Genomic DNA, 233,234 nt, shown 5'->3' on the forward strand with positions numbered 1-233,234 from the left:
CCTACTAGTGGAAAGTCCCCCGCTGTACAATAGACCTCAGCAATATGCTTTCAGTCAGAGGAGGAGATGAGAGCTGAATCTTCCATCCTAGATTGCAAACTGGTGACCAGCCAACCTCCACAGTTTATGCCACCCTTGAAACCCACCAGCACAGGGGATGGATTGCTATAAGGAATGATAACAATCAGCAAAATCACCACTAGAGTGGAAGAATTACATACTTCCTACAAAACAAGTTTTGTCCTACTGAGCAATGCACCTCTTCTTCATGGAGAGCTCCTTTAAACCCTCTTTCAGATTTGAAGTCATATGAAAGCATCTGAAGCCATCCATAAAATATTTCTAGCTAGCAGATTACTGGACAAAGGGCACCTCACCAGCCTGCTCTATCCCCATCTTTTCTCTGTTTTTTTCCTCACATACACTCTTACTGGGGCTGAGCTGCTTCATGGGTGCTGAGGCAAGCCAATTAAAATTAAAGAAAAGATATAAATATCACACATAGGAAGGAAAAAGCGCTCCCAGTGTTCACAGCTGTCACCACCAACATGACCTGCAAAGGGCCAGGGCTGTCCTCCCATCCTGCTGGCTACCACACAGCCCCAAAACAGAGCCCAGCATTCTTATGGGAATCACCAGTCTCCCACCACAGCACATGCATTCTCCCAAGCATTACAAGGCAAACTGCCATATTCCACCTTTGCTGCCAGCATGGGTTCTCACGCCAGTGTCTGCTCTCCTTTGTGCAATACTGGGTGTGTACCAAGTGCTGCATAGCACATGCAGAGATAGATGTCCTATGCAGAGGCCATGCTAGCAATCTGTGATAAAGCTTCATTTAGCAGTAATGTTATCATACATAGCCCCTAATCTGCATTTGATTTAGAACTTTTGAATTTATTACAAGGATAAATGAGAAAAACGTGCTGCTCCGTTCATGAAAAAGCAGGAAAAGCGCCCACTAGCAAGCATGTGTGCTTTGTCTGGAGATTTCCACCTGTATGCTTTCGCTTCAGATTTGCCACATTAACCATTTCTCATCACCTTTGTTGTTATATTTAAGCAGCTTTTACTTTTTCCTCTTAACTTTCTATTCCACTTGGACACTTAATATCTGATCTTCTCCTGCTAATTATCCGAGTGTGATTTCTGAGGTACTGTGTCAAGTTATTTACCTTGCTGAAGTGACATATGTTCTTCCCTCCTTCCCCATCCGCCCCCTGTCTGTCTGGTTTCCCCCTTCCAGTCTGGCTGAAGTGACAAACCCACTCACCCTGCCAAACACTTGTTTTTACAAGGTATTTTTATACCACCACCTCTTCCCTGCATCTCCCCCACCCACCCACCACCAACATATGCTGTGGTGGGAGGACATTCTGGTTTCACATCATTTGCAATGTTGAGGTGACAAATTTCCCCTCCTTCAAGTCATTTTTTTCAAGATTTGGTTTATAAAATGCATATGGCACAGGGCTACTTTCTATTTTTTTCTACAATACGGATGGAGATGTGCTTCATTGCTTAGAGAGAATCAGTGGAAGAGAAAGTAAAAACCATTGGATATATTGCATTTCTTAAAACCTACTCTCTCTACAGAAAGACTCAAAAACATGCAGAAAGAATTTTGCCTAGATTGATAGATTCCTTGTACTCATTCCAAGGAAGATGGGGATGATGGAGATTTCCAAGAAAGTAGTCAAATGTAACCACTCTACTGACTTCATTAGTTTATCATGGCCCGTTTTTCCCTATATAAAATGCACATGCAGTCACATCCACGCAGTAAAAACAACCTCAAGTGCTCTAACCATCAGGCTTAGAACCACGAAAAACATGACTGTGGCTTTCACCGTACCAAATGAGATGTACATGTACTCAGCAGCGATTCTGGTGTGGTGGAGGAGAGCCTAAGCCAGCTTTAAATTAGGCAGAAGCAATCTAGTTAAAACAGCACAGAGCCCAGTTTGGGCTCAGTCACTCTAAATATTTACCCTTCACTGAGCTCGAGGTTGCAGCGGTATGCATGCTACCACAAACAGAGAACTTCCAGTCCACTGTACAGCTAGGTCTGATGTGCTATGTAACCTGGTAATTCTACCAACCTACATGTATGGAATGAACCACATTAAGATTGTTTAAAATAAGAGTGAGTGTACATGATAGAACAACTGAAAAACAATTTTCATAAAGATGCTATCAAGTCAATATATACCAATTGGATTTTTGAAGCAGGATGAAGTCTATAATCTGTCCCAGCACCAAACTGAATATTGTTCTAGGATGGCAGATGCATTTCAATTCCTGTTTTATGTAGTATTTAAATACTGCATAATGCAATAGAAGACAACTAAAAAAGTATGTGCCAGTAATGCATCTCTGTTAATGTAATCTTGTGATTTTGTCTCGTACAAAAAGGGCAAAAATATAAATTTGAAAAACAAAACAGGGTGTGTCAGCTCCCTGCCAGCAGCTGAGCAGCAAAAAGGGAAAGTACTAAGCAGTGAAATTTATTTATACTATGTGGCAACAGGCTCCAGAGAACAAATTATTAGCAGAAGGAGCCAGTCACAATGCATGCAAGGCTTCCCTCAAACCAAACAGACATGGCTGTCATTGTGGTCAACCAGAGAGAGCAGAGACAACAAAAGAGAGAGGAAAAACCCTTTCTGCAGACCAAATACATCTTGTAGTTAGGGGACTTTGAGCAGAAAGTGGGCAGGGCTTTTTGTCTCTCTTGGGTTCCAACAAGGTCATTTGGGGAAAATGGCCACAGAAAACTGCCACTAGTGAGCTGAGCAGAGGAGAAGGAAACAGTGTGAGCTTCTCAGTAAAACAAGTAGGAAAGTTGGAAGGAGGGAGTTGTTTGTCCATCCCATGGAACTTTCAGAGACTGCCCCTTTTGTGTGTTGTGGGAAAGGGTTACTAGAGGGCTACCAGACCATCACAGAGGAGCCATCCACCAGAAATAAGGCAGAACATCAGGGAGGAAGAGCCATCCCCCTTCACCTCACAGCTGTCAGTCTTCAAGGCAGTGGAGAAAACTGCTGAGGAAAGAGCAGCCCAGCTGGCTCCCACCTCACTGCTAACCCCTTGGCACTTAACCAGAACCAGGTGATATTTATTTGGCAGCACATTCTGCACTAGAAAAACAATTTGAAGTCCCTGCATTAATACTTCAGCTGCTGGCTGAAGATATAGTCCTCTTCTGCATGCCCCTGAAGATTGACAACCTCAAATAAGCATCCAAGCGTTGGTCCACAAGGAATGTATAAGATTAAGCCTAAAACTGTAAGCACTTGAAGACACTACTTCTCTTCCTTCTGGATTACTGGATTAGACATTAGCTGAACATTCAGTCAGAACACAGATATGACACAACATAGCCTGAACTTATCTCTAATTGCAATAATCTACTCAGTGTTTCACTTTTATTCTAATATTCCATCCACCCCACACACACCCTCAGAAGAAGCAGTAGAAAAGAGAGATGCATCTTTGTGACCTTCTTCTGCTCAGGTTTTAGATTTTTTTCCTCTTAAAAAGTAGGATAATTGTGCCTCTGCTGAAATGACAACCCCTCTCATGCTCCTACCTGAGCCAGCTGCACAGTAACCTGCTCAGGTCCCACACATCATGTAGTTGTATCAACATGAGCTCAGCACCACCTGTAGATGCCATATGCAGCCAAGGAAATGGTCAAATACCAAAATCAGTGTGGGCTATGTGGATGGAGGTATTCAAGGCAGGTAATAAAAGTCTGTCTCAAATAGATCTGCAAACACTGGTGTTGGCTTACATTTGTTAACACTTTAAAAACGTTCCAAGATTTTGGGTGAAAAAATGCTGTATCAGCACAAAAGCATTCCTGGAGCAGTAAACACACTTGGCTGGACTGCTGCCTTGTCTTGATTTGCCTCAAGTAAATATGGTCATTTATTGCATGTTTCACCTTCTCAGGGAACATCTGCTGTCTGTGAAGAGCCAAATAGCAGACAAACTCTCAATCCTCCTGAGAGACCTCTGGCTAGCAGCTTGCATAGCTTTCCTCAGAGGCCAGCATGTCACTGAGCAGTTGGCTTGCTATAAACCACTGCATGCTGTAGGTGTTCCCAGCTGCCTCGTGCCAATTTGTGCCACAGCCCAAGTTCCTGAGGAACCCATGCAGTCTGAGCCAGGCTTTTATACCTACCATGGGAGCAGTGTGTTTCTTATAAAACAGCTCTTTCCATCATCAAGGCAGAAAATGAAGAGAAAAAGTACTAAATCTAAAGGGAATATGAAAAGTGAAATGTGAAAGTGAGCATGTTCAGCAATAGTAGCACTGCTCATCTTAGCGGGAGAACATTTCTCCAGAAGCAGGGAAGGACATGAAAGAGATAATTAGAAGACAATAGGGACAGTGGTGAAATCAGAGGACAGCAGATGGTCAAGATGCACTCAGTGTACAAAATGCAAATGCCAGCTGAAACTACACAGAGCAATTTAAATTTCATCCGAAACATAGCAATCTAATGAAAACATTCAAAGGCAAAGGTAGATATGACAGAAGTCAGAAGAATTTTTCCTGTAGGACCAAATGGAAATTAAAGAAGGACTGCAGCAAGCTATAGAAATTTGGTTGTGAGAGTCTTTCTCTGAGCCAGGCTGCTCACCATGGAGGAATCAGTGCTGGAGTCTCAGGACATCATGAGATAGAAAAGAAGAAGCAAGTAAAGCACTCTTTAAGTCACATGTGGAAAAGTTAACAGAAATTGTTCTTTAGAAACACAGAGAAGGTTAGGACAATGCCCAGGTTCAGTACTGTGAACTGAAAGAGAGCCAAAATCTTACCACTTCAGACCTCTGTAGAGTTTGGTTACTTTCACTGTCTGCAAAGGTGCTGCTCTCAGCTCACACCAACTTCAGCATTTTCTCCTCCCATACTCACTACTACCCATCTCCATTGCAGCTTTGAACAAGAGCAAAAAGTCATGGCTAATCCAGCTAGGAATTTCTCAGCTAGAAACTTTCTCCCATCCAGAAACAAATTTTGTATATCATAAATGGATAATAACAGATGGTAGCATATAGACACACATGTGCTCTACTTGTCAGTGCACAGCAAACAACAAAGCAAGAAGAAAACAACAAAGTTTTCCCCAGCATGTGTGAGAAGGTAGGCTTACACCTATTACCCGTTTCAGCATTTGAAATTTTGGGGACAGGCTTTTAAAAAAAATAATGACTTTTTTTTTTTTTTTTAAAAAAAAAAAAAAAAAAAAAAAAAAAGAAAAGATCTTTAGCCCAGGTGTTCTGTTTTATATGAACATACTACGTTTTTCTGACCTATCCAGTTCAGTATAGACACAGGGTTCTTTGCACTTCCAACCAAATATCTCAGGAAGTATGCTCCACTTCACTTTAAATAAGTGAAATGCAGACTTACTTTTTTTCCAAGGCTAAACAGTGGGATCTGCTTCCTCAATGGCAGGATATACCCAACTAGCTGAACATGCATGAAGAAGTGGGGCCAGAGCATAGCATGCATATGAAGAGAAAGCGTAGAAAAAGCAGATGCTAAAGAGAAACTAAGGGCTATACATTCCCTAATGTTTAAGAAAAAGGTTATTCATCCTGTAACAGGCAGCATTCAGGAACTTATTTTGTGGGTCAGCTTCTCTCATCACACGAAGTACAAGTGGGAAGCTAGAAATGTGGGCAGAAAGGTTGTCTAAGATGAACTACTGTGGTCATTCACGTAGGCCATGCAAACCTGGTACAGTGGTAAATCTATAAAAATGGCAACAGTTTTTGGTGAAGAATTGGAGAGGGTGAATGGAAGGTGATCTTGTAATTATTACACTCTACAGTCACTTGGAAGACTACCAGAGACTAAAACTTTGATCTTTTGCATCCTCATGAGTGTTGTAAACACCTAACTATTAGCTAGTTTTGGGAAGGGAACACTCATTCCCATATCTCGTCACAAACAAACTTTCAAAACATTTGTTTCCAACCCTGTGTGAAAAGGAATATCATTTTAAATCTCAGAATTTCAAGGAATAGAACAATTGTTTACGACACATGTTTGTAAAGAAAATAGTCTAGTTGCGTCAAAGTACGTAATTTACCCTTACAGTACAAAGGTAAAGAGAGTTCGAACTAGACTTTTGAACTAAGAGCCAACGAGGGCTACATTTTAACCTTGCATTCTGAGAAATCTTGATTGTAACTCTAAGGAGGTTCACTTGCCCCATCTACTGGTCAATGGGAAGGCTGGATTTATGCAACAAAGAAACGCACCGCTAACGATTCGCTCTCATTCTCCAGTTCCTATCTCTAACTTTAAAGAGATGATTAAATGCCAGTGACAGTAGGTTTTCGGAAGACATATACGTGCTTTACCTTGAGCTTCAGACTGGCTGTTCATCATGGCAGAAATGCAGTAATTACTTATCTGTGACCAAAGAGAAAAGTGCATTCTACTTAAAGAAAATAATAGGACAGCCTGAGCAGTACCACTGACTTCTTTACCAGAAGAAATTAAATAAGTATGTCTTATTTTGTTCTGAACTTTGCCTAGATCATATAACAGTGTAAAACAGCAGCCCATAGAACCCTTTTCACAAAGCAGCCACATGCACTGCAGCTCAGTATGGTCACCACAAGGTTAACACAGCTTTTTAAGGAAATCTAAAATATATATTTACTGAATAGCAAGTCAAATTCCCTAAAGGCAAACTGACCTTATATTTTCCATTACTGCACTCTATGCATCCATCCTATGGAAGCAGGTCTGTTCCTTTAGAGGACAAGCTGGATTGTAGAGTGAAAACGTGAAGTTTGGGTTGTCTTCAAGAGCCTTTTTACACTTCTGCAGGTAGGAAGTCCTATCAGATGATTCGCTTAGAGCATATGCCTAACTTTCACCCGTGTTATTTCAGGATACCATTTGCACTCACTTTTTAAAATCCCTCTTCTCCATTAACACCCATGCTAGTTGCAGACCCAATCAGATGTGCCTAGAGAGAAGCTGCAGCCAACAGAAAGACCATCAAAAAGCCTGGCAGTGAGCTGCCTAGCAGGTAACCCACCTGCAAGCTGATTCACCGTGAGATCTCACTCCCAGGCATTTTCTCAAGATGATCCATCCCAGCAAACCTACAACAGCTTAGTTAAGTAGGTCAGCATGCAAGTAACTACATCTCCTGCATGGCACATATCTCTCCAGCCCAGAGGACTGCTGTGCCTTGAAAAGTCTAAGAGACAGGACTTAACTAGCAGCATATCTCAGGCCCTGGCATGAAAGTTCACAGAGAACTTATTGTCACAACTGCAACATGAGGAGCCATTGTCTTCAGGAAACACAGGTGACAAAGCCCAAGTACCACCATCTATTACCAGAAGCAATTACTCTAATTACCCAGAAGACTGCATGAGAGTAAACAGGCCACAGAAGGGGAGTGACTGCAAAGAAGAAGGAGGAACATCCCCACCGAGGCTCATTCACTTTGAGTGATAAACTTTAGAAGTAATTATGACTACTTTCAAATATAGTAGGCAGGGAAGGAATTTATGGGCTGTAGATCAAGACCTCCAAGTGCAGGGTTGTGCGTAAGAGGTCATAAGCACATGTACTGCTTTGAAGATTATCATGAAAGGATTGCCTAGCTGCCTCCCAGGAGTATGTTTTGGTCTGAAAAATATAGTCAAATGTCTCTGAAATTTCTAGAGTCAAGACTTGGACTGTGCTGGGGGGACCTTCTGTGAGGAGCTGATCAGGTGAAAGGTGCTTGAAAGGAGCCATAGCAGATAGTTCTGAGAGAAGATGCCACGATGAAGAAAGGACATTCATACCATGATGCTGAAAGGACACTAGTCCAGGCTTAATAGCCTTTAATTAGTGTTGCTATTGAAGGTGGCTTTCATATACTAGTATTGAACTTCCCTAACTAGCTTAGTCCCTCTTGACAGACACCTTTGATGGGTCAAATTCTAGGTTATTAGGCTGGGAAAATCCCTTTTTTTTCCCTACACAAGGGCAGATTTAGATGTCTGACTTATGTAATGAGCCCAAATTTTATGTCAATCTAAATTGATACATAATCAAGGAACCAGCAAAAGCGAATGTTTGGAGTGAGTTTTGAATATCAAACAGACTTCAGCTGAAAGCTGTGTTCAGAACTGCAGATGAAGCATTCAGTCTTTTTCTTTCACCATCAGTACAAGTGAGATAATTCTCCTCAACTCTTAACTTTCTGCCATCCTTGTTTAAAAACAGTCTGCAATTGCTATTAACATGGCACTTGACACACTGAGGACCCATTTTTTTTTGTAAAACAAGATGAAATGAACGTCTTTTTTCCTGGTTGGGAATAAGTCAATAACTGTGTTAATTATACACTGTATTTCTGAATTGAAAAATCTAACACTGTTCTCTAAGATTTTACGTTCTCGGTTATATAACAGAAATGAATGCCATTTTTCTTCTCCTTTACCTTTTGCCTAAGGACAAAATCTGCATTCTTCAGCTGTAATCATATAGACTACTGCTTTTGTTTTTTAAGTAATAATGTATGAAATACAAATACAGAGATTGTGTATTTTATATACAAAAAAACAAGTTGTTTTCACTAGGAAAACACTAAACAGAAGCTTCACTCCACATTCAGACACTCAGAACTGGATAATCATCCACTTTGTTAGTCTCTGCTTAGGGGGTTCTTCTAGTGACTATGTTTAGTCACAGATATTCTAAAATTCACAACAGAAGAAATAGGAAAAGTAAATAGTCTATCATTTCTTGCTACCACCCCAAACATTAGGAATATTCTTAAGCATACCACTCACCAGGAAATAAACATCTGAAGGAGCTGGAAATCACTGCTCTCCAACCACTCAGCTTTGACTCTGCCACTTTCCGTCTCCTTCCAGAGGTCCAGCAGCACCTTTCTGAGCACCTCCTGAGTCAGGGCATGCCGTAATGTCCCACGGGAGCAGCCAGCTCACTCTGACATAAACCTAGGCTCAGGTGCTGGAATCAGCCCAGGGGCTGAGTCCCAGCTGGCAAATCTAAAATGACTTCCAGACCAAGGGAAACGAGAGACGAGCATTTGGAAAGAGCCTGCACAGAGGGCTTTCAATTGTTAGTACCACTCCTCTACAGAAATAATAATACTGCCTAAACTGAATATCAGTAGATGGTTTGGACAGTTTGAGGTGTGTGGAGGGATGGCTCTGTTCTTGTCTTGACTGACCTGAGCAGTTCTGGATCTATTGCTAGCGCTTGCTGGAGTTCGCAAAAATGTGACTGCAGCTCTTGCTCTGCTGGGTGGAGAGAGTTGGAATTATCATGCATGCTCCACTACATGGCAGCCTTCCAGCTGCCAAAGCCCTCCTATCAAAGATACTTTGATAGGGAGCATGACTAGCTCATCCAGATGCCAGCTCACCTCTCCTGGCAGTGCAAGTCTTCAAAATCCCATTCCATCCATACTGTCATTGAGCAGTACTGCTTTCCCACCAACCTTAGTGGGAAAAGCAAACACAGCTCTATAGTTTTAATTTGCACAGTGGACACATAATGTGTGCATTCATCACACTGGCCTGTACTCAAGTAAAGTCTGGGACTTCACCATGATCCTATGTTTCCTTAAACATACTGCAGACTGCATGGAGCCTCCTGGCAAGATATATTAATCCAGTCAACGACTGGATCTCAGTGTTGGTGCTCTCAAGAGAGCACAGAAGTTCTGGTATTAGTCTTGTGTCCTCCCCTGTGTGCACATAACTTCTCAGCAAAAATTTCCTTCCAATACATCTATGGAACAACTAAATATCCCCCCTCTTCAGATTTAATTGGATGCAGCTCCACCTTCATTACTTTTTATATAATGTTATGTTTTCAGTGATGATACAACATCCACCAGAATTACAAAGACTTCCAAAGTAAGAGCTAGCATTTAATTCAGAAACATCCATATGAATCAGATCATACAATTATACTTGGATCGTGTGGGTTGTTTTAAGGGAAATCTCCTGCCATGCTTTCGAGTGAGAAATTTGTTACCAGGACAGTGAACACATTAACTAACACATGAGTCTGAAGAGTATAACTTCTGTTTTCATTGAGATAGTATCAATAAAGCAAACATAAATATTCCCCTATGCTGCAGAGCTAACATTTCATAAGGTGCCTCATACACAAAGAAGGCTATGCATTGAGAACATTTTATTGAAAATGACAAGATTTTCAGATAGTTGGAATCTGAAGATCCATAACTAAAGAAGAGTCCCTATACTATAAGTATGCAATAGTTTCCCTTGACTTAACTCAAAACCTGCAAGAGACAAAATCATTGAATCCTGAAGGAATTAGATAGTAAGGACCCTTACCTTTTGACTACCTGCTGTAGTCAACTGCCACAGGAAACAGTTTCCTAAGCAATGCAATAGTGAATCCTTCAGAACAGTACTGTGTTCATGACTAAGCCTTTCTACGTAACTGGTTCAACACACAGCATGTTCACTCTAGAAGCAGAGCTATCTACCTACAAACTTAGGTAGGAAAAATAGTCTAGAAGATTATAAATCTCCCCTAGATTTAAGGCTGTAAATACAGCCTGAAACTACCAGCTCAGTCTTTAAGATTCGTGTTCATCTAAACAGAGTAGCATACAAACCCTCTTTACCTTGGAAAGCCAAAATTAACATAAATGAAATACCTTTTGCACTTCTAAGACTTAAAGATGACCAAAACTTTAGATGGAACACATCACCATGAGAAGATTCCTGGCAAAGGGTGAGGTGAGATGACTGGTTGGAAACAGAACATGAAATCAGATAGAGTGAGGCATCTTTAGAATTACATACCATATTCCAAGTAAGTCACAAAGAATGCAACAGTTCACAAATTAATCACAAAGTATCTTTCCACTAAAACCATTGGCACAACTGAAAGATTATATCTTTACCTTAATCTGTACCTCTTCTTTGAAACCAAGAGAGACTTCCTATTTTCTTCATTATCTGAATGTCATACCTGCTTTGTCAAGAGCCTTACTAGGTGATGTGCACTCAGTGACCTGTGAAAACCAGAACCAGATGTAAATGCCTTCACATCACCCTGAATAATTTTGCTAATGATGCAGAGATAACACTTCACATTAAAAAATCACATTTTGTCAATAATCTCTTCTGTAAGCTTGATGTGTTATAGCTTTAGTGACTAAATAAAACCAGCCTTGTGTTCTTGAACTACATTTACAGCAACTTTCTGTTGGGCCAATAATCAACAGTGTGGATACTGGATACAAAACTCAGAAGTTGCAAATAGTTTTTGAAAACAGCCAATAGCAGCAAACATCTCAGGCTGGTAAGACAGGTCATGCTCACAATGTTTAGCTAGTTCTAACAGTTTCAGTATTTCATTTCATGTGCATTACGGTACATCCAGACAAGGAAGTAGGACAATGTCCAAGTACATCTGTGACTTCTTTTGGAGAATTTCTACCTAGTTGTTATTATTTTAAGAAAAAAAGAAAAAAGAAAAAAAAGAAAAAAAAGAAAAGAAAAAAAAGAAAAACATACAAGATCATACAAGATCACGGTAAGCTCTGAAAAATGGGGATGCAAATCAAAATTCCAAAAGTCAACATGTCATCATGTCTTGCTACTTAATAAACTTGTTGGCATGACAAAAATTCAGGGGGTTTATTCTGTCTGGACATTAGCAAAGCATTTAAATGATGCAACATGGAAAGCAATTAGTTACAAGATTTGTAAACCAAGCATGGAACTAGCTAAAGCAGATATGACAAAAGGGAAGTCATTGGCCTGGAGGAATTTTAATGGTGGTGTTTCTCAAAGACCTGTCTCAGTACAAACGTAGCTGTTTGGCACAAAAAATAACAGTGTACTAATGGAGTGTTCTGATTAAATGATTTGAGAGGTAATATCTATACAAAAGACTTTAAAAGGCTAGAGTGATAACTATGGGACAAAAACTAACTGTACTAGGTGTGATACAGAATAATAACAAGAGTTCTTGCTCTGAACCAAAGGCTTGTCAGCTGAAAAAAATAAGAGGAAGTCTGCAACAGACTAGTAGAAATGGCAGACTTAATGCATGGGAATACATTCCTTGGATCACCCTCCAAGCTGCTTAGAGGATCCTTCAGCTAATGGTTCTGCTGGCATCATTGCTTTGACCCAGAGGCAGAGAGGGGTAGGAAAGGCAGAAGGCAGCAAAGACCATAAAATCAAGTAAACCATATTAAAAGCACACAGAAAATGCAGGGGAACATAATACATGACAAGTTCTTAATGTGAGACATGGGATTTTGGACTGAACCATGAGAAATTCTTTGTTGGAACATCTTGCAAGCCTGTGCCAGCCACTCACAGGACAACTATAAGAAGGACCAGTGGAATGGAGAGCTTTTTTCAGAGGAAGCTACATGCAGATAATGAAGATTCTGTTACTAAGATTACCTGCTTTCCAGAGTTCAGAAGTCTCCTAATGGTGCAGTCAGTTATGGCACAAGTTAGAGCTCTTGTATGAACGTCCCTCTTATCAGTAGATGGGGAGGAAATCTGGATCTAGAGGTGATCTGCTACAATCACTGACACCCCAAAAGTCACAGGAGCAGCCATGGAGCAAATGGTTAGTATCCACAGTGGTTTCTCTTCTTCCAAGCTGAAAGAATTAATACAATCCTAAACTTTTCCAGAGCCATCCAGTTCTGGGAGTGAATGGGTGGCTGTGAAGGACTCCTCCTACACGAATTTTTGCTGAAGCAATGGGAGTACCTTCCTCCTCTACCCTGATTGGTATTTTTGATACTGTACTGTACAGAGCTACTGGAAAAAGCAGACAGAGAAGGAGGCACCTTTCCCTGTGACCTGAAAGATACTTTTCAGCATGAAGTCTCTTTCAGCCTGAATTGTTCTATGATTTCTGATCTCCCAAGGTAGGCAGGAGTGAAGGATACTTATATTCAGTTTCCTTATATGCTCTCTTTTCATGATACCCTCACTGTCTTTACTAGGAACTTTCTTCAGAAACATTTACCTCTGAACTGCTGGGGAGTACACAGAGAAGAGAGAAAGGGGTGTCCCATTTTGTGAGCAGTGGAGCTAAGAAAGGATGGTTTCCCATGGATGTATGGCCCTCATGCTCCTGTTCATTCCATTGATCAGAATGCCCTGTCTCCCATTCATGCCTGCCATCCTACCTCAAAGGTATTCCTACAGAACATTCCAGCTCTCCCTCACTTCTTTTAAGTTGTACTCAGTGTCACCTGCTCAATACTTTCAGCTATATTGCAAGACTTCTAGCTACTTTTTTGTTGTGCAAAGGACAGAAGGTAGGACACACTGTTACAGAAGACATCAAAAGTGGCAAGTCAAAGAATATGCAAAATGGTCAGGTGTATGCTTAGAACAGACACCTGAGCCCACAGAAAGACCTGTCCATTTTCCTAATTTTTTTTTCCTGCAACAGTAGTAATATTCACATTGGGCTGTACTTCAACTTTCACATGTAAGTTCATGCTCAAATTTGGAGATTTTGAAATAAACATCAGTACGGTGAAGAGAAGGTGAGTTTCCTTTTTGATTCCAAACAGCCAAAATTCTGTACCCAGAGCATATTTTAACATATGAAGCCCCAGGAAATTTCAGTTGTTTCTTTTTGAAAAGGATTCTTTAAAACATTGAAATACTCAGGACCGAAATATCTAGCTCCCAGTCCAGTTTTTCATAATCGTATGCTTTACCCTGCACTTTGGTTTTTGCCCTCCAGTCATACATTGTCCACATAAAAACTGTATCGTTTGCAGCACTTTCTGAGAAGCTAGAAAATAATTTCCTTCCACTAACAAACATACTATTTGGGTTGTGTGGCATCACAGAAAAAGTCAATGCAGCTTTCCATTTACTGCTGTGTCTGCATATTAACGTGAAGAAGGTCAGTAGGAGTGTACACAGTTCTGAGAAAATAAGTAGTTAATTATTATTAGACTGCAAGAAGGGAAAACGCAGGATTTATTCTGGTGTAGAAAACCACAAAAAATAACAACTGCTTCTTTTTCTGGACTTGTTTTTTTCTTTTTTTAAAGAGGACCATCTACACAGTAATACTTGAAGATCAGTTAACACTACTCAATGTGTTTAAGTACCAAAGGGAAAAAAAAAACCCCTTATCACCTTCCCAATGAAAACAATCTCAACAATTCAAGTGCAGTCTTCAGCACATACTGTAAAATCTCTATTTTCTTTTTTTGCCATGCATTTTGCTGTATTCACCCATCCGATAGGATGCGTTTGAGAGTTTCATTGTATCATTAACAATCTACAACATTTCAGAGTCATGTCTAGGTTTAGATCAAAACATCCAACTCCCTCTCCATACTACAAGTTCTAATAATGTCAAAATTTATCAGCTTAAAATAGCAGACCCAAACTTAGTACAAGCAATTTCTTCTGTCAGATTGTCAAAGCACACTGTTTGGAACATCTATCAGACTCTATCAGAGGATAAAGTCAAATTTGTTGTTTATATTCCAGCTAAAACAAGTAAAATGTTAGAGTTCATATTAAAGAACAACACTTTCAAAAACATTCTTAGAAAACATTTTATCACAATAATCAGAAAAGATGGGACAAAAGCATCAGATTGATACCCCTGGCAGATTAGACATACTGAAATTTTCCAAGTGCCAGAAGTAATACAGAATTCGTATTATTGTAAACATACCAAACTGCTTTGTATACTTGTGTTGAAAATGAGTGATACTCGCAGTCCACAAAAGCAGAAACCTTTTAACTTCAGAGCAAGCTAAGGAAAATGCTCTGGAGAACACAACTGGCTATCTATCCAACCTCCCCTGCAACTAAGCAACTGGAGATGTGTCCAGTGCCCAGGAGTACAGCAAAGCACTGTCACTATGCCCGGGAAGCCAACTGCAGGATTACAATGAGTCTAGAGCAAATCTTAAGGCAACTGGCAAATGGCAGAGAAATGGCAGAAAATTTCAGTGTAAACTGAGAATTACTGCAGTATCTTCCCTGTTGCTTTAAGAGTTTTATTTCGTATTGATTTGCATGAATAATCATTATTTTCTTGCCAGAAAGAAATATCAAAGATTTGAAAAAGACATTCATTAATATAAGATTTTAAAGATGTGAGAAATACAGAAGAGGAGGTATGTGTCTGTGTGGGAGGGAATCAACAACAAAAGGCAGAAAAGGGATACCAAGTAACAACTGTTTTGGCAAAGAACACTATAAAAGATGAGTCTTTTATCTGTCCTTAAGAAAGCCAGATGATGTCTGAAAAAAACAACAACGCAGAAGACTAACACCTGTTCACTTAATAAGTAATGCTCACTGCACATGCATTCTTGCAATAGTCTTTAAAATGTTTGTCTCACAATTAAATACTAAGAATAACATAGAAAAGAAGATAGCACATACAATCTAAATGCATGTGCTACACCTGTATTCAATAATATCACCTGGGAAAAAGCCCATAACTGCAGGTTACAGATCATTTCTTTCCCCTGAAAATACCATTTATTCAGAACACTAACCAATTAAATTAAGGCAAATTAGGGTAAGGATTTTAAATAGGAGCAATCCTTTACTAGGCTGTTCTCATGATCATTACACTCATCATAAAGGTGCTTTTAAAATACCTTTTGAAATACCTGCTTTTCTACCCCACCAGTCTGAACCTACTTTACTGGGTATACTTGTCAAGGTTTCTGTGGGAGGGAGGTAGGCTGCAACATCATGACACACACAGGCCCAGCTGGTCTCCTGATGCACCCACAGAGGACACAGATCAGCCCACCAGCCAAATGGGTTGCACCTTTGTGAAAATATATTTAAGAAACAACAAGAAAAGACAGGCAGAATTAGGAGAAAAAAAGATGAGGAATAGGAGTAAAAATGCAGAAAAAAAGAGGACAAGGAGGTGCTGCAGGCACCGGAGAAGGTATTTCCCTGCAGTGTGCAGAGAGGACCTCGCCAGAGTCAATGTCCACACGGCAACCCATGAAAGACACGTCTGTTTTGCCCACAGTAGTAGACAGTAAACAATCTTCCTGTTGCTATCGAAATCCATGAGCTTCTACACCTTGTCTTCTCCCTCATCCTGCTGAGGAATGGGAACAAGAGATTGGCTAGGTGAGCACCTGGCAGCCAGTCAAGTTGAACCATCACACCTGCTCACAAAATATATAACAAATAAAGTAGAATACACATTGGTTTGAAAGGAAGAAATTTTAATGCACAAATTCTCACTTACCATGTTATATTCTGCCTAAGAGAGAGCAAATCTTCACTGCTCTTTCTCAGTATAAACTTCTATCATGTTTTCACAATTAAACCACAGAAAGTAATTTTCAAACTAGGGAGGAAACTGTAGTGGTCTGCATAATTTATTCTATTCATAATTTGTTCTCCAAATGTTTACAGGTTAACCACAAAAATAATTGTTCTTCCTTTTTCTCAAGGAAGTAAATATTTTACTTCTAAACACGAGAAACAGTCACCTCCCTAGCAGTCTGTCCATTGTACCACAGCACCCTGCCAAAACTGGGATGTTTTTTCCTCTTGGCTTTCCAACCAGTAGCATTTGTTGCTCCTCATGTGCCCACACAGCATAATCAGAATTCTTCTCAAGTGACGCCCGAAGGCATACTTCAGTGTAAGGAGAAATAATTGAAGAAGTTCATCTTCAGTTCTGCATTGAAGTGCACCAGGCTGACAACGTTACTTTCTTCCAAATGGATCAGACCATACTTTTAACCCTACAAAACAAATACAAAAATACCAGCAGTTCATAACTACAGTTTTGGGAACAAAACAATCTTGTCTGCTATTGCAGCCTCGTGGAAAAACAAAATATGAATGAATCTCAATAACATTTTCTGCACTGAGCTCAAAAATCTACTTAAGCTTGAGAAGTATTTAGGAATTCAACCTCATCTTCATCTTAAGCTTCAGATAGCAGAAAAGTCCCTCACACCAGCATGTAAGGTATTACAATATTGTTGGGAAAAAATCATGTAGAATCCCATCTTATTTTACACTTCAGTTTGTCTAGATTTCACATTCAACTACTGGATCTCATGAATTTTCATCAACAGCTAAATTTACATGAAAAACTTATGCAGAGGAGAACTAGTCATCAAGTACCTGCATCTTGGATAAATGAAACTGTCCAATCTTCCTTACTGTTTAATAAAAGGCAGGTTTGCAAGACTTTTATGTCAATATAACTTGCCTGCTCCTCTTCAAAATTTAACTGCTTTCTTGGAAAGTCAGTCCTGCATTGATGATTTCACTGATATGCATAGCTTACTATGTGGCACTAATGCTATTGGATATTCCCCTGCTGTTGCTGTCAGGCTCTTCTAAAAATAAGAGTTAAGTTACCCTTTAACATATTCAAATACAAACTGTTTCATCAAGACATGCATTCCTTAATTCTAAGTGAGAAATTTCAACCTTGCCAATTTTGCTATATGAGACAATGAATTATCAATTATGGTATAATTGTATATAAATGAGCAGTACGATTTTATTCTCCTCACACTTTCCTATTCCTTCTACTTGTAACAGCAGGCATCGAAAAGCTATTAGCACTGAATTCAAAATTTCCTTTAGTGCCACATATTTCTGCCTCCCACGAGGCTGGAAGGTAATGACAAAATTCCTCACAAATTGCATTTCAGCTGACTTGTAAAGCAGCATTCAATAAAACAAAGGTGCAGCAAACTATTTTCTACAGCTAGCGCTCAGACCACTCGTGGTTTGTTTACTCCGAACTGAAGCAAAAGTGATTTTCTTGTGCGCAAAGAGTTTAAGAGATAACAGAATCCCTAAAACTTTCTTGGATAGTTCAATTTAAAACAGATTTTATTAAGTCCACAATTTTAAGTTAAGAATTAGCCTGAGAAAATATTTTCGTAGTAAGACTTTTTTTTTTTTAATACATGTATTTTTTACTGCGTTACTTAAATCCATAGAAATACTCAAGTGTTCAAGAAAACCTTTAAAACAGTACAGTACTGTTATACTCATGAATCAAGTATACCTGGAGGCTGGATATTCTCTTGAACAATACCAGCTCGGTTTATTGACTGTTCTCTCTCTGAAAAACAAACAGAAAGAACAATATTAAGAAAAAGAAAGTAAGAAACATCTCGACCTCACCTAGTGAGGTCTGAACCCCATACAGTAAAATCCTGATGAGTATGCATGTATACAACACAAATGTAACATTCACATTTCACAGAGAAATCAAGAGCTAGTTTGTAACCTTGCAGAACCAACTATGAGATAACCATCTTAAAGTAATGACTATTTTTTACAAACAATGCTAAAACACCTGTTGTGATCCCTTAACTTAAGGAAGGAGCACTACTTCAGGGAGATAATCCTCACATGCTCAACATAAAACTACTCAGAGGATTTATTCATTCCAGAATTGGTGATCTCCATCTTTGTGTTCTGGAAACTGTTGTTCCAGGGAGATTTCATGCATCTATAAAACCACTGCTTGTAAATTTTTTGAAACTAAATATTAGGGGCATATTTTCCATGCAGTGGGCTTATTCCAGGTTTGTTCTATATGAGACAATGAACTATCAATTACAGCATAATTATATACAAATGTTTTTGAAGATTCAACCACTTTCAGGAAGAAAAATGGTTAAATTTGTATCATTTTACCCTAATAAATGCCGACACCACCAACACTTTTCCCCATACTTACTATTAAGTGCTTTACTACCACAGTGCTTTGAAGCAGAACATCAAAGCACTTGGTTGTAGCAGCCTCTTGACCATCCCACTGAATTTTTTAAGCCTTTAAAAAATATTGTCAAGAATCACTCCAGAAAAGTAAAACCCTATTGCAGAATACTACGTGATGATGATCCAGATGTCTGACTTACAATCATAGAATCGTCTGAATTGGAAGAGACCCTTAAAGGCCATCTAGTCCAGCTCCCCCTGCAATGAAGAGGGATGCCTGCAGCTGGATCAGGTTGCTCTGAGCCCCATCCAGCCTGACCCTGAGTGCCTCCAGGAGCAGAACAACCACCTCTTTTCTGGGCAACTGTTCCAGTGCTTCACTACCCTTATTGTAAAAAACTACTTCCTCACACCCAATCTAAGTCTCCCCTCTTTTAGTTTGAAGCTATTTCCCCTTAAAAACTGGGACTTCAGACCCAGCTTCCTAATACACAGAAATAATGAGCGTTTCACCACAGCTCAAGTCAATGAGGGGCAAGAGCTTCTACAGCAGTTCTGTTGTTACACAGCTTACCCCAAAAATTAAATTCTCCCTACCCTAAAGGTTAAAATTAATATTCCCAGTGAAGTACCACAACCATGGAATCTAAGAGTCAGGCGAACACTTGTGCAGCTCTCATACAGCTGATAAGCACCAAGAAAAGCACACAGGAAATTAACAAAGGTGTGGACCAAGCAGAGCTGGAGGCACATGTGATAAACGAAGCCTGGAATCAAGTATTGCATAGCATGTGTGTTTGCTAAGTGCCCACTGCGTGTGTACCAAAATCGTGCTCGGGGCAGTTTCCACCTTCACAGACATTGCTTCCTTCCATTATTTTGGATGCTGCAAGTTAAATTTTACTCCTCCATCGAGGCGAGGCTAAAGTCCCTCTGAGGCGATCAGTAACTTCGTTGCCATTTTGTTTTTCTTCCTAGAAATCTCTTCAGAGTAACCGCGTGCACCTTTGCGGCAGCGGCCCGTCTGCTCTTACGCTGAGATGCGTCACACCCAAACGCTCCGCCGCCCGGCTCGGCAGGCACAGGGGCACGGGGGCACGGAGGCACGACTCCGCGCCACGCCGCTACCGGGGCACCCCGGGTCTTCCCGGTACGACGCTTCACAGAACGACAGGGGCGTGAGTTGCGCACGGCCCCGTCCCAGCCAACGACGCAGGGTCACCTTGAGACCAAACATTTCCGAGTTTAGCGTCGTTTTTACAGCGGCCCTGCCCGCTCCCCCGCCCCGCCCCGTGCACTCACTGTACTCCTCGGGCAGCAGCAGCGGCCGGAAGTAGATGGGGTAGAAGGCGGCCCCCACCACGGCCACGAAGCAGCCGAAGATGCCGAGCGTACGCGACAGCCCGGCCATGGCGGCTGAGGGACGCCCCGCGTCCGGGACGGAAGCTCCACGGTCGCCGCTTCCGGGCGAGACGGAACGGGGAGGGCGGCGTGGCGCCGCCGAGCTCCGCAGGCGCGACGGCGGCGCCGGGACGGACACTTCCTGCCGAGTACCGGCGCTCCGTCCGCTCTGAAGCTGCTCGGCCCCTCCGTGGCCGGATGCTGCCCCGACCCAGCCGCGCCCTCTTCTCCGCACCTGCGGCAGCCGCTCGGGGCGCGGCGCTGCGCTGCGCGAGCCCCTCCTCCAGGAAGCCGGATCTGCCGCATCCGTGTCGGCGGGGCCGGCCGGGCCGGGCAGCAGCGGGCAGCGCCACGCCGCGGGGCGCCGCCGCCTCCTGAGCCGCCGCGGCAGCATGCGGCCCCCGGCCGAGCCCTGCAGCGTCCCTCCTCTCCTCCTCCTCCTCTTCCTGATGGTGAGTGGCGGACCCCGCACCTGCCGCGGCTCCCCGAGCTCGGGCGGCCCGGCCCTCCGGGAGGGCGTCGGGCGGCCGCGGCCCAAACCCCCGGCACGGAGAAGCGTGTGCGCGGCGATCGGGGAATGCAGCCCCTCGGGGCGGGCCGGGCCGGGCCGGGCCGGTAACGCGCTCCGTGTGGCAGGTGGCACTGAGCTGGGCTTCTTGGGCTGCAGGGAGTGGGGGTTCCGCTGTCAAATGCCTGTGTGGCCACTGTAACGCCTGAAGGGAAACACTGCCTTCCAAAGGTATCTGCTAAGTGCAGTTTGTTCCTCTTCTACTGTGCTGAACACAGACTCCAGTTAGAGTCCCCGTACTTGTATGGGACGCTGATGCTGACGGGGAGCAGAGCGGCACCTGCTCTGGTGTGTCTCCTTTCCGCACAGCTTAAAAATCAGCATGACGTGGCGATTCCCGCCAGGTACAGGGCTGTGGTTGTCCCCAGGCTCTGAGCAAACAGGCCCGGTCCCATAGGATCATGCAGGGGATTTCTGCAGGGTTGAGCCCTGTTCCTGCTGAGATCTTATTCCAGCTAAGCAAAGCACGATTCCGAGCCTTTTCTATAGTATTTCACCACTGAAATATTCACTTTCCTACTAATGGCTGTGATTCTGTCCTGACATCTAGTGTGATGGCATGGGCTAGTGCCCTCAGGTTCAATGGGTTTCAGGAGAAGATCCAAGAACAGAACCTGTACAGCCTTTGTGATTAAGGTGCCCCACACAGTGAAGCCTCTGTGCCTTCCTCATTGAACTCTGCCTGTCCTACAGTACATTTTTGATCTGCTGTAGCTGTCCTGTTTACTGCACAGGGAAAATGTTGTATTTAAATCTCATAATCGCACTCGTTTTGTAATCCTTTCATCTCAGCTCCCTGTAGGCAGAGATTATGCACAATATACTCCACACTGTCTGAGGTAATGCTGAGGAAAGACCTGGGACCTACTACAGAGCAGAGGTACTCACTTAGCAGATGCACCGTACAATGCCCGGAAAGCAATGCAGGGAGACAGCCAGGTGGGAACAAACACTGGGCTTTGATTTGGGAGACTGCACTGTCCCTGGTCTCTGTCATAGCAGCATCAGTGGGGGATAGCTTTGTGCTGCCCCCCAGCCTAGATGAGCATCCTGAGGAGTTCAGCAGATTTGATGCAGCAGCAGACCCAAACATGTCTCAGTCAGTATATCAGACATCAATGAGAAAATGTTCAGGAGTAAACCTGTGGGAGCTGTTTTGCAGAACAGGTGATGAGGGAAGACACACAGCTGAGGTTGATCTGCACATCAGCGGTCACACTATGTCATGCCTTGGTGCTCTAGGAGCATCATGGAGCTTATTCTGCAAGAGCTGGCTGTGGGTTGCAGTGCTTGCTGCCTTGGCACATACGCACCACAAAAAGTAGTGTTGTTTCTGCCAGAATTGGCCTTCTGTTGGAAGCCAGATGGCTGTGTTCACATACTGCTGTGTCTTTGCTAATAAAAACTGCCAGACCCAGGCAGTGTCTGCTGGGAGCCAAATCCTGTGTCTCTGTGTTGGATAAACCCTTGCGAAGTGAGGGCTGGCTGTGTACATTTGGGCTGTAAATAGATATATATGAAAAGCAGCAGTAATGTGATGCTTCGTACTGTCTACCTGGTGTACTTCAGCATACTGTGATAAACATACAGTCTTACTTCTATAATCTGGGGGCCACATCACAGGGAAGATTCTGATATATCATACAGATTAAGCTGTTTTCCAGTACTGTTTCTCGCAAGGTCCAAAAATTGTTTGATAAATATGAGTGGTATTGATCAAGTAGAGGACTTGTGCATAATTTGTGGATGCCATTGCGTGTGCTATGTAGAGGTACCTAGAACCAAATAAGGAAACATATAATAGTATATTTAAAAGATATTAGAATTAGTAATAAAGTTTTTGTCAGCTTTTGTATCAGTATTTCTGCATGTATGTTATTGCAGGATGCGGTGGTCAGTTTTCCAATAGACACCAGCCTCCTACTGGTCATTCTCTTTTATCCCCTTCAGTAAATCCTTCTTAATGCACATCATTTAAGCACTGCCTGCAGATAGATTTGTTAGATTCATGGGTATTTCTACTGTCCTTTGTCACTAATGATTGAAATGGTGATTTAGTTTCAATATAATTTTATCCATTTTATAGAATGGGAAACAAGACAGAGGGAGAGGAAGGCTGTTACTGTGAAGACACAGCCTATTGTAAAAAGCCTAGATCCTGGCATGGTGGTGTGGTTTGCATTTTTATTTGTCCAAAATAAATACCTTGTGTAAGTATCTTGGGGTTTCCATGTGTTTATGCAGCATCACTGAACATTTGGTTTCCTGCCTCTCATGCTGGACACAAGGAAGTAAGGAACTCTTGGCTGTTCTTGTAGAAAGCAGTTTGAGTAACAAGTACAGAAAGATCTATAGCCTGTGAATAAATCTGGTTATCTGGAGTTACCAGCTGCTAGCAGCGATACTCACCTTCTTCATTCAAAAATTCCCTCGCTTTTCTTTCTGCTTTAAATAAAGGGTAAAAGTTTGGTCACACAGTTAAATCTAAAATAGGAACGAGGAGGGGAGTACAGGTAAGCTTTTCCTGATAGTTACAGCTTTTTAAGTTAAGCGGGCAAATATTTGTTCTCAGAGTAGCTTTCAAGGACTGTTAATGTATTCTTAAGATATAAAAAGGAGAACTATTCATTTTATTTACTGATCCCCATCTTGGCACAGGAGTGAGGTCTTTTCCTTCAGGTTAACAGCACATACATCTGGTATATAGAAATGTACAAAGTACTTGAACCAAGTTTTTAAATATTTTGAGAATTGAATTAAAAAATCATCAGCATGAAGTAGCTATCCAAGCTATTTCAGTTCACTCTATTTAAGCTTCACAAAATCAAAAGACACTGAAAATAGAGCTTCTCATTTTGAATAACCTTAACGACCAGCTTCCCTGGTAGTCCAGAGTGACAGTTTGGAACGTTTTATGCAGATCAGGGAATCTGGCAGAAGCACAGTGATGGTGGTGGCTCCCCAGGCTCAGTAATCCTCAGTATCCCTGGCAGCACATCAAGCCAGTTGCTGGCTGCTGAGCAGAAAGAAAAAAAGCAGTCAGAAGCTTCAGAGACAAGAACTTCAGCATGGAGGATAATCCTTGTGCATGTCCAAGAACTCATAAAGAATATATTGTACATAGCTATAGGGAGCAGAAACTAAGTCCTGTCTGCCAGACTTGTTGCTCAGATTTACAAGTCCATCTTTCACTTAGGAACATTTGAGTAGTAAGTTATGAAGTGCTTTATGAATATGAATTGATTTTCAGGAAACAACAGTGGTCCGCCTTGGTGATCATTCCTGCTCTTCAAATACCTCTCATGCAGGAAACAAAATGATCTAACTTCTTAGGAAGATAAAAATATCAGGCTGCAGCAGTGCAAATGAACAGTGATATGACGAATAAATGCCAACACCTTTTTGTGGATATTCTTTTAGCTAGGAACATGTGTAAATAGCATGACGTGTAAGTCAGTATCTTAGTGGACCAGGTTCCACTTGCAGGATACACCCTCTAAGTACTGTTTTATAGAAGCATATGTGGCTTTGAGAAGTCAGTGGTAGGGGAACTGTTGCCATTAAAATCTTGGTGGTATATTTTCAGTAATCCATAGCTACTTGGTGTGTGAAAGAATCCTGTGGTTTGGAGTCCGAGTACTGTCTATAAACCATCTGCTATTGGTTGAAGTATATTAGTAATTGTGTAAATTTGGTTCTCTGGTTAACATCATTGTTTTATTGTGTTTCTTTATTTACAGAATTTTGTGCCATCTTTTGGAAAGGAGACAGTACGGATAACAGCAGTTACACCGCAGTTTGGAAAAAAGATGGATTCTGTGGACTTCATTCATTTAAATGTTTTGGATAAGAAAGTCCTTAACAGTTCTGAGGTTTATGTTCAATATTTATGTTCTAAGCCTTGTATAATTAATTTGGAAGCAGTAGCTTCCTCAGAGTTCAGGACTGGTGTACCAGTATACAGAAGAAGGTGGAGGGATGAGAAGAATATTGATGTTCGTCAAACCCGACAAATACATTTGAAATTTCCAAGCATCATGGTTTACAGAGATGATTACATCATCAGAAACTCAATAATAGTGCACAGTGTGATATTATATGCATGGATTAGTCACCAATCAGTTAGCAGCTACGATGTTGAGCAGAATGAAAGCTACCAGGAGGCAGTTGCCAAGAATTACACTTTTTTAGAAGCAGTTCCACCTTTTGAACGTCCATATAAAGACCACAAAGTCTGTCTTCAGTGGGGTGCTGACTATTTGTGGATGCTTCAGGCAAACAAGATACCTCAGTGCCCTCATGAAAGTGGTATGTGTTATGTCCATTTTTGTTGTTGTTTGTTTCCAAGTGGACTAATAGGACCAAAAGAACATCAGAAAATGTTGTAAGATGTTAAAAAATACATAGCTGTAGTAAAAGTTGGGTAGTACAATTTATTTGACCCACACTGTTGAGTGTAAGATTAGTAAGTGCGAGATCAGAGCTTCAAATGACAAAAATCATCATGTCTTTCAAAGTTGGCTTGTTTCAGCACAGCGGCACTGCCTTCTATTTTCTGAGCATATTCACAAAATTGTATTTAGAACTCACATAGGTCACTGGACATCATTCCCTCATCTTCAAACTTTATTTTCAAAGAGAGTCTGTGATTGTATTATTTTAACATCTTGCATACATAATTCTAATGCAGGTTGTCTGCTTCTCCTCTGTTTGAGGTAATGACCATATGCTCAAAAACAAGTTTTTAAGACTTCATAGTGCAAGAAATGTTGCAGTACTTTTTTTTTTTTTTTTTTTTTTTTTTTCCTTCATGGTCAAGGAGTGTTGATAAAACGAATGGGTTTAAAATAAAAGTTTTAAAATAAATTTATTTTTCAACAGTGCTAGTTTTTCAACATTTGTTCTAGTGTTTATAAACTAAATATGTTATATTTGAACATTTTAATTCTCATTTCTCTTCAAGTGTACTCATAGATCCACACAAATAAAAAGAAAAAATAACTATCATCTGCTAAATAAGAATTATATTGGTTACAATTTACTAACAGAATATTAAACTTCAGAGATAGTGTAAAAATAAATTTTATATCTGGTATACCCTGTTGTTTAGCAAGAAGAATTTTATTTTGGGCTAAGTTGATAGATGGAAGTATTTATATATGTAAATAAAAAGTCCTACCCAATTACATGAATTATTGAAACTCACAGCTTTACCTTCTAGGTTTTGTTGGAGTTCTCCTGATTATTTTTTTATTTTATTTTTTCTCATCTGCCTATTTCTAGGTTTACCTCCACTTCCAGTTGCCTTTGTCCTCAGTACACATTCATACACAACCTAACAGCAAAAAGGTTATTAGCTTCTAAAGAGTTCTCTCCTAGCAAAACCTGTAAAAGCATTTTTATCATTTGTTTTTGCTACATTGACATGTGAATGCATTGAGAAGAACCAGGAAGCAAAGTAGTTCTTGCCTCCAGAGACTTTCTGAGCTATTTCTTGGAGTCTGAGCATGTGATCTCTGACAACAGTGTAAACATCTTAATGCATTATCTAATTACATTATAGATGAGAACACTTAATATAACAAAAGCCATTAATTTTTAAAAATGAACTTGTGACAAATTGCTCAATTTTAGAAAAGAATATGCCTTGGAAGAACTGTTAATGTCTTCTGTTTCTTATCGAGGCAGCATTATCAGTTAGATTTATTACTAGATTGTGTGTATCAGTTAAGAACAGAATTGGTATCTATCCATACATGCAGTTTAACTGGAGAGTAAGCTGAGGAGCTGTGGATTAATCTCACACTGGCATAACCAAAGGTAGAATGAGATTTTAAACACATAACATAAATTAAGATTTTCCTCCGTACTAACTTTTGTTTAAGCTAACTCATGCTTCAAATCTAAGTACCTTAGAGTGTTTTCCCTGCTTCCAGCAGCAGCTGGAAATAGATTCCATTTCACTTTCCTGTGAGTTACTCACTCCAAGACTAATGCATTTAATATCAGCAAATGAACTTGTGCTTCAGAACTTACTGGAAGTTTGCAATTTTTAATCAATTATGTGTTTCAAATATTTGACTATACAATTGTGAGCTAATTAATTACTCAGTTAACAATGGTTGTTTTCTGGCAGATTAAGGAAATCTGTATTTTTGCAGATGGTGTTCAGATTCTCAACTTCATATATGCTTCCAGTGGGGAGAAGACAGGAATTGTGAAGAGATTTGAACGATTTGAAAACAGAGAACTTGAAACAGTCAGACAACATCAGATTGATTATCCAATGTAAGTACAGGCAAATAGCTGAAATGCACTGTAATTGATTCTTGTAGGCTACAGAATATGCTTATATGTACACTTCAGTTCTTAAGCTTGGTTCATAATTAAAGAAATACCACCCGATACTTTGAGAAAAGGTTCAAATTAGTTAGCAGTTCCTTCTGTTCCTTGATTGCAGTTTTGTGGGGAGTTAAGTTGAGCCTAAGAGGCATACTTACTGTAAGACATACCATGAGAGATAATACTGTAGGTGTAACTAAGCTGGTTTGGTACCACTAGGAGGGTAGGTTAGCTATTACATACTGTTGTGATCATACAGCCACCTTGTGACTGCCTCTCCTGAGGTTTTCTATGTTACAGAACGATCTGTATTTCAAACACCATTTGCAGAGTACTGTTTCCTACAGGACAGACAGTGTATAACATCTTTTTTTCCATATGAATTCACACTAGTTTGCAGCCTGACAAGCTCTTAATGATAGTCTCTTGCCTAGTTGAGTCATCCAGCTTGAACTTATGCTATTCCCTTCCACCATCCCTATGTAAACTCTCCAAGTCAGACACACTATTCAGTTACAGAGGAATCACACTAGCATCTTTCTGTGCTCCTCTCCCCCTTCCCACAACTCTCCAGCCATATTTTGCTACTTCAGACAAAATGTGTGTACATACATGTGCATACATATCTCATTCCCACCAGATGCTGTTACCCCAGAAACACTACCACAGAAACAGGACATGATCACAGCAACTTGAACTTGCCTGCTTGTTTGTGTTTGGTCTGTGAGCAGTGAGAGCCAAAGAAGAGTAACCGACGAGTGCAGGTGCTGTACAGATTAGCAGCCCACAAACCATAACTTAGTTCAGTGCAGTTTTTATTTCCTGGCCTTTTTAGGATGTGTGACAGCCAGTTTGCACTGTCTGCTGCTCTTTACTCAGACATGCACTTGCTTCTGGTACAGAGGTGCTGAAGCTCTGGTTGACAAAACACAGCATTAATTTAAGCAGCTCTGTACCTGCTCCACACCGTTCCACCTGCTCTTTCCTTCAGGTTGTCTTTTCAATACTAGCATGAAGTATTGCCTGTGTGTTGCAGTTGCATGACATCTGTGGGTAGCTCTGTTAAGAAGTGGAAAAGATTTTTCCTTTAGCTGCTTGTATGTGAATGGTGGCTCCCCACCGCATCAAAAAACAACTGAAAAGATTAATCAAACAGGTTTCTCAGTTTCATCAAGGATTTCGTTGAATGAAAAAGCTTTCCAATAGAGATTTGCTTTTATCTTTTAGCAGAGTAGGCAACTATCATTCAGGGCAGCTACCAGCAGACAGCCTGCTGTAGGGATAGGCTGGGAATCTGAGGGACTACTGACTCTACCTGGCATTCCATAGGAACAGAGAAAGCAAAATGTGTCAGCATTGTTCCCAACTGTGTCCCAGGAAATTTGTCCAGATGAGGTATGACTGGCAGTCAGGGAGCAAATAAGGAGGGGAGAATTTAAGCTTGCTATATTGCCAGAGATGAAAGGTGGAAAGAACAATGTACAAACAAACAGTATTGCTGGAAGCACAGTGTTTGCCTGCAGATCATAATAATTTATTTACAAGTGATTGTGGATTACGAACACCTCTATTTCACCCATGTTCCATCTGTGGAGAATATGACCTTGCTAGCTATTTAAGGTGTAGACTGTATTAGGGAAAACTGCATCACTTCTACATTTTTTATTTTTAACATCAGAGCAGCTATTAAACTTTCAGACCTACAGTGGTTTAGTTAAGGAAGAGATACAAGGTGCTCTATGTTTAGCAACTTCTCTCCAGAAATATAAGGCAAGCTGACCAACAAACAAATATTTTTTCTTAAATACACAAAATGCAATTAATACCTCCTTCTACAAGCCAGTAGGAAAACGTCAAAGATTGTAATTGTTCATGCTTTGCTGGGTTGTACATCAGAGGTTTGATTTTTCAAAGGCATTCAGCATTGATCTGACTTTGTTGTTACAGAAATAAGTGCCAGGTTCCTGTCAACAGGACAGAAGCAGTTTTTAGACACATCATGCAGTGGCATAAATTCTGATTTTAGTTCTTCAGCAAATCTCCTTTGTAATGTCATCAGAGCTGGTAAAACCATTCTGGCTTTGTACAAAAATTGCTTAATACGTAAAGTTGAGGGTTGTTTTTTTGTTTTTTTTGTTTTTTTTTCCCTTTCTCCCACTGCTCAATGGTTTGAACACACTCCACCTTTATTTATCCTTTGATAAACTCCATGAAGGTATTCATACCTATTTGTACTACCCAGAGGTTACAAATTCTATTTCACCTGCTCTTCCCAAGCACATTTTCACTGCTGGTATTTAGTACAGAAGACACAACTTAGTTTTTACTGGCTTCCACAATCAAGACTACAAAAACATGCATGGGGAGATTTTGTACAGTCTGCACGTGGGAAGGTGGCTCCAGGTTGTCTCAGCTGCTTTTTCAGTTCCTTAGTGATGTGGGTTCTGATCCACCATTGTGGAACTGATTCAAATCATGCTTCTTTAACTTTACTCTCATATTAGTGCCACAGAAGTGCATAATTATAAGCAGATCATAGCTAGAAAGTCTTAAACAGAGTTAGTTTGAAGGTTTTTACTACACAGGATGCATTCCAAAGACCACAAGTGTGAAACAGTTTGCTAAATGAAGGTGAAATCTGTGCGTTTGAATTTACATAAAGAGATTTCTCATCAGGAGTGGATTTCTTGTTTGCTTTCCCTTGTGCAGGTTCACTGTTTCAATCTGGCTATACTTACTGCATCACTGTGAAAAGGATCTGTGTGGTATACTCTATTTTATTGATCCAAAAGAGATGTACAGTACTCCCGCTATATTTCTAAATGAGGAAGGTAAGGGATTTCGTTAATTATTTTCAGAAAGGATTTAACGCAGCTTTTATAGATCTGTGTCTATACACAGGAATAACAAATAACTTATTTTGTGAAATTGATCTTGAAAAAAATGTTGGTTTTTTTTGTTTGTTTGTTTTGGTTTTTTTTTGTTTTTTTTGTTTTTTTTTTTTTTACTATTGCATCTGAAAAGAAAGGTAACTGCTAAATAAGTAGAGCAAAACTGAAAAACAGTTGCATGGCATCTGGTCTTGGATAACTTGGAAAATGTCTGCATATCTGCATTGCCAGGAGGAAGCACTGGGCCTTGCAGATTAGGAAAAAGCATTGTGATTAAAGTCTTATTTTGGTAAACAACCTTAATTATTGTTATTGACATATTACTTTAATATTGCTCTCAATTATTAAATACATACTGCATAAAATTTTTTGAAAATTTGGAATAGCCTCAGAAGTTCAAATAATTCAAGTTCTTGCATATGTTGTGATGTTCAAGGTAGGTCTATTTCCCTAATCCAGAAAAAGGTTCAGAGGTAATGCTTATCTTAACAATAGTCACAATCAAAGAACTTCCCTGCCAGAAGGCAGCTCTTCTATCTCAGAAACAGAAAGAAATTCAGCAAATAAGGGCTCACTGGCAGTCTCAGAGGAAAAAGTTAAGAGTGCACCATTGGCTTTCTCATAACAGGTGCAGGTTTCACAACTAATGTCTTCCTCCCAGCTATTTCTGCTATTTCTATTTTCTCTGTCTCATTACCAATTTAAATAATAAATCATTAGAATAGTTGATATAGCACTGTGGTAAATTTTCCATTATTCATTATATTTCCATTACAAACTGAATACTTTCCTTTGAAGAGAAAACAGAAGTGACAGCTCCACTGGAAGCTACTTCCTCAATAAGGGACTTGCTTTGAGAGTTCTAAGGCCTACTTTTAGGTTATCTTATTAGGTATCTTATCTAAGATAACCTACTTATTAGGTTATCTTAGTCTATTTTGTTCTTATGAGTTCAGACTATGAGCTCAGATTCTGCAGGTCCAGGTAATGGGGTCTGGAGTCATCGTGTACCTGGTCAGTAATTACATTCTCATGTGCTAATAGTTGAACACTGAACAGATATTCATGTCCCCCTGTGCTGTTCAAAATTATGCATAGCATTTTGAGATCAACTTCCTGTCCTTCCTGTTTGACACATTTAATATCCTTATTCCCCACACAAGTTGGTTTTGATTCGGTGGTTTCATGTAGCAGCCTGTGCATTAGCACTTGAGAGCATGTTTCCCTGTTAGAGCTCACATATGGCATAGCGTGTCTCCAGATTTCTGTTGCTGACAAAGAGTACAGATGAAATATAAGGATATAAGGAAATCCACTCTTAATATTGATGTTTTTGTAATGTTCAGTGTATTTTTCTCCTTTGTTGTTCTGTCAGGTTATGTGCATGTTCAGATGCACCTCATTAGAGGAGATGACCTTGCAGTAAAAACAAGCTTCAGCCTTCCTCTGAAGCAGTGGTTTCGACTGGATCTCTCTTTCAAGGGTGGACAGGTATGCGTCTGACTAAATTACAGGATCAAGACTGAGAGTCTTCTGATTTGATTATGCCTCTGACAAATTCCTGAACATATCACTCAACTGAGTACTCTTACAGAAGGAAGAGGAAAGTATAACCAAACTTAATATTTCAGTACTTAGAATCATTCTTGGGACAGATGTAAACTATGGTCCAGTTCAATTCCGTTTACACATCTTCCTTTAGTGAGCTTTTTTAATGCTTTATACTCCAGAGGTGCACAGAAATCTCCTTATTTAGTTACTTCACTTTCACATGTTTAATACAACAGGATCATAGACAAAATATTTAAGTTACAGAAGAATGGGAGATTGAGGCATCAAGAAATTGAGAGTCTTACTTTAAGAGCACTGGAAGATGAATCCATTCAGCACTTGATGAAATTTTGCAAGGTTGTTTTGTGTGTCCTTAGACAACTTTTTGGAATAGCAACATATATGAAAACTTTAACTTGTCTTCCTTTTCAGGCATCTAATTCCTAGATTCATTAACTTTTTGGCCATTCTTTACCTGTAAGCTACAACTTCTTGAGGAGATGAATATTCTTTTCATTTCTCTACTGTGTAAAAGCAAAACATACTTTCACACTTTGGAAGAGTAAAAGCTTCAGTGAAGTATAGACATCTCATAGTTAAGATAGAAATTAAATAGCTGAAGTAGGTAATATCTGTGCTATTTTTTTCCTCTTGTGATTGGCCACCACAGACCACTGTCAGTGCTTTCCACTGAACTTTCCCCAACACAAATGAGATACGTGACAATGATGCAGAGGACACGCAAGACATCTGCAGTTGTAATCTTGTGAACTGTGTATTGAAGTGTTTTGGATTTCTTGCAATATTTAGTCTATTGGAGTTAATATTGTGTTTTCTTCTAGGTAGAAGTAAGCAGCGTTGGGAAGAATTTGAAAAGACAACATCACCAGTCTTTTATGTAAGCAGTCTTTTCCCTTCTGCCAAGTAATATATGTATTCAGATACGGAAAACTGGAGGACAACAAGTTCATAACCAAGATGCCAGATGTTCAGAATTTATAATCTTTTTCTAAACCACTTTGCATCACTATATTTACACTGAGAATGATCTGAGTAACTTGGTAATTTTGCCATGAGCCAGTTTGAGGTAATGTGCTGTACATTGTAGTGCTGTGCTCTGATCTCTGTGCTAGAAACTGAATGGAAAAAAAAAAAAAAAAAAATCAGTAGTATTGGAATCAGTCGTCAGATGAAGTCTTAGCCTTGCTAACGAAGTCAAAGGAAGTTTTGCTGTTGCATGAGGCAGCTAGAATTTCACCTGGGCAATTGTTATCTGCTTTGCTTTGGTAGAAATCCTGCTGTCTAAAATATTCTTATTTATCCTTGATTCTAAAAAACTGGATCATGTTGGACACTGAAATTGAGATTTTTTTTTCCCCCCTTTCATAATACTTCTTGGATAACCAGCTCGCATCTCTTGTGTTTTCAAGTTTCAGGGAAGATTTCTACTGCGATGACACTGCTGGATATTTTGTCCTTGGAGGCAGTGGATATGTAAATGGCATTGAAGCATTCTTTGGACCTGTGAAGTACTATCGTCTTAATGTCTTGGAAACAGACCAGGTAAACAGAAGCAGTATTTGGGCAAACATTTAAATATTAGCAGCCAGCAATATGAAACGTAATGGAACTTGGGAACACGTAAGCAATATATGATCATTTCATGTCACATCTTGCAATGTTAGTATTTCAAATGTTAGAGGATAAGACTTCTCAAAACAAGTACGTAAAGCAATATTCCTCAAATTAAGTCCTTATTTAAATACAGTTTAAGTGTTGCTCAGTTTTCTAGAGTAATTGAAGGTACAGGACACATTTGATAATCTATGATTTTGTTGAAGTTGCTGGTAAACACCATTCGCGTTTCATCAGTTTTTCAAATTTATCTGTGAATTATGCTGACTATTTGAAATCATAGTCTTGTCATGGCTGGCAACGTATTGTTTGGCACATTAACATGATGTGCCAAATAAGCTGGTTGTAGTAAATAATCTCTTTCCTTTCATTATTTGCCTAGAACGCTTGCTTATTACAAAGTGTAGACAACAAACAACAGGTAATATAAATGTTATGTGTATTTTTCTAGATTTCTAACCCTCTGCATGACAAAGAAACAGTGGAACAAATTGAACACTACTACGAGAGATGTATGGACATTCAAGATATAGTTTATGAGTACAGTCATATTGTAAGGAAAGCCCAACTATCACAAAGAGCTTGTAAGTATTAACCTGTGGGATATGAGTTTTCAACTCATTTTTGGAGACCTGTTGCCTTTCCTTTTATCCCATCCTAGCTAATGATTATCAGAAGTATACTTAAATCCAGCCATACATAACAAGAAAAAAGTCATTTTGAAGAGTTCAGTCTTACTGGTTGCCAAAACAGTTTTTGTTCCTGCAAAGGCTTTTATGCAGTAGAATTCAAACCTAAATTACATTCTCATAATTCTTCTCTAACGAGACAGGTACATGAAGGGACAAAGAAACATTTCTAAGCTTAAATGTAAGCTATTTAGTTACCTTTCTTCAGCTTCATTTGCAAATTGCTCTAGAGGCAGATGCTTTTTAAGCCTTTTCCCAAAATATATATTTTTTGCAAGTGTCTTTTCCACAATTGCCTAATATCAACTAATTAACAAGCTTATACCAAAGCAACCATATCAGTTAAAGAAGAGATTCATAGTCTACATGCATGCTGACCAGAAGCCAATGTTTCCAGTTAGAATTTGACTATACGTGTTGTGACAAGATTATGGAATAGAATGAACCTTATACATTTGTAAACTGACTGTGCTAACTGTACCAATTTTAACACTGCTTTGTTACAGAAGCACCCATCTTGTCCACAAGTTTTTAATTTACTCTTGAAACAGTTCTACCAGAGGCTTGTTTACAGGGCAGCCAAGTCAGCTTTCATATCTCACTTAAATATGTTGTTTTCTCAAGGTTACTCTGAAAACTATTACTTAGAGCAGCTTCACAAATACAGAGGAAAGTCTACATGCGACGCCTTCACATGGAGAAAAGAGCTCAGGGAAAAGTACCACACCTTGTTCAGACTGTTGCAAGAGATGGATTTCAGTGCTCCAGGTGATAATCATAATTAATTTTACTGTTTTGAAATAACTCCACAATATATTTGATGTAAGTCAGTACATTCTAACTTCACGTTTCGTAGATATTTTTTTTCTCATATAAGTTTTTACTAAGTTAGCTGATACATAGCACCACAAACAAAAGATAGCTTATCATGTAGAAGAAAGTAGAAATATCTTTTTAGTGGTTAGCTAATTTGAGAAAGCCGTGCTAATTTTTATTTACTTCTTGGTCCTTGGAGGCAGTAAAATCACTTCTGATAAATCTTTTGTGATGCTAGGAAAAGTGCCATTAAGAACGTCAATAATCATATGTAGGAAGAAGTTGACTCACCAACTAGTGATAGGATCTCTGACTGCAGACCTCTCCCTCTCAAAAAGCAGCCTCATCCAGGAGACGTCCTCCCTTTAGAGGCTAGTCTTTAAATGAGCCCAACGTCCGCCCCCTTCCAATCAGGTAGGAAGCACAGGAGAATTGCTTACATCTGTGCTTCCCAGACCAGCCACTCCAGGTGCTCAATCATCAGTTTAGGCTGTGACATAACAGTTCCCCTACAGCCCTGTTCAATAATACCTAGGAATTTTGGTTGTCTGAACTGAATACCTTTCAGTATAACAAATAGGAGAATCTGAGTTGGTTGTACTAAATTGGAGAGGGGAATCAGTCCCTGATTTTAACTACTGCAGTAACACTGTATCTTGTGTTGTGTTTTCAGTGTCAGAAGAGGAAAGCGATACAGTTCTAGAAATAGGCCAGAGGATATTTGAGAAGATTGCAAAGAATTTATCAAGTCCTGATGGCCTGAGCAACGTGGGCTCCTCCGTCCCTTTCTTGGTGGACTCCAGTTGCTGTGGATACCATAAGGCTTCTTATTTCCTTGCAGTTATATTTGAAACAGGGCTTGGTGTGTCTGTTGATCATGCAAAGGTAGTACATTTAATACATTTTGTTATTTCTGTGAAAATAATGATCTTTAAAGGCAAGTTAGAAGTGGGATAAAGTTAGGATCAACAGAAATAAAAAATGTGAAGTAGCCTCCAGATCCCTTTTCAGGCTGTGGTTGAAGGGGCTCTCTAATACAGCTAGTCCTAAATAACTCTGTGGCAGTGAAATCTTTATTAATTCCTTATGGCATGAAAATAAATGATTTAATAAGATCTAAAAATGGTACTAATGGCAGGATGGAAACATGCTTCTTTTCCCAGTTGCTGAGGAAGCAGAATGAGGAAGTAACCCTTGAGTTACCCATAGACCTTTGTAGGTGGCAATGAAAATATCTCCTTTAAGGCAGATCTCCTAAAGCAAAAAGGTTTTATGGTAGAGTCAGAAAAGAAGTCTCACGGTACAGTTAACAAAAATATGGTTCTGAGTATATGATCAAGTTATTAAAGGTAACCACAGTAGAAGAATTTAGAAAGTTAATGGTTCTTTCTGGAGACCTGATAATTAGCCATGGGAGAGCTGCTGGTCTACTGCAATACAGAGTCTTAGTATTAAGTCTCGGGTTTTCAGAAGCTCAAAAGTTGCACAACTCAGAAATTTCTGAAACTACCTAAATTGCTTGTCAATGTCTAAAATTGGGTAAAGAAAGGAAATACCTTTATATTCTTAGAAAATAAAATGACCATGCTTTGGCTGAGTAGCTGCATGGAATATGTGTTCTCTAGACTGTTAAGGCAAATTGCAAATAACCAAGGTGTTTCTGGATTCCATTCTAAGGTCAATGAAGAAGGTATCTATCACTGGAAAAGGGTTGTATTGAAATTGCCAAAAGATATTTAGCGATGATATAATAGCGTAATGTAAGATGCTAATAAAGAAGAGCAGCTCTGCTTAATGTAGTTACAATTCATAAGAACTCCAAAGAGACCAAGTTCCCTTCAGTTTCAGAAACACAGGAAATCTTAGACAGGAACATTCTTAGTACCCTAACTGTGGAGTGTACCTAGTACTGATTATGGTGGCTGAAAAATATTTCCATTGGATCTGCTTCTAATAGTGTAATAGATGATTTAATGTCCATTGTAGATGGGACACCACTTTTTTTATTGCTATGCAGATGAAAAATTGTAATAATGCAACAGTGCTGAAAATTGTGTTGGCAAATTTACAGTACCTAGGCTATTTCTAGCACCAAACAATATGACTTAAAGGGTTTTAACACAAAGCTCCCTTTAGCTACACAAGTCCCCTCCTAGTCCTGTTGGATCCTGAGGGTAAAATTTTTGAGTGCTGTTTGTTTGCCACTATCTGTTTCCAGGGAATTCAGTGATAAAACACAGATGATATCAGTGACAATAGTTAGGGGTCACTGCTGGCTATAAAAAGTGTCAGAGTATTAGAGTCTTATTAGTTCTATAATCATGTGGCCTTACAAAAACACTGCACACAGTGTGCAGTAATTTTAAATGTATTTAGAGAGACTAGCTTTTTTTACAAAGCTTTCTATGCATATAAAGCACACTTTAACTACTTTGGGGCCATTGTTGATTCTGTGTTAATATAGCTGCTATATTAGCTAGTGTTACTACAGGCAACCCTCTGTTGCTTGAACCTCTACATGAAAATGCTAAATGTGTGATATACACTGTGAATTCACTCTAGCTTTTCTGTTGATTTTTGCCAGGGACTGCTGTACAGTTTGGTCGGGGCTCAGGGGAATGAGAGACTTTCTGTGATGAATCTTGGCTATAAGCATTACCAAGGCATTAATAACTATCCACTTGATATGGAGCTGTCATATGCTTATTACAGTAATATTGCAATAAAGACCTCCTTGGACCAACACACTATAAAAGGGGAACAGGTAAAAGAATTTTAAGTGTAACCGGATTGTTTTCTGTGCAAGTGACTTTTCATATGTTAATACTAAAGGTGTGGACATCTTGATTTACAAGCATTAACTCGTCTGATTGTTAGAAAATCCCACAAATTATGTATAAGTATTATAACTTCATTTCATAGGAAGGGGGAAGCCAACTCAATGTTAGGCAAAAGTGTCCAGGATTGTCCATGTGTTTATCTTTCAGTGAAGTCTAAGTTTTATTCCTAGGCCCTAATTTCTCACTCAGATTTTTAATCATTAATATTGATAACCATCATTATTAAGCATCTGGCCTGCTGTTTCAGTAGCCGAACATCATGAAATTCAGTGAAATGTTCACTATCCTTTCCGTACTTCTACCTTTTCTAAAATCAAATGTAAAAATTTGGTTATTAAAGGCCTACCTGAGGACATAAAGTTACAGCAAAACGATCTCAGAATTAGTTGCTGATCAGAAGGTAGCAAAGCTTTTCTGGAAAGGCTAGTCAAGGTAGGCCAGTACTAGAATTTTGACCCATCAGAAAGAATGACTATAGGCCTGTCTTTATTAAGCTTTCTGCCAGATTTTGGGTTTTGTTTGAAGAGTTTTCTGTACAAACTAAAAAACCTTAAAAATCTCTTGAAAATTCTATTCCTTTTATTTCAAATGTATTCAAAAGCACTTCTTTGTCATTATTAATTGTATTCAAAACTAAGAATTTTTTTTTTTGCTGTGGACACATTGGCACACTTTTCCACTGTAGAGTAGACTTTGAGCTGCGTACTATAATGAAGCAGTAAGTAGTTGAGGTAAGGATATTCCTTAATGTTCTGGTCAGCAAAGAGGTGATGAGAATTGTAGAACTCGGAACTGGTCACAGATTTTTAAGGATAAGTAGGCAACAGGCAGCTTCATTAGGTGGCAGGTGTATGAATTTATTGTGCAGTGTTTTCTGTTCTGTTCTCCTACTCTTCAGGCATTTGTTGAAACTGTAAGGCTAATGGATGATGAGCTGCTTAAAGCTCAAACAAAAGAAAATGGCGATGTCTTTATGTGGTTAAAACATGAAGCAACAAGAGGAAATGCAGCTGCACAGGTATAAAATAATACTTTCCCTCCTTAGCTTTATACACACATAACGTATATGCATCAGTAGAGTTATGGAGTATAGCAGACAGACTTTTTCTCTATACACACAGAATTGCTCATACACAGAAAGGCTTGTACTGTTTCCCGTGTTTCTGTCTGAAAATATCCAGTGGGCATAAAAAGCCATAACAACAGTGCACAGGAGGAGTTGTTGTGACTTGGCAAACTCTTTCTCTGATCGTTTTCCCTGGGTTCTTCTTTGATATGGTGCAGTTATTGCTGCTAACTTCAGATTACCATCGTAATTTGTGATACTGAATCATATGATTTGCATACAATTACTACAGACTTTATCAGTACATTTCACCATCAGGAAGCTCTATGAAGATTCCTGATAGCTAATTACATCCCGACTGTTAAAGACATAACTGTATCTCAAAGCGATATTGTTTCTTCACTCATAATAAATCTGTATTTAATAAGTATTTAATAAGTCATTATTTAAGCCTGCAAAAGTGGGTTCTACTGAAAATTCCCAGTTTCAGTGCTAACATTTGTAATGTTGGTGCTTACCTTGTTTTCTTTTAGCAACGATTGGCTCAGATGCTGTTTTGGGGCCAACAAGGAGTGGCAAAAAATCCTGAAGCAGCAATAGAATGGTATGCAAAGGGTGCAATAGAAACAGAAGATCCAGTGTTAATATATGATTATGCCATTGTGTTGTTTAAGGTAAGCAATGTTTCTTGTTTGTACCTCCAAAATTCATTACTGTTTTGCAAAGCTGTGAATGAAGGATAAGCACAAAGCTGTACTTTAAATTATAGCTTTTTAAAGCTGAATAACACCTAGTAAGTGTTTGTGTTGACATTAAAATGCATTTGGAATTATATATGTGAATTTTCATGAGAATGTATTCTGTAATTGTAAGCAGTGATTGTTTCACTATATATTTCCTAGGGCCAAGGTGTGAAAAAGAACACAAAACTTGCTTTAGAGCTGATGAAGAAAGCGGCAGCCAAGGTAAAATAGAATTAATATCTTATCATAGAATTTGTATTCTACCTGCCAATAATAATGGCCTCCAGCTTTTACATAAAATATAAAAATGTGTATAATGATCTTGTGTAAATAATAGCTTCCCATTGCCTTTACCTTAAATGGCGAAAACCTTATTTTCCCAAACTGAGAAAGGCTTAAGTAAGCAGAATGACTTTCACAATATAACAAAAATTCCTTTGAGTCAGGATCTTAGCAGCAAATTCCAGGGAACAGCCCAGAGACAACTTTCTTACTCTTGCTAGGCTCACATATTTACATTTTTGTGATCCTGTGTACCTTTAGAACAATAACACCGTAATTAATGACAAATTGAACACCATTTGGATTTTGATAGATAAGCTAGCAACACTACTCACATTTGAAAGGAAAATAAATGCTCTTCCAGAATGTCTTCGTCAGTGCCATTAGTACACAGCTCTTTCTACAAAGATTACAGGAAGAGGATATGCAGGGCAGATGATGTTAGCAGTCAGTAGCAAACAAATTGCTTGTTTTTGTTTTTGTGTTACCTTATGTCATTGTTTCCGGCAGGGCTGTGCTATTAAATGTGCATCATCAAATAAGAAAAAATGGCATGTCCAAACTTATTTACTGGTTCTGAGGAATTTGAATTACTGCCAAACTTATAGCCACCATATGACCCACACATTTATGCAAGGAAACAGTGACTCACTGCAGCCAAAACAAAAGCTTTGATTGCTAATCCTGTCTGGAAGTGTGGTTATCTCCCTGGCTTCTCTTATTGTCTTCCCTTATTTCCACTGCAGATGCACAAAGATAGGTCTTCCATTTAGGCTCTGCAGAGAACATGAGTGAAAAGCGGTCTCTGTTTGGTCTTGTCACCAAGTACAAATCTGAACGCAGATATGACTGAGACTCTGTAGAATAAGAAGAAAGAGGAGCTGGGTTTCAGAGTGGAATCATTTCTTAATGAACACCCTGACAGATACTGAGGGGACTGACTATTTTTCCTTGCTGTCAACACAAGGCCATGAGGAAGAAAAGCTCTAGGAAAAAAAGAAAAAAAAGAAAAAAGAAAAAAAAAGTAAACTTTTCTATCCCTGCATTTCAATTGGAATTTTGATTGAATGCGTGTGCCATGTGCCCAGACAGGAAAGCCCATGAGAGCACCTAAAATTAGGCAGCAGGTTGGGAGTGCAGCATGACCCAAAGCAGAGTTAAATGTGTGACTTGAAACTGCTCTTCTTCTTCCCTGAGGGCTTACCCCAAGCAGTGAATGGACTGGGATGGTATTACCACAATTTTAGAAGAGACTACAGAAAAGCAGCCAAGCACTGGTTAATTGCTGAAGAATTGGGAAATCCAGATGCATCCTACAATCTTGGTGTCCTTTATTTAGATGGGATTTACCCTGGAGTACCCAGTAGAAATCAAGTAAGTCAGTATTTCATGGTGGTATTGTTTACATTAGTGCCCAATTTACAGATTTGGGCTTTATTCTTGAGACTGCTATGTTCACTCGCTTGTTTTTTGATGCTTTTTCTTAGACTGTTATTCAAGTATCCCAGCTGTGTGTGTTTGTGTTCCTTTAATTTAGAAACAAAGCACTTGAAGCAAAGCATCCTTCCTGCTTTTGGGGCTCTGGCCCCACCTGCACAGCCTGAGTTATCTTTTACAAATCACTTTCAGAGACTTGAGTATGGTGGCTGTACACAGCAAGACATACTGAGCATTGTGTTGTTCTCCAGGCTTTTGGGAAAGAAGGTTTATTCACATTTAAGTTCTGTTACTCTGATCTTGAATTTTTCATTCAGAATTTTAGTTTTTAAAAATCTTTTCCAGCCTAAACTTCCAAAAAGTTGAAGAAAATAATTAATTTCACTAAGTGCAGTAAAAGTAGCTGTAAGTTTTAAATTGATTTAATGAAATGAGACCTAGGAACCAAAACTCAGTAAGCATTAACAATGTAGAATTGTTTAACTGTGTTTTGTTTCTTCACAGACAGTAGCTGCACAATATTTCTATAAAGCTGCTCAAGGAGGACATATAGAAGGGACTTTACGATGTTCTCTGTACTACATCACAGGAAATATGAAAGAATTCCCCAGAGATCCAGAAAAAGCTGTAATGTAAGGAATGAAATCATTTGCTAAAGGGGAATTTATTTCTGTTATTCTGATTATTGGTGATTTTTAAGTCCACAGTCAAAATGTCTTTTATTTCATGGTGTTTACCTCTCTGAGAAACAAATCTGTAGTAAAGTTTGATCCCCGTTAATATGAGCATTATTTAAATTACCAGTAGATTCTGAGAGATGCTGAGTACTTCTGGTGGACTTTCAGATGCACCCAAGTACATTAGCTCTCTGAGTTGATCCAAGGGCAGGAAAAGAAAATGCAGGTACCGTGTAACACAGCAGTGCATATTAGCATTTTAAGAGATGTAAGACTTGTTGTACAAAGAGGCTGATGAGAAATTATAGCACTTATCACTAAGTTTGGGCATTTGGTGTTTCCTTTTTCAAAAAAAGAAAGCTAAGAAAAACCACAGAATGTCTCTGATATGCCTATGGAAGCCAACTGGCAAATATGTTCTTATTCATAGAATCATGGATTCACCAAGTTTGGAAAAGACCTCCAAGATTATCTAGTCCAACAGTCTACTTATCACCAATATTTCCCCACAAAACTATATCCCTTAGTACAACATCTAAACTTTTCTAGAACACTTCCAGGAATAGTGACTCAGCTACCTCCTGGGCTGCCCATTCTGGCACCTGGCCACTCTTTTGGAGGGGACATGGAGAAATTTTTCCTAATATTCAACTCGAAGCTCCCGTAGCATAAACTGAGACCATTCCCCCCCACTGCCAGTTATGCAGGAGAGGAGGCTGACTATCACCTCACCACACCCTCCTTTCAGGTAGTTGTAGAGAGCTATAAGGTCTCCCCTCAGCCTCCTCGTCTCCAGACTAATCAATCCCAGTTCCCTCAGCTGCTCCTCATAAGACTTGTGCTCCAGACCCCTCATCAGTTTCGTTGCCTTTTTCTGGATACACTCCAGGACCCATTCAGTCAACACCTGCATGACTGTTGCAGCAATTACTGTGAAATCTTATAGTTTATATTATGAAGGAATTCAGAAGGTGATCCTGTATCCTTTTGTGTTCTTCATGTCAAAGTGGGTTGGGATTACTGGAGCACAGCTGTTAATATTTTGTTTGTTCTTTTCTACAGCTGGGCAAAGCATGTTGCAGAGAAGAATGGTTACTTAGGTCATGTCATTAGAAAAGCACTCAATGCTTATCTGGAACTTTCATGGTATGTTTGTTCTGTTCTCTTCAAGTTCATGTTCTATTTTTTATTTACTTAATAGCAGAATAAAATAATTAACATTAGGCCACCAACTCAAATAAAAGAAATAACAGCAGTACCAAAATCAGTGGTGAAACACCCACTGATGTAAAGAGAAGCAGGGACTGTCCTCAATTCTGTAACACTGTATCGATATACTGAAATGTCATATTGCAAATGCAAAGTTATCTTCTATTGCTTGCTTTATAATAAATGAAATGCCTACAGCCCATAGAGGGACCAACATCATCCGTTACTCACACATCCTAGTGTTAAAGACAATTCCTATTCCAAAATACCAATAGTCTATAAAGATAGAACAGAGTCATATAAATGAACAGGTAAAGTGTTTCAAAGATGTATCCACATGAATGCTTGACAGGTATAAACAGATTAATAATGGATATTTTTTAAGAGCACAGGGTAAGAGTCTTTTAAGAATGTTATATCCTAAACATTTAAATAAATTATTGGGCTTAATATCAATATAGCTATATCATCAGCATTGCACTGTAAAAGAATAAATGCAATAAATGCACACTGGAGCTAATCTAGCTTCAGTAGAAGAGAGGAAATACTGAAAATTCTCGAGATCCAGCAATTCTTGTTACACCAAGCACTGCCAGTAGATGTAGCTGTTGCATGGGCTCGTCAGCCTTTTGCTTTTAAACCTTGTACACAGGTTTTACTGCTAGGTGATTTTATCGATTTATGTAATAATTTTAAATGTAAGTAAAATGCTTGTGACTTTTGTTAATACTTTCACAAATTTATTCTATTTAACTTTAGGCATGAAGCTTTGCTGCATTATGTTCTAGCAGCTGAAACTGGGATTGAAGTGTCACAGTCAAATTTAGCACACATCTGTGAAGAAAGACCAGTAAGTACATGTATTCATAACTCATTACTCTAAAAGGAACACTTTTTAGTAGAAAGGTGATCCTAATGTCTTGTGTGTGATATAAATGGATGAATTCATTTTCTTTCAAGGATCTAGCAAGGAAATACCTAGCAATTGATTGTGTTTGGAGATACTACAATTTCTCTGTGTCTCAAATCAATGCACCCTCATTTGGTATGTATAAGGAATTCTTTCTGAATTTTTATATAAATATATATATATAATTTTCAAAAGTTACGGTTGTTGCAACTTCTGTGCAAGTGAGCAAGTTAAGGAAAGAGTAATCCATACTTAGACTTTCTTTTCAGTGTCTTAACAGGAATATTAGAAGTGTGCTACGTGTTGTGTTTCAGCACACTTTAAGAATTTCCCTTTTCTATGATAAAATTCTGAGGAACAATTTAAAAAAAAAAAAAAAAAAAACCAACTGTGCTTAGAAAGCACCAGACATCCAGACATTTAGGTGCCTGAGCAATTGATTCAACGTTGAAGGAAAAAATAGCAGCAGACTTTAAGAGCACACACTGTTTAGTTTATCAGAGAGAAAATCCAAAAGCAAATATACTTCCATATCATAATTGAGTCATGAGAAACAAATGAAGGCTAAACTAATTTATCATGAGTTTTTCTGTCAGGGTAATCAGGTTTATCATCGTAGGCACAGATTACCATGGGGGAACTGAAAGATTCTCTCTGTAAAACAAAATATATGCCTTTCTGAAAGAAAAGGTTTATTCACATTTAAGTTAGATTCCTCTGGTCTTAAGCGTTAATACATCTGCGATTTTAATGTCTAAATCATTTTGTTACCCTTGATAGTTCAGTATTTCAATGTGCTCATCTTTTTTTTTTCATAAGAAAGTTTCTATAAAAAGAATGTGAAAGAATGCAGTTTAAAAATAATTCAAGCACTAGAACTAAACACTGCATTGATAGTGCTTAAAGCTGCAAAACAGTGCAAAAGCTGTTAGCCTTTGTGAGGAGTTTATTGATAGCTTAGCAGGGTGCAGTTTTGACATTCCTCCAGACCCACGGGTTAAATCTTACATTAGAACAGCTTCTGCAGTTCAGACTCATGAGGTGAAACTGTCATTGCATTGAAGGAAAGAGGACTTGTTGACTTCAGAAAATTAAGGATTTTATTACTTTTTCTCTCTTCACATGCATAGCATAAAGGGACTTTAATCTTAGGCTCCTTTCTGCATTAGTGGAGGATCAAGCCCTCCTTGTAGGAGAGTCTAATCCTGGCAGTAGAGATTCTGTGAGCTACGTTATCATCAGCAGTGTGACCACAAGGCCACTGCTTATTCCTGGAGAGTTCTCATGACAGGGCTGGCACCACATGCCTGTTACAGTCAAGGGGAATCTCCTCTCTGTGATTCACTACAGTGTTTTTGCGCTACTACTCTGAATCTTTGCCAGCCAGTGCATATTCTCTTTCTGCCACTGCTGTTGAGATAAATATTTTTAGTTGTCAGTCAGATATAAAATAGTCACAGAGACAATTGAGGAAGAATACCCTTATTTTTTTTTATACACTCAAAGTAGGAAGATTATTAAATTCTCCATCACATTACTGGTTACTTTATTCTGTCTCTACAAGTGCTTTAAATAACGTGGTACTGGTTTCTTCCACAGTTTATTTGAAGATGGGAGACTTCTACTACTATGGTTACCAGAACCAGTCTAAAGACCTTGATCGGTCAGTGCGGATGTATGCACAGGCTGCATTAGAGGGAGATTCACAGGTAGGTCTGCTGTTGTAACATGTTAGTGAAACTCTAGAGTTTAGAGCAATCTGATGGTTCATCTGAGACTGGTTATTGTGGATCAGTAGTTACTATTTCATAATAGAAGGCAGACCTAGAATAGAAGGACATGCTTAGAGTTAGGTTGCTGAAGATGAAAAGCCTAATTCACTACTACCATACCTCGATACACTTGATTTTTTGTCCTTTGGCATTTTTTGCACTGCAAGCAGAAGAGTTAGTAGAGTTGCCCGAATTTTCTTCCATTTCAATTGTTTGCTGTTTTGAAAATAGGAAGAATGGTCCATTTCCATTCACAGTACCAAGAATATGCAAAAGTAAATGTTGTTCTCTCCATCAACAGAAGATCCATCTTAAAATGTTTCGTAATGAAGAAATATATGATGTTACATTAGTAGAAACATGCAATATTTCAACTCTTCATTCTGCCTTCATGGTGTTCGGGCATGTCCTATATCCAGTATTCTCCCTATATCTCTGACAGTGTCTGTGTCTCCAGATAATATATTGTATGCTAATTCATTAGAGGTGGCATACTTGGGATCTCTGTTTCAGGATATTAGGACAAAAAAATACTGATAAGCTAGTAAAGGGAAGAAGGTAAACATGAACAGTTATTTTGAAGTATGAAAGCCAGATTAATAGGGAGTCCTCCAGTACATCTCCCATGTGTTCATATTCAAGGCTCTAAAGGGTCATATTGATGGCTACAGCTAGTCCAAGTAGGCCAAATGTAACATTAAGGATTTAAATTGCTTGGAGCAAATTTCTCCTCTCAGTTTCACTGTTCTGATTTTTATTGACTTATAGAATTACATAGAGCAGAATTAAATGGTAACATAACAAGAATCTATTCCCACTTTTAGTCTGTGTTTCTCTAGTAGATGAGACATTATGGTTTGATATGGTGGCTGTGTTCAAAGAGCAAATAAATACAAGGAGGCTCAAATCTTGGAAAACCAAGTAGTTTCTGAGAAAACTGTCACAGCAAATGACTGCTAATTCTTTTGCATTTTCTGTATTTAACTGGGTATACAGTTAGAATGTAAGTCTCTTGTAATTATTCAGTGAATATTATGTTACACTAATATAATTGTTCAGCTACTTGATACTTATACTAGTCTCCAAATACATATATGGAATATTAATGGTTAAAATGCATATATACTTTTTTTTTACTGCTAGGGTTTCTTTAATTTGGCCCTTCTCATAGAAGAGGGCAACTCCATACCTTCCTACATTCTGGATTACTTGGAAATTGATCAGGCATTACATTCTGGTAGTACTTCACTTCTTCAGGAACTTTATTACAGGTGAGGTTTTTTTTTTTGTGGGCTTTTTTTTTAACCTTCTGTTTTACCACGAGTAGCATTTACTTTGGAGAACAGCAATTCTTGTAATTATTAACTTCATTCACCTGTATGATTTAAGGCAGGTCAACATGTTTTAAATGCTTTAACTGCTAAATACACTTCAGTTTGTGCTTGTTATGTGAGACCTGATTGTATGTGGTTCCCTGAATTAGCAGTGACTAAATTTAATGATCCAGATAGACTTTTACAATTCTATGTTTTTAAGTTCCTAACTTAGTCATTGACAATTTGCATCTGTCCAAAAACTTTTTTTTTTTGTAATATATATAGAATATAGAATTTAAAAGCATGTAACTGGAAAAACAGTAGTTCTTTCTGCTGTTTATGCAAAGACATTCCAATGTATTCCTGCTCCTACTGTGCCACAGATCATCCTGGCACTGGGGTGGCACAGTGGTAGATAGGAGAACATTGCAGATCCACTGCCTAAACTGCTGTGTGAGTACTATATATGCAGGAATCACCTAATGAACTCTGGTTCCAGTACTTCCAGTACAGATCTTAGGTTTCTTTTCCCAGCACGTGTTGGAAATACATGGTGCAAATTGAAAGCTTACACATTATTTGGTGGATATGGGGAACTGCCTTTCCATATATTTAAGGGAAGAAGAGCTAATGATTAAATATGAGGCTGCAAAGAAAGTACAAGTGGTTGGTTTTTCTTTTGTTTTTTTTTTTTCTTTTTTGTTTTTTTGCTTTGTCATTGAGTGCTGCAACAAAAAGAAAAAAAAAAAGAGAGAGATGATACCAACACTAAGGGTTCACTTGTTAATTTGTCAACAGTCCACCAAAATGATCCTTCGTCGCAGTTAGCCTGAACTTGTACCTTAAATTGCTTCCATTAAATTAAATTAGCAGTCAGCTAAGTAGGTCTTCCTAGGATTGTAAACCTGAACCTGAATTTTAACCTTCACTTGAGCTGAAGGCATCTGCTTTGCAGGGAGAAAGACACCAGAGTGGACAGCACCGCTGTAATTTCCCATCATTCTACACTTTTGTCCAGAATGGCATGTGCACATAGACATACACAGCCTCAGCTTGGTTAAAAAAAAAAAAAAAAGTAAATAAAATCAATTCAAACTCAAAGTATCCATGATTTAGAAGTTAAAACTCTCCTAGCTGGTAAAGTCCTAACTCATGAAACCAAGAGCACAACTCAGTTCACACCAGATCCCTCGCAGTTAATCAGTAAAGCACTCTGAACTCTGATAGCACTACATAGTACTCTGTTGTCTCTGAAGGAGTTTTAAGCACCAATTTCCTGCACAGACAGCCCAATTTTGTAGACCTAATCTTGAAACAAGTCCAACTGCTGGTGACTCACATGAGTTATAAAATATCCTGAATGTGACACACAGATATGACATTGTACTGTAGTTCTCAGCAAGGGCAGCCTGGATGCTTAGACCAGTTGTTGACAAATCAGAAAATATAAATATACTCCTAGGGTAAGGTATTCTGTGCATGATGAGGTTAATCTGGGATTTCTTTGAATTTTTACTTTACCATATGTGAGATACTGCTAATCATATCTGATTGTTGTTATAGGCTGCTGCAAGCACACTGGAGATTCTCAGATTACAGATGCCCCAAAATTACGAAGTAGGACTAATTTTTTTAAAATCTTTTGGTTGTAGGTGCTGGAACCATAGTAACCAAGAATCAATTAGCCCATGCTCATTAGCATTGCTTTATTTCTACACAAGAGTTTTGTGGAACAATATTTTACAATCTACTTTGGTATGTATTGTTCCTTTGGTGCATGCACCAGTTCATTTGGAGCACTATCTTTGCTTTGCATTGATCTAACATTTTTAATCTTCCTGTCACAGATATATTTCATGGGAACCTTTCTTCTATCAATTCTGGTTGCATTTTCAGTACACTATTTTCAGGCTCTATCTGGTAAGTATTTTTCATAATAAAACTGAATAAATAATAGGAATGATCTTTTTGTTTCAGTAAGAACTTTAAAAATAACCGTGGGAATTCTAGATATGGTAGAACGGGCTATGCACAGCAAGTTCTTTGATATGCAAGTCATTGTTTGATTGTTGAAAGAATCACATGAAGTCAGACACAGATAACTGGTTTAAACCTGTTAGTTTCTTCAGAATTTCCCTTGATAAAACCTTTGATTCTTAATAAAAACACTAACTGCAGGAGATGATGCAGTCACTAATTATATGACCGTGAGAGTTCATACATTGTTTCTCCAGTGTGTGAGACTGCATCCCATGTTCTGTACAGCTGCATCCAATCAGAACGTGGGAGTAAAAGTGCAGTTCAGAGAACTGGTACAGAGGAATAACTTGAGACTAGTCAGTTCCTCTTCAGACCAGTAACAGAATCAGTAAATACACTGAATTAGCAATTGCAGATTCTTCCTATCCAGAACTAGAGTTTTCTTCCACTAAATGCATTTACTTTAGAAAAGAAAAACATTTCTGCAATATAAATATCTTCCCAGTTGCCAATCTACACCGAAAGGGAATAGTGTTTTTAAAATATATTTAATGCTGAGATAGACATATAAGATTATTTGAACTTTCTAATTACTAGACAGCGTTTAGGACATCACTGTAAATAATGTGCTGATTATGGAAGTAACTCGGTAATCTGCACGTCCTTTCTTACTAGCTTTAATTGATCCAACTTGGGAGTCGCAATGCATATGTACAAACGGCATAGTTGAAGTTACAGATACTCTTTTTTCATTATTTTATATTTCCTAACCTTTGTGTAGTATCATATTTATATTGCAATTTTATAGCCACTTAATATTTAAAGATTGAGTTTTTAATTTGACATTTTCTTACATGGAATGGAGTTTCTTTTTAATCATTTCTTTTGCTTTTTTTCCTGAAGCCAGTAATTCTCCTGGAACAAGATCACAACCATCATTGGCTGAGCCTTCCTCAGGGAACAGCAATGAGGATGCTACAAGACCAGTGCAACAAGATGAATCTACTTTATCAAATGATTTAGCGCAGCAGGAGTTAAACCCTCTGAATCCTCTTGTTACCAGCTGAAGTGTATTCTTCTTAAGGCTCTACAGGAATACAGGATATGAACAACCACCAACCTAAGTACTGGCAACCAACCTTATTAGTAACATTAATAATACAGTCCAACATCCAAAATTACAGGGAAATCCACAGATCTAATTATTCTAGTAGAAAACCACCCCTATAATAACTTTAACACTCCAAACAGGGAATACAGCTTATCTTACTATACCCAACAAATGATCTTTGTGTATTTTATTGAAGGACTAGAAGACGACAAAGTCAATACCTAACTGATGCAAAAACTCCCCCTTGGTTTTGATGAAGCAAATATTTTGCTCGCATATCTAGTAACTTACTAGATAAGCTCAAATGCAGTAAAGGTCACTTTACTGGTATAATTACTGAAGTTTTCTGAGTTGGAAGCATGGAAATGATAACAAGTGAAACTCAGCCACTACTGCTTTTCAAGTTCCGTGCCACACCAGCCAGGAATTTGGTACTCGTAACAGTTTCTTGTGGGTGTTTTTTTTTTTTGGACACCTTATATTCCGTCCCAATTCTTCGGTGCAGAAAATATTCTCTTTTGAAAAATAAACACTGGGGGGATTTGCAATGCAGTCATAATGTAGTAGTACTACTGGCTAACCCTTGAAATGTCAAAGTTTCATGAGTGTCAGCAATTTCCTAGGAACACAACAGTTAATATTTCCTCCACCCAAGAGATATTGATTGGAGAAAGTAGAGTCCTTAATGGATAAATAAGAGAATATTCAAGTGCACCAGGTGACATGAAATGAGTGAACAATTCATTTTCTTGAGTTTACACAGGTAACACTCAAAAGGATTTATTTCAGATTCTACAGTAACTCTTAAAAGATACCTCTTTAAATGACATTTTGATTAAACACTAGATGGAAAATATGGATAATAAGAATATGGTGCAAGTGTCTTCTGTCTGATTTAGAGCTGTGGGGTAAGTGGCTGTAGGAGAGGTCTGACTTCTAATGCAGATGTACATTCACTTCTGCAAATGTGTTTAGATCACAGACTATAAACTGCATCAATCTGCATCAATCTATGCATTACTGAGGGTTAAATCCACTCTCCTTGCACTACGTTATTTACGCTTGTAAATAAAAATATTTTTCTAATTCAGCCTTAATGTGAGGATTTTTTTTGAAAGCACCTGTCAGGTGAGATTCTCCTATAATATTATCTTACTATTGCAGATGTTCAAGAATATTATCTAGGTGTCTGTTTTCCTAGATTGAAGTGGGACAGTCAACCATTACTTTCTTTGAAGAACACAGCATTCTCACAGAGTGGACCTGGGAAGGTTTTTGTCATTCAAGAAGTAGGAGTTTTCATTATGAATGAATTAAAAGGGAAAAAAAAACCTTCAGAGATTGAAATATATATATACACATACATCAGTGTATGTTTCTCCTGCAAAAAATATATACATAAAAATTCAAAAATGTTCCAAGTTGCTGCATTGAGCCAGCAGTTCTACTCAATAAGGAACGGAGAAAATTCAGATGTTGAAGTTTTTTCCCCTCTCTATCTCCAAATGTATAATGAGGAAGTATACTCTTATTATTAGGTTTTTCACTTATTTGAACAAGAACAGTGCGAACAGATTGTTGTTGTTTTTATGGTTGTAGAGGGAGGTTATGTAACAGATTTTGTTAGCATATATAGTCTGATATTCCTTTCTGCTAGGTATTGTGAAGTGTTTACATAAGAACTTTTATGAGGTCTTTTCCAAAAGTAATGCCTCTTATTTTATTATGCTGGCACCCAACATCAGAGGTGTATGTTGCTGGTGTGGCAATAGAAGTTGAACCTTACTGCCAGTATCTCGTTACATGTTGTTGCCATGTGACAGATGGCAGAGGGGCAGTCTTACAAATTGGAGCCTGTCATGGAAGTACATATGAAGAAAATGTGTGTCATTGGATTCCTCTGTGTGGAAAAAGTTGCACCCATTGACTTTCTTCAACACTTGCTGAACATTTATGGAGACGATGCACTGGATGCGAGCACAGCAAAGCGGTGAGGTGTTACATTTCAGCAACAGCAACATGAAAGAAAAGCTATGTTCCAGACAGCTATCACACCAGGAAATGAAGAGCATCTACATCCACTCATCTGCTGATCCCATAAATGCTGACACGAGCAGAAAAAAATACAATATGCAAGTTTGTCAGGGCTGATGGAACCAGCACAAGGCTGAAGGTGACAGTTTCCTGGTTCGCATCATTCTGGTGACAAGATGTGATCACCACTAGAAACCAGAGTCAAAACAGCAGTCCACGCTAGGAGTGCTGGGAATGTGTGAATTCCCCATCAGAAGAAATGTTCAAAATGCAGCCCTCAGTGGGTATAGTGACACACACTCTCTTGAGATAAGAATGTGGTGATCCTTCTGGATTTCTGGGAACCCAACCACTGTGACTGCTACATCCTGATTCTGACTAAGCTGAAGGCTTCAACTTCCAGGGTCAGGCCAGAGAAGAAGTTTGGCTTGCAACATGGTAGCTCTAGGCCACACACCAGTTTGAAGACAGTGGAGCACATTGCCAATCTTGGCTGGACTGTCCTACCATGCCCACCATATGGCAAGGATTGGGCACCTTCTGACTTCCTTCTGTTCAAGTCTATAGAAGGTGGACTGTATAGGCAACACTGTCCTAGTAACAGTGCAGTCATAGCAGCTGTGAGAGTGGATTGCTTCCACTGTTACAGATTGTTATAAGAGCAGCACACAGACTCTTGTTCATCACTAGTGAAGATGTATAATTAATGGTGTGATTATGCTGAAAAATAGTGTTTTATAGCAAAGATTTACTCTATCAAGTAGTATAATTTTGCTCTTTATATCTGTTGTTCCTTGCATGGAAATAGATAGGAGGTATTATTTTCGGAGCAACCTACGGAGATGATAGCAAGGGAAATTGCTCTATGTCTAGACTCCCCTCATTATTCTTGAGCTTCCTTACACTTAGACTCAGTCTTTGAAAATTCCAGCTGTTCTTTCCCTTTTATTCTCTTTCTACATCTTTGCATTTTAATTCAATTTGTATGTTTATTGGAAGGAGAAATGCGTGTGGGGAGTAATTTCTGTCAAAACTTAATGAACCTGCTCTGTACCTTTGTCCTGCACTTCGAAGTGAAGGGTCAGCAGTCATCTGGCATTAAATATCATATTCCTGCAGTCAATGAGGACACATTATGCAGGCAAGAATCTGCCATAAAACAAATCTAATCACAGATAACTTTTTCCATATGCTTTTAAAGATTGTCTGTGCTTTCCTAGTAGCTCAAATAGAAATACTATAATTCCTGTAGGAGACATCCTTGCAATACATCCACAGAGTACCAGGACTAACACATACGTGTACGTAAATATGCATATATGCACATGTGATAAGATGTAGGTGAGAAATACAACACCTGAATAGAAACACTTGAAAGAAAACAAAGCAAACAAAGAAAAAGCAGACAGTGTACAAATGTACAATGCTGGAAACATTTCCTTAAAAGCGCAATCTGTGTTGTAACCAATTGCTATGCCAGAAGGCCCAACTTATTTTCAGTTAAAAGAAAAAATACCAAGTCCATGCCTAAATATAAGGCATCCCTTTGTAGTTACATACAGATTCATGCACGTGAGAATCATATCTAGAAAAAGGAGTAATGAGTAACCAAAGTGGGAACAAAAAGTTTAAGTACAGTACACACAGATTATGCTTACTTTACTGTAAGCATTAGACGTTGTGTGTTTGCAAAATCTTGCTGCAGATTAGATACTCTGAAGCACTGATATTCTAAACAAATTGCACCTATGCTTTTGTGCCCCTTGACTTAAGGTACTTGAGCCTCTTGGTAAACGTATCAGATACCTGCCTTCTGACACCTTAATAATACTTAAGATGAAAGCTGGCTGCAGTAGGTTGTTTTATAACTTCAACAATGATCTTTCCTTCTCTAATGTACTCAATGACCTTGATTCTCTCCCAGATCCCATTGTATGGTTCCTGGTTCACCCCTTGTTTGTCCAGGCCAACCTCTGCCTTTTTGATCACTCACCAAACCTCTAGATAGCTCCTAGTCATCAGCAGTGATATTTGTTCATATCAGTTTCACCAGGCAGACAGCAGAAAGCACAACTTCATCAGCAGTGCTTAGTACGCACCATTTTATAACAGTTGGCAAAGCAGAAACTGAGAAACCTCAATGGCTTTTTTCCATCTATTCATTACATCGTGGCCTAGCATTGCAGATTTATACAGCAAGCATTTTTAATTTGCTTCTAAACTTGCACAATCTTTGGCTAAACTTGTATGAATGCACTATAATAAAGTGCAGATTCCACTCCACTCACTACCTGGCTGTGAAAGAAAGTGGTACAGCATGACCATAGTTCAACTTATCTTCAGAATGTGGATGCCTCAAATTCTGCCTGTTCAACAGTCCTTGTCCATAAAACCCCCTCAGCTTTGTCCTGACATTGTCAACAGGGTTACTGCTTTTCAAGCTGTAGGTGAGGCTGGGAAGCACAGAGCCAGATAGCACAGATGACCATGAACCAGTGTCTAAGTACATACTTTATGCCCTGTTTAGATTAATTGTGCAGATGAACTGAGGCTGATGGCCTCTGGTTCAGGCTGTAGGACCTCTTTTACTTCCAGCACCAACTGTAATGTTAGTCCCAATTTCACCAACCTGATAATCATTTTGTGCCTTCTAACAGTCCCAATACATTAAGAACTGCCTTGAAGATTTCACAGATTCATTGAAATGGGAAAAGACCACTAAGAATATTTTATCATCCTATATGCTAATTTAGTTAACGTGGGAAAAATGAAAGAAATCAATCAGACTCAGCTTATCGATAACAAAACCCTTCCCAATGTCATGAGTATTTGTACCTTGTGGCCCAGTACTGTTACACCAGGAATCCTTGGATTCTCTTGTGATGCATTAAAAGCTTGGCAATGATTTGTTCGTAAAATAAAATCTCTCATTACAGTAATTTTATAACTCTGCCTGTTTACAGCAACAGAAGTTCACGTGGCATCAGTCTTGACAAAGCAACATAGAGAGGATTCATTAGGGTAGTTTCTTGCATGGACTGTCCCAGGTGCTATCATCAGGTTATCTCAGCAACAATGATCAAATGAGGTTTACCATGCTTTTTCAGCCCACTGTACTGGGCAAAGTTCAGCCAATAGTAATACTTGGATCCACTTCAGTTAATAAACTGTCTCCATCTCTGATGTTTGGTGGTAAGAGGCACAGAGATTGAACATGCACACACTTCTGTCTGTACTTGGATGAGGATACAGTTGGACTGTGATCAAGAGCTTGTAACCTGGGAATTTTATCTACCACTGCCCTTACCCCAGTTCTCTTTCCTCAGCTCCCACCGCTCCCAGCATGCTTACATAAGTCTACTGGCATAGTTAAAACAAAATTGTTTTTAATATAGATAGTGCACTTCATTAAATTACTTTATCTCCATCAGATTAAGGGTGTTGCATCATTCTGGCAGCATCCTCTAAGACTGCTGCTTGCTACAAGCAAACCAAAGGTTACCTTCTCACGAGTCATGTCATCCCAATAAAGACATAATGTGCTGGGGCTTCCCTTGTACATTTGACTTCCAGATATAACAACACACTCAGAACAGCTTCTGATATAAATAGGTTATTACTGCGGGAAGACTTCATATCTTACTATGTAAGTAAAACAGCGGTCTGCAGCTGTTCCCCTGATTGCAGAGAGAAACACGAATGCACTTGTGTCATGTAATAGGAGACTGAATTAAAATCTGTTAGATCTAACTAAACACAAATACTTTTCCCAGTCAAATATTGTAGGTCCTTGACAAGAGGAGAGTATATCAAGAACAAGTAGCCAGGAGCTAGAGGGTCAATTCAGAATCTGAATGTCTGAACTTCTTAAAAATTAATATTTCTAACTTTTACAAGAGGTAACACTCAGGTAGTCAATTGCAATAATTCAGAACTATTAAATTCTCAGTTTAAATTGCCTAATTTAGGCACTTAATTTTTGTTTATGTCTGCAATTATAAGCCCTTGAATACGTTTGAAATGTCTGCCATTATTTAGAGGGCAGATTTAGGTTAAACATTAGGAGAACTTTGTTACTTAGAAGGTGCTGAGACACCTGGCAGATGCTGCCCAGAGAAGGCGTGGGTGCCCCATCCCTGGAGGCATTCAAGGCCAGGTTGGATGGGCTCTACGCAGCCTGAGCTGGTGAGTGGTTGCCTTGTCCATAGCAGTGTTTGGAACTGGATGGTTTTTAAGTCCTTTCCAACCCAAGGCATTCTACAGTTCTACAACCAATCAGGCACTGCATGCAGCTTGCATCTCCTTGTGCCTTCACATGCCAGAGGTTTTCCTATCCGTTCCTATATAAAACTCTCAGCACCTCAGTTACCACAACATTCTTTGCATAAGGTGTCCGTGTAGCATGGTGATGGTAACCAGTAATTGTCAGCCACATTTTAGGTCTCCTTATTCCCCCAACAAAAGCTTTCTAAAAAAGATGACCTTTCTCCTTTGTGTTCAAAAGCACAAAAATCTCATCCATCCCTACAGACATTATAGGAGCAATAAGCAACAAGAACACATAGATATCTACTATCCTACTTATTTTTTCTCCACCCTATCCAAGGTTTACCTATCACATCCAACACACAGTTATGAGACAGGATTGTAGACATGGATGTGCAGTGTATCACACCTTCACAGGAATTAACTGAAGACCAGGGAAGAAGGAAGAAGTCTGACATTCATGCAATTTAAATCAATAACAGGATCCTCACCAAATACATTTTTCAGAATGCCACTAACATATCTGGACATATAATACTCCCACCTCCCATTCAGTCTCCTCCAGTTCAACAACATACCCACTCTAAACAGAAACCTTTTGCTCTAGTAAAATAAATTCAAATAACAATTCACTCAAAAAAAAAAAAAAAAAAAAAAAATAAAAAAAAAAAACAAACCAAAACCAGAAAATCATCAAACATCTCCTCATCAACCCATTACACATCCGCAATCCCAGACCACGTATCTCCAAAAGCAACCTTACTTACCATAAGATAATCCTCAGAAGAGTACAAAACACTTTCCAGTACACCTCCTTAAGCCACAGACTGGCTGCCCATAGTGGCATTTCTCTTCTCTTTCAGTCACTTTTCAGCTGTTTTCAATCATTCCCTTTTAAAGCATCACCAGGTGTGCACAAGGAGCACCTGCACAACTAGTTCAGATACTTTCTCTCTCCAGAGTAGGGTTTCTCACACCCTTCAAGTTGAAAAGCTTCTTTTCCCAGCCCATCTTGAGAGGTGTTCACTTGTAGCAGTATATTTTAGGCAAAACTTAGTGTTCATCAAATATAAGTCAGTATTTAAAAACCAGTAACAACTGTTTCTCGTATCTCACAGAGCATCACTTATCCCAGCTGTCATTCACAGCTCTAGGACTAAGTAATGCCTGTCCTATAGCAAGTATTTGTGAAATCTACCTTGCAGAGGCCATCCTCTGCCCATTTCTGAGCACTGTCCTCTGCTCACGGACGTGATTCTGCAGAGTTGTTAGTGTAATATGGTTCAGTCATGGTTGGACTCGATGATCTTTAATGTCTTTTCCAACCTGAGTGATTCTATGATTCTATCTGGTCCAGGGAAAAAGTTTTAACACTTTCAGGATTTGCACCTGGGAGAGTTGCCAGGACCATAATGTTCATCTTTACCTGCAGTCTGAGATGCTTTATGCACTCTGAAGGAATTTTGCTGTCCAGTTTCCCCTGTAATCTTCTTATAGTTTTGCAATAATGCCAAATTTGATGTGAAAGCACTAAGTGTTCATGCTCTAGCGAGGAACAAGGCATCCTACAAAACTATTTAATGCTTCTTTGGGATCAAAGTGAGCCAAAGTGAAATTAATCTACTCTCAGCTTTAACCTGCTTTGATCTTTTTCCTTTTTTTTCCTAATTGGTGTCTCCAGAGAAGACATTCTTTCCTGCAAAGCAAATACTGTTGTTGTAAAATACAGGTGCTTCCTCAAGTGATTTTCATAAACCACTCCCTATCTTTATATTTTCTTCTATATGAACATGCTTCCTTCCTGTGTGAAAACACATTACAACCTTTAAAGTCAGTAGGGTTCATCAGTCAAACCTCATAGGTACCCAAGGTAGCCAGTGTGCTTCTGCTCAACCCCACAGCACTGTGTTTTGCATCCCAGGCTGACCCCAACAAAATGAGTGTGACCATACAAACATGCAGCACTCACACCCACACCACAGCCTTCTGTGTGTACATATCTTAGGAGGGAGGGCTTGGCTGCCAGCTCATCCTCTATTGCTTCCCCAAGCAGTGCTTGAGATGAAGCCCTGATGAACACCACTGGTTGTCTTCTCTCCTGAAGGCTTCAGTAGATGCTTTGAGCCCACTTTGTTGAGGTCTCTTTGGAAATTGTGAATGCATTGCTGGTGATCTGCCTGATTAGGAAGTATGGACTGCAGATGCTCCATAACATCTATGACCACGAGGTGCCTGGAAAAGGACTGCTAACTCCGAGCCCAAACTTATGGTGCCTCACTATGCTCACCAAGTGTTGTTTCACTCCAAAAGAAGCAAAATGGATTCTTTTCCCCGCACCTTGATCTGGTGTTGAAACTGCTGCTGATGAATCCAAAGTGATCTCTGCCTGCTGGGTTGCAATCACTGAACCACCTGGCCCAACCTGTCACCCAGCCCTGGTGTTAACTCACCTTATCTGCCCTCCAGAAGCATCCCAGGCTTGTGATGGAGGAGAAAGATGGGAAGAAATGAAATATCATCCCCTGCTCCTGCTTTTCCCAAGCTGAGTGAACATCACCTGGGGGTTTCCTTGGTTCAGAGCCATTGGCATGCTGGAAGGGAGGGGAGAGCACATCTGTCAGACACCTGAGGTAGCTCAGCTGGAGAGATACCAAAAGCACTTCATAAAGGCTCCAGCAGGAGAATGCTTGGTGGGAGCTGGCTCTGTCAATCAGTTGTTATCCAGTGCCTGAGGCTATTGCATTAGTCAGCTAAAATAGGGCTTAATGCTTCCCTAGTTTACATGTGCATGAATTTTCCTAATGTCAATTATGGTTATATGTTGCCTAACCAAGGGCAGTATTTGGTCCATAAGTTGTTTGCATGCCCTGTAATTTATGGCTTTTTTTGCGTTGTGTAAATAACCCAATCAACTGTGTTGTTGGTTGCAAAACATCTTTTCCTGTAATTACCCTGATTGTTTATGCCATGGTGATGTCCTTAGACATTAAGCTGTGTAAAAAGACTGATACACTCCAAAAGTGTAAATGGCAATTAGCTAATTTCATCAGATGCTGATTAAGATGGAATCTTTGTGACATTTGAACGTTAGTCTTTGCTCTGCTTCCATCTTGTTGAAGTACTTAGGTCTCAGTTGTTAATAGTAAATCTGTCTGGGGACAACCCAATGGAAATCAGTATATATCTAATATGTCAACATTTAGCTCTCTCATAGAAACATTTCCTTTGTAGTAAAACTGTAACTAAGAGAATCTGTAGAATGTTCGCCATAAAAGCATCATTAGTGGGTTTACACTTACAGTGTCATGCCTTTGGCATGGAATGGCCTTTAGCTAGAAAACAAGCTACCTGAATGCAAATAAAGTACTTGCTCAGAACCACAGCCCATGGAAATGGCCTGTCATTCCCTAGTTTGTATATCAAATATATCCTCACCGATGCACCTTTTGGAAATAGTGGTTTCTTTCTTGGTTCTGTTCATTTTAAGCTGTCACCAGTGGCACCGTGCCAAACTGCACTAACAAATACTCTGCTGTGATAAGAGCAGCCTTTCTCAGCAGCATAGAGGCCATCTGGGGCACCTGGTGGACTTCTCACCACTACTTGGCGAGCTGAAAAAAGAAATGTTAAAGAATTCAACCCATGTTTCTGATCGACAAGAATTTATCATGGTGGCAAGTGCAGCTCAGTTAAGTGTGGTGTTATCAACAGTTTGGAAGAGGGGGAAGTGAATATGAAGATTCAGCAGAGAGCTAACAAGACTGGGAATACCAGAAGGAGCTGTGACCATCATAATGGTTAAATCATAAACAGAGAGGAAGAGGATAGATTCAAGTTGCAGAAACTGGATCAACCCAGCAATTAGCTGAAGCATTATTTTGAACATTTTAAAGGCTTCAGCATGTATCTGCTGTTAAATACTGATAGGCGTTGCTGAACTTTGCCCTAGGCAGCTCTGCAGACGGTTTGGAAACAGTGAGATGGATGGCACAACCTCTGCCTGTTTCCTGGATGTGCTTTGATTCATGATGGACAGTGAGTCACAGAGAGTGATGGCACACAGAACTGAAGTATTTCTGCATGACTAGAAGAAGCTGTAAGTCTTAAATCATAGGCCTACAGTGCTTGCTGCTTGCACATTAGAAGACAGTTTACACTGTGTTGCATAGTTATTTGTGCTATATGAAATACTTCTGTTATCTTCATTTCATATGGTGATTAAAATGGCAGTTGCTTTGGGGACTGGTTCCTCAGCTAGTGCTGAGCCTGGACTTAGGAAATACAACCTGTTAAAATAATCTTTAAGGTATTTAAAGACAGCTTCTTATTCTTCTCCATCTCTTCCATTTTAAGCTCCACAGACCACATGTGATGAAAAAAAAAGTAAGATGTCTACTTTTTTTTTTGCCATAAGCCAGATGTCACTCAGGTCATGGAAGATATTTCAGAAATGCTGTGTTTGCCATCTTTCATGTAGAAGTGAGAACTTGAGCCCAGTGCCACTACTGCATCAGGTGTATCCAGCAGTCACGCAGCCTTGGTGTTGGTCTCCCACACTTACCTTCACTGAGGATGATCTGCAGGGCGCTGCTGGAAAGTATCTCAACCTGTGCAACTGAGCTGAGCAATTCTTCATTTTTTGCTTCATATGACAATCTCTGATGATGGCTACAGAGCTCTCTGAAGGGTTTCTGCAGTGCCTGAAGCTAACCCCAGCTCCTTTACACTATATCACCTCAAACCAGTCTATGTCTGCATCCTCATTTTTCTGCATCTTCCATGATATGTCTACAAACAGATATGAAAATCTTCATTTTTTAAAATTTCTCTTTATTTTTACATTCAATGCATGAGGACAGACAAGATGAGTGTTCATGACGAAGTATAAAGCCATATGCTGTCCCCAAAACAGTAAAAGATAAAACGTGTAAGAGTTTAAAAAAGCATTTTAGAAATCTCGCATTTCCAAAATTCCTCATTGCAGAAAATTCAAATCTTTGTTAGAAAAGTGGAGTTCTGCATCCTTGTGCACGAAGCCATATTACGAAAATACATAGGTGTTTCTCATCTTTATTTTAAGAAATCTGTCTCTGCATTACTAACAATCTTTATGTAACCTATTGGTGGAGCCAACAGCCTCCGTAATACACAGTATGCACAGTTACAAACGATTTTAAAAGTTATATTACAAATATACAGTAGTTCCTTTTTACATTTTAAACATCGTGTGGTTTTCAAATACGTATATATAACACAATCACAAGCCTTTTTCTGTATAACTTATGAAAAGTTCTGTACACTCAAATAATTATAAATAAAGTGTAAATAGTTTTTGTTAAGAGTGGGAGGGACGTTTTCCAGGACATGTTGTGCTGTCAAGTGTTAAACAGAAGTCTGTTTTGGAATCTGCCTAAAACAACGGCACAATATGGCCTGAAGTTCACCAGCAAGGAGGGAGGAGGGCACAAACTCGATACATCCTAGGGGAAAGTTACTGAGGAACATGAAGTACTGATATGTCTGACTATAATTTTTACCCTGATTCTTCTGTAAGAATTGCTTTTCCTCTGATGTTTTGCTGAGAGTTATTATCACTGCTCTCGACAGCTTTACTTCAAGATGCAAAATAAGGTGCATGGTAAGAAATCAGAAAGAGTAGATGGAAATGTTTCCTGTTTCAATGAATGGTCAATGGAAATTCAAGATACCTTTGAAAGAATTCCGCATTTTTCACATATTTTCTCTTTTTTTTTTTTTTCCCCCCCCGTCAAAACAGAGCATGGGAAATGGAACTTAAAGAAACGCAGAATGTGAAAGAATCCAGAACTGGGAAAATGAAATGAAGAATAATTCCACCTTGAAAATGAAATGCTGACAAATTTCTGTTTGAACTATATGGAGAAAAAGTAAATTTGAAACAGAACAGTTTGGTAGAACTCCATTCTCTGTTATTAAACCCACTAAGAGCAGAACTATACCAGAATTAAATTATTTTGAAAATGTACTCTGATGCTAAGCATTTTGTCACTGGCTCATTATTGCAGAAACAGCTGGAATCTCAGCATGAATGCAATTTGCAAACATGTTTCAAGCAGCTCAATTTGCTATTTTCAATGAGAGCTTAAAAAAGCAAATGAAAAAATTTTCCCTTTTAAAACATGTACGAGTGCAGCCTACTAATCCTAGTTCTGCAGAAAACTACCAACTATTCAGAAGTAAATGTGTTATAGCAGCACTGAGTGGCTATGATAAACTAAGGGTCCTCTCAGTTTTTCCATTACAGATTTAATCTACAAATCAACCATGCAAATCGGCTTTACATGATACCGATTGGCCTACACTCTGCCACATGATCTTTTTTCCATTAGTGGTTGGACCTCAGGTACTATCCCATGCTCACTCATATCTAAGTTATTAAAGGCCAGCAGAAGTACTCAGTGTGTCTTTGAAATGCTCTTTTTCTGACGTTGAAATGATACCTTTTGTCAGCCCATGATTCAGTGCTGTCTCGTAAGCATTTACTAAACAATCAGTAATTTAAGGCCTGAGCACAAGCAGCTTTACACCAAGTGCTATACTACCTCTGGATTGACTACGTGTGCTGTTGACTACACTACCTAGGGATTTTATTTGGAATTTGGATTGCTACATACAATTGCCAATAAAGTTCACATTATTTCAAAGGTGGGTGGTTCAGAGCACGCAGTGACCATGCAGAAGGAACGCTCATTTCTCACCTGTTAATGCTGCTGCGTGTCCCACTCTAACCATAGTCTGTTCTCCAGGTTCCCTCGTTTGTAGCTCTAAAGCCAGTCTCCACTCCTACATTTAAATGCCATGTTGTGGCTCAGTCCCAAGCTGCAGACAGATCTCGTGGTGTCAGCCTGGAGTTGGGCAGCTCTCTACACGCCTGTGCCAGTCACTTGTCCTCCGTCCTGCACCTTTCTCTAATTGTGCCAGGACAAGTGCTTATGGGATTACTCAGTGGGCAGGATGGGGGAGGACCATCTAGAGAGACAGACAGCCATGCAACCACACCCTGAGTCCACAGAGCTCTTTCACAGCCACCCAGTGTCTTCAAACCCAGTGTTTAACTTCAGCAGGCAAAGTGATCAGCAATTAATGTTTGGCCTTTAGCTTGAGACAACAAAAGACAGCAGTTCCTGTTCTTGTGTTAAAAGAGACAAAGAGCTCAAAATGGGCTTATGCATACCCTTATGCCAGACTAGGACTCCCAGAGCTCCTGAGGCATGTCCCAGAATTTCATTTTCCTCCACACAGACAACAGATTTTGTCCATATTTGGAATATTGTTTCCTATTTTGACCACTGAACAGAAGCCAGTGAAAACATTTGGATTTGTTTTCTTTTTTACTTTTTTTCTTTTTTCATTTACAGAACCTTTAGGGTATCATAAAGTAACTTCTACTGAATAAGCCAATAGGCCAGAAAGGTTGTCCTACAAGCACATTGTTGGGTTGACTGGTTTTTAATTAATCACGCTCCTTTCATCCCTCTCTTCATAGGACTACATCAAGATTTCTTTTGGTTGCAACTGATAGCATTGGATGAAGGTACCACACAGTAGATGCTCTGTAAGCAAATCTGTCTTTAGCTTTTCAACTGATCATAGATTTTCTAGGGACTCTGTCAAGCTTGCTTGACTCCATTCCTTGATAAGTGATATATCACTGGCTGCAGGAACCTAACAAAATATTCACTCTGTTCTCAGTGCATTGTTCAAGGTAGTTTTCAAGAGCCTGACTGTCCTATGCTTTACCTCTGCTATTATGGGTTGATCCGCTACTATAAGGCTGTGTTGTTTGTGCCTGTTTTTTCAACACAAGCTGCAGCTGGAGCCCTTCTTACACCTCTTTCTTCATCAGCCATTGTAATGGCGTTTTCATAAACCTCCATAGTTTTTAGCTGATTATCTTTGGCACCCTCCTGTTCTGCATTGACTTTGCAGCACTTGGAGAATCTGCAGCAATGCTTCCCACAAAAGGAGAGTGAAGACATAATCATATTGTCCCAGGGCTCTAGGGAGTGCATCCAGACGGGTAGGAAATCCCAGTTTTGAAGCTTCTCAGGCAGTGAATGTGGCCGCCTTGTCTGCATAATATTAACTACAATCACACCAATGAACAGAGCCAACAGGGGAAGGCAAACACCCAAAAGGACTGGCCAGCCCGCCAGTGACAGACCAAATACAAACAAAGGCAAAAGAAAGAAGCAGATGAGAAGATAAAATATAGCAAACCATCTGTACTTGGCTGTTATGTTTCCCAAGCTCTTGCTCATGCGGATTGGCAGCCGGGTAAAAGGCAGCGGGTAAAACAGGATAATCCCAGAGACGTTGAAGAAAAAGTGGCACAAGGCAATCTAAAAGCAAAAAACATTTGAAAAGTTTTTTACCTCAAATGACATTAAATAGTCCTACCCACACAGTAATAACTTCCAGTGGTACTGACTTCATAGTTTCCCTTCTCTTGCTCCTCACTTTGATCTTTTCTTGTCTTTGCTTCTACTTTACTGCTAGACCTTCCCTAGCATGAAAAAAGGACTTGGAAATACCTCACACATACTAAAGATCAAAGATGATAAATAGGTCACAGCATCTCAAAAAAAAAAAAACAAGCATCTGAAACAAGAGAAGCCCAACGGAGACAAGATATCTCCCTGCAGATGGAGAAGTTTTAAAATGCAACACTGTAATGAAATAAATTGAGTCTACCACAAACAAAGCTGGTAAAGCAAGCATCAGGATCCTGAGCAAGGAACTTACAGATATTAGTAACCTTCAAAGGGGGTTACCTAAGAGAGTTGTCAGATTTGGGCACTGAATTCTAAGATGTTGAGATTCAATGCTCTGCAGTCAAGTGGCCAATCCTGCTGGATTTCTGAATGAATTCAATCAGATCAAGCTAAACTTAGGAAAGATTTTACTACATATTGATATGCTAGGAATGCTTAACAGAAGCTTTTTGCTGTAGTAGTTGAAATTAGTACCACATATCAAGCTCAATATCCAGGACATATTTTGTTGGGTTTTCACTCAGAAAAGTTGCAGCTTCTAAATAAATTCAAGGAACCATTGGTTTATACTGACCTGTAATGAATACTTTAATGTACTCCCTGGGCTTGCTAAAGCTGCAAGTATAGCTGTTGTGGTTGTGCCAATGTTAGCTCCTAGGGTGAGGGGATAAGAACGCTCAATGCTTATAACACCGATGCCTAGAAGAAAAGAAATGGCATTAAGCAGTTTTAGAATGATAAAGAAGCTAAAATGTGGGGATGAAGAATAAAATACTGACAACTTACCAACAAGAGGTGTAATAGCAGATGTGAAGACAGAACTACTTTGAACAACAAAGGTCATACCAGCCCCTGCAAGCATAGCCAGGTATCCAGCCAGCCAAGTAAAAGGAAATGGGAAATCTAGAAAAATAGAGGGAGGACAATGCCTTTAGAATAATAAAACATTCCATGCAAAATCATATAACAGAGAAAACCCTACTAAGCGTTCTGAATGTATATATACTGTTTACATGTTGTCTAAAACAAGATTGGAGGTCAGAGTCAGTTCTACCACTTTAAATTTGCCCTCTTATTTGTATTGTCTCCAGCTTTCCCCCACTGGACACACTGTGAGATGGATGTTAGCCTAGGTAGACCTTTGTACTGACCCAGGGCAGTATATATGCTGTAATACAATTAGGTACCAGACATGTTTCCACTGAGCTCAACTCAACACCTTCCACCTGTCTAGAGTTTCCTGGTTATGGCAACCAGGCATTCGCTATGTAGATGGGATCTTCAAAAGGCTCTGAAGACCACCATACTAAAATCATAAGGCTCCTACCTGGTTGCAAGTTGAACATCTAATCATTCATTTGTTACTCTTGCAAATAAAAGCTAATCACACTGATTAGAGAAACTAAGTACAATGGTTCCCTGTAATCTGCAGACTTATGACTTAGCCAAGAGGTCAGGACTTCCTCAGCTGAGATGACACAGAGAGATTCTGAGCAAATCACAAATGAACAGTAATTGGCCACTTTCTACCCAATTATTTTGATTTGGGCAGTGATCTTTGCCCAGGAGAAGACAGAATGGGGACCACTTTGTTTTCTTCCCCATGGCTGTGAGCCCTCTCATACAGTCAGGTGCACGCCAGGACTGATTTTCACTGGTGCAGGTTCTGAAGTCTCCATTCGGTAGAAAATGGAGAAAAGGCAGCCAAGTGGAAAACCAAACAAAACAAGCACCCTAGTTTGCACACAATGAAAGCAAAAGCGAAAATCACCTGGATAACACAGGGAAAGACAGAAAGTATCAATATGCAGGGCTGCTTATCTTACTGAGGAAGTTGAAGAAGGGAACGTGTCAAGTAAAGGAAATTAGATCAAATAATCTCTACGTACATTTGTCAAACTTACTTTAAAAGGAGCGTGCAGACCTTGTGTGCAAGTAGGCAATCATGATCTCAGCACTTCAGTGCTATCTTTTGGGGATGTGAAGATTACATTTCTAACAGCTATTGATTACACATCAGAAAGAGAGCCTGGACTTTAGTCTCTGTTGCTTTTAATCTGCAGTTAAATAGCAAACTGTTCACTAATAAAAATTTTTAAGGAAGAAAATCTCATGCTGAGCTGAAGAAATATTTAGAGGCAACATTTCTGGTTTAATATTATTTTCTTGAAACTATTCTGCAATAACAGAACAGAGGATGTCAGTAAATGTACCCAGTGTCCTTGCTGTTACTAAGAACAAGCTTCAGGGGAAGCAGGTAATTACCAGTGTTGATTGTCTTCTTGATAACACTTGCTACTTGTCCTTTAAGCACAGAGTTTAACAGCTTAACGATCATCACCAGACAGGAGCAAAGAACAAGCAGGGACAAAGCCAGAAGTATGAGACCGATGGCAAGATCAGGCAGGTCTGACTCCGTAAAGAGATGCCGGCCTGGAAAAAAAGAAAAGGAGAACAAATCGGCCTAGTCTCTCATTTTTGTTTCTGATCCCAAGGCCAGCTCTGGTTTGCTTGCACAGCCTAAGAAAATGGGACCGGAGCACACATGGCAAAAATTGAAACTGCCATCTCCTTAGCTGCACAAAATTTGTGTCTGAGAGGGGCTCTTACATGACACTTTCATAAAATATATAGCAGGCACATCTGCAGAGCAGGCAAAGTCTGGCTGACCACGTACAGCTTTGTGCATGGAGGGAGAGTACAACAAAATGTATGAAATCGTGATGTGCTCCTAGCTGGGTGATGGGTCAGCAAGAGATGGCTGTGTGCCTGAGAACTGCTGCTGAAATTCCTGAACAGTGCACCTGGATGGAGATATCCAAGCACCTGCTACAGCAAAGTGACTGTAACTGTAGCACCAAGTCACCTGAATAACCAGGGTGACGTGATACTGAAGACCTCATTTACTGATACTAGGGGGCATGGAAAGAGATCCATGTACTGCCAGATACAGTGATGATGCTGGTAACTCCAGCTGAATAACAGAGCACAAGCTGTTCTGACTGCAGCGATAGAAGTATCTTGTGTACACATGCAGGTGAGTGCCTCGATACTCCTCTACAGTGGTCTGTTAACACTGTTAGAACAATATGTATTTCTGTAAAGGTATTATATCAAAGGCAAAATGTTTCTACTACTTACATTTAGTGATGTATTCTGTTTCAGATATGTTTTTCAAGGTCCATGTCACATTTCCTTCTGACCAACAAAGTTCAGGAGACGTGCAGTTCTCTGAAGGTGGAATTGTGACATTCTGCAGTGTCTAAAGATTGACAGAAAAAGCAGTTGTTTCAGGCAACTAACATTCATTAAGAGCTCGTACAAAATTCTAGGTTTTTTTACTGCAACCAAGAATTCACCAACTAAAGGCAGGTTTGTAAGCTGGAGTGTAACTCAGCTGTACCCTGTTAATGACATGCCACATTTTCTTCTATTCGCCAAATAAACAGCTGTGCTTTCACTCAAGTTGTTCAGCACAACTTTTTAAGGTGAAAATATTTCCCAAACCCGCTACATCATTTCAACCATAGCACCATGTTGTCAGGAGCTAAGAAGCTTAATAACTGATTTCAGGATTCGTGGAAAAAAATTCACATCAGGTTGCAGATGCGGGACAAAGGCATTCCTTTCCAGTCAGCGCCACAATTTCCTTGGATCAAAGCAATTTCTACCTCTTTACTGTCAGCTTAACTGCAGTTAATTAACCAGAGGCTGTGGAGTCTCCTTGGAGATCTTCAAAAGCCACATGGATGTGCTTCTGGGCGCCCTGCTCAGAGTATCCCTGATGGAGAGGGGTTGGAAAAGATGGTCTCTGACCACCTCATCCATTTGGTGATTCTGTGATTCTGAAATGCTGTGATGAGCATTGCACAGGACTGTGACTCAGACTATCACAATACTAGTGCAGTATCTGCTGCTGAATGAGCATTGGTTGGTCACAACACCTTTGTGAACCTCTGCTTTCACATCTGTAGAAACAGAGATGTAGATGTGCAGCTACTACTTTATTTTCTAAAGCTCAAAGATTCTCTAAGAGCTAATCATTTTCATCATGACTAGTATTAGTACTATTGACTTGAGCCTGAATTTCTCTTTATGAAATACAACCTTGCTTACAAGAACTCCAGCTGATAGCCCAGATGACACTGAGTCCACAAGTCCTTATGTAGATTAAGAAACTTCCATGACTGAACTGTACTTCCCCATATCAATACAGCTAACAGCAGAATGGACTCTGAACTACACGCTGCCAAACAGGCGTTATCTGTAAGATATGTTGGAGTGATACTGTCTCAGAAATGGGGAAAGAGATCACATCAGATCCTATTTTGTTGCACCATTCACATTCCCCTTCCAGCTGATGCAGAGCAGCCCAGGATGGACAAAGCCAGGGATGGCCCCACCACGTCAGGGAGCACCTAGCCTCCAGCCTACTGAAAACATCACAGTTCTCTGAAATTCTTTCAGAGAATGTGGTATCAAAGCAGCTTCATCAGACTGAAATGTCTGTCCTTATCTTTTGCTTTAAATACATTCTGCATACATTCCTCCTTGATGTAAATCCATTTGATTTTTTTTGCCAGAAATTAATTTAACTTTCTAGGAATGCAAATCAGTTAAATATCTTCCTCTTCCCCAACCAAGCTCAGTTTAAACTTGTAGGGGTTTCGTGTGACTTTGTAATTTGATTGTACATTGGGGCTATAGTACATAGCCAAAACACAGTCGCCTACAGAAAAATTATCCGTGTTGAAATGCAACCTTCAGCCTATGCTCCCTGTGCCATCATTTGCCTTCTAACAGTGGGAGGACTGCAGGAGGCTCAGGCCCTGCTGAGCTTGCAAGTGCAGCAAACAGGGCAACCAAGAGCTGCTGAGGGATTGGAAGCAGCAGGTCTGCCCCAGTCTCTGCCTTACCTGGGATTAAAGACCCAGTGCTTCCGCAGGGTAACCCGAGCAGAGTTTCACATTAGCATGGCTCTGCTCCTACTGCTATCTCCCATAGCTAGCATTTCACTGGCCATCCGGATAGACATTCAATAGGAGCTGGGCTCCTCTGAAAATGCAAGCACTGAATTTTAATCTCTGCTGTGTGTCCTCAAGTATCTTGTGCATTATGACTTCAGGAGTTAGTTTTATATACACATTAACAAGTAAAGGTCCAAGATAATGCTTTACTTTTAGTTTAGCTGAACAACACAAATCAAACACAGCTCCACGGCCAACCAAAGTACTCATTGGTGTCACTCTGGGCAACAACTTTCTTCATACTGCAGTGTTACACAGGTGAAGATCAAACGATTTTAGCTGCAGAGAGGCTTTGTCCTAGGATAGTTTTTCCAAGAAAGCTGAAGTAACCAACTGCCAGCAGATTACTCTTGCACATATTAGACTAGGTGCTCAGATCGGATAGATGAATGGTGGCAAAAAAGAAAGTTTCTTGGTCCTCCATTGCAGCTTTTTGCACTTTCAAGGAGTCGATAAAAGCACCAAGTTTAAAGGTATTTGATTGTGAAATAAGTGAAAGGCTTGGCCCCAAACCACAAATTCTGATAAGCAGGGCCCTGCATGGTACAGTACCTAAAGCATCCAAGTCAGCTCACCACTGGAATACCATGTTTGGTTTAAGTGATGAAAACGCTAGATTATATTGTGTTTATTCTTCTGCTGCAACAAATACTCATTTAAAAATCTAATTTCACATTAGTATTAGCCAGCTACGGATCAGTAATATCTTTCCTAAGGAGCCTGACAACTAATTTAACATAATACTCACCACATTGGTTTCAGTTACGCACCAAATCTTTACCAGGCTTTTGTTTTTTGCTGATTCGTCGTTAGTAGCAATTGCATTTATTACAGATTTATCAAGCTTTAAGGAAAGAACAACAAACAGCATTATTTCAACTTGCATCATACACTTTTGTTCCACTCGACTCAAATAATAACTTTCATTGGGAAATGAACCATGTAAACCACCCAAGACGATCCCTAACACTGGAGCTGCTGCCCAACAAGGAAGAGGGGCTTTACTGCCAGAGAAGGTTAAATTCTACACCAAATTCTCATTCTCCCCAAATCACCCACACACATATCTCAGCCATTTGATTCAAGCAGCTACACTGACATAACTGCCTAAACATGTTTACTGCCATTTTAGGAGCGGCATGCAATTCATCTGGCCTCCAGCTGCTCCTCCAATGGTGTGTAAGTTTCCCATAATTTATGCTATTTCTTCAAGTCTTATGCAGATCTTCCGGACGTGCCAGGTTGCCTCAAGTAGCATTGTCTGCCAGTGCCTATGCAATAGTCTGATACTCCACCCATCCTATGTGTCACCTGCAATCCCAGCCCTCCTAGTGAGGTCCGTCCTCACTAAGGTGAAATGTGGGGGAAATAGAAATGGGAAATATGGAGCTAGGGCTCTCTGTGTAGCAGCTTAATTTAAGACCTAAAAAGCTTACCTCAATGATGAGCTTTGTAAAAGGGTCTGTGATGACTTTTAGTAGCTCAGGGGCATCATCACCACTTTCAAGATGAAAGGACTCAACTATAACATTGGTGAGATGGTAAAGATAGCCAGAAATGACTTCAATGGGCAACAATGCAAACACAGCAAGCCAGTTAAAGAAATCATGAATTGTTGCCCCAGCAAAGGCCCTAGAAATTAAAAAATAGAACTGCTTTTAATTAAACAATATGTGCACAACTTCCATTTAAATATGAAATCATAAAAGTGGAGATGAAGCCAATCTCAAGGCAGGCATTATTTCATTTCTAAGGTCCCAGAAAATGGCAGCTTTATTACAGAGCTCCACATTTTCTCCAAACTGTTAACCAAGCAAAAGAGTCAGCTAAGGTCACTGAAACAAGAAAAAACTAGGAAAGACAAGTGATCCTTAACAGAAGGCTGCTAACAGTACGCAGTTGAAGAGTGGCTGTATAGCCTACATTCATCTTGCCTCTCTCCTATTTTTGATATTTTTTTGATCCTGAAACAGGATTTGCCTCCAGGACTTATTCTACCTGACTCATGCAGAAGTGGCTCTTTGCAGCCCTCTCACATGTTCTTGCAAAATGCAATTTTGTCTTCCCAGCTTGTCCTCCACAACCTGAAGAGCCACAACTGTTTCCTCAAGGGCACTCTTTCCCACATTCATAATAGCTGTTTCCTAATAGCTCTTAATTCTGTGCAACCTGCCTATATTTGTTTTAAAATATAACTCCTTAAATTAAGCATTGAAAAGGAAGAAAACGTGGAGGAAATATTCCTTGAAATGGTAATCCTGCAATTTACATTCCAAATTGCTTGAGGGGAAATTAGGTGGAAGGCTCAAAGTAGGACAACAAAAGTATTTAGAGACCAAAGTGGTTGTTAAAGGTTACAATGAAATCAACTTATTTAACCTTTTTTTTTTACCTGGCCCAAAACAAATGGGCTACTTTGTCACTGGAGTTTAAGTCCAACACAAACAAGGACAGCAAGTCTTGTAGAAGTATGCTTTGGTACTTCATATGTTCACTATGTCATAAATGATAAGGTACCAAAGCCCCATATCCCTCCCAAGTTTGCTGCCATGAACTCTCAATGATAATGCCAAATGGCAGACTTGTTATAACATGACTGCCAGAACACATCATATTTTCTATGGTTACCATCTTTTGTCTGTTGTAGACTTCCAAAACTTTGAACACTGATGTCTCTCTTAAGTAGAGCAATCAAAATAGTGTAATATCAATCTACTAACTCCTATAATTAAGAGGTAAACAAAGGTGGGTGATGTCCTGGAAGCTGTCTGAAACTTCATCCTTGTGTAAGATCCTATTAAAAATGATGGATTTTTATAAAACCACAAAAATTTGAAGGAACAATAAGCTTTTCTTCAAGTATGTGAAACCATACACCTAGGTATTCTACTTTTTTCTAGGCCACGGCAGGAATGATGACAGCTTACAATTTGCTATTCTCTGAAAGAAAATCACAGAATTGACTTCTTTACTTCCTTATGACAAAGAAAAACAGGATCTTTTTTTTTTTTTTTTTTTTTAAATATCTCCATGGAGATTTAGAGGTCATAAAAGTTGCTTTAGAAGTTTGCTTGCAGCTTTCATAACCAGACATTCAACTTCTGGACAATAGGATTGAATGGCTGTAGTAGAAGAAAACTTACTAAGGCAATATAGAAGAAAATTTACTAAGAAGGAAGAAAAGCAACTTTTCAGATCTAATGTTTAAGTACAATACCTTCTAAATTCATTCCTGTCCCCGGCTTGCATGAGCGCCACAATTGTGTTTGTAACTGAGGTACCAATGTTTGCCCCCATAATGATAGGAATAGCTGATTGTACAGTCAGCACTAGAAAGTAGAAAATGAAGCATTGAATGAAAAAAAATGAGATCATCTCTGAGCTATTTGATCCAGTAAAAATTAACCTATTTAAGGCCACAGGAACAGACTCTCTTCAATGTCACTGGAATAAGGGACTCCATTGCAGATATGTTTGCTTTAACCACGCCCTCAGGAACATGCCATTCCAACAGTCTCGTGATCCCTGCTGTAGTCCCTTGTTATCTCTTTTCATCAGACATTTGATGGACAGAGCAACTGTCTCTTCTTCCCTAGGCATAACCCTCTTTCTAAAGAATTTTGAAATGTTGCCAGCAACAAAATTCTGTAACTGGTTAACACAAGAAAGGTATGTGGGTACTTCCAAACTTAGTACATTTAATGCCAATGTTTCCAGTGATTTTCACTGCAGTTATGACCATTATTCCACTGTTTTCTGCAGCAAATTAACTTTATCTCTCTCTCTCTCTTTTTTTTTTTTTTAATATCAAAGGCATCAGCAGCAAAAGTCTTCCTGCAATCCCTACTCTTAAATTCAATGCTTTTACAACTTCAACACAGGTGGGGACAGTTACATGCTGCACCAAGACTTGTGGGTGATTTCCAGGAAGACACAGCAAGCAGACTTACGTGTAGAGGACACCATGCTGACGATAATGGATGAAGAAGTGCTGGAGCTCTGGACCATCACAGTCACCAAAACTCCTATCACCAGCCCCGCAACAGGATTAGAGAGCACTGAATCATCTTTAAAAATGTCCCCTGCTGCTTTACCTACCAAAACATATTCTCAGTGAGAGGAGTACAAGGTGAAGTCAATAGGAATTAGCATTTAATAGAAGACCATGCAACAATTTAACACGATACATATGCATGCATGCTTGCAAGCAGAAAAATGTACAAGGTGATGTAGCCCAAGGATCCAAATTCAGGTTCTGAAGTCTCAGTTTATCAGTTATATGCCTTATATTCTCTCATTTCAGTGACTACACAAGTTCCAGTGAATTCCACAGAAAACCATATAAAACTAGCAAAAGAGTAAAGACTGTAGAGTAAAAAAGCACATATGCATAGATTTAAATGCTATTACTGCCTTGATGATTTTTGGCAACCTAGAAAGCTACAGGAACAGTATTACTCAGAATTATTAAAACAACTCTTCTTGACACGGTAACCAAAAATCCAGAAAAAAATTCTAAAAAAGCTCACATATTTATTTGATAGCCACTGCTGAATCCATGAGCCAAATTCAACCCTTAAAGAAAGGTAAATGCAAAATTATATTTCAACAATTTTCATCTTTGAATGACTTAGGGGACATTACAGTGCTGAATGCTTCTGTCACTAAAGTAACAGAGCTTCCTAAGAAATTGAGATCAATCTCTTCATCGACAGCTGTTTGGAAACTTAGAAACAAAGGTCCTTTCACACAGAGGAAGGTCAGTCTTCATGCAGAGATACTTCCTTCTAAACCTACATCTCTACACATAAATCTGTCATATGATCTTTAACAGTGATACTTGCAATTTAGTGATTCAGATGAGATTTACTGCCCCATTCATAGCTTATTTTTGATACTTTAAATGTATTTTCATACCTCCTACTAGTTGAAAAGCAGAGCTCAGTATATCCAGAGAACACACGAACATGTAGAGTAATCCAAGCAACATAATAAACTTTCCTATTCCATAGAGTACACGAATAATCTTTCCTTTTCTATCCAGTTCTGTAAAACAAATACATTGTGCATAAAGAAACATGTTCATTTATCTACAGTTTAGTGCAGAAGAAGAGGCTATGGAGCTAAGTACAATGTTGTGACTCCTGCATGTAATTAAATCCAAAATTGCTCTTAATCCAAATTTTAACTGCAGAAGCAGACAGTTCATTTACCTAATGAAGTCTTAGACTGGCCCTTAGTTTTACACATTCATCTTACTGAATAAAGAAAGTTCAATATGAGCCTGAAAATAAGATCACACTACTTTTAGATTGTTTTCCATATATCCCCTTGTGCGTTAAGGAGGGTAAGCAGTATGGTTTCCAATTCCTTATTAGCAGCCAGAATGTCATATCCCAGCTTCACCACTGGGGAACATGAGACAAAGTGTAAAGTCTACATCTGAAAACTGCTCAAATCCTAAATTCAGACATCAGAAATCACGGAAAAAATAAGTGCACATAACTTATTTACTGAGAAATGTCTACCTGACCACTTGACTCCAGTGTCCTGCAGTTCTGGCAGAGCCCATGGGTCTTCTTCTTCTTGCCTTGTCTCATCTATCAATGCTATTGTGGAAAATGCAGGTTGAATTTCCACTTTGTTTCCAAGTGAAGCCACGTTCCCTGATGAAACAGAACATTAAAAATGTTTTAATTATTTTATCTCTTCTCCAAGGAGCCTCAAGCATACATATTTCTGTAACCTGCAGGTCAACACAACTTACCTTTGTGATTTTCTCCTTCTTTTCCAGGCACGTTCTGGTTTTGTTTGGAGGAATCACCAATATAGTTATTGGTTTCAGGCTTGTCTACCTCAGGCCAAGGAGCCATGATCTGTGACCAATAAAGTAGAGCTGATTAAAATTTGTGTGCAGGCAACAAATACAGCTTACAAGGTATGTGAAAAACATGATTAAAAGAGATGGAATGGAAGCAACTTGTCTTCAAACACACATTTTTACTAATCTTTCTGAATTATTCCTTTATTTGTGAAATGGATATCTTAATTAATTTTGAAATCACATTGTTGATTTCATTTGCACAATTTACAAAATTTTATATATATGTATGTCTGAATTTTTGTTCACTTTCAACTGGCATGAAAGCCAAGTTTTCTCTTGGCTTAACCTTGCAAACCTTAAGCATTTCTCTAACTCATTTTATCTTCTTTCAGCAAAAAGCTTTACTTTCTCCCATCTTCAGGTTTTGACATATTACCAAACTGGTAATTCATTCTTCCCCTACTTTGGGTGGTCAAATATGCTAAAAAAAAATCTTCTTGATGCCTTTGCTGGTTCATTCCTATGGAAGGGTGGATGGCAAAGTGATCCTGGACAATTTGAAGGAAGACCCAAGCTCCAGAAGCTCCAGAGCAATCCCTGCTGAAGGACCAGACAAGAGCATCATCGAATAGCAGTGGCCATTTTCAGGACTGTATTTGCAGGTCTGTATTTGCAGCTTCAGTTTCAGTCAGCTCATACAGGCTCTATTTGTGAACCGCTTCCTTTCTGACACCTTTTTAAGTCAAGCATTTAGAATTCATTGTAATATTGTCCAATAATCAAACATCATCAAAATAAGAAATCACGTGGCCAAATCCTGCTGGTCTAAGTAAAAGCAGAGCTACAAGAACATGCGGCAGTCCAAGGCCAGGCAAGATCTGAGGAGGCAGATGTTTCTTGCACCAAAACTTGGAAGATTCAAACCATTTACTTCAGCAACACAGGGAGCCAGAGAGGGGCAAGGTGATCACAGGGCTCCTAGCGATACATGATAATATTTTCATGCTCCCAGGCTTGTAATGCCATTGGTTGGCCCAGCCAATATGACCCAAAATCCAGTGGAAAGAATGGGAGAAGTGAACCCTACACAGAAAAGTCTCACCACAGGACCTGTTTCTTCCACCATCTCCACCACCATACCTGCTGGTTGCCATGTCTTGCACCCACATGGCTGAAACAAAGGTGAGCACATTTGCCTGCAACATTCCTCATAAACAAAGCACCTGCCCCCAACCTTCAAGGGCAGGTGTCCATATCATACAGCCATAAACAAGGCTCAGCTGTGGTTAGCAGCCACTCTTGGGGAGTATAATTAATCATTTGTTTAATCATAATCATTTTGGTAGCTCATGTTTTGTCCCTGCCCATGTTAACAGCCACACATCCCTACTCCTACAGCTGGGAAGGAAAAGGCACAGACAACACTAACAATATACCACTGTAGCAAGTTACTGTTTTCTGCCACTTCCCATGTTAAGAATTTCTACCCTTCCACATTAGCAGGAAGGGTAGCAAAAGATCATTAGCAAAAGATATACTCTTGCACATTTGTTATCAGTGGCATGAGATCCAGCGTAGTTCCTAAGACACGCCAAGATCTCAGAATAAATGGAGGAAAATTGCTCTTGCTTGTTTCAACAAGGTTTTTCATCTGCTTGGAGCAAATTCTGGTATTTTCATCCATGCCAGAACAACCTCCAAGCCCCACCTGTGCCAGAACACCTCAGTCTTGTCAAACAAGTTTTAGTCATACACATTCAGCATTCAAAGAGCTATGAAGAAGAAGCGTAACTGCTCAGCACAAATGCTCCTTAAGTGAAATGCAATCATGAAAATGCATTGGAAAATCAGGTACAAAGTTGTATTGCCAATGTACTCCTTGCCACGGAGAAATACAGGATATACTAAATAGCACCAGTCCAGGAGGTCATCAGTATTTTTACAGCTCTTTTGATAACGGAAATGAAAGATTCAGCCTGCATGACTGGAGTATGGAAACTGAATTGATGCATTTGTTACAGAAACTGGAGCTTGAAAACTTTGGCAGAAAAGCAACCTGTGGTTCTCCTACATAAACTCTTCCAGCTCAAGAATTCAGCAAGGCATCTTAATAAACATCACTCATGTTCCTGAGGTGCTCAGGATTCCACAGGTACGTCATGTATTATTACTGTTTTTGCTTTATATGATTAAATACACTAGAATGAGAATTGAGCACTTCTGTGGTACAAGTTTTTTTTTATAACTATGTTTATATAATTATTCATATAAGTCCTGGTCAACCTCAGATTTGTTAAGGGAGACTTGAGTACTGGACACCCTAACAGTATTTGCCTTGTGCGGCTGGGCTTGCAGTGGTGTTCCTTGAACCCCAATTCCACACAACTGCGATAAGGATGGACAGAAGCATACCTACACAGACCCCTGCAGTGCCACCCAGACTGCCAGCTTTCTCCAGATCCCAGGTATTGTTAAACAAAACAGCAGAGAAGATAACTTATAGCTGATAACTTACACCTGATACTGCAGTTGTCAGAGTCCTGGCCACCGCAACTTACTGTTAATTGATCGCTGCACTACAAGGATGCAATTTTGCCTTCAAACAACTCTTTCTTGACCTCAATACAAATGTCAGTATCTTGAGAAAAACATACGGAAGACAATCCAGATGTTGTGGAGGAGCACAGAGTGACGGGGCTGCCCACATCGCTCCCTGTCCCTTGGATCAGTTGACGTCAGTCCCAGCACCATTGTACACTATGAAAACACCAATAGTTGTTTCCTCTTGAGCACTGATGACAACTGTGAAGGAACATGTTAGAGAATGTGTAGAGGACAGGCCTGTGCCCACACAGGCTGCCAGGAGGAGCTCAGCTAGGCCCTGGGCACAGGCTGGTTACGCTGCTCAGTGCTGTGCTGAAACAGGAGCCTGATTTCACCCGAAAGTGGCAGGTCACAGCGCACTATGCATATTGCAAAGGGCTGAAAGCTAACGCCATGAGGCTGTAACCCAGCCTGTGCCAGCAAGCCGTGCGGCAAAGCCTCTCACACCACAGCACAGCAGGTATAGTCTTTCCTCTCCTTCGGAAAATGCTAACTGTATATGACGTCCTTTCTGGCTGCAAAGGAAACTGAAACCTCCTGCTCCTCAGGGGGAGATCAGCATAAACGGAGGGAACAAATGCTGCAAGAAAACGTGAGAGGTATGAAGTCAGAGCCATGTTCTCTCCCTTACTGCTGCATGTCAGAGTTGAAGTCCAGGGAAGGACAAGAGCGACGCTTGGTGTTACGCAGCGCCCGTACTGCCGTCCCCAGCCACTGCACAGCTGTAACAGTGCTGCTGCTGCTGCTGTACGGCTCTGTGTCAGTGCTATTCTGTCTTAAAGCAGCAACAGCGACAAATCTGTTTATTTTGTTGGGCTTAACACAGAAAATATGAAGTTCCTTTTGCACATGCCTGGACGGTATTGTTTGTACCTCTCCACCCGTGACCATCCACTCAAAGGGCAGGTTGTGCCCACGTGAGAACTACAGAGCTGTGAGCCTGGAACACATCTCACCTACGGGAACAGACCCAACAAAATCAGGTTTTTCTGGGGAAATAAAAAATCCCCAGATTGCTTAAGCAGCTCCAAATCAAGCTTTGGCTTCAGCGAGACTCTCCACACTTCTCTCCCAGCATTCCCACAAGCACGTACCACTTTTTGCCATCCAGACCACGCTGCAGTTTTTTTAGGCATTTACCAGCTAATCTAAGATCCAACTGTACAATTTAGTAAAGATTATATGCAACACATATTTCATAGCAGTAAATACACAGCTAAACAGCAATCCTTCTTATGTACAGTTGGAAGAAATACAGCTTTTCCTCAAAATGTATCATCTCAGACAGAGAAGCAAATCATATTGAGAGGGGGAGGGAAAGACCTTAGCCAGCACAAATTAATTTAGTTTCTTTACATTACTTGACAGTTGTACCCTAGTGCCCATTGCAGCCACAAAGTCCCAAGTGCAGCAGAAGAGAAAATTGGGTAAATAAATGCCAGATAGCATCCAGCCTCAGAGCAAACCTCATCTCTGCCCTGGCACCTCCTTGGGGTTTTTCTCTGAATAAGACAGCAGGCTCAGCCACTGTGTGAGTTTTCAACTAATGTAGCAGCAAATGAGAAAAAAAAGGATGTGTGAAAGCTGGAAAAAAAGTCAGCATTGTACTCACTGCTCTATTCCTATGCATCTCTGACTCTTTTTTTCTCACATCTAACACATGGCAAAGCTAAAAAATAGATAAAACTAAGAAGAAAACTGATGTCTAAGCTACTGCAGAGAGAAAATAAATCCCAAACATTAGTTTTAGCATTCACAACCGGCAAAGCACCACACAATGCCACTTAAGAGCCAGAATGGAGAAACTTCAGTGACCTGCTTGTAAAGCCCAGGAGGTATTTATTTAAATCAAACAATTCCTTTTTCTAGAATAAAGCAACAACAACAACAAAAAATGTCCCCAGCAATAAGGAAACCCAACAAATTACCCCATCCCAAAGACAAAAACACACAGCAAAGATTGGAGAGGAAAGAATAATGACATTAAAAAGACTTACTGATCTAATGGAAGAGCTGCTAATAAAAGTTACTGAGAAACCAGCTGATTTCTGTCTACTGTCACATTAGTTGAGCTAACTGCATTAGACTAATGTATTCCTTCTACCCCAGTGTATCAAACTGAATTAGCATAAGAAAATGTTTCCGTGGAGAATAGCCTGGCCCTGCTGTAGTGCTGCACACACTGCGGCTATCTGCGCCAGCACATGGACCGACAGTATTTCATTCCAATGTTTCATTAATCATATCCCGGGCATTTTCCAGTATCCAGTACCACCATGACTTAAAATCTCACCACTTTTCAATCCAAATAATACTGAAAACAATAACATCTTATCTTATAGGCAGTTATTACTTGTGTTTTTGTTGGTTTTGCTAGTGACAGCTGCAAATACACTGGGTCTTTTCCTGTGATATTTAAAATAGCAACTAGTTACTTGCAAACAAAAAGTAGCAAAGTTTGCTTTTAGAATTACAGTTTGTTATTGCTTCCTTAAAATATAAATGCAGTGAAGCACACAAGCTGAAAATGCTACCAACCGGGTGACATTTCACACGCCCCTCCTGCTCCCTACATTAGCTCTCTGCTGCCTTTTTCTTGAGCTGTGAAAGCAGAGCTGTTGATTTATAAGCTAATTAAGTTTAAAATTTTGGGGGGAGGGGGGAAAGAAGAAGAAGAAAGAAAGAAAACGAAATAAAAACCACAGCACTCCTTGTTCTTAGTTGGTTTTACTTACCACTTCTTTCTCTCCAGGCAACAGAGCGAACGGACCAACTGGGCAGCCACTGCAACCTGCAATATATATAGACAGGTGTTGAGCAAAGTTTGCTTTCATCATTACGCAGTAACATTTTTACAGTCCGAAGGCAGTGCCTACCTCAGTAATCACGATCAACCCTTTTTCAAAAGGAGTGGGCAGCAACCGAGAGTGATAAAACTACAGGCTATTTCACACTTATCACATTCTAAAAAACGTCCCATCAGCACTTAAGTAAGAGTTACTAATGTGTTCATGTGAGTGCTATGGGACAGTTTGTTCCAGCCGGAGAAATTGCAGTCTGCCTGATCACTCAGTAATCTTTTTTCCAATAGTAATTTTCAAACAATATTTTGCAATCTCAGAAGTCTGTCAAAAGGATGCAGAGAAGTGGCAGTACTGTTATTTGCCTGTTCGGGTGCCTATTAATCTGCCTAAGAACAGAAGTGAAGAGGAATCAGATAAAACGTGGTGTAAGTAGGAAACACGTAAGAACTTCTTTGAGAACAGAGGATGAAATTTCCTTCTTATCAGTGCTCCATGTTTACGATTAAGGAGAGTTCATTAGCATTTTGGCTATGGTTCTCATTATAAATGAGTTAAAGATATGAGGACACCTTTGATAACTGCATTCAGAGCACTATCAAGGAAGATTACAATAAAGAGATATGCTACCCAATAAATACAGTAAGCTATTACCAAGAAGGCACAAATCAATATTTTACTGATGATTTTAATGGGGAACTTGAGGGGCTATCTCAGGCACCATATCTTTATTCTCTTTGAATTTTTACTTTTTCAGCAGGCAATCTGTATTGAGAAAGTAAGCTGTAAAGCAGTAACTGAATCAGCAGGTCTGCTTCGTCTGTACATATGCAGTGCTATCTCCTTGCAGCTCAGTGACTCAGTAACTCAGCGAGAAAAATAAAACTCTTGCTTTTTGCACCTTTCAACCTAATAGACACCCAGCCTTTGGGGCTGGGGGCCAGAACCTGCTCCTCACCTACATCGGTCTCAGAAATGTTTAGTATGTGTAAGTGGTGCCTGCAAAGCCTCCACAGCCCCATCTGCAGAATCGCAGAGCACCTGCTGGTGTAAAGCTAACCGCTGCCTTTACCCTGATTACAGGTGATGTTGGAACCCACGGGGACTTGAAAATAACCTGAAGTGGGGAAGAAGTGCTAGGAAATGGCCTCAAGGTCCATTTTCAGAGGCTCCGTTCTTTTAACAAAACTGTCCTTTAACGCTGCCTATAAAAATAGTTGTTTGTGATTGATGACCTCCACCTCAGAAGTAGCTGAAACTTTTGACTGGGAATCCTTCTAATTCTGTAAGCTGTGGTTTATTCTCCTCTGAGTCACTGTTTGTGAAACCCAGCTCTGACGGTGAGAAGTGACGAGATGCTCACCTTTACAGTGCCAGGCTGGGACTCATTCACGTGTGATGACGTCTTAAGACAGGATTTTTATTCCGAGGCTGTTCATTTGCTAAGCACAATATTATGCACTGACCACGTTAATGTTTTAGGCTGGGATCAGACTCATCATGTTTCCAAAAAAATTTTGAAAGAAAAACCTAGTCACTTATGGAGAGGCAGGCAATGCAGGGTCTGCCTCTGGCAGCCTGGGGCTAGTTTTCTGCTTTCAGAGCCTCCATAAGGAGTCTCAAGGCATGAAGGAGGGTGTTCATTGACAGGAGCCTTTGCTTCATTCAGGATCAAAGGAGAAGAGGTTTAAACACTTCACAAGATACCAAGCAGTGAGAGCTATAGCCCAATGCACTAAATTTTCATTCTTCAGGAACAGATTCAAGAGATGATGCTACCGAAGACCAATTTAATTCTTTTTTCCCCCTCTAGAGGCCACAGACCTTATACCAAAAAAAACACTCCTGGATAGAGAATGTTTTCTAGAACAAAACATTCAAGTAAATGTCAAGAGTTATTACTTCCTATTGCAAAGGCGCTAAATTACTCTGCAGTTTCTTGCAATCAACCTACACCAGCCTAAAGCTCACCAGAGATAGTATGGGTTATAGGAGGTGCAACTCAAACAGAGAACAAGAAAAAATTCCTGGCACGTGCAAATTCAGCATGAGCTGAACTCTGTCCAGGTGCTGTTCTGTTTTGCAGGAAGCCATCACACAGGAAGGAAATGTGTCTGCAAAACAGGTATCATCTCTGCAAGTTCTCTTACGGTTTTCCCAAACAAATGGGAAATTTGCTGGCAAGGGGTTGACCCTGTACATCTTTAAAACCCAGGCCTTAGTATAGAAAACCACTGTACCTAAGTCATAACAAAATTTAAATAATTAAAGGCAAGTAACATAAATGGTCATCCCATCCTGGAAAGGTATCAAGGTATCAGAGTAGCTGAAGATGTGTTTTCAAGAACAACAAAATTCACATGATCAAGTCTACTCTTTTAGTAGACACAGCTTAAGAAGACAGCAGGCATGATCAAGACTTAGCTAGTATCAAGAGAGAAAATGTTCATCTGACACTTTAATATTCAATGTTCCATAAATCCAAAGAATGTAGAGCTAAACACCAGATCTTTGACAGGTTGAGACACAAGGAAACAACTGTATGACTCTTTACTGAAGAGTGGTATTACTTCCAGCATTTGGAAACAACATTGTACATTTTAACTTGTTTTGAAACCTTGAACAAATGTAGCCATCTGTATTTGGGAACTGCATTAGTTTAAATTAGTCTTTCCTCTTGCAGGTCCGTAAAGACACAAAGCATTAAAAAGAGATCAGTGCAGACTTAAAGACTAATTACAACTACAACAGTTATTTAGCTAAGGACTTAGCCCTAGTCAGCTGAGGAGAACATTCTTGCATCGTGCAGTTACTGAAAAGAGTTCAAGCCCTGGTTTTCTCTATTGTCTGAAATGTATTTGACATGCAAACATCTTAACAATGCAGTTTGTTAATGAAAAAGCACAGTCAGATATGCACTGTGATTTTGAAATTCCACACTGATGTACAGCTGGGATCAATATTTGCAGCAGACTCTGTCCCTGGTGTTATATAGGATGCCCCATTCTTTTTGTTAAAGAACGTTCATAAATGCTAAAACTTTGCAGTTGATTAACACACTTATATCCCATTAGGAAGTGTAAATTTGTCTTTGAGACTTCGGTGTCTACCAGGAAGTCATCTGGTGGGTGTAAATGCATTCCTGAGAATTTTTGCCCTGCGTTTCTACAATAGTCAGAGATAATAAAGAACTCCTGACTACTATGACAGTAATAAGAAAGCTCTTGATTCAACATATAAAGAGTTTGAAACCTATCACAAGGTTATGAATTACAATACTGTATAGTTTGTTGTCTCTCACATCAATGATAGGTAAAATAATTAATGGAGATACTGTAGTTAGCATACTTCTGGAGCTGAGTAGCAAGTAGAGTCATAAAGAAATCACATTCAACAGAGTCAGTGCCAGGAATGGGTGAGAGAAACAAAATGTGAAGGAGTCACAAAAACTACAGGAAGGGCTTTCATAAATTAAAGGGGAAAGAAATATTCCAACACACGAACAGTTCTTACGAAGGACGAGTATGGCCAACAGCTTTAGACAGATAGATGTTTTTGAAAGGAAAGAGGGACTTGGTTTTCTAATAATTGAGCAGCCCCTCCACTATAGAACCAGTTTATTCTCATTACAACCATGCTTCAAATGTTTTCATCAGTACAAACGCCTCACTGGGGCAAAAGTTAGTGGGGTTTGTGGTTTGCATCCTACATGATAGCAGGTTTCTCCATCAAGGACACACAAATGACAATTACTTTTTTTCTTCTTGGAGACCCTAAATATGTCCTATCCACTACAGGGGAAGCAAAAGAGCAAACAAAAATGTACCCACGATGCAACGTGCAAAATAGCACCAGTGCAAGCCTGAACGTGATTTCAATCAGAACTCATAAAATATGAATTGTGTCACTTTGAAGATGAAAACCCAGACACTGTTACAATATATTTTTATCACAACTGCTCTCAACTTTGATCATTTGTCTTGAATGTTTAACTAAAAGATTTGAGAAAAAAAACAAATCCAAAATGAAGATCTGCTGAATTCTCCAGGGTAAGAAATTTTTAATCACAAAAGAAATCCAATATGATTCCCCTCTTGCTAACCCCTCCTTACCTATTTTATAGTCTAATTCCCACCGCATAGCCCCTTTGCCTTCCTCCTCTGGTTCTCTCTCTCAGTTAATCTTATGTTCCACATCCGCCTACTGCCTCCCATTTTGGACACATATTAATGAATGCAAATAGCGTCTTCCCACTAACAAGTAATGGGGAGGAGGAAGAAGAGAAGAAGTGAAGAGAAATGTGAGAGCTCTTAAATAAATAATAATATTTACACTCTTACATAAACCTTAATTTACAGATCTCAAAGTGCTTCGGGAAAGTAGGTATTGTTAGCTTCTTTATTATTCAAAGACAGTTCAAAGACTTTTTTTTTAAATCCATTGTTTTCCTCCTACACAATTTGTTAACCCTTGGCTGACACTGGACACGGTGTTGCCGGTAGCAGAATAAGCAAGTATAATTACCAGGCAGCCAGCTAAGCGTGTTCACACTGCAGGGAGGACTCCTCTCACGTTCCCAACCTGTACACTTCTGCTGCCCGTGAGCTGGCTGGTTTGCTGGCCTCCACACACCACGCTTGACATTTACCGTTGCCACACTTATTTGTCTTCTACCTAAATGACACGTCAAATCAAAAGGCTGGTTTGATGATGACTTTACTAAAAGAATCTCCCACAGACATACTACTCTTTCAAAGAGTAAATGAGTACTAATTCCACATAGAATTGCACATTTCAAATGAAGTATTAAATACCTCAAATTCTAGTGTAGAAACCAAAATTGACGTTTGTTACTTATTGCAAAATCATTGGTAGTATCTCCTTTCAAAGTTTTCATCCCTGAGATGGCTTTTAGATAATTCTGTCTAAACTCAGATCTCCAGAGGCGATCCGTTGCCATAAGGTGAGAGAATAAATTTCTTCTCTTTAACCTTATTTCCCATACAATTAATTATCCTATAACATGCTAATTTTGTACATATCTTTAAATGAAATCTGCAAAATTAACAGTAAAATTAAACTTTCTGTCATTTAGTGCATCTCTGAGGGAGTAACTTTCCTTAAGATATAGTTTCTGAGCATTAGCAGTTTGTGATTATCAACTAACACTTCTGTCAGAATAACGAGTAAAGGATCTCAGGTCAAATTGTTCAAAGAACCCCATGCAAGGATGGACCTTCTTGGGGTAAGTACAGTAGCAGTTTTCTTGTCATATTCAACAAATGGATTTTGATGCATAGCTGCAAGATCGTACAATTAGATTTCTCTGTGCCACACACCAGAAAAAAATTCTCTTTCTGTCACAGCAATCCATTCCACATAAACTATTTTGATCAAATCCAGCTATCGCCTATGAAAAGTGTGGGTGTTTTTGGAGGGTTTTATTGCAGTAAGCATGGCACTCTGCATGGCACAGGAATCAAACCCACTTCCTTGCAGCTTAAATTGGATGTCAAGTCTTCAGCCTTCACAAAAAATTACATACAGAGAAATGTAATTTTTTGTTCTGTTTGTTTTAAACATAATTCTATTCTCATGGACTTTACGTAGACTTCAGGTGCATACATATTTAAGATGTATTTAGTAAGAGGAGCCACTAGAATAAGGCCATATCCACTGTTAATGGCATGGCATCTTGACAACATTTAAAAATAATAATCTACTAAAGATCACAGTTCCTACTGATTTAGAAGAACTTGCATACACTTATCTACACGCATGTAAGACATCATATTGGCTTGTTCATCCATTTACACAAATATTACTTCAACTTTTTAAAAGGGCATTAAAGGGTTAACGTGACCAATGTTTGTGTTTTCCAAAGGAAGTCTTCCACCAACGTGGGGACACACAAAGCAGAGATTTATTGACTAAATCTCTGAACTTTGGGCTCAGTATTGGCAGAAGGAGGCTTTCAGCAGTGAGGCAGGGAAATGTAACCAAGGAAGTTAAAAATGAAATCAAAGCAAAACGTTCTCTGTTGTGTTGTTTAGGCAACTCCATCTTCAACTTTCTTTCCTAATGCAAACTTTGGCTTGACACTCAAACCAAAAGTAGAAGTACTGCAGTTCTAATTGATATTAGCTATTACTCGTAAAATGATTGTGAACAATTCCACTATATAGGAAAATATAATTTTATATCTCTAAAACAGATAAATTGGTAAACCTGAGTATATAATTGGTTTGCTCTATAAAGGTTCCTCAAAAACCAAACATAACCCCAATGCTATGCTTATTGATGAGCTTAAATTTTCTGGCATCATATGACCTAATTAAGCTGTTGATTTCAGTACTGATAAATATCTTTCTTTAGATGCACAGTCTTCATAATCATTACTTGGTTCATATACTTTCATTAAAAATGTTGCGGTATCAATATAATGACAATAACACAAAACTAAGACTTCCATTTCTCTAAAAATAAGTGCTTCTTTGTAACATGTATGAAATAGTGCAGCAAGAAGACAACTGAGAAGAAGAAAATTGCTTCTTTACTGTACTGGAAGGACTTTTTCTTTAAGCCGGAGGTATCAAGTGTCATTTTGCATTTATTAAGATTTAAACAGGCTTCTCTGTTACAGACGATGCGTAACTCAAGACTTACAGTGTTGTAAAGCCGTAACTTTATGCTAATTTCAATAAATTATGTAAAGCCCATTTACAAATATGTTACGTGCTGTCCTTGATCCCCATGCCATGATCTGATTGGCCTGCTATCCATTTCACAGCTGGCTCTCCAAGTGCCTCATAGGCTGTTACAGTTACGAGAAATATGACTTTATCAGTCTTCTCCAAAAACCTTGAAGTTACACATCAAGATTTTTCACATACCATCTACAATATTAGCATTTCATGTCAATATTATATGAGTTTAAAAACATCCGCAGAGCTTTTTCGTTTGAAAAATATTAGTGAGTAAGAGAGAAATATAGACATTAAAATAGAGTCATTTTCAAAAGGACGTTTTGGAGCAACTCAGAATAGAGGAATGGAGGAGCTGCGTGCTTGCCGTGCCAGGCTGCAGCCCCAGAAGTGCTGCAAGAAAAGTGAATCTCCCTGGTCCTACAAAGGTTCCAGTGCACCCTGCAACCAGTATGCAAAGAACTAAGGGCAGCTCAGCATCCCTTTCTAGAGGAAAGCCATGGGGTATCTTTGGGAACACATGGGTATTTCTTTTGAACTAGTAAACAGTGTGAGGAAGTACAAGCATTCAGAGGAATGCTGGAAAATGTGGAAAATGGGAACATGGAGAACCGTCAACTCATAGAAGCAGTTAATATAAGTGCTGTTACCAGCTGTACCAGCCCTTTCATGTCTATGATACATCTCATGCACTTACCTGGAAAAATTAAGTACTCTGACACAGTAGAAAATTAGAGGCATATAGAACAGTTTCCAGTTTCTTTGATGTATTCTGTAAAGAAAATACATAAGGCTAATTATTTGCAATAGCAACGTAACAACTTATGTATGCAGAGCATATTTCACATTAAAAGGAATTCTTATGTCACAGCATGCTGAAGATATAGGATTAAGAGAGACACAACTGGTGAAGAGAAACTCCTGATATACAAGTTACTGTTACCTGGAATAGATGTCACAACCACAGGCGATACACCAGTACTTCCCTATTTTGTAGTTTCTATCTTAAACTTTCTAGATTTTAGATGGTCCCAAGTTTAAAATTGTTCATTGAAAGAGAATCTAGGGAAATACTCATTTTAAACAACCGTATATAAGAACCTGAAAGTGCTTTCTTAAAATAAGTGGTTTAGTAATAGTATGCATGCCCGTGAACAGAAGATGGCCAAGTTGAGAAAGCTGAAAAATGTTCAGAATTTGGCACCTCTCAGTGAGGTGACATGTTCAAGTAGTGCCTACCCATGGAGCAGTTCCCCCTGACAATGGGATGCCTTCTTGGTCACCTGGTTCAGCTGCCCTTGGGCATCCCAGCCTGCATTGTCACCATTTGAAGTAATGCTTGGGCTTAAACAAGAGGTAGGGAAATGGCAGAATCCCAAACAAGCCCCAGAACACATCCACGGCATAACCATCATTGCATCTGTCCCCTCCACAGACACCCGCCTCCTGCACCGGGACAGGACAGTAAGCACCCACAATTGGACCATCTTCTGGGAGTAATCTGGGGTTCATACCTCAGCAATGAGGAAGAGATGGCAGGGCTGGGAAATGGCACAATAATTCCATTAGGCCCCATAAATTGCATATTTGGCAGCTTCGCTATTACTTGCAAGGTCACACACGCATAGAGGCAGGAAAGGAACATGAGGGCTGTGGTGCTCTTGTGGAAGTCTGAGTTGTTAATGTATAAGCTGATCCTCACTCAAGGCCACCAGCCAATCCATCTGTGCTGTAATTTCCTGCCACATAATGCTGTTGTTCACCCACTCTAGTGAACAGGATAGACCTGAAAACCTCATTGGCACCAAAGAGTTTACAACTTGCCAGAGGAAAGGAAAACCGCAGTTCCGGATGTTCAGAGCATACCATGCTGATGCTTTGTCTATGCCATAGACCCCAGTGATACAGTAAAACTATTCACAAATAAGGAAATGCATCTTTTTTTGTGAACTTTGGATTGCAAGGATTGCTAGAAATGTTTGTAGGATATAGCTCCACTTTTTCTTTATTTATTTCTCTTCTGCTTCAGAAAGACCCGAATTCTAAGGTCACTTCTGCCACAGCATTAATTCTGCCACGTGGCCTTGGTTAGATATTCATAAAGTTTAAATGTGACATTAGTGCACCATTGGAGTTTCTAGTGGTTGGAAGGTGCCTCTTCCAGTGTTAAAGGACAGCACAGATAATTATTGTCGAGATAAACTGTTCTATCTAGGCTTACATCTCCACCTAACACAGATAACAGTTTACTGCTAATATTCTTGATGCCCACACCTTTTTATTATCACGTTTAGACTGATTTACAGGCTTACAGCCCTCAGGAATTTTTGGTAGTACACACTGAACTGACATTACATACTGACTTACTGACATACATCCATCAGGTAGTCCTTCATCATATCTCAGTTCTCACACTAATACTTTTCCCGCGGAATGAAACAGTATTTCCTTTTTGAGGATATATGCAAAGTTTCATGAGAACCTGGATAAAGAATTCAGCAGGCTTAAAAAATAAATGTTGTTTGTACCCCCGGCCCCCCCCCCCAAAAAAAAAAAAGTTGTGGTTAAGCACAATCTACCTGCATTTGACTTCCATCTGTCTGTATATGCTAATAACTCTTGCCCTTTATATTGCTCTGGGGCCTACCACTAGCTAACCCGCACAGTACTCTCTTTTCCCCCCTCAAATATGCAACATGAACATTTCAATTTATAGAAAACACAGATAGCCACATAACTGAATATCTTCTGGTGATAAAGAAAGTCAGAAACCATTTGAGCAACACCTGACAAATATACTTAGCCATGGAATAACTCCCCCTGCACTAGGTATACAAGCAAAGGCTACAGTAGCCACTACTTAAACTACACCTATCATTCCCACCACCAGAAATGGTTGTACGGAGGATTCATTCTGCTTTACTCTTGTGAGAGATGCCTTTTGATGTTTAGGCTTTTGCACTTAACTTTGTTTTTTAAAATTCCTTTATTCTCTCCCATTATGTAGATCTTGGAGGTAAGTACTGCCTTGTGGAGCACTGCATCACCTCAGCTGCTGTTAAAACACATAATAAAATATAAGAACACAATGTCCAGGGTTGCATGTAGGGTATGTAAACTCACTGGAAAAACTCTTATTTGCCATATACAAAGTGATACAGACAAAGCAACGTGCAAAAAATGTCTGAGAAACAAAATGGGGGACGCTTTTGGTCATTACTGTAAATAATACTTTCCTACCTGACAGCAGAGAGATTTTATCTAGTGTGTCATTCACTGCAGCTGCCATAGCGTTCATGTGGTGCCAAGTCACATAACTCACGCCTTTTAAGAAATACCTGCTCAGTCTGATACTGCTGCTCACAGCCAAAGGCATGGACAAACACGGCCAACTTAGGATGGTGGCTAAACATGTGGTGGTCAGCCTCCTCTGTTCACTGTTAGATAAATAGGCCAGGACAGAAGAAGCCTCTGAAGAGCAGGGAACCACTTCATAGCCTTTGAGTACTAAAACAGAATCTAGAAAAACTCAGGAAATGTCTCCTGGCTTTCCTGGGAACTCAGTCAGGCTTGCTGGTGCAATTTGAGTCTTGCCCAATACAGAAAACACTGCATATGAGAACCAGGATCCCACGGACCAGGGACTCCACCACACTTCACCTTTAAGAACTTTCAATTAATTCTATTTCTATTACAATTGATTCAAAGTTACTTGTACATTTTTTTTCATTTTGCAGAAGGCACAGTAAACATTGAGTTTTATCCATTAATATTTTATGTAAGAATAATGAGGAACTTGGAAGAAAAACTGGATGACTTAAGAACCTCAGTGCAACTCAGTGGAACAACACAATACTCCAGTGTCTCACTGGTCATATATTTGGGTCTTTGTCATTTAAGCATTTAAAGAGAAATTGGAGCACATCAACTAAGCTGCCTTTTCTGAAGTGCTGCCTAAAACCCCAATTAGTCAGGAAAGGTGAGAGCTGCAGGTATTTAACATATTTTAATTCCTTGGGAAGGCTGATTTGTCAAAACTCTTTGTGATTCATGCATTTTTTAATGATAAATGTTCTAAATGAAAGATTTCTTGGACGGGAAATTTTATTGCTGCTCAAACAAGAGGAAAGGTTTGTGAGATGCAAACCCAGAAGGTTTAGTTCATGACTAACTCTCAGTAAGGCTTGACTGTACATCCTCTTCTAACCACAACAATTCCATGCAAACATCTGTGGGCAGTGTCATTTGAATAGAAATTGCTGGGATCCAGAGCTACTTGAGCTCATTTTCACATGAAAAGATTATGAGCTGATAATCTGAGCAACTCAGTTAACAGAGCCACCTTTGTAGCAGAGGCAGCCACCTGGCAGGGACCTGATGGTGTACCTCATTTAGCCTACAGACTTCCCCTTCATACAGAGGGAAACCATCAAAAATTTCAATAGAAATCAGCAGATAAACTTTGGATGTTTATTACCAAATGCCAATTGTCTTGATGACGAAGACTACAAACGAAACAATCTTATGTGTATGTTTCACCTAACAGTCACACAACAGAGAAAACAACTGCCTTTTTTTTTTTTTTTTTTTTTTTTTGTAGTCCATATCAGAGATGTATTGCTCTCTGATGCAGAAAAGTGTGTGAAAGTAATTCTGCATCCTAATAACACCAAGCCACATTGAAGCTCAGGAAAAATATATATGTACACATACAATTTAGAGGCAAAGAAACGCGAAGGTAACCGTATATGGAAGTTTACAACTTAGAAGTTCAGAAAAGGGAAATACAGCAGATAAAGACAATAAACAAAGTACCATGTGAGGAATGTAATTAAATATGAAGCTACACCAGAATCATAATATAACATGTTCAATAAGAAATGTGTTAAATAATTTCCAATTTTGATCACTTCCTTAAGCATCTCTTACATCAACTCTTAAGAGCAATTGGAGGACAGTGCTTACCTATTCCAGGTATCTTAGCAAACTATAATTCCACCATTCTTTGATCATTAATTCACATCAAAAGTCCTTCTTCTCAACAAGACTTCCTTTCCTTTTATTTGATGCAGATGTTTAAATCAATACATCTAAAAGTAGCTGTCTAAAAAAATACCAAGGAACTGCCAAGAAGAACTAAAAAGTACTTATGTATGTGATTAATAACATCAAAGAACTCAGAGAGATACGTGTAGAGATAATGACATTGTTACAAACTGACATTTCTGGAGAAATAGACTGACACGGTCTTGATGCTGCTGAGGTTAGTTTTCTCTGTTCCGAAAAATACAGCTTCTCTGTAAATCCTTTATTCCCACTAGAGAAAAAGCAAAATAAATATTTCTAAACTCAGTATTCATTCAAATGCTAGGCAATGGAACAAAGTTAAATCAATTCCTGAAAATTTAACAAATATTGAGCTGAAGAGAAAAAGAGGACAAGCTTTCAGCTGGTACTTCCAATATTCCTACTGGCACCCACATTACTCAGCGGGTGCTAGAAGCAGCTCAGAAGCCCACAAGTGACAGGACACTAGGAAACAGCACAGCACCGAAGGAGGTTCAGAGTGGGCATTAGGAATAATTTATTTATGGTATGGGTGGTCAGACACTGAGAGAGGCTTCCTACAGAGGTGGTTGATGCCCTGTGCCAAACCCACACTTACGGCAACAGGTAAAGCTAGAAGACGAGTAGTAAAGCACTATGAATAGTAAGGAACAGTCCTTCAAGAAAAGTGGAGGAAAAAAACCACCACATTTCCTTTTATGATGTACCACAAGCTAAACCACAGTCTGAGCTTGCTGCCTATCAATGACCTTTTCAGAGGTCTGAGATACATTTGTGTGACCAATGGAGTTAGTATTAAGTTTGATGACATACTGCCAAACCAGAACTGAAATAGTGTAATTGTACAACCAAAGTAGAGCAGCAGAGCACATTTTAACTAGTCCAGAGATCTGTCCTAAAGCAACAGTAACCTTCAGGGGCATTTGTGCTACAGCCACATTCGTGTTTTGAACCACACTCACCTAACTCAGAGGTCACAGCTATGATGATGCATAATGCTTTGCAAATATCAACAGTTGTCACAGACATGAAGAAAGATTGGGTATTGACTTTCGAATTTCACAGTTCAGGAAATAAATGCCATGGGATATTTAAACATAGTAAATACACAAAAACTTAAATTTATGTCCATCTCACAGTAGGGAAACAAATAACTGTGCCCCAAACCTGATGGCATGCAAAACATGACAGAGGAGATGTTCCCTGTTGCTCAACAGGTGATTGTACACATTAGAGAAACCTCAGCTTTGCCTCTGGTAACAAAGAGCTTGCAAGGCGTGAGATTACAAGCCAATCTGGTTGCAAACCAACAAAAAGACGATGCATATTTACAAAGGGAGGTGCTGAAAGACAAGTATAAGTCCATAAAACTTGTGATGTAGTAGCAGTATTAAAAGGGAAAGAGGATCTTCATTAAGTAACCAAGGATTACATTCTGCTACAGTTAAGATGCCAAACCAAGCTGAACCTCAGCAATGTTGAATGACATAAAACAAATAGTAAGATTAAAATAAAGACACCGTAAACTGCCTGTGTCTTCTGTGACTTCATTGTTTGCAACTTCCCTCAGCAGCTGGAATTTTAATGTTAAAAATGTAATAGATATACCAGACTCATGACATAGAAATCTCTGCTCAATATAAAGAATCATCCAGCTTCACCATTTCCATCAGCTCAAACCTGTAGGTTGGATTTTAGACTATTTCAGGATTTTCTCAAAGAAGTTGAGAAGAAAAAGAAGCTAGCCTTATAAGAAAACGTAGGCATGTGACTGCAAATTGTGAGATACCACTCTCTGTACCACAGCCCATTGCCTCTCCTTCACAGGCAGGAGGCTTCCAGAGTCACACCTGGATGTTCATTGCTAGGTGGGTTTTCCTGACGTAAGGCTTAATCTTTGTGCAACTGATGACGTTTATGACTAAAGCCTAGGCTCAGGGCTGTTGGCTTTACAATCCTATCTCAGCACTGCACTCATCCTGCAGCAAGATATCCTCTGTTCTCAAAGGAACACGTTTTGTGCTGTAACCAGAGGTGTAAAGAAAGATTCTACAAAATATTTATCTCCTTTGTTAGTTCAAAGTAATGCATTTGATTACTCTTCAGCACAAAACCCCTACAGATCCTTCTGCTTTTCTGCAGCCCCATAGCCCTCATATATTCACTTGTTAGGCTTTTCACCAGACACAGATGAAACAAAGGTTACTGGATTCCTCCATGTGGAAAAAATTGAATCCACTGACATTCATCAATGCTTGCTGAATGTTTACGGAGACCCTACAGTGGATATGAGCACAGTGAAGCAGTGGTGGTACATTTCAGCAGTGGTGACAGCAACAGTAGGCCATCTCCACTGGTTCAGACTTTCACATGTGTGGCATGCAGGCTCTTGTTCATCACTGGTGAAATACACAGCTAGTGGTGTGACTATGTTGAAAAATAGTGCTTTGTAGCTGAGAATTTTCTCTGTCAAATAGTGTTATTGTGCTCTTTGTATCTGTTCTTGTAGTTTCCATGGGAATAAATTGGAGTCATTATTTCCAGAGAGACCTACCTACAATACTTGTGTTCTGAGGATTTTACTAAGAGCTTCTCTTCTTGCTTTTTCTTGTACTTTCTCCTCAGTGACTAAAGCCCAGTATTGAACAAAGCAGATGGATGCAAATAGTTAGAAAAGTGATATTAATGGAGTTCCCAATTTCCCATGGTAGACCATGAAAGAGATCTGCCAGAACTTTTTTTTTTTTAAACATTCTACTTCTCTTATGTTCTGCAGATTTAAATGACTAAATGCCTCAGACTAGCACAGCAAGAACTGCAGATGCAGGCAGCCAAGGAAGCTGAGAAGTGTAGATTTTTCTGTTGTTTGAAAATGTAAAATTCTGCAGGCTAAGCCTCTCTTAAACATTTAACATTGCTTAATTTCCATGAAGTACCAGGGAAAACAGCTTTATGATCCAATAAAAAAGAAGTCAGGTGGTTTGCTCACAAAGCTCTTTAGCCTTTCAGATAAAGTCAGATTAACTGTGAACACATCTATCAACATTTCATTTGATTACAAATAACACAGCCAAAAACAAGAGCTGAACACCAACCAGACCTCAAGACACATACTCACAGTTCCCAGATTTCCTCTTTGTTTTGTACTCGTGATTATTCATTACTATTTTTAGCATCAGCTTCTCTTAGCATTAACAAAACCAGCAGAGTCACATTCCCAGAATTAAAGACAAATAGACAATAGAGCACACTAACCTAGCTGCAGGAGGACTATGCGCTATGAAAAAAAGTCCAAATAAACAAATAATACCCTCTGTGAAGCCTGCAAGCTGGAAGTACTGTGCTTTGACCAGACATGTGCAGGCACAAGCTGGATACGATAGGACCCAGCTATCTTTATTTCTGGGCCAGTGATCAAAAGGTGTTTCTCAATATGCTGTGCAGGCTTACCACCCACTGACTTCTCAGGGAAGAGCTGAACCTTGTGCATTTGCAACCAGCAAGAAAACAATATCCAGAGAAGTGGCTCTGCATTAAGCTGCCTTTAAGAGAATTCTTAGGGAACACTAACAAAGGTCAAGTTTTAAACCTACATGATACTCAGGTATCCACAATGCTGGCCAGTTTACCGGTAGAGGCTCAGAAACAGCAAAGGTGGCCTTATTTTGGAGATACTACCTCTGAAATCTGAGTGAACACGAACCTGTAAGCAGTGGTTTGTACAACACACCTTGCAGGTAAGAAAGGGCAGGCAAGAGGCTTGTTTCTTGTCCTCACTCACCTCAAGGCAGCACCTTTCTCAGTCTTGCTTCTATCAGCTGGTCTACAGAAAAGCTCTCTCAGTGTAAATACCAGGTTCTAACCAACATATTTTCCATTCAAAAAGACCAAAAGAGATCCTAATGACTCAGATGAAGAACAAGCAAAAACATTTGTAGGTGGTTTGGCTAAAGAAGAACAAATTTACTAATAAGCTGGAAACTCCATTCCCTCTGCTTTCTCTTGCAAGCCAGAGAGATTGCAGCTGTCACATCTTGTGGTTTAACTGCGATGCTTAATTGTTTCAGTACCTGAGAATTTGCACTGTATCCCTGAAGTTCATTTGAGAAAATAGAGCTCTACAAAAGCAAAAATTCAGGAAAAAATTTGCATACACAGCAGGGAGGTTTATTATTTATGATCTCCCCCATCTCCTAACTGCAGTTTGGGAATTTGAACAAGTAGCTTTACATCAAATCCACAATTTCGTTGTGCTAAAGCTTACTGAAGATACTTAGTCTTGGTTTAAAGGGACCAAATGGTGGGAAAATCAACACAACTCAACTGTTTCCAGTGTAAATGATCCTCACAATTAAAAAATGTGGACTATGTTCCAAGTCTCACTCTGTCTATCCTTGAATATCTTTAATATTTTTCTTAAAGTCATGATATTCAAGTTCTAGCTTGAGCAGATTGCCAAGATGCCAAACTGAATCAATGCAGAATATATATATTTTAAAGGGGATTTTAAGGGCAGGGCAAGTACTTATTCCAAGCAATTTTGCTCAATTCATTTTCTGGATTCAACTCAAAATATTTATAATTTAAAGAAAAAATTAAATGGATTTAAAATGGTAAACAAACATTCACAGGTAAGAAATATAAATTAGGCCATAATATGGAAGAAAAACTATTGCAAAAAAAATAAAATAAAACAAAAAAATCTCTGTCTATTTGGTTTTTGTCTATTCTCTGCCAGAATTTTTTTCATATCAAGTAAAATTCTAATTTATATTGGTCATGTATTTACATTAAAGACTATGACAGCAATAGCCGAAGATCTGTATATGTAACATACTTCTGTAGCTAGAAAAGCAAGCAGCCAAATCACCCAAACCTTATCCTCTTTCAGTTCCATCTACTATCCCTCAATTACAATGTCACCAAGGATGCATGGAATGTCTGCATTATTCCTTTCCCACAAAAGCAGTTTCTTCCAAAGACAGCAAATCAACATTGCGGCCAAGAAGTAAGATTTCTGTAAAACCATAAATGACAATCAGCATCTTTTTTTCATTACTATATCCATCTTTTTTGCTATCTTAGTTTGCCATTATATATAGTATTCATGGGAATAAAAACAAAGCTAAGCTTAGCAGAAATGAGCTTCAGGTTATGCTCAGATGTTCCAGGAGAGCCAAAGGGTACGAGATCCCACTTTTTTTTTGCCCTTGGGCAAGAAGGTGGCATGCCTGGAGATCCACAGAAGCCTACAGCCTGGCAAGCAATCAGGCTGCCCTGCACAGCATCTGCCCATGCATCTTTAAGTGTTGCTGTGGGAGAGAATGGAAGACCACCGCACAGAGTGCAGTGCCATTGCAGATCCTTGGGCCAGCTGAGCTGGCAAAGAAGGGTCCCACCAGCCTGGCTTCTTAAAAGGCTGCTGCTCTAACAGCTGGATTTTACAGAATCACAGAATTGTAGGGGTTGGAAGGGACCTCCAGAGATCATCGAGTCCAACCCCCCTGCCAAAGCAGGTTCCCTACAGTAGGTCGCACAGGTAGGCATCCAGGCAGGTCTTGAACATCTCCAGAGAAGGAGACTCCACCACCTCCCTGGGCAGCCTGTTCCAGTGCTCCGTCACCTCACTGTAAAGAAGTTCTTGCGCATGTTTGTGCGGAACTTCCTATGCTGCATTTGTTTGCATTTCTCAAACTTGTTGCTATTATATCTACACTTACTAAACAAAAGGACACTGGACCGCAACCTTTTTTGTATTAAGTGACATTCAGACATAACGCAATCTTTGATTTCAAGAAACCTGCCTTGCCAGAGTTTACAATGACTTCAGCCTGGGTGCTGCATCCTCACCTTCCTATTTTTCGTACAGGTGCTTGAATTCCTCTGCTTCCTTCACTGATATCCTTCTGTTTTTTCTTTTAATTCTCCCACAGTAAAGAGGTGTTAGCCCTTCCAAGCCCTCTTCCAATCTCCTCCACTTTCCATTAGTGGAGTGAATGTCCTTAAAATTCCCTTAAAAAAAAAATCACTTTCAAAAATTCCTAGAATCTCAAGTGCAAACATAATGTAAGGCCACTGCTTCTGTGATACTCATGTTAAAGGTAGAAAAGGTATCATGAATTATTAAAAGATGCACTCACTAGCAAGATAAAAATAACATACTGTGTTAGAGAGCTTCCCAAATGCTGTGATGCGGTGAGTGGTTTTGTAGACAACTTCCCTATAAACTTATATATAAGGGAAACAAAAACAAAGAAAAAAAAGCCAGGACTACCATAGAGCAGAATGTACTCATGTTCAGTCTTACAAGATGCGCTTCAATTTGGGGCAAAACTTGCCCAGACAGAATATTATTTAAGGGGTACATTATATAACAAAGACTCATACAATAAACAAGAAGTAGGTTTTGTAGGCAAAGAATATATATATGTGTATTTGGATTTCTGAGTGCTTAGGCTATGGCTTTTTTGTGTTTCCAATTCATTCCTGAATAAACCCATACACAGGTAACCTACAGAGACACTACGAGCACGGAAATAAAAAGCAAAGACCATCATAAGACAAATCCTGGCTCTTCTGAAGCAGGCATCAAAACCTCTACTGATAACACCAGCTCGCCTATCATCTTCACGTTTAAAATCAGCATAGTCTGTTTTTGAAGACAAAAGGAAGCCTGACAGAGTAGCACAGTCTGCAAAGCACACGCAAGCCCAAAGGTGGGACAGGTGAGGTCTGCACAGGGATAGGGCCAGGGAGACTGCCACAGCGGGGAGAGGCATTTAACCCAAATAAAGGCATGTAGAAACAACAGACTGGAAAAGGAAACAGATTAGAATCCGACAAGAAGCGATTATCTAATAGTAAGGGGATATAGTCACCAGGGTTGGCTAGATAGTGAGATTAGGACCTAGCAACTAATGAACGGTTTGGGATGAGTAAGAAGGGAGATGAATGTGAGGAGGAGTACCAGTGACTCCAGTAGAGAATGACACAGAGCCAGGGACTACCAAAGCTCTGATGGTGACGATTCATCAATTAGACTTGATGAGCTTAGAGTTCTTTTCCAACCTTAATGGTTCTCAGATTCTAAAAATTAGGAAAAGGGCAGTTAGGTGTGATAGGAACCAGCTGAGCAAGCAAAATGGGGAAAAGCTACTGAGACACCAATGAGCTCAGGGTAAGTGCAGCCCAGAAATGAGAATGGTGTCTGGGCAGGGAGAGAGGTTTGTAGGTCGGAGGCTCAAAAATCTTGGGCACTGCTTCACACAGTGAGTGCAGAGGAACGTGGTGGGGCTGGAGGAGGAGGCTGGTACAGGGTACCAAAACAAGCAGAAGAGATGGCAAAGCTGTCAGGGCGCATGGAGACAGGTCTGGCTCAGACAGTGAGATTAGGGTCAGAAGCAGCCGGCTTGGAGAGAGGGAGGAGGTGAAGGAGAAGGGTCTGTGCCACCAGGAACTTGCTTCTTTTCAGCCTCTCCCTCTGTGTGAACTACAGAGCCACTTTCTATTTTAAGCAGCAATGGGAGTGCCTGTAGGAATTAGGAGTTCAGGTGGTGTTATTAACCACCACCTCGCCCAGAAACAGATACAGATCTTCTGTAAGAAACTTGGGCTTATTTGTATATTACTTTCTGATCTTTGAGCTTGAATGGCAGTTTTCAATCTAGCTATAAAGCTGTTTATTATGTTAATGCCTATTGTAGCAATGAAAATAATAATAATTAAAAAAAGTAATCAATCTACTGATTAATCTGACCTGGTTAAGGAAGCTGTATAACTCATTAACTGTATTCTGGGAGGTGTTTTGTTATGAGGATATTTGTAATGAGGAAAAACTGTTCCTTGCAGAAGTCAGCCATCTGGAATTATTTTAATGTTAGAAAACTGTTGGAATTATACAAGAAGTACCATTAACCAAACTTGTTTATTAATTTTAGTACAGTAATTAATTGCTTATAATTATCAGAGTGGGAAAACACTTTCTAAACCAACTGTTTATCAAGAAAGATTAAGTCAATCTCAGAAGAGACCATCTGAAATCAGACAATTGGACAGTAAGCTCAATGCATTTGTTGCTTTTCTGATCTGGCCAGCAGCAGCTAACGACAGCTGAACAGCAAGAACACAGAGCTGTTGCAGGAGGAGGAGGACTGGGTTCTTGATGACAACCAGTTTTTGGATCAGATCACATCAGCAGTGAATACTGATGCCTTCAACACGCCCCTGACATGCATTCTAATAACTCTTATTTGCTTATTTGCCATTTCACTTGCAAAAGTAACCATTACACTTGCACGTAGGGAAAAAAATAGCCTTTTTTTAAGACTACTCAATGACCACCTGAGAACCCAACTTAGCTGCTTTTCTTGTTATTCCATATAACTTATATCTGGCAAGCACCCAGGATCCATTTTCTCGGATATGAACTGCAGTCCTTTTTGCTATGCACACGCTCATGTTTGTGTGTGCAAGCTCTTTGCAAAAGACAGCATGATAGCTGCACTTTGAGGTTGCTATCGGGAAGGACAGAAATAAACTGAAGTTACAACAGTCATTAAATATGTACTCACTAACCTGCACTGATATGCTTGAGCCAAAACCAGATGTAGGCCATGCATTCTTTATTTCAGGATCCTCTGTAAAACTGAAAGCTCTATTTCCTATTCCATCTTCATGTACTTTCCTGCTTCCTTCCCTACTCCAGTGTTTAGAATGCCATTCCTTGTGCAAAAAACCTCAAGCAGTGGTTTAACATTTCCCCAAAGAAATGGAAAAGGACTTCCCAGTCTGTACTTTGCAGAAGAGCCTTTGTTTGTTGTTGTTGTTGTTGTTGTTGTTTTTTTGTTTTTTTTTTAACTTAGTGTTATAAAAAACACAAATTTTGTGTTCCCCATTCTCACCTGACCACTGACCTCTCATAGAGATGCCTGAATATCTCCATTTTTCACACTGGTAAACTCCCAGGTGTGCAGATATCATCCTGAGAGAATGTGTCCCCCCTGGTGCCAAACGATCTTAGTGACTAAACAAACAAAAGCTTCTTTAGGAAGATTTCAGATCACGGAAGACTGAAAGCCAAAGTATCACAAATACAGAACACAACCCATCTGATATTGAGCTGAATACCATCCAGATGTTTTTTGCCTCCCTCGACTCAGTTCTCCAGAAATATCCCAAGAGCTGGAGCTGGGAACGCAGGTTCTACAGCACCAACATGTCTTCCGGGCATTCATCAAGTTCTGAAATTTTCTAATGCCCTTTGGAGGAGGATGGAAGGTCCACGTTCTTCCTCCATCACTTTTAAAATTAGCATTACAATTATAGTTCTCATTTTCTTCTCAGCATAAATGGCTTTAACACTGGAAAGGCTTGTTTATCAATTTTTTGTAACAGACCAGCTTTCACTGTTCCCTTCCTGTGTTTAGAATTAACATCTTAGAAGGTAAATAAGTTGCTGACTTTCCTTGTGAGAAGAAACTCACCATACGACAACATGTATCTACTTTATGACTCCTAAATAATGCTTATGCTTTATCATCACAACGTATTATCTGAAGACTGACCCCTGACCTCATCTAGAAGATGTTAATTGGATTCCACTTTTATTCTATGGGTCTGATCTTCTCATTTAATATCAGAAATTTCCAAATCCCCAAATCCTAGATACACAAGTTTATCCTATACCATTTTCTTATCTCATGGCAGATACAATTTTGAAACATCTGTAAAATTATTTCTTTTTTTTTTTTCCTCCATTTTTAAGTTTCTTCTTACAGTGACCAGAAGCATTTTTTTTCCCTATAATACTGTAAAAATTTGCATAATAAGCCATTAAGAAAAAGCATCATTTTCACATAATTGCAAAATGGATAGGGTAGGAAGCAACCTCTGGGGCCCTCTGGTCCCACACCTGCTCCAGCTGTGACACCAGAGCCTAGTGCTCAGATGGAACCTGAAATGTGCACATTAAACTGTATGAAATAGGCAGAAGGTATGCAAGAACAATGCTGACTGGCATTCTGAAGATTTTAGTTTACCTCTATAAAGTGAATTATATTGGTCTCCTTATCCAACACAACTACATTACTTTCATACACGCTGTGCTCATGCTCACTCTCCTTTTATTTCAGCAACATTTGCTTCCTCCACCTCGGCACTTCAAGGATGTTCCAGAGTTCCAGAAGTTAAATATTAGCATTATATTCTTAAGGAAGACTAAGGAGTTGAGGACACCAACCACTTAAGAAACACTATGCATACTGCTGTCTGCAGCCTCCTCTGGAGAACAGTCATCCTTCACCTCTTCCTCTGGGATCATATAAAGACAACGATAAAGACAATGAATCAACTTACAACTTGTTTGACGTGCCTAATTATGACATAGTGTTATCAGTCAAGGATGCTCCCAGATAAAGAAGCCTTAATCTTCATTTTTATGGGTGTAGCCTCTGCGCAAACAAGTTTCCCTGCTCTCAAATCAAAGGCCTTCCTTTAACAAGAGTTAATTAATTAATTTAGGTCCAAGGGAAGCTTCAGAGGCAAGGGCAGATCCAGATGAGGCATCACAAATAAGCAATACAAATCACTCATTCATTCTATAATTATTAGACTTTTTCAAAACAAGCCTTGCAAGGAGGCTCGGGTTCCCTATTGTTTCTATCAGCAAAGAATGAAAAGCTTCTTTAATCAACCTATTTAAAATATATATTTACATAGAAGATGATCAAATGTATAAATACAGTAATCTAAAATGCTTACATTATAATTAAGACAGATTTAAGTTATTTGCAATAGCTAAAGCCATCATAACCTAGCTAGTCATTAATCATGGCAGGAAAGGAGGGCAGACTGAGTCCACTACTTTCCAGTCCTTCCTCGTGAAGCGGGAAACAAGTGCTCTGTGAGAAAGCAGTAAAGGTTATGTGGATGAAGGGTGTTTAGATGAAGGGTGAATCAGATGAAGAGACAGAGCTGCAATTTGGTGGGATTTCTACAGCAGAAAGGCTATCTTGTCTCTGCTTGTTTGCACCTGACTAGTACTCATTTCCAAGACAGCTCTGCTCACACAGGCTACAGAGACACTGTGGTTATTCAGGATGAAAAGAGCAAACCTCACACTGTGCTTCAGAAGATAAAGACTTCTGCAAGTGAAAAAAAAGAAAGGAGAAGTCAGATCTCTGCTCTAAGTTGGGAACTCAAACAGCCCACCAGCCGAAGTTTATCTGTACCAACACACAGTACACTATTTTTCAAGTACCTTGAAGCATATTCTAAAAAAATATCTTGAGGCATCAACCCACCAACCAGATCAGACATAAATTTAAGGAACGTGATGTTAATTGTTTGCAGCAGCTCTGTCATTTCATCTGAACCCACAGAGGAAATGTTCCCCCTTCTTGATTTTGTGAGCTTAAACCCCATTTCCAGTTTCAGTGGCTCAAGTGAAAGAGCACAGGGTCAGAAGCTTGGAGAATGATTGTTTTTTTCAAAATTGAAATAAGTTTTCAGAGAGAAGTAATATTTGTTGTGGTTTTTTTGTTTGTTTGTTTGTTTCGTTCTGTTTTTTTTTTCCAACCAATCAGTGCAGTGACAAGCATTTCCCCAAAGCACTTCCAGGATGAGTTCCTAATAGTCAGCACATGGGACAAGATTACTGACACCGGCTCACCTGCACATCTTCATGTCAGGAGGCTCCCAGACATAATCATTAGTTTAACAGAGAAAGTATAACAAATGCCTTGTAGGCCATCCAGCAGAGGACACTGGCATTTGAAGTGCCCATGTGATATAACAAAAATATTACTGGAGAGTGATATAGATTGGTTTCTAACACCACATTGGAGTTAGTTTTCTTCCCAGAAATAAGTATTTACTAAGATGAAAACAAACAAAAATTCAATAGTAGCTTTTGCAGCTAGAGAACAATGAAACCTGTAAATATTTTTCACTCATTTAATTTAGATTAGGTGGATTTGGTTTTTTATGTTCTCATTTTCTCTATCTGCTTTCAGTTCTTATTATCACAAACAATTTGACTAGATGGAATACTCTTACAAACTGACTTTAGCAGTTACTACAAAGAGATCTCAAACTTACAGCAGTAAAAATATATACTGAAGGCAGACTGGGTGAGGGTAACATAAGCAAGCACAGAGAAAAAAAAGAAAAAGTAAATCTGGACAGTCGAACTATGTAATAAAAGTAATGGTCAGAGTCTATTCACTCCAGTCATATTCCCCAGCTCCCAGTTAGCCCAGTGAACCCAAGGGACGTTTCTGACTCAGTAATTCCCCCTTTTTCAAGCCATTATCAGTCAATAAAGACCAGTAAAGGTGGCATAATGGTATTTGTTCAGCATCAGAATACGAAGAGTAAGAAATGGAAAAGCACAGATTCAAATGGAAATCCTGAGTCACAGATATGGACTTCCACAGTAACAGAAATGATAAAAAGAGGAAAGGACAATATCAAAACTCTTCCAAGGTTTTTTCCAAGGTACAAAGTTAAAGCCTGGCCTAGAGCAAGTAATGAATATACCAAACATCCAAAAGTACAAAATAATAGTAGTGCTTTACGTAATAAAACAAGCAAATTAGCCACTAGTAAAGGAAAAGGTATCACCGGATTTAAAATCATAGAATCATTTTGCATTAGAAGGCACTTTTAAGGTCATCTACTTCACCTCCTCTGCACTGAACAGGGACACCTGCAGCTACATCAAGTTGCTCAGAGCCCCATCCAGCCTGACCTTGAATATCTTCAGGGATAGGGCAGCACCACCTCTCTGGGCAACCTGTTCCAGTGCTACATTACCCTCATCATTAACAAAAAATAATAATAAAATAAAATTTCCTTATAATCAATCTAAATCTCCCCTCTTTGAGTTTGAAACTACTGCACTCTGTCCCGCTAAAGAGACTACGCAATACTGTCTTGTAGGTCCCCTTTTCCTTCCCACATTGATCCTCTTCTTTACTGTAAAAGTTTCATTTGGCTGTTTCTCTTTTTTTTCTGGATGTTAGGCAACTGCTGCTCCAACTGTGCTATAAATACCTAAAAATGCTTGATAAATGACCACGTGGCACACCCAGATCATCCCCACAGTGTGTGTGCCAACAGCAATCAAGACAACTCAGACCTCCCAGGCACACAGTGCATGAGCTGCACACTTACAGTAAGTCCATCACATGCAGGACACAAAAAGGAATGAATCATAAAATGGATTAGATTGGAAGGGACCACAAAGATCATCTAGTTCCAAACCCCCTTCCACAGACAGGGTTTGGACAGGGTTGCCACCCACCAGATTAGGGGGACAATCCCCCCCCCTTTCCCTGTTGTTACCCTTCTGTTGATGCAGCCCACGCTGGCCTTCCAGGCTGCAAGTGCATGCTGCTGACTCGCATCCAGCTTTTTGTTCACCAGAACCCCCAAGTCCTTCTCTGCAGGGCTGCTCTCAGTGAGTTCTCCCAGTTTGTACACACTGGCTGAAGGCCAGATATTTTCATACTGATGATGCCTTTCAGCAAAATTTTCACCAGTGTGAAAAGATGTGTTGAGAACTTGCATCAGATCCACAGATATTCCTGATGTGCTCTTAGCAGTAGGATCATGCACTCGCATACAACAGTCCCAACTCTGAAGAAAATTTCTGACTAAATCCTGATTTACAGATGCCTTCCTGGTGCATAGAAGTTCTCACAGTCACACGTGATATCCTGGCAAGCCCTGGAATAACTAGGACCAACGTAGATTAGTTCATCCAACAAACCTTGGAGATTACTTTCGTCCATATTCTTCTCATGCTCATTAGAATGGTACTGAAACATTTCCAGGTTGTTATTTTACCAATTTTACTTCATATAGATACGAGCACACATATCTAAAAGAGCTGCTGTAAACTGAGGTTGGGTGTGGATTTATGGCACATTAGGCATTCCAGAAAAATTGCTCTTAAGCATGCCCTTACTGTGACTCCACTCTCACCTCAGCTACCTTGCTTGTGCTACCAAATGAGAGCATGTTCCTAGGCAGCCACTGGCCAGTAGGATGCCTATACAAAAACTTTGTATAAATACTTCAGTTACTCTAGTGTATCTCGTTGAGGATCCGTATATACACAGAATCACACAGACTTGTACGGGTTTGTTGAAAGGACCTCCTCTAGAGATTAAGTCTGTCCAACCCCCGTGCTAAATGCATGCTGGTGCAGATTTTTAAGGGGATTCAGGCTGGCACAAAGCAAGAAAACACAAAGTCACTACACACACTACAACAAGGGCAACCCATTTCTTCAGTTTAACTAAGAGATGCGGCACAGGTCATTTCAGAGCACAAAAAGCTCCACCTATCCTATGAACCTTTTGAGTTATCCAGTACTAAGCTATTGACAAATAGCCCTTTCAACATGCAAAAACTTACTGTGGAGGTACTGGAGACACTGAAAAAGCATACTCCTTTTTAATTCACATATTTCTCCATATGTCAGAAACTTCATTTAGATTAAAATAAGTAAAAGCACAAAGTTTCTGGCATTGCACTGTTATTCTCATATTTTGAATATGACGCTCTGAAAATAAATATTTTGTTATGTCCAGACACAGTTTACAGATATACTTCTTCAAATAGAAGCACAGTTAGTTTTAAGACAAACACTTTCTTATGTCCAGATCTGATCTGCAGTCAATTTCTTTCAAATTAAAACATATGACGCAGATTTCCATTTGCTTTCTGCCAGAATCTTTTATTTTTAGGTGCAGGGCAACTTTATCTCCTTTAATACACCTACCACTCCTATACAGCAAATGGTACACCTTAGCAAGCACTGGCTGACACACATTCCATTAGATAAAAGGCAAAACTGCTGACAAAATTCAAGCTTGATAAGAATGGCAATGTTTTGGACCTCCTACCTGATGGAAGCATGTTAAAGAAAATAACTTTGTATTTGTGCTCATTTTTATATGTGATAATAAACCAGAAAAAAAAAAAAAAGTGACTCTTCACACTCCATACATGAACCAAGTTGCTCTGAGGCAGAACATCCTTTTGCATCAGTCAAATTGGAGTCACTCTAGAATGCTTCCTTGGCTCCCATTTTCTAGACACGAGGCCTCGTGTCATCACGTCTCCACCTATGTCTCTCTCATTTCCTCCCACACTCACCTCCCACTCTCCATGCTCTGCCCAGATGACTGTCCTGTTTGGAGTTTTTGTCCACTCCCAACCCTGGAACTTCTGATATCCCACCCCTGCTAGTAGATGCAACCTCTCAGCCAGTATCTATGAAATTCTGGCCCTTCATCGACAACTCCCAGAAAACTGCTGAAAAACACTCTACTGCTAGAGATGACAAGAATACATAGGAAAGAGGAACAGGCATTTACCACTCTCCCTGAAATTAAACAGTTTGTTATCCAGAATGTGGAAATACAAACAAAAAGGGCTTAATTTATTAATTTCATTTTCCAGAAGGCTTCTATAACACCGTCACAGCAAAGATCATACAACTCAGAAATGGCATTTTGGGGATCTGTAACACCGTTTGTTCCAAGCTTCTTGGAAAAAATTATTTTCCTGCTTGACTCTATTTTGTTAGCCAAATGATTTTGAGTTATTTGAAACTATGAGCATTTGCCCAAATGTTTACATTGCTGAGATAATTTTGAGCAGACTTCATCTAAACAGTGAAGCAACTTCAAGCAGTTTGTTACAGAAACTCTTCCTCCCTCACACATTTACTTCAGTAAATGTCTAAAAGCAACTCCATACTCACGGACTGGAAAGAGAAATGAAACAGACTGGCACAATTGCAACATTCGGAACACAAACTCTTTAACCGTAATTTAGATAATGTCCACATGGGAAGACTTATACTCTCTTACACTCCCTTGCGTGTCTTACGGGTGCTATCACTTATCTATTCTTCTAAACGTTTCCACATTTACTTTCTGCTCTGATAAAACTATTTTTAGAAAAAAAATTATCAACTCTGGAAGTAAAAAAAAAAAAAGAAAAGGTTTTAAAATAACGCCTGGAAAACCTACTAGAATGAAATAAAAAAGCAAATAAAAACCACCCTTACTTTTCCTCCTCCTCAGTCTAACTGGCACTATTCCCAGTTTGATTTAAAACACTGCCATAAACTCAAAAAAAAAAAAAAAAAAAAGATACTGGATATAATTACAATCAGGCTCTTCCAACATACAGCCCTGGTGCAGCCCGTCCCCCGCCCTGTGCCACCATGGAGGTGACTCTGCCCCACCTGAAGCCCAGCCTGGCCCCTCCGCAACAACAGAACAGTGAGGCACTATGAACCCCTTCTGGGCTGAACTAGAACACGGGGAGGGCACAGAGCAGAGCTAAGTCAAGCCGGGGCAAATGAGGTCATGCTTTTGGATACGTTGGCTAAGCGCAGCCCTGTGATCAGGGGAAATATGCAGCCGTGCTTTCCATTTCAATAAAGGTATTTGAGAAGAGGTTTCAAGAAGAAAAAAAAAATCAACTCTTGTTTATTTGCGACTCCGTTTTCAGTTGACATAAGTACATTCCTTGTGAGCTTTCAAATGGAATGTATAGAATTGCAATCCCAAATCTGATCACATCTCTTTGCCAGGCTTTTACATGACCTCCCTTCACAGTCATGCTCCATTCACGTGCCACTTTCTGGCAGCATGTACGTTTGTGAGCAACATGAACAACCATTTTCAAGGATGGAGTACAGGAAGCATAAAATTTTGTCAAAAATCTGACAAATCCCTTGAGAACTCACTGGGAACTGCATCAAACCAGCCTGATGTGTTAGTTTCACCAAAAAAAGGGTCACGTGCTCCACTAGTTTTATATTTTTGTCGCTCTTCTTTAATGTGTTAAAAAATTAAGAAACATTAAAAAATAAAATAAGTTTTGTTACTTATATACGTTAAGTATATATTTTGTGAGGTCTGCTTCAAAAGTAATGCCTATTTTATGGTATCAGTCCACAATATCAGTGCTGGCATGGCAGCAGAGGTTGAACCTTCCCTACAATATCCCATCAGATTTTGTTGCTGTGTCACAGCTGGCAGCAGAGGGGCAGTCTGACTAAATGGCATCTGATATGGAAGAGCAGATGAAGCAAAGGCGTGTCACTGAATTCCTCCATGCAGAAAAACTGGCACCCACCAACATTCATCGATGCTTGATGAACATTTATGGAGACCAAACAGTGGATGTGAGCACAACGAGGTGGTGTCTTTCAGCAGTGGTGACAGTGGGTCACTTCTGCTGCTGCAGACTGCTATGAGTGCAGCATGCAGGCTCCTGTTCACCACAGGTGAAAATGCATAGCTAACGGCGGCAACTCTGTTGAAAAAGACTGTTTGGTAGCTGAGAATTTCCTCTATCAAATGATGTTAATTTTCTCCTTGTGTTGGTTGTGGCCTCCATGGAAATAACTAGGAAGCATTACTTTCAGAGCAGCCTTTGGAAATGTGGCCCCAGTTCCCCTTCATTCAGCACAGCCCAGGCAAGCTGAAAGGCTGGACACCCATGATTATACTTAATCCACAATTCTGACTGAATAATAATTCCCTTAAAAGCACAAATGTAATTTCCCTCAATATTAACCAGTTCTTTCAAAATTAATTATTACAAAACTTCAATTTTTAAAATTGAAGTTGAAAATTAAGCATTAAAATAAGGATATGCTTATAATAAGAGTGTCCTTACTACTGCACAGGTTAAAATTGGAGAGAAGATGTGGACAAAGTCAGTTTCACCTGTAATCAAAACTCAGAACTACTAGTTTACACAAATACTGTTTACTTCGTAGTATGAAATTTTCTGCATTTTCTACAGAAATAGTGAACAAAGGTGAAAAACAAATGTCATCTCGGCAGCATACACGGTCATCTGCCACATTGTGAACATTTTTTCAAAGCCAGTGCCTGAAATTTTTCTGGCTACCTATAATTCATACATTCCCTCAGCTTTCAAAACAGACATTCAACTACAGGAAAGCAGTACCTTGAATTTGCCCCAGGTTTTTAAAGGGCTTCTAGATATTTAGGGGGGGGAGTACTTTTGTAAAACAAGCAACAAAATTACAGGCCATGATCTGAATGTTAACAGTAATTATGTATGGTATTAACAAATATTATTGTAAGTGATAAAGTATGCACGGAGTTAAATAAAGTTATACTAGAAAAAGTGGAAAGTTTGCAAAAATGGGGCCAAGAAAATAACAACCCAGTGCCCTGACTGTGAAACCAGTACCAAATTTCCAGCAGTGCTGTTTCTCCACCAGCTGCTCACCTCAGGCAAATGACTTACCAAGAGCTGGCTGGAGGAGCAGACCTGCACTGTGGAAGCCTGTTACATTAAAGCAGCAGTTGGAACAATATAAGATAAATGAAGTCATATTTCTATGAGAAAATTGTTGTTTCTCATCCTGCAAAGCAGATAACGATAATACTTTCTAACCTCAAGGTGTCATAAAGTGACGATGTTCTCAGATGCTGCTGAAGTGCTGACACACAACAGTAGTAATACAAAATACATTCAGCAAAGACAGCAAATTTGAGACAAATCCCTGTCCTGGGTGGAATTTTAGGGAACGATCTCAACTGGCATTGCTTCCAAACGCTGTACTGTAGTGACACAATATTTTACTGCCAAATGTGGCTTCTTGTGAACGTAAATTGAGAAAAGACATTGTCATCATTGTCATAAGCATGCCTGTTTACTACTACTGTTCAAGCACAGGCAAAAACACCAAAGCTCTTGGGAGCAAAGTCATCTGGACCAGCTTAAGCTGCTCAGAAAGTGATTTAAGCAGCGCTGACTTCACAACTGATCAAATAATTGAAACTGATCAGACACAAAATCCATTCCAGAAATGATGCTAATGAACAAGGGAACAATAATGAAAAGCTTGGAGAGATAATGTAGTCAGCAAAGCAATCGTATGTCCAATCTTCATTGAGAGATCAAGATAAACTACTAACCTCTTAAAACACCAGTGGTATTCAATGCAGCACCTAAAGTCTCTTGTTGGACTCCTGCCTTCACCCACTCATACTTAATTTCTGAGATCCAAGATAGTCACAGCAGTTTGCTGTAAATTAGCAAAATTATAAATTACATTTGAGAACAAAGTCACAAAATTACCTGATAAACACACATGCATTCTTAGAATTTGATCACAAACGGCTATAATGATTTCGAAAGTGATTTGAGGGAAACAAAACAGCAAAAAACAAACAAACAAACAAAAACCAATATTAGCAGAATAGCTATAGAAGTTTGCTATCATTTTGCACTTTAAGAATCCTAAGAAGTTCAAAATCAGATTTTATCTTGCCTTTGGATGTCATATCATAGCTGGAAGCACTCCAACGAGGGTGTGAGTTTGGAGCTTGAAGAACACCAAGCGCTGATTTTGCAGGTCATGCTGATACGGTCTGAATGGCATGGTCTCCTTGAAGCGCTGTGAAAGAGCCAAAAAAAATGCCAGATTTAAAGCTCTCCCTGATCCCATCTCAATGCCTTGCTTTAAAATATCATCACTTGAATACCAACTTGGGCTATATCCCTAAGGCACAAAGGGTGAAGAGAAAGAAGCCTGTGTTGTGTAAGGAGACTTGCTCCGAGTTCTCCAGTGATGTTCAGGTTCCCAGTCTGAGAATAAGGAACAGTGAAGACAGGCTTTCGTTAAAAGCATTTGCAGAAGTGTGCAGTAGAGTGGTTAATTCACTAACAGTAACCTGCAGCTTCTCCTGTGATCCCAGCACTACATTCAGGAATAGTCTAAAGTTTCCCTGTAATTCAGCCTGCTGCTAACACAGCTTTGAAGCCGTAGGCCAAAGGACAGCTGATGAGCTGCAGCTACCAAGTCCCATGAACCAGAGCTTATGACCATAACATATCCTGCGAGCAAAAGATGAATTTCATCATATTTTCTCCTCTTGTCCTTCTGAGGAGGGGGAGTGAGAGCAGCACGGCAGAGCTCAGCTGTCCATCAGTTATTCCACTGCAGGGACAGAAAATCTCTCTCTCCAACTGCAGTGTGTTTAAAATCCCTTACACTTAGGCCATCACAGCTCAAAGCAACTCTCTCTGAAGTGCCATTTCTGGAGTGAGCCATTAGATCCCTTCATTTAAGACTTCCTATATATATATATATATATATATATTGGACTTCTTTCTCTGTCTTCCCTTACTTCTCCAAAACAGAAATTGCATCTTTGTAAGATATATATCACATCTGTGATCTGACAATTGGTCATTTCAAAGCTTTTGCCAATTACATGTTTTTAAAATTATTTTAAAAATTAATAGATAGGAGAGATAAAACCAAGACAGCATAATTAACCTTATATTTATGGAACAGTGGCAACAGTCCTTGAATGTAAATCCTGAGACAATTATGATTTTTCTGCATCAGGAAACTACACGTTTTCACTCCTAGGTTTCAGAGCAAGACGAGCAGCCAGGCCCTCATTGCGTATGCAGGGGAACATCCTCCCAGTAAGATAAGCGATGCATCGAGTGAACCAGGAGTGATTCACAGCTCATTGGCAACACCATCTTGTTCTCCCGATTCCAGGATATTTTTCACTTGCAAGGGATTTGACAAGAGGGTTATCCTGACCTGTGGCAGGTGCAAAAGCAACCGAATACATCAAGTCCCAATATGCGACAGTAACAAATCAATTCTGAATGTCTAGGATCAGTATTGCAGCAGATGTATTGCTGCTTTAAACACTGTTAAGATACACACGTATAGCAAATCTTGGCCTTGTCCCGGCTGAAGAGTTTGCAGAGGGACACAGAGCTTTCCCTGTTCTTCCTTTTAACAGCCACCAAATGTAAAAAGTCAGAAGGCTGTTCCTTCAAGCAAAGGCTGGGCCACTGAAGCAGTTTGTAGCAAATCAATACTGACTTCAGACTTTTAGAGAATCCCCTTAAGGCCTGTTTGTAATTAGAAACTGAAAAGGCAGTATGCAAAAGGAATGCAGTTAGAAGGTAAATAGTAAATGCAGGCCTTACACATTGGGTGGGTAAAAATGTGCTAAGAACTCGAGGGATAGGCCTGTGCAACCAGATAAGAGTAAGTCTTGGATATTTTTAAGATCAGATAGAGGATCAAAGGCAAAGGAGGAAAAAAAAGTCAAAAAGGAAGGGGTAGAAAAACAAAGAATTATTCTCTCTCATTGAAATATGTCCGTCGCACATTCTGATTAGCTCTCTCGCTTTGGTTTCACCTTTGATATACTATCACCCCAAAAACGTGGCTTCCTCTAATCTGTCAATATAAAGGTGTATTTTGTGAACAAATGAGGCTGAATGGAGTTACTGTGAAACAGAGCAAGAAAACTGCCTAGAAATGTTATAATGTACACTGGTCACCTGCAGCTACTCTCAGCATGCAAACATACACATCATACAGCAATCTCACAAACAGTATCTGCATCCATTGACAAAAACACCATCAATTTCTGCAGTGAATTTACCTACTCGAGTGCGAACACAATGGGAGCCTTCTTTATATACTCATATAAACTGTTGGTCTCCCAGGTACAAACTGCTTCTTATTTGGGAACACAGCACTCCTAGTACTCTGCAGATTGAAATAACAATCAGTTTTTCGAAGATAGAAAATCATCTGAAAATGAATGAACTATAAGTGAGAACCCAGAGATACAATCACTTCTAATTTCAGATTAGCGGCTGTTATTGTTAGAAAGCAGAGAGCAGCCCTGGCACTTGACTGCTGAGCAGGGAGCTGCAGCTAAGGACATGGGCAGAAGTGAAACCAGCAGGTGAGAAAGCAGAAGCCTTCATCAGTTGTTATTTGAAGGCCTTGCCTTCGGAACATCAGTATCTGTTCCATTTCGAGCGGAGCACACAGGTCTGTTGTTTTTGTTTGGGGTTTTGTCTGTTTCTTACTGTTGTCCGGCTGTTAAGCCATGCCATCACCAACTCCGCATGACCGCACCACCTCCCATCTCTGTACTAAACTTCGGTGGGACACCAGGCCAAGAAGTAGGACAAACCTAGTAAAACTAAGTCCTTCACTGTCACCCTACAGATTTTAAAGACAAAGTTTGCTTTAATTTGTGACCAGGAACCTGCAGTGACCTTTTACAAAGAGAAAGGAAAGGTGGCACTCGGCCCAGAGCAATCTGCATTTAAGTTGCATTCAAACATCAAGATGACGAATAGATACCACCGAAAAATCTAAATACTCCTGAACTCTGGGCTGGTATGCTGATTTAGTTTTCCAAAACGATGTCAAAAGAGACACTGCTAAGAAAGCCTTGCACCCAGCTCTTGCTCTCCACTCCCAGTTCATGCTCTCCTCAGAGCGGGTCCATGTTGAGAGCCGCCCGGCTACCCTGCCTGCACTCCTCAAGCAGTCGCCACTGCAGCAGCTACACCGCAAGCCCTAAAGCCATCCAATATCAAAAGAGAAGAGGATTGAATTTTAAAGCCAAACTGATTTCATTCATCTGCACTCATGCTCTCAAACTCACAAGTACCTGGACTCATGTGTTCAAGAAGCAGCATCCGAGCGCCAAGACTACAGAACCCAGCTCGGTCCAGGACCGCTTGTGACAACGCTCAGGACGAGGAGCGGTAGCTACCGACTTGTTTTGACTTCGGACTCTTCTTAGATTGGCAATCGCGTGCTGACTGCGGACAGACCTCTTTGTATCCGTAATCACCGTCCCGCCCTGCCTCTCAGAGCCATCCGCTCACTGCTCGGGTCCTTTGTTTCCTGACGACCCGCACGGACGTGTATTGCAGGACTTTGAAGACCCGCTAATCTCGGTGCCTTCCACACCGACATTCCCATTCATACCTATCTTAACTACTACGATCCTGCATCGTTTCGGTGACTACCAGAGGAATTAGAGTAATAGCCCCCTGTGCAACGAAGCACAGAAAGGGTTCACCCGCACAGCAGAACTGCGCGGTATTGTAAGGCAAGAACTGAACTGACGGTGGCCACAGCTTGTGGACTGGTGGGCTTTGACACTGGTTTCGATAATGGCCTTCAAATAAGATCGCATGTATGCTGTGCTCCCTTTCTCAAGGGATTACTCGATGTTGAATAAATTTATTTCTAGGTCCAACAATAAAAGCATTAAAAAAAAAACAAACAAAACACAGAACTCTCCTCTTCCTTACTCCCCACTGCATCTTCCCGGCCTAACATTTTTTAAAAACAAAGGAAGCAGGCATGCAAAGTCTAGGTTGTTGTTGTTGTTTTTCATGCAACTGATGAAAATAACATCAAAATTAAAAGACACTGCCTGGAAATCACAGCGCCTCTCCTCCACCCCCACCTGCATTTCCGTCTTCTGAACGCTGTCTAAACAGTTTGAGCGCTGAACCTGCTGTAAACTGATAAGCTGCAAGAGAGGGGACATAATAAATGTAATGCATTTATAAAAGACTAAATGCAGGTATTATCCATTTGCTTCCAGTCTAGTAGGATTGCATTATAAAGGCAACATGGTTAATTCAACGATTGGAAAAGTAGAACTTATTTTCTTCGGATGACTGCAGGGTTTGAAAGCCTTTTGCTATCCTCAGGAAACCGTAGGTTACTTCAACAGTCTAAAATAAATATGTGACCAGATGAACAAATTCCTTACCTTTGCCCCTCTGATTCTTATCAGTAGTGGTTGTTTAAGAGAATGATTTTAATCACTAAGAGAATGATAAAGAGTGATTGCACCTCAGGGCAAGTGTTCATCACAGAATTTATACATGAACCAACTTGGCAACCGAAAAGAGCAAAATCAGGCTGTTGTAGTGACTCATTTAAGCGGGACACAGGGCAAAACAGATGTGGCTCTAAATCTGTAAAAGAATTGCTAAAGCGAGAAAGGTAGAGTGGGCTTTTTATTTTTGGTATTGTGATGCTTTACTGGTCGGTTCAGGGAATACCTTGCACCTCTCACCTTCTCATGTGGGCAGCTCTCTAGGCTGCAGAAAATCAAAGATTTTTCAGCCAAGCAAATTGGCAGAACAGACTCAGTGATGTACTAAAAGAACTCCAACACATGACACAACACACAAGAGCACTGCAGACTTAAAAATAGGGTCTCGTACTTCCTACAGTAGGTCCTAAGCAGTTTTTTTGTTGTTTTTTTTTTTTTCTTTTTTGCTAGGATAGACTCACCCTAGGAGGTAGGGTTCTTAGTAAGGTATGTAAGAAGGAAAACTGATAGGATTCTTTATCTACCAATTTAATTGTGGGAACTGCAAAAACAAAAACAAACAAACAAAAAGACCACCCAAGGTCTTCACAGTAGCAGGCATGATTACATCATTTGCACACAGTTATAAGACAGCCGGGTAGAAGCAGCAGCTGTATAATACCCCCTGGGGGAAGAATGCCACAACACCCACATATTTATATCCCATTGTAACTTCAACCCTAGGCTTTGCTGGCACCAATCATTTACTAACTGATTTGCTAGCAGCTCTATTGTTCAACCTGAAGGTACAGCTGAAAGCACTTTATTCACCTACAAGTGGCATTTCTTTTTCTTCCAGAGTTTTGTGGTGTTTTTTTTTTTGTTGTTGTTGTTGTTTTCTGTTTGTTTTGTTGTTGTCGTTTTTTTTTCCCCCTTGTTCCATGGCGGCATTCTGCTCAGAGATCATTATGTCACTTTGCCTCTCCTTCCGCGCTATGAAAACTCAAACGCTCTCTTCATTCATATGCATCTCCTTATGAATGGATTGCTGAAGTCTTTCTTCCCCTCTCCAAAATGTCATTCTTAGACTGTTTAGACTTCATGACTTTGCTTCATGACACAAGTTAAGCTGGCTCTTCACCTAACGCACCTAAAGCAAGAAATGAGTCAGCTGCAAAAGCAATTGCTCATTTCAGGTAGCAAGAGAATGCAACAACACATGAGCCAACTCTGACTACAGAAACTTACTGTAGAACTTGAGTGCTTACCTACGTGGCTTTTCCATTTTGTTGAAGCTTACATACTGTCTTAAACAAGCAAAACCCTTGTTCTTTCAAAATAAGAAACAATAGGAACAAGTGCAGATAATGCTACAGAAATACACTCTCTTTCCTGGTCTGCATAAAAGAATTAGTTAACTAAATCAAGTCTGTATTCAGTATTTCTCTACGTACTTCCTGTCTCTGAAAAGCTTAAGTGGTCACATATGAAGCCAGATGTGACTGAGCAGTCACATCCATGGAAGTGGGAGGCAACAGTGCCACAAACAGATCATGCCATGCATGGATTGTGAAGCAAAGCAGCACAAAGTGCTGAGAGTGCAAGAGAAACTTGGCAATGCAGAAAGCTGCACATCAGGCAGAGATCAGGCAGAAAAGGCAGACTGAAGGGGGCTGCACAAGCCAAATGGCAGAAAAATAGAAGATGCAAGAAATCTTTTAAGTAGTCAAACACCACACATGCAAAAGAAGCAGACTTAAGAAAATCAGCAGCAGTAGCTGACCCTTAATGGATCTAAAGATTAATATTATGAAGAGCAGACTATGGGAGCACAGCTGAGAATATATATATACTGAGAATATATATATATACACACTACAATGCTATCAAAAAAGAATGAGAACTCATTTGCAGCAGAAAAAGGCTGAAAAACCATTCAGTTAGTACTAAAAAAAAAAAAAAAAAGGGATGAAGAAGAGTGACAAGCGAGTCCCACCAGGTCCAGACACCACCAAAATCCTCAAAAACTAGATCAAACGTTTCCCTGTGAAAAGGAAAATGCATAAGCACATTGCTGATGCACTTACTATTATAAAAAAGATAGTAAAACTAAGACAAAGTTTGACAGAAGGAAGCAGCAAAACATTCAGAAGCACTGACTAAACTGGTACATTTGTACCACATTGCTGGTAAAAGCAGAAAGTGTGTACATACTTTTTCAATCCAGAAACAAAGTTATCATTCACGCAAGCGCATCCAAGACAAGACTAGAACGGCCCACAGAATAAGCCCAGAGAGATTTCTAAAGAACACATCCTTGCCCTGGGAAATAGGACACAGCTATTATTAACACAAATTCAGAAACAACTGTGGGCAGGGCAGATCACATTTTCATATGCTGGTAGACCAAAGCTACTTAGCAGAAAACATAGCAGAACAATTGTTTCCAAGCACTCCAGCGTAACAATTCTTAAAGCAAATTCAAAGGCAAGAATTTCCAGGAGAACTTTAAGGCCAAGCTTGACTTGAATTGGTTTGGTAGTTGCAGCAATTTCTCATCAAGAATAACTGATCTACATAGAAAATGCATGGCACACCTGAATAGGCATTCCTGCCCCTCCTGTGCCACACCTTCTTTGTGCCTTCAACCATTTGTTAGATGAGAGCACTGAACAGCCAGCAGCTTTCTAGGACAGTTACAAACAAGTCTCTCTCAAACAAACTAAAAATCTCAAAAAGTACACTAAAAAATAAAAAGTGACTTAAAAATGGCATATTTCAAAACAAGAGGATGAGTCTAACACCTGATTTTTGCAGTACCAAACAGCAGTTTGAGAAGACTGATTTGTTTTTTTAATATAGAATAGAGCAGACATGTAAGACCTGGATCTTTTTAGAAATAAAAAATACACATGCTGTTCCAAAAGGAAGATCGTGCATTTAGCAGCACTGTTCATTAAAAAGATGTACAGTTAAGGGCTCAAGCCAGCTACTAGGCAACAAGAAAAGATGTTTGATTTCCAGACTCCATCCCTAGCTTTCAGTGCTAGCACCGCACCACTCCTACAACAATATATAAATTAGCAACAGATTCCTTCTGAAGCCTGTACAAGACACACAATGCCACATCACATTAAAAAAATATTCTCTTTTAACTTGTTATTACAAAAAACAAAACAAAAAAAAAAAAACAAAATAAAAACAAATAAAACAAACAGCAGGAGGAAAAATACAGGAGCAATTTCACACACACTAGGCAGGCTGAGGTTTCTGACAAAACACACACATTGTACTCAGAACTAAAGAACTGCACAGATTGAACAAATACTGTATGACTGAGGAGACAGATTTTTATCAGAATAGCTTTTTAAAAGTATTTAAGTAACAGTAGCTAATTTTTTGCGTCCAGCTATTTTTATGCTGATCTGCAAGCCTGTTGTTCTCTATACACACATTAAAGTGTAACTATACAAGAAGTTTCTGCACCTCTTAGCAGAACACGAAGACTAACAAGGGGAGGTTTTGGTCTTCAAAAATTAGGGTTTTGTTGTTTTCACATACATACTCATTTTATCTTCAGAACAGTATTCAGGACTGATTAGGTTAACCATAAAACTTCAGTTAGTATTTTTCCTCCACCTACAAAAAACTGCAAATAGAAAACCTCTCCAAGAAACAGCTCCTATCAAATCACTGTGCCAAGAAAAAAAGTTCAAGCTTGTATATTCTAGAACATAGTTGGCCTTTGTTAAGAAGTAATACAGAACCCACAGCATGTTGACGCTACAGAGTAGGTACGGGAAACATCATTTCAGTAACCAGAAGTTCGATTTCAGTCTTCTCCCTTTACCAGGGAAAACCTGTGTCAAAGACCCAGGCTTGACTCATTTTCTTCAGTTTCATCAGGTAGTTCTTCAGCTGATGCACCACACACATTATCTTGGTTATCCACAGAGCAATTCAGCTCTTCAGGTTCCCCAGCTGCTATCTGAGTAGTTTCTTCTTCCTCCTCTTCTTCAACTTCTCCATCATCCTCTACATCCATCTCAAACACTCTCACATGACGAAGATTTGAACTTAGCTATGGAAACATTAAGAAGTCTTGATTAATAAGTAATCAAAAAAGAACACAAATACCAATTTATGTATTGCCCAACAGCTCTGAAAATAGCCTTTGTCTTCAAAATGAAGGTACCGTGGAAATTGGCAATTGTTTTATTGCTCTGCAGACTGTAAAGTAAAATAAGTCTATCTATTAATTGCTATTAAATTTTTTCCAGGTTATGTAATGAGACAAGCATGACTGTATTCTGACAAATTGATAATAGATTCTGGGAAGATAATCAATTTGTAAGAAATTAAATGATGATAACCAAGACTTTTATTTCTGTTAACTTTATGAGGTTTACAGACTATCTTTCTCCCTAGCTATGGAACATTTCCTTCCCCCTCCACCCGATGTATTCACAGGTAAGTACTTACCACACAGGAAACTTTTCTAATACCATTTACAGCAACATACTGAGCTTTCATGTTCTCCAGCACTCTCCACTGGTTGTCCAAGAAGACAGTACGTGTTGCTATCTCATCACTTTGCTCAGCCAATCTGCAAGAAATGATGCACAAAACATAAGAAAATTTCAGTACTAAAATCAAAATAAATCCCAGTCAGTCCCAGGTTTTTTTTTTGTTTGTTTGTTTTTTTGTGTGTCTAGATTTTACTACACCATATGCAACAAGTAGACAAGCATTTAAAATCATAACTCCATATACTCCAGATACTTTAGAAGAGAGGATAAAACTGTGCAGACACAGCACGTTTCAAGTGCTGCAAGAGATTACAACAGGACAGAATGGAGTTGTATGATTCCTGTCTTGTCCCAGGTAACAGCTGTGGCAGGAAGATGATGTTGACATTCCTTGAAATCCCTCCTTTGCAAGAACAAAGCTCTGGAGGCAATGTCTACCCTTACACAGAAGTGACCTCTGTGACCTTTGATCAATGTATCTCTTCACTACCACTTACAAGAGCTGTATGCAATTCCCTGTTACAGTGGCCAAGACTGGTTTGAACTTGTTTTTAATATTGCCTGTTCCCACCTTTTAGTAGAATCCCAGATGAATTCCACTTCTTGATCCTCATTTGTGTATACTGAAGATAAAGGCAGCTGGGCCAAGATTCTCTCCTTCCCCTCTTGTTCCACGCTCTCCTTCAGAACTACAGTTACAGTTTCATCATCATAAAAATGTGCATCTAAACAACTGTAGCACCTATTAGAAATAAACCAGTACCTATATATTAGGAAGCAACAAGGAATAAAAGTGACCACACAACAAAAATATTTCTACACTGCACAGCACTGAAGTTAGGTAGTATTCATTAGTTAACAGTGAGTTTTACTGTAAACAATGAAAAGGTCAGTTGTGCAACTGAGACTCTTTAGGACTGCTAAAAACTCCTGTAACATAAATGACACTGAAGAACAAAACTTAATGTTTTGAAATGTAAAGAGCAATTAACACAAATACCAAGGAAAATTAGGAAACAGTTGGTGATGTTGAGGGCCATCAGCACCACTTCGGGCCTTTCTAAATTAAAAGCATGAACTTACTCTGCCATGACTTCTGAGATTCCTTCCTTCAGGAATGTAAGATGTCGTTCTATCTTATTTCAAGATTATTGATACAAGAAAAAGTTGTTTCCAACTAACTCTACACATGTACCAAAGTTCAACTTTTTGATCAGAAAACTAAAATGCTTACTTGACCTTAAGTGCAAAATAACTCAACAGTCTCCAGCTGCACCAGGGAGATTAAAGTGGACATCGGGAAGAATTTCTTCATGGAGAGGGTGGTGAAGCTTTGCAATGGTGAAGTGGTGGAGTCTGTATCACGTGATGATTTAGGAGATGTGCAGTCATGGCACTAAGGGACAGGTTTTAGTGATGGGACTCGGTACGTCCGGTTGATGATTGGACTTTGTGATACTGAAAGTCTTTGCAAGCCTAAATGGCTCTGTGGTAAGATTCCCACAATCCTACACCTTCACCCCTGTACCGTGCCTTACGGCCCGACTCACTTGGGAACTACAAGCTACTGCAGCATTTGAAGTGCTAATTCGGAATATAAAAGCCAAATCATAATGCTAGGGAAGTTAACTTCAAGTAAAATGAACACTCAAAAACATGGTCTTCGATTTCACAATCTGCATCCCTGGAAGAAGAATCAACTCAACATACTGACCTGGAGTCTGAGCTCTCATTTATACTGTTGTTCAAGAAGTTTCCAAACTCTACTGCAACAATTCCGTTACCGATAGACCTGAAGGACAGAAATCACTATTTTGGTGACATTTTTTTTCCATCTGTAGAAAATTCAAAATCTCAAAGGGCAACTACAGTACAGAATGGTGTAAGCCCATCTGCTTTACAAAGTACATGACTACATCCCCAGATGATGTAACAAGTGGACGGAAACCTTTTGATTTCTCTTGCCTCTCAAGCAAAATGTGACTGAAGGAGCCAAATGAGAAAGTCCTTCTGGGTTGTGGGATACAGTTCTTCGTTGAACTCTCAGCCCAACTGTCCTAGTTTCAAGTCCATTAAGTCACTCATTACTTGCATCTACAGAAAATGAGTCAGTACTACCTAAGATTTATCAGGAAATTTTTCACACAGAGGTGGTGATGCACTAGAACAGGTTGCCCAAGGAAGTTGAGGATGCCCCATCCCTAAAGGCATTCAAGGCCAGGCTGGATGTGGCTCTGGGCAGCCTGGTCTGGTGACTGGTAAACCTGCACACAGCAGGGGGGTTGAAACTAGATGATCATTGTGGTCCTTTTCAACCCAGGCCATTCTATGATTCTATGAAGATACCAGTGAGAAAGGAAATACAATAGAAACTATACCACAGGGCTACAATTTTGTCTTCAGAAGCAATCAATTGGAAACACAGAAGGTATTTCCATCACATGTTCCCTCCAGCAGTAAAAATGTTCTAAAAATTCTCACCCTGTCATAGCTCATCATCTCCTCAATTTAAACAACATACATTATAAAAATCACTATTTTATGTTGAAGCTTTTGTTGTTCTCCACACCTAGGTCATGTCAGTGCACTGCACCTTAGGTAGAGAAATTCCCAAAAGTGCAAAAATGATATCCCAAAGAGATGTATTTGTTGAACCCAGCTGTCCACCCATCCCATTTTTCCCTAGTGTTTTAAATCACAGGCTATAAGGAGTTAACAGTATTTTCAGCAAGACAAATCAACATTGTAAGCCTGATTCTCTACAAGTTTTCTTAGTTCACAAAGAGTAATTCTGTGAGGAGCAAAACGAAGGAAACCTGACTCTTTTCTCCTGAGCTTACAAACATCCTGGATGTTTTAATCAGATTTTTGGAGTTTAATAAAATATGAATTCCTACTGTAGTTTCCCACTGCACCTCCCAATGCCTTCCACTTTGATGAATTCTCTAGTACCCCACAAGGACTGTGCTCAGAGTCCTTCAATCTCTGTCTTTGCAGAAAAAAAATCAAGTTGCAACTGTCTCTATACATACAATAAGTCTCACAAACCATTCTCCTTCCCCCCCTTTTTCTTACCTGGAAGTATCTGTATGTCTCCTCAAAATGTGTATTTTAGAAATAGAACTTTCTAATATGGTAAAGAGAACATAATGTATGTTGGATGTTTTGTCATTCCACCTGTAATGTTAGGTGAGGAAACAGGAAAAAGTCACACCATATTTTAAGAACAGGTGAGTGACATACAACAAGAAATAACAGCATACTTACAGAAAAGGCAATTTAAATAACTGAGGTGAGGAATCTTCACTGAAAAGGAAAAACAAAATGAGTGTACAAAATACTATTATAATTTTGTGCAACTGAACTCCAGAAAAAATGTTAAAAACATACCTACGGGAAGTCTTGTAGAGAGACACACAGAATGCTTGATGCACTGACTTTCCAATCACATCCTAACAAATATAATAAAAAGAGCAAAGAAAAAGCAAGCCATTCATGATATATTCCTTCTTAAGATAACTAAATCAATAAATACATAAAAAGAATAAAATCCAAGTGTGTTTGAAAGAAAAGTCCACAAATATTTATACTGAACTAACCATCTCTAATGCGAACACTGTCACTTAACGCACGTAGTTCGTATTTCTTCAGAAGGTACAGACTAACATACCATCAACTAATCAGCTGTCTGATCTGTAATTCATATACCAAGTTACTTAATGTTAAAATAGCTCTCATCAATGCACAGGGTAAACAGAATGCACAGAACACACAAAAAATAAATCCTCCATTGAGTTTAAGACACTCAGTAGTGGTTAAGCTGGAATGCATGCTGCCAGCTACATTGTAGGCACTCAAAGGTAGAAATTAAAATTTCAGGCCTTGCTAAGCCACCATCTAGAAGAAAGTTATATAAACTGAACTTACAGCTGGTTTTTGTAAACACTGATCAATGACCTCTTCCATTTGCCTTTTGACAAAATGCAGTGATTTCTCAGGATAGTAGGGAAACAAAAGTGGACTTTCTGCAAACACATAAAACTCATTTAAAAAAAAATGCTTATAACTCCATAAAAAAAATAGACAATACTGAAGTGACAGTGGAGTGACAGTGGGCCAGTAAGCTGCTCACAGGCCAAGAGCACATGGTTCAGAGGAGAAGTTAAGGGCCATTTATATTATTCCGCCCAGATGAGCATCATGAAACTAACTTCTAATCACAAAAAAAAAAAAAAAAAAAAAAAGGATTATTCTTATGTTAAGTTCTCCACATACCTCAGATTCAGTTTTACTCAAGCACACATTACCTTTAACATGAGTACTATTTTTGAGAAAGTGAAACCACTGGTTTCCTTCTGTATTAGGTGGTGAAACAAGGTCTTCATCTTCATCTTTCAAGTACTAGATAAGAAACAGACATTTTATAAGTCTGCAAATTAAAAATAAGTAACATTAGAATTCACTTCCAACAATATATAATCATAGAATTACAAAGGTTCCACTGGACTTCTGGAGATTATCTAGTCCAAGCCCTACACTCTCTCTCACAAGTTAAACAAGTTTAGTTCCTTCTAAACATAACATGTCTACATTTAAAATATAACATTCCACTCCTCCTAGAAATAAATAAGAAATCAACTATTGTTTAATATCATACAGTACCACTTCCATGTGGAACTGATTTTCAAACAATACTTGAACACAAACATTTAGAAATCCAGTGAGTAACAACATAAAGACAATGTGCAGATTTTAATTTTACACTACTACTGCTGGCTGCAAACACATTTCACCCTTTTCCTAAAATACTGCATATGTAAGGAAAACTATAAAATGTTCTAATATTTTCTTTTTCTAATAACAAAGAAAATATTGACAATAACTTCCTTTTACTGTGACTGGAATGCACAACACATAGCAGAAGGGATAGAGAAGAAAAATGGGCACAACTTTAAAAGCTTTCTCATGATTTTCTCTCTTACTCCCTCCTTCCATATATTCTCTAGTTCTTTACCTGGCCAACCCTCTCCACATTGAAGTATTTTCCTTTGCGATTGTAAAGTTCTGGTGCCTGGAAAAAAAAATAATAACAATGCAAACAAAACCAAAATTGAAACCCAAACTGACTAGGAAAAAAGGCACAAAAAGATGATGGAATTATTTTACTTAAAATTGTTCCTATTCAATTACTAGCAGCAAAAACACAGTAACCAAGTACCACTGCTGTACTCAATAAATTAGGATTACTTACCTCATTGAAGTGCTCAGTAAGAAAATCCGCAACAAACGTGATATCTTTTTGAGTCATCTAAAACAAAAAACATAAAAAAATGGAGCAAGGAGAAACAAAGTTTGAGAATTATACCTAAATGAGCACAGAATGAACATTCTAGAGGCTGAACAAGGCCAATTCATTGTTGCTCACAGGACAAGTACTGAAACCCTTTGCCAGCTTGCAGACCCTCTGCTGAAATCGCACCAGTTTATTCATATTTGTCTCATACAGAAGGGCCTCAAACTGGAGAAGGTATTCCAAAAATGGTCTGACTAGTCCTAAGTAAGGAAGGTTATCATTTCTCTTGGCCATAATCCTGTTAGAATAACCCTGGCTCCTCTACACTGCCCTTTGTTGCCAGAGCCCACTGCTGGCTCATGCCCAGTTTGCTTCCACCAACATCCACAGGCTGACCTCCTCCCCAGCTAACCAGGGCTGTGCTGCTGCAGATTCTTCCCTGGGAGTAATTTTGTATTTGTTCCTGCTGAAATTCAGGAGGTCCCTATCGGTTCATTCTTGCAGCCTATTTCCCTTTGGATATCTCCATCTGCTCTAAAGCACATCAGCTGATGCACCCATTGTGGTGGTGACTGCAGATCAGACGCAGGTGTTATTTATTTCTTCTCTCAGGTAAAGATGTTAAAATCTGATTCCTATTAACTTCATCATCTAGGGCATGTAAAGAGTCACCATACGCATATTTCATAGAGAACTAGGCTCATATGTGCTGCACTATTAAAAGAAAACAGTAAAAGTTATATATGCAAGACAGTACACTGAGGTGTTAGTGTGAATGTGCAGGCATCAGCTTTCCCAAAGAAACGTCACAGGCACATCCTTTAAGTTTTGGAACAAAAAATACATTTTTAATCTTGCTCTGTAAGTCAAGCAGAAAAGAAAATATACCACCATTAATGAGAAAATGTTATTACTACCTTGTTCAGCTCTGGAAGCACATGATCTTCTGACATCCTCAACATAGCTGAGGAGAAAAAAAAAGATACTAGTGTTTATCTTTTTCTTAATATTCCTAATTTTTCATTGCTATATAATATGACATTGTCAATAACATAAGAAGGATTAATTTGTCAGAAGCTGAAGAGTCTGTAAAGAACAATTATGAACTGGGACTGAAATTAAGCTTCACTTACCCTACTAAACTGCAGAAAATATCTATGGCAGTAATAAACAGATGGATATAACTAAGACTGGCATAATTAATTGTTGGCATTTTGGCATTTACAAAACAGATACCAAATATTTACTACATCATCAAGCTTACCAACGTACAGCCATCGAAAAAATGCTTTGAAGTTTTTCATACTACTGTCAATAACTCTGCAGAAGAAACAATCAGTAACAACAAATTACCAGATGTCACAAGCTGTTGCAGGTTTGAGTTCTATTTCTGTTACAGACAGATATGTAAGTATTATCAACTTCTTAAAAATGCCAAATGCATCCCTCCCTCTAAGACTCTTGTTGGCATACAAGCCTATGAGGTGCAGCAAGACAAGAGCTCATCACCAACAGAGAAGCCACACCCTGCCATCTTTCCTTACTCCCAGGCCACATGCTTTCTCAAAAGCCAAGTTTTTAAAATTCCTCAGACTTTATACTTACTGAAGCAGCTCATTTGCTTTCAGGATGAAAGAACCAACAGCAGTAGTAGCCTCTGTCAAGAGAGCAAGCCATTGATATCATGCTTGCAAAAGTGCAATAAATGTGGTCAAGTAGGACACACACTACTGTACCTTCAATTCCAGATGCATCTAATCCCAGAGACTCGTATTTTTGTTTCCATAAAGCCATTCCTTTCAACTCACTTAAGTAGTATAAGAGTGCTTCTGAGCCACTAGGAGAGTAAAGCAAAGAACCAATCTTTTAGTCCCCATTTGATAACTGTGCTTCATGGTGCACCAGATTTTGATCTTATAACGGGCAAAGTGGAGAACTTTATAAAATCACCTGGAATGTAAGAGCTAAGAAAGTATTTGCAGAAAAGCAAATATTGTCTTTATAATCTTAACCACCACACAATGATGGAGAACATTTCCTATAAAAATACCAAGCAGTGATATTTAGCTTATACACCACGGAGACTGCTCAAAATACGAGCTCTCCATCACCCACGAGTAAATTAGTACATGGTGTATTACCACATACCATACAAAAAAACTATATATAAAGAACCACTGATACTGCACCCCATCTTTTAGCACAGTACATAATATGCCACTTAATCTAAAATTTATTGGACATTTTATGACGTACCTCTGCAAATGACTTATAACCAATTTTTGTATACTGGAATAGGAGGACTCTATGGACTGACCGAGCTTTTTTAAGCCCTGTTAAAAAAGAAATATAAACACATAATAATGCTTTCTTAATGTAAATGCACAGCGATTAAAAGATACTGAAATGTATAATTCTAAGATGTTAAATAATATGAACGTACCTTTACTGTCAGTTGGTTCATTAATAATGCCTGCAGTTCCAGACTAAAAAGGGACAGGGAAGAGAAAACCAAACATGCTTTCATTTTGTATTTTAGTATCAAATGCAAATGCATACTCAGATAAAACAACAGTAGCTACCTTGCTTTGCCCCATAACAACAGCTGCATAAACTCATCCTGAACAGAAGTGGTTGTATTCTTTTCCTGTCAGCCAAAATGATTGAAATAGATTGGTAAAGAGGTTACATTCAGCCTACCAAATAACGTCACAGATACCTCAAATAAAGTACATTATAAAACCCACCCTTACTCTTGAATGCTGAAATCAGTCTACAGATCTTTTGAAATTCAATTCAATTCAATGATTCAAGGTCAGTATTTTCAATTATTTTCAGTTGTAATACTCAGTAAAAATTCTAAGCACTTTCCATCATCAAGAATCTATGTTAAAAATAAATACATTAATTACTTGATTCAATTAACTGCCAGCCACGCACACAAAATATATGCAAATATATGATCTGATATATATGCTCTATTGAGTTAAGCTGCAAATGGTGATGGGCTGCTGCTCAACATTTACAGTAGACAGTTCATCAGTGACTGAAGTAGAAAGAACACAACCTTAAACAGAAAGCAATTGTTCAATAGCTGTGCAAGCTGAAAAATATCACTTTCAAATAGTAAGGAGTAAACAAAATAAAGGAGTATCACAATGCAATCACACCTGACTGTGCTCAGATATCTGCAGCATCACAGCAGTTTGCCTCTGAACTTAGAGACTGTTTGCTGGAGGCCTTACATAAACAGCACTAAGATAATGTACTGTGTAGTTAACATGAACAGCAGGCCTACTACAGAAAAGAGCAGTTCATACTACAATACCTGTACAAATTTTGTTAGCCGTGAGTCCATCTGCATCAGTATTTCTTCCCATGCTTCACACATGCACGTCAATGACAAGTTTATATACTGCAATACAGACACTAAGATTAGCCTTACTCCCTTTTTTCTCCTTCAATACATATTAAATAACTGGATGTTGTAACACAAAGGGAAGATATATATTACAGGCATCATATGAAATTTCTAATCAACTTTTCAAGCTAGAGCTCCACATTTACTTAAAACCAACAGAAGTTTCCCACTAGGAAAATTTTACTTCCTGTAAGAATATAGAAGGCTCTAGGACTTGAGATATTAAGATGTCATAACAAAACCATACCTGTAACAGTGTTGAAATGTGAGTAAACTTCCGGGCCATTCGAGTTACCTCAGGTAAATAACTTGATAACAGACTGGTGTCCAGCTATAACAAACAGAACAGTTAACAGATCATTTGTTTTTTAAACAGTTTCGGGCTACTGAAATAAAAACACACATGGAGAAGACCCACAGAGAAACTTACTATTTCTCATTTTCTTTAAGTTGACTTTAAGAAGAAAACAGGGCAATTAGTATTTTAATCTATCAATAAAAGCTCTTGAGAATGGTTCTAATTTTGGAGTTCTAACAGTAACAGTTTGCAGGATGACTGTTCTGGGTAGAATGGATGATGAACAGCACGGCTGCTACACCTTTGTGTTCAGAATGAAGACAAACGGAGTAACTGTAATTGAATAAATGTTATATTTGAAGTAATATTTTCTCAGAACGCCTCAGAGCATTACAGTCAGTCTCAGCTGTGAGACTGCAAGCCAATGCGACAAATCCAAAAGCTAAGCCAGGGTGCACTTCAGAAAGGCTGAGAACAATCGTTGCAGGTTTTTCCTACAAATAACAGGAAGGTGATAAAGTTAGGTGAGAGTAAATAAAAGAAAGAACATTTTAAAATTACTTTACTTGCCTGAAAATAAGTTATCTCTGCTTCACTGTCAGGAGAGTCTTGTATTTCTGTAATAACCGATAGTGATTTCAGGTCACTGGATAAACAGAGTCCACGACAAGAACCTGCCACCTGAAGGATTCCAGTTTAAATGTTAATGAAATATTGAATTTTTTCCGTACGTATTCACTGTTGTAACACATTCACATGCAAAGCAGGTTGTGTTCAATGACATTTAAAAACCAAGGGGAATTTTGTTCAAGAAAATATTTACCCCTTTCACCATGGATTAGCACTGAGCTCAGTTTCTTTTCAAACAAAACATTAAAATCACCAGTTAAGTTGGAATGTCTTTCCAGCAATAACCACACAACCCTATCCAAAGAAATAGTTTTTCCTTTCTGTAAAATTTCAGCAATCCAGTTTCAGTTACACATAAACCCACAGATGCATTATTTCATTCAATTCAGCTGTATTTTGGTATACACTGAAGAAAAAAAAATACAGAAATAAACATACCCCAGTTACTGTAGCAATCTTGAACATTCCATAAGCATAAATTTCAATAAACCCTGAGCTGCCACCAAGGACAAGAGCATTAAGCCTATAAGAACAGAAGAACACGTGCTGATGAGCACATGAAAATAAACTGACAACTTTTTTTCCTAAACTATCTGAAGTCAGTTTTTAATGCAGATAAAAATAATTCTTAATTTCCATTCCTTTTACTAAAAGATTCTCTAGAAAACCACTAAAACAAATACTGTGCTGCCGCCTACAATCCAAGAAATTTAAAAACTAAATGAAAAATATTAGTAGCTTGGACTTGATTGATGAGAACTGGGTCTAACACTTGCAGGAAACAAAAATCATATAGCAAACTGCTGAATGAAGGAAAAAAAAATTAACACCAAGTTTAGGCACAGAAGTCCTTTCTCATTAACTGGAGACCTGTGAAAAAAACTAACAGTTTACAGCAGCAGCCCACCTACCAGTACAGGCTGCAAAGCATTCTTACAAAGCTACTTTTTCATTTCCCCTGTATTTATCCTAATTACATGCCGAGTTAAGTCTGTCACTGTCACTCGGTGGGCCTCCTCAGTAAAACCTCAGCAGAAATAAAAACAAAAGATACAGCAGCGAAGAACAGCCACAGACAACAACAGCAAAAGAGACAGAAACCCTGTTTAAAAAAGTAGGATCAGGGAGAAACAGATCTGTGTTCTTCTGATCACTTACCAAAATCAACTTTGCTATACAATGACTTGAAAAAATGCTTTTCTATGATCTCTCAGTTTTTGTCTATATTTGAAACATCACACTTTGCACAGGGAGATTGCCTGCTGTGTCACAAACCACTCTCAGTCTTCTAGACTATATATCCTCCAGGTGCTCTTCATGTTTCCTAATATGAGATGCTTATTTTAAAGCATTCATGGTGCCTCTGAGACCAGCTTAAGTAATCCATACAAGATAGCCTTTAAGCCTGACTCAAGAAATCTTCCAAGGAAAAGAAGATATAAAACCAGCAGCAGTAGATTGTAAGGTGCCTGACAATCCCTTTAAGCCAAGGGGAAAAGATGTAAACTGATGGAGACATAAAAATTTTTTTTTAGTGTATTCAGTGAACTTTATCTTCATATACGAAAAAAAGGAAACATTGCACACTTTCTCTAGAACCATTAAAACAGATTATGAATAACTTTAAAGTAAGCCTCTTTGTTATTTTAAAGCCAAAAAATAAGGAAACAAAAGAACAACACACAAACAGAATTTACCTCACATCACCCAGAAGCTTCATAATCTCATCTGACTTTTCTTCACTGAAAATATAAAAGATATGGATGCTTTTTAGCTCCTTTGTCTCAATAGCAGAAAACAAAGAAAGAAACTTAGAGGGTGGTGACACAGTGGAACAGGTTGCCCAAGGAGGTTGTGGATGCCCCATCCCTGGAGGCTTTCAAGGCCAGGCTGGATGTGGCTCTGGGCAGCCTGGTCTGGTGGTTGGCGACCCTGCACATAGCAGGGGTTGGGGGATGATAATTGTGGTCCTTTTCAACCCAGGCCATTCTATGATTCTATGAAACCCCCTAAAAAACAAAAAAACAAAAAAAACCAACAACAAATCATGTAAAACTCTAAAAAGAAACTAAAAAAAAAGTCACTTCCTTACCTGAAAATTTTCGCAGTGGTACTATAACTGAAAAAGAAAAAAAACAATGAAGTTGAATTAGGCAGGCATCTAACTGAAAGCACCAGTAGAGTAGTGAAGACATAACAAAAACAACAATTAGTGCAAGTCTTCCCAGGCTTTCTAGTTTAACACTTACTTTTTTGGTAGTGCTGGTAATTTAGGCAAAATGACATTTGCCTCATCCTCTGCATTGTAGAAGGAAGTGAGAATGCTGAAAAAGAAATGACATTGTCTTAGCTACTCAAACTGTTAAAATAGAGGAAAAGAAAATTACTGACTTTGAAGTTACTGGCACACACTCAACATGTCATGTACATAAAATGGATACAAATATCAGATAGTAATCTTAAATATATCTAAAAACTAAATTAATAAAAGAAACCTGATAATCTTTATGGTTATTTCCACCAAGTAAAGTCTGTATTTGCTGGCCCAGTAACTTGCTACTGAATTGCCCATTATCTGTGGTACAGTCACCAATGGAGGCTTTCTCTTTAAAATCTATACAACCCTGCAGCTCACCTACCTGCACCTCAGCAAAGCTTCACTACAAAGACATGTGTTACAGTATGAAGAAGAGCCAACTACAGTCTTTAATAGCACACTTTACACGTGCCTGGAGGTTAGATTCCCTACATGTCCGTCCCCATCAGAGGAATGCTAGAGTTACTTATAATACAGTGGTTTTCTTGATATTTTAAGATTTCCATTTTGGGGAAACGTATTGGCAAGTACCTGCCAGACTTACCCAACCGCTCATTTTTAAATAAACGTTTTAGTTACTATCTTGGACTGCCTATCACAGGTCCTTGTAAGACCACAGAAGGAGGGACCACAACATCCCCCAGCCTCACAAACGTGACTGAGAATTCTGTGTCAGAGCTCACAGTCTCTGCAAGAAATCTGATTTCCTAATGCAAGCGCTCCCATGGCAGAATGTCAGCACATTCAGGTGCCATATCAAATTAAGGCTGAGAAAAGATATAAATGCCAAACTGAAGGTCTTGAAAGCACAAGTGAAGAAAGATTTAACTATAAAACGTTTTCTAACAAAATAGATGATCACAACAACATTATTACAATTACTCGGTATCAAAGTTAGCTGGATCAGAAGATAGGATGCACAAGTTAACATTTAAATGCTGAAATATTGTGCCTAATAACCTAAAGAACCACGAGACTAAGATTTCAGCACTGGAAAGAAGCACATGAGAAGTGCCTGCTAAAATTTCCCCTGTGGTTAAGATAAAGCAGAAAGACAACACAATTCCAAAATATTAAAAAATATTATTTTTACTTCCTATTACATGCAAAACATACATAATTAATAAGTTAGTGCCACATAGCCCATAATTTACTTGCTGTTTTTCAGACCCACCTGCTCTCTGCAGTTACTTCCATCCAATGCATATAAGTAATAGACAAGTTCACTGAGAAGGAGTGCAAGCTTTCAGGCCTTTCTACATCACACAGAATAATCCGCTTGGTATCACTAAGGCCAAAGGCCAAAACTAGAAAAAGATGAGTAAAACGTATAAATAACCAATATGCAAAACTTTGTACTTTATACTGAACTAGAAAGCAATGCACCTTCACAGTCAATCACTACACTGCATTTTCCCTTTGCCCATTTCCACTACTTCCCAATTCTCACTTGAAACCTGCATATTACAATGCGGGTTCTTGGTCCCATCATAGTTTTAAGTGATATGTTTAAGTCAAAAGCCCAAACCCACAATTGTGTATTTACATGCTGAATCAAACGCAAGCACTTCTAACACAGTCCTGTTCAGACAACTTCTTTCTATTCTTCAGGTAAATTCTGTATTTCATACAAAAATATTCTGCTTAGTTAAGAACAGGAAACTTTGCTACAACTTGAAAAGCAGTGTTTTGGGTATAAGTTCACCTTGTAATTATTTCTTGCAATTGCTTTCAACAGTGCAACTTTCCCAATTATTTTTAATAAACATACATATAGTTAACCCATCCTTTTCTTCAAATACAGTCTACTTAAAGTTTCCTTCCCAGACAGAAGGTATCATCACCACATCATCACACATCACTTCACTGACTTCCAGTAGGACTGCTTTGCAGTAAGTCATAGCATATACTTGATATTACTTTTGCCATCTGGCCTCCAAGCAAGAGCTGTCACTTCTTTTCCTGTATTTTCATTTGGAGGCAAACTCCAAACTCGTTGAAAGTTTGCAAGCCGATGAAGTAAAACCTACAAAGCAAACGCATTTAAGACAGAAAAATAAAAACAGTGTTTTAAATAAAACCATTAAAATCATCATAAATCAATTCAAGATGCAATTTCTCACAATTCTTTAGTAACTTCTACTATTATTTAATAACTCCTTCTCCTAGCAGACATTCCACTCCTACACGGTTTAAGAGACCACCACATTGCTTACTGTAGAGCAATACAGAGGAACAAACTTTGCCTTGCATAAACCTAAAAGCCTGTAACCAAGAGGGGTTACCCACACCTCTCCAGCAAGGACAGCCTGAAAGTACAAGTCTTTCAGTATGCATGATCACATGCAGCAATTCTGGGAAGGAAAAAGCTATGAAGTTTTAGAATATCATTGACACAGGCAATGAGAATATCATTAGTGAACTCAATAAGGCCAAGTGCAGGGTGCTGCACTTGGGTCACAACAATCCCAGGTATGCATACAGACTGGAAGAACTTGAGAGCAGTCCTGCAGAGAAGGATCTGGGTGATAATGGATGAAAAGCTGGACCAGCCAGCACACACTTGCAGCCCAGAATGTCAATTGTACCCCAAGCTTCATTAACAGAGGGGTGGCAGCAGGAAGAAGGAGGGGCTTATCCCTCTGCTCAGCCCCACAGAGCTTAAGCACAATAAAGGCACAGAACTGCTGGAGCAGGTCCAGAGGAGGGCCACACAGTCGACCAGAGGGCTGGAGCACCTCCTCTCCTGTGAAGAAAGGCTGAAGGAACTCTGCATGTTCAGCCTGGAGAAGGCTATGGGGAAACCTCACTGAAACCGACCTGTACTGGCCAACAAAAAGATGGGAAGGGACTCAAAAGAGCGTAGTGATAAGACAGGGGTAACAGCTTTAAAGTAAAACGGGAGATTTCGGTCAGATTTCAGGCAGAAATGTTTCCCTTGGAGGTGCTGAGGCACCGGCTCGGGCTGCCCAGAGACGCTGTGGGTGCTCAACCCTTGGAGGTGTTCAAGGCCAGGCTGGATGTGCCCCGGGCAGCCCGAGCTGCTGGGGGAGAACCCTGTGGAACTGGACAGATTTTAAGTTGCTTTGCAACCTGAATCATTCCACGATGCCATAAATCAGTATGGAAACTAAAACTGGAGCGAGTGACAATGTTAGAAAGCTCGATAAAACGCTGCTGCGACTTGAACGGAACTACGCCGCAGCCCGCACCGCTCCCGCCGTCCGCTCTCCCTGCCGGCCCCGCGGGCAGCGCGGCGCTGAGCCCTCACTGCGGCGCACGGCAGGGACGGCCGGCTGCCCCGCCTCCCAGCGCCGCGCTCACCTCTCCCGCCCTGTTGGCCAGAGCGATGAGGTCCCTCTTGGGGGACCACGCCATGACGACGACCTCCTGCGGCAGCTGCTTCTCACCGACCTGCCGGAAAGCGGGCATGGCGGCAGCCTCCCGCTCGCTGGGCTCCTCCGCCGCGCCGCCTCCCGCCCTCCGCTGCCGGCTTCCGGAGGTGCCGCTTCCTGCTCCGGGGCGGAGCGCAACGGGGTCGTATGGAGTGGTCGCGTTGTGCGAATACGCGGTGAGGCGTTTGCATGTTCGTTTCTGTAACGATGCCTAATATAAAGGACTCACTTTAAATTAGAGCAGCTTTTATTCTGAAGAAAAAAACGTCTTGAATGATCTTGTATCAAGTAGTCTTGTCTTTTTTCTTCTTCTTCATTTTCCTCCTGGAGAATATGGTGCGCTTCGTGGCCCATCTTTTACAAACTCCCAACTTTGCCCTCTTTAGAGGTTTTAGGGTTTTCTGCTTTTGTCTTCTGCCTTTGCCAGCTCTGTAAAGAAAGAACATAGAGATTATAATAAAATGGTGACTGGACTTCGGTGTTTGCTGGTATTTCATACGAGTTGTGCATACACCTGACAAGTACTGTCCCAGGATTTGCCATCTTAGGATGTTCTGACATGGACTATTCTAAAATTTTTCAGTTCTTACTCAGCATTTACCTTTGCATGCCCCCAAGTGCAAAACAGCACATGTGGATTTTTGTGCTGAGTGTGTTCTACATGAATATATTGAAGATGGGCTTAGAAGAAAGTAGGTGAGGTTTAACAACATTATGAAATAAAAACACAGGACCCACACAGAGTTAGCAAGTGGCTATTATTTTTTGTCTCTGACAAAGGATGTATTTAATAGTACAAAGCATGGAATAATTTTAATAAAGAAAACATATCTATATATTTTTACTAGGAAAATAAGCCTAAGTTATTTTCAGTAGTTCATTAACATCATACTGATGGCCTGAAAGGACTAAACCATCCCAGCACAATGTATACCTGCCTGAAGAAACAGATGAGGTTGCTTGAACTTCTTTTAGTACCACTTTCACTTTTTCAAGAAAATGAAGTGCTGCTACATATAAATATGCTAAATATAAAGTACAGCCACACTTCAGCTCAAATACTCTGTAAGCAAAATTTGGATGAATGTCATAGCAGGGCATGAAGTAACACTCCTGTAGTCTACTGCCATTGAGCTTGCTGCTAACCTAGAGGCCGACTGAATGTCACTGTGCAACACAGGGCATCTTTTGGGAGGGAAGATCTGCATTTCCAGTGTCACATGCATTTAAGGTGAGAATCACGAACAAAACCAAAACACTCTCTGCAGGGGCTGTCAGAAGCATGGGGCAGCTATCCTAAACTGCCAACTCTCTCACTGGACCATCTTCAACATTCCCTTCCCTTTTTTTCAGTTAGTTTTATCTGAAGACCATCACATGCACTTTTTGTCTTTTGATAAATACACGTATGTGTTTGTGTATGTTAAAGAATTATAGTCATGGCAGCATAAACGTAATGTGCTCTCATTAATAAAGTTGTTATATGGTACAGATTTAGACACTATTGCAGAGAACACCTGAAATACCAGATGGAAAAAAAGAAAGATTTGAAAACAAAGCAAAGGAGACAAGAAGCGATGAAAACAGTGCAGCAGCTATATACTCTGCCCTTCTGTGAGGAATCTGAAGGGGATTTAAGTATTATATTACTTTACTTTAATTTAGCATCTTCTTGACAGTGCTACCAATGCACCACTCAGAAAGTTCTGTGAGATCTGTGTGAATCCACTTGGAAAGAAAACACATTTAAGGAAGGGGGAACCAGAGGAAGATACCTACCTCAGCAACGCTAGGTTTTATCATATCCTCCTTTTGTATGCACTCTCCAGCAACACAGCAAGTGGACAACAGTTTAAGATGACAGCACACAAAGCCTAAAATTATTTCTTCCTAAAGCATTTCCATGAAATAAAATCACTTTTCATCTGAAACCTCTTTCATTACAATAAGGCAGTATTGCACCTACTGGTGAGATGCTCTGGTGCAGGAGAGGCTGGGACAGGAGCTGCGCTTGTGACCTGCCTTGCCACAAACAAAGCAGCCCACATCAATCTTCTCACACGTGTGGTTTTCCAGAGCACAGCAGTTGCATTTGTTACAGTGAAACCAAGCTGCAAAATAAGCAACACGGTTTTATGATCTTCAGAAGGTTCAGAATTACCATCCTGAAGTTGAATTCTAAATACAGGCTGTTTTACCAGGATTTTTATTTTATTTTATTTTTTTTACATTTTCAGAGATGTGTGCATTCAGTTTTTGGTCCTTTATCTTATTTGATAAATATTTGTTAGAGATACTATTTAAATACAATTGAATTATTTTGCTATTATATATTATTTTGCTATTATAACTATTATCCTGCATGGCATCTTAACATGAAAAATAGCCCATATGTTAAAATGGATTTACAAAGATGTAATTTCTATATCAACACCAAGATTGATTGCTCCAGCTGTTTAAACACAGCTGTAAATACAACTGCATTTGTGTATGAAACATAACTTAATAATGCTCTTAGAAACATTTTCACAATTGTCTCTGTTTATAAAGTTCTTTATAAGTTATAAGTTTTCAGTGGTGAGTGGAGACAGGACAAGGGGAAACGGCTGGAAACTGCAGCACAGGAAGTTCCGCACAAACGTGCGCAAGAACTTCTTTGTGGTGAGGGTGACGGAGCACTGGAACAGGCTGCCCAGGGAGGTGGTGGAGTCTCCTTCTCTGGAGATGTTCAAGACCTGCCTGGATGCCTACCTGTGCGACCTGCTGTAGGGAACCTGCTTTGGCAGGGGGGTTGGACTCGATGATCTCTGGAGGTCCCTTCCAACCCCCACAATTCTATGATTCTGTGATTCTTACTAAAAGCTTTACAAAATCAGGAAACATTTATATAGCAAATCAAAATACAGATTTTCCCTTTAAAATTATAAGTAAGATTTAGCCCTGACAAGAACTTACGTATATTTCCACTATGTGCAAATATGATAACTAAGTTTCTTACAACAACTAATGTGAAACTGAGACTTTACTCCACGTCTTCTGCGTGATCCCATTTTATTTATTTTCCAGAATATTTATTTATCTGGTCTGTCAGCTCAGTATCTTCAGACTACCGTTTCATTGTACTTTTATTTAGGTAAGTATTTTTCTGTACTTACAGGGTTTCACACATTTCTTGCAAAGAACACAATGCTTCCATCGTCTGCCATCCTGCAATTAATAGATGAATAAATGCACTGTTTTTAAAAAACACTGATTAGCTCCTAAAACTGAACTACTCGTGTTTGTTACCCACTATTTACGGAAACAGGTCCTGTGGAGAAAGGACCACACTTAAAAACAGTAGTGCTGACAATCTGCATCAATCACAGTAAAACGGCTACATTTGGAAGTTAGTGTGCCCTACAACTTCCAACACATAAGGAGAAATGAACGTGTAAACAGACCAGTGATGCAGGATGGTCAAAGTGACAAGTAGATAACTTTTCCAGTCCTTTGTACAGAGCAAAGGAATCAGGAAATAGAAATTAATTCCCATTAAGTTATGACGTCCAGTGAAGAAGACAACCAAATTGAATTGTCTGGGGTTTCCCAAAGAAACCAATATCAAAATAGCTTTTTTTTTTTTAAAAAAAAAAAAATCAGAGCAAATATCATAGAATCTATTAAGACTACTGTCACTTGAAAGAAGATTGCTGCTAATATTGTGACCTAGGAAAAAGGCAAAATGCTTACTTTTGATGTACATGAATTGCATATTTCACAGTGGTGGTTGCCAGAACTAACGTAGCGCTGACAGATAGCACAAAACCTGGAAGAAATAAAATCCTGTTTTATCCAGTATTTGCTCAAAAAGCAACATGAGTGAAATCTATGCAGGTTCTACAGTAAATACAGGGATTGAAAAAATCACTAAATTAAATATGTTTTTGATTCATTAACTTCCACTTTGGCCCACAGCTTCATCATCGTTTAGACACGATACACATAGTATCATTTACACAATAGTAAAAATCCAGGTGCATGAATTCAAAATAGAAAAAGCAAAAAAACCAAACCAAACCAAATTCTGCTAAATGAGTTTTATCAGTAAAATCCATTTGCTCCTGATGCTTCTTAGTGCTCATATTATTAACTACTATCTCAACCAGGCTGATTATTTAGGATAGCTGTAAATCTCCATCGCCCACGGACGTGCATAGTTCATACAGCTTAGCTGAGGAACCCCATCATTCCAAAACAGAAACAAACAGAAATAAATGCTCGACTCCCCTTCATATTACTTATAGAATATGTAACCTTAGACTACAACAGTGAAATGTGCTCTTGAACCTGGTATCCAAAAGTTAGGCACAACAATACTAAGCAGCACGTCCCAAAGTCCTTTAAAGCCTTCATGCACTAAGAACAAAGGCACTCTTTCAGTCACTCCCTTGACTATTAGCACACCTTACCTGTAGCCCTCTTCTGCAGGAAGTACAATCACACCTGGGGACAGATTTGTGAAGATACGGACAGGGGATTGTCTGCGACCCGTTTTGCCATGTTTATATAGTGCATGATTATCATAATCTACCTAGAAAAAAGAACAGTTTTTATAAAAAAGTATTAAGGAAAAACAGAACTATTTGCATGTCTGTTCTCTTTATGTGTGTCTTACGAAATTGTTCTTTAGATCTGGAAGATGCGAACCCTGAATTAGATTATAAATTCTACACCAGGTATTTTGTCTCAATTCCTTTTAAATTTTTGAAGCCATAGTACACTTCAACTATCCTATTTTACTTCTTCCTTTTTACTCTTCTGTATGGGATATCTGGGATAATGTTTCAGTTGTTTGACACTAAGGAGGGGTTGTTTAACAAAAACACAACCTGTGATAAAAAAACAAAACTATACTGTTTGTGTTGTCTGACAGAACAAGAGCTGATGTGCATCCCAAACTACCTCAAAACAATTACAAAGCTGCAAACTCCATCAGCAATGCTTGTTTCCAGCAATGCTTCCTAAGACTTGCCCCCAAAATTCTCATCTCTGAATACTAGCAGGAATACAGCCTAGACTAGCATCCGCTTCCAATTTTCTTCTACTAATTTTCATTCTACAAGATATATTGTCTTGAACACCCACGTCATACCCACCGAGCTACCGACATTTCAACATCTGCACAAAACGAAACATTCTTCAAGCTACCTCTCACTTCTGCAGTATGCATGTACTTAAATTAGTGCAAAATGTATCCCTTGAAAACATTTCAAAAGAATTGAGATAACGGACTGGTGACAGAAGGCTTAAGGTGTATAATGAAGCACAGGAGCGTGTGATAATGTTTTCAAATCCAAGGCATGACTTCACCAAATGAGCATCACATAGTTTGCAGCACCTCCAAGACAGTGAGAAATGCAAAAAGGCCCATCCAAAATAAGTACTGCCATTATATCCACTTCCATTTATATTTCCTGCCCACTCTGCACTCAACCAAAATTCAGCAAAGTCACTGGGCTTGGTCATACCTGATAATCCATCATACTGAAGCTTGGGAAAAATTCAAGAATACGGGATTCAAAGAAGTATGGAAATATCCAGAACATGGGCATCTCTTGGTTCTTATTACCTAGTGATAAAAAGGCTTGGATGTACATTAAAGAAAAACAATGTATGTGAAGCATGAAAAATTGACAGCAAATGTTCTGAATCCATAAGCATGCATATGCACACTCCACTAAGCATAATAACTGGTTCCTTTAGGGGAAAGGAAGTTTTTGGTGTATTTATATATGCTGGGCTGTAAGTTCCACTTACCCCAAACAAGTCCTGTCACCTGCCTCGGTAGCTAAGAAGTGGTGTTGTGTTTTAATTGGTTATTTTTCTCGACCCTTAAAGTCCACTTCAATTGCAAAGCTTATTTTTACAAATCCACACTTAAGGGAGACTTCAGTACATGGTACTTCATCTTAGAAATTATGCATTTGTTAACATTCACTCAAGTAGCAATAATTACAGACTTGAACAGGTACCTTTTCTTACAGTAACTTTACAGCTTAATTCACCTATTTGTAATACATGCCTCCTTTTTCTGTATCCTTCCACATTGCCATCAGTTTTTTAAAACTAGAAGCCAGTGCTTCCACTAAACCTCCAAATGGGGGATCAGCCACCATAATTACTCTTTCATCTTTCTCTTCGTGTAAGAATTTCCTACAAGTCTCATGTGCAGCCTGTAAGAAACAGGGGGGAATACAGATTTAATAACTGTAAAATAAAGTTTTAAGATCCGCAAAGATTTTATTTAGCACTATAATTATTGTTTTACAAATTTGAACTTAAACAATGTAGATTACCTCTTGTGTAGGTGAATGTAGCATTTCAAAAAAAATTCTGGATCTGAAGAACTGAAAGCAATGCCCCACTCAGTTATATATGACATCACCATGGACGGATGCAGTTAATGATGTCTAAAATACTCTTTTTCTTAAGGGTAGTAAACGTGACTTGGAAAAAACAGGTTGTCATACAAGAGAGCAGAGATCAGGCTCAGAATACATGTAATTCATGCCCTTTTATTTTATTCTGTAAGGCATTACTAATAGGAGAAATTTCAGGCCACTGAAAATTGATTAATCCATGGTGGTTATAAAAACCAATCCAGCTAGGACTCTATTATCAAAGGAAATGGAAAAAGCTACATATTCACTGCCATCATGCAGAGTCCTCTTCTACTGCCTGGATTCTGTAGAATTCCAAAGGCAGAATTGTAATATTTATCTACATTCAGAAGTGCAGTTCAGACCTTGAAATGATGCATGTCATTACAGGTGTCAGCTTTTCACAGCTTGGCAAAAACACTTCAGTCATGCAGTAATGCAAGTAAACAGTCTTTTAATTGAGAAATACAAAACTTGAATAGACTAACAAATCAAAGAAATTCAAAGGTAAGGCTTTTAGGCCAGCTTTCCATTTCATGCTAGATTATTTTTATTTTTAAAAGCTCGCTAAAATTATGCTTTAGAATGAGAAAAAAAGAAAAAACTGACCTATGTGGTATGAAAGGTACTGCAGTAAGAGTGTTTACGCAACTCAGTCAGGGCTTACTAATTACGGCAGGGGAAAACTAAACAGTGAGTTAGGATACTGGGATAAGTGCTTTGAGAAGAGTGCTTAGAATTAAACTATGATCCTCTATTTAAAAAAAAAGAAAAAAAGGGGGTTTGGCCTTTTGACCTTACTTGCCTGGAGTAAACCAGGAAAACCTTCCCTCTCAAATATCAGTGAATGAGTACTGTGGCATCTGCTCGGCTCATGAAGGCTGGGAATAAAACAATTCTGTGGTAGCAACACAGGAACAGGGCTAGCCTATACTAATAATAGGCAACAACTCAAACTCACACCAAACTGTCATTTTAATAAAAGAAACGTTAAGCCGTATAAGTAATGTTAGTCAGCATGTTCCTGAAGTCCCATGACTTTATTTTTGAATCAAGTGGGAAAGAGTAACTGAAGATGCACTGTTGTTGGTTTTTTTATTTCCAGTACTGCTGACCATTTTTATCTCATGACAGTTGTCTTCTAACTAACCATCTAGACTAGCCAGTACTTCTTACTAAATTTTGTATCAACAACATGTATTGCTTCACAAAGCATTCAAGAAATACTTGTCCTTACCTCTCCACCAAAAAAATAATGATTAAACATGTTGTAGTGGCAGAACTCATCCTCTGTGTAAAATTGTGAATACCTGTAAAATACGTTTTAACAGTAATAGAAAAATATGAGTTACTTCTTGCTTGCCTTAAGGGACATTCACATTGAAAATAAGGCCTTTACAAAGACAACATTTTTGAGTTCCAATTATTGAAAACATGATAATGGAAACAATTAAGTACAACTATTTTTCCTCATAAACTAGCTGTCACTACTGTTAGGGTGCAGAAGTGAAAACGTAGAGACAAGAAATGGAGATAACCACCAATTTATCTTTTAAAGTAATAAGGAAACAAATTTTTGCATATACTCTTCAGACACATAACATTTATCAAAACCTACCTGAAGTCAATATCTAGCAGAAGGCTTCTAACCCTGAAGTCTTCTTGTAAAGCTTTTGACTGGATCATTTCATGAAGCCTGAAGCATAATCAGAACAAAGAAATGTAAGATATAACCACCATCTTCAGAAAATATCTTGCAAGACAAGAATATCTGGTATTTTACTAAGCCTAAAACCAAAGAGATAAAGAAAATGGAGCTATATGGCCAATATTTAAAGTTAGAAAACTATGATGGCCTAAAAAGATGGTAAGTCAGTGGAGATTAGAGAATCACCACAATAAAAACCCCAACGCATAACCTGAGTAACTCAGTGTCACTTTGGTAAGAAGCATTAGCACGACATTTAAAAACCACACAGGTGGGTGAGAGGGAATTTAACTGCAGTGCAGCTACAGCCCTCCTGTGTGTCTTGTGAGCACAAAGCATGTTCCCAGTAAGTGCCTGGATTCTGCCAACCAATTAAAGCATAGTGAACCTCTTAATATACGTACCTGGGTGTTCCAACAGATAGCACTCGTCTGAATCCTAGTGAAATAATAAGGTCCAGTAGAAACTGGCAACTTCTGTCTGCAAATAAATACTGTGCATTTGTTTTTTTATTTTCTAGTGGATACAAAAGTTGACTGGGACTTCTTAGCTGGGCAGTGGAGATATCATACAGGAACTGATGACTCGAGTGTTTTTCCCATTCATCTGGCAATAGCAATTGCTGGCATTCCTGACAAAACCTCCTCTTTGATAAAGGCAACAGAACAAAATTCTTGTATCTATAAATATAAAAGGCAATTTTGAAAAAATCTCTATAAAAGAAATGGAAGGAGATACAAATGGGTTTCATGTTTTCAAGACATTTACAGTGGCAAATACTTTAAGCTGCTTTTGCAAAACTCCACTAACTACATGTCAATGAAATAATACTTACGAAAAAAAGTGTTCATAGGACACTTTGAAAATCTCCCCTAAAAGCAAGTAAGTAATGCAATGGTCAAAGACATTGAGAATTTGTAAAATAACTAGATTATAGAGTGAAGAATGTATCAACTATAAACATACAAGACTACTTGCTTGTACATAACTCACAAATTAGTGTTACTGTACAGTCTGTGCAAGTCAGAAATAACTTTCTGAACTTGCACTGCTACAGACCTGTTGTTAACACATTAAGAGCACTGACATAAGGAAAACTGTAGCTATGAAAATAAAAAGGCACAGTTCCTGAGTTGAAAGCATTGTGTTCTAATCAGATGTTCAATGCTACTTACACTTTACAGACAATCTTTTCTTATTTTTCTATATGCCTCTGCCATGCTTTCATTTTCCAAAGAATCCAGAAACATTGTGCCTTCATACAAAGTCTCTACATTTATATAAGACTGACTACAAATGAAAATGCACTTAGCAATAATACCTTTCCACATTCTGTCTGTGAGTACAAGGCGGCTGATGACTTCTATTATACTCTTCACGGGCTGCAAGTCTAGCTTGTGATACCTGTAAAATTTATGCATGTAAGAAGTTAAAAAGCAGGAATCACTATGTTGTAAAACAAATCTCAGGATTAACCAAAAATGAGTGCATCAAAGATCTTGTGCTTCAGGTCCTCTGCTCAGGAAAACTGTCCCATTCCTGGGGTTCCTGGCTGAGAGTAACAAGCATGACCACAGTTTAGTGGCAAGCTACACGGAAGTCTCTTTGAATTCAAACCAAGCAGCAACAAATAAATAAATGTAAGAATTCAGTTCCTTTACATCATGTAACATAGAAGGAAAACATCTCAAAATGTGCTTACAATAAACAAAGAGATGGACAGGCTATTAACGTGTTCCTACATTGATAGAATTCCCTCTGAAAAACTATTCCACATGACTGACAGAAACATTGCTGAAGACCCTTGTGTGCCATTATTTAAATGCACTTTGCTGAGCCTGTGCCATCACTCCCACAAAACACACTCATCTCATAGCTAACAGTATCAAGACATCGGCACAGAACTTACAGATCCGACCCCCACCGCCCTCTCTAGGCACTGCACAATATCTGCTGCACCCACCCAGTTTTCTCTGCCTGGACTGCAGAAGATGAGGACCTCCCAGGTCAGAACCATCCTTTGCTCAGCATCGCACCATAGTGGCAAAACTCACAGCCCCAACTCAGCTGTATTTTGGTAACACAGTAACAAACACCACTTTTGCTCAATGCGTAGGGCAGCCCTCTTCCAAAAGCGTACCTGAAACACCTTCCCCTCACAGAAAGCATTCTGCTACCCGAATACTGTTAGGAAAGCACTTACAGAACAATTACCACAGATTTCCAAAATGACATTTACATTTTAGTCTTTAACAGAAAACTGAGAAAAGAAAAAAAGCAAAAAAACCCCAAACAAACAAACAAAAACCACCCAAACCCTAACACCCCCTCAGCATGAAGCAGCCCTCTTACCTTCTCATCCTCCCACTGAAAGAATTTACAATCCTTTCTGTCCCTACAAGCCGAACAAGCATAGAATCTTCTCCCCTCCTCTTTTCCTTGGCTGGTCTTCACGAACAGGAGAGCAGGACCTAACGACACGAGGCCCACAGACCTGCTTTATGCCTTCCGGGCTTCCTCAGGATCTGCGGCCACCCCCCTCGCGGCCCTCAGAGCTCCCGGCCGGCCCCGCTCCTCCATCCCGCCCGAGCGCTGCTCACCGTGCGGGCAGCAGGGAGCGCCGGGCACAGCGCCGAGCACAGCCAGCCCGCCCGACCCCGCGCCCGCTGCCCCTTCAGCGCCGGCCGCCATGTTGGTACAGCCTTCCCAGCAGCACCGCAAGCAGAGGGAGGCGGGAACGCGACAAGCGCTGTGGCTCCGACCTCCTACCGAAGTAGCAATAGATTCCGATGCTCCTCCCCTGAATACACGCTGCCGTCCTCTGCCTGGTGCTCCTGCCACTACGTGAACTTCAGTTCCTCCTTACCTTAACCGAGGTCCCACAGGTTGCACGCACCGCCTGTCCAGCGTTTTCTGCTACAATGATACAATTTGTAGCTTTCTGCTACAAACTGGGCATTGGAAGAGATGGCTGTGAGGAATAGACTGCACGTGAGGTTTTTCAAAGCACGCCCAGCAAAGTGCTTCGAGGAGCCCCGTACTGCTTTACATTCAGTTTTCTCCAGCCACCACCAGTACTCTCAAGAAGTCTGTCAGGGTTTAGGGAGCATATAGAAGCATTCTGGTCACTAAGGCATAGTAACTCAAATGGAATCATTGAGGTTCAAAAAGATCTCTAAGATCACCTAGCAGTCCAATCGTCCACCTATCACAAATACTGCCACTAGCCCATGTCCCTAAGTACCACATCTAAACCTTTCATTAACGCTGCCGTGAACGGTGACTCCACCTCCTCCCTGGGCAGCCTGCTCCAGTCCCTGCCCACTCTTTCTGAGAAGAAATTTTTCCTAATATCCAACCTGAACCTCCCCAGATGCAACTTGAGGGCCGTTCCCTCTTGTCCTATCACGGTTACCTGGGAGAATTACCTGGGAGAAGAGGCTGACCACTAACCCACCACAACCTCTGGGAGTTGTAGAGCAATAAGCTCTCTTCTGAGCCTCCTCTATGAAAAAGCGGTGAGATGCTACAGCCAGGAAAGAGGAAATACTTCTCTTCAGCACAGAAGGTAAATCATAATAATGGACAACGTTATTAAAACTTACTATGCAGTGCCATTCCAGTTACATCTTCTCAGTACTCTCAAGAAAGTTACACCATGTAACAGGTACAGAGAGTATACTTAGTACAAAGAGTTATACAGATCAAACAAGACAATTAAGGATTCTCTCTGTAGGACAAACACAATACTGGAGTCAAAACCCTGTGCGTTTCAGACTTTAACATTTATTTTCTTCAGTAGGAGGTCTGGTACATAAATACCTGCTTTAAATTTTAATAAACTGGATAAAAACAAATAATGGATAATTTATAAAGGTGGTCATTTCAGTTTTCAACTCCATCACACTGTATTTCTTCTATTTTTCAACATTTAAGGCTTAAACACTTTAGTTAATCATGTGAATTGCTGACACGCTACAACAATATTTACATCCAAAATTATATAAAATACAAGCATTTGAGTTCAGCAATATTGCTTAGAATTACAAAATACAGAAATATCTGAAATACTGAAAGTTTCTCTCATAAAAGCAGCAATTTTTTCTCCCATTCCTGGTCTTCACTGAAAAGTTACGAAAATAAACATTTATCATATAACATAAGCTACAAATCTAGAAGCATGACTATCAAGTCTTAAGTCACATTACTTAAACATAAATGAAAATTGGCAAATGAGCATAACATTGTTAAGGGTCCAATTATAAATCTCTGTGCTCTGTATATTACAGTAAGTTGTTGTTTTTTTGTTTTGTTTTGTTTTTTTTTTTTCCAGTCAAAAAATAACAGTGTGTTTGGTTAGAAATTCAGGAGGCAGACTAGCTTTGTGATTAATAGTGCTTCTGTCATCAATAGTGAAGAACCACTTTGGTGACTACAGATTAACACAGTTATAAGGAAAAACCCAACCTGTACCATTGTGCAATTCTTTTGCTGTAATCTATCTACAAAGAAACACCACATTTATGCATACAGAACTTTTGTATTGAAGTACATAAAAGCTACAGGTAAAGTTTCACCCTCCAAAATGTACACTCAGTTCATTTTGTCACAGTAGAAAAAAACTGTGTGTACTTACTGGGGATGAATTTTGCTGTAATTCAACTAAAAGCTATTTAATTATTTTTGGTCCCAACATGCAATAACAACAACAAAAAAAATCTACTTTGAGCATCTCTCTCCTTCCCCCCCTTCACATGTGTGTCAAGGATTTTTAAATTATTATTATTTTCTTAAGTGCATAACTTTTTTCCCCACATAAATAGCCTATGAAAATCTATTAACAGCTTCAAATGAGGCAGAAACTTCAAGGAAAAGCATTTTCACAATCAAATAAAACATTCCACTTTTTTTAAAGAACATATAAAAGGAAACTGATAGATTATAGCTTTTCACATTCATATTAAACCAAAAGAATTTCTGTTGTATTCAAAAGTAGTTTCTCAGCATATGCAAACTGTGCATCTTCCCTTTAGTATTATTCAGATTACATTAATTCAGCCTATAAAAATACAGTATGGACAAGTTCTTCTCATTCCCTGACATATGAATTCATGATTTTGACACAAAAATTGTAAACTTTTATTACACTCAAAATACATTTCTTAAGTCTTTAGAATTTAAGTTCTGAGGTGATGGCAGTTGGAGCTCTTGGTATACAGCAGAAGTACATTATTGCAGAGCCTTTACACAGAAGTAGCTTACCAAAGTTAGAGAAGCTTACTCTTCCCCACATATTTTTGTTGCTACCAGGAGGAAAAAAAAGGCTTCCTGCTATGAAAGGTCTGTGTGAACGCGTTACTCAGATGAACAATTCGGCCCTGACTTCCAGTGCTACTTCGTTCCACAATTACACGTGGCATCTGAACAAGCTGAATGGGGCTTTTTCCATCCTTTAATGCCTGAGTAAGGTTTAGTATCTAAAAGAGTAGAAAGCAGGTAAGGTGCAAGCATACAAGTTAAATTGTGGTTGACAGGATTGTAAACATGGCTATCACTCCATTTATTTGATAAGGCAGTCTTCTACAAAATTTGTTTAAGAATCTACTGCAAGTAGAAGTACCTCATGTGATAACATTATGACATTCCACTGCTATTTCATTCGCCAAATCCAGTGCTAAGATTCAAATTCAGCCCTCAGATCTGCCAAGAATCTGTTGTTCTCCTTCCAAAAACTTCAGTGTTCACTACCTATCCTGATATCTTACATGATGTTCAACGTTTCCTTTACTGAAAACTAAGGCAAGTACTCAAATGCAATTTAGCTGACATATTTGCATTAGCTATAATCTCAACCCCTTTCCCCTCACTGCACATCCTCCTTCCTTCCCTGTGGAATGAACAGCAGATCAGCGTGTTCCACACTTCCACGTTGCATGCTTTCCCAGATGAAGAACCCCGCAGATTAAGATTGTTGCATGGTTTCCCCACAAACTGGTTCTTACAGGAACTCCACTTGACATTTTCCAAGTTCAAAGGTCTGCATTAACCATTTGCTATGGTCTCTATATTCTCAAGAACTGGTCACGTTGGGCTTGAAACTCTTTCTACTATTTTTTCCTGTTTCACAAAAATGTATTTCTAAATACTTTCAGTGCCTCAGATTTAAAGCCTCATAAATACCCTCACATGCAAGATACATTGTTCTTGGTATTTCTTATCTTTATCAACTAGATTCTCTATTTTTAATAACATGTCTACAGAGTGGTGGGTTTTTCTGCTATCCTGCAGAAAAAATCTTCCGTAATCAATGTGGTTATCCCACTCTTGCATAATCCCCTTCAAACATACATCAAAAGCAACTCTAAAAATCAATGCTGAGAGAATCCCTTGCTCCCGGATTTCCAAACATCAAGGAATAATTCTGTTAAACTTCTTTTATCTACATCCAAGCCTGAAAAAAAATTACATCTGTTGCAATTACACAGCTCCAAGGGCAGACAGACAAAAATAAAATCCTCTGCTGAAATCCACCTCAAAAAAAGAAGTTGGACGAGAGGGTCTGGACTCTGACTTTTTAGTGTCAAATTGAATTAGACATTGTTGTCTAGGTCTCTCTCAGCTATGCAGATTAGATTTTGCCTGTATCTTTTTTTGTTAAACAATAGATTCCCTGTAGCTGACTGATTCAGCACAAACAAAAACAACTTAAAAAACTACTTAACTCTGTTAAGATAGATGAATATTTCAGAATATTTCCAGTGGCTTCACAAAGATCTTCAAAGATCTATTTCAGAAATAGCTCTTAAAACTAAACTTTTAAACTCATAAAGAATAAGGTTCTCTGGCTTTTAGCCAGTGAACAATTAATGGTAACTGGAATTATGTTTGACTAAACAGAACTGCAGTTGTGCATAAAGCTTCTTGTTACAGGGAAAAAAAAAACAGACAAAGCCACTCTAGGAATTGCCAACGTCTGGCTTTAAACTACCCACGCTGAATTTACAAATGCAGAGAAGTCAGTTTCAGTGCGCTCAGAAGGGAGTCTTAGTTCCTCTAGCCCAATTCCCTTATGTTTTCACAAATCACTGGTTTATGCCCAGCTTACTTACAATGAACTAAATTTATTTTTATAGTTTCGTCCTCCAGTATATCAGACCAATTTTGAAGCAGCAAGGAGAGAGAAACCATTTCCTCTCTTGTTTTAGTACTACAAAATGACTTAAATTTATCACTGAAACTCTAATCTGGAAATGCCTGGATTACTCTGCTAATCATTGGTACTGACATCTGCTAAGATGAAGGAATTCTACTACCCGATTTCTTTATTGTGAGAAGTATTTCCAAGAAGTTAACCTTCTAAAATCAATACAACTTTATTTTGTATTTATTTTAATAATGTTTTGTTTAATATATCAAAGAATATACAGGTATCATCTCCTCCCTTTCAAAAAAAGCCTCCATTAAAACTCAATTTACTCTTCCCAGATGAAAAGGCCTTCAAGTATCTTCCAGTTGAATAGGAGCTTTGTTATTTTCCAGATACAAACACAAACACCTGAGAAGTTGTGACAAATTAAGTAATATTAAAATGCAGTCTTACCTGCCCCCTCATAACAGACATTTGGTTTTCAAAAGTAGCCTTGTCAAATCCTTTATCAGTCTTTGTGAAGAAAACATAAAACATTACAGTTATTATAAGAAATGATCCCTTTGTTATCAACTGTGGTTTTGGTATGCACATTTATCGAGTTTGCAATATGCACAGTCATATCTATCAACATCATAATAAACCTAGGGAGCTCCCAGTAGTCACAGAACGACTCAAAGAAATCTACTTACTGCAAACAATTTAGTTATGTCAAAATAAACATCAAAATTCATCACATGGTAAAAGCAGAACGTATCAATAGGTAACAATTCAACCCACTGGTAGGCATCCTTAACACCACCACAATGTTATACCACTGGACCCTCATTTTTTCTCTGCCAAAGAAATTCTTCTACCTCTGGATTTATTACGTCCTTTTACAGAATTTGAAAATCCAGAGTCATTTTGAATGCAGCCGAGTCAAAGATGCAATTATTAGTGCCAGACTCATTGGGCTACTTCAGTTTAAGTGTATATACACTACAGAGACAGGTTAAATGGAGAATTTACATAGATTTGTTCTATAAAGATTAACTAGACTTAACCAAGTATGTGAAACTTCACTATATATAAAGGTAATTAGGTTTTCAGATAAGCTGACTCTTAGTCACAACAGTGACATAGCTTCCTGTAATTATGTATATATAATGATTTGGTAGAAAAGGGTACAACAAAATCAAAAACAAGAACTACCTGTACTTGTAATGGAACAGTTAGGTATATCAGAAATGCCAAATTCAAAGAAGCATCCCTCTCACCTTAAATAGTTCATAAAGATCTTCACAAAGATCCTGTACAAAGTTCATGTCAGAGATGCGAGGAAGAACCAAGTCTCTAGTCTCCTGAGAGAAGGGAACTTGTGCTTGAGAAAGCCAAGCCCAATGAAAGGGATCTAACATAGGAAAAAACAACAGGCAAAAATTAAGTTTTCAAGTGTTTACGACTGTTGTGGTAGCATGCTCCTTCCTGGAGGTAATCAGTAATATGTGCTTCCACAGCACTGGGTTACCTCAATGTACCTCATCTGGCTGCAGCTACAACAACAGCTATGTTTTTTTTATTTTTTTTTTTTTTACTCCATCAGTGACAACATACATTTTAAGAATATTTTGAGTATTTAGTTTAACCAATAAATAGTGTAAACAAAAGCAGCTTACTCCTTGTGTAGTAATTTAATTTCCTTTGGAATAACATAACAGCTACAGAACTAGAACTGACTGCAGAAGAGATATGTGGGAAATAGCTATCAAGTAGCAAGATGTTTAGGACTGCACAGAGCTATGAGCAAGTAATTAAATAGCCTTTTATTAACCAGGCCACACTTAACTGTAACAATTACCCAATCGGCCAACAGTTCACAGACATCATTAAGCCTTTTCAGGCACTTTCCTCTAAACTGTAAGTATTCAGAGAGATTTTCAGAAGCAATTTAGATTTACTAGGAATGTAAATTTTTTTTATCCTCTTGAACCTAATATTAAATTCTACAAAATGAGCTAGGGTTGAAAACAAGGAAAAATACTAAATAGGCTGTCTACTTATTCACAGCAGCACCCTCAGAACAGTTTTGAAACAGTTTGCATATCCTTGCACTCAAGTCACTTTTGACAGCACTAATTAGAAAAAAAAAGTAAGAATCATTCTTTGTGAATATCTATGTATTAATACTGCTCTAAGTTTAAAAGAAAAAAAAAGCAAAGGACTATATCACACATCACACATGCCACTGAAAAAGAAAAGCATTTGGTGCTAGCTTGATGGTTTTACACTTCATTATCACCCAAACTGCAAATACTTATTTAGAAATCACTTGTCCAGAAGTAAGATGGTTGAGTAATACAATACATACACGCCCTCCACTCATCAGGATGCTTAAAGGGAAATGCTAAGCCATTGTCAATTGCAGCGATTTTAATAGTAGATTCTTCAGTTACAGTCCATTGAATATCCTATGGAAGGAATATTTCAAAGTTTAGTGACACCTGCGTGCGTATAAAAATATAACATACATTAGAATACTAAATATGGGTTTTAGTTTCACTAATTTAAGTAAATTTAAATTTCAGGAAGGACTATCAAAGAAACTGCAGCTCACAGAATTCTTAAGGCTACCACCATAACAAAGGAGCTCTTCCAAAAATACGAAATAAACAGAGCCCAGAAACAGCTGTAGGAATCAGAACATTTTCAGATTATTTTCTTACCTTATCTGACAGGTTAAGTTCATCACCTTGCTTTTCATATCTGACTAACCAGTTATCATTACCTCTGTCTTTAAGTAAAGAAAAAAAATGCATGTCACAAGACATCATATAAAGAAAGCACTCAAAATTATACAGAAAGTAATACTGTAAGTTGAGAATTTACCAAAGATATCAGGCAAAACCATTCAGGTTTTTTTCCCCTCCAAAACACCTTTTGTGAAACCTTTAAGATAACTGATTTATTGGAAACACTAAATTTTACTAAACATATTTAAGTAATATATATACTACTGCTTTACTGACTGAATATACAGGAAAAAAAAAAATAATCAAGCAAGAAGTATCTTCAGGCACTGGCATTCCTATAGAAGTAGTAAAGATGCCCACTTCAGATGAAGCAGCAAAGGAACCATTTAGATAAAACTGCCTTTGCATTCTACAAAATTCTAAAACAAATCACCTACAAAAAGTCAAAACAAAAATCTTAATCTCCAAGTGAAAGAAAGAGGAACACAGGAGAACAGACATTTCACAGATTACTGTTCAGTGCCTGGCCACCATCAATACAAAGTATTTTGCACCAAAGTGAAACTGTGCTGTTATTGGTCTCCAGCTCAGCATAAAAGGAATGGTAGCTGTGGTTGCTTTTATGCTTCCTGTAACTTCACCATCCTTTCCTCTAATTTTGCAAAAGAGACAACTAACCACCTATTAACACAGCTAAGGCAGGAGTATTTTATTTTAAATTCTCAAGTCATTTAAAAATATCAAGTAACTGCCAATAAAAATTGCTTGGATTTTGTAATTCTCTAATATTTAGTGTTTGAATCTAGAGATATACATTCTTGCCTTCATTTGTGAGTAAAACACTTGAAAAGCATTAAAGCTTTCACTAGCAACTTTCAGTCAGAGTTATTTACAAATTTCCCCTCAAGTTCACTGATATTTCAGGATGCTACAAGGTACCTGTATTTCTGATGACATAATCCAAGATAACCAATCTTTCAAACTGTGACTGAAATTCCTTCCTTGTGTTCTCAGGTAAAGGATCAGTTTCAAACTTCCTGAGCCAGTAGTCAGCTTCCTTATATCCTTCAACAAACAGCTGGAAGGAGCCAACCTAAAATATTAAGAAACCATATAACAAATACATCCACACATGTCTTCAGCTAACATCCTTTCAAAGGTCAGAACACTGAAAGCAATACAGTGAAACACCCAGCAAAAACCAGAAAATATGAAAACAAGACTAAGTAGTTTCTCTTCCCCAGTGGTTTCTCTAAATTCTGAGAAAATTCTAAGAAGTCTCAAATGTGATTTGGATTTTTTTGGTTTTGGTCTGATTTTCAGTGTGTTGAAGCACTCATTGAATTTACCAGGAACTAAAAGTAGGCAGACAGACTGGCACAAACAAAGCTTCAGTGTTATGAGCAATATCTGATATGAAGAAGTAGCATCTATTTTCATTGAAAATACTTGGTTCATCAATTCATAGAAAACTCACCAAAAATTACAGCAGGAAAAAAAGTCTTCCCCTCTGAACAGCTTGTATGTTTCACTGATGAGACCAGCAGCTCTGGTCATTTTTTCAAAACATTTTGCATGAAAATGACTGAAATACATTTCCCAAAAGACTCCAAGGAAGGAAAGCACAGATGAAATAGGCTCCGTATGTGTGGACAACAGAAAAGTTACTCAAGATTAAAATTCAAAAGAGAGATTATATTTGAGAATTAAAATGTATATAGATGCACACATGTTGAGATACAGATGAACTTTTAAGTGTACATAATAAACATGCAATATGTGATACAAGCTTGCATAACATATGTTGTATCAAACTAAATTGCTGGAATTGAGAAGTAGATCACTAAAGTTGTGTTTTAAAAGTGTAAGAGTAGAACTGGTGAGATTCTGCAGTTACATCAAGAAAGATGTGAGGCTGTAGTCAGAGGAACACTGCACACAAGAAGGTAGGATGAGCATGACAGTAAGATCCCTAAAAAAGGAAAAGAAATAGAAGGGAGAAAGATTCAGAAAACCTGAAAGAACTAGAAAAACAGCAAGGGAGAAGCAATCATGAAACAAACAAACAAAAAAACAGCAAGCAACAAAGGGAATACAACTAGTTAAGACAAGGAGAAAAACGAAATACACGATTTTTATGTGATTTTCTTCAAGGAGAAAGCTAAGCTACAAACTGAAGCAGTGGCTAGATTGTGAGCGTAGTTTAAGAGAAAGAAAGATGCAACAGAACAGTCAGGTTTTGCTTAAGAACAATTACATTTAATCAACCTTCCATCATTCAGAGATTGCTTGTAAATAAACAACAAGGTGTTTCTTCTGCTAGTCATCTATAGCATTTTTATTATCAAGGTTTTTGTGCCAGAGAAAGGAAACGCATTGATCTTCTCTTCAATCTTACCTTAGGAGGTAGTCCAATGCGATTAAATTTTTTAGCAACTTTTGGCACTTTCTCTAAAGCATATTTTTTTCCTCTCGACTTTGCACGATCTATTGCACTGTAATTAAAGGTCTCGCTGACAAGCCAGACAACCTTCAAGTAAGAAAATGTCACCATTAAAAATGTTAAAAGCACAACTCCATTATGCATCATTTTATTTATCTATTTACGGTAAGTTTTATGCTGTTGCCAAGAAAGCAAAAATGAAGCATCAGGCAACTCCAGTAGGGAAAATAAATAAACAAATAAATAAATAAAAACCAAGAAAGCATGAATATTTGCTATCTCACATATCTTAAAGAGAAATCTTAAAGAGAAATGTGATGAAATACTTGCAAACTAGAATCTTTATGCACTGCTATATAGAATATATCAGAATTTACAATTCTTACGCTTCTTGCTAAATTAGATGCAGACAAACAGCAGAAAATACTGAACACTGAAGTGGTTATTTATTTTAAATGGAGAACACACTGAAGATTTAATTCAACTCTCAAACTTATCCTTTAAAACAAAGAACCACAGAGTCACTGTTTCTACACTACAGCACTGGGCAATAGGACTTGATACAGTTTGCAGATGATCTAGAGCTAACGCGATCACAACTGCAGCCCAGATTCTGATATATCAGTAACTGTGTACTTTCTGCATTTGATAATTCATGAATTTTTAACTTTTACCTTAGTTTTGGGCACAACTCCCAGCCCCAGCTTGTCATCTACAAGATAGGCACCAGCTTCAGAGAGATAGCCCTGGTTGGGAACAAGGCAGCCTCTGCCAAAGCAGCAAGGACAACATATCTTGTGAAAATATTTGGTCCATTTAGGATTTAGATGTCCATAAGGCTCTTCAGATTTTGGTTTGAACACTCCAATCATTTTCTAGGATAAATAATATACAATTAAACCACGGATACTTTCAATAACAAATATTCAAAATAATTTTAAATCCTAATGCATTACACAATTCCCCTTTCTATAAAATATAATAAATCTAGACCCAACAAAATAGTATTTGAAATAAATGCATTATATAATGCTGTTCTAGAAATAGCACAAATTCAAAATGACCTCTTTTCATAACAAAAACATCAAAACCAGCCAACACTTGCTACTTCTACAAAATTAAAGACAACTATTTTAGAACACAAGTAGTTTTTAAAAGCAACTTTAAGAAGAACTTTCAGCCTACCAGTTAACTTACTGATTAGACATTCCAGACAGACAATGGTTCTAGGAAAGCAAAAAATATACAGAATGCTGATAATCAAGTGTTACATTTTATCTTTTGTATCTATTTTATTACTTTCAGTTAGAAAACATGAAAACTTGCACTTGGCAGCTCCAATGGATAGCACCACTATCACTGTAGATTCCTTGACACAAAGCTGACAGCAGCAGTTTATATTAGCTGACACACATAAATAATTGTACCAAAGCTTAAGATTACTAGGAGTACTATTCCATTTTTGGACATTATGCTTCAAGAAATCTGTGCAATAACTAGAGAAAATTGGGAAAAAAAATGAGAATATGCAAGACAGTAAATATTTCTCCATAATTCACAGATCCCAGATGGTATGACCATGGATTGTTCAGCCTAAAGAAGAAAAAATAGGGTGCAAAAATCAACTAAATAAGTTGCTATAAAGAAACAAGGAACAACAGATTTAGTGTTAACCAACCAAGAAACGATAGGCTTAAATCCCAGCAGGTAAGAAGCAAGGAAAACTCTTAAACCTTAAGAGTAGGCTTAAGACCAGAACAAATTTCTGGGCTGCGCAGTTTCCAAAACAGGATGCTGCTAAGAACAGGTTAGTCACAGGAGCATGACAAATCCTTTAAGACAATCCTGCTCTGCAACATAGGGATTAAAGAGATAATTTCTTAAGGTGCCTCCTACAACAGGGTTCTATTATTTGTTAACCTCAAACTGCACAGTTTTCGTTACACTGAATTATATACCTTTCCCATTGTCTGTGATAAAATTTAGCCTAATGTACAAGGTCCCTGCAGTGACTTTTGTATAGCTCAAGTAAAATACTGTAGACATGCAGTATTTTTATTCCTTTTCTGATGACCACACTAAGTAAATCAATCTCTTATGTAATATGTAATGAATACAACTATTTAAAAATACTTTCTCATACTAGTTCTCTGAATCCTTACCAAAAAAAAAAAGTAATCACTCAATAAGCCAAGAATTGCTTGCAGTTGCACTCAATTCTTATAGCTGATTTGCACGTCAAACTAAGAACACAGTTTGCTGCTAGTTAGTTACCAGCATCCCAGGAACCTAATTCAGCTGGACTATGGAGATGAACTAACTAGTTGATCTAGGTTCAATAGAATTTTTAGCTGCTTTCACTCTTGTTTTGGATAAGACTAACTACAGTGAACTTACTTTGTTACACTTGGCAATACAATACACAACACAGTAGGTTTCTCTTACCTATCCACTTTGATTCACTCCCACCAACTACCAGAAGAAATAAGTTGAAACATTACTATTTGCATTCATTCTACAAGTTTACTATCAACAGGAATAGGATGTGAAGTGGCAAAAATTCTCTCATGCTTTCAGCACGCTGTTATCTCCAGTTCTAATGGTGTGCAAGTTCTCTGCAACTGTGCATTGTGTTTACGATTCTATTTAGACCTACACAAGAGGTCCTTATTCCTACAACAAGCATTCTCTGTAACATGTAAGTCTGGAATTCACAACTATGTTCTCCACACAGAACACATTAGGAATTGGCCTCCTAAAGCAACAAAAGAAAAAAAACCCTTTGGAAACGGAATTTGCTTGGCATGCTACTTCAGCCAACATCACAATACTAGCATTCTTAAAAAAGTTATTTTACTCCTGTTGAATCACATGTATCTACCTCCTGAAAACACAGTTACAAGCTTTCATTTCCCAGAAATGTAATGATGTATTACACTTATATGCCAGGTCAAGTCATTAATTATCCTTTCTGAGTCACATTTTAGGTAGTACTTCCCACAAACTGAACATTTTTAAAAGGAGCTTAGCTCATTCCATTGCTTGCCTGAACCTTTCTGTGCTATAATATCAAGTCAAGATACAATTTTCAAGTTTTTCCTGAAGTTCAAACCTCGATAAACTTTGCAGAGCCACTGATGTCGAGTAGAACCAGATGGCTCACTATGTAGACAACAAAGAAAGCCAGTCAAAATTAATTTCTAGACTGGCTGCAATGACATGACCAATTAGCCAGTAGCAAAAACACCTTGCAGAAGACTGCATTGAGGCAGATAGACTCTTCCTTGGTTACACAGTGTGCAGGTAAATGAACAAGTATTCGTCACTTCATCAAGAATGCTGAAGTACTGAACTGCTTTGTATCAGTAAACAGCTACACCAGTAAAACACAGAAAGGTGACAGGTTTGTATTTCTGGGAGAATCAAATCAACAATTAAAACAACTTAACGGCAACAAGTCATTTTAGCTAGAAGTTGGTATTAGCGTGAGTAAATATGCCAGAAGCTGAGCAGTTAGAATGCTAAGTATATCAGTTAATAAGGTCTTCCCCAACACAGGGAGGAGAAAGCAAGCCACAAAGCTGCTCTGAATTTTTCCAATTCCACAAAAGGAAAGAATCACAGAATCACAGAATCACAGAAACGATCCTTACTTCTTCAGAATCTCTTTAGAAGTTGTATTCAGTTTGAATATGCATATGTAAGCATACAAGCTGAAAGCCTGCACAGAACTAAACTACTGAAGTAGGGAAGTGACTTGAAAGTAAAAAATTACTGATGAAACTCGAAACGGGTCTCTCTGTAAATAGTATTATACGTATGAGCAAGAATCCCACAAACTGATTGGAGAAAGAAACAATTTTTCTTCCAGTTTCAAAAAGACATCCCCCTCACTTTCTTCCCCATCCACTTTGGTTCTCCTCCAACAGGATGAAGGAGCTCACTACTAGCAAATGTTCCTGGAATGCAGGAGCATGAACCATATATACAGTCCTGAAAAGATTTTGTATGGGTAATTCTGCCACCTTACGTCTTCAAAATAAGTTCAGAATGAGACCACAACATAATTCAAGGCAGGCAATTATTGTGAAAAATCACTCATTCAAAAGCATAAACACTATCACCAGAAAATTGCCATTAAAACTAACTGGATATCTATGAAAAGTGGCAAGACGGGAATATACTCCATAACAACCAGTAATACAAATAGAGGTTAAATAAAAAGAAAATTAAATCCCAAACAAGGAAGAAACAACTTTTCTGAGGATGCAGGAAAAAGCAATCTCAGATGTTGTGAAAACCTAGGACTTAGGTGTTACAGTTTCCAAGTCCAACTCAAACGGCATCTTCAGAACTAACAAACACCTGCATCTACCTAAAATTAAAGGCTGCTGACTGAGCTTAAAATAAAATTGCATATAACAAATCAAAAGGTACAGAGAATTATCTTCTTGATACTCGCTAAAAATGTTCCGGAGTCTGCTTTCTGGAACAGGCCCATAAGCAAAGTATTTCTGATTTAAAGAAAACGAAGAACTATGCCGAAAGTCTCCTTTAATAAGAATGCTAACATAGTGATACTTTTCAAGCAAGTTGTAACTAAGTTCTCTCTCTCACAATAGACTTAAGACAACTCTGATGATATAGTAGGTGACTACTACAGTTGCCCTTCTCTTCTGTTAGTGGTAAATGGCACCTTTAAAAGTAAGACAAACTAAAACTACCCTGCCAAGATTCTGTAGCTGACTACAAGCAAAAAAGGTTGGCTGGTTGTTTCACTCTCCTTGCCTGTCCATAGGAGCATGTAGACCAAACCATCGTAGATAAAACACAATAAACAGAGAAAAAATAAATAAGTAAAACTGCTCGCTAAAGAACACTGAACAGTACTAAACCAAAGGCTGAGTTCTTTCAAGGAAATCAGTTAAAACATGCAAAAAACAAAATGGTAGATTCTGCAAAAAGGTTCCCTGAGCTGTTCTCAAACAGACCCTTTTATTTCCTCCGTATTTATCTGATGCAGAATATCCAAAACATGCTAAAACTGCAATAGAGAAACAGTTAGTTGGGCTTCACTTATGCCGCAAGACATCAGAAATCTAAATACTTACTTGTGCTGCTTAGATTTTGGCACGCTTAAAAGGTTTTTAAACAGAATTAGAAATTCTCATTTTAAACCAGCTATTGTTAGAGATTCTGCATTTGAAACGTTTTGCTCACCCCCTTGCTGTCCTTCACAAAGTAACTCCCACTGGATCCTTGAGAGATCCTTTCCGGCAGAACTCCACACTCTATAGCTTGTTCTGCTCTCATAACAATTTCTGCAAATTCTGGATCATCTAAAAATGTATTCATATCAACAGTGTGTCCCGTATGTCCTGGAAAATAAGAAAATAAGCAAACAAGCACAATTTGTAGTAAGAAAGAATAAAAGCATAAGTAAATACATAGAAACATGAATAGTTCTCCCTGCCAATGCCTACTTACCAGCAAGCAGGAGAATCTGCTCTGTCGAATCAGTGCAACTTTGCACACTGATACACCCACATCTAATAAAATGTATTTAAAGTAGAACATCCAAACCTACAACTACTTTGGGACTAGCACTGCAAAATGTTTATATCTTACAAGGATTATTTTAATATTTACGTCACAAAGCCTAAAGGAGAAAAAAAGAACTAAAAAAATGCACATGTATATTGAACATCCACATATACCCTTCTCTTAAGGCTTTTGCTCCTCTTAGTAGAGAAAGGTAACTGAAAGCAAACTGTCCATCACCCACTGAGTATTAGAATGGTACCACATTATTCTGCTAACAGCTTGGCTAGCACATTCATTACCCGCTCAGTCTTACACGTAGAGCTGAGAAGTAGCATCAACATCCCAACCAAGTATGGCATGCCTTCAGCACTCAACACTAAAACACTGTAAACCTCCTGAAGAACTTCTCTGCACACTGACCAGGGAATCAGTTCTATATAGATAATAAACAATAATGAAAAACAAGCAGCTAAACAGCTGGCAGGAATTAATACTTCTATTGCTCTTCAAAACTTTACATTATTTCTTGGTGTAAGTTCTCGAACTGGAGAGCTCTGGCTTTCTCAGAGGTCAGCTTTTAACTTCTGCGCATTCATTCCAGGTCCAAAATCCATTAGAATCCTTACTGCCTTTAGGAATATAATCTTCTATCACGTCTCCCTAACATGAACGTAATTGAGTACATTTGTCTTGCAGTTATATTTAAGAAATACATTATGCTGTATGCTCAAGAGAATTTTTGTCTTTTTAAACGTAGGGTTTTAGCATTGTTGCTACTGAGCTACTAGAAAGCCTATTGCTGCAGTGATGTGGGTATATGGGAACACACAGGATGCAAACAAGGACAGAAGCAGTTGTAAGAAGTTTCCTTTCAGTTTCTCAACAGCTTCCATATGAAAAAAAAAAAAGCCACTTGTAACTAGCATCTGTTGAACACAGCAGGGTTTTCCAAGTTGGTTTCCTCTATGAAAACATAACACAGCTTATTTTCAGTACCATCCCTGGATGCACAATTACAACTGTTGAAGGTTTTTCTTGCAGCTGCTCCAAGAACTATTCTTCTCAGAAGTTCCCATTCAGGAGATCAGGGCTCAGCCACACAGTCAGCATTTTCCAAATGAAGTTGCACAAGGTCCAAGTACAGCAGCTTTACAAACTTAAACAACAAGACCGTCCCATCAAGGACATGAGCACTGTCATCCAAGCACACACCTCTACTTGTTCTTCCATCAAGTTAACGATCACATCGGCTAAACCAGTGTATTTTGTGTGTAAGTGTAGCACTCTAACTCCTTTCACTTAAGACTTTCTCTATTTTAATGCTAGTATTAGTAGGGGGAGCCTTGAGGAATTCTGAAGTTTTCTTACATAATCTCAGAGGAGATGTCAAAGAGATCTCTGCATTCACCTCTCTTACTGCTCTGCAGGATGAGACTCAGAGCTCCAGTCTCCCCTCAGAAACATTAAGGATGATACTTTGCTAAAAGCACCATCTCAATACATTCAATCTCCACAGAAATAAAGCAGAAGAACCCTAACATCCTATCGGCACCCTCACATCTTTTACTGGTTAAAAAACAAGATTGCATTTGTTTCTTACAGTTAAACTCCCTATGGCTACTTAAGAAGAGTTACTCACATAGCCTGTTTTGTTCAAATTGGTGCGTTTTTGATTTGTTTGTAAAATCAACTATTCCTGCAAAATGAACTTTTTTCAAGTTTAAAGAAAAAAAAAAAAAAAGCCTTCCTAAGAGGCAATTTTAAAGCCCATCATGGACAAAAAATATAATTACCACAGCACACACTGATCGGTGACACAAATCCGTGGATTTCCATCGGCAAACCCTACATTGCTTTCAAAGTCGTACAAAAGAAAGCACCAAAGCCTGAAGAAGCAGCGGCAGCCCGCAGTCGTGCAGTCAGAACTTTTACTGTGTAAAGCGACAAACCCAAAGAAAGTAGCAGCAGAACCGAACGGCAAGGACAAGGCTCAGCAGCAGCGGGCAGGCTCACGGAGAAGCGCACGAGCTCGGCAGCCCCGCACGTCCCGCGCCGCCCGGCACCGTCTGCTGGCTCTCCGCGCGGGACGGGCGGCCCGCGAAGCAGCGGGCATTGCGAGCCGCGAGCACCTCGGCCCGGCAGGTACGGCCCACCCACTGCGCGGGGCTGGGCTAGGCCGGGCCCGTCAGCCCCTCCGTCCATCCACCTCTCTGGGCACACGCCGGGCGCCCCGCGCCGCTCCCCCCGCGCCAACCCTGCGGCCGTACCTGCGCCGACGCGGGGCTCCTTATCCCGGGCGGCGCCCGCTCGGCGCCCGCGGCCCGACGCCCGCAGGAGAGGCTCTTCCTCTCCATCCCCCTCGGGCCCCGAGTCCTCCTCACCCTCCTCTTCCTCCTCCGGCCCCGGCTCCCCGCACAGCCTCACGGCCCCGCCGGGGGCGGCTCTCCCCGCGGACGGCCCCGCCCGAAGCGCCGGCTCCGACAGGAGCAGCAGCTGCTCGTCGGGCTCCTCGGAACCCGACTCCATAGGCGGCAGCGGCCAGGAGCCGAGCGCGGGGCGAGGAGGCGCCGCCGGGCGAACGCGGACTCAGGCGCCCCCACCGCAGCCCATGGCGCTCTCGGTGCCAGCGCTACGGCGGCGGGCCCGTCACGGCTCCGCGCATGCGCCGGCGGCCCGCCCTGCGCTGCTACCTGCCTTAAAGGAGCCGCGTTCCGGGCGCCGCGCTGCCGTCCCGGCCGTCCGCGCAGCGCGGCTCCCGCCCTGCGTCGTCCGGACGCACGCACGCCGTGGAGGGCAGCGTGACTGCTCCCTGCTCCTCCGGGCGGCCAGACATCCACCCTCGAAGTATTCTCGTTGCTGAGACTCAACAAAACATCTCCGTAAAGCCCTGAGTTTCTAAGTCTGAGGCTGGTTTGTCTCTTGGCCACGTTCCGGGTTCCCTCCTACCTTGCACTTTATGAAATGTTCTATGCAGTGCACTGTCATTTCCAAAAGCAAGCAAGCAGCAAACAAAAACAGTACGAATCTACTCCAACTGCTTCCATGTTCTCACAGCCATCCTTGTGTTAACAGAAATAAGGGAAACAACCAAACCCCAACACAGCGCATCACACCGTGACTAGGATGCATCCTCCCACATTTCTCTCTCTGGGGACAGGTTTTGCTGGCACAGAGCTCAGAGGCGTTGGTGAAAAACAGGAGAAAGACATGGAGCACATGCACAGAACTGAAGTTCTGGATTGTGCTGGGAGAGGGTCAGTTCTCAGCTCACACAGTAATTGCATGTCTTTATTATCCATTATTCTCATAATTATTTGCACCACAACGATTCGTTGTGTACGTCGCCTGCATCATGGAAAGAAAATGACTTTGCTTGGTTTCTAACAAAATAAAACCTTGCAGCAGTATGTTTGCTTTGTCTCAGGTTACCTCTCAGCAGTGGACTTTGGAATGCAATGCCATTTACTTGTGTAACTATTGATATCTGCCACATCTGATAAAATCCACTCACAGTGCTTTTCTGTTTCCATTTCTTTTAATAAAAAGTGAACAAACAATTGTACAGAAGAGCTATAACAGAGGATGTAATTTTCAGTGCAGACAATGACACCGATTAGCTGCTGTCTGAAGCAAGCACACGGGTCAGAATTCAAGGGGAGAAGGCTCACGTTTTGCCCAGCAGATCACTGAGTGCCTTTCCCTTTAGCTGCACTAGTTGGGAGTGAGCTGAAAACACTGCTATGCAGTTTGTCCCTGGGCTTTTCAAGGATTTGAACATTAATTCTTCTGAAAAAGTAAAACAAGAAACCCATGAGCTATTTGTTCTGTCACAGGGAACAATTCACATGAGCTGTGGTGTGTGTGATCACCATCAGTTCTTACTTTTGGTATTCTGCAGTAAGAACTCTGTAGCTTGCTGCTGGTTTGATAATGAGAAGCCTTCACACTGCTTCAGTCTTTAAGCAGTTCAGCCTGTAATTAAACAAAATGCACATCGCAGAACGGTTACTACAAATGATTAATTTTAATTCCAAGTAGCTAATACTCTCCATTAGCTACCTGGTCTGAAGTTACTAAAGTATGCAAGTAAGTCTGATTACAGACTCACTTATTGAACCCTCATAGAATGGCCTGGGGTGAAGAGGACCACAATGATCATCCAGTTCCAACCCCCTGCTATGTGCAGTGTCGCCAATCACCAGACCAGGCTGCCCAGAGCCACATCCAGCCTGGCCTTGAATGCCTCCAGGGATGGGGCATCCACAACCTTGGGCAACCTGTTCTAGTGCATCACCACCCTCTGTGTGAAAAACTTCCTCCTGATACCCACCCTAAACCTCCTCTGCCTCAGTTTAAAACCATTCCCCCTTGTCCTATCACTTCCACCCTTGTAAACAGCCATTCCCCCTCCTGTTTATACTCTCTTCAAGTATTTGGAAGGCCATAGTGAGGTCTCCCCGGAGCTTTCTCCAAGTAAACAAGCCCAGTTCCCTCAACCTTTCAACCTTTTGATCCATTTTCCACCTTAGTTTCTCATTCTCGCGCGCACTGTGCCCTCTCCGCTCGCATCCACGCTCGCACTCCCCCCAAACACGGGACGCGCAGCAGAGAATCGAACCCGCGCAGCAGGGCGCGCTTTCAGCTCTCCCTGAGCGCCCTCTCGTGATGCGCCGAAGTAACGAGCTGAGCGGTTCTGCCTTTCCCAGCGGCAGCGACAGAATGCCTGGACGCAGCGATTTGCAAAGCTCCTTTATGTTCAAAACGGTGAAAAACTGGGTTAACTGCAGTCCGTCTGCCAACAGATCTAGCTGGTGTGCAGGACTGCTCCGCCAAATCACCCCTCAGATCCCATCAGGCCAGCGACACCTACAGAACGAGTCGGCCACCGTGGCTGTTCGCGCGTTATTCAGCATTGAAACCGCGCCAGAGAAAGATCGGACAAGATCTCAGAACCAAATCCGACCAGGCGTGGGCCGGTTAGGACAGAGCAGCGGAACAGAGGCACCGCGTGCTGCACGCGCCCGCTCACGCTCAGCTCGCCGTCCCTGTAGTAGAGCTACAGGCAGGCTCGGTACCACCGCCACGCGGCCGCCCACCGCAGCCCTGCCGCCCCCCTCCCCCAGCCCGGGCTGAGCGGCGGCGGGCAGAGGCCGCGCGCAGCCTCCACGAGGGCGTGCAGGCGGGACTCCGCGCGGCGCACGCGCAGCACCTGCCCCGCACGGCCGCGGCGGGAAGCGGACGGCGGAACCGCCCGTACGGCCCCGCGCTGCGGAGAGCGGCCCGCGGCGCGCTCGCCGCCCCTCGGCCATGAACGCGGAGAACTTCGCTTCCAGCGAGCGGCTGGTGACCGCCGCCTACGTGCGCCAGGGGGCGCAGGGCCGCCGCGGGCACGAGCTGCTCCTGCGGGCGCTGCTGGAGCAGGTAACGGGCCCTGCGGGGGGCGGCTCGCAGAGCGGGGCGGCGACTCCTCCGTCCCCGCGGCCCGAGGCGGCCCGCCGCCCTGCGGGGATTTCCGCCGCCCACCTCTCTGCTCGCTGCGGCCCTTCGTACCCCGCTGCGGTTGGGTTCCTTTTGTCGTCACGAGCGACCTCTGCCCCGCTGAGTTGCAATAGCGGTGCTGTGCGCGCTTTGGGCGGCTTTCCGCTGGGGATCCGCTTTGGGGTAGGCAGAGGCGAGCGTGGTTCTTAGAGCAGAGCGCAGGAAGGAGTGCATCTGTTGCAGTTGCTGACAATCTGTCTGCAGCTTCCTGATGTACCGGGTAATAACTGCAAAGGAAAACACGCAGGTGTGAAGATGTGTTGCAACTGTTGCTATTCATAATGTTTTGGATTCTGTAATATCCCAGTTCTCTGCACCCGGTTTTACCCGCCGAGTTTCTGTAGTATTACACTTCTGTGTTGAGAATACATCACATAATCCACAGCGTTACATGTTGTGAACAACACCTATGTGCTGCAGTGGCTTGGTGTATGCCTTACAGAGCTCTTGAGAGTGAGAAGTACTCAATATCATGGTACGCCAGTGTAATTGCATTGAATGTATGGCAAAGTCATTATTTAACTTCTGGTTTCAGCATCTAAGAGCTGCATCAGTTGAACAAGTTGTGTTTGTTCTTAATTTCCAAGTTTATGAATTATCTTTCTGTATTCCGAATATGAAGGGAAAGTGCCCTGAAGATGGATGGGATGAAAGCACCATTGAACTCTTCCTTCATGAACTTGCCATAATGGACAGCAATAACTTTCTGGGCAACTGCGGTGTGGGAGAGAGGGAAGGCAGAGTGGCGTCAGGACTTGTTGCCCGAAGGCACTATAGGTACAAGTTTTATTGGCTATTTGAATTATTCGGTTTTATTACTGATGATTTTGAAGTGCTTATGCTAATTGTGAATTAGTTATCTGAGACCTGGGTAGCGTTTGAAGAAAAAAAGAATGATGCAATATTGAAGCGATCTAATTTCCTGTATTAAGTTTTCATTAATAACTCATTGGGCAGTCTTGAATGTAACAAAAATATTTTGCTGGCTGTATGTCCTGTAAAACTAGTACAAGCCTAAGATGCCAAATTGACTGCAAGCAAGGAGAAGTCTTTGTGTTTTAAGATAATCCATGCATTACTTGCTTTTTTAATACTGTACAGTTTTTTTTAATCAGTGCATCAATCAAAACTACTGAATTGTAGATGTAAAGTACTGAACATCCCCAGTGAACGGCTATTTGTTTTTTTTTATATTCATTGCTATGTTTATAATGTGAAAAGTTGATAGGCATGTAAAAATTCAGTCTATATAAAATTTATTTTATATGAAGTGAGCTGAATTATGAAGATAAAAGGAACTATTAATGGCTCAAAGCCCTTGCTTTGGAAGGGCTATAGCAGGTACTTTGGAAGCTATAACTAGAGGCTCTGCATTAATGTCAGTATGAAGATAAGCTTTTTTTTTTCTTTTTTGCACAGTGTTCTGTGCTGAGTGGCTTTGCAGTTTCATCCATCGTGAATGAAACTGAGTGAAATTTCTTGGTGTATTTCTCCTTGAAATAGTAGCACGAAAGCTTATTAGAGACGAGAATTTTAGTGAGCTTTACCATATGAAAACTGAACTACTTAGGCTTAATGTCTTTCAGAAGCCCCAAGTACCATGAAAAATTAATGAAGAAAACCACTAACGCATCAGTTTGGACTTCCTGTTTTCTGTTCTGCTCTCTAGTCTCAGATTTGTGAGGTGTGGAAGGCAGAGTTGTGCTGGGGAGAGTGCTCAAGTAATTGCTGGTGTTGCTGGAGAGGGCATGCCCAGCTTCTGGCCAGAGTGAGCCTGGGCTGTCATTCAGCTGCTGTTGATCTCAGGTAGCTTTGTTACCTGACATCTCACCTTCACCTGAGAGTCAGCAAGAACAAGGAAAAGTTTAGAGGCTTTCATCCATGCACTGATTGCTGAAATGTTTTGCCTAGTAGCTTTGGGAGTGGGAAAGGTAGCAGGAGGTGGTTCTGAAGCAGTATTCTACACTATGCTCTGCTGTAGGCAACTGACTTGTTCTTTGGGTTTCTGTGTCTGGACATACCTGCATTTGTAATGCTAATTCAGTAGGCATTGAGACATTGCTGGGGTGCACTTAAAAGTAAGCCTGGCAGGTGCTCACGCTGTTGCTGTATTGGATCTTTTTCTTGAAGTTTTTTATTTGCTTTATGGAATATTGTTTGTCTATTGCTCAAGACAAAACAAAAAAATTTCATCCTAATATACGTAGATGGTTGCAATGGAGTTCATGAGAGTGCATTGGATACAAAATCTTCCACAGTTGTTTGTCAAATTAAATGCTTTCCAGTAGCAAGAATTATTGCTTTGCAGCATGACAAATCTTGATGTGTGTTTTCAACCTTTTTTGTTCAGGTTGATCCATGGAATTGGAAGATCAGGAGATATTTCTGCAGTCCAGCCTAAAGCTGCAGGGTCTAGCCTTTTGAACAAGCTTACTAATTCAGTTGTTCTGGATATTATAAAGCAGGCTGGTAGGTGTACATCTGAAAATCTCTCTTTTTTGGCAAAATGTCATGTGTTCTTCATGTTAATTTCTGACTTACTTTTTCATGTGCAGGTGTCCGGACGGTGACCAATTGCTTTGTGGTTCCTATGGCAACTGGCATGAGTCTGACTCTGTGTTTTTTAACATTGCGGCACAAGAGACCAAAGGCAAAATACATTATTTGGCCACGTATAGACCAGAAATCTTGCTTTAAGTCGATGATAACTGCAGGTAACAGGGGGATGACTGGTTGCATGGTGTGCTTTTCTAACAGATACAAAACTTTATCTTTCAGAGTGAATTTATATACTTGGAATCATATCCAGAAAAGGTCTAATGTATAGTAGTTGTAAGTGCTTTATTTCTACACATCTGATTTCTAACATGAAATCAGGCGTATTTTCCTATTGCCTTACAGAATGTGGGAGTATGCTGAAGTAGGGAGATGTATATAATATTGTGGTTTCTTAGCAAAGAGCACAATACTAAGTAAGTTAGAGTTCATTTTTTAGATAGATGCCTAATTTGCTTTCCTGAGAATGATGCCAATCTTTGGTTTGTGGTTCAAATCCCTTCTAAAATTTATTCAAAAAATAAAAAGTGTCTTTGAAATTGGGATCAGAAGGTGACAAGTTGACTGCCATGGTGTTTTACTTTGGAACGTGGCAAGTGTTAGCTGCCCCATTTGTTTTTAATCTTGGTGTGTCAGTGCTCAGTCAGGAAATAAGTTTGGTGCCTTTCTTAGTTCAAACCTTATTTCCTTCTCAAAAGAAATTCCCTGTCTACCAGACTGTAAGTAAACTAAGGATAGAAGTCCATCACTGCTCCAAAGCTGTCCCCTCCTGCAGACAGACCCATGGAATCAAGGAAATGGCAAGTAGGGGATATGTGCATGAACTGAAAAAGGGTCATACCTGAGCAAGTGGTGGCATAGGTTCTCATCCTAGTTCCTAGGAAACATTTCATTTCAAGGCCAGTTTGGATGGGGCTCTGGGCAAGCTGATCTACTGCCCTCTGATTTAGTGGCTGACAACCCTGCCTGCAGTGGGACTGTTGGAACTAGGTGATCTTTGAGTTCCCTTCCAAACCAAGCCATACTATGATTCTGGTTTTTGATATAAAAGATTCATTGGATAAAAACATCTAAACAGAGGCAATTCTGTGCTAACGTGCCTATATTATTAAACTAAGTCTGAAATTATCTGTTAAAAGAAAAAATGTACATTTTTGGGGTTTATGTTGAAATGAAAAGCCCGCAATTAGTTGGAGATTCGTTGATGTACATTTGGATCTTGTTTTTGTTAGGTTTTGAGCCTGTGGTGATAGAGAATGTATTAGAAGGCGATGAGCTACGGACAGATATTGAAGCAGTGGAGGCTAAAATCAAAACTCTTGGTGCTGAAAATATTCTTTGTGTGCATTCTACAACATCTTGCTTTGCTCCAAGGATACCTGATAGGTAAGTAGACTTCATAAGAAGTACGTTATTTGTTGTCAGTGAAAAAACCTACATGTTTTGAATGCTCAGTTACTGCCAGTAAGTGAAGTGCATCTAGTGAAGATGCTTCAGTCCCTGTGTTTAAGGGTGATGGCATGTTGTGAAACAATGCTCCAAATGTTTCCAAAAAATGTATTAGGAAAATGAGAATGATAGAGAAGGTCTTCTTTCTCCCTTATGAATGAAGGTTAATAATGGTCACTTTGGCTGAAATTAATGCCACTTTGACAGAGGTTTCTTATGGGATTTTGTGGAAGTAGTAAGAGTAGAATCTCATAGAAATGTGGTCCAGAAGGTATAGTTCCAGAGCTAATGCCAGATGTTAATATTCATCCTCCCTTTTCTACTCTTTTCTTCTAGCTAATGATGAATTTTCCTAGGCTAATACAACTGCTAAGAAAAATAACCTATCACCAACATTTAAAATCATTGCTTGAGTTGCTTTTTCCTGCATTATGGTGATGTCTGTAGCATTACTAAAGATGTACTGATGTGGGGAAACCCTCGAAAGCATGTATGGCAGTGCTATGAGAGTATAACATAAGATTTGCTCTACTGTCATGTATCTGGGTTTGAACATTTACATTTATAGCCTGATTGCCTACAACTTACAATTTCCAGCTGTTAAATCACCATTAAAAGAAACCTAAACTACCTTGCATTCTTTCTTCCTATGGTGTGTCCATATACATAACTTCTGTAGTTGCTGCAAATGTGTCAGTTCAAGCACTTTCTGAAGCAGAGATGAGCACTGCAATTAGGAGATGAGAAACAGAATATTTGAGACATTATTTCTGCACGTAAATTAGTTCTAAAATATTTGAAAAACAGTATTTATCATAGATTTAGCCTAGTTGCTAGAGGGAAGTTAAAAGCAAATAATTCTGTCAGAATGTTGTTTGAAGTTGAGTTCCAAATTTATTGGCTACCTTAAATCAAAGCTATCAAAATTGAATGGTCTATTTTATAGCTTTGGTAAATGAATCTTTTCCTTATCTGCCTCCTTTTTTTGACATGCAATTGTTTTGTTCTCTGCAACTAAGAGATGAAATATTAGGTAGTGGCACTGTGTTATGATATACCACAGATATAAGAGAATTTGAATGCACTTTCTATTTAAAGGATACTGTCAACTACTGAAGGCCATAACATCCATCTTCCTACAGGAAGGAGAATAAAGCATTTCTGGAGGATACCATTTTTATGTGTCTGCTTTTAAACAATTTACATTGTTAAGGCTTTGTTTAGTTGTGATGGTGAAGTTTTAAAATTTTAAGTGAGTTAGGATTGTTGAATGATTAGGATAAGACCTATAGCTCCTTCGAAGCGTTATGAGACTTTATTGATAATATGTACCACTGTATAAATCCCCTTACTAGAAAGACTTCAGTCTTCTGTCTTCTACCTATTGCTACAGGCTGTCTCTAGAGGCACTGTATTCAAAAGAGAGCCGAAGGCAAGAGGTGACTTTCTGGTTAATTAATGGACTTAATAGAATTCTCCACTTTGTCACTTTCATTGGTATTAGAAGAAAGACCAAAGTTGTTGTTTTTTATGAACTTTCACAGACAGGAGTGAAAGAAAGGACATAGAGAAATATTTCGCCATTTATGCTATTTGTGACTTTTGGGAACTTGAGTAGTAACCAACTTGCTTTTATGCTTTATTTTTCTGATATGACTAGCTGCTCTTAATGGTTTAATTTAAGCTTTGGAAGCATACAAGCCGGTGTGCTTTATTGTTTGCTTTCCATCTAGAATCACATATTCTTTTCAAACTGTGGCACTCCTGTCCTTTGTTGTAGCATGGATCAATTATTCAAAGAAATATTTGTAGAAAAAGTGCTTTTTCTGTTTTCTGGATCTGTAGCAGCTAGCATATTGCTTCGCTGGGACTCAGCAGGTGAGAAAGATGATCAGCCATACAGAGTAGTAGAGAACCCTCTGTTTCTAGATTGGGAATTTCTCTACCTGCACTTGGAAAAAAAACAGCATATGAGTGGAAACTATTTTATTTGAGTCTTGTTGGAAGGTGAGGAATGAGTCTGAGTGAGCAAGACCAGCAAATCAAAGGGCAAAAACGTTGCCTGGTGTAATGTTTCCTGTTAACTCAGGGTTCAGAATGTTGGTAAATGAGAAAAATTACAGGACATGCAGTTCCTGCTGAATATCTTGACTGTTGAAGATGAATGCATGCATTACACTACAAGTGTTACCTAGCCAAACTTGTGCTTTACATGCCTGTAATTTCTTTAGGAATAGTACTGTGATGATGTTGTTTTCCTAGGGATTGAGGTTTGGAAAATTCAATCTGAGGTTTGTAGCTGAGTTTTGCATTACAAAAGAACACAAGGCAGTATAATAGAAATAGAATACAAAAGAATGTCACCTCTTGTCACATTTTATATGGATGTCAGTAAATTACAGTGAGAGGCTGCACAAAAATAGACAGAGGAAAAATGCATTCAAGACTTGGATATTTCTGGTGCTTTTTAAAAATAATCTTTATAATCACTTCAAGTTATTAAGTATTTATTTTTGAAATGGATTTTCTTTTTAAAAGATATTTGCAAGTTTGTTAGAAATCAAGGTATTAAAAAAAATAAGAGCGTGATTGGAGTGCTTTGGAAAGGTTACTAACAACATGTGTGCTTAAAAAGCTGAAGTCTCTCAATGGAAATGACCTTTGCATTCAATTAAATCTTAGCTTCACTGAGAAAGAATCCAAATTGGCCTTTCTGTAATTCCAGGAATTTCTAAAGGCAGATGAAAATTTTCCTTTTTTTTTTTTTTTTTCCTGAGCAAACAGTTAAACGAAGTTTTAATGTTTTGATCTCCACATCCAGTCATTTTCAAGGGTATCATTTTAAGGGTATCCAGCCCTTTTGAAGAATTGTTTTTCTGTTGCTCAGTTGAGCTGAACTATGCAAGTGAGATTTCGGCCAAAGGGCTGAAGCACTGGTTCTTAGGGGAAAAAAAGATAGAAACCTGTAAAGGCTTCCTCTTTTATGAAGTTCTCAGTTCCTCAAACACATCTTGAAACTTCCATCAAACTGTTTTCAGGTTGAATGCTAAAAGAAAAGGACAATGTATGAATAGCTGCAATTCTGTTAATTATCACTAAAATAGGAAAATATCTGAAAGGATGATTTGAGATCTGGGTACTGGGTTCTGGACAAAACTTTCAGCAAAGCATGAAAAATCTCTGCCTAGTTCAACCATTTGTAATACACATAAAAGTTAATAGAACTTCCTTCTTAGCCTTTGTTGCTAAAGGTGATTACTGCTGACACGAGGCAGTAAACAAGAAAGTTTATTTCCTCTTTCTGACCTTCTTGTAGACCTTTCAGTCTTTTAATGGTCTGATTGATAACATGGATTACAGTGATTAGTATTTCTCTAAATTACAATTTTATGCTCATAGGCTGGAGGAATTGGCTAAAATTTGTGCTAATTATGACATTCCCCATATTGTCAACAATGCATATGGAGTTCAATCTTCAAAATGTATGCATCTTATCCAGCAGGTAGGAACTGTGCATTTCAAATATATATATATATATATATATATTCTTAACAAGCATGAGAAAACCTCTAATCATAGACAATGCTAGCAAGTTTTACCATGTGTCACAGCTTGGAAATTAATCCCACACATATCCTATAATTGGACTACTTTCTGAGAATGCGGAGCAGAAGGAAATAACCCTTAGAATGTTTGTTGTTTCTATTGTTGGCTTTTTGTGTAATCAAGTTTGTTTAGGCTTCGTTTATGTTCAGCTGTCTTTTATAATGGAGAGATACCCTTATTAATCTTTCTTAAAATACCTCATAAAATTATTGACATAATGACCTACAATCATGAAATAATTGGTTGTACTTGAATGGGAATTAAGGCTTCAGCAGAACGAGTTACTGATTTTCAAATTTTCTTCCATTTCTAAATTCTCCAAATCACATGTTTGATTGGCACAATCCTGAAGGCACAAGGTGGTACAGCAGCACTGTGTAAGCGTTGTCACTTGTCAGTATTGCTGGCACAGAGAACACCTGAAAAAACTGTTGAATTCAATGTTGTATTCAAAACAGGTTCAATTTCTTCTTGCTGTTTTTGCAGAGCAAATTGTTTAATACCTAAGATCAGCCACAAAGCATACAATGCCTGCATTTTTGCTCATTGCAAGTTCATGCAATGTTTCTTTGATATTTCTCTGTTCTCCCTGTTGCCTATGTATTTTAACAGGATCCAGGGAATCCTGAACTATTATGTATATGCCGATAATTTTTTTCTGATTAAGAAGACACTGTTATTAAATGAGCAAAGAGCAGCTGGATCTTGTTAGCATTTCTAAATTTATCTTGAGAGACTGAAGGAATGTGACAGAAGTTGCAATGGCGTGTGAAATAGAACACTGTATCTGTTTGATTTGTGATGATACGTGGGCACTGCATTTAACTTGCTTAATTGTAGTGAACTTCTAACATGAAGGAGGCTGTGGGATTGCTGAGTTTTGCTGCATATTATGTCATATCTGATGATTTTCTCAGGCTGCAAAGCCACAAATAGAACTGTTCATATTTCTGTTTCTGTGTTTTTCCTTAGCTTCTTGGTAGATGGTTTGTTTTCTCTTTTTGGGTTCTGGGAACGTATACATTTGAGCTGTCATTTATTTACAAGAATTTATTTCCTCTGATAGAAAATGTACAGTCCGTGTGGAAGTAGTTACTAATGAAATCAAATGTATACCTGTCCCCCATGCACTGTCATAGTAAAACACAGAAATGACTTTTAGTTTTATCTGCCTTTTTCACTCTTTGTCACAGACGTTAGCTCTGCTTCTGTTCCTTGATTTTAATACGAAGTACTTATGTATGTAGTTGAATACTCTTTAGTATGTATGATTGTTAATAGACTTTCCAGCTTCTGTTATGATGCATGCTTCTTAATTGCACAGTTCATTGATACTGTATTCCTAAAACTGAAGTTGCACTGCAGAATCACTGTGCTTTTTTTTTCCTAATTGCCTAAATGTTAGGGGCATTTTGTTTTCCAGGAAGAGGGAAAGTCTTTGAGGAAGTTACCTGGATCTTAATTTTGCAGGCAGCATTATATGAAGGAACGCTGTCACAGTCCATTTGTTTTGATGCAGATTACATGTATATGTCAAAAAAGGTAGTTTTGTTTTCTGGTGAGGCATTAACCTGTAGCCTTTTACTGCCAGAATCTGTGGCACGTTTTGAATTCTACAGTGTTAACTGTGTAATTCCCATTCAATTCCAAGAGAATTTTTTTGATAGTTGCTGCAAATGAGCTGGACTTTTGAAGACATGCAGGAACTAAAACCAATATTTTAAATCATAGCAAATGAAGGTTGCTGAAGATGGTGTGTTAGCAGACAGCAAAAAAATTGTAAGCAATGCTGAGCAAAGGTAATGCTGTGATTTAAAATTCTTCATCACAAATAAAATATCTGAGGGAGTTTTAGGAATTATATTCGTTTTATTGCTGGATTATGGGTAATTATTATGCTTTCCCATGTTTTTTCCTAATACTTGCTGTGGATTTTTTTTTCCTTTTGATAAAGGGTGCTCGAGTAGGCAGAATAGATGCTTTTGTTCAGAGCCTGGACAAAAATTTTATGGTTCCAGTAGGTGGTGCTATCATTGCTGGCTTCAATGAGTCCTTCATTCAGGAGATCAGCAAAATGTATCCAGGTAAGTAGCTCACAAATTGATTTCATCCATGCAAAATAAGCGTAGAAAATTTGATTATCAACTTTCTTTCGTATAATTTTTGTTTGTTTTTGTTGTTTCAGAAACTTAACGTGTACCTTTTGTTTTGTTTTGCTTTGCTTTTTCAGGAAGAGCTTCTGCATCTCCTTCTTTAGATGTCCTCATTACACTTCTGTCTCTAGGTGCCAGTGGCTACAAACGGTTACTGAAAGAGAGAAAGGTAAAGTTTTTGGGAAGCAGCGTTTTCTTGAATTCAGCTCTTAAAGTGTTGTTGCAAAACTGCTTCATGTAGTAAATCCTGTTTCTGTCTTGAAAACCGTTAAATTTCTTTGGAGTTTACAGCTCTTAATCTGGAAAGGCAATATGATACAGTTACTGCTTGAGCAAATAATGTTCATGCATGAGTTTCATTTCCTTCTTATATTTCAAATGAGAGATTTTACATCAGCTTAACTATCTCATACAGTATTCATATTTATTGTTCAAGAGTACGACTGATGCAATAGAATTTTGTCCAGTACAATCTGAGAAGTGCTGTGCTGTGTAATGATCGCAGTGCTCATCCCAGGGGTCTTTGCTCATCTTCATTTGGCCATATTATGCTATTGTGCTATGGTAGTGTTAAATGCTATGTACCGTATTCTCAAGAAGATCACAGTTTCTGATTCAGTGTTCTGGGCCACAAAAAGATTAAAAGATTGTCATTTAAGGCATCCATCTAGATACAGAGCTAGGTTTCTCCTCTGCCTCTCCCATGCATGTTCTGTGTTGGATATAACCGAGTTTTCAAAATATTAAGTGTTCTAAAATTGGAACTTGTACATCTTGAGTCATCTTCAGTTCTGGACGTACTAAAAGGCTTGTTTTTGCTATCTGTAAGCTTTAATACAGAGAATTCTTTTTATAGAATGTTTTAGGTAAGGAAATGTTGTGCATTAAGTACTGTAAATTAATAGTTTTAAATCATGAGTGATTTGTTACATACCTTAATTTATTTAGGAAATACGTTTCATTTGTCTCCTGCTGGCAGCTTGCTGCTGCTTCTGATACCTGAGCAGGATGATAGTGCTGTGTGCCATGACTTGTTTCTAGTTCCTTGTACTGGCATGCGGAAATTCTGTACTGGAATTGAGACCCCATAGGAGTGGCTACAATATGAGAACAGCAGGGTTGACTTTCAAAGGCTATGGTGTGATCTGTGCAAGCTATGTGAAAACATGGTTTGTGAAAGGCTGAAAGCAGTCACTCTTCTACCAGTAGTGGAATGTAGTTTCTAATGTTTCGTTCTGAACCAGTGTATTATCACCATATGTGGGTTTGTATCTTCATTTAAAGCAAATTTATATATTTTTCCCCTCTTCTTCTCATCTCCAGAAAAACTTCAAGTGACTTTATCATGTTTTTTGCAAAACTGATTTTGATGTTAGACTTACACTTGCATCAGATATGTAATGAGCAGTATAATTATTGCCACGTTATGAATAATAAGTTACTTGTAAGTAAACTGTCTTAATGAATAGCTGTATATTATTTTAAATCATATCATTTTCTTGGAAGTAGAATTCTAAAGTGAATAAAGCATTACATTTTTACAATTTCAGGTCTGTTTTACTTCAACATGAGTATACTCTATAAACATAGCCTTATATATGGCATAAATATTTTTCTTTTATTGGATTTGCTGTAGAAATAGAAACCTTTTTTTGCTTAAATGTGTTTGTTCCTGAATTGTAAAAATGTAATAATGATGGTTTATTGCCTGTGCTCTGTGAAGGCAGAGGCAGAGCTATTAGGCTCTCAGCAGGAGCTATTTATAGGTTGACACTGAGTACTCCTTTCTATATTGGTTCAGTTGTACCTACTCACACAAAGTCAGCTATAAAAAACTTCCAGTATTTCTTTCTCTTTTTACACTTATTCACTAGTGTTATTTCAGGTTACTTGAGTTCAGGCCAGAAAAACCAGAATATCACTGAGAAGAGGTTAATCTCACACAACCAAGGGAAAGAACTAGTCATAGAATACCCTGAGTTAGAAGGGACCCACAAGGATTATCAGGTCCAACTCCTGGCTCTGTGCAGGACCACCTCAGATTCAAGCCCTTCGTCTGAGAGCATTGTCCAAACATTCCTTGAATTCCAGCTGCTGTCACCACTGCTACCAAGAGTCTGTTCCATGCCCACCACCCTCCGATGAGTAACCTTTTCCTAATATCCAACTTGGCCCTCCCCTGACAGAGCTGTATATTGTTCCCTCAGATCCTGTCACTGTCACCAGAGAGTAGATTAGCACTGTCCCTCCACTCTCATCATGAGGAGATGTCACAAGGCCTCCTGTCAGCTTCCTTTAGGCTGAACAAACTACATTATCTCATCTGCTCTTGATAGGGCCCTCTAGACACTTCACCATCTTTGTTTCCCTCCTTTGGACCCTCTTTGATACTTGTACATCTTTGTTATATTACAGTGTGCTAACATGCACTCGGTGCTTGACGTTGAAGCTGCACCAGTGCAGAGCAGAGTGGGACAATCCCTTCCCTTTCTCAGTTGTCAGTGCTGGGACTGAAGCACCCCATGATATACTATTGACTCATACTCAATTTGCTGTCAACCAGAACTTCCAGATGTGCACGGCTGCCTCTTATTTCCCTGACAGTACGTGTATCCAGAATTACCCCAATCCAGCTGCAGAATTGAGCACTTGCTGTTGACTAGTGCTGATTGCCCAACCCACTAGTCAGTCAAGATCTCTCAGAAGACCTTTCTGCCCTTGGGGACATCAACTGCTCCTCCTAATTTAGTACTGTCTGTAAACTTAGTGTGCATTACAGTCTTGGACGCAGATCATTTATAAAAAACATTGAACTGGCCCATAGATGGAGCTCTGAGGTACCCCACTAGTAATTGGTCTCCAGCTTTCGGTAACCCCATCTACTCTAAACCTTTGAGTTCAACCCATTAGTCTGTTGTTCACTCATCATGCCATGTACTTGTCTAGCTGCATGCTGTACATTTTGTCCAGAAGAATGCTGTGAAAGACAGTATAGAAATTTCTGCTGAAATCCAAAAAGATCACACGAGATGGCTTTTCTTGGTCAACTGGATGGATAACCTTGTCATGAAAGGAAATTAAGTTTGTTAAACAGGACCTTCCTCTTTTGAACTTGTGTTGGCTGTGACCAATGGCTGCAGTCATTCGCGTGCGTTTCAGCAACTCCCATTATGATCTTCTCCATAATTTTACCAGGCACCGAAGTGAGACTGACAGGCCTGTAATTACCAGGGTCGTCTTTCTTGCCCTTCTTGAAAATTGGAACAATATTTGCCAGCATCCAGTTTCCTCTGATTCCCAAAGTCGCTGAAAAATAATCGGGATAATATCTGCAAGTTTTTTTCAGTACCCTGGGATGAACCCCACTCTGCCCCATAGTCTTTTGTGCACCTGATTGGAGCAGCAAATCTTGTATGAGTTCAGAGTCAGCCAGGATGGTGTCCCTGTCTATGGCAAGGGGTTGGACTAGACCAAGGTCCTTTCCAACCTACTTCATCATTCTATGATTCTGTGGCACAGTCCCTCAACTCAAGGTGGGAGGAGCCGCCTCAGCCTGCCCACCTCCCAATGCTCTGTGCCAGTGCTGAGCAGTTCTTCTCTTTGGGCACCTTCCACAGGTGTCCCAGGCCCTGACAGAAAGCTTGGACATGCCCTGCTGCCTCAGGCCTGGGTAGCTGCCTGATGTTTGGGCAGCTCTGTCGGGGAAGCTGAGCCAGTTCCAATGGGTGCAAAGGCTGTAGGGGATGCAGAGGACACAGCTTTCTACTGGGTGAATTCCATTGCTGATTCAGCTCCTTGTGAGCAGATTAAAGCCTTCTTCTGAGTTGACTGTTTGAACTGGCACGGTGGCAGTTTCTCTTTGTGTCCCCTGCTGCATCTGTCCCATTTTTCTCCTGCACGGGGATACTTTTTAATATAGGAAGGAGATTGTAGGAGAGAGAGGAACATGTACATGGAATGATGTTTTCTGAGAGGATGGCATTCGTGGAGTATGAGGTTGTATGCTTTGCTATAAGAGGGCATATGGGAACTGCTGGATCATGGCCTGAACCTCTGATTGATCACCTGAGACGAGCAGTAAGTCAGCCCTGGGAGCACAGCTGAAGGCAATTCACCTGTGCTGCCAGAAGAGGTGGAGCCTGACTGCACCTCTCCTAGACCCATTTAAGAGCTGACTGCCAGTGGGGAAGGATCTCTTCTGGAGATCCTTCCTCTGGAGTTTTTCAGTGAGCCCAGGACATGGGTAAGCATTCTGTCTATTCTCTTTGTGTTATTATAATCTGATTTGCCAAACTCTCTTGTTTATTTCATAATTATATCATCTTTATATTCATTGATTATACAGAGGGTAAAAAGGGTGCGGTGAGTCTGAGGACTGAAAAGCAAGAGAGTAATGCACACATACTGTCTGATAACTGTGACTATGTGCGATAGCATAATGAGGAAAGGATTGGAAGTAGTTTATCTCACTTGTGCTAGGTTCTCAGTATTATTTTTTTATGCATATGTCACGTTTTTAAAAGTGGCTTTCTGACTTCAGAAAGGGGTTCTAGGTCTTGTAACGTGGATGATGGCAACAGGTCCATACTCAAATTTGTTAATACTGTTGCTTTTGAAGAACTCATGTAAAAGTTAAGCTTTTGAATTGACTCCTTTGATTTTCTCAGTACCGTTTATGTTGTGTCCCATATTCTGTATTGCTAGGTCTTAAAACACTCTATTTGCATTATGTGTTTCTTTATCCAGGACTTATGTAGCAATTACAGTGACTGCACTGCATAGTACCATAAGCAGCAGACTTCAGTTAATGATCACATCAGAATTGATGGAAAGCGGGGAGCCTACATTCTGTGACAGGTTTAACACTTGTTAACTGTTTTCCAATGTGTAGGTAACTGTCCTGTTAACTCAGCTTAACTAGTTGGTATACTGGTAGTAGTGGAAAGGTAGTAGCTTCATTTTGTTTTCAGCAATTACATCTGTCAGCAGTCTTTTCTTAACAAACTAATGGTCAAAATAATTCTGATCTTCTGAAATGAGATGTGATGGAGCTCTTTATATCTGTATTCAGCTGTCTGTATCCTTTTGAGAGTGATTGACTGGAGTCATTCTTACATTCCTAAAAAGTGTGAATCTGAGTCTAAAATATTTAAAACCACAACTAGTGGGAGGAAATTGTTTAAATTTTACAGTTTGTTAAAATACTGGTTTTATATTTCTGTCTGTGCTTAATGCACCCTCAAATGCTTTTTGCCCAGCACCCCAAGGTCCCTTTTTGCAGAGCTACCCTCTGTCCACTCATTTCCCAGTCTGTATTTGTGACCAGTGTTACTCCCAGGTACAGAACCCAGCATTTTCCTTTGCTGAATTTCATGCTGTTAATAGTTGTCCGTTATTGTTGTTACAAAGGTTTCAAACTTTGTACATTTTTAAAAGTTTACACTGTATTACGAATTCAGAACAAAATTCTTGGTATTGCAATTCAAGAGTGTCTATATATGAGGCTATGTGGGATTTGTAAGTACTCCAGATGTACACATGCATTTTCTCTGCTGTTTTTTGGCTGCATTTCAGGAAGTAAGCCTTCTGGTAACAGGGCTTCATGCTCAGCATTGCAGCCTTTTTTTGTGTGCATGAAATGGTGTGCCCAGTGTCTGATCAGGTTGCACATCAGATGCAGCTACTCTGTCTCATACATAAAGCAGAAGAGGAGCTGTGACAGTTCTGTCGTGAGCAGCTACTGCAGCAGCAGCGAAGTGTCTTAAGATGAGACCAAATCAGACTCAGGTACAGCATATGAGAGTTGTCAGTGTGTATGGAGCACAAAAGGGCTGTGAAGTTTTGTGGCTTGGTAAGTTTTTAAGGGGAAAGGGAGAATTAAGCAATGAAACATAATTGACATGTAGTGCTTGGGTTGTTCAATGCAACTTCAGCATAACAGTTAGCTCCAAACGAGAAAGCTTCATTGGCTGTCACAGAAATGCAGTTCTGTAAACTCTTATTTGTATATAATTGCTTAGGGTGCTCATAAATTGTCCACGTCACAGAAATGTTTTGTAATAGGGGTTGGTTATAGATTTGACCTCACAAGAATATTTTGTATTTCATATTTCTTTTTTTTTTTTTGGAAAGGCCATTAATCTATTTTATAACAATCTATAAAATAACACGAGGGCTTCCAGTGGGAAAATGCAAAATGCAGTAGCTCATAAAAATAAGTTTTTGAATGTGTGCAGTCAAACACATAAAATGTGCACTTGGATTCTTTTTTTTTCCCCATCTTTCTATTCTCTCCTGTTCTGCCAAATTGCTGCATTTGTGAAGGCTGATCTAGTAACCTAGGTGTAATTTTATTTAATATGTTTGTACAGTGGGTCACTGGTTGTAACACCTTGGAGTCCTTAGGTAATAAATATGTACTATAAGAGATGCAAGAGAGAGTTCCTTAGACATGATGTACGGAAATGAATTACTTGGGAATTTCTTCCTGCTCCAAGAGAAGTTTTTCTCAGAACTAGTTTCATAGATAATACCTCCACAGTAGGCAGAGTTGATGTATAGTTCAGCTGTAAAGTAAATAGCCAGCAGAGGGAGCCCAGATTAATTTATGAATTGGATTACAAAAAGTACTGATCTAATGGCTAAACATATTAACGATGCTCATTGTGGAAAGCAAATAACACATGAGTAATGTGTTTATATTTGGTGATGGACTAGGGGGAAAGGAGATGTGTTTGAATATTTGAGTAAGTGTTTTTCAACTTCTGCAAGTGAACTGTAAATAAACTGATGGATTGAAACCACTAAATCATCTCATTTCAGAATGCCTCTGCAAAATATAAATGATTCTTCACACATTTTGAGTTCTGATAAAGAATCACAGATGCCTCCCATGTTGTTGTTGTTGTTCCAAGTGTTACAGCAGCTGTATGCTCTTGTTGATAATGAATCCATAACCGAATTTGTTCATAGAGCAGAATCCTACTTTTTCTCTCTGGCAGAATTCATCCCATGGTATTAGGAAGCACAGGTCAGGAGCGGCGGTCATTTGTTTGCTCGTGAAGTGAGGCTGGGCTCACTGCAGTGGCTTAAACAGCTGTAACATTCTTCTAACTTAGCTGCTACAAAACTCATTTGGTTTCATAAGACCTGTGGGAGGCTCTGTTTAAGAGCGTAATTTTGATCACAAGCTATAATTTGTATTTGTCAGAGTGTGCGGGTCGGAGCAGGATACTGGTCTGCAAACAGGAGAGACAACTCTATTTAAGGAATGAAAAATCACTTGTCAGGTCCAGAAATTGATGAGGATGCTGAAACGGGCAGTCACATTGAAGTAGATGAGCAGCACAATCAGAAAGAGGAAAAAGATGGCGTTCAGTATTTTTTAAAAAGAATACCCAGTATCTGCATCTTTTTGCTGGTATTTATGAGAAACTGAGCATTAAAAAGGACAAAAAAGCAGCCAAAGAGCACAATAAGGAGAATGGTGTTTATTCTTACTGTATTGCATTTTGAGCTGATATGTGATGAGGAAGATAATGAACTGAGGAGGACTGTGAGCAGCTATCATAGATTATCACAGAAATGAAGCAGAGGTGAAGGAAGAGAAGTAGGCTTTAATGTGTGAGAGTGGCATCTTAACCAGAATGTTTATGAACTCTAGTTTCACAACGCTTTCTCAATCAGAGAATCAGAGTGGAATCTAAGTGGCATCAGAAATTCAGGTACCTCTGTTGTTTTAGGAGGCTTGTACAGGAGAGGTGGGTGATAGGAGGAGGACTGGCAGTGGAATGTATGTAGAAAATACAATCACGTGTACTCATATCTTTCTCTTTAAAAAAAAAAGCATACTGCCTTTCTTGTACAGAAAGAGAGGTCTATGAACTAATGGTAGCTGTGATTGTACAAGTGTTAACAAAAAGTGATTGTTTTAGTCTGAAACGTATCAATAGAAAATAATACAGGAAGCAGTTGGTCATTTGTGTTGGTTCATTCTGTGGCTCATGGGACTGGAGTGAGGGGAAGCTCTTGCAGGAGTGGGTAAAGGTCAACTCCTCCAACAGGATACTAATATGGGGAAGGACCTGCTGTAGAGTGCTAATCTCTTCAAGATTTTGCTCCTCTGGGTTTCAGTTTCGCAGAGAGAATGGCTGACCTCCCAAGTATGTATATTAGATCAGATAGAGAGCATTCTGCCATCCTGAGAGGAAGAACAAGGTTAAGGAAATGGAGCTGTTCCTTTGTAGATGGATTTCAGAGAAGTATCTGTCCAACTTATTCGATGCACTTATAAAGGTTGTAATAGAGACTTAAAAGTTTTGTGCAGTAGTGGTATTTTCTGTGTTTGATAGCCAATAACAAAAATATTGTTCTTTTTTTTCTTCCAGGAAATGTTTTCCTATCTTTCAAGTGAGTTGAAGAAGTTGGCAGATATCCACAATGAGAGACTGCTGGATACACCGCATAATCCCATATCCTTAGGTAATTGTGGGGTTTTAAATCTTTAAAAAGAAATTCTAATATGGTGTGCATTCATAATGCACTTAACATGTACATTTGCTATACATTAGGCATTGCACACTGCACTCCATTAAATTATTATAAAGCCAAGATGAAACCATTGAACCCAATAAGGTAACCTAATATAAAAGCAGAGCAGTAGGGTTGTGACTCAGGCCCCTTTTACAAAATTGCTCCTGTGCAACATAATCAATTATTGTAGGCAAGGCAGGCAGAAGATGTCAGCATGTTACTTTATAAATAAATAGGTTTTAAAATAAATTAGGATATAATTGCTGTACACATCATCTTATATTGTTGTACTACTCGGGATATTTGTTCTAACCAAAACTTCTGCTGAACACCAAAGTAATGTTACACCCTTGTGCAGGATCTCTGCCTTACGTGCAGCCCAACCAAAGAAGTAATCCACACCAGTTTGTGGAAAACTGGAAATGCTAAAATGTAATATTTATGCTTATTCTTCTTTTGTACCTGAGCACAAATCCTTGGACAGGTTTTTATTGTTGGAAGACACCTTATCCACTGTGGTGCTTTTTTGTTTGTTTGTTTAAAAAAGAAGCTTCATAGTGGTTTTAATCTGACCTTCTGTTACTTCAGCCATGTCACTGAAGAATCTAGATGAAAATAATGATGCTGCTGTTACCCAGCTTGGATCTATGCTTTTTACAAGACAAGTTTCAGGAGCGAGGTGAGAATGCTGTGAATTTGAAAATTCTGGGGAGTTGTATTGAGATTTCATAAAATATGTAAAAGAATATTTACTTTCTACCAGTTGTCTCATGATTACAGACTTCAGTCTGGCAATTACAAGTCCAAAAGCATTATACCTTTCTTCCTCAGTATTATGTACTAATAATGTGTCTACCTGCCCGAGTTAGCAGCAAGGCCTTCTCTTTTAGCTTTGGTGTACTAAATGGATAATCTATCCCCCTTTAATTTAGTGTCATTATTTCCTAGAACCCCTTGGTTTCATTTAGTTTCCAGCTGTTGTCTGATCTTACAGTTTGGTTGTAAGCTGCTTAGGAAAGATCTTTGTTTTGTTTATTGCAGCACAAATATGGTTGCGCTGGATGTCAGGGGAATAAGCTTTTAATACTCTGCTTAGCTTTCTGTCATATGGAAGAAAATCCTACTTTCTGGAACTAGCTATATTTAAAAGAAAAATTCTACAACTTGAGCCAGTCTGAGCTGAATTTATTCTTAGCAGTACTGGTACATGGAAACATAAATCATTTGTAATGATTTTGGCTTAAACCTTTTAGAAGAAGAGAATGATTTAAAATTTGTTTTGGGAGAATTCCTTAATATGAATATTACTGCTTCCATGCCAGCTTCTGCTGTGGACTGAATGTGATTTTCTGTATCAGTGCTGATTGTTTCCACATCGGAAGGTATGCTTCATTAGGTTGGATTATTCCACTTTCTGCACAGAGAAATGGCAGTAAATCTGTATGTTCTGTAGTTAGATGCTCTTTTTAATTCACCTTTCCCAGCCTTGACATGTCCTGCAGTCTAAGTCATTGCTGGCTGAGATTCCATATTTGAAAAGTTAAGGCTCTCCAACTCTTTGTCTGATTCAAAGGTTTCAGACTTTTCCTTTTATATGCAAGCAATTCTTTTGCAGTACATATACTGTTTGACATGGCATTTCAACAGATTTTAAACATTAGTCTTGAATTACGTGGCAGTGGTGGCAATAGCAGCTCCCTGCATTGCTCATACACGGGCTTTGCCATAACCTGGCATTTGAGCACTTGAGCATGGAAAGGATGTGGCAATCGGAGTGGTATTTGTCTGAATACAGTTTCTTACATGAACTGTAGGGGCTGTCTCTGCAGGGATAACAAATTCCTATCAGTTGATTGGTGTTAATTGCTTGTGTAAGCTGTAACTGTAGCCATAAGGTGAGTTGTTCCTTGACGAAGGAAAGAGGTAGATTAAGGTTGTGGTTTATCAGGGAATGAATGTGTACCAAAAGCCCTGAGAAATAGGGTGTTATAGGTAGTGGTTCTTCCTATGAGGAAGAGGTAAAAGCAGTGCTGAACAGCATCCTTTTGAGAAGGGAATAAAGATTACCGTCATCGGATGAGGGAAAGGGGAGCTGTAGTACCAAGGTATACGTGTGAGGAAATTGGGATCCTGATTTGAGGGAGTAGACTGAAAGAGGAGGCAGAAGGCGGTAAGGATTAGGGACCTGGTTTGGGAAGGTATGTAATGTCATGAAAGGATGGTAGACAGTGGTGCACATGTAGTTCCAGCTACTTGGAAGTCTGAGCCCTGTGAAGCACTTGAACCCAGAAGCTTTGGGCTGCAGAACACAATGCTGAGCAGATGTGTGCCCTAAGCCTGCTCCAAGCATGCTGACTGCAGAGGCTGTCTGAGGAGAGACAGCATGTCTGATAGTTAGGTCTTGTTATGGAATAGAAAAGTTGGCTGCAGATGTCTTTCACGTCATGCTGAGGAGCTCATAAATGCCAGCAGAAAAGATGAAAATTTGGCTGAGGAGGGGAATGAATATTCACCTGTGCCCACAGACTTTATCTAATTGAGGATCTGCTAACCACTGTCAGTCACTGCAATCCTTAAGCACTAACTTGGAGAATACCCATTCCAAGCCCAACTACAGGAATTTGTTTAGCAGATATTACACTGCATAGAAATCTGTGCAAATATGTTAATTGTAGTGTATCACAAAAATATTTAAGGCGTCTTGTAACTCAATCACAATTCTGTTTATTTCAGGGTTGTTCCTCGTGGGTCTGTGCAAACAGTGAATAACTACACTTTCAAAGGCTTTATGTCACATACAAATGACTACTCCTGTGCTTACCTCAATGCTGCATCAGCTATTGGAATTAAAAAGCAAGATGTAGACATCTTCCTAAAAAGACTGGACAAGTGTTTGAAGGCTTCTAGGAAAGGGAAAGAAAGTGTGAATGAAACATGTACAGCTAACACAGGCACAGACCAACTTGAAGACCAGAAAGTACAGACATAGTAACAAAGGAAGATGCACTTTTGTTTGAAGTATGCAGGTTTGTACTGGACTAGCACTGTGAATCTGAAGTGCAGAGAATTTGGTCCTGATCTGAAAAGAACACCGAAAAATTTTGGGGTGAAATTTAGGTTTAAAGGAAAGGTGATTTTCTCCTATTCTCTCTTACGGGAAAGTAAGCATTTTGCACCATGTAAATGTACTTAATATGCCAAAGTAAAGCTCTGCATTCATAAAAGCCTTCAGCTGACCTGTCAGTCTGTGGGTGACTGTTGGGGCTGGTGTTCATCAGGTCACAGAATATTTAAGCACATTTTGATTAACTAGATCTTCTGTAGCAGTGATTGAATTTCTTTTGTCTAGCTATACAACCAACAAGAAATGTTTTACTGCTCTCAAAATGTCTTGCTTTTACTCAGCTTACTTTCTATTTTTCTTTTATTTCTGAAGATTTATATAGAAGTGTTGGGATAACCCTTAGTAAGTACAATGTTGAAACTGGATGAAGAAATTGTGGAGTTGGAATAATGGTCTTTTTAGGCACTCTTACCTCTCATGAGCTGCCTAGAACAAAGCAGCCTTCAGTGGCAAAGAACTTAGAGTACCTAATATCCTGTCAGTACTCACTCTTGGAAACATTTGCATAGTTCAGCAACCCGAAGGAATTTTGAGGGAGTGCAGTGATTGAAAATGTGAGGCAGTGGAGTGAGAGTTGCCCTCTGTATACATTTCATCTCTTCTTTGGTAGTTGCTCGTGAATAGAGCAGTCAGGTCAGAGATCTGCTCAAAAGGTGGAATGCTTTGTGGGATGACTGCAGCAGTTTCAAGATCCAGTGAGACCAGAGGATGTTTTGGCATTTTTAGCCCAGTGTTCTTAAGAGTTGTAGACATCCGCTTCTGCACCTTCTCCTGCCATTGGCACTGTTGTCTGTGTGTGCAGTTACTGATTTGAATTCATTAATGGAACAGTAGATTCAGAGTCTGTTCCTGAAACAAAGGTTCCATATCACTGGAATGACAGTGCTGTAGGTTACAGAAATTTTTGTTGATTATTCTTGAATGTAATTAACACACTGTATGTAGATTTTTATGTCATTTACTGTTCAAAGTGAGCTTAGCATTTGAATACATCTTGCTTTGTTTGTAATGCAGTAATCCTTGGGACACCGCAGTAATGAGTTCTTAATGTCAGGAAACATTCTCGTTACTTTGTTTTGTGGGATCTGAGACACATTTCCTCAGAGCCCTCTGCAAATTGCCTTATCAGTATAGATAGTGCTTTTGAAAGAATTGTCCCTCTGCTGTGCTCAAATGAATTTATACAAGAGGTGATGTTAATATGTGGAACTATTGTATGCTGGTTGCCATCGAGGTGGCCTGACTTAGTGAAGTTCATTGTATCTTTAGCCTGAATTGAACTGCTGCTCCTCCTACATTGTTATTGCTGCAGTTACACTTCAGGCCCATTAAAGGTTGTGGAAGTGAGGGCTCTCAGGAGTCAGTTGGTACTTGTTGTACCATCATGTCTTAAGAGAAAGGTAATGCAGCTTGACCACTGAGTCCTTGTGGCCATAACTAGATGTAAATATTGTTTTGTTTTGATCTGAGATGATGCTATACCAGTTTTTCTAGTCAGTAAAGCTCTCATTCAGCCTTGGGAGACAGAGCTGTGCAGCTCACCCTGCACTCAGCGTATTGGAGCAGCCAGTGAAAACCACAGGGCCTTAGTGATGCCTTTCTTCCTGTTTTGGGATATTGTTGTCTTGTGCTTGAATGAGCGTAGGTTAGTGATTTAATTGGTTATTGCAGATTACACATATTAGAGTTATTGTTATGAGAGCTTAGGGTGGTACGTGGTAGTAGCTACAATAAGGATTTGATAAGCAGTATCCTGAAACTGAAAACAAGAAAGCAGCAATTGCCTTTTCTGAAAGGAAAAGACCTCTACCTTTTATGTTCCTGTAATAAATTTTCTGCTGCAAATAATTCGCTCTCTTCTACTCTAGATTGAACTGCTTTCTCAGATAGTGTTTCTCCTGCCTTCAAAATGTTTCCCATTTGAAATCAAACAGTTTCAACACATCTCTCTGAACAAGTATTCAGGGAAAGAATTAAAGTGTTTCATTCTGATGCTGGGTTTTAAACATTGTATTTTTCTAATTGAAAAACATTTTAAGATGAGATTTCTGGTTACTTTTTTTTTTTTTTTTTACATTAGTGTCACTAGGGCTTTTCACAGGTCTCAGTGATGCTACCTGAAACCACGCAGTTTGAAATACTTTGAAAATTGTGCCCATTGTGAAGTATGATCTCTTGAACTAAATATCAGTGTTATGTTACTTTGGTATGCTTTCTTTTACCAGTTCACAGTTTTATTTCCTTGCTTTGTTCCTTTAAGCGTGTTAAGCTGTAATGCATCCTGAGTTTTTAGAGACAGAAGCATAATATAATGTCATCATAGTTATATTTAAATTTAAATAAATGGAGAAGAAATGGTTATTTATGACATACTTGAAACAGGAGATTCAATAGATAAACTTTGTATTTTTCAAGGAAGAATATAAGCCACTTACTCTCTATTCACTGATGTCTATAATGAGGTAATAAAATAATATTGGAACACACAGCTATTGAGTCTTCATTTTCTTTATATAATAGATACGGGAAGATTTCATGTCTGTGGCAGGTCTCAGCCACTAACAGCAGCACTGCTGAAAGATGGCTATGACTTGGGCGTAGCTTTGTCAACATACGAGGAGTAAAACAAATGCATTAGAGATATTTGCTTTCTGCAAAGGTCTTTCTGAGATTGCACAATGAAGTAAGAAGTTCCTTGGCTCAGAGAATTAATTGTGCATCCTTTTTCCTGTCCTCTATGTATGCACGTGACACCAAAGGGCTCTATGAGCCTCAGGGACCTGCCAGAGCCAGCATGTCATCTCCAGCATCCACTGTGCTATCGAGACCTTTAGGAAGGCAGCTTGGGCTTTAGATAACACTTGGGGTTGTGTAGCAGGAATCCTTAGTAAAACACTATGAACAGATGCCACAGTTACTAAGGCTGCATCTCAGCTGCTATTTGTGAAGCTTCCTGTCTCTCTCATTGTAGGACGCAGCATGTAGCTATCGGTGGTGAAACAAGAAGCAAGCACGTGAAATTTTCCAGAGGAATTTAACATGCAGAAATGTAGGAGGTTACTATTCTTGCTACTGGTTTGTTGCTCTGCCAGAAGTTACTGCCCTGTAGCAGGGGCAGCAAAGCCATCCGTCTGCTTGGCTGCTGCCACAATTCATACCGTTGGAACAACTGCTGAAACTGAGGTGTGTTAAAGTGAGCACTAAGGGTATGAAAAACTGTGCCTGTGAAGCAGGCACGTTTCCTGTTGTGTTTCTGCAGAAAACATAGATGCTGATACCTGCTTCTGAATAACCTTTTGTACCAGAGCAGGGTGTGTGGGTGGGCAGGAACCCCTCACAGTCCTGCAGTTTGTGTCACTGAAGTGACTTGTGCCTCCTAAGGTGCCTGTAGTTGTTCTGTGAGATGCTTTTCTTTCCCTCTGATGGTACGTCTTAAGCTGTCTGGATCTACATAGGTGAAATAAATGAAGGAGCAGATGGACTTGTCTTGTAAAAAATAGCACTGGGAAAATACAGTGTGAGCAAACTGACACTGAATGACCCATCTCACAGACCAGCACTTCGTTTACTTTTGTAGTGTCTGAGATAATGAACAAAACTAAGGACTATTTGAGCAATAATATTGCCTATTCACGCTTCATTCGTAACGATTGCCTCAGATACAAAGCAAATAAAAGCTACCAGATGCAGCAAATTCTCTTGAGCCTAAGAAAGCAAAACTGTAATGTTGCAAATGTAAATGCTGGCATTGCAGCTTAATACACATATAAACCGAGCGATCTATATTGTGCGATCATCATTTTTTAAGAAAGGCTGGAGCCCAGAGACTACCAAATGTTCTCATCTGCAGTGTATCAGCAGTTCTCAGTCTTCAGCTGCTGTGTAGATAATAATTCTAATTGAAGAATCATTACACGAATCCATATGTGAGTGAGAGATGGGCTATAGCCTTTTGTTCAAGATGCTTTAAAAATTGAGTTGCTGTTTTCACTTTTTATGAAGGGTAGTTAGATTGCCTCATTTTTTTAAATGCAACATTCTAATCAACCTGGCTTGGCAGGGTTTGGAATCTGAAGGAAAAATAATCGATGTAACTGACAATTTTTTTAAACAATAGCTATTTAAAGGCTTGAATTGGTTACAAAGTGACTTTCCTCAGAGAGAACCTTTATTCAGATGGCTTAAATTTTGAAACCAGTGCTTGAAAAATTGTGCTGCATGTGCTCTGCAATAATAGTTTTTCACGTATTATGCTTTTTTTCCCCTCAAACATAACGACATTTTAGTGGTTTAATAATGCCATTTAAAAATTCTTGTTAAAAAGGCATTTGCTCTGTCAGAGTTACTCATCAAACATCTGCCATATCAAATCACCAGTAGTAGATTTATCTTGATGGACCAGCTCCAGTGTTTTGAACCAGTTTCATTATAACTGGACCAAGCTTACATTACTCCTTTTGGGGTCCTAAAGTCAAGTTCACAAACAAATAAAGCGTGTTTTGATAATTCTATCTGCTGCTCAACAGCAGACTTGAGATTGAAATCAAAGCTGATCCAGTTCAGGAGCTGAATTGCTTTCTTAATGTGGATGGTGAAACTTAATTTGCCTTTAGATCCAGCCTGAGTATGCTGTAGCAGAATTGTAACTGCTTTTATTTCTTTAACCTAACATGATGAATAGAGGGAATAGAGCTGTCCCACCAGGGCACTGCCTCTCCTATTACTCTGTCTTTTAAAGAGCTTCAAAAATAGGGCTGCTACACATTATTACTTTTAGTCTTTTGCTGGTTGAGGTGGGCAATTGGTCTTGGACAAACATGGGAAGTAGGTGGGTGCATATTCTGGCTCTAGGCATCCCAAGTAGGATCACACCAAATTACTGGTGTCATGGTACATGCCAAATTCAGGACAAGCATGCAGTGTTTCTACTGGTCCATTCTTTCCAAAAGCTGCATCTTAGGTGCATTTCTTGTGGCAGAAAAGTGCCAAAAGAGCACATGGCTCAGAAACAAGTAGAAGGATTTTGGAGGTTTCTAGATTGGTTGTGTTTGATTTCTGCTATGCATGAAGCTCTTTATGCTGTGTCAGCTCTATTAAAATGTTTGCAGCTACTCTCACCCCTTACCTAAGTGGTTTTGTACTCGGACTCAAATGCAGTGGCAAGGTGGAAAAAGTCAGGGGTGCCCAAACAGAGGAAGACATTCCATTTAGATACTGGACTGCCCAGCATGTGGCATGTAAAATGAGTTTGCAGACCAAATACTGTTAAGCAAGTTGCTCGTGCTGTATCTGTTGTTTTTTGGAGTTTTAGGAACTATGGGTGGAAAGTACACTTACTTTGGTTCTGTAATCTGTCAAATAGGGAATGCAGCTGATGAAGGAAGAAGAATCTGTCCAATAGAACTGAAGAGAACTGCATCAAAATACAGTTCTTGTTTTACACTCTCCTTATATCAGCCTATTAGTTGTGCATCTTCTTTTGAAAGATCCTTCTCACCTCACCATATTTTTGTGAGGCTTTTTCAGCAGACTTTTCTGTACTAACACATAAGAAAAATGTACTGCCTAGCAGTGCATGGCCATCCCCATTGATGCAGAACTTCACAGCCATGAGAGGGCAGCAGGTGTGAGCATACACTGCTGCCTTCTTTCTGTTTGAGGGCTTTTAAGCAGAAAATAGATTTGAATACAAAAATGTTTGTTAAAAATGATATAGCTGGTGCTATTAAAACTTGAGTTTGTGTTCCAGGCAGATGGCACAAGCTGTCATGCTCTGGCTTTCTGTTCGTTCTTATTTTTTCTGACAATCAGCCCGGTGTTAACTATGCTTTCTGCACCAGGGCAGCACCTTCGGCTGTACATAGCATGAATGTATGAAGCAGCACAGCACATCCTCCCTGGCAGCAGATGATCTGGCCAGGACCCTCACAGCTCCTTGGCCCTCTGTGAGTCCTTCTGCACTTCAGCCTCCTTTGCTCTGAGATCTGAAGTGACACATTTCTCGGTGACGAGGAGGCAGCAGTGGCTGCTGATTGTCTTTATATCAACACGCACTTTTTAGAGTGCCCTGTGGTGCCCTTGTGCAGTGATTTCTGGACCAGTGTGCTCCAAACTGAGGAGGTTTTGTTTTCACCCTGAGGTTGGCAGGACAGTGCTTCCTCATTGCCTCCTACGGTACTGACCTAAAACCAGGCCAGGACCAAATGACTGCACGCACACACCAATATGATGAACAGCAAAATGGCGTTTATTACACGTGAACTCTAGCTTATATAACCTATGTGCTTCGTCTACGCCCCTAAGGGTACGAGCCACACATCAATCATAGAGCAGGGAGAGGGCCTATCGCGTCACATCCCGTGGGGGGGTCTCTCAGTCTCGCAGTTGCTGACAACAGCCAGCAACAAAAGTTGGGTGTGCTGTGGGGAGTGCAGTGTCATGGCCTCCTCAACAAGACTATAGGGGCCACGTGAGTTTGCTAAGGGGAGGAATGGGGTGGAGGTGCTCTTGCCCCCATGTCAGCGGCGTTCATGTTTTCATGCTCCAATGCTGAAATATCACTGCAGCTGCCAGGCAAGGAAGGCATGGCAGCACCCAGAGGTGGGAGTTAGGCAGAGGGGAGCTGTGCTGCCAGCCTGAAGCTGCCTGGTCTGCTGATCCCAGAGAGATCTGGGATCTCTTTTGTCGGTGCAGCAGCTCTGCAGTGCTAGCAGGAAGAAATGATACGAATGTGTGCAAGTTGCTGTGACTCAGTGCTCCTGGGGCATTGCTGAGCTCAGCTATAAAAAGCTGTGTGCACTTAGTCCCTAAAACTGCATTTCTGAGGCTCCTTTCACATCCTTCTCGCATGAGCATTTACAGGCCTCATTTTCCCCTACCTTGCACTTTCTGCAGATTTTTACATCTGTGCAAATGGCGCTAAGACTCAGCGTTTTTGACGTGATAGCATTTAGCATATATGCTGTATTTGCTTGGCGCAAGCATTTGAGGTCTTGGCAGGGGCGAGGCAGCAGGGAATCAGCCAGTTGTTTGCAGCCTCCTCCGCAGGCCGCAGGTCAGAGCTCCTCTCCTTGCCCCCAGCACTGTGCCATCAGCAGCTGTTAGCCATGTTAGCGCATCGCGCTTTTTCCCCTCGAGGCCGAGCACATTATCTCTGCAACACTCCAGCACCTTGCTGGGAACATGCCACCGTTCTGCTTTCAGAGTGTTTTGTTAATGCCAGTGACCTTGACGGTGTGACCACAACACCTGCTTCACCTGATAAGATCATTAATTTTTCTCTGCAGCCTTTGTGTTGAGCGTAAGCAAATCTTCATTTATACCTGGAAAACGTTGCCCAAACACCAGCTTCCTGAGCACTGACCTTCATCTCCCTGTATTTTTTGAAGCAACTGGAAGAAATCCCTTCAATGGAAGTGGGGTGAAGGCGAGCCCCTGGCTAGCTGAGGTGGAGGAGGATGCGGGCAGCAGTGGCTGTCCCTGCGCTGCGGCGGCAGCTGCCTGTCAGCCAGCATGAGAGCGGTGAGCTGATCCATACTTTCCCTGAGCCGCAGAGATAAGCCACACGTACACAATAAGTGCACTCCCAAAATAAACACGCTGGGAAGAGCAGGGTCTTTTTGATGATAAACGTTCCCAACCTGCTAGCTGCTCTCTGTTAGTTCACCAGCTTGTGGCCGCTCTCTATGCCTGCATCCTCCATCTGTCTGGGTAAGACAGTCCCAGGGCACGCAGGCCGTGCTGTCCAGGCCCACTGTCGCCATGACATGGTGCCTTGCCTCTACGTGTCACTGGCAAAAGGCTGCAATCACCCTTACTTTGTGTGAAAGTAGCAGATGTCCTTGGTGGAAGTCCTGCTCCAAAGCCCCTGATCGTAGCCTTCCCGGTTCTCCTGTCACGCTCGGGCTGAGGCTGCTGCTATTCTGCCCTACTCTGCAGCAGCAAATGCTGTATTTAGGTGTCTCACTGCCTCAATAAAAGCGTGGTGGTGTAAGCACTGTGTCCTGGAAATGCAGGGGATGACAGTGTCTCAGAAGATTGATCATATCACTGGTGCAGGCCAAGAGCATGTGCACCAAAAGGGAAGATCACAGCCTGCAGGACAGGGCATGGGACAGGCAGCTCCAGCCTGTGCTGTGTGACTGTGGGTGCGAGGTGCAGATTGTTTCAACTCTTTGTTTTTGAGCTTTTTGAGTGGTTCGCTTATTTAGACAAGGATAAATACTTTTAAGGCTGAATAAGGTTTGCCATAGGATTCACAAGACCAAATGCCACATTATGGCAGATACAGGGACAAAATCAGCAGCTCCAACTTTCTAGGCTGGTGTTTTTGACCACCTGGCCTCTTTGATCATTTCAAAGGGCCTTGGATAAAAGTAGCTTAGGAAATATAAAGGCCTCTGATTTCCTTCCAGAGACACTGCACGGGAGCAGCGAAGAAACACTTTACCATCAGCATTTCTGTCGTTCTCAGGTTACGGCCATAAAATTCCAGTTTTCAGGCCTGTCAGCAGATATTTTTCTTAAGTATTTGAAGTACTTCAGTGGTGTTATTTACATAGCCTCTTGTGCACTGGCAATCCTGCCTTTGAAGTCCTCGGTTTTAGGAAAGTTGCTTACAAACAACTTATCCACGTGCAATGGAAGTCTGTTCATATTATAAAACACATTTTAAGCTGTTCCTTCTACCTTTCCAGCAATCAATCTCAAGTAAGATTTTAACAGTGAATATTTCAGTCCCATTGGTTAATTAGAAACTGTTTTTCTTCTTTCTGGTTCTAACTCAGAGCAGATATTTCCCTTCAAAGTATAGCAGAGGGAGTGCAGAGCAGCAACATGCCCAGCATGTCTCAACAATAAAATAGGTAACATACAAAAACACATTAAAAAAGGGGGCAAAAAATAACAAGAAGAGTAACTTCAGAGTTATGTTTCTGAAAAGAATACACCCTAATTATTTGTTTGATTTGAACTGCTGTCCTTATCAAATGAAGTGTCATAAGTCCTGATGCACCCAAGGCACACTCAGTCCAAACCTACACAAAATTGTCTGTAAAATTTTACATTTTCCTTGTATATTTCCAGTACACAAATGCCTCCATAAGATCCTTGTGGAATGCTGGTATCGTTAGTAGCTAAAACAAATAGTGATACATTTAGAAATGCCAAACATTTAAAAACAAAGTCACATTTTGTTTTAAGTAATAAACACATACTGCAGGGAGGGACATAAATGATGTGCTCTGTATTTCGGACAAAGCAGTGTTTGTAAATGGGCTGGAACGTAGCAGGATATTGATCGCTGCCTCTTGGGCTCGCCAAGCACAACCATCTCCCAGCAGAATTGTTCCCTCTTGCTGCTGCCCTTTATTTAACCGCTTGTTAAATGGAAGAAAGATAACAAAGGCATGAGATAAAACAATGCTGTCTGGGAACGCCTTTGAACAAATCCAATTATATGTTAAGAGAGCTGCAGGAGTGGGATCTGATCCTGCAAATTAACTGTGGGGAAGGCTCTCACGGGTGCTTGGCACCGTGCTGAGCAAACACCTCTGTTCCTCATAGGTCTTCATCAATTCTCCCCACACCGAATTTTCCCAATAATATTTAGCCCCTCTAAGGCGATTCCTGTTTCCTCTGAGTGAAGTTCTCTAGCTAACAGGCTAGCAACAAAAGTGGTAATAATAATAAAAAGAAAAGGCAAAGATGGGCAGAAGGAGCAGACGAATTACTGCACATAGCTTGTAGATTTACTGTGACAGCAGCTGTATTGCTCCAAGTCAGATGTGCCATTGTAGAAACACATTTATAGCTGGTCAGTCAACAATTGGTAGCAAAAAGCCTCCAGAATGCTCAATTCAACAAGTCCTAGCTTATTTCCACGCAGCCCGTAAGACCGCTGAAGCTATGATAGATGGCACCTGGCTTGAAATCTCCTTTCCCGAAAAGCACAAGACTGCCAATACTTGTAAGCTTTACTTACACAGGTCAGCAAATATAATAGACAAATATGCAGAGCAAAATGCATTTTGATTGATTAGATCAGCTTTAGAGAGAAGGTACGTGTTCTTTATTAGGGATATTTGTCTTTTCACCTTTTGCACTGTGCTGCTTGTTAGAGCTGATGGAACTTTTTGCATGTATTTTTAAATACTGGTAAGTGCGAAAGACATAGGAAAGGCTTTTCAGTGGATTTTCTCTTACTTAACTGAAATGAGGTCAAATCTAATGCTGACCTAATCATATCTTGTTAAGCTCCAATAGAACGTATTTCCCAAATAGTCACTGCATCGTTGAGAATCAACCTAAACTACAGGACAAGAAGGGCAACAAAGAATCCTGTTTTTATAAATAGTTCAAGTGTTGGGTGTTGAAACAAATATTCCACTAGCAATATTTTTTTCTGTTTCATCTCACGTACTCAGGAATCCTCCAGCTTCTTCCATCTAACACTGTCGCCAATAGGTGGTGCTAACAATTTCCAAATTCAGTACGAGTTGGTCCCCTTTGTTCCTCAAGCAAACCCTCCTGCCCGCCTCATCTTCCTGGCAGATCTTCCTCTAAGCCTGTTCTTGATGATATGCGATTCCCAGCAGATTAATCTAATTTTTCATACTCCTCCTTTGCTGCTCTGACCTTTAGTCGCTCTTGCGTGCTGGTCTCTGGGTTTTCCCTGCGCTCCATTTGCTCACAGCCAACTGTCGAGCAGAAATTCCTGGGAATGCGATTCCTGCGCCCAGGGCTTTGGCTGCGCTCCCAAACAACTTACCTTTCTCTTTGTTCAAAGTTCTTTGATCTTGACTGTATTTTTCCATTCTTTCTCGAAGTGGGTCTTAACACTGCTCCAAAACAAAAAAATCACTTTCTCTCCAACTCATCTTTAATAGGACTTTTTAAAATTCTGCATGTAAAAGCAGAAGACAGAATGTAAAGGAAGGAAAGGTCATATAAATATAAAGCAAAGTCAAATGATATAGTGACTTCAGTCTTCTATCTTAAGCAAGGATATTCTTTAAGATCATTGATTCAGAATTCAGACCGGTAGATATTTTCTGTTTTCAGTGACAGTTTCAGAGCAATAGCCTGTTACTCCAGCCAGCAGGCACTGCAGAGCTAATTCTCCTGGTGCAAGCCATGACGTCAGATTTGCACAGGTGGGAGAAAAAGGCTGTCCCTGCCCCAACATCAGCACGGTGAGTGGCACTGCCCTGCACTGGAGCCAAGAAATGCTGTGGCTGTGGGACCAGTGCAGGAATGCAGGAGCCACACTGGACATCAACACACCCAGCTTCACAGCTGTGATACTCAGGGGATGTACCACATCTGCATGTTATGAAAACACGGTGGAACAAATTTTCATGGTGACCGAAGCAAAGAAATGTGCAGTTTCTGAATCTCACCTGCATTTCAGTGTGTCTGATCTAGAGCCCTACATCTTGGGCAGTTTTGGGCATGGGCACCTTTACAACTCGGGACCTACCAGAATGAGGCAACAGTTAAGCAGTCTGAGAGGTGGCCGCCTCACTACTGGACCAGCTCTGTAAGTGATGCATCAGCTTTTATTTCCCCCCAGCCTACCTGCGTAGCTGTTACTGATCCTTCCTCCTGCTGGTGAGAAGGAAGCATCTCGTGCCCTCTCAGGTGTCCATCAAGGCAATCTGATATTTTGCTGAAGTTTCAGTGTTCTGTACCTAGACTCTGTACAGGGAGCTATCACCTTTCCAAGCCTGTCTTTCCTTTTTTATTTGAACTGAAAGGAACAAGCAATGCCTAAACTGCAGCTTCTAGCATTTGCATTGCTCTAGATAAGATCTTGCTGACCCTGTAAGAGATTTCACAACAAAATAAATTATTCTGTTGCATCAATATGATTTATGAGTATTGAAATGCCGACAAGGGAAATAAATATCTAATCTGAGGAAAAAATATGCTGCTTATGTATACAAATTGGAAACATTGGCTTTCTTGTTATGGCTTTGAAGAAACCAGATCAGATTAACCGTATGACCCAGAATACAATGGAGTGTTTGCATTAATTGTGTAGACCTCAGGAAATCAGGAAATTGGTGTCTGGAAGAGTGAAACAGACGTCCCAAGTTTAAATTTTCATCTTTTGTCTCTAGTATGTTTTATATGCACTAGTCTGTGTTACTGAGGCTGGTGAAGCCACCATCTTTCACTTAACACTGCAAGTCACAGTGTAAGATGTGCAAATTCACTGACAAGCGCAATCACACAGGAAGAGGAACTTTCCTGATGCTTGACTAAAGACACAAGAGAAGAGAAAAACATGGCAAGTCAGACCTACGCTAGATGAGCATTACCCTGAGGAAAAGCCCAGAAAGGCAGTTTTGAAATTATGCTGTCTGGAAGGGACTTGGAAGAAGCAAAGAAATTGCCTTTGTTTGCTTAATCCCTCCAATGCCCAAAGGAACAGGGCTCAGAAATGCTGTAACAGCACTGCATCAGTTTCTCCTGAGCAGAGTAACTTGTAAGGCCTCCACATTTTTTGGCCATAAAAAGTCTTGGACTGACTGGTTTGCAGCTGCTTTAGGATCAACTTTTTATACATTTTCTTACCTTATCCTTTTTTCCCTGGTTTGCTCCATTTTATCAGGCTTGCTTTGGGTTGGTACGTGTTGTCACTCCTCTGCCAGGGAGAAAGAGATTAGAGGCTTTGCAGGTTGCTTTCTTGTTGATCAAGAAACATGTGCTGTAGGAATTCATCTCTGAAATGTGTTTCCTTTACCTGCACACACTGTGTGTGTAGATACAGACAGAAAGCAGATTTGAGAAAATCCCACGTCAAACCTAACAGCTCCACATGGACCTGCCACAGCTGCCAGCAGTGTCTGAGCCTCCTTTTTGCTGTTGGTAAATCGTTGGCATGTAGCGACCATTGCACATTTATTTGCTTATTTAACCTTGATAAAGATAAAAAAAATTTAAGCTTAACATAGAGATATGCAAAAGATCACCTCGTAGCACTAAAAGTAAAATCTTTTCTACTACCACTTAACACAATTTTTGTCTAAAGGATTCCTGACTCAGTTATAGAACGTCAGCAAAAAAAAAGACATTTTTATGTCTTTCAGCTGTTTTCCAATTTAGATGTGTTCATGTTTTACTTCTTTGCTCTGTGTTAAAAGGTTTCAACTTATTCTTCCTGTTTCCCAGCCTTTCTAATGAAAACTTCAGCAATAAAAGAGCAGTAAAAGATAAATTCCCGCTGTGGCAGAGATTTTGTCATTCACTTTTCATGTTTTCCTAAATCTAACCCTGTCCCAAAACAAACAAATAGCAAATTGTTATTTCAGTCAAGGGATCACAGCAGAAAGTACAGACAATGATATCTCCCAACCTTTTCTCACATCATTAACCAAGTGGGAATAATACTTGGAATTGGATGAATGGGTATTACTTTGCTGTAATTGAATACTGAATATTGTATTACTTCACTGTGAAAGCTAAATAATTTCACAAATATTTTTCCTCTGTGTTATTGCAATTATTGCATAGTCTTAATTCTACCCATAGGATGTCTGCGTGAGCCACACACATAAGAAGGACCAAGCACGTGTAACAAAGTAAGTTTTCAAATGTCACTCTCACACTTAAGAATCAAACACCTGCACTGTGGGAATCGTTCAGTATTCCTACCCGTCATGTAAAGAAGTAGGGCAGGCTGCTCTGTCAGTGACAGAAACAGCAGTGTGTGCTGCGCTCGGTGACCCCGCAGAACGGGCACAGGCCTGGGGGCCCACATCTCCCTCTGCAGATAGTTGGACTTGAGTGAGATGGAAAGATTTTGTCCTTTGAAAGGCTGCCATGGGCATTTCTTTGCTTCCCTTCAGCAAGGTGGAAGTTTTTGGCTAAGCTGAGCACCATTTGCTGGAGCAGGACTGCAGGGATTGTCCTTGAGGTGCAGGTGGGCGTTGTGCCCAAGCAAGGCAGCGCTTTGCCATCCTCAAAAGAGCCCAGGGTGGTTATGCACACATGAAGAAAGCTGTGGTGGGTTGGTTTTCTGACTGCCAGGCCTTAACATTGCACTGACTTGCACTAATGAGCCCAGAGGTCCCAGGGAGTTAAATGCAGCAGATACCTTTTTTTTCTCTGATGGCAAGCTGGGGATCTGTGGGCAGAGTTCAGCCACGACACTAAAATCCCATTCAAGCAGAAATGTCATGTTATTTACTTACTAAAACAATGCTCATTACAAAGACATGTTAGGAGTGAAAATATGACAGCATCTATTTTGGGTTGTCATTGATCTTTAATTTGTTGTGACCTGAAGGTTTTCTATGTAGTCAGTGCTTTTTGGCCAAAATATATGACTGCAGGGAAATGAATAAATGAGTGCCAGAGATGTTCTTTTTTTCCTATGAAAAGACTGAAATTGCTTTGTGTAAATGTGTGGAAAATGCTGATATTTTGTTTCTATAAATACTTCGCCTCCTGCGTGCTGTATTTCATTTGTGCTGTTTCCTAGGAGTATTTGGCTTCTTATCACTTTTACGCAGGGTGCTGAATACAAATGAGCCACAGTTTACCCAGCAACCAATCTGTGCAGCATTTGTGACTGTTGTGCATTTCCTGAGCAAGAGTAACTACTGAATGCAGCACATTACCCTGTAGCCTTGCAAAACACTGAGGATGATAAAACATACATTCAGTGGATAAAAACACAGAGGAAAACGCTCAGATACTCCCAGTTTCTATATATACAGATGTGCATGTATATATCTGGGTGACGTGGAAAAAAAAAAGCTGAAATAATCCATCATTTTTAATGAGAGTTTAAACATAGGCAGGAAGAAAGTTCACAGCTGCATTTCTTATTCTCAGCAATACCGCCTACAACCAGGCTCCTTCTTCAAGAAGCCTATAAACAGGGCTCCATTATACAGATTCAAATGGTCACAGAACAATCCAGGTTGGAAGAAACCTCAGGAGGTATCCAGTCCAACCTCTGCTGAGAGCAGAACCAGCTCTGAGCTCAGACCTGCTTTGATCAACCATCAGGCCTGATGTTCTGCAGGTGGAAAGGCAAGCAGGGGGCCAGTCAGCCATGAGCAACCTGTCTGTAGGTAGCAAATGGATTTTAACTTATACGACATTCAGAAAACACCAGTAGCGCTTTCTAGCAGATATAAAGCTATGTCAGATTAGGCCCAACTACTTCGAATAAAACTGGTTTTCACAACCTACTAGCTAGGTAATGTCTGTTGTGTGATAGACCTAATCTTTAGCTTTGTCTCAAATGTGCAGAAGCCAAGATAATTTGGGGTCATTTTCAGCAAAGTGGGAATGCAGAGAATTGGTGCTCTTCTGAAGCAGTTCAGTGCACATGAAATCAATAAGTAAAATTGGGGTGAAGTGGTCAGAGAACTGCAGTTGATCAAATGGCATTAAAATGTATCAGCTGATTGCACAATTTCTCAGTAAGCAGGTATATAAAAGGCAAAGTCTTTGTCTTCACAGTGTCTTGCCGTGATTCCCATGAAGGCTGCTGCCCTTCTCCCACAGCCTCCCCATCTCTGCCTCTGTTTTTCCCATGGGCTATCTGAACTATGGCTTATCTAAGGATTTATTTTCAAATGCCCATGGTTTTGAGAGACTGCAGGTTATCTGAGCCTTGGCCATATTGATTTCAAAGGGAGTAGTCCACCTACAAATGCTTCACTTTTTCTACAGCAAGCGCTACAGGTATTCTGTCCTTAAAATTAAAAAGGATGAATTTTGCTCTCGTTTACAAAAATGAAAATTCCTGGTTCAATTTTTGGGGGTGGTGATCAAACAGTGACTGAAACTTGGTCATCCTGTAAAGATACAAATCTCTACCATCCTTTTTTTCTTTTCTCCAGTGCCATTAATAAAAGAGATTTCTGTTAATTCATTATCTGCTTGCATTTGAGTCTGCCTGTCAGAACCTCTGGAAAACTGCTGAAAACTTTTGAATGTTTTTAGAAAAAGGCAAAGGACACAGAGATCCTGAGTTCCCACCAGCAGCTGGGGGAAGAAGAGATGCCATCAGTCCTAGCTGAAGGATGGGCAGGGAGCAAGAACCATGCTGCTTGCCCACATATGAAGGCATTTTCTGCAGAAAGACTATTGCCAGGTAGACCCATAGCTGAAGGTAACTGGGAGCCCCCACTTGCTCTGCCTGCTCCACGTCATCTTTCCCAGGGCTGGGGGTTTGGAGCCACAATGGACCCATGTTTAGTGGCCTCTTGGACAACATGCAAGCAAGGACAAGGCGTGTGACCAAATGCTCTTCCTCCAGCAGCATGCAATGTGAGTAGCAACCTCCATGGGCAGCACACAGCTTACATCTGAGGTAAGAGGCCGGGGAGGAGAGCAGGGTGCCACTGCAGGAGACTTTCCAACTCTCCCAAAGCAGGTTGTGGCAAGCTGCAGTTCTGTTTCCTTCCTAAGAAATTTTTAAAACACTTTATGAAAGCATGCTTTGTAGTGCTGCACTTCAGCAAAGAAAACTGCTTTTGCACTTCTTTAAAAGCCAACTGCAGGAACATACCAGGTGCGTGATCTGGAACAGAAACCTGCAGAAGGCAAAAGCAAAGGACATTTAATCCTGACCAAGCAGAGCAAACATTTGGTTACAAAAGCTGGAGAATATTCAAGACAATAATAACGTACTCCGCATGTTGCAGTGCATCTCCTCTAACAGTTGGACTCCAAAAAGGTCACATGAGCCACGAGTGAAGAAAGAAAGGAAAACACTCAGCAAGATGAATATTGCTCAGAGCATTAATTTTCCCATACTTCCGCCACAGCAGGGTCACAAGCAATTAAGAGTCCTCATAGCAGGAGCACTTTTACTGACATACTTTGCTCTTACTCGAAGTTTTTTCAGATCTCTTACTTTGGACAGGTGGTCGATGTACGATCCAACAAAACTCATTGCTCTTTGCCAATTAACCTAGAAATTATATTTTCTCTGACAGAAGGTTGGAATTTTTCTTTTCTTTTATGCTTCTTGCTTTGTACGGGGTGAGCCTCACTGGGGGTCAGTCTCTTTTCTCGGGTAATTAGTGATAGGAGGAGAGGTAATGGCTTTAAGTTGTGCCAGGGGAGGTTCGGGTTGAGTATTAGGAAAAATTTCTTCTTAAAAGGAAGAAAATTTCTGCCTTAAAAGGGCACTGGAGCAGGCTGCCCAAAGAGATGGTGGAGTCACTGTCCCTGGAGCTGTTTAAGAACCTTGGAGTTGTGGCATTGAGGGACAATGGTTTAGTGATGTGGTAGTGATGCATTGGCAGCTGGACTAGATGATCATTGAATTCTTTTCCAGCCTGAATGATTCTATGATTCTTCTATGATTGTATGAGTCTATCAGCAGCCATCTGTCCACTGTCCAGCACCAGCAAAACACAACAAAAGGATTCACATTGGTATTACACTTGATAAAGGAACTGAGAAGTGGGAATGATAATGTATGAGAAACACCTTCCTATCTTGAGGAAATGGAGCTGACAACTTTCACATCTGGATATGCTTTTAATATTTATGTGCTCCTCCATGTTTGTGTCATTCCATTTATCTCTGCAATTCAACATATACCTGAGATTCTGGAAAAGGGAGTCATTGCGTTAGTAGAAATGATGATGATAACACTCCAGAGTAACACAAGGAGCCATTCTCAGCTAGGAATCAGTGTTTTCCACACCCCAACTACTCAGAGAACCATGCACTTATACATACTGCACTTGTGCATGCTCCTGTGCACCCCATGCCTCAGATCAAATTTTCTTACTGAGCTCATTTACGTATTGTCTGCATGCTGCTAGGAGTGTTTTACCATTTAAAATGCTACCTTCTCTATGTGTATCTGATTGTACAAGTATTCATATGCAGTTGGCTGCACTTATTTGTGCCATGACTTAAATGGTGAATGCATCTGCAGGCCTACAGAACAAATCACGTACATCTATGAGCTGAGGTGTGAAGGAAAGCCACAGAATGTGGAAGTGTTTCTAATTCTTTGGAGATTGGTTTCAGTGCCTTTTTCCTTCACACAGAAGTGAGAGAATTTCATTTTTATGTAGGGCTGCTGTACAAATACAGTAGATATCACTTTCTAAAACAAGAAACTTCTGAATGTTCTTTCAAGGAAATTTATATGGGGGTGGGAGTGTATGCATATTTACATTCCTATACTCTCAAGCATCTGTTTCTGTCATCTGAGTGCTCAGAACCAACCACTCTTTCTTAACTAAGGTGACAGGTCTTCCTGCTGCACCCCGCTGCCACCAGGCCCCTCTTCAGCCTCCTGACAAGAGGCAGTGGGCACACACCTGGGAGCAGGTGGCAGAGAAGTGGCACATGTTGCCCACAGACTGTGGGTCTTCTTGGAGATCCTCAGAAGCCACCCAGTTATGACCCTGGGCACCTTGCTCCGGTGTCCCTGCTGAAGCAGGGGTGGGACCAGAGAGGGCCCTTCCACCTCAGCCATGCTGTGGTTCTGTGAACACACCCAAGTCATCCTGAAGTGGCATCCCCAGATGGCCCCAGCAGCTGTGTTTCATGGGGACAACTCTTGTCACAACTTCTCTAGTGGAAAATCACCTTCTGTACTGCTGGTAGCATTCCTGCTTCTTTGCTTTTCTTTGTAATGACGGCATAAGGCACCCACAGCCCAGCTGTACCAGCAAAACCCAGCGAGGCTCGTGGTTTGCAACAATTTCCACGCGCTTGCCAATGACGTAATCCCCACAGACATACTGAGATCCGCACATCGCACAAACGATTCTTCCGACCCCAAACGCTTTCCTCGCTCAACAACTTGCCAGAAGTAATTTCCGAGTCAGCCCTCGGGGCATTCCTAACACCTCCGCTGCCTCAGAGCACAGCTTCCACTCCCCATCCCCACAGCAAGGCAGCACGGCCGCCACCCCGCCCCGGGCCGGCACGCAGCCCCTGCCCGTTCCCACGAGGGGGGCGGGCCCGCAGCGCGGGGCGGCGCCGCGCTGATGTCAGGGCGCGGGAGGCAGCGGCGGGCGGCCGGCGGGCAACGGCGGCGCGGGCATGGCGGGCCCGCTGCGGCTCCTGGCGCTCTGGGCTGCCGCGCTCCTGCTGCCGCCGCCGCCCGCCGCCCCGCGGAGGCCGCCGCCGCGCTGCGCGCCGCCCTGCAGCTGCTGGCGAGAGTCGGCGCTGTGCGTGGGGGCGGCCGGGGCGCCGCGCAGCCTGCCCGTCGGGCTCGGCTCGCTGTGAGTGCGGCGGCTGCGGGCGGGTCTGCTGGGCGCGGAGCCGGCGGTGCCGCTCGCCGTGACGCCGGGGTTCTCGCGGCAGGGACGCCGCGCTGGGGCTGCCGGCAGCACGCGCTGGCTCAAACGTGGCTTTTCTCTCTCTCCGCCAGGAGCCTGGTGAACGGGACCTTCTCCGAAGTCAAGGACAGGATGTTCTCCCACTTGCCCTCCCTGCAGCTGCTGTAAGTATCGCACGGAAGCATCTCGCTAGCGCCCTGCTCGCCGCTCCTCGATGTCGTTACGGGCGCGCCTTTAGGAGTAGCGGCAGCAGGTAAAGCCACAGCCGGTGCATCTCGATGGCACAGCCGCCGTTTGGTAACCCAGGCGTGAATTTTCTGTATTACTACAGCATCGTGAACCAGTTCATAGAACGTGTAGTTATGCGCTAAAGGCGAAAAAGTGTTACCTTGATGTCCTGAATTCCACTTTGAGTTTCAGCTTAAAGAAGCTGAGGACAGCGTTTCCCCCTGGAGCCACGTGAGCGCTGTCCCCCGCTCAGGTTGTGCCGGTGGGCCCAGTTTTGTGCGGGTGACTCCTGCGTCCCGTCGGGACATTGCGGGGCAGTTCAGCGCGGCACGGGACGTGGCTGCTGGGGACAGGAGGATCGCGTGCCCAACCGAGGAGAGCAGGGTGTGCTCTGCCTGCGGCACGACTGAGGTTTGGCACCTGGCCTCCAGGGCGGCCGGCCCCTCCAATGTCTCCCAGTGCTCCTTGGTGACCTTGGGTCAGTCCCATGGTTGTGCCCATGCTGCAGTCGTGTAGTGTTTCCCATGGGCTTTCACTCAGCTGTCCTGGGAGGCAGCAGCAGGGCAGAGCAGAGATATGGGTGCCTGCACAAGCTGCACAGCCCCAGCTTGAACACCTCGCCCTAGAGGGACTGGGTTACTCCCAAAGTAAAGTGGTGCTCTGAGGAAAAATACGGTGAGAAAATGCATGGCTTGCCAGAAATAGAGGCTGAGCGCTTGCCACAGAGAAATCAGTTAAAACTGGTCTTGGCAAGAGGTAATCCTAAAGGGCATGTGGTAGTGGAGTGCCCTGGTGCTCTTGTGCCCCGTCGCCTTCTTCCAGAAGGTCTGGCTCACCATCCAGGGAGAGGGACGTCACCTTGTTAAAGACACTGCAGAGCGGTGGGCAAGGTGAGGGATGAAGGCCTGCAGGGCAGGGACTGCCTTTTTGTACGCAGCATTGGTGAGGCCATAGTTAAAGTACTGTGCTCATTTTTGGGCCCCTTGCTACAAAGAGGATGTTTTGTTGCTCAGGTGTGTGCAGAAGAGCAACGAGGCTGGTGAAGGAGCTGGAAAACAAGTTATGGAGAATGACTGAGGGAACCGGGGCTGATGGGTCTGGCGAAGAGGAGATGAGGGGAGGCCTCATTGCTCTCTCAACTGGCTGAAAGGAGGGTGCAGCAAGGACTGTACCAGTCTATTTTTTCTGGTGACAACTGATGAGATGCAAGGAAATGGTCTCAGATTGTGCCGGGGAGGTTTAGGGAGGACATTAGGAAGAATTATTCACAGAACGGGTGGCCAGGCATTGGAATGGGCAGCACAGGGAGGTGGTAGAGTCAACATCAAATGAAGTGGTTAAGAGACCTGTGAGTGTGTGGGCACTGAAGGATGTGTTTTAATGATGGAACTCGATAGGTCAGGTTGATGGTTGGACTTGGTGATCTTGAGTGTCTTTTCCAACCTAGATGACTGTATGATTGTAAGGCCTGAGAATCTGAGTCTTCACAGGTTCTGGCTCATTCTCCTCATTCTCCTCATTGCAGCCTATCAATACCTGAAGGGAACCTACACCCAGGAGGGGAGTAAACTCTTCAAAAGGGCTGATAACAGCAGGACTAGGGGAAATGGTTTTAAGTTGAAGGAGGGAAGATTTAGGTTGGATGTTAGGGGGAAGTTCTTTACTAGGAGAGTGGTTAGGCCCTGGAACGGGCTGCCCAGGGAGGTTGTGGATGCCCCGTCCTTGGACGTGTTTAAGGCCAGGTTGGACGGGGTCCTGGGCAACCTGATCTGAATGTGTATGTTTGGTGGCCCTGCTAGGCAGGGGGGTTGGAACTACATGATCCTTGGGGTCCCTTCCAACCCGGGTGATTCTGTGATTCTGTGATTCTGTGGCTCAGCTTTGGCCAGGTGCCATGAAGGTATCCATTTTCATTAGCACCAGGCAGTGGAGTCTGAGATGAGGTAGTTGGTCAGCTTGAATTTTAGGGTGAGAGGATACAGTAAGCAAGAGCAAGTAGGGCAATTAACCACCTCATTTCTAAATATAGTTATTCCAATGTATGCTAATGGGAAAATGGCAATTACTGTTGTTCTAAGGTTTTCTCTAGTACATGAAGCATTCCGTAACCTTTCTCACATGAAAAACTTGCCTGGGAAAGGAGAGGCTGGTGACCCCCACCCCCTTTTTGTTGAAAGCACAGATCAGGACTAAAAGCATAGCATGTTCGTACTGTGCCTTCTCTGATCTCCTCAGAGCAATAGAGGATTTACCCCAGGGTGTTTGAGCATAACCAAAGTCCAAACCAAAGCTTTAGGGGGAGCTCATGACTAGCACAGAACCCTGGACAGAGGACAGGAGGACTTTGCAGGAAACAGCAGGACCTGTGCTATTTGGAATGGAAGGAGATGAACCTGACAGTGGTTTGAGAAAAATGGTGGGTACGAAATGGGAGATGGGGAATCTATTTTGGTTTGGACAGTGGTAGCAGGAGGAGGGAAGAAGAGCAGAGGAAGGTTACTTCCTCTCACTAGATGTGGAGGATTTCCAGGAGGAAACATTGAGCTAATGGGGAGGGTCAGCTGGAGAAAAGCAGAAGTTGCCCTTTTCATTTCTGTTGCAGTGTGAAGGGTTTGTAACCACTACCATCATCATCCCAGCCCCTGACAAATTTTGTTGGTCAGTGTAATTTAGGAGTTTGTCCTTCAAACAGGAGAAAAGGAATGATTAAATGATGAAAAATTAAACACTGCATGGGGCACTGTTGTACGTCAGGACTGAATCTTCAGTCACAGTAGCCATGATGAAGCAGGAATGCAGTGATTTCTTTCTGATTGCAGCCTGAATCTTTCTTAGATCTGTACAGAATAATTTAAGAAGTATTTGTCTAGTATTAACATAATAACCCAGGATCACAGGGAAAGTTTGTATTTTGTGTTCATTAGTCTTAAAAATTAATTTTAGTAAAATGCCTAAAACCATACAAAAGGAGGATTAATAAATTACTGTAGTAAAGCAATTAGTGCAGACGTTCACTCATAGCTGAAAATTCAGAAGTTTTGCTAAAAATGATTTATTTTGAGTAATATTTGATTTTTAGACTGGATGGAAAGTTTTGCTTTTTCTTCAAATGAGATTGCCATCTGTGCCTTGACTGTAGACACTGGAGGTGTCTGGTGCTCCTTTGTGCTCTCATACTGCAAAGAAGGAGCTTTGCTGGCCAAGCCTTTCTGTAGCTTCCTTCTCCCTACCTCACTGTCCTGGCTCAGGTGACAACTGCTCAATGTAGCACTACCACATTTTTACCCTGAAGTTTGCAGAGGAAGCAGTGCAGCACCAGGAGACCTTCTCCTTGGTGCATGCAGACGCAGAGTTACGCTCCCCAGAGACAGCGTGGCTTTTTATCTCTGGCTGTTCAGGCACGTCTCAGTTTGCAGCTGACAGTGGGGTGGTGCATAATGGGTGCTTTCCTTCCACACTGCAGATCAAGCTTGGGGCAGGTCCCCTGTGAGCTGAGAACAGGTGAGCCCCAGTGCACCAAGACTGCTTAAATGAAAGCTGGTGCTTGTACAAAAGGGCTTACCACTTCTCGAAGCTGGGGAGTAACACTGAGCCTCTGAAAATTTTCCGTGTGTCTTGATTATTGTGGGCACCTGGGATCCACACACAGCAGACTTACCCTGAAAGGACAGCTTGTCCTACTTAGGGGACAAAGCAATCCAGGGCTAGGCTGTATTTAGGCAAGATGAATGGTACAGCGAACATATTTCCTGGGGAGTGTGGACTTTAACTAGCACCGCATTATGCCTTTGATTTTTATTTTTTATAGACCATTCCACAGTATTTTATGTGTGCTGCATTGGTGGGGCAGTATGGGCTTGAGTCAGTAAGATGGGTTTGGTCACAGTCAGTAAACACAACTGGCATAATCCAGTGTGTCAGCTTTTAATATGCTTTCCCATTGCCTGCTCTCTGTTTTCAGCTTGCTGAACTCAAACTCCTTTACTATTATACGAGATGATGCCTTCGCTGGTCTCTTCCATCTAGAATACCTGTAAGTTCAGTATTTTTTGTATTCACCTGACCATTATAAATCAAGGGGTTTTGATACGTTACCAAGACTCCTGCTGTGGAGTCTTACTCTTTACTGTGATTACCAGAAGCAGGGGAGATGGATGATGGATTGATGTTCCATTTCTGTGCGAATGTCCTTTATGGTTGCTCACCATTTTTCAGAGGTTGCAGTGGATTTTTAGTATATGCTGTGAGTGCAAGATGGCTCTGTGCAGTTACAGTACATTGAAAAAACGTTGCTGAGCAAGAGCTTGTCCCGGCTTCACAAAACAGTGCCATCACTTTCAAGGAGTTTGGATCTCAGGAGAGGCGGTGAAGCCTCCCATGGCCTGCTGACAGCTGAGGAGGAGTTGCAGGGCGTTGGTGTACTGCCCAGAACAGCCCTGATTACCATACTGATCCTCTTTCCCCAACTTTCCTCTTCAACTTTGTCTTTGTTCTGACATTCCATTTAATGCCCGTGGCATTCATTTTTTTATATTATAAATAATTACGAATATATGAATATATCAATATATATTTCATATAAGAGAAATTATTGTAATTATTTACATTATTATTTAAATTTATTTTAACTTTCCTTTTCTGAACTTAGTTCACTTCTCCGTTGATTTTTACGTTATCTTCATTTCGCGATCTTTTTTGTTTTCTTTTTTTAGGTCACCCTTTTTTCTTTTAAAAAAACTAATAGCCCTGGTACCAGGTTGTCCTCACTTCATACTCCAAAGGACTGCCATTTCTCTGTGTTACCGGACACGAGCTGGTATGTTCTAAACTCTGAATATGACCTCAAAGAAAGTTCATCTTTCCACCCACCTTTCTGTGCTGAAAGGTTGCTGTGGAAAACAATTGCCTTTGTCTAAAGGAAGACCAGTGCTCATAAAACTGACTCTTGCTAAAGTCCTTCAGGTAAGTAGGATGAAGTTGGGGTGCATTGAGGACTAATGATCTAATACAGGAGAAGCAGCCACCACTAGAATTAGCAGACCAAGAAATAGAGGATAATTGTATGTGGCATATGTTGGAATCTACGATTCAGCTCACGATTTTTGAGTGGTAGTTATCTAATCATTCTCTTTTACATGTGTCTACAGAAAAAAAAAAAAAAAAATGAAAGTAATTTGCAGAATGCTGGTAAAAAGGAGGAGAAGAAAACCCTGCAAATATTTTTATGTTGTTTCAGTGATGACTTGCTTAGGCTTTGAAGTGGCGATGAGTCTAAAATGGAGCCTTGCCACAACAACATGCACTACAATAGCTGTTGCACTGGTATTTGTGGCCAGACCTCTGTTTGAAAGAAGAGACCTCTGATCCTCCTCATCTCGTTTAAGGGGCAATGTCTGTCCCTGGCTGCTAATTGCAAACCAGGGAACAGAATTAAGACTGGTAAAGCCTTGGAGATTCAATTTCTTTTAGTAACAGCCAACTAACTGGTCTCAGTTAATGGTTGTGGTCATCCTCCCAGCTGAGTCCCTAGGGCGCTTCCTCTTGCAGCAAATCTCACCTGTGTCTTTTGGCAACTGTACATGAGTGAGTGGCCTTTCCTTTCCTTTCCTTTTTTTTTTTTTTCTTCCAGCTGTACAGATGGTAACATCATTACAATTGTAATAACTCATGTCTCTCAGTTACCAATGATCAGACCTTACAGAGAAGAAGACACTACTGATGAACATGATAAAGGCTCTTTGCGTACCGAGCAGTTTCCAAATGAAGAGCAGCAGGGGAGCAGCTGCAGCAGATACCTGTATATCCCTTAGCAGGAGCGGCTCTTGTGCTGTGTCACACTGCACTCACAAAGCTGATGGTGGTATTTCGTGCACCTTTAAATCTACCCAGCTATGTTTGCAGAGTCGGGACAAAAAATGTCTGATAAAGGTGGGAGCTTTGCTGATGTTCCCAGGGTAGCAGTCCTTTGAGACTGGGTTTGGTTGCAAAGGAATCCAGCAAATTTACTGACTCCCAGCCCAGATTTCCACCATCTTGTTGCACTGTGTTCAGTGTTTATTTGCACTGTCCGACAAGCTGACTGGGTACTGAGTACTGTGTGTGGGAGCACTGTGGCTTTGTGCTCTGTGGATTGAATTCATGTCTCCAGGCTGCCTTGTAACTGAGTATGATTGACCCATAACTGACGCCCTCCATTCACAGTACTTCATCATCTGCATCCTTTGCGTGCAGTGAGGATGCCAGTCAACTCATGAAGGATTTTGGCTTTGTCTAAACAGAGCTTTTGTCATCTCCTGCATTCCACTGCAGGCTGCAGCCCCTTCTTGACTCACTCAAGAAATGACATTGACTCACAACATTTTTCCTCTGTCTTCCTGGGTGGCAAACAAGGGCCTGTAGAGGGGAAGGAGATACTCTTGTCTCATAAACTGTTTTTGAAGTCAGTATGCAGCTTTCTTCATCCAGATACATCTGTACCATGCAATATCTTGATGGCCACCCGGCTACAGCCACTTTACAGAACTGATGGTGCATTTATGAATGTGTCTCCTCAAGTGCTCTAGGTGCAGGATGCTCAAATGTCAGCTCTTTTTCTAAATGCTGACATGCAGTCAGGTTGAGCAGCATACTCCTGCAATCGATATGTGGCTATCAGTTCCCCCAGCACGCAGGGCCAGGACTTGTGTGTGTTAATGAGCCCTGCAGAGGTGATGTCCTGGCTGGAGAGTACTGGAACATGGCAGCAAGAAGACACAAGGCTTTCAGCAGAGGTCTTGCTACATAGGCAGACTTTGAGCTTGGAATGCCAATATATTGCTGGAGTTCATGTGACAGCAGTGACTGCAGCAGAGAGCCTTCTGGTTCTGTGGGTGTGAAGGTGGCACTGCATATGCAGCCCTCTGGCTGTGGGCACCATCCCTTCAGGCACAAACTCGCAAGCAGTGTCCATCTGCACCCTGCACAACACTGGCACCTCTGTGCTGCCCTGTCATTTCAGTATTTAGGTTGTTGAGGAAGGCAGGACTTGAGCTTTTAAGTCCATCTCAGAAGTCTCTCCTACCCAAGTCTCTTTCCTCATACAGCATGTTCCACAAGAATTAAGCAACAAAGAAATAATGGTTTTTGCTTTGCTCGCTTTGTTTCTCTGCTGTTGCATATTTGTGTCACTTGCTCTCCCTTGTGCTACATGCTTTACTTCTTGCAGTACACCAGAGGAAAGGTGACAACTCCACTGAGACTTCCCCTGTCTAAGTCTGAAGGGGCTACGCAGGAGCCTGCAGAGTTTGGTGGATGTAGGCTAAAGCACTGATGGTGCTCATAATGTTACTTGAAGTCTTCTAAAGTACTTTTTTTTTTTTTTTTTTCTCTTAGATTCATTGAAGGAAACAAAATAGAAACCATATCAAGAAATGCATTTCGTGGCCTTCGAGACCTGACCCACCTGTAAGTTATTTAACACTTAGAAATTTGTACTGGAGCACAACTCTTCCTCATGATAGATGGTTTTCCAGCCAACACCTCTGACTGTTGGTAATGTGCCTTCTATAAATTAAGAAGTGACCTTTAAAAAATGCCTGCTCAGGCAGCACTGCAGCACATCCAGCTGCCTGTGCATGCTCACAGGTCTCACTGGGGTACAACCCTTGCCTGTGGGTGCTGCCAGCGGTGCCACTGTGGTGTTACATACTTGTAGTTAACATTCCTCTTTTTCTCCAGCATGTTCAGTCATTGATCTCTGTTACATTTCATCCAATAAAACAGCTTTATATGTTTTACTTCTGCATCAGCTTCATATTCTTCAAGGAATCACCATTCTTAAATAAGTATAATGAATGCATGCGTGTTCCTGGTAGTTATGAACAATGCCGGTGACTGGAAAGTATCCCATAATTAACATTTTGTAGGTGAGTTCAGACTTAGCAGGTGTCAACAAGATGGTATGAGAGATGATGTAACAATGATACTAAGCTCTAACTTTCTTTTCTAGTTCTTTGGCCAATAACCATCTGAAAACTCTGCCAAGGGATGTCTTCAGTGATTTAGATTCTCTAATTGAACTGTGAGTAATGAAAATCTTTCTGTTGACCTCCTGCTACTATCACTCTGTTGCTCTACGGTTTAAGTTCTGCATTTGTGTGGTGCTGTGTATGTAAATGTGCACTTTGTTGTTCTGTCTTTTCTCATTTTAATATTATTTACTTGATGGACTTCTCCAAAATGACTGCTGTTTCTCAAATCACTGATTTGAGAAACAAATGTTTTGCATACATTTTTTTTTAGTGGAATGGACAATTAATTTTATGACAGCAATTTCTCTGAATAGTTTTTCCTGTTAATGTTGCAAGTATTCCATGAGATTATTTTAGTTGAAGGTGTTAATTTACAAATATACTTTTTCACGCAGTTGTAGCATATTGCTGTCTTATTGCCAGTGTTTTCATGTATAGCTATGCTGCTAGTCAGCTTCCTGTTTTTGGCCTGGCTCTCTCAACTTAAGACTGTAGCCACAAGAATTGCCATGGGGTTGAAGACCAGGCACGTTAGTAGGGGCATGTTATTTAAGCTGCCCCTACCATTAAGCTGTTAGTAAGTTAGACTCCACATCAGGAGTGACTCTAAAAATACTAGCCTTACATCTGTATTTACATCTGCACAGAAATTATACCAGCAAGACCATCCTGCTCACCAAAGGTGCCTGGTAGTTCAGTGAAGGAATGGGATTTGTCTGTGCCAGCAGTAGATGATGGGATGCAGACTTGCAGCAGACAAGTGCTCTGTGAGGATTTATCATGCTATAGTCCTAATCCTATGAAAAGTTATAAACAGGGGTGACTTTACATGAATCACAGTGCTTTTATTGCTAGCATTATACCTGGGTTTATTTCCTAGACTGAAACTGTTTTTCTAGGGTGAGCACTTCAGTGAATGAGCGTAGGTATTAAGAGCACATTAAGAAGTCTTTCCTCCTCTCACTTCAAAAACATATTAGAGTTGTGTTTTAAGTTCATTATGTCAAGGTGCTAACAGTTCTGTAAATTCATATTGCTATCAACCTTTTCAAATATGTTTATTTTTGTGTGTTTTTTAGAGATTTAAGGGGAAATAAATTTGAGTGTGACTGCAAAGCCAAGTGGTTGTTTTTGTGGTTAAAGATGACAAATTCCACTGTTTCTGATGTCCTCTGTATTGGTCCAGCAGAATATCAGGATAAGAAGTTAAATGATGTGACAAGTTTTGATTATGAATGCACCACTACAGGTATTCAGAATGTACATTTCTAAGCACACTACAAATAGTTAAATATCAGAGGTGTATATTACACTACAGCACCTCTGTGAGCATGGCATGGTGGGAGGAAGAGAAAAAAGGGTAACATACAAAGCACCGTGGAATACTAGAACAAGCATAAAATGAGAAAATTACATCTTGAAGCCAAAGTACAGTTTTTACTGAGATTAAGTGATAATGGGAGAAGAGTTGGGAGTAGCCATATTCTTAAAGTCTTGCTTATTCTTAAAGTCTTAGGGCTTGCTAGTGACCTAATTTTCATGACAGCATGCATTCTGTTGTATGGAATAAGGCCGTACAGTTATGTCAGATGAACTTCCTAAAACGTTTTTTGCTTCACAGAAAGCATGAAGAGAAGTTCAAATGATTTGGCTATATCTGCTACCTTTATTCAGTAGACACAATTTAATATCACCAAATGTGGCAACAATACTGCCAGCTGTTCTTTATGGTACTCCATTAAATTGGAGATAAATGTCCAATAATATTCTGAGTACTGTCTTGTTTAGGTTCTTGATTTTTATTTTAGGTAATGTAAAGCATGCAGACCGAAGTGAAGAGACACTTGCATGTGGGTATGCTTATATTTCATGACCAGATAGAAGCAGTTGCCTGTATTTAAATGTAGTCACATCATACAACTGAGAATATCAGCTGCAGGTATTGTTTTCATGTTTCATGTATATTATGTCAGCACTTTGCCTTTTCTGTACAGTAATATCAGAGGCATTCAAGCTCTTTCATCTGTCATCAAATTAGTCTTCATCATTAAGAGACAGTAGAGAAGTTTTATATTACTAGTAATATAAAATAAAGTTTCGGGACACGATATGAATGCTAATCCAAGGGCAATATTTAAAGGGAAAGAGAATAAATTAAAAATTAAAAAATATGTCAGACGGGCAGCAGGGATAAAGCAGGATAATGTGCCACATAAAAGGATGTCAAATGCAGGTGACCAATGTAGCTTAGAACTTTGCATAGGTTACTGTGTCTGTAAATCCATGGAGGTGCAGAAATAAGGTGTAAAAGTAAGCTTCATTTTAGTTTAAGAATCTAGTTTAAGAAATTGCACAGCACTGGCAGTATGGGAAAACAATCCTTACTTACCTTCCTGGCCCTCAGACCTAAATTAACCTCCCTATACTGTGTCATTTCTTTGCGTCTAGATAGCTGACATCTAGATACGAACTGAAATGGCTACAGGCTAAATTCATCCATGAAGTTAGTCTCTTTGTCTGCTATAAATGAAATTTCACTGAGCATAAGTGTAATATCACGTGCTGTAGATTTTGCTGGGAAGCTAAGGTGTTATGTGGTGCAAGGATTGCACAGCGAATGTTTTTATTCAAAGGCCACCTATGCTCTAGCCGCAGGCATATGGATATAACATACTCTTCAGATAGTAAAAGATGTTTTCCAACCAGACAAGGACACTGTGCCTAACCTGCTTGGCCTGAGAGCAGACAGCAGTCTGGAGCTCAGGTCTGTAGTGAAGGTGTAGAAGCAGTGGGGCCTCAGCATCCTTACAGAGCATCTGAGAGGGATAGCATTCATACAGAAGTGACCTATAAGAGACTATCAAATAGAGTGTAAATGTAAGTCTTCAGGACTGTGTCATCTCAGACAGCATCACGTCCCATGCATTGAACCAGTCACTACCTTGCTGCAAACTGCAGCCCTGCAGTGGACTTGCTAGTGGCCACAACTGCCTTTCCCTTCTCTGCCCTTGCTTCCCCCAGATCTGGAGGGAGACAAAATATGCCCACATTCATTCCCTGAGGACTGGTGTGTCCAGCATGATTGGTTGTTGGATGTGGTAATGAAGGAGTTTGCTTAGTAAAGTATTTTCTCATCAGCTCCATTGGCTCACTGCATCTGCTGAACTGATGCAGTGGTGACAGAAAGGGAGATGTAAAGAAGTGCTGCCAAATTAAAGAAAATCCAGAGGACAAAATGCTTGGTCACTTACTGTGAAAATTATTGGCAGTGCCTGTGACCTGCACTTCTAACTCTTGCAGTTGTACCATCTTGTCTTTCCCATTTCTCACAGCTTGCATCATGAAACAGGTTAATCCATTTCACTTTGGGTTTTTTTTTTGTTTGTTTTTAATTCTCCTACAGATGTATCCAGCAACACTGTGGTTTGACTATAAGCCCCTTGAGGGAATGTGTGCTTACTTTCAGAAGACTTGAAAGCAGTCTTACCACTTCTATTACCTTTAAGGCCTAAATTTTTGGCAAGCCTGATGTGTCAACATCTCTTTAGTGTGTAACTGTGTTCCACATTAGTCTGGTATTTACAGCTTGGTTTACTGTTTTTTAATTGATTATGTCTGATTTAGTTACCCGTTTTTAGTCATGCAGTGACATAAAGAGCCCAGTGACAAGTGCAAGTAAAAATAGCAGTGTTAACACTGAATCATTTCTGAACAAGCAACGGATTTTAACTCACAAACTGGTCTGTTTTAATTTGCAGATTTCCTCAAAGTGCTTCAAAACTGTTGAGATATCTTTTTCGGTGTTAGAGCTATGCTTTTTTCCCCTCAAGATTTTAAAAATGTTTCAATTTTCTTTGACTACATCTGTTTCTGTCCCATCCTTTGCTACCTCTTATGATTTATCACTTCTTCTTTCTGCAAAATTTGTTGTTGGTGTTCCCCAGTCTTTTTGTTTTTCCAGTGGGAATGAAGGTAACTTTCTTGTTTTCCTATCTGCACTGCTGTGTCAATCCCATGCTCTGCCTGTAGCAGACCCTCACAGAATAGTGACTGTTGTTTCTGTTGCAGCTCTGGAACCTGTTGTGTTTGCGTGATGGTTGTCATCTGTCTTTGTTCTCCAGAAGTGTAACTCCTCAAGAGCAAAAGCTTTCATGCATGCAGAGACAAAGAGTTCTTAATTGAAAAACGAGTATTTCTTAACATGCCAGACTGAGGGACCAAAGTGAGGACTTGATTAGAAATCCCAAAATCCCTGAATGCTCAGGCCCTTCAAAAGTAGGAGTGAATGGTGGAAGCATGTAGCAAATGGAACTTGAAGCAGGGCAATGTCTAGTTCTTCAGAGAAACTCTATCTTAGTGGAATGTTCATTTCCTTTTCTGTATGCTTATATCTGCATAAATTCCATGCAGGTCTTCTGGTACCTCCTAGGCCAAAGTACCTTTTAAGTGCTGGCTTTTCTTTGTCAACTCTGCTATATTTATTTCTTTTTCTGATAATGATGACTTTGCCAAGTTTTAGGCCAAATACCAATTTCAGGGTTTCCTTTTTTTGCCCCAGGCTGGCTCTGTACTGACTTAGTTCAATATGAATTTTAGGACTAAATCTGCAGGCACTTGGCTTTTGAGCAAAAATCTTGAACTTTGGGCTGGTCTTTACAGATTGCTCCAACTCCTCAGTCTTAGTATTTAGATTAAGTTTTCCACTGGATAGTAATTTGAAGGTTGGTTGTATTTTATGCTTAAACTACTTTACAATGCCCCATAAAACGCTACGTTAACTGAGATTTTGATTACACCATTTTATGTATCGTCTAGCCAAAATGGGGTTATCCCCAGGCAAACTTCAGATATTATTTCACTTTCTGCCTGGTTTAGCGTAACACAAATTGCTAGTGATTAAATTTGCATGTCTTAAGAAGTTATTGGACTTCAGCTGGAAGTTGCTGGCTCTCAGCTTGAAAATGATTCTACCAAGGCCATTTGACTTGATGGGAAAGCAACTTCCAGCTGTGGGGAAAGAGTCTTCTCTTTGGTGGCATGTGACTGTTTGAATGTATCCTGATTTCAAGGATACCAGCCAGCCTAGCTGGGAAACTGAAATTCTGACATTATTTACCTGCTTGATCTCCTTCACAACTCTCTTTCCAGAGGACAGTTTAGGGATGCTTAAAGCAAGAAGACGCTTTCCCCTGTTGCTGCATGCCTAACGTGAGCACTGACACTTCCATCATAGGCCTGTATAGAATTCAGAATATATCACTCATTTGCTGTTTGTAATCAACTACTACTTATTTTGCATTTTCAGCAAGAATGTATCCTAACTGTTGTAATGTGCTTTTTTAGATTTTGTTGTTCACCAGATTTTGCCCTACCAGTCAGTGTCAGTGGATACATTCAACTCTAAAAATGATGTGTTTGTAGCCATTGCACAGCCCAGCATGGAGAACTGCATGGTGCTCGAATGGGATCATATTGAAATGAATTTCAGGAGTTATGACAACATCACAGGTAACTAACTCTGGGATTCTAAGCGGTGATGAACTATTGGCAGTTCACAAAGGTGAGATTCATAGATGGGAGCAGTTAGTTTTCATCCTACGTCAGTGTTGAAATTAGCCAATTAAAGTGTGCAATATTTGGACGTGAATGAGTAGTGCACCTTGTTCTTACATGCATGATTAACCTTGCTGCAGCACACAGACTAGGCTTTTTCAGTCTGAACTTGTAAATTGTTCTGACGCACAAATACTTCCTGTGAATGTAACATGATGGCCCAGCTCAGATGCTCACTGCCTGAATCACACTGTAACTTAAAGGATAGGTTAAGAGAGCCCTTGCTGTTACCAAGTACATGCAAAAAGAAAAAGAAGATAAAAATATTCTACTGCAAGTAGAAGGAAATGGGTCTGAAGGGTGCATCTAGACAGGCTGGGCTTATTTCACAGCTGAAGAGAACATAGATATATCAAAACCATGGTTATTAATTTAACAGCTCTACTGTAAAGCCTCCATGTTTTACCAAAACGCTGAATTTGCATGAATTTGGCCAGATTACTTACCAAATAAAAAGCCAGTGTTGATGTCTGGTTACTTTCTAATGCTAACAACCAGTCTGTTCCTAATGATGCTGGCTGTGCTGTATGGAGTTCAGTCACAGAATCGCAGAATGGCTGATATGGGAAGGGGCCCCTGGTTCATCTGGTGCAGCTCCCTGCTCAAGTAGAGCTGTGTAAAGCATGATGCTCAGGAGAACTGTCTGCAGCAGGAGCAGAGTCTTTAGATGTTGGTCATACACCATGCTCTTTCCCTCCTATTTCAGCCTGTTGGTTCTGAAAACTTAAGGGCTAAATTTATCCATGGAGCATCCTTCCCTTCTGTTCTTTGCTTTGCATAATAAATTATTTTTTCCACTTTCAAGTTTTGGAAGCAGAGTATACAGTGTTCTCATCTGCTGTTCTGAAGTGTCTGCAAAGGCAGCAAGCACCAGCTTGTTCAGGTCAGCTGTGTGTGTCACTTGGGAAAATTAACAACATTCCACTTCTGTGTCAGGAAATCTTGGAAATGAAAAAAATTGTATTCTTAGGTTTTCATTGTGTTTTGGTAGATGAAGGGCAAATAAGAACCAGTGAATTTAATTAAGAAGAAGGTGGGCTAAAGGTAGCTAGCAGAGCTCCAGAACAGCTCTGGAAACGAAGTTGAGAGTCATTTCCAAAGTTCATCTTCCTGTGAATGACATAGGAGACACTTCTCCTCAGGACTTTTTTCCTACCTCCATACCCAGAACATGCGTCAAAACTCATTTCTGAAATGACTCTCCTGCATTCCTAGGAGGCCCCAGATTAAGCTCTGCACTCTGATATGTAAGAGAGCTGGAAAGCTCAAGCATTCATAGAGCTTTTTGTGGAGCCTAAAGAACATTTGCAGGGCTCAGGATCAGGCTATCCACGCTGTGGGCAGTTTTGCTGCTTGCTATACACTAGTCAGAGTTTAGCCCTTTGCAGTGTAGACCTAAACCAGTTGTTGAGAATTATGTTTATACTCAGTACATAGAGAAATAGATCTTGATATCCTCTCCTAAAGGAGATATCTACAGGCTGGGTAAAATCTTCACTAGAGTATTCTGTGACTAAATTAGACCAGGAAGAGACTGGATAATCAGCTCGAGTATTCCTGTCTACACTGCAGATATCTTATGGTATTCAAGATTAATCCTATCCCTCCAGCATTACTGGCTCTGGAAGGATGATAGTTCATCACAGGCCAGCTGTGAAACAGCATTGGGTAGGGGTCAACTATGGTGTCAACACGAGTCTGTTGGAATGACTGCAGCAAAGCAAGTACGGAGGAGTCTGTGCAGATGTGGTACTACATAAACTGTGTTTCAGAGAAGACTTCCTTTGCTGCAGCAGATCATTTCATACAGTTTGGTTATTACCTTTCGGTGTAGATTTTGTCTAGTGACTTGAGATTATAAAATTGATCATAACTGCGGTAGTCCTAAATATTCTGAGTTTAATATAATCTAAAATTTCAGGAATACTTAAATACTTAACAAACAACAAGGTTAGATTTATCTTTCTCATCTTGCTGTCAGGGGCTATATCCACAGTATTTCTACTTACAGTGGCAAAAAGCTGGCTGTGACTCCTCAAGAAAAACAGAATATATTTCATTTTTCTGGTTAAACCAGAAATGTAGATTTCTTATGAATAAAAGAATTTCAAGTTCTTGCTGAGTCAGGAGATAACTCGTTATTTTTTGTAATAAAAACTGGATCAAATAATTGTTTTGGATAATAGGGAGTACATATTTGGACAGAGAAAGAAAACGTATTTTGGATGAAGAGGAACTTGCACACCTTGAGGGGTGTGATTTGAAATCATCTGTCCAGGTACTGGGGGGGGAAGGAAGCAAGAAAAGAAGCTCTGAGAGTGCATAGCAAAAGACAGATTATGAGATAAAGATTTAAAAGAGCAAAGGGTGATGTGGTGATGTCTCTGTGGTTTAAAGGGTGCTTTGTACTGTGCTAACGTGTGTTTTTCTTTTCTTTGGACATTAGGTCAGTCCATAGTGGGATGTAAAGCCATTCTTGTTGGTGACCAAGTCTTTGTGGTGGTGGCACAGCTGTTTGGTGGCTCACACATTTACAAGTATGATGAGAGCTGGACAAAGTTTGTCAAGTTCCAGGATATTGAAGTATCTCGCATTTCCAAGCCAAACGATATAGAGCTTTTTGAGATAGACAGTGAAATGTTTTTTGTCATAGCAGATAGCTCCAAAGCAGGTTTGTCAACAGTGTACAAGTGGAATAACAAAGGATTTTACTCATACCAGTCCCTTCATGAGTGGTTCAGGGACACCGATGCTGAGTTTCTTGATATAGATGGGAAATCACATTTGATCCTCTCTAGCCGCTCACAGGTTCCCATTATACTCCAGTGGAACAAAGCTTCAAAGAAGTTTGTCCCGCATGGTGAAATCCCCAACATGGAAGACGTCCTGGCTGTGAAAAGTTTCAGGATGCAAAACAACCTGTACATAACACTCACAAGATTCATTGGGGACTCCAGAGTTATGAAATGGAATAGCAAACAGTTTGTGGAGATTCAGGCTCTTCCATCCCGAGGAGCCATGACGCTGCAGCCTTTCTCCTTTAAGAATAATTACTACCTAGCCCTGGGAAGCGACTATACCTTCTCCCAGATATACCAGTGGGATGGTGAAAAAAAGCTCTTTAGGCTATTTAAAGAAATCTATGTGCAAGCGCCACGTTCCTTCACAGCTGTGTCAACAGATCGAAGAGATTTTTTCTTTGCCTCTAGTTTTAAAGGAAACACACAAATATTTGAACATATAATCATTGACTTGAGTTTATGAAAAGCTGCTGCAATGAAATTCTTGTAGAATGACATTTGTATACAAGCAAAACAGAGACCTTTCCAAGAACAGGCTGCACCTATGGAGTATGATGACATTTTCTGAACTTTAAAACTTGCATATTAATCAGGGAGTGCATTTACTTGATTGCTGCATGACGTGTCTGTTTTATATTTTTTCAAAGACACTTTGCAACCTGCAGCCATTCAGAGGAGAGTGCAGTGCATTAGCATTAATTTTGATATCTTAGAAAATGATCTGAATTCTATCCAGGAAAATACCGTAAATTGAGCATCTCTTAGAGAAAGGGACAAGGAAGCCGTACCATTTCTGTGCCAAGGCGCAGAAATGCTTTTGAGTCTTAAACTAGCATCTCAGTAAAGGTTTTAAGATTAGAGGCAGTTCTTTATGGTTGCTGATGAATTGTAAAAGCAAATGGCAACATTCCAGAACGTGTTTTATTCTGGTTACTTGAGCCCTTTTCTCAAAATCTCCATCTATTTGTGTTTATAACAAGACCAGGAGGTTTTAACTCACTGCAGATGAGGCAGAAAGTCAAAATCTGTTACTATCTTTCTTTTCTTAATCAGTGTTTCAGCAACAAATTGTGCGTAGCAAATAGCTCAGCCCAGAGTACTTGGATGGCCAGGAAATAAAGGTATGTCACTTCCAGACTGTGTGATCTTAACAAGTTAATATAGACAGAAAGTAACAGAGGTCTGGTTGGTGCCATGAATGAAAAGACTGCAGATTGAGTCCACTTTGTGTACTAATTGGTGTTCCAGAATGACCTAGTTCAGTCTCTTCTTGATGGTTCCAGTAGATTGGGGTGTATTAGCAAGGAGATCAGTTGACTTATTCTTCCATGAGGCACAGCTTAAACTGAGTCTGTAACATACATTCGTGTTCTCCATGCTGCACCTCACCTCTACGCAGTCAGATGATTTATTCCCTAGAGCTCTTCCTCCAGCACAGCTCACAAGCAATAAGTTCAGGTTTCATTCATCACAAGCTGTATCTGGGGAGTCCTCCTGGCCGAGGACCAGATATGACTTCAATATCACCAAATCTTTTGAAACCAGGACAACTGGAGCTGTTCCAAGCTAGAGTGTTTTCTGCCTCCAAGATGAAGAGTTTCCTCTTGGTGACTCCAGGCTTTTGCCAGGTTGCCATGCTGCTGGAGGTCTTGCAGGTTAAACAGTAAGATGTGAACGGACCATATTGCTTTGGTATTTTGGGTGGCTACAGACTAAGGCGTTCATTCATCTTAAATAAGGCAGTCCTGGTGTGCACTGAGCCTCTGTCAGGATAGCAGCTGGCATCTGTTTTCCCTGAAAGGCTCTCTAACATACTAACCAACACAGCTGTACACAGAAGCTTTTTCTTTTTTCCATGTATAGATTATGCTTCTTTGTGTTTTCATGTCATGTAGCTTATCAAGTTATTTTCTCATGGATTTTGCTGCTGCATTTCTGCCTTGGAGACTTGGTGCAAAAGAAGCAGAGCAAACAAAGCTTTCCTTTGTTCTTCCGTATTTGAGAACATCTCACCATATTTGCTGTGTGAGCTTCACATTTTTGCCTTGGACATGTGAAACATGGTTTATTACTAAAACCAGAGATGTTCTCACAGGTTTTCCCATATCCAGGTTGAACAGTGCTGCAGGTGAGGATTGTGCAGAAGGGCTCCCACGACAAGTCACAACTAACAGTGACTGGGATATCGCAGCCTTCTCCAAGTTTTGCCGTGCTGCTCTGAAACAAAGTGTTATTATTGGCCTGTCAGAGATATAATTCATTTTATTCTGTTCTTAAATTACATGCTATTTTCTTCCTGTACGGTTGGTCATTTTGGTTTTATTTTTAATTACATGGGCAGTATCGCCCATACAGCCCCTGAAGCACTGGTTGGTGCTCTGCACTCCAAGTTCTAGCAATGCCTCTCTTAGGATCAGACTAACAAAGCCACAAAAGTAAGAAATAGTTCACGTGAACGAAACATCTTACCATTTTCCTCATTAGCTTTTAAAAGCCTCTCTTCATACAGCCACTACGGCTGACGAGCACATTAAGTTGTGTAGGAAGGCATTTTTTATTTCTTTCCTGTCTAACGTGTTAAAATACAGTCACGTATTCTGATGAGGAGGGGCACTTCTCAGCAGTTTCTTTTAGGGCTCGCTGCTAGTGCTATGCACTCATTGATGGCACACATCCAAGAGCTAAAAGCTGGCTTAGAGAAATTGGATCTTGATATTTTCTATTTGAGGGGAAGCAAGAGGACGGTGAGAAAGTGCTTTTGTATCCAATACCAGGAGATTGTACTGTTGTGAGGGAGTCCAGGGGATTTGAGACTCGGCTATCAAGTTGAATTAAATTAAAACGGTCTCCACAGAGACGGGCTTAATAAAGAGGATGAAGTGATCAGCAGGAGCCTGGCTCGTTCGCATGGGACCAGGAGAGGAAAGTGGGGGAAATGAATGCTGCGGGCAGGCTGCGATGGATGTGAGGGGCTCTGCTGGGGTTTGGGGAGCTGGGCTCAGCATCGTGCTTCAGGACAGAGCAGGAGCTGCTGGGTGAGTGCACAGAGTGAGGAGAAGATCCAGAGAGAGAGGACGGAACAGCACCAGTTGGTGGGAAAAGGGGCAGGGTAAATTCCTCAGGGCTTAACAGCATCTCATAGTCTCGTTCTGCCCTTCCTGCTCCCAGGGTGAAGCAACCAAGCACCTAAATTCTGCCTTTCCAAATGCAACAACGGTTCTGTCTCCTGTATTCTGTAAAGCAGTTGTTGCAAGTAGCGAATAATCTTTGCATATCCAGAACGGACTGCAGCTGTGAGAAAATCTCATGTGAGACAGGACGGCAGAACATCCTACTGGTAACTTCTGACGTGTTCTAAAATACACAATTCTGTAAAGAGCAGTGGTTGCTGTCAACATAGCTTTAACACAGTGAGCTTGCTGCAGTGGGAGCACAGGAAGGCTGTGTTCAGTTCGGCTCTTTTTAGTAAAGAGGTGATGTACTCCGTGCTACTGACGCTGTATGTACTCTAATCCTTGAATAAAATGTAGTTACTGAGACTGACGGGGCTGTGCCGTGTTTGTTAAGCGTCCCTGAGCTGTCGGGCACACAGGCCGGGCCTTTCGTGAGCGGTGTGGGGGTCTGGGAGCCTGAAAGGAACGAAGCCGTCCTCTGCTCTTAGCTGTGCTCTTAGCTGTGCTCTTAGCCGAAGTTTCTGTGCCAGGCTCAGTCGGACGTGCATCCCCGGCCCGTGGTTTCCCCGCTCGCTCTTTCCGGACACCCCCTCTAGTGTTACCGAGTGCGCACTGCAGCTGCTGCAGCGTCCCGCCGTTCGCATTAGAGGCATTTTTTTCCTTTCATCTTTTTTCCTCACCGCAGACACGAGAGATCCTCGTTTTCAAAACGTAAGATCCTTAAGCAGGTTTCTTGAATGCGGAGTGGATGGGCACCAAACCCTGAAAGTAATCCACAGACTTTCACATCTTTACTGTGGGGTCTCTTAGGATTGATTAAATTTTACGCAGTCGTCAGCCTTTACTTTGACACTGAAAAATAAATATAGATGTACCAACAGTGAATGCACGCTAATTCAAGCAACCCTTAAGCACAATCACTGATCGAGTCACTAATAATACAAGGAATCACTCTTTTTCTTTCCCTTTCCTCCTCCAGCAGCAGCACCATTCTCTGTTGCTAATTTACAGCCTGCACAACCACAGTGGGGCTTGTGTACCACGATGGGATGCAATTGCTCCGGGACTGGTTTCTCCCTTTTGGGTTTTCCATCTCCTTGTGAGTCAGTGGTCTTTGTGCATGCTTCACTGAAATGTCTAGCCATGGTTCATATATCAGCTGCAAGTCAGTCTGTTCATCTTTGAAAGTCACCTGTACTACCTTCCCCTACATGTGACTGCTGCTCTTGCCACAGAGCCTTGAGCTGATCTGCAGTGGTGTTTGGCAAAACTTTGTCTGCAAACTTCTGCCTAGTGGGCAGCTGCCAACACGGCAAGTTGGCCATGGTTCTGTGCAGAAGCACACGCAGTAAAATCAAAGGCAAACAGCCTGACATTGCAGATCTGTGAAGAAAACATTGAAAGGAAGCTTTAGGAGCTGCTCAGAGTCACACTGCAAACATTCACAGAGGGCTGTGATGCAACGTGGCAGGCCAGCAAGGAAAGGGCTTCTCAGAGTCTGTAGGATGTGTTGAGAGAGAAGGGATGGGTCTTGGGATGAGAGATTTCTGTGGGCATTTCCTTATTCCAATCCTCCTGCTTCAGTGAAATGGCTTGATTGCTGTTTGGTGGAAAGCAAGGAAAGTAGGTAGCAGGAGTTTAGGGTAAGTAAATACTGGAATAGTATCTAGAAAACCAGAGACGGTGAGGCTGCAGACAAATGCTAGAGGAAAACAAATCATTTTCTAAGCACTGAGATATATCAATGTGAGATCAGGGAGAACGAAAAGAATATATGCTACTAAATAAAGGAAAGGAATAGAAATGGCAGAATTTGAAGTGTGTGTTTAATTGCTTTATAGACAAAGTATCTAAATGCATTTCCAAGGTCACTCAGAGAATGCAATCCACATCATTTTCCCTTTCAGAGTCACCCTAGTTTATGCTTAATTAAACTATGCAAGCTCTGCACACTCTAGAAAATGCCCTTTTTATTACATTGTAGGTAATTTGCATTTCTGAAGGGCATTTGGGAACCATGACATCATCAGGATGAAGGGCTTCTGGTAGCGTTGCTCCCATTTTTATTCATTTGCAATTGTTGATTTTTATTCCAGAGTCCATTTCTATTTCCTGCCTGGACATCAGCTCTGGACTGCACAAGAATGCTCATTTTCTGACTTCAGTGGCTGCTTCAGTTCTTCTGAGTCAGCAGACCGGGGCAATGACTTGTCCCCCAGCTGCAGGTGTGCCCTGGCAATTACTTCTCCATTTTCTTTTGGTGAATGAAAGGGCGGTGGGTCATGAAATACTCATCACCCATGGCTGCTGGGGTCAGCATGGAGCTGGCAGATGGAAGGAAGCAGCAGTACTGCTCATTGTGCTCTGATTACTCTCTTCCATTCCTTTCTCTTCTAGTTTTGCCAGTGTGGCATGTGGTTTTGCCAGAGTTTAATAGAAAACAAAGTGCCAACGAGGACAGGATGGTGAAGATTTACTTGGGATGCTTCTCAGAGCAAGCCAGAATTAGAAAGGGGAAATAAAAGCTAAATCAGCAGATCTGCTTAATGATTTTTTCCAAACTCTATAGCCCAGGGGTCTCTTTGGATCCCAGCTCCTCTCAGCTCTTGCTGACAGCATTTTCTGACTCTGTTTTCTACCATTAGCTTATGGGGAGAAAACGACAGGACTTTCATTTTGGAGAAAAGCCCATTGCAATTATCTACACCTCTGTCACCTGGGGATCTGATTATGTTGCTGGGGTTGCACCTTGAAATCATTACAATTAAGACTTAATGAAGTGAGTAACTACTGAGTCCTGCAGTTACTTCCCACCAACGTATTGCATCTGCCTCCAACGTATGAAGAGCAACCACCTGATTTTTATGATTTTTAATAAAGGAGCCTCCTGCTTGAAATTTGTCCTGCAAAATCCTAAAATATTGGGGTTCTGTGAGCTGCTTTTCTTCCCTATCTCTGTGCAGACCTGGTGAGCTTAGAGCAAGTTGCTGGCTGAAGATGTGTGTGGGTTGGAGGGAGCGGAGGAGAATAAAAAAACTAACCAAAACCACTATTTTTTTTTTTAATCTGGAAAGCAACCTTGAATAATGAGGAAATGCTGGGTGACAACTGCGTGGGGAGGACTCTGCTCATATCTAGGCTGATTTCCAGCATGTAGGTCTCTAATGCAGATGAGCAAGTCTGTTCTGTGGCCCTGGGAGCCCATGGGAAGTGTGGGACAGGAGCCTGTTTCTCTCTCAGGGTTGTTCTTGTACGTTAAGGAATGTTGCTGGACTCAATCCTCCAGATGATTTTCTAACAAAGAGGTGCAGAGAGATACAATGATGTGGAAAAGCCTCAGGTTTGTAAAAACAGTGGGACAGGCAAGGTTTGATGGAGCTGCCCTTTGCTAGGGCAGTACTCAGTGGGCAAGAGATCAGGGCTCCTGTTGGCAGTGTCTGCTTGGTTTATCATGGCGTGCATTAAGGATATATCTGACCTGATTCAAGAGAACAGGGTAAGTTAACTGGCCCTTTAATGCCTTTTAGTCACTGTTGGCTTAAAATTGAGCATACCTGTATGCAAATACATTTCCCAATCTCATGCTGACTTTCTACTAACAGTGGTTTGTTTCTTTTCTCAGATATGAATCAGATTTTGGGGTAAAATGAAAGGTAACAGAGAATTTGTCTCCACTGAGTTTCCTTTTTTTCTTCTTTGCACCTAATTTATTTGCCTCTCTTTCTAGTCTCTTGGAGGTTATGTCTGAATCAGTAGGCTATAAGATCTATATGCCATTTTCATTTAAATGGTAGCTGAGATGTTAATCTTTATTGTAGGACAACTCATATCAACATCTGCAGGCTGGATGAGGATAACTTGCTTTTTCTTGTCTGAGGGATTGTCAGTGGGGGCCAACTGGTGCAGATCCTGGTCTTTGGGCATAGTGGACAGAGAATTAAAGTTCTGGTGGCTTGGTATGAGGCAGCTCCTGGCCCTGCTTTTCCTCAGTGAAGGGAGCAGCTTCCATATAGAAGGGAAGGAGGGAGGGAAACAGAGGGAAAGTTAAGCTATTAATCAGTGACAGTAATGAAGCAAAAGCAAAATCTCTCTTTTTAAAAGTCATTGACTTAACTGCTCTGCTCCATTCTGGATCTTAGCAGTTGAATGTGGCACTGCTAGTCTCTGTGATGTGGCTTGATTGCAGGTTCTAGACCATGTGGAGCTTTAGGCTAACCAGAGGTTTCATACTATGGCAGGAAGAGAGGTGCAGATAAGAGTAGTCTACTTGTCAAGGAGAAGCAAATCATCCTTTGAATTCAAGAGTTCATGAAGGTGCTGAAAGCTGCAGGCTGCTAGGTGGATCAGTGTGCAGGTCTGTGCTGTCTGACCACGGACAACCAACAAGTGAGCAACCCACTTGCAACACAGAATCATTGAATGGTGACCATGTAGTTCCCACCCTTCTGCTATAGGCAGGGATGCCTCCCACTAGACCAGGTTGCTCAAAGCCTGTCCAGTCTGGCCTTGAATGCCCCCAGGGAGGGGGCATCCGCAGCCTCACTGGGCAACCTGTCCCCATGTCTCACTGTCCTTGCAGTACAGAATTTCTTCCTAACACTTAGTCTAAATCTATCCTTTTCCAATTTAAGGCCATTTCCCCTCATCCTGTCGCTATATGCACTTACCAAAAGTCCATCCTCAGCTTTCCTGTAGGCCCCCCTTCAGGTGCTAAAGGTCACTGTAAGGTCTTCTCAGAGCCTTCTTCAGGCTGAGG

General features: G+C 40.2%; 8 protein-coding genes and 1 long non-coding RNA gene across 13 annotated transcripts; 3 read left to right on the forward strand and 6 right to left on the reverse strand.

The window, feature by feature from the left end:
• Positions 1–16,251: 16,251 nt before the first annotated feature.
• On the reverse strand, positions 16,252–20,213 carry SMIM20 (small integral membrane protein 20). Its single transcript, XM_042872135.1, has 3 exons — positions 20,050–20,213; positions 18,086–18,142; positions 16,252–16,796 (listed from the first exon to the last, which is right to left on the reverse strand). Exons 1-3 carry the CDS (start codon positions 20,156–20,158, stop codon positions 16,759–16,761), a joined length of 204 nt encoding a protein of 67 aa, XP_042728069.1. The 5' UTR covers positions 20,159–20,213; the 3' UTR covers positions 16,252–16,758.
• Positions 20,214–20,517: 304 nt separating this feature from the next.
• Positions 20,518–51,073, forward strand: SEL1L3 (SEL1L family member 3). Its single transcript, XM_042871790.1, has 24 exons — positions 20,518–20,600; positions 24,457–25,024; positions 26,878–27,004; positions 29,768–29,889; positions 31,325–31,440; positions 32,343–32,398; positions 32,931–33,063; positions 33,587–33,719; positions 34,449–34,592; positions 35,314–35,525; positions 37,225–37,404; positions 38,379–38,498; positions 39,080–39,220; positions 39,449–39,511; positions 40,769–40,945; positions 41,513–41,640; positions 42,748–42,831; positions 43,654–43,744; positions 43,855–43,939; positions 45,404–45,513; positions 46,720–46,847; positions 48,545–48,647; positions 48,740–48,812; positions 49,776–51,073. The coding sequence occupies exons 1-24, from the start codon at positions 20,541–20,543 to the stop codon at positions 49,937–49,939; spliced, it is 3,318 nt and encodes a 1,105-aa protein (XP_042727724.1). The 5' UTR covers positions 20,518–20,540; the 3' UTR covers positions 49,940–51,073.
• Positions 51,074–61,118: 10,045 nt separating this feature from the next.
• SLC34A2 (solute carrier family 34 member 2) lies at positions 61,119–111,905 on the reverse strand. 2 transcript variants are annotated; one of them, XM_042871227.1, is made up of 16 exons: positions 111,831–111,905; positions 88,475–88,549; positions 85,598–85,747; positions 81,008–81,063; positions 75,612–75,720; positions 75,373–75,510; positions 74,762–74,890; positions 73,795–73,938; positions 73,062–73,173; positions 71,281–71,476; positions 70,593–70,688; positions 67,959–68,079; positions 67,083–67,250; positions 65,604–65,720; positions 65,392–65,516; positions 61,119–64,664 (listed from the first exon to the last, which is right to left on the reverse strand). In XM_042871227.1, the coding sequence occupies exons 5-16, from the start codon at positions 75,715–75,717 to the stop codon at positions 64,089–64,091; spliced, it is 2,028 nt and encodes a 675-aa protein (XP_042727161.1). In that variant the 5' UTR covers positions 75,718–75,720; positions 81,008–81,063; positions 85,598–85,747; positions 88,475–88,549; positions 111,831–111,905; the 3' UTR covers positions 61,119–64,088. The 2 variants fall into 2 exon arrangements, with proteins under 2 accessions (XP_042727161.1, XP_042727162.1); XM_042871228.1 differs by lacking the exon at positions 85,598–85,747.
• Positions 111,906–120,243: 8,338 nt separating this feature from the next.
• On the reverse strand, positions 120,244–136,514 carry ANAPC4 (anaphase promoting complex subunit 4). The gene is made up of 28 exons (XM_042870788.1): positions 136,350–136,514; positions 134,946–135,051; positions 134,200–134,332; positions 132,958–133,032; positions 132,801–132,827; positions 132,406–132,450; positions 131,147–131,231; positions 130,649–130,759; positions 130,028–130,111; positions 129,688–129,774; positions 128,942–129,006; positions 128,803–128,845; positions 128,616–128,692; positions 128,096–128,196; positions 127,965–128,016; positions 127,624–127,679; positions 127,277–127,323; positions 126,318–126,374; positions 126,081–126,137; positions 125,374–125,467; positions 124,994–125,091; positions 124,457–124,518; positions 124,334–124,372; positions 124,142–124,243; positions 122,781–122,858; positions 121,638–121,808; positions 121,020–121,143; positions 120,244–120,618 (listed from the first exon to the last, which is right to left on the reverse strand). The coding sequence occupies exons 1-28, from the start codon at positions 136,455–136,457 to the stop codon at positions 120,403–120,405; spliced, it is 2,400 nt and encodes a 799-aa protein (XP_042726722.1). The 5' UTR covers positions 136,458–136,514; the 3' UTR covers positions 120,244–120,402.
• A 135-nt stretch (positions 136,515–136,649) lies between these two features.
• ZCCHC4 (zinc finger CCHC-type containing 4) lies at positions 136,650–147,241 on the reverse strand. Of its 3 annotated transcripts, none has more exons than XM_042870789.1 (13): positions 147,151–147,241; positions 146,903–147,021; positions 145,872–145,954; positions 144,955–145,230; positions 144,461–144,538; positions 144,080–144,152; positions 142,485–142,635; positions 141,931–142,031; positions 140,872–140,993; positions 140,153–140,228; positions 139,576–139,627; positions 138,387–138,531; positions 136,650–136,849 (listed from the first exon to the last, which is right to left on the reverse strand). In XM_042870789.1, exons 1-13 carry the CDS (start codon positions 147,239–147,241, stop codon positions 136,705–136,707), a joined length of 1,512 nt encoding a protein of 503 aa, XP_042726723.1. In that variant the 3' UTR covers positions 136,650–136,704. The 3 variants fall into 3 exon arrangements, with proteins under 3 accessions (XP_042726723.1, XP_042726725.1, XP_042726724.1); XM_042870791.1 differs by lacking the exon at positions 147,151–147,241 and adding an exon at positions 145,386–145,422 and having other exon boundaries at positions 146,903–146,911; XM_042870790.1 differs by lacking the exons at positions 136,650–136,849; positions 138,387–138,531; positions 139,576–139,627 and having other exon boundaries at positions 140,155–140,228; positions 140,872–140,989.
• Positions 147,242–149,665: 2,424 nt separating this feature from the next.
• Positions 149,666–164,981, reverse strand: PI4K2B (phosphatidylinositol 4-kinase type 2 beta). 2 transcript variants are annotated; one of them, XM_042871740.1, is made up of 10 exons: positions 164,798–164,981; positions 162,093–162,250; positions 157,547–157,747; positions 156,828–156,959; positions 155,369–155,522; positions 154,403–154,470; positions 154,048–154,147; positions 152,957–153,090; positions 152,151–152,210; positions 149,666–150,027 (listed from the first exon to the last, which is right to left on the reverse strand). In XM_042871740.1, the coding sequence occupies exons 1-10, from the start codon at positions 164,940–164,942 to the stop codon at positions 149,854–149,856; spliced, it is 1,326 nt and encodes a 441-aa protein (XP_042727674.1). In that variant the 5' UTR covers positions 164,943–164,981; the 3' UTR covers positions 149,666–149,853. The 2 variants fall into 2 exon arrangements, with proteins under 2 accessions (XP_042727674.1, XP_042727673.1); XM_042871739.1 differs by having other exon boundaries at positions 164,684–164,981.
• Positions 164,982–166,035: 1,054 nt separating this feature from the next.
• On the reverse strand, positions 166,036–166,972 carry LOC122179604. The gene is made up of 3 exons (XR_006178767.1): positions 166,941–166,972; positions 166,299–166,388; positions 166,036–166,202 (listed from the first exon to the last, which is right to left on the reverse strand). It is a non-coding gene; the product is annotated as an uncharacterized LOC122179604 (long non-coding RNA).
• A 751-nt stretch (positions 166,973–167,723) lies between these two features.
• SEPSECS (Sep (O-phosphoserine) tRNA:Sec (selenocysteine) tRNA synthase) lies at positions 167,724–191,860 on the forward strand. The gene is made up of 11 exons (XM_042872048.1): positions 167,724–167,837; positions 168,577–168,731; positions 170,305–170,423; positions 170,510–170,668; positions 171,743–171,896; positions 175,359–175,461; positions 177,520–177,649; positions 177,796–177,887; positions 186,106–186,199; positions 186,839–186,929; positions 188,984–191,860. The coding sequence occupies exons 1-11, from the start codon at positions 167,724–167,726 to the stop codon at positions 189,237–189,239; spliced, it is 1,467 nt and encodes a 488-aa protein (XP_042727982.1). The 3' UTR covers positions 189,240–191,860.
• Positions 191,861–208,415: 16,555 nt separating this feature from the next.
• Positions 208,416–228,844, forward strand: LGI2 (leucine rich repeat LGI family member 2). The gene is made up of 8 exons (XM_042871579.1): positions 208,416–208,597; positions 208,747–208,818; positions 212,844–212,915; positions 216,254–216,325; positions 216,870–216,941; positions 217,971–218,140; positions 222,235–222,399; positions 224,951–228,844. Exons 1-8 carry the CDS (start codon positions 208,416–208,418, stop codon positions 225,766–225,768), a joined length of 1,623 nt encoding a protein of 540 aa, XP_042727513.1. The 3' UTR covers positions 225,769–228,844.
• Positions 228,845–233,234: the final 4,390 nt, after the last annotated feature.

The sequence above is a fragment of the Lagopus leucura genome, unplaced genomic scaffold (assembly GCF_019238085.1).
Source record: "Lagopus leucura isolate 7727_CA_CO unplaced genomic scaffold, USGS_WTPT01 Super-Scaffold_100004, whole genome shotgun sequence".
In the NCBI taxonomy this organism is placed as follows: Eukaryota; Metazoa; Chordata; class Aves; order Galliformes; family Phasianidae; genus Lagopus; species Lagopus leucura.

What these genes read in the sequence shown, in the direction of transcription:
- LGI2 (XM_042871579.1), top strand. Translation starts at nt 208,416, where the DNA reads ATGGCGGGCCCGCTGCGGCTCCTGGCGCTCTGGGCTGCCGCGCTCCTG. An exon ending in TTGCCCTCCCTGCAGCTGCT is followed by an intron (nt 208,819 to 212,843) that starts GTAAGTATCGCA and finishes CTCTGTTTTCAG; the next exon opens with CTTGCTGAACTCAAACTCCT. An exon ending in CTTCGAGACCTGACCCACCT is followed by an intron (nt 216,326 to 216,869) that starts GTAAGTTATTTA and finishes TTTCTTTTCTAG; the next exon opens with TTCTTTGGCCAATAACCATC.
- PI4K2B (XM_042871739.1), bottom strand. Translation starts at nt 164,942, where the DNA reads ATGGAGTCGGGTTCCGAGGAGCCCGACGAGCAGCTGCTGCTCCTGTCG. An exon ending in TTGTGAAGGACAGCAAGGGG is followed by an intron (nt 157,748 to 162,092) that starts GTGAGCAAAACG and finishes TATTTATCCTAG; the next exon opens with AAAATGATTGGAGTGTTCAA. An exon ending in TTATGTCATCAGAAATACAG is followed by an intron (nt 154,471 to 155,368) that starts GTACCTTGTAGC and finishes CTTTACTTAAAG; the next exon opens with ACAGAGGTAATGATAACTGG.
- ZCCHC4 (XM_042870789.1), bottom strand. Translation starts at nt 147,241, where the DNA reads ATGGCGGCCGGCGCTGAAGGGGCAGCGGGCGCGGGGTCGGGCGGGCTG. An exon ending in TTCAGTGGGAGGATGAGAAG is followed by an intron (nt 145,955 to 146,902) that starts GTAAGAGGGCTG and finishes TAAATTTTACAG; the next exon opens with GTATCACAAGCTAGACTTGC. An exon ending in ATTATTTTTTTGGTGGAGAG is followed by an intron (nt 142,636 to 144,079) that starts GTAAGGACAAGT and finishes TGTTTCTTACAG; the next exon opens with GCTGCACATGAGACTTGTAG.
- SMIM20 (XM_042872135.1), bottom strand. Translation starts at nt 20,158, where the DNA reads ATGGCCGGGCTGTCGCGTACGCTCGGCATCTTCGGCTGCTTCGTGGCC. An exon ending in GCTGCTGCCCGAGGAGTACA is followed by an intron (nt 18,143 to 20,049) that starts GTGAGTGCACGG and finishes TTTGTTTTTCAG; the next exon opens with AGAGAGAACAGTCAATAAAC. An exon ending in AGAGAATATCCAGCCTCCAG is followed by an intron (nt 16,797 to 18,085) that starts GTATACTTGATT and finishes TTTGTTTTGTAG; the next exon opens with GGTTAAAAGTATGGTCTGAT.
- SEL1L3 (XM_042871790.1), top strand. Translation starts at nt 20,541, where the DNA reads ATGCGGCCCCCGGCCGAGCCCTGCAGCGTCCCTCCTCTCCTCCTCCTC. An exon ending in CCAACTATCACAAAGAGCTT is followed by an intron (nt 33,720 to 34,448) that starts GTAAGTATTAAC and finishes TGTTTTCTCAAG; the next exon opens with GTTACTCTGAAAACTATTAC. An exon ending in GATCCAGAAAAAGCTGTAAT is followed by an intron (nt 41,641 to 42,747) that starts GTAAGGAATGAA and finishes TCTTTTCTACAG; the next exon opens with CTGGGCAAAGCATGTTGCAG.
- ANAPC4 (XM_042870788.1), bottom strand. Translation starts at nt 136,457, where the DNA reads ATGCCCGCTTTCCGGCAGGTCGGTGAGAAGCAGCTGCCGCAGGAGGTC. An exon ending in AAAGCAAATGAGCTGCTTCA is followed by an intron (nt 127,680 to 127,964) that starts GTAAGTATAAAG and finishes TTTCTTCTGCAG; the next exon opens with AGTTATTGACAGTAGTATGA. An exon ending in TTAGAAAAGTTTCCTGTGTG is followed by an intron (nt 120,619 to 121,019) that starts GTAAGTACTTAC and finishes ATGTTTCCATAG; the next exon opens with CTAAGTTCAAATCTTCGTCA.
- SEPSECS (XM_042872048.1), top strand. Translation starts at nt 167,724, where the DNA reads ATGAACGCGGAGAACTTCGCTTCCAGCGAGCGGCTGGTGACCGCCGCC. An exon ending in GTTGCCCGAAGGCACTATAG is followed by an intron (nt 168,732 to 170,304) that starts GTACAAGTTTTA and finishes TTTTTTGTTCAG; the next exon opens with GTTGATCCATGGAATTGGAA. An exon ending in AGACAAGTTTCAGGAGCGAG is followed by an intron (nt 186,930 to 188,983) that starts GTGAGAATGCTG and finishes TGTTTATTTCAG; the next exon opens with GGTTGTTCCTCGTGGGTCTG.
- SLC34A2 (XM_042871228.1), bottom strand. Translation starts at nt 75,717, where the DNA reads ATGGCTCCTTGGCCTGAGGTAGACAAGCCTGAAACCAATAACTATATT. An exon ending in CACTGGAGTCAAGTGGTCAG is followed by an intron (nt 74,891 to 75,372) that starts GTAGACATTTCT and finishes TTTGTTTTACAG; the next exon opens with AACTGGATAGAAAAGGAAAG. An exon ending in TGCTTTTCAACTAGTAGGAG is followed by an intron (nt 73,939 to 74,761) that starts GTATGAAAATAC and finishes ATGTTTTGGTAG; the next exon opens with GTAAAGCAGCAGGGGACATT.